This window comes from Delphinapterus leucas, chromosome 15, assembly GCF_059928025.1.
Source record: "Delphinapterus leucas isolate spDelLeu-1000000601 "Yukka" chromosome 15, BTC_Dleu_Yukka2, whole genome shotgun sequence".
In the NCBI taxonomy this organism is placed as follows: domain Eukaryota; kingdom Metazoa; phylum Chordata; class Mammalia; order Artiodactyla; family Monodontidae; genus Delphinapterus; species Delphinapterus leucas.
The window spans coordinates 70741574-71029931 of NC_143143.1; the positions used below are offsets into that span (position 1 = coordinate 70741574).

Consider the following 288358-nt stretch of genomic DNA (forward strand, 5'->3'; position numbering starts at 1 on the left):
GCATTTTACTTTAAGGTGCCTCTATTTGTGAGAGCCAGCCTGGCATAGTGGTTAAAAACACGGACTGCCTAGATTTGAATTATCAGTCTGTCACTCACCAAATATGAGGCCTGAAAACAAAAGTTACTGTATTTTTCTCTGCCTCTCTCCCCTCAGTGGAGATAATAATGGCTCCTATGCTATAAGATTACAAGGAGGATTAAATAAGTTAATTATAAGCACTTATGTTAGCTAAATGCTATAGAAACCAATAAACCCCCAAATCTCAGTGGCTTTAACACAGCAAAGGTTTGTTTTTCACTCATGCTGAGCGTGGTGGGGTCGGGTAACCCTCCAGAGGCCTCCATGTTGGACTCAGTTGATCCAGAGTCCCTTCCTCTTATGAAGCATCTCAACACGTGGTTTCCACAGTTTTTTAAATAGCTCATAACTGGAGGTGATACATATCCTCTCCCCTCAGAGTCTATTGGCCACAATCAGCCACATGGGCCCCATAGACTTACAAAGGAGTCTGGGAAATGCAGGAACTGTTTGGTGAACACCATTTGTCTCTGCCAGTATATGTAAGTATTGTTAAATATAAAATTAATATGACTTTTAAAGAAGATTCACTTTTGTGTTGATAGTTTAATCTTCTTATTGCCACTTTGTATTTTATTCCTGTTTATTATTTCTTACTTTACTCTCAACTTAAAGTTTTATGGCTTCTTATCCTTTTCTATTTTCCATTCATTTTGCTTTGTCCTGATCATGACCAGTAAGTAGTTTGGCAGAGACCGTAGGCGTGAGAAACCCTCTCAACACCTGGGAAATCTGGAGGCCGCCATTCTTCCTGGCCCAGCTACTTCTGCAGCGACCTCCTTGGCTTCCCCAGGATGAAGTCCTCTGATTCTTCCAAAACTCTCACCCTGAGATGCGTATGGGAGCCACAGCTCAGCCTCACTGGGGCTTTGATTTTCTTCCTGTAGTTGCGTGTGCTTGAGTTGTTGGAAGGGTGTTGCCACTGACATTTCCTTGCCTGATGCAAGGTGCTGTGTGTTTTAACATCTGTGGTTTCTGACACATGTAACTTTGCCTTTTGAAGACAAACAGGGAACGCCAGTAGCAAGCCAACCCAGGGGGCGTGGCTAGCAGAGGTCCTATCCAGGGAGGTACCACGGGTCAGTGTTGGTGAAGAGCCAAATGGTGCTGACGTTCCCTACAGGTGCCCACAAGTGGGTGGCACCGCCAGCCCCCAAAACTCCGCCTCCTGAGCTATCCACCTCCCACCTCCGCAGGCCTTGTAGGGTAGGTCCCTTGACCCCTTTCCCTTTAAGAGAAGTGTTCAGCAGAAGCCCTACAGAGAGGGGCCAACTCTGTAATTTTTTTGAATGGAGTCAGCTGGGAGGTCAAGTGCATTTGTCAGGAAAGTAGGAAGCAATGTGAGCTGGCTGAGAATTCTAAAATCTGAAAAGAAGAGAAGCTGATCCCTCTGCAGAGTAGGGGCCTGGAGTCCTCCTGGGAAAGCACTTGGGACATTGGGAAGAGCCAGGGCCAGGATTCTCTGCTCTGGCTCCGTCTCTCTAAGGGTTGATAGATGCCTTTCTGGGAAGCTTGGGTGGGTGGGGTGTGGTGGGGCACCAAGCAGAGGGATTTCTTCTGTTCGTAGAGTTCAGGCCATGATGACAGTATATGCCCCCACATCATGCATCTAATCCCCCTGCCCCCAGGACCTCTAAGGGTGGTATTTCTTTCACATAAATGTCTCAACTCCCGGTCCCACAACAGAACCCATCTCTTGCCCAACCCTAGATAGAGGAATTTCCCCCCATCTTTTCTTGACATAGTGCGGGACTCATAGGCCCTACATCACCATTCTGTGAATTTTCTCTGCTCAGCTGATTCTCCAATAATCCTCATTCCAGTTTTTAAAAAAACAAACAAACGAAAAAAACCCTACAATCTCCTTAACCTGTATCAGACTTTGGACCAGTTGAGCTGGGCTTGTGAGAGTCAAGGTGAACTGCTTCTCAGGGAATTGTGACTTTTATTGATAACAAGGCCTGCGTCTCCAGATCCTGTGATCAATCTCGAGTACACTCCTTGGAGACAAGGCATTTCTTCTTGACTTATCTGGTTGGGACTGTAAAGGCATAAATCCTGATGCATTGGCTTAAAGAGTAGGTTTTAATATTAATTTCTTCAAGATGCCTGGAATTTAGAATATTCATCTCATCATGTTCACGATTTCAGGTCTTTTATCTCTCCAGTGGCATAGTCAAGGAGAATTGGCCAACATTTTCCTTTCTCTGTATATTATGTGGTCCTCTTTGGCTCTTGTGACCCGCACAGTTTGTATTTCTGGTTCTAACAAGGCATGAGTTGCTTTAGCACATTTCCCCTCTGAAGGCACCCACAGTCTGTTTAGACACGTGGTGCCTCTCTGAGGATCTTTTAGGTTGCATTTATTCCACAACCCTGGGGCAGAATTAGTTATCTCTGGAGAATTGGATGTCAGGGCTGTCTGGTTTGCCCCTTGGGGCCCTACTTGGAGCCATTAGTGATGGCTGATTGCTTTCCAAGACCACTCTCAAAGAGGCAGGTGTATTCACCTTCGAGGAAAATTCCTCACCCAGCTTCTTATTTTGCATAGAACCTGCTGGAACTGAATGGTGGAATATAGCATAAATCCTGGGGGAAGCTTTACCCACCATTCTCACCCACAGTTTAGTCTATTAAAGCTGGTCCTTCTCTGCTTACTTCCATCTTCAAGTGGGATGTTCTCAACCAAGGGGAGCAATTTTTTTCCTTGATTTTTATCCTCAGAGCAGTGCTCTGTGGCCCGAGGGCCCTCATGATTTCCTGGAGAAGTGAGGGAACTCCTAGTAGTAAGATGGACCAAAGACTTTTCAATTTCTGCTGGGGAAGGGTGTGGGGACTGAGGACAATGGCCAAAGAGGGCCTATCTTTATCACTAAGGTTCTGATTATTTTACCAGGGAGATATATTTATGTATTACCTGTGTGATTAAAAATTAAGCAAACGAATAACTGAACACTTTTTGTGTTAGACTGTACCGAATACAATAAAATGCGTTGAATTGAACTAAACCCAAAAGAAAGCAAAGACTGATGACTTGTAAGAGAGAGAAGTTTTCCATCTCAGTTTCTTTGCCTTTGGTCAGTGGAGAGTTAAGAATATTAAACCAGTTTTATTAAAATTATATCTTAACAGATGTGAAACTTGTCTTCCTAATATCTAGTGTGACAAGAAATCCTAAGGAATTGATCAGATTGTATTCCTGCTTTGGTACAACATAGTTTTAATTATTGTAGCTCATTTCAAAGTTGTTTAGTTATTCTTGTGGGTTAATTTTTTTCAGATAAACTTTCAAATGATTTTTTTCAAGTTATCTATTAAAAGACTCATGTGGATTTTGATTGAAGCAGAATTAAATTTATTCTTTAAATGTTGCTAGAATTGGCGCTTTGGCTATAGTTATTCTCCCCATCTGCTGCATCTCTTCATTTATTCTCATCTTCCTTTAGGTCCTGAGACAGAGTTCTGTAGTTTCCTTTATACGGGTCCTGCACATTTCTTAAGTTTATTCTTAGATTTTTTATATTTTGTGCTGCTATTGTGAGTACAATCTTTCTCTCTCATTATGTTTTCTAACATATAATGGATGCTCTATTAATGAATTAATTCATTAGTTCTGTAAGTATGAATAAGGAAACCATTTATTTTGCATACATATTTTATAAACTGTACGTCTACCAAATATCCTTACTTATTACATTTTTAAGTGAAATATGGTTGACATACAATAATATTCTGTTAGTTTCAGATGTACTACACAGTGATTTGACATTTGTATACATTATGAAATGATCACCATTAGTCTAGTAACCTTCTGCTCCCATACAAAGCCACTACCATGTTATTGACTATATTCCCTGTGCTGTATATTATATCCCTCTGCTTTATTTATTTGATAACTGGAGGCTTGTGCCTCTTTCTCATATTCACCCTTTTGCCCACCACTCACCCCCCTCTCCTCTGGAAACCACCTATTTGTTTTCTGTATCTATTAGTCTGTTTTGGTTTGTTTTATTTATTTGTTTTGTCTTTTAGATTTCACACATAAGTGAGATCATATGATATTTGCCTTTCTCTGTCTGGCTTTTTTCACTTAGCATAATACCCTCTAGATCGATCCATGTTGTCACATATGTCAAAATTTCTTTTTTGTGTGTGACTGGGTAATATTCCATTGTATATATACACCACAGCTTTTTCTCTTTTTAAATTTCTTTTATTGAAGTATAGTTGATTTACAATGTTGTGTTAGTTTCAGATGTATAGCAATATGATTCAGTTGTCTGTGTATCTTTTTCAGATTCTTTTCCATTATAGGTTATTACAATATATGGAATATAGTTCCCTGTGCTCTACATTAGGTCCTTGTTGCTTATGTATTTTATGCATAGTAGTGTGTATCATCTCAAACTCCTAAGTTATCCCTTCCCACCCCTTTCCCCTTTGGTAATCATAAGTTTGTTTTCTATGTCTGTGAGCCTGTTTCTGTTTTGTAAATAAGTTCGTTTGTATCATTTTTTCAGATTCCACATGTAAGTGATATCATATAATATTTGTTTTTCTCTCTCTGACCTCGCTTATTATGATAATCTCTAGGTCTATCCATGTTGCTGCAAATGGCATTATTTTCATTTTTATGGCTGAGTAATATTCCATTGTATATGTATATACCACATCTTCTTTATCCATTCATCTGTGGATGGACATTTAGGTAGCTTCCATGTCTTGGCTATTGTAAATAGTGCTGCTATGAACATTGAGGTGCATGCATCTTTTTGAATTAGAGTTTTTGTCTTTTCTGGGTATATGCCCAGGAGTGGGGTTGCTGGATCATATGATAACTCTATTTTTAGTTTTTTAAGGCACCTCCATAACGTTTTCCATAGTGGCTGTACCAATTTACATTTCCATCATCAGTGTAGGAGGGTTCCCTTTTCTCCACACCCTCTCCAGCATTTATTATTTGTAGACTTTTTTATGATGGCCATTCTGACTGGTGTGACGTGATACCTCATTGTAGTTTTGATTTGCATTTCTCTAATAGCAATGTTGAGCATCTTTTCACGTGCCTGTTGGCTCTCTGTACGTCATCTTTGGAGAAATGTCTATTTAGGTCTTCTGCCCATTTTTTAATTAGGTTGTTTATTTCTTTTTTATATTGAGTTGTATGAGCTGTTGTATATTTTGGAAATTAAGCCCTTGTCAGTCACATCATTTGAGAGTATTTTCTCCCAGTCCAAAAGTTGTCTTGTCATTTTGTTTACAGTTTCCTTTGCTGTGCAAAAGCTTATAAGTTTGATTAGGTCCATTTGTTCAGTTTTTGCTTTTATTTCTTTTGCCTTGGGAGACTGACCTAAGGAAACATCGCTACGATTTATGTCAAAGAATGTTTTGCCTGTGTTCTCTTCTAGGAGTTTTATGGTTGTCATGTCTTATATTTAAGTCTTTAAGCCATTTCGAGTTTATTTTTGTCTTTGAGTGTTCTAATTTCACTGATTTACATGTGACCGTCCAGCTTTTCCAGCACCACCTGCTGAAGAGACTGTCTTTTCTCCGTTGTTTATTCTTGCCTTCTTCATCGATGATTAATTGACTGTAGGTGTGGGGGTTTATTTCTGGGCTCTCTATTCTATTCTTTTGTTCAATATGTCTGTTTTTGTGCAAATGCCACAGTGTTTTGATTATTGTAGCTTTATAGTATTGTCCGAAGTCTGGGAGGGTTATGCCTTCAGCTTTTTTTTCCCCCTCAGGATTGCTTTGGAAATTCTGGGTCTTTTGTGGTTCCATATAAATTTTAGGATTATATGTTCTAGTTTTGTGAAAAATGTCACGGGTAATTTGATAGGGATCACATTAATTCTGTAGATTGCTTTGGGTAGTATGATGATTTTAATAATATTAATTCTTCCAGTCCAAGAACATGGGATATATTTCCATTTCTTTGAATCACCTTCAATTGCCTTTATCAATGTTTTATAATTCTCAGTGTGTAAGTTTATAGTTCTCTCCTTCATCAGGTTTATTCCTCAATATTTTATTTTATTTTTTGACACAATTTTAAAAGGGATTTTTTTTTTACTTTCTTTTTCTGATATTTCATTGTTAGTGTAAAGAAATGCAACGGATTTCTGTATGTTAATGTTATATCTCGCTACCTTGCTGAATTTGTTTATCAGTTCTAATAGTTTTTGTGTGGATGCTTTAAGGTTTTCTATACAGAGTATTATGTCACCTGCATATAATGACAATTTTACCTCTTCTCTTCCAATTTGGATACCTTTTATTTCTTTTTCTTGTCTGATTGCTGTGGCTAGGACTTCCAATACTATGCTGAATAGAAGTGGTGAGAGTGAGCATCTTTGTCTTGTTCCAGATTTTAGCAGGAAGGCTTTCAGCTTTTCACCATTGAGTATTATGTTGACTGTCAGTTTGTCATAAATAGCTTTTATTATGTTGAGATATGTTCCCTCTATACCCACTTTGGTGAGAGTTTTTTTTTTTTTATCATGAATGTATGTTGAATCTTATCAAATGGTTTTTCTGCATCTATTGAGATGATGTGGCTTTTGTCTCTTCTTGATGTGGTGTATTACATTGATTGATTTGTGTATGTTGAACCGTCCTTGTGATCCTGGGATGAATCCAACCTGATCATGGTGTATGATCCTTTTTATGTGTTGTTGGATTTGGTTTGCTAATATTTTGTTAAGGATTTTTGCATCTCTCTTCATCAAAGATATTGGCCTGTAATTTTCTTTTTTGGTAGTGTCTTTGTCTGGTTTTGGTATCAGGGTGATGGTAGCTTCATAGAATGACTTTGGGAGTGTTCCCTCCTTTTCAATCTTTTGAAATAATTTGAGAAGGATCAGTATAAGTTCTTCTTTGTATGTTCGGTAAAATTCCACAGTGAAGCCAGCCAGTCCTGGACTTTTGTTTGCAAGGAGGTGTTTTTGATTTTGTTTTTTTTAAATTACAGATTCTATTTCACTTCTAGTGTTCAGACTGTTCAAATTATCTATTTCTTCTTGATTCAGTTTTGGTGGGCTGTATGTTTCTAGAAACTTGTTTCTTCTAGGTTGTCCAAGTGGTTGGCATATAATTGTTCATAGTATTCTCTTATAATTTTTTGTTACTGTGGTATCGGTTGTTATTTCTCCTATGTCATTTCATATTTTGTTTATTTAGGTGCTCTCTCTTCTCTTCTTGGTGAGCCTGGCCAGAGGTTTATTGATGTTGTTTACCCTTTCAAAGAACCAGCTCTTGGTTTTATTGATTTTTTCCATTGTTTTTTAAATCTCTATTTTATTTATTTCCTCCCTGATCTTTATTATTTCCTTCCTTCTGCTGACTTTATGTTTTGTTTGTTCTTTTTCTAATTCTTTTAGGTGGTAGGTTACATTGTTTATTTGAGATTTTTCTTGTTTTTTGAGGAAGGCCTGTATCGCTATGAGCTTCCTTCTTAGGCCTGCTTTTGCTGCATCCCATAGATTTTGCATGGTTGTGTTTTCATTGTCATTTGATCCATTGTTTTTTTAGTAGCATGTTGTTTTGGTTATTTAGTAGCATGTTGTTTAGTCTCCATGTAATTTTTTTTTTTTTTCTCATTTCTCTTCCTGTGGTTGATTTGTAGTTTCATGCCATTGTGGTCAGAAAAGATGCTTGAAATCATTTCTAAATTCTTAAATTTTTTGAGACTTGTTTTGTGTCCTAGTATGTGGTCTATCCTAGAGAATGTTCCAGAAATGCTTGAAAAGAATGTATATTCTGTTTTGGGGGGATGTAATGTCCTGAAAATATCAATTAAGCCTAACTGTTATGTCGTTTAGGATCCCTATTGCCTTACTGATTTTCTGTCTGGAACATCTGTCCATGGATGTCAGTGGGGTGTTAAAGTCTTCTACTATTATTGTATTCCTGTCAATTTCTCCTTTTATGTCTACTGGTATTTGTTTTATGTATTTAGGTTCTCCTATATTGGGTGCATATATGTTAATGAGTATAATATCCTCTTCTTGTTTGATCCTTTTATCATTATATAGTGGTCTTCTTTCTCTGTTTTCTTATGGCCTTTGTTTTAGTCTATTTTGTCTGATATGAGTATTACTACCCCTGCTTTCTTGTCATTTCCATTTGCATGAAATATCTTTTTCCATCCCTCACTTCCTATCTGTGTGTGTCCTTTGCCCTAAAGTGGGTCTCTTGTAGGCAGCATATTGTAGGCTCTTGTTTTATTATCCAATCTTCCACTCTGTGTCTTTTGATTGGAGCATTTAGTCCATTTACATTTAAGGTAATTATTGATAGGTATGTATTTATGCCATTTTAAACCTTGTTTTCCAGTTGATTTTGTATTTCTTCTTTGTTCCTTTCTTTTTCTTTTTCCATTGTGGTTTGATGGTTTTCTTTTCTATTATGCTTGAGCTCTCTTCTTTTAGGTTTTTGTGAATTTATTGTATGTTTCCGATTTGCAGTTACCTTGGTTTTCAAGTATGTTAACCCATTACTATATCTACGTGATTTAGACTGGTAGTCATATAAGCTCAAACACATTCTAAAAAAAATCTATATTTTCTTACTCCCCTCCTCCATATTTTATGATTTTGTATATTTTACATCTTCGTGTTTATCCAAAATTTTTTTATTGTTTTTTAAATCTATGTACTGGCTTATTTAAGTGGTCTACAATCCTTTTATATATTTGCTTTTCCTATTGTGATTTTCCTTTTCCTATAGATTCTCGCTTCTTTTCTATTTAGAGAAGACATTTTAATATTCTTTTAGGATAGGCTTAGTATTGCTGTATTCTTTTAGTTTTTGCTTATCAGAGAAATTCTTTATCTCTCTTTCTATTTTAAATGATAATCTGGTTGGGTAGAGTATCCTAGGTTGCAGTTTTTCCCTTTGAGGACTTTGAATGTATCTTGCCACTCCCTTCTGGCCTGCAATGTTTCTTTTTCTTTCTTTCTTTCTTTTTTCTCACATCTTTATCGGAGTATGAATGCTTTGCAATGTGTGTCAGTTTCCGTTGTACAACAAAGTGAATCAGCTATATGTATACATATATTCCCATATCCCCTCCCTCTTAAGCCTTCCTCCCACCCTCCCTATCCCATCCCTCTAGGTCGTCACAAAGCATTGAGTTCATCTCCCTGTGCTATGCAGCAGCTTCCCACTAGCCATCCATTTTACATTTGGTAGTGTATATATGTCAATGCTACTCTCTCACTTCATCCCAGCTTCCCCTTCCCCCCGTGCCCTCAAGTCCATTCTCTACATCTGTGTCTTTATTCCTGCCCTGCCGCTAGGTTCATCAGTACTGCTTTTTAAAATTCCATATATATGTGTTAGCATACAGTATTTGTTTTTCTCTTTCTGACTTACTTCACTCTGTATGACAGATTCTAGGTCCATCCACCTTACTACAAATAACTCAATTTCATTCCTTTTTATGGCTGAGTAATATTCCATTGTATGTATGTGCCACATCTTCTTTATCCATTCATCTGTCGATGGACACTTAGGTTGCTTCCACGTCCTGGTTATTGTAAATAGAGCTGCAGTGAACATTGTGGTACATGTATCTCTTTGAATTATGGTTTTCTCAGGGTATGTGCCCGGTAGTGGGATTGCTGGTCCTGCAATGTTTCTGTAGAGAAATCAGCTGATAGTCTTACAGGGGTTCCCTTGTAACTTTTTCTCTTGCTGCATTTCGAATCCTTTCTTTAACTTTTTCCATTTTAATTATGATACGTCTTGTTGTAGGTCTGTTTGGGTTCATCTCGTTTGGGACCCTCTGTGCTTCCTGTAACTTGATATCTGTTTCCTTCTTTAGGTTTTTGAAGTTTTCAGCCATAGTTTCTTCAAATACATTTTCAATCCCCCTTTCTCTCTCTTCTCCCTCTGTGATCCCTATTGTGTATAGATTGACACACTTTATATTATTCCACAGGTCCTGTAGGTAGCTTTCATTTTTTTCATTTGTCTTTATGTCTGCTGTTCTGATTGTGTGATTTCCATTATTCTATCTTCCAGATCACTTATTTGTTCTTCTACATTATTTAGTTTGCTGTTCATTGACTTTGGCTTGTTTTCATCTCAGCTTTTGAGTTGCCTAATTTTGATTGACTCCTCTTTATAGTTTCTATTGATAGTTTCTTGTTACAGTGATCTGCATTTCTATCAATAGCCTTTCTTAATTTCTTTAGCTTTTTTTTTTTTTTTGCGGTACGTGGGCCTCTCACTGTTGTGGCCTCTTCCGTTGCAGAGCACAGGCTCCGGATGCGCAGGCTCAGCAGCCATGGCTCACAGGCCCAGCTGCTCCGCGGCATGTGGGATCTTCCCGGACCGGGGCACAAACCCATGTCCCCTGCATCGGCAGGCGGACTCTCAACCACTGTGCCACCAGGGAAGCCCTCCTTCAGCATTTTTATTACCTCCTTTTTGAACTTGGGGTCTGGTAGAGAGGTCTATTTCATTGATTGTTTATTCAGGTGATTTCTCTTATTCTTTTAACTGGGAGTGGTTTCTCTACTTTTTCATTTCTCTGATGCTATGAATTTAGGGGAAACAGTTATCTACTGTAGTCTCAGAGGGCTGTTTTTATGTGCGAGCATTCCTGTGTAGCCTGCGTGAGTCCAGTAATTTTGGTGCAAGGGTTGTTTTTGGTGTGGATGCCTGCCATATCTTCCCTCAGGGTGTGCTGACCATTATCCCCTTAATAGCGGGTGTACTGGTGCTGTGATGACCAGAGCCTCCACTGGATGTTGGGCAGGGCCTCCTCTTTGCTCTCTGGTTGTCACAGCCCTGTCAGGGGCAGGGTCTGCTTCCCAGTTGTTGGAGTAGAAGTTCCCAGATCCAGTTCTAAGCTGTGGTGTGAGGTAGGTGGGACTGGAGCACTCCTGCTGGGAAAGACTTTTGCTGCTGGCACTGGACTCGCCTCAGCTATGAGAGCACAGTAAATCAACTCAGATGTCCCCCAGGCACTGCCGCCAGTGTAAGTCTCCTGAAGTTGTGCACCTGCTGGGAATCAGCTCAGATTTCAGCCTTGCCTCCATGTGTGGGCAACCCGCCAGTGCTTATATGCTCCCAAAGCTCATAGCAGCTGAGCTGTGCCAGCTGTGAGCACACTGAGAATGAGGCTTCTATTGTGGGGCCATGCCCCTCCCCTTGTGCCTGTGTTAGCAATGTGGCTCCTATGGCTGAACTGGGCTCCGTCCTGTGCACACCCCCAGTTGCAGCCTGGACCACGTTCCATGTCCTTCAGGTTGTCTCTGCCCAGCGAAACCAAGTCCTCTCCCAGGGTCTGTCCATTGAAGCCTGAGTTTCAGCACCCAGCCGCTGAACATATTCGCTGGCTTGGAAGTGCAGCAAGGTGGCCAGGACCATCTGTGTTGGTCTCTCTCTGTCCTGCCTGCTGCAAGCTGGCTGCTGCGCTCTCCTCTGAGCATCCCTATCTGTCCTGGTGGACCTCCCAGTTGGTGAAGGCGTTTCCCAGGGTGAGGAAACATTTTGTCTTCCACAATTCTCTCCCAGGGGTGCACGTCCCATCTTGATTCTTTTTTTGTTTCATCCTACTTGGTTACATGGTGATCTTTCTTGCAGCTTTGGCGGTATGAGATCATCTGCCAGCATTCAGTGGGTATTCTGTGAGAATTGTTGCACATGTAGGTGTATTTATGATGTGTCTGTGGGAGGAGGTGTGCTTCACGTCCTTCTATTCCTCCATCTTGATCTCTGCCCCTACCACATCTTCTTTATCTATTTACCTATCAATGAACACTTAGGTTGCTTCCATATCTTGGTTATTGTAAATACTGCTGCAATGAACATTGGGGTGCATATATATTTTCAGAGTAATGTTTTTGTTTTCTTCAGGTAAATACCCAGAAGTGAAATTGATGGCTCAGATGGCAGTTCTATTCTTAATTTTTTTGAAGAAACTCCATACTGTTTTCCATAGTAGCTGCACCAATTTACAATCCCACAAACAGGGAGTGAGGGTTCCCTTTTCTCCACATCCTCGCCAATACTTGTTGTTTGTTGTTTTTTTGATGATAGCCACTCTGTATGAAGTGGTATCTCATTGTGGTTTTGATTTGCATATCCGTGATGACTAGTGATGTTGAGCATCTTTTCATGTGTCTGTTGCTCATCTGTATGTCTTCTTTTTAAAAATGCCTATTCAGGTCCTCTGCCCATTTTTTAATCGAGTTGTATTTTTTTGATGTTGAATTGTGTGAGTTCTCTGTGCATTTTGGATATTAACACCTTATCAGATATATCATTTGCAAATATCTTCTCCCATTCAGTAGGTTGCCTTTTCATTTTGTTGATAGTTTCCTTCACCGTGTAAAACTTTTTAGTTTCATTTGGTCTCATTTGTCTTTTTGTTGTTGTTGTTGTTGCTGTTGCTTGAGGAGACATTTCCAAAACGATATTACTAAAACTGATGTCAAAGAGTGTACTGCATGTTTTCTTCCAGGAATTTTATGGTTTCAGTTCTTACATTTAAGTCTCTAATCCATTTTGAGTTTATTTTTATATATGGTGTGAGAAGTAGTCCAGTTTCATTCCTTTGCATGTTGTTATCTAATTTTCCTGACACCAATTATTGAAAAGGCTGTGTTTTCACATTGTATATTTTTGCTTCCTTTCTCATAGATTAATTTAATGTATAAGCATGGGTTTATTTCTGTTCCATTGATCTATGTGTCTGTTTATGTGTCATTACCATACTGTTTCAATTATTGTAGTTTTGTAGTATAGTTTGAAATCAGGGAGTGTGACGTTCCAGCTTTATTCTTCTTTCTCAGTGTCGCTTTTGCTATTGGAGGGTCTTTTGTGTTTTCCATACAAAATTTTAGGATTGTTTGTTCCTAATGCAATTGATATTTTGATAGAGGCTGCATAGAGGTAGTATGGTTATTTAACAATATTAATTCTTCCAATCCATAGCTTTCCATTTGTTTAGTTGTCTTCAATTTTTTTCATCAATGTCTTATACTTTTCAGAATAAAGATCTTTTACCTCCTTGATTAGATTTATCCCTAGGTATTTTATTCTTTTTGATGTTATTGTAAATGGGATTGTTTTCTTAATTTCTCTTTGATAGTTTGATGTTAGTATACAGAAGTACAACAGATTTCTGTATATTGATATTGTATCCTGTGACTTCACTGAATTCATTTATTAATTCTAATAATTTTTGGTGGTGTCTTTAGGATTTTCTCTATGTAGTATCATGTCTGCAAATGATGACAGTTTTACTTGTTCCTTTTCAACTTGAATGCCTTTTATTTCTTTTTCTACTCTGATTGCTGTGGCTAGATCTTCCAATACTGTGTTGAATAAAAGTGGCAAGAGTGGGCATGCTTGTCTTGTTCCTGATCTTAGAGGAAATGCTTTCAGCTTTTCACTATTGGGAATGATGTTGGTTGTGGGTTTGTCATAAATGGCCTTTATTATTTTGAGATATGTTCCCTCTATACTCACTTTATTAAGAGTTTTTATCATAAATGGATGTTGAATTTTGTCAAGAGATTTTCCTGCATCTATTGAGATGATCATCTGATTTTTATTCTTCAGTTTTTTAATGTGGTGTATAATATCTATTTGTGAATATTGAACCATCCTTGAATCTCTGGGATAAATCCAGCTTGATCATGGTGTATGATTCTTTTAATGTATTGTTGAATTTGGTTTGCTACTATTTGGTTGAGGATTTTTGCATCTATGTTCATTCATCAGTGATACTGGCCTGTAATTTTCTTTTTTTGTGGCATCTTTATTTTGTTTTGGTATTGGGGTGATGCTGGTCTCATAGATGAGTTCTGAAGCATTCCTTCCTCTTCAATTTTTTTGGAGTAGTTTGAGAAGGGTAGATGCTAACTCTTCTTCAAATGTTTGGTAGAATTAACCTGTGAAGCTGTGTCCTGGACTTCTGTTTGTTGGGAGTTTTTTGTTTGCTTGTTTTTTAACTGATACAGTTTCATTACTGGTATTTTCTATTTTTTCCTGATTTATTCCTGGGGTATTGTACATATCTAGGAATTTATCCATTTCTTCTAGGTTGTTTATTTTATAGGCGTATAATTGTTGTAGTAGTCTCTTGTGATTCTTTGCATTTCTGTGGTATTGGTTGTAACGTCTCTTTCAGTTCTGATTTTATTTATTTGGGCCCTCTCTTTTTCTTGATGAGTCTGGCTAAAGCTTTATCAATTTTGTTTATCTTTTCAAAGAACCAGCTTTTAGTTTCATTGATCTTTTCTATGGTTTTCTAGTCTCTATTTCATTTATTTCTGTTCTAATCTTTATGTTTTCTTTCCTTCTACTAACTTTAGGTTTTGTTTGTTTTTTTTCTAGTTCCTTTAGGTGTAATATTAGATTGTTTATTTGTAATTTTTATTGTATCCTAAGGTAGGCTTGTATTGCTATAAACTTCCCTCTTAGAATTGCTTTTGCTGTTTCCCATAAATTTTGGATTGATGTGTCTACATTTTTATTTGTCTCCAGATATTTTTTCATTTTCTTTTTGATTTCATCACTGACCCATTGGTTGTTTGGAATCATATTATTTAGACTCCACATGTTTGTGTATTTTTGCAGTTCATTTCTAGTCTCATAGTGTTGCGGTCGGAAAAGATACTTGATATGATTTCAATATTAAACTTATGAAGACTTGTTTTGTAGCATAGTATGTGATCTATCCTGGAGAATATTACCAGTATCCTTGAAAAGAATGTGTATTCTTCTGTTGTGGGGTGGGCTGTTCTATATCTATAAATTTCATCTGGTCTAAGGTGTTATTTAAGGCCAGTGTTTCCTTAATTGTCTGTCTGGATGATCTGCCTATTGATGTAAATGGGGTGTTAAAGTTTTCTACTATTACATTATTACTGTTGAGTTTTCCCTTTATGTCTGTTAGTATTTTCTTTATCTATTTAGTTGCTCCTATGTTGGGTATATATATATATTCACAACTGTTATACCTCCTTGATGAATTGATATATATTATCATATATAATCATTTTAAGTTGATGGTTTCTTAAATTTAAGCACTTTTATCAAACCTGCATTTTTAACAACCTCCCTCATGTTGAATGTTTTTGACATCATATTTTATATTTTTGTTTTGTGTATCCCTTAACTACTTATTGTGGATATAGATGATTTTACTACTTTTGTCTTTTAACCTTCCTACCAGCTGTATAAGTGGTTGATCTACTTTTACTGTATGTTTGCCTTTGCCAGTGAGATTTTCCTCTTCATAATTTTCAGTTTTTGTATTTTTAGTTGTGGCCTTTTGTTTTCTGCTTAGAGAAGTCTATTTAACATTTTTTGTAAAGTCACTTTAGTGGTGCTTAACTCTTAGTTTTTGCTTTTCTGTAAAACTCTTTCTCTCTCCTTCAAATCTAAATGATAACCTTGCCAGGTAGAATATTCTTGGTTGTAGGTTTTCTTCTTTCATCACTTTGAATATATCCCGCCACTCCCTTCTGGCCTGCAAATTTTCTGCTGAAAAGCCAGCTGATAGCCTTATGGGAATTCTCTTGTATGCAACTAGTTGTTTTTCTCTTGCTGCTTTTAAGATTTTCTCTTTCTCTTTATTTTTTTTTCCATTTTAATCATAATGTGTCTTAGTGTGGACCTTTTGGGTTCATCTTATTTGGAACTCTCTGTGCTTCCTGGAAGTGGATGTCTATGTCCTTCCCCAGGTTAGGGAATTTTTCAGCTATTATTTTTTCAGATAAGTTCTCTGCCCCTTTCTCTCTTCTTCTGGGGACCCCTATAATGTGAATGTTAGTATGCTTGATGTTGTCTTAGAGATCTCTTAGCTATCTTCATTTCTTTTTCTTTTTCTCTATTCAGCTTGGGTAATTTCTACTACTTTGCCTTCCAGATTGTTGATCCATTCCTCTGTATCATTGAATCTACTGTTGATTTCTTCTAGTACATTTTTTTATTTCAGCTATTGTGTCCTTTATCCCTGTCTTGTTCTTCCTTTTTCTTTTTTTTTTTTTTTGGCTGTGCCACGTGGCTTGTGGGATCTTAGTTTCCCGACCAGGGATCAAACCCGGGCCCTGGCAGTGAAAGTGCCGAGTTCTAACCACTGGACCACCAGGGAATTCCCTGTCTTGCTCTTCTTTATATTTTCTAACCCTTTGTGCAAATTTTCTCTGTGTTCATCCATTGTTTCCTGAGCTCAATGAGCTTCTTTATAGTCATTATCTTGAAACTTTATTGGGTTGATTGCTTATCTCCTCTTCATCTAGTCCTTTTTCTGAGGTTTTTGTCTTGTTTGTTCATTTGGAACATAGTCCTCTGTGTCCTCATTTTGCCTAAGTCTCTGTATTTATTTCTATGTATTTGGTAGGTCACTTATGTTTCCTGATCTTGCAGAAGTGGCTTTATGTAAGAGATGTCCTATGGGGTCCAGTAGCATACTCCCCTCTGGTCACCAGAGCTGTATGCTCTAGGGATGCCTCCTGTGTGGGCTGCATGGTCCTTCTGTTGTGGTGGGCCTGACGACTGTAGGTTGCTGGTAGATGGGGCTGGCCCCCAGCCCAGGTGACTGAGAGGTCCTGCCTTGTGTGGCGGCTCTAGGCCTGCTGATGGGCGGGTAAGTCCCTGGTGATAATAGGCTAGAAGGAGAATTCCAAAATGGCGCTTGCCAATGTCCCTGTCCCCAGGGTGAGTCCCAGCTGCCTCCTACCTCTCTGACAGCCTCTCTTAGATCAGTAAGTGGGTGTGACCCAGACTCCTTTCAAACTACTGTCTCTGCACTGGGACTTGGAGTGGTGAGATTTTGTGCATGCCCTTTAAGAGTGGAGTCTCTGTTTCCTATAGACCTCCAGCTCTCCCAAATGTAAGCCCTGCTGGATTTCAAAGCCAGGTATTCTGGGAGCTCATCTTCCTGGTGCAGGTCCCCTGGGCTGGGAAGTCTGATGTGGGACTCAGACCCTTCACTCCCTGGGGAGGAGTTCTGCAACTGTGATATGCCTTCTGCTTGTGGGTCACCAACCTGGAGGATGTAGGTCATGACTGTATTGCCCCTCTGCCCCTCCTACACATTTCCTTCTTTAAATCTTTAGTTATGGAAAATCTTTTCTGCTAGTCTTCCGGTTGTTCTCATAGATAGTTGCTTTGTAAGTAGTTGTGATTTGGTGTGCCCATGGGAGGAGGTGAGTTCAGGGTTTTCCTACTTTGCCGTCTTTGCTATACCCCTATCCTTATTGCTCTTAATAAGCTTGGGGTTACTAAGCATATATAATTGATTGTGATAATTTTGAATCATCATTCAATTGAAAAACACATATGCACATTCTTTGACACTACTTTTATAGAGAATGAGTGTGTGTCCTCTTCCTTTGAATCAGGGCTGACCCCAGTGAATCGGTTACAACCAGTAGCATCCAATAAAAATGAGGCTTTGTAACTTAGAAGGCCAGGTCAGAAAAGGTCGCTCAGCTTCCACCAGAATCTAGTGGGACTCGCACTCTGGGGTTGGCAGGGGCCAGGTAATGAGTCTGATTACCCTGAGACCACCATGTTGGAGAGGTCACATGTAGACACTGTAGTTGATAGCCCAACTGACCTTCCAGACAACATACAGCATCAACAGCAGTCATGTTCATGAGTCATCCAGGACATCCAGCCCTGTCAAGGCTTAAAGATGACTCCAGCCCTAGTCGACATCTGACAATAATCACCCTAAGCAAGAATGGCCAGATGACCCCTCCCTGAATTTCTGAACCGCAAAATCATGAACAAAAGAAAAATGGTTGTTTTGGGTTAATTTGTTACACAGCAATAGTAACCATAACAGCAATCTCTCCCTTTTTCTTGACTAACTGCATTAGCTGCATTGGCATTAGCCAAAAATATTAAATAATAGCAATGATATAGGCATTCATGACTTTAATGGAAACACACTTAATTTTTCACTATTATTTAATACATTGGCTATTTATATTAGGCATTCTGTAGTAACATAGAACTCCAAACACTTTGTAGCTAAGTACCACAAAGTTCTGTAGCTCTAGGTAACTCCCAGGAGCAACTGTCCTCCATGTGGTGATTCAGTGATCCAGGCTGGTGGTGGCTCCCCCATCCTGTGGCTGCACCATCTAGAATACAAGATCTCCTTGATTGATGAGGCAGGGAAAGAAAATTCTGTAGAGTCTCTCACCAGCAATTAAATACTTTGGTTTAGAATTAATATACATCATTTTTGCTCAAGCTTGTTTGTCAGGACTTGTCAAACAACCCACTAATTTCAAGGAGGGCAGGAAGCTGTAACTCTTCCTTTATGCCTGGATAGAATGGAGAAGTAGATATGGGTGAATTCTGGTAATGCCTGCTATTCATGATTTTATCTTTTTATGCTAACAAAGTATCCTACAATTACTAGCTCAAATTTTGTCAGTGCTTTTTAAGTCTTTACTGAGGTGACTATATGTCTTTCTCCTTTTATCTATAGCCTTCCTAATATTGAACAATTCTTAAATTCCTGGCATATATGCCCTGAGACATGGTATATAATTTTTGAAATTTAGTAAAAATATTTGCATTTATAAATGTGACCGGTCTAGAGGTTTTAGGAATGTGTGTGTGCACTCTTTCAGACTTGGTATCTGTGCTGTTCATTCCCTTTTTTGTCTTGTTCTGAAATAGTACATACGGCATAAGAATTATTTTTTTGTTTGAAAGTTTAATCAAGTTCACTCATCAAAGTATCTGTTCTTGTATCTTTTAGGAAAGAAATAACAACTTCTATATTTTTTTCTCTGATAATTGGTCTACTCAGGTATTCTATTTCTTTACCAATTTTGGTAATGTTCATACATTTCCAAAATCACCCACTTGACCAATTTTTAAAAATTTACTAGCCAGAGTTATTCATGATATCCTTTCATAATGCTGTATAATTTCCTCATTCACTGTTTTGTCCCTTTCCTATTTCCTAATTTTGAGTATTTGCATTTTACCTTGATTAAAGTTATTAGCAGTTTGTTTTGCTAACAATACAAAAACATACAGCAACAAAAAAAAGTTCTTAGTATCAGTTATCCAATCTCGTGTTTTTCTGCATTTGTATTTGTTGTAACATGTCTTCCTTTTCCTGGCAGGGACTTGATTTCATAGGCAGGCACTTTCTCTCATTCCTTAAAGTAAACACGTCTGCTTGAACTCTTGCATCTTTTCACGTGTCTGGTGTTCTCCTGTTTGCTCATCCTTACAAGGGGAGTTCCAAACTTGCACAGAGTTCGGAGCTTCTGGAGAGCACGGTGGAGGTTGCAAGAGGGAAGGAAAGGAAGTTAAGATTTGCTGTTATTTTTTTCTGCCAGTTCAGAAATCCGACTGCCTGGGAGGGCGGGGGCTTAGCCAAAGCTGGGGCTCTCAGCACGGGGAGCTTCAGCAGCCGTGAAGAGGTTCCTATCTGCATTTAGTGTTGGTTGGAACCCCCCTCTCCCCCATCTTTCCCTGGCATGGTTAGGAGGCCGCTGCCTCTGCAGGCTGTGCTACCACAAGCTGGCAGTCAGTATAGCTGCGGGCTCCTGACTTTGTGGGCACGGATCCCCAGTCCAGATACCCCCCCTTCCCCCGGGCCAGCTACCTACCACTGTGCTAGTGCTCACAGTAGGGCCCCTGTGGGGCCACTTATGGTCCTTCTTACTGTCTACTGGGCAAGATGACTGTTTTCAACAAAAATATGAGATGGCAGAACTCCTCTTCCTAAATCTGAGTAGAAAATTAACATCATGTCACATAGGATGATCCTAGGGCATGAGTATAGCGTCTCCCATATGAATCACTTTACACCAAGTCCATTTTTGTCCTTGGATCAAGAGCTTAACTGGACAGCTGGCAGCCCTCTCTGTGTGTTGGCAGGGTCCCATCTCAGACTAACAGCTAGAGGATGGAGCACTGTGTGCACAGCTTAAGCCCAGTTTCTCAGTGTTCCCAGAAACGCATAAGCCTGATACAAAGTTTGATATGGAGGTATGCTTCCAGGGAACCATGGGGTTACGGGGTGTACATCAGAGGAGGGAGGGAGAGGCAGTACAAGGCTGTGTTACAGAGTTCGCTATTCCTCCAAGGGTCTGTTTGCTTGTTCTGGGACCATTTGACAAGTGACCTAAAATATAGCTCAGAACTGCCTTCAGAAGAAAGAAGGGAGGAAGCATCTGCCTACGGGCTCCAGTCTCCTTTTGGTCAGTGGCGGCTCCCCGACATTTCTGGGTGGCACACAGATGAGTGCTAAGGGGGTTCCTGTGGGCATCTCAGAGGACAGCATCAGAAACTATGGGGCAAGAAACGAGAGGTGCAGAGCCTGTCTGAGGGTTGTTCTCACCCTGGGCTGCCCCCGCGTGAAACCTGCAGACCTGCTTGGAAGTGGTCACCACAGCCACACATAGGGGGTGAGAGGTGAGGCTGAGAATATTCAAAGCGATACAGCAGGCATCTGACTTACCTGGTCGTGTAGCATCTGCTTTGCCCGATCTTGTACATCAACTGACAAGGTGCTCCCTCCTCCCCCTGCCTCGCTCTGACTGGAGGGAAGCATGAAAGCTAAAATCCTCAGCATGCTTTTCTGCAAGTTGCTCTAGGCCATTCACCCTCCCATAGAGGTTTCTTATAATGTCATTTTATTTCCCAGGAGATAGACATGGATGATTGACCAGTTTTCTGAGTGAGTGCAGACCATCTGGAGGGATGAGCCGCTTCATCCTCTCTGAGGCTTCTTTACATCTTCTAGGTGGCAAAACATGATTCACCATCAACCACTGATGATAATGCTCATTTTAGCTCCTTGTGTCTTGTAATCAGAGTTAACTCCTTCCAGACTCGCTCAGTGGCTTGGTGGCCAAGGTTCTAGCATTTACTATGTATCTGTAGGTATTTTAGAGGAGAGCAAGGTGAGATGGAGTAAGCTGTGATCATAACCTGGAATGAGGATGGCTTCTTCCCCCTGCCCTGCCCACCCCATAGGGGGATGAATTCACCTTCTACTGAGGCACATAGAGCTGTTAGGGTCCTCATCATTCAAAAGGAGATGTGAGTCCTCTTCCTGGCTCGGCCGGCTCTTAAACCCTGGTTCCAAATTCAACCAGCAACTGAGACAGCTGCTTTGCTCGTTGTTGTCTGGGATAGAAGTCTCCAGCTCGCAGACACTCAGAGAGGAGAGCAGTGTGATGCTCAAGCCGTGTAATACCTAAGATTCTGCAAACCTGCACCTTGCAGAGAACCGCGTGTGGGCCCCTTCATTTTGGTCCTCCAGTAAAGAGATTTCACCGAGTTGTTCTATGGCACGACGCCATCTGCCTCAGGGAGGGAAATGTGTTGCATTCTGCTAAGGATGTTGTTGGAAGCCATTCGTTATTAAGGGGGTCCATGGAAAAAATAATTTCCAGCCCCTGTAGCAGAAATACTTTTATTTATGCTGAGCAACTGGTTCATTTTTCCCTTTTGGACACTGAGTTGACTGCCTGTGTCCTCCTTCTTGGGTAGACGGGCAGTGCCAAGTTTTTGAAGCTGTTGATCCAGGTGTGTGGCAAATCTTTTGGGTATGATTTCAATCTTGGCATCATCTTATCTATCGTGCTTTCACTTTTCTATGTTCTGCTGTCCCCACCTTTTTATAGAATTCGTTTTTCTATGTATGAAAGTAATGTAAATTTTAGAAAATACAGAAAATCATAGAGAAAAAAAATTACCCATGTTCCCTAGGATGAGAGATAATCATTGTTAATAACTGATGTAGTCTTTCATTCATTTATATACTCATTTTCTCTATCTATGCATCTGTATCTCTCTGTATGTCTCTCTATCCAGCCATATACTCCAGATGTCCTTGAATAACTAGTTCAACTTCCTTCCAAGGCCTAATCCATGGATTGTGAAAACTGAAATCCACCTCAGATTCTGATTTCTGTCAGTTACATTCCTCTGCTCTTCTCTGTCTCCAGATTTTCAGTTTATGGGTGTCATCTCTCTGTGGGTGCCGTATCCCACCTACATGTCATTGGAGATTTCAGGTTCAGTCCCTTTGCTAGAATTCAGGACAAAGCTACTTAGGTCAAATCCTTGTGGAGTCTAGTTGCGTTTCCTAAAGATTAAGTAGTCAGAATTTTTCTAAAATTAACCAAGAGTGGTTTCCTTAACTCTATCTTGCCAGCTTCTTTTGTGTTTCTCCTGGTTCCTTTCTCCTTACCCACCCCTGCCCCAAGCCCTGCCAAAGAAAATCAAATCCCCCTTCTTGCCTATTGCATGGCATGTTGTGACCTCATGCCATGTCCTCAAGGGTCTGAGGGCTTCTATGTCCCGGAGTTCTGACCGGAGGCTTGAACCCCTGGAATTAGAGGAAGATCTTAAGCCAAACTGGAGGTCCCCATCAGAGTCCAAGCAAGGTGCTCTGAGATTTGATATGGACCCACACTCCAGGTCTAGCCAGACAGGAGGGCCTGGCCAGGTCTCCAACAGATATGTAAAGAGAATTGTGTCACTCTGGCCCATCTCCAGGGTTGGCACACATGGGGTGGGTGTCCCTCACTGTTAATGGGGGCCCAAAAGCATACTGCCATGGAAGCATACTGCAGGGCATGCATGGTGTTAAGTGAAAAGAAGCCTGTCTCAGAACTTATATATATATATATATATATATATATATATATATATATATATATATATATATATACACACACACACACACACACATATATATGCCATTTATATAGAAAATTTATGTATATTTATATATGTATAGAAAGGTCTGCAGTAGCACAAAATATTAACAAGTACCTTTGAAAGTGGTGACTTTTACTTCATGCCTCAAAAAACTTTACTTTGAATTCTTTCAAGTGAGTATATGCTACTTTTATAATAACTCTTTAAAAGGTATTTCCATTTTGGGAGGGAAATGATACACCCCGAAGTATTTTTATTAGGAGATACGTGAGATTTTTTTTCTTCTAATTTTCTCAATATCAACTATCACATTTGTGGCAAAAGAATAAATATAGCAGGCAGAATAAATGAGATTACCATGACCAAGGACAAAGGGGCAAGGATTACTAGCTGGCTGGCCACCGGGTTCCCCTCTTAGGACCTGAGTTGGGAAGCGTGCGTTCTCCAGGCTCTTGGCTTGCCAGGGGTGGATACTACATCTAGGTCTCTTACGTTGGAGAGCACTGCCAGGGTTCCTAAGGCTGAACGAGAACAAAGTGAACCAGGGCTCTGGCCCTATGGCTCATGCTTCCAGCTTGTACTTATACCTGGATATGTACAAAGAACTGGGAAGCCAGTCAATTCCAAGGAGTTGGTTCCAGCTGTTTCTTCTGCTTACCTGTAAAGCAGAGAGCATTGCATCATGTGCATCAGAGATTGGCAGCCTCATACCCTAGTTTGGGAACTGGTTTGTCTCCTTGTCCCTTATCTGTCCCCTTCTAAGAGCATTTGGAAGAGTGCTTGCATAACTTCAGCATGCATTACAATCACCTGGGGCACTTGTTAAGCATGCAGGTTCCTGGGACCCATCCTGGACCTACTCAATCAGATTCTGCATGTTTAGAAGCTTCTCAGGTGAACTGATGTGGTTGGTCTGTGGACCACGCTCTGAGATGACAGGTTTAAAGTCTGCATCTGGCACCAGTGGTTTGGTACCTAATCTCAGCATTTATTGCAACATTGAGAAGTGAGGTCTTTGTCAAGAGATGGAGTGTCTTCCCCTGACTCTTGATTCTGAGTATGCTGTGCAACCAGCTTTGTCCAATGGGATGTTGCAGACATGACTCAGAACAACTTATGTGATCAGACTTTCTCATGTTCCTGCTATCACCAGGAGAAGCGTATGCCTAGGCTAGCTTGCTGGTCCCAGGAGGAGGGTAAGAGACACATGGAACATGGCTGTACCAGCCAAGATGTCCTAGGCAAGCCTGGCCTGGAGCAGAGTCCTTAGCCAACACATGAGTGGACCAGCTGAGATTAGCTGAGCTCGGCCTAGCTCAAGCCCCAGCTGACCACCATGAAAGACTGTTGTTTAAAGTTACTGAATTTTGGGTGGTATGTTACACAGTAATAGCTAGCTGATACATCCAGGCAGTTTGTTAATATGCAGATCCTGAAACTGTGATTCTGTAGGGTCTTAAAAATTTGTCTGTTTAACAAAATTCTGGTGTGATTCTGATGCCAGCACTCTGTGGACCCCACCTGAGAAAAACTTTTGAGACCCAACCCTTTTACAGGTGCAATATGAAATCAGGAAATATCCCTGAATATCTATGAACCTCAACTATTCTCATCTGCAAAGAGGGGATAATTCATATTTCCTGCATCAAAGATGTGAGGATTAAACGAAGAAATCTAGTCAGTAACACGCTTTTCTTCTCCTCCTTCTGCAACTTGTCTCCACCTCACCCTCAGGAAGACACCAGTGAGAATATCTTAGGAAAACATGAATCTCAGGGTCACAGCTTTATTGTATAGATTTTTAACACAGCCATATTACAAACATTGTCGGGGAACATTTACAAGAATAAATAAGATGGACTTGCAGGTGTAAAAAGATTACACTTCACTGTAATGTACAGTCAAAAAATATATCTGATATTCACTGACCTGACATTATCTACCTTCTGCTTTTTGAAGCTAGAATTGGAAAGGAAAAAAAAAAAAAAAAAAAAAAAGAACATTGACAGCACAGTGCTGGCTTTTTTAAAAAGTTGATTTATTTTGTTTTCTCTTCTCATACGTGCTTTATCTATCAAACACCCAAACTGTACAAGTGCAGGCCATTGGGACTCGTGGAGGAGGCTGCTAACAGTGTGGAGACTTTGGTCTCATGCAGTATCATATGCCCAGTGGACGTGAAAATGTCAGTCTCCCTGGAGTTGATGGGAACCCCGTGATGGCCCTTATGCGGCTATGATGGTGTCCAGTGGCCAAGGCAATGGTAGAAACCCCAACTCTTTGCCTTTCGTTGGCTGGTAAGATGTAGGGTGGAAAGAGAAGGTAGAAAAGTGCTTTTGAGTCTGATTGCCAACATGGGTTAGCCTGGATTAGCCTGGGCTAGTTCAGGATCTACCTGGCAGTGAAATGGATGTACCAGGGATGATTATGATCACATGGCAACTGAGTCACTGTGCTTTTGCTTTTGCAATTTGCTCTAACAGGCCTCGACTGGGGAGGGGAGGGGTAGAGTTCACCTCTGGAGTTAATGTGTATGGTAAGCAAAACCCCGCTCTGGGTCCTACTTGGACCTTTACTGATTCCGGCTGTCACTGATGGCCCTGTTGGCCAGCGGATCAAAATTACGACTGGTCTCATCGCAGATCTTGGCGGGCCTGGGTTCTGTGGCAAAGCAGCTGCTCTCTCTGGTCTGTTTGGTGATAACCAGCCTGGATGAGCCTTTGATGCGTGGCTAGAGCAGCATCTTGGCCTGCGTGGTGCTGGGGCAGCAGGAGAGTAGGGGCTTCAACCAGCACAAACCAAGCCCAACCTGCTTGGCTCTGTGCTCTGCAGGAAGGAAGGCGTTCAAACAAGGTCCCAGCTCCGTAATACTTCATTCATCTAGGGTGGAAGAAACTTAAAGGCCATCTCAGCAAAGCTCTTTCTTCCCTTTAAAGAGATGCCTGGCTTTTGCTGAAGAGCTGCTGAGACAGAAAGCTCATCTCTGGCAGATAGCAAGTCCTCTCTTACAGCTATGAAGTTTCACCCATTGGTCCTCGTTCCGCTCATAGGAGTGATCCAGGACTAGCAAACTGTGCTTGAATTTATCTAACGATCTGCAGGCCTATGGAGGGTATGGGCACTGGTATTCTGCCTAACTCTTCAGAAGTCTGATCTGACCTGGGATGTCACCCCTTGGCCCTCTGAGCCTCCAGACTGCCCTGGAGGCTTTGGTCCAAAGAACAGCCTACATCATTAATCTTCCATGGGAGAGATAGGTGCACGGTGGGCACTGAGAGTTTGTTGGACCATCTCGAAGGGGGCCCACTGCTTTGTATTCATAAGCCCAAAGGCACAGAAGTATGTGTACAGGAACTCAACTTTGCGGTTTTGGCAGGTTGCTTCGTAATCCCTTTCCTCCCCCAAATCTAAGCATCCCACTCACCAAGGAACCATAAAGTATAGTAATTACCCTGAGCTCCAGGCTTTCATACCAATACCTTCCTGACCAATACTCTAAGGACCGCAGACCCTCACTCTCTGAACATTTCAACCAGGGATCAGGGTCCAAATCCCACTGCTCAGAGCAGCTCTCAGACACCTACGGAAACTCCATGGTAACCCTGCCCCAGCAGCTTTACTCTACAGTATGCCCATGCTGAGTCCTACACCTTTGTGTCAACGGCAGTGACTAGCCCAACCTCTTAGATAACCAGGATGCTAAGCCTGGGGTCTACCATTATGGGTGCTGACCCCACCTCTTGGGGACCTAACATTCTTGGGTGGATTTGAGGGGGTGAATGTGGCCTCTTTGATGACCTTTTTCCACCTCTTCTGGAGGCAGGCAGGAGGGATGCAAGAGATGGTCTTGGTACCTACAAGAGTGTTGTACAGCCAGCCAGTGTGACGCAAAAGTCTATGTCTGGTTACCAGTAAACCAGAAGAGAGTCTGTTCATGTGCATAAGTATGGCTTAGACATCTCTCTGTGCTTCTGAGGATCATACCCATGACTCTGAAAAACTGGAGCCTCCTCCACTGTCTGCCACTGACTTCTCTCCTTGCTGTTCAGACAGTGTATGACCTCAAAGGCAGATCCTGGATAGATGGAAGCCAAGGCCTTGCATTTTATCACTGCTAGGCACGTCTCTGTTGAAAACCTCCAACACGGAACCCTTGCATGGGGATATAGGAACAAGGCTGAGCCTCAGCTGGTTCCCCCTATGCTGGATTCATATTACTTATGTCCCTGTTTTATTTGGCTGTGATTTGGAGCTGGCATCGTGGGCTGAGAAGGAGCTCAGACTAGTTAGATGACGGGGAAGGCATGTCAGGGCTTGGAGATGCACGGCCACCATGTGACTCATGTCTCATCTTCTGCCCTGCAGCTTGGGTTGACCAGCTGTCCCCCGGGATCCCGGCCCAGCACAATGTGTTGGCCTTATGGTTTAGAATTAGCATCGTGGTCATCTTACCGACAGGCTCACCCGTGTTTTCCATGGCATTACTCCTGACTCAACTTGGTGCTGATGGCCTCTCTGTCCAGCCCAGGAGAGGCCAGATGCAGGCTAAGTGAAGGGGGTTTTCTTCATCCCCTGTGAGGTACAGGGGAGCTGCCCTCTCCTTCAGTGTCCCTGGATCTGGGCTGGGCAGTTACTCCTGCAAAGATGACATGATGAGCCTCTTTTTGCTCCTCCCTGGGCCTCACTTCTCTCTGCAGCATCCTTGCTAGACTGAACACCTCTGTGCACACAACAGGGGTTCACACCACAACTGTGTGGATCGCAGTGAGGACACACACCAGGGATTCACACCAGAATTGAGGAAATGTGGATCATGGTGAGGCGACACACCAGGAGCTAGCTTACCAACGGGGAACCAATGATGGATAAACGTGATTGGTCAGAGGGAAAGATTATCATCTTTTCTCCAAGATACTGAGACACATTCTAAAGCAACACCTTTGTTCCAAGTGGTTCTGGCCAGTCCCTCTCCGTCCCCCATCCTACTGTGTCACAGAAGTGACCACTTTGCCCAGTAGACCATATGCAACCTTGGTTCTGAGGAGTCCCGTCGGGTCCTAACTTCTTGGCTTTGCCTTCCTGTTTTCCTACCCAAAGCTCTCCCAATCTACTTACCCCTTCTACCTGGCCGAGGCTCCTCTTTCTACATCTTTTCCCACTAATTGGTTGGTTGGCCCAACATTCTACAGCCAAGAAATGGCTGGGTTGGATTAGAACCAGAGACTGGGTCCTTCCTATCACAACCCCATGTCTCACCAAGGGATGGACTGTGCCATAGTAAACTGAGCTTCCTGATGGCAGCCCCTCCAGGGCCCTGCATGTTGTAAGAACCCAGTGAGTATGTGGGGTTGAAGTAAAGTGACGAGGCTTCCAGCCCCCAGCCCCTCATGTGAAGTGTGCCCTCAGATTGGCCCACATTAGCAACCATATGACCCTACCTAGACTAAGGGCACCACCTTTTAGAGGCCCCAGCATTCAGGAATCTGCTGAGTAAGGCTGTGTTCATCACCTCCTTTCCCTTTAGGGTTTTATGCGCTCAGCCGTCGCCACTCCAGATGGGCATGTCCTTGTAATTCTAGTAGATTTCAATGGCTTTTTTCCAGTATCCAACTTAAGAAGACTTGAGTTGAGATCAACCCATGAACAGTGAGGTCAGGGTACCCCCATACCATAGGATCTGCTAAGGGGAAGGTGAGCTGCACTTGAGTCTAGAATTGGCCTCAGGAGGAGGCAGCATGGCCAGGCATTGTGCCTCTTAGACTAGGCTGGAATTCCCTAGGGTCCATCATAGTGAGTTGAAGGGATCAAAGCCACATGAGGGACCAGGGCACACGTGGTTAAAAAAATATTTATGCACTTCTATGAAAACAAATCAGGCTAAATTAGAGAAGAATGCAAATATTATGTGAATTGCTAGACATGAAACTGAAGGAATTTTAAGCTGACCATTGTCTGCTTTGGGCTTTACAAGATCCATTGGGCCTGTTTCACTCTAGTCTTTGCTGTTACAGGTAGCCCCCCCACCCCATGGGAAAATCTGAGACATGGGAAAATATTGTCTTTGAAGTCAAAAGAACCAGTTTAAATCCTGGCTCCCTCCTTTACTAGCTGTGGTGGAACTGTGGGCAAACGATTTCACCCCTCTGAACCTCAGTCTCCTCGTCTATAAAATGGTGACAATTAGAAGCACTTCTTAGGAATGCTGTAAGAATTCGGTGAGCTCACATTTAGAGTCTCCAGCACAGGGTCTGCTGGTTGCACGGGAAGGCTGACATCTGGCAGGCAGGCCACTGCCCGGGCTACATCCAAAGAGACAGTGTAAAAGCAAGCTGATCCCTTCTGCTCCCACAAAGGGAGGCATGCTGTAGCCATCTAGAGGCTCAGAGCCCCCTGGCCCCAGGACCTTCGTACCAGAAAGGAGGAGAGAACAACGTGTTAGGATGCAGCTAGGATACATCCCGAAGATGTCTAGGCCAGACATGCAGTCAGGTGGGGACAGTACCTGGCTTCTCGTTAATTCCTTGCATCTTCTCCAAACAGGGTCCACATCTAGGAGGTGAGAGCCATGAGGCTTCGTGCTAAGTGAGGGGACTCTCTTGGGCAGCCCAGAGACAGGAGGCTGGCCCCTGTCATGGAGACCCAGAGACCATGAGTTCCACTTCCCTCTGCATCATGAACGGTGAGCCTGCCCTGTGTGTAGAGTATCCCGGGGGAGGTGCTGTTTGCCCATGAGCTTTCCTGGGATCAAGTCCAAATTCCCGGGCACCAGCGCCCCGTCTCATCTATGTCCTCCCACATTCTTGCCACGTGGGATCTTGGGGAAAGCATCCCCATCCGCGAGCCTCAGTGTCTTCCAGTGTAAACTGGCTGAAGACTGTTCACTGCCCTGCATCCTCTGGAGGGTGGTTGGGTTGTGAGAAAATGACGGGGGCCGGTGGTGCTGAGCTGGGGGAACCATCACTGGCCCTTGTTGGGTTACCCAGCATGGCCTGAGTTTTCATTCTAAATTCCTTCTCCCCAAAGTCACATTCTAAATTCCTACCATCTGAAATGATAGAAACCACTGTCATTTTCATCTGCCAGCTATCTTGCCCCCTCCTGAGCAGAGTAAATCCTAGGGTTTCTTTGTGTTTGTTAGAGAGCACAACCCTCTCCCAGCCCCCATTCTGTACGGATGAGCCCAGATCTGAGAGAGGAGCATATAGCTAGCTGGCTGATCTGCTATGTCACACGCTCCTTGAAGGCCAAGACTAGAGCCAGGGGAGGCCAGCAGGGGGCCAGGGCCTGGGGACCAGGAAAAGGGACCATGAAAGGGGAAGAGCAAGTCTGTGGTGGGGCTCCTCCGCCTTCCTTTGCTTTGAGATGCTTCCTCTTGAACCTCCAAAGTGACAGCCCTTCCTTGATCGAGTCTGGTGTCCCTGGACTTCCAGACAGTTCCAGAGCCCATGCTGACGGGAACAGCTTCTGTGGGCTCCTTCCATGTCCCGTCCTCATGGGCCCAGGGGTCTGGCTTGGTCACCCTGCTTCGTGGCAGAGCAGAGACCCTGAGTTTCTCACAGAAGCTGCGTCTCCTGATCCAGCAACAAAACAATGAGCAGACAGACAAATAGATGTGATATTAAAAAGTATACGCTTAAGGGACCATTTTCACAGTGTCTGATGAAAGGAAAGAGGCAGCCCCACTGGCCCCAGAGGGAGCCTCCTCTAGCACTGAGCTGAGCACATCACTCAAAGCCCCACTGCGTCCTTCTTGCTCACAGGGGCCAAGTCTGCCCTGCTGGTGGAGCATCTGCCCCCTGACCCTGGCTCACCTCCTGCCATGTTCTGCTCCCGTTGAGCTGATCTCCTGCCATCTCACCGCAACCACCCACCCCCACCCCCGCCAAGGATTTTGCACACCTCTTTGTCTTTGCACATGCTGATCCCTTGGCCTGAGTTTCCTTTTCTTCCTTTTTCTACCCAGTGGAATGGATGTCACCTCCTCTAGAAAGCTCTACGCTGAATCTCTCTTGCTGTGAGGCTCGTGTAACACTTGTCAGCTGCGCTGTGGTTCAGTTTTCCCAGGATACAGTAAGTTCTTTAGGGAGAACACTGTGCCTTATTGAATTCTGTGCTTCTCATGGCCGCTCTGGAGCTAGACCAGCCTTCAAGATGAAGCTTCCTGGATCCCAGGCCACCCGGGGGCTGCCAGGTACTGTACCAAAGCACCAGCTAGAGACCAAGGTAGAGTGTCCCTGGCTGGCAGACCTCACCGCCTGAGGGCACAGGGAATTGTTTTCACTGGCTAAGAAAGGAGATGGGACTAGCTTTCCTGGGGAGCTGGGAATGAGTTGCTAAACTATATCTGAAATTCTGAGCTTCTCAGAAAAATTGGCATAGGAAAGAAAGAATTAAATTCCCATTTGTGGAGTTCTCTGCTCAGAAATTTCTGGCCTTATTTTCCGTCCATATAGTAATTGCTTGGCTGAGAAAGGATGAAGAAAACATTACAAATAAGTCTCATCACTATTACCTGCCTTTTGGAAACCAGAATATCATGACTGCGGAAGACGCCTCAGTGTCTTCGGTTGTAAAATAAGGATGATAACAGGTGAATAGCTCTCTCAGGGAGGGCGGGGGTGGGTTCTAAGAACTTGCCAAGCCTGGCATATAAGAAGTACTTAGCCAATGCTGGCGCCTCTGTCACTGACTGACCCATACTTTGGGCAAGAGTGTAGATTCCCCAGGTCAGATCCCCTTGTCCTATTTTAAACCGAAGTATAGCTGGGTGCATTTTCTGAGATGGCAGCTGAGTTTCTCTAGGAAGGTGTTCAAATTTGGAGATCCGAGGTTATGCTGGTACTCTATCTGCCCCAAAGGCCAAAAGGGACTGTCTTCAGACTATCTCTCCCTTGCTCAGTGGCTGTGCTGTCCCTGGCTGGGACCTTTTGAGGACATTTCCAGGAGAGATGATAACAGGCCCCAGAGATTTGTCTTATAGCTACACAACCAAACGTCCCTCCCACCTTTTTTTGATATGAGACTAAGAAAGATCTTACACCCTCCAAAAGAAAGTTTCTTTACACGTACACTTTGGAAAATCATCAAATCTTAACTTGTTCATCCCTCCCAAAGGAGCCACCGCCCAAGACACACAGGGTCAGCCAGAGCCGTGCCCCAGGGAGGCAGTCCTTCTTCACAGACACAAGGAGCAGCAGCAAAGTCCCCTGCAGTTCTGCCCCACCCCACTGACCACAAAAACGCAAAGCAGACCTTTGTCCAGGACTGCCGCGGACACAGCGGACTGGCCAGTGAATGACAGAAGGTCAGGGCCTGGGCTGGGGGACGAGTACACAATGGTGGTGGGTCAAGCCCCATGCAGGTTAGTTGGGAGGATGGGGGCCTCTGCTGTGGTCTCGGGAGCATCCTGAAGTCCCAGTGATCCAGAGGTCCCTGAAGGAGACGGCAGCAGAGCCCGGTCATATTCACGACCCCGTGGAGGAGGAAAGCACACATCCCCCCACTGCCCAGAGGACGCAGGGCAGAGGACGTGCTGCCAGGCCTGTCACTCCCCTGTACCCACACAGTCAGCTTGCCTCGAGATTCACAAACCTGAAAAGAGCAAAAGGAAGAGGTCTGGGCACTGAAAAATCCGGGCCTTGCTATACAGGTGCACTTCTGTATGGGCCCGTGCCTGAGGCTGGAAAAGAAGCCTGGGCCTTTCAGGGCGGCGTCCTCCACAGCAACTGGAGACTCCTCCGAAGGTACAGAGCCCACCGTGGACCACAGGACCACCAGTCGTCTCCTTGGAGTTGGGCAGGGTGCCACCGCTTAGCCCCTGAGCCCAGTCGCTGCCATTCACAGAAAAGGGGGCTTGGCTGCAGCAGCCTCTGGACTCTGGCAGGTTCTCCATGCCATTGGGCTAAAAGGAGCTTAAATATTCCAGTGCCACCTCGTATACAAATTTATACTGTTCCTGAGAGGAGAAGAGGCAGAGAGGGAGAAGAGAAGATGAAAGGGAAAGGGAAAATGCATTTAGTTTAGAGATACAGATTATGGAGGAAACATTATCTATGTCTATACTAACAGTCAATTCAAAATTGTCCACGCAGATTCAGATTCAATAGATCTGGAGTGGGGCTCAAGGGTCTGCATTTCGGGCTTCCCTGGTGGCGCAGTGGTTGAGAGTCTGCCTGCCGATGCAGGGGACGTGGGTTCGTGCCCCGGTCCGGGAAGATCCCGGAAGATCCCACATGCTGCAGAGCGGTTGGGCCCATGAGCCATGGCCGCTGAGCCTGCGCGTCCGGAGCCTGTGCTCCGCAACGGGAGAGGCCACAGCAGTGAGAGGCCTGCGTACCGCAAGAAAAAAAGAGTCTGCATTTCTACCGGGCTCCCGTGTGACACTACTGCTGCTGCTGGTCTGTGGACCAGACTTGGAGTAGGCCTTCACTTTGGGTAAGACCACACTTAGCACAGACTTTAAGACTCATTAAAGTTCCCTGTGTATGGTATGTCTCCATCTCTGCACCAGGTCTTTCTTAACATCTGGAGCTCTGCCCCCAGTCTCTTCCTATCCCTTGCTTCACAGTGTCCTAGCCCATTGCTTTATATGATAAAAATGAGCATAAATTAATTAGAATGGGACTGGACTGAGTCAAAAACCTAATTCACATGCTACTAATCCAGAATCCCTTCCCCTAAGCCAGAATCAGTGACACTTTCCCACAGAGTGGAAAGAGTAAAACAATGCAGCATGTGCCAAGATGAATGTCTGGACTCTCTGCAGAAGAGAAGATGGTGAGGCTGGAGGGAGGAAGCAGGTAACTGTGTGCGAAGGGCAGTGACTGCAGGTGCTCAGGAAGCATCCGGCTGTTGAGTGTTTTTACTCTGATGCTATTTTCTTCAGGTCAAGGGAACTACGGTCAGCCCCTGGCTACTGGAGAACAGTTCTCGGGACACTCACCAGGGTCTCCACCATGTTGGACTTGTTGTTACGTAATGTTTTCACGATGTGGAACACATCGATGATGTTTTGCTGCTGGATCATCTCACACACGCTGCAGACAGCACAGAAGGTTCCGCTGCGGCCTCCCCCATTTCTAAACACACAGCAAAAAGGTGAGCGAGACTCCTGGGTACCCCTCAGGCACCTGCTCTGGGTCCACCTACACATCCAGTGAAGACAGCGGAAGGTTGCGTGTGTTTTTATTCCTAGTTCCTTCCATCCGCTGAGGACAGCAGTACCAGAGACACCTCTGTTAGCTGGGGTCAGCCAGCCTAGGTTTTGGGTGGGGCTGCCGAAAAGACGCATCTCTATTTATACACCCTAGTTTAAGCAAGACCCTACTCACCTGGAAAATAGGGAAAGGGGGCTCTTGGCAGGGTCATCCCTCTGTCACACTTGCTTTCTGATGTGCCATAAGTCATCTTCATAGAAACACCCCTCCAACTCTTTACAGAAAATCTCTTTAGGAATCTGCCAGATTTGGAACTCCTGGGCGTACTGCCAAGAGCAACTAATGATGTCATGTAATGGTCTGTGTCTAGAGAACATCTGGATGGAAAACTAAGTCACTGAGTCTACCTCCCAGATGTTTTATCCACAGGACACCCAACGACCAGATGTTTCAAGTACAGACAGTTGCCTTCCATTCACTGGCCAGTGCCTGCATTTCAGTGTCTGTTTTGGTGTCTCTGCCCTCCAAGGATGCCAAAGTCTCTGTTGACAGAAGGACACCCCTGTGCTTTCCTACAGCTCAAACTGCTGGTCACCTCGGCAAGGGAAGACACGAATAAAAGGTACTCCTGCAAAAAAACAGGCTAAAAAACAATCGCATGGGAAAGAGTAGGAAGGGCCCCCTACCCACCCCTCCCTTAAGCTCTCCGATTTTCCTGACATCTGTGCACCACATGAAAGAGGGGGCACGATAAGCCGGTTTTGAAATGACTGAACTCAATTCCAGGATAAGATGTTATTAATGCCTCCACCTGCTCCAGAAATATTACTCTGAAAAAGGGAAGACTTTGATTCAACTTCCTTTTTAAAGAGTGAGGCCCTCTCCATCACTTCTCCCCAAATCATTTTAAGTTCTAAGAAGCAAGTGAATGATTGGGAATCAGCTATTGCACACATAGCTTTATGGCTGCAATCCCAGTCCATTAAAAGGGCTGTAATGCCTTGACTACACTCCTATTGGCCTGTAAGGATGTGGTATGGCCAGGCATGCCTAGGACTGGTATTTGTGGCCAGCGGCATCCTCAAGGATGTCCCATTACCCACCACCCAGTTGCCCTGGAGACCCCTCCATCATACTCACAGGCAGTGGACCACAGTGCGTCCCTCCCTCCCATCGTACTGCTCCTGCCACTTCTCCAGCCGTCGGACCACTTTGAGCAGAGAGCGCTTGGAGGGGGGTGTGTCCCGGTAGGCAGGCCAGCCAATGTACTGGAGGTGCTGGACTATACGATATCCATCCTGTGGCTGAGAAGAGAGAGGCTATTAGGGCTGTTCTGCTGGGGATGCTTAGGGATGCAGGCCCTCCAGATACCCTGGAGGCTACAGCATTGCAGTGGAAGATAGAATAAATGGGGTCTACGCTATAATGTCCTCATGGGGAGAGTCACACACTATCCCCATACCCACCTCTACACCTCTGTGCACATTGATTCTCCTGCCATGACTGCTCTGCATCCCTCCTCTACCTGAAAAACTTCTACTCAGTCCTCAAAACCCAATTCAAATGCCCCTTTCTCTAGGAAAGCCTTCTCTGAATACTGGGCAGGATTCTTCTCCCTTTCTGCACTTCATGAGCCAAAACACATCTCGCTTTCCCATTAGATAGCGAATTCTGAGGGCAGGGACTCAATCCTGTTCACCACGAGCCCCCAGTAAAGACCAAGGTCACTTTAGTTAGCCACCATTTCATAGATCACTCATCTGTTCCCAGGGACTCAATCCTGTTCACCACGAGCCCCCAGTAAAGACCAAGGTCACTTTAGTTAGCCACCATTTCAGAGATCACTCATCTGTTCCCTCCCACCCAATACTACTCCACCCAGCAGTGAAATTCCTCATGGAAGCAACTTACTATTTTCCATCTTGGTGTTCCCACCATCTAGCCCAAAGCTTACTGGATCCAATCAAAGGCTGCATCAACTCATGCTGAAACAGCGTGACACAGGGAAGCGCTACATTCTGAGATTTTGTGTCTACATGGCAGCAAGTGTGTCAGGAAACAGGCAGGTGGCAGGCTGGATGTTCTCCTATGTGTCTCTGTGTGTGGGAGCCATTGCTGGGTCTGGAGCCGGAATTGGCAAAGGCATCACTTCCCCAAGGACGAGATTAACAGGAGAGGACAGCACAGACTCCTGGCTGGCCTGCGGGGTCCTCTCCCGGCAGCTTCCATCTGTTTTGGGAAGGAGGAGTCTGGGAAGCAGCGGCAGCCGTACACTTACCCGAGCCATGTTACAGATGCGGAATATTCTGTGGATGATGTCCTCATCGATGTCTGCGGAGACGAATTCCACCTGGATGGGCCCGTAGCACCCCGAGGTCTTCTCAGGCCAGTACTGCATACAGAGCTGAGGTAAGGAAAGGGGTCACAGAAAAAGGCTAAGGTCAGGGGTCGGGGGCATTGGTTTCATTTATCATGAAACCTTTCTTACTGCCTGCAGGACACATTGGCTAGAAAGGTAAGAGTATTATGTAGGAAATTAGGCTCAGCTTTCCTGTTGGGGAACAGCTACCCATTTTCCTGGTTGTTGAAAAGTCAGAGCTCTGAGCACAGAAACACTGGGCTTAAACATCTTTGCTGTGCTGATTTCAAACCATTCATTAGGCTTGCTGGGCCTCAGTTTTCCCCATCTGTAAAATGGGGGAAATACTGTCTACCTTGTGCTGCTGTAAGGGTTAGATAGAACACTCTGAGGAAGGGCAACTACAATCTTTACTTCAACACAAATCATAGCAACTTTCCCCCATTCTAGAAAACCTTCACGGTGTTTATTTCATCATCAGATCATGAGTAGTTTTAAAAAATACATAGGTTTTGGCATCAGACAGGCTTGGGTTCAAATCCAGTCTCTGCTGCTTACTAGCTGTGCCATCCAGGCCTCAGTTTCTCCTATGTAAAATGGGGCTAATTATGCTTACCTTGCACCAAAAGATAATGTAACATGGTATTGAGAGGTCTTGCCTATTACCTTTTCTATTTTTTTGGAATTAGAAATTAGAACCTACAGCTGAGAGCAAAAGGCAGTGGTTGCTTTTCAACCTAAGACAATGCTTCTCAGCAGAGGTTGCTTTGTCACCCAGGGGACATGTGGCAATTCTAGAGACATTTTTGATGATCACAGGTGGGGGCTGCTATGGGCATCTAGTGCGTAGAGGCCAGGATGCTGCTAAATATCCTACAATGCACGTGACGGCCCCCCTGAGAGGAATCTGGCCCCAGTTCTCAATGGTGCAGAGACTAAGAAAGCCTGGTCTAAGATCCTAAATCGTCCCTTAAGTTTATAGTGTCGTCAAGAGTGAGAGACAGATACTTTATGCCCCGTATCTGTTGAGTCACTAGATGACTATAGTTGGGGAAAGAAATATTAAGGTAGGTGGCACAGGTTGTGGCTCAGAGTAAGGCAAAGCATGCTTCCTCAACTCCTGGTTCCCAAGGGGCGTGGAGATGGACACTGTCCGGGGGCAAGGAGGAGAGCTAAGGTTGAGGCTGCAGGCTTGCTGGGACCACCCCAGCATGGATCAAGAGGCCGCGTGTTAGAAAGCCGTTTCACCTGGGGGTTTCCCGGAAGATGTAGCTGAGACCCACCAAAGCTTCTGCAATCCTGGCATCTCAGTGGGGTCTGCCACAGCCTATGCTCAGCTTGTAGACAAGGAACTAGATGGACAGAGGCTACCCATGGCAATCCGGCGGCCTCCTCATAACCACCACGGATGCAGGATTTTCAGGAACGTGATCGCTTTCCCTTGCATTGAGAGAACAGCCAACTCACCCTGGGTAGTCACATGCAAAGACTTTTTTGATTCTATCCTTCCTCCAGAACTAGAGGCAGAATGGACAAGCAGGGAGGAGGGAGACCGTAGGAGAGAAAAGCACACATCTCCCACCTTCCTAGCTGTGGAACCTAAACTCCAGCTTAGGGATAACATTTGTTCACATTATGGCCCACTGGCCAAACCTGGTCAGCCGTCTGATTCTGTAAATAAAGCTTTATTGAAATCTAGCTATATTAGCCATTTACATACTTTCTGTGGTTGCCTTCAAGCTATAACGGCAGGTTTGAGTAGTTGTGACAGAGACCACACAGCCTGCAAAACCTAAAGTATTTCCTATCTGGTTCTTTCTGCAGAGAAGGTTGGCCAACTCTTGTCCTATAGGGCTGTTCTAAGGATAAAAAGAGAACACGCGGGAAGAAAGCCCTTAGCAGAGTGCCAGCATCCACTATATTCCAGCGATTCATATCATTCTTGAACCCTCTAGGTGCTGAACAAAAATAACAACAATAATGATAATGGCTAACATATAAATTTGAAGAATTCTTCCTGTTATCACCCGTCTTAAATAGCAAAGGTAAGCAAGATTAAGTTTCATGATGCAATGGTGCCTTGCTTTCCGTGTGTGTGTGTGTGGGGGGAGTGCTGGTCACAGCGGTCTCTGTGGCTGGACAGTCATCTGCTGAGCTGTGCAGTAATGACAAATCCACAACTTGAACTTCATTTCTCTTTGCCATTGGCTCTTCTGACCTGCAACCTTCACAGTAATGAGGGACCAGGATAGATAAGTCTGTGGCGGGCTAGAGAAATCAGAATTAATCAGAACTGCCAATTTAAAAAAAATAATTGCCTTCATTACCTGCATTGAATCATGCCTTGCCAGAGGTTGGCTCTGATCCTGACATGAGGTACATGGGTCCAAGGCATCAAGGAAAGTCTATTATCCCCAATATTTTCAGTCTGGAGAGAATGTGGAACGATTCGTCTCTTTTAATAAGATTTCCAGACCAATTTCTCAAGCTAATAGGTTCTACTCTGCCTCAAACAAGACTCCTTTATTTTGGGACACTTCTCTGCATTTGATTTTCCAGGTCGCTCTCCATCATGTCCAGAGGGCTGGGAAAGGTTGCAGGGGTCCTTCTAATCCTACATCAGAGCCAGCCTTTCACTTGAGTTCCCTAATCCGTGAGACGACATCAGCAATGGTCTGGGTGACATTCAGCCGGGTAACGTGTGGGCAGATGTGGTATTTCAGCTGCCATGGATCATCAGGGTCTGCCCCCAGGCCAGGATGCTGCACATAATCTAGCCATGGGAAATGGAAGAGAGAATGGGGGAAGCGCATGCTCTGTTCCTGGTGACCCTCTGGGGCTCGGAAATAATTCTCATCAATAAGAAATGTCCTCTAAGGTTTAGCTCAAGACTGTCCTGGTGTCCAAGTGCTGGGGTTGTGCCTCAGTGGGTACCACCACTTTGGCCCATGTATGCAGCTTAGCAAAAGATAATGGGGCTCCTGCTTGAAGCGCCCTGGGCTCAAATCCCAGCCCTGTCACTCCCTAGCTGAGTGACTTGGTCAAATCTCTTAGCTTCTCTGGGTTAAGTGATGAGTGGCTGTGAATCTGAATGTGTCTACTTAGCACAGGAGTCTGTAGCTAGTAAGTACTCCATAAATGTAAGCTATAATTATTTGGCAGTGTGGGAGAGGGTCACTCAAAACAAGGTAGATAAAGTGAAGGGTCTTTCTTTTTCCCTCTACTTAGCAGCCCATATGAAAATTTCCCTTTAGGATAATAATAAATACCCAAAGGACTGCCCTTGTGAAAATTCCTGGTCAGCCAGCCTGACAGCGCAGTGGGGACAGGTGCCACCTGTGATATGGGGACACTGTTCTGCATGTCAGAGGAGAGAGGCCTGTGGGTTGTTCTTGAAAGGGACCTAGGAGATGGAAGAGGGAAAGTAGGAGCATAAGGGAATCAGTGAAAGGGCTGAGGGTGAATCAGTGTGTCATGTGAGCCCCCCTCTCCTAAACTCCTAAATATTAAGCAAATTTATAATAACAAACACGGACAATGCTCTGTGTGCATGGGGGTTTCTTGTGGAAGCTGGTGAGGAACTGAGCTTTGCTCCCTTGGTGACTTACGTGGTCTCAGCTCCACTTCTATGTGAACTGAAGGGCCAGACCATGAGCACATAAGCATCGACAGTTTATACGAGAGCCACCAAGATGGTGGAGTAGAAAGACCCAGAGCTCACCTCCTCCTATGAGCACACCAAAATCACAACTATCTACAACAACCATCGGTGAAAAAGACTGGAATCTACCACCAGAAGATCTGCAATTAAAGACATAAAGCAGGAACCACAAAGAGACAGGAGGGGCAAACCCACAACATAGTCAAATCCCATCCCCCTGGGTGGGCGACCCACAAACTACAGAATAATTACATTACAGAGGTTCTCTCACAGGACTGAGAGTTCTGAGCCCCCCGTTGGGCTCCCCAGCCTGGGGGGTCTGGTACTGGGAAAATGATCCCCCAGAGCATTTGGCTTTGAAGGCCAGTGGGACTTGATTTCGGGAGTCCCACAGGACTGGAGGAAATAGAGACTTCACTCTTAAAGGGTACACACAAAATCTCACACTCACTGGGGCCCAGGGCAAAAGCAGTAATTTGATAGCCTGGGCCAGACCTACCTGCTGGTCTTGGAGAGCCTCCCGGAGAGATGGGGATGGCTGTGGCTCACCCTGGGGCCATAGACACTGGTGGCAGCCATATTTGGGAACATTCTACCATGTGAACACTGCTGGTGGTGGCTGCCATCCTGGCTCATCAACCCCACCCAAAAGCCTAGAGGCGCAAGTGCTGGGATGCCTCAGGCTAAGTAACTAACTGGGCAAGGACACAGCCCCACCCATCAGCAGACAGGCTGCCTAAAGACTTCATGAACCCACAGTCACCTCTAGAAAAGCCCCTAGCCATGGCCTGCCCACCAGAGGGCCAAGACCCAACTCCACCTCCCAGTGCGGAGGCATAGGCCCTTCCCTTCAGGAAGCCCACATTAGCCTCTAGACCAGCCTCACCCACCAGGGGGCAAACACCAGATGCAAGAAAACTATGATCCCACAGCCTGCAGACCCAGCCCCACCCACAGTAGGCAAGAGCCTACCCCTGGGACCAGCTGGGCCCTGGCCACTAGCAGGCCAACGCAAGCTCTGAGATACCCCAGACCCCATACCCAACTGTGTCAGGAATTGCCCCCCTCCAACCTGAAATGAGCTCAGGGATCCCTGGGCCCTGCAGCCAGACTCCAGGAACTGGCTCTGCTTGCCTGGCACTAACCCCTGAACCTGGCTTTACCTGCCAGGGGATCAGCAACAGCCCAAGAGCCTGCGGGACCCTGACTCCGGACACCAGTGAGCCAGCACTAGCCCTGGGACACCCCTAGGGTTCTGCAGCCAGTGCCTTGTGACCAGGCCACACTAGCTAGCAGCCAACAGCATCTGTACAAGGCAGAGCTTGGCAACCAACTGGGCCAGGGGCCAACCAAGCCTACCAGACTGCCCACATACGCCGCCACAACAGAAGGACCCATGCAGCCGTCTTAGGTGGCACCCCAAGAGCATATACCTTGGGTGATGAGAGGGGAGTGCACTGCTGGGATGCACAGGACATCTTCTACAGAAGGCCACTTATGCAAGGTTGAGAAACGTAACTAACCCACCACATATATAAAAATACAAATAGCAACTTAGACAAAATGGGGTGGCAGAGGAACATGTTCCAGACGAAGAAACAAGATAAAAGCCCAGAAGAAGAATTAAGTGAAGTGGAGATAGGCAATATACCCGAGAAAAAGTTCAGAGTAATGATCGTAAAGATGATCAAAGAACTCAGAAGAAGAATGGATGTACAGAGGGAGAAATCAGAAGTTTTAAACAAAGAGATGAGATAAAGAACAACTGCACAGAGATGAAGAATACAAAAAATGAAATGAAAAATACACTAGAAGGAATCAATAGTAGACTGCATGATATGGAGGAATGGATCAGTGAGCTGGAAGACAGAGTGATGGAAATCACTGCCACTGAACAGAAGAAATAATGAAAAGAAATGAGGACAGTTTAAGAGACCTCTGGGACAATACCTAGAGCACCAATATTCACATAGAAGAGAAAGGACCTGAGAAAATATTTGAAGACGTAATAGCTAAAAACTTCCCTAACCACGGAAAGGAAACAATCACCCAAGTCTAGGAAGCGCAGAAAGTCCCATACAGGATTAACCCAAAGAGGAACACACCAAGACACACTGTAATTAAAATGACAAAAAGATAAATAGAGAATATTAAAAGCAGCAAGGGAAAAGTAACAACATACAAGGGCACTCCCATAAGGCTATCAGCTGATTTTTCAGCAGAAACTCTGCAGGCCAGGAGGGAGTGGCACAATACATTTAAAATGATGAAAGGGGAAAATCTACAACCAAGAATACCTTACCCAGCAAGGCTCTCGTTCAGATTTGATAGAGAAATCCAAAGCTTTACAGATAAGCAAAAACTAAAAGAGTTCAGCACCATCAAACCAGCTTTGCAACACATGTTAAATGATCTCTAGGCAAAAAAGAAAAGGCCACAACTAGAACCAAGAAACAAGAAAATTACAAAATGACAAAGCTCACCAGTGAAGGCAAACATACAGTACAGGTAGGAAATCACCCCCACACAAAGCTAATAGGGAGGTTAAAAGATATAGGTAGTAAAATCATCTATATCCACAATAAGCAGTTAAGGGATACACAAAACAATTAGATAAAATGTATCAAAAACAGTAATCATGAGGGTTTTAAAAATGCATTTGAAATTACGAGGTCATCAGCTCAAAATAATCACATCTATATATAAAGACTGCTATACAAAACATCATGGTAACTGTAAACCAAAAATCTATAATAGATATACACACGAAAAAGAAATCCAAACATGACACTGAAGATAGTCATCAAATCATGAGAGAAGAGAACAAAAGAAGAAAGCAGAAAAAACCAAATCCAAAACAATTAACAGAACAGCAATAAGAACATACATATCAATTACCTTAAATGTAAATGGACTAAATGCTCCAACCAAAAGACACAGAGTGGCTGAATGGATACAAAAGCAAGACCCGTACATACGCTTCCTACAAGAGACTCACTTCAGCTCTAGAGACACATACAGAACTAAAAGTGAGGAGATGGAAAAAGGTATTCCATGCAAATGGAAATCAAAAGAAAGAGTAGCAATACTTACATCAGACAAAATAGACTTTAAAGACTATTACAAGATACAAAGAAGGGCACTACATAATGATCAAGGGATCAATCCAAGAAGAAGATACAACTGTAAATATATATGCATCCAACATAGGGGCACCTAAATATATTAACAGACGTGAAAGGAGAAATCCATTGTAACACAATAATTTTAGGGGACTTTAACATCCCACTTACATCAATGGACAGATGATCCAGACAGAAAATCAATAAGGCAACAGAGGCCTTAAATGACACATTAGACCAAATGAACTTAACTGATATATAAAGAGCATTCCATCCAAAAGCAGCAGAATACACATCCTTTTCAAATGCACATGGAACATTCTTCTGGATAGATCACATGCTAGGCCACAAAACAAACCTTGGTAAATTTCAGAAAGTTGAAATCATATCAAGCATCTTTTCCGACCACAACACTATGAAACTAGAAATCAACTACAAGAAAAAAACCTGCAAAAAACCACGTGGAGGCTAACCAATATGCTACTAAACAACCAATGGATCACTGCAGAAATCAAAGAGGAAATCAAAAACATGGCGATCCAAAACCTATGGGATGTAGCAAAAGCAATGCTAAGAGGGAGGTTTATAGTGATACAAACTTAGCACAGGAAACAAGAAACATCTCAAACAACCTAACCTTACATCTAAAGCAACTAGGGAAAGAAGAACAAGAAAACCCCCAAAGTTAGTAGAAGGAAAGAAAGATCAGAGCAGAAATAGAGACTAAAAAAAAAAATTAAAAAAGATCAATGAAATTAAAAGCTGGTTCTTTGAAAAGAAACAAAATTGACAAACCTTTAGCCAGATTCATCAAGTAGAAAAGGGAGAGGGCCCAAATCAATAAAATCAGAAATGAAAAAGAAGTTACAACTGACACCACAGAAATACAAATGATTATAAAAGACTACTATGAACTACATGCTGATAAAATGGACAACTTAGAAGAAATGGCCAAATTATTAGAAAGATATAATCTCTCAAGATCGAACTAAGAACAAGAAAATATGAACAGACCAATTTACCAGTAATGAAATTGAATCAGTAATTTAAAAACTCTCAACAAACAGAAGTCTAGGACCAGATGGCTTCACAGGTGAATTTTTTACCAAACATTTAGCAAAGAGTTAACACCTACCCTTCTGAAACTATTCCAAAAAATTGCAGAGGAAGGAACATTCCCAAACTCATTCTATGAGGCCAACACCCTCCTGATACCAAAACCAGACAAAGATATCTCACACACACACACACACACACACACACACACACACACACTCTACAGGCCAGTTATCACTGATGAACCTAGATGCAAAAATCCTCAACAAAATACTGGCAAACCGAATCCAATAATACATTAAAAGGATCATACACCATGATCAAGTGGGATTTATCCCAGGAATGGGAGGATTTTTAATATCCGCAAATCAATGTGATACACCACATTAACAAACTGAAGAAGGAAAAACCGTATGATGACCTCAATAGATGCCGAAAAGCTTCTGATAAAATTCAACATCCATTTACGATAAAAACTCTTTAGAAAGTGGGCAGAGAGGGAACATACCTCAACATAATAAAGGCCATATGTGGCAAACCCACAGCTAACATCACACTCAATGGTGAAAAGCTGAAACCATTTCCTTTAAGATCAGGAATAAAACAAGGATGTCCACTCTTGCCACTCTTATTCAACATAGTTTTGGAAGTCCTAGCCACAGCAATCAGAGAAGAAAAGGAAATAAAAGGAATCAAAATTGGACAGGAAGAAGTAAAACTGTCACTGTTTGCAGACAGCATGATACTATACATAGAAAATCCTAAAGACGCCACCAGAAAACAACTAGAGCTCGTCAACGAATTCAGTAAAGTTGCAGGATACAAAATGAATATACAGAAATCTGTTACATTTCTATACACTAACAAAAAAGTATCAGAAAGAGAAATTAAGAAAACAATCCCATGTACCATTGCATCAAAAAGAATAAAATAACTAGGAATAAACCTACCTAAGGAGGCAAAAGACCTGTACTCCAAAAACTATAAGACACTGAAGAAACAAACTGAAGACGACACAAAGAGATAGAAAGATATACTGTGTTCTTGGAGGAATAAATATTGTTAAAATGACCATAATATCCAAGGCAATCTACAGACTCAATGCACTCTCTATAAAAATACCAATGGCATTTTTCGCAGAGCTAGAACAAATAATTAAAAAATTTGTATGGAAACATAAAAGACCCTGAAGAGCCAAAACAATCTTGAGAAAGAAAAACGGAGCTGGAGGAATCATGCTCCCTGACTTCAGACTCTACTACAGTGCCACAGTAATCAAAACAGTATGGTACTGGCACAAAAACAGAACCATAGATCAATGGAACAGGATAGAAAGCCCAGAAATAAACCCATGCACTTATGGTCAATTAATCTACAACAAAGGAGGCAAGAATATACAATGCAGAAAAGACAGTCTCTTCAATAAGTAGTGCTGGGAAAACTGGACAGCATATGTGAAAGTATAAAATTAGAGCATTCTCTAACACCATACACAAAAATAAACTCAAAATGGATTGAAGATCTAAATGTAAGACCAGATACTATAAAACACCTGGAGGAAAACATAGGCAGAACACTCTAAGTCACAGAAATATTTTTTTGGATCCATCTCCTAAAGTAAAGGAAATAAAAGCAAAAGTAAATAAATGGGACCTAATTAAAAGCTTTTGCACAACAAAGGAAACCACCGACAAAATGAAAAGACAACCTACTGAATGGGAGAATATCATTAATAAGGGATTAATATCCAACATATATAAACAGCTCATACAACTCACATTTTTTAATTCTGCTGATTGAAAAATTCTGCTGAATAGACATTTTTCCAAAGAGGAAATGCAGATGCCCAATAAGCATATGAAAAGATTCTCAACATAGCTAATCATCAGGGAAATGCAAATCAAAACCACAAGGAGATATCACCTCATACCTGTCAGAATGGCCATCATCAAAAAGAACACACATAATATTGGCAAGGATGTGGAGAAAAGGGAACCCTTATACACTGTTGGTGGGAATGTAAATTGGTGCTGCCACTGTGGAAAACAGTATGGAGGTTTCTCAAAAAATTAAAAATAGAACTACCACATGACCCAGCAATTCTACTCCTGAGTATATATCCAAAAAAACCCAAAAGCACTAAATCAAAAAGATACTTGCACCCCAATGTTCATAGCAGCATTATTTACAATTGTCAAGATATGAAAGCAACCTAAGTGACCACCAACAGATGAAAAGATAAAGAAAATGTCGTATATATACACAATGGAATACTACTCAGTTATAAAAACAAATGAAATTTTGCCTTTGGAGCAACATGGCTGGACTTGGAGGGCATTGTGCTAAATGAAATAAGTCAGACAAATGTATGATATCACTTACATATGGAATCTAAAAAACACAATAAACTAGTGAATATAACAAAAAAGAAGCAGACATATATAGAGAACAAACTAGTGGTTACCAGTGGAGGGGGAGGGGTAACCAAGGGGTGGGGGAGTGGCAGGTACAAACTATTGGGTGTAAGATAGGCTCCAGGATGTATTGTACAACACAGGGAATCTAGCCAATATTTTGTAATAACTGTAAATGGAAAGTAACCTTTAAAAATATTAAAAATTTAAAATAAAGAGGAACAAAAGGTTATAGAAATCTTGGGGAGAGGAGTTTATGGTTTCTTAAGGCCCTGGAAATAGGGGGTTCAAGGAAGTCCACTTGGCGGTCTAAAACCACAAGGACCCAGCTGACCTGGGGCCACACATACACTCAATGTAACATTGTTACTTTCTTCCTTAGATGGGAAACTTTTGCAGTAGCTGTCTCCATGATAGATTCCAATCCTTTAGCCTATAGCCCAGCCTCTTCCTACCTTATATCCTGGTGCTCTGCTTCTCCTCCCTTTCTTACCCATCCGTCTAGGAGGGGTGGTGTTTCCTGCCCATAGGGAGGGCCTCGCCACTGCAGATGCACACGGCTGGGCTGATGACCACGCCCGGGGGGCCAGGGAGGGAGGCCACTGCAGCTGCTGCTGCTGATTTAGAAATGGCCACGCTTCTCCTGGAAAAGCAGAGGGGTGTTTGCTACTTATTGTCAGAACAGGTTAAACCAAGCGAAAGTCATGAAGCCTGTGTGGACAGCCCTGGAAGAGCTGCCGTGCATTATTCCACCTGGTGATCTCCACTGCTGCTTGGGACACAGAAAGATGTCCTTCAGAGGTGCACGTTCACACACGAAATCTAACAAACACCAAGGTTGCCTCCCTGTTAGACATCATTTTCTTGCTGATGGAATCAGAAAGCTTGTTAGTCACTGAAATGAACACACTCTGATGAGTTAGCTGAAAACTAGCATATGGCCTATTTTTGGAATAAACAATTTTAAAGCATATTTCAGTGCACCTTAGTTATGCCTTCTGTTAATTAAAAAAAGACTTTGATAAAATGGAAAAGCCAAGTAATATAGCTTCTAGAGATGACGGACTCTACTTATCAAGGTCCCTGTGATCCATAGGAGGGAATCAATCCCAGGCCACTTAAAGGTGAAGTGAATTAGTATTTTTAAGAGAAAAATATAAGAGTTACTTGAATTGGTTTTAAAGTTCAGATCAGTGATGACAAAATTCATTTAAATAGACTCCCATAAAGAGCCCAAAACATATCATTGGCTTTAACACTGTGGCCAGGTAAGGAAGACAGACTATAGGGGAAGAGGAGGGCGTGAAGCCAGGGAGAGAGAGAGAAAGGCACATGGACCATAATCAAAGCACATTTGCCCATCCATTCTCCATTCACCTATCCATCGTCCCATGAGGTGATACTGCAATTCCATGTAGTGGGTGGAAACTCACTCTTAGGTACATCAGAGTTTGTTTCCGGGAAGGAAGGGTGGGAGTTTAGGAAAATATCTACAGAGGAAGTAGGGTGGGTGGAAGACAAAGGCTCAGGGCAGGTTTTGGAAGGAGGTAATAAAGAGAAAGATGAATTATGCAGCTTAAGAATGGAACAGCTTTTGGGGGAGGGGTGGAATGGGGGGGGGAGGAAGGAAGAAAGTGGTTTGGGCAACGGGGTAGGGGAGAAGATGTGCTGCCAGCCACCAGGTGTGAGGAGACAGGTGGGGTTTAAGAACCAGGATGTGCGATGTTCCACCTTCAGCCACGGGCGTTGCTGGGATATGAACCCCTTTACTGCCTCCAGTAAAGCCTGAGCTGGAACTTGGAAGTGGACATGAATACAGGACCCCCTTGGAATTCCCAGAAATCTTGGGGGTGGACAGTGGAATTTCCCACAGGAAGGGGAAGAGGAAACAGAGCCTATTTTGTTTAAATCTTCAAAGATAGAGTGAACTTGGCTGGCATCTGAGTTATACGAACTTCATAGATGATAACACTGAGGCTTTGACAAGGTAGGAAACTGGCTTAAGGCAACGCAGCAAGTAAGTGGCAAGGCTAGAACTTGAACTCAGGTCTCTTGACCCCAAACTCCTTATTCTACTGTTCCAGTGGGGGCTGAGACAGAAACACCACCCCCTGCAATGCAGAGACACAGACTTGGGCATCCCGTGTATTCTGCTAGCACATTAGGCTGTGTTTTCACAAGTCAAGTTAAAAATGGGGCTATCAGTGCTTGCTATTTGCCTTCCAGGCACAATGACAGGAAAAGACATCTCTGAAACATCGCCCCCGCTTTCTTCCTGGGAGGATGACAAGCTTGCCTCTCTCACTTCCAGAAGCTCCGTGGGAAGGCATGTTCTTGGCCCTCACCTCCCTCACCTTTTCACTTGGCTTTTCATCGCCCGAACTCTCAGACTTTCCATGGCGGGAGTTCAGAACTGGGGCCCTTGTTTGTTTTAAAGTAAGCAGCATTCCTTCCTGCTCCATATACCCAGGTACCAGCAAGCCACTGCTTATCAGGCACAGGGGCCCTGGAAATCCTGCTGTTTAAACGGCTGCGAAAGTCTTCACCATCCCTGGCAGGGGGCCCTGGGCCTGGGTCAGGGGTGGCTGTGGGACTTTGGACAAAGCCTGCCTGGGCCTCAGCTTCCTGACCTGCAAAATGAGAGGAAGTGGACCTGGGTCAGACCAGTGGTTTCCACAGTGGCGTCCATATAGTTGGTAGGAGAAGACAACGAGCTATCTCCAAGGTCTTCAAAAGCCAAAGGGGATCACACTGTTGTCCTGAGTGGAGGACACCGAGTCTCTGGCTTTAGAGCACCTCATTGTTTTAGCTTTGTCTATGGCCTGCAGATCAGAAATGCATTGAGACAGTTATACATTATGAATTAGTCAATACAGTTTGGGAAATAAAGGCTTTCAAAGTGGCAAGTCTTTGGAGGGAAGTCATGGGAAATATTGAATGGTGTTTGGAGAACACTTAGTTTATAAAATCTCTAAGATGTAAGCAAGGTAAAGCGTACTGCCTAGAATTAGAGACAAGTAAAATACTGAGCAGCTCAGGGGATCCTCCAAGCAGAGCCAATATCATAAATGAGTAGAATATTCAAGGAATGCTCAAGCCCCAGCACTTATTCTATGGAAACAACAGAAATGAGGCCAGGTCTCGTTGACCCCCAAACCTGACTCCAGGCCGGGTGCGGTCATGGCGGTCATCCCCTGCTGGTTCCTCCGGTGCTGCCTGCCCGCAGTGCTTGGGGCAACATGACATGCTGCCTGGACCCGGTTCTCCCATCCCTTCTGCTCCCTGCTCAGCTTCTCCCCGTAGCTTGAGGGTCCTGGTGCAATGGTTCCAGCTAAAGATGTTTCCAGCCTGTCTGATGCCGAAGAGAGTCTAGGAGGTGGATAGTACTTCCCTAGAACACCTGCTCCATGGGGATCGGGGTTTTTTTTGTGTGTGTGTGGTACGCGGGCCTCTCACTGTTGGGGCCTCTCCCGTTGCGGAGCACAGGCTCCGGACGCGCAGGCTCAGCGGCCATGGCTCACGGGCCCAGCCGCTCCGCGGCATGTGGGATCTTCCCGGACCGGGGCACGAACCCGCGTCCCCTGCATCGGCAGGCGGACTCTCAACCACTGCGCCACCAGGGAAACTCCTGGGATTGGGGACTTTTTTGTGCCTCTTTTGTGCTTTGCTGTGTCTAGGTTTGTGCCTAGCACACGGTAGGTTCCCAGTAAATGTATGTTGATGAATGTCTGATTGAATGTGGCCCAGAAAGCATGCTCCTTGACCTTTAAAAGACCTCCCTCTGGCTCAGCACGCCTCTTGCCACTGGTGAGAGGTTCTCCTTGCCTCTCCCCAGCCTACTCCCTCACGGCTCCTGAGGGACACGGATTTCTCCAGCTCAAGCCACTTTCCAGCCCGGCACCCCAGGCTGATTCTGGCTTTCCCCAGGATTTCAGTCTCACACTCTGCACGGGCTGTAACTCCTGCGCTTCTAGGTCTGAATTTCTGGTTTCATTTTTGCTTCCTGTCTTAGCTTCTTGGAACTGCTGTAGCAAATTGCCACGAACGCAGTGGCTTAAAACCACACAAATTTCTTACCTGGAGGTTAGAAATCTGAAATGAGGCTTCAGGGGTTAAAATCGAAGTGTCAGCTGAGCTGTCTGTGTTCCTTTCTGGAGTCTCTAGGGGGAGAGGCCGTTCCTCATCTTTTCCAGTTTTAGAAGCTGCCAGCATTCCTTGACTTGTGGCCCGATCACTCCAATTTCTGCTTCCACTGTCACATGATCTGTTCCTGACTCTCATCCTCCTGCCTCCCTCTTATAAAGACTCTAACAGCAGGGCCACCTGGATAAGCCAGGACAACCTACATATCTCAAGATCCTGAACTTCACCACATCTGCAAATTCCCATTTACCACTCATACCTTCATAGATGTAGGGATTAGGAATGTAGACATCTTTGGGGGGCCAAGATTCTGTCTACCACCCAGACCCACCCCATGGTGGGCACAGAGGATTCTAAACGATAGTGGGTGTGGCCTGACCAAGAAGAGGGCTCCTCTCTGGTGTCTGGTCCCCATGGACTCTGGTCTCATCATAGAGCCCACAAAGATGGAAGAGATCTTGTCAATGCTCTTGGGTGTAGTTGAAGAGGTTCTTCCTGATGTGCCCCTCAGAAACCACAGTGTCATTCGCTGGAGGCTGTGGTTAGGATTTTGCCCCGCTCATCTGACCACAGCCCTCTGGAGTCCCAAAGAGCTTAAAAAAATCTCTAAGGTCAATAAAGTTGCTTTGGGAGTCTTTATCTTGAGCCCCCCACTGCTCATAACTGTCTTTGAACAGCAGCCACTGCGGGGAATGGAAAAATATCTGTGGCTGGGGATGGCTGGTTGAATGACGTGCTACAGTATTCTGAACAGAAGCAGACAGATTTGGCCAGCAGTGCAAGAAAATAAAGCACCTGGAGATCTTTCATCCTCTGCACAACCTTATTTTGCTACAAATGATAGGTAGCCACCAACACAAGCCCTTACCAGATGGTCCCCAGTCAAACCACAGGATGTGGCACTGGTCCTCTTGGGAGCAGTCTAACAATACTCAGGACCTATGGCAGACCCGTCTGTGCTGCTGGACTGGCCAAAGTCGTGGGCTGCCTCAGCCTGGGCAGGCTGGCAGACAAGTGCTGATGCCACTTCAGAGCGCCACCCCTCCAGGTGCTGAGGGCGGCTTTTCTGATGCTCACGCTGTGTCATTGTTTATTTTCGCAAGGCGCCCAGCTGTTGTGGTGATGATATTTCTATCAGTGAGTGCTCTATTCACCTGCTGATTTCAGGGGATGCTTGCCAGCTGCATACGGCAGCCAACCTCAGGGAGCTTCTGAGCCTGGTGTTTTCGCGTTTAGAGAATCAGCTCTCAAAGGCTGCGCTAACATCTGGAGCTGAAAGATCTTCATTCACCCAAGAGCCACCCTTGAAGGGGGAGCTATAGCCAATGACCTTGACCCTTGCTACTTTACGTGTCCCAAAGTGAGGTTCTTTGAAACTCCTCCTCTGTGCCTGAGCTCCAGTTTTGCAATAAGGAATGTTGGGAAAAGGGCTCTGCTTCACTCATGGACCAGAGTTCACTGTTTTACTTTTTCAGGCAAAGGGATGGGGTGGTGATGCCTTCTGACTTTGGCACTCTGCAGGGGTCTCTGTTTTATGGGAATCTGTCATATTTCATGCTTATCTCAGATCCTAACCATCCATCGTTCAGGCCCTAAACCTTAGAGTCATCCTTGCTTCCCCTTTTTCTCTCACATTCCCTATTCAGTCTGGCAGGATATTCTGTTGGGTCTACCTTCAGGATATACCCAGAAGCCACTCCACTGCTACCACCTAGGCTCAAGCCACCATCACCTGTCACCTGGATTACTGCAGGGGCCTCCTCTCTGTCCTCTCTGCTTCTGCTCTTAGCAACAACCCTGCCCCTTCCCGCACCAACATCTGTTCTCCACACAGTAGCCAGAGGCATGCTTTAAAGAAACAAGTCCAATTACTTTTTCAAGTCGCTCCTCTGCTCAAGACCTGTCAATGGCTCCTCATTTCTCTCAGGGTAAAATCACAAGTTCCTCCTATGATCCCCAAGGCCCGTATGACCTGGCCCTGCCGTGTCTCTGTGTCACACCTTCTGCTGCTGTCCACACTGGCTTTGCTCCAGTGGCAATGGCCTCCGTCTGTTCCACCACCATAAATCCTTGGTGCGGGTCATGCCCCTGCCTGGGATGCTCTTCCCTGACATGGTCACTTGGTGCATTCTTTTTTTTTTTTTTTTTTTGCGGTACGCGGGCCTCTCACTGTTGTGGCCTCTCCTCCCGTTGCGGAGCACAGGCTCTGGACGCGCAGGCTCAGCGGCCATGGCTCACGGGCCCAGCCGCTCCGCGGCGTGTGGGATCTTCCCGGACTGGGGCACGAACCCGTGTCCCCTGCATCGGCAGGTGGGCTCTCAACCACTGCGCCACCAGGGAAGCCCACGTGGTGCATTCTTGCACCTCCTCCAAATCTGCGTTCAGATATGACCTCAATGAAGGCCACCTTCATCACTCGATTACAGGCGCAGCCCGTGCCCCAAACCAGCCTTCCTGCCCTGCCCTCTTATTTTTCTTTTTCCATACACTTGTCACCTTTAACACATAATTAAGTCCGTTACAAAGTGTTTGCTGTTTATTTCTCTCCTGCTTGAGAATAGAAGTTGCATAAAAGATGGGAATTTGCTGTTTTGCTTTCTCTGTCATGTTAACTGATGCATTTCCAAGCACCCTAGAACAGCTTCTGGCAAACAGCGGCTACTCAACAAATGTGGACTGAATGAATGAACAGACGCTCTCCTGAACGACTCCTACATGCACATCGCAAGTTGCGCTCAATTTTGTCCCCTACTACAGTGGTCTCCAACCTTTTCGGCACCAGGGGCCGGTTTTGTGGAAGACAGTTTTTCCAGGGACCCGGGAGCGGGGGAACGGTTCAGGCGGTGATGCGAGCGATGGGGGGGGGGGATGGGGAGCGATGGGGGGTGGCAGACGAAGCTTTGCTCGCCGACCTGCCCGCCACTCACCTCCTGCTGTGCGGCCTGGTCCCTAGCAGGGGTCCGTGGCCAGAGGGTTGCGGACCCCTGCCCTACTACCTGTTGACCCTTGAACAACATGGGTCTCAACTGTGCGGGTCCATTTATATGCAGATTTTTTTCGATAGTAAATAATATAATACTACAGGATCTGCGGTTGGTTGAATCCGTGGGACACAGAATTGCGGATACGGGGGAACCGCGGATACGGAGTAACGGCGAATACGGAATAGCCTTGTACACAGAGGCGCCCCGTACATGGAGGGCCGACTACAGATTATAAGCGAACGTCTGACTGCATGGATGCCTGGCGCCCCTGACTCGCGCTTTGTTCAGGGGTCAGCTGTGACCTGCTCCTCTCTTTGCCTTCCCAAACCTCCTGCTGCCTCTCACACTCCTCGCCTGCCTTCCCCACCTTGGCCAGTCGCATCCCAGATGCCTGACTATCCACACGAGAACCCCTGTCACCATCCGTGACTTCTCATTCACCTCCCACATCCAACTGCTCCCTAAACCTGTGGACCTCCACTCTCTCCTGTTTCCAGATTCTTCACCAGACCGTTTCCTATCAGGAGTTCGGACTCTGCCACACCCCCACTTCAGCTCCGCGTGTCTCTCCTCCCTGCACAGCAAGGGCTTTCTACCTGCGCTCCTAGAACATCAGGGGTTCCTCCAAAGTGCCCAGAGCGGCTGACTCTCCCAGGAAGGGGCACCAGGAGGAGCCCAAAGACTAGCGTGGGTGGAGCTCCCGACCCCACCACCTCCTGCTTCACTGTTTCAAAGGCTGGGCTTGCACGAAAGCTTTCATTCCCAGAAAGGATTCTGTTGCTTCCAAGAGTAAAAGTCTGATATTTACCGTACTGCGGACCAAGACCCAAACCCCTTAGCCCGGCACGGGCGGCCCTCTGCAAGCTGGCCCAGCTGTATCGTCCAGCATCACCACCCTCTTCTCCTCCTGACATCCCCCCAGCCCCACTGCCACCGAAGCTTTCCTGCAGATGAGCCGACACAGTGACCCCCGCGGGCCTTTGCCCCTGCTGTTCCCTCTGCCTGGAGAGACTTACCCAGCAACTTCATCCCCCGGACGCCAGATCTCTGCTGCCTTCTTCCGGGCCAAAGTCACCTTTCTGAAGTCTTCCCTCACCCTCTGGGCAGGAGTAATTGCTCTCCGTTCCCGGCCAGCACAGCACTTTGCGGCTGACCTCTATTATAGTGCTGCCACACGAGGTGGGGACAATTTGCTCATCTGTCTCTGTAGCAGGAGTGTGAGCTCCTGGAGGGCTGAGGCTACAGCTCAGACCCATTTTTCTTCTTCCCACACAAGGCCTGCCCAAGGCCAGTGCTCACAAGGGAATCCTCTGAGTTACTCTGGGTTTCCTTCGAGACAGTGATGGGATGGCTTTCCAAAACCGTACAAGGCCATCATCACCGCCTCCACCCAGGAACAGCTGCCCTGCCACAGGGGTGTGAGCCCCAGCAGCTGCCCCATGACACGTGTCCTGTGGCCTGACCAATGTGCTGTAGGCACGTGATGCTTGGAAATGTCACATGCAGAGTAGCTAAGGCACGGCCTGCTGGGACACAAGGGTCACCTGTGGTAAAGCCAGGCCTCGGCGGGGTGATCAGTGGGCAAGGGGTCAGTGGTTCAAGCCCCAGGCTCTGTTAGTCTGGCTGCATCACGGAGCGGGGAGAGTGGCTGCGCGTGGCCGGGTATCAGGCTGTGAGGCTGTGCTGCACGGCTGGAGATGCTCAGAGCTGGGGGAGGGGCCTCCTCCGTGAGCTCTGCATGATTAGGAGCAATACCCTCACCAGTGTCTGGGGGATGGAGCAACAGACTCTGGTCCTGGGCAGTGAGGGAGCTGGATGAAGCTCATAGACAGGGGGAGTCATTGCTGGAACTGGGAGGGCCGGGGGTGGGGGGGTGGCAGGGCCTGGCAGGGGACTCCCTGGCCTCAGCTGGAAGCTGAATGGGCTTGGCTTGGTGCTCACTGGCAGACAGTGCCCACCAGAGGGCAGCTGGGTTGGGCAGAGGCAGCAGAGGGCTGTCCCTCCAACTCTTGGGCACGGTTGCTCGAACACACCTGAGCACCTAGGGCTGGGCCAGGCCTCCTCCTACCTGGGCAGTGTCCAGCTCATTCAGCATCACCACAGAGGAGCAGTTATAATCGAACACCAGCCTCCAGAAGTCCGCCACGGTGTTGGGTAGAGGATGTTGTGTGACCACGAACGCGGCAGGCTGCTTGTGGCTCTGACGAAAGAATGACACAGGCTTCATGAAATACACACCCATCAGCGATGTTCTGATAATGACGAGTTGGTGCCAGAGGCCCCCTGGGTCTGCCAAGTAGATTACACAAAGCAACTGCCCGTTCTTATCTCAGGGTGCCCTGGTGGCAAAGGGGACCTTCTCATAATGAACTCATTCTCCTCCAGACTAAGACATTTCATTAGGAAGGTGTCACTCGGATGGGGATTATCCAATAAATTATTTATGACTTGGAGCTCAGCAAACAATCCTCATTACAATATGAAATGGAAGATTCTGGATGCAGATTTGCTGCTCTGCCGGCCAAGGCACCTCTTGGGATAAAAGGGATATTTTGTGTCCCTGTGCCCACAATGATGGAGGAGGGGTTGGCTCAGCCCGAGGCAGAGAGCCTCCTGAAGGGGCTCATAGTGCAAGAGGTTCACTCCTGCCCCAAGGCTGGAATGTGGGCTGAGCTGGTCTGGCAGAAGGTGGGCACTGTGTCCTGTGAGCCAATGGGGCAGTGAAGGTGCTCAGGTTTTAGAGTCAGGCAGACCTGGGTTCAAACCCAGCTTTGCCAGTTGTACGTTATAAGTCATTCATCCATCCATCCATCCATCTATCCACCCAATCATTCATTCATTCATTCATTCATTCAAGCTCATTTATAGAGTGAATTTTTTTAAATCAGTGCTGAGCACTGGAAAGTTATTAGATCTCTCCAAATCTCAGGTTCTTCAGCTGGAAGATGGGATTCATAACTCCAAAGGGATGGCTGTGGTACAGATTGAAAAGATATGCACGTGGAAAGTGCAGCAAGCAAGAACCCAGCTGTGAGCCCGCTGGCAGGGCGGGACCATCCCTGACTCGGTTCTTCATCCTTGGCACTAGCATCATGGCCGGCACACTAGACGCCCAGTACAGGTCCAGCAAACAACTGAATAAACTCAGTCCCACGTTACAGGTGGGGAACTGAGGCCCAGAGAAAATGGGCTGTGTGAGTCTGGACTACATCTGAAGCTTCAACTGGGTGCTATTTATTATAGTACCTGTGAGAAGGTATTTGGAAAGATTGGGGAGCATCTCCGCTTCATCAGTGGTTTGTAAAACCTGAGAAATGACTCATATTCTCAACAAGTTTTCTTGAGTGACTGTTCATGCCTGTTTCCGGTGGAGTCACAGGGCAGCAGAAGGATGGGGAGGGAAAAAGAGTTTGCCCATTCAAACCAGGAAACGTCTCTGGCAAAAGACTCTGCCAAATAGAATACCTAAAGCACCTGCCATTGCTCTTTTATTTCTTGGTGTCCTGATGGCAAAGAAAATGCCTTGCAACCATGGATGCCACAGATGCACTAGGGGGTCTTGTCTTCGAAGGGTCTTCTCCTGCCAGTGGAATGGTCAGAGGAAGAATCTAGGAGAACAGAATGTTGAGTTCCCCCAAAAGCCAAACTCTAGTGGCAGAAGCTGGTCTGCAGACATTTCCAGACATGGAAAAAAATCTAGGCTTTAAGAGTCAAAAGACTTAGGGTTCAGACCCTGGCTCCACCCTTTCTGAGAGCGTTGACCTCGAGACAGTCATGGAAATTCTCTGACCCTCAGTACCTCATCCAGAAAAAGGGAATAATCATATCCAAATGCAGACTGAGACAGTCTATGTTCAGGATCTGACATACTGCCCAACACTCAGTGAATGTTAGTTTTCTTTCCATTTTCCCTGTCTCTGTGATAAATGCTCTATTAGGCCAGCATACCTGACAAAGCCTTATCTGAAAATATGCTCGAGATCTGTGCTCCTGCCGGGTTTCAGGGATCAGCTGGCAATCCATTTCATGGATAACATCGTCCTTTACCAAGGGAAACATTAAAAATTAACCCAGAGGACTTCATATTTTTCTGCTAGCAGCAAAGCTGCCATGGTTACCAGATAATGCCGAAACCGAGCTGGAATACAGATAAGGACCTTTTTTTTTTTAAATAAGAAAGGCAAAGACCCCGGTGATGGCTCACAGGAGAAATGCCCTGTGGACAAAGAGAATACAGTCAGAAAAAAAAAAACAAAAAAACACAGTCAGCATCAGAGTTTGGCAGAAGGCATTTGACTCTAGGCAGCATCTAATATACTAAGCGGAGGCCAGGAGCGTATCTGATCCTTGGATGAGGAAGGAAAGGAGGGGGAGTTGGGACAAGGGGGAGACGACAATGGAAGGAACTTGGAAGTGTGGGTGCAACCCCAGGCCCCATCTCTCACCACACACGTGTGTGTGCACGCACGCACGCACACATACACACACACATGCATACGTGCACATAATGACATTGGAAGACTCCAGGCTAAAGCCTGCAGTCTTCCCTCCACATCCAGCTATTTGATCTGACCAGGACAAGACTCCCTGCTTCCGGACCCAGAGCCAGGGTTTCCATGGAGGACTTGGGCACCCTATGGGCAGAGGCCAGGGCAGGCGCCCACAAAGCTGAGATAGGCACTGACTTCCTGTCAGCATTGACTTCCTGTCACCCCTCTGCCTCTAACAAACACTTAGGATGCTTGGGGATAAATTTCAAGAGGATTAGTGGTCAGAGAGGTAGTTGGCCTTGACCCCAGCGGACAGTACCCCATGTTCCTTCCTGTTCCAGGTAAGATGGGAGGTTCATGTGGGCTGGATGGACTTGACCTTCGGGTATAGTTGGGGAGAGGGACCTGGAAGGGCTCTTCCCCAGTCAAGCAATGGTGTTCTTGGTCCCGAGTCTTGGGAGGAAAGATGTCTGCATCTTACTGAATCAAGTAAACTGAGGGGAGGCTCAAGGAATAAATTCTAGAGTAAGTCACTAGCTCTCTGGGTATCTTTGAGTGAGTCTCTTTCTCTGGCCTCAGTTTCCTTTGCAGGGAAGTGCATGGATGAGACTGGATGATGCACGGTTCCTTCCAGCTGCAAACATCTCACATCCTGGAAGTGGAGGGATGATACCTGGCAGTAGCTGGAGGACCCAGGGCAGAAGCATACAAGTCAGGAGCATGGACCCCCTGGGGTAGGAACATGACCCCCTAATCCCAAACCAGGTCAAAGGAGGTGTGCGCTTCTTGGACTTGATGCTGAGAAAGCAGGAGACGGTGCCCCTGAGAGAACAGTAGGAACATGGCTGGCATGTAGAATGTTTCCTGAACTGAACTTAAGGCTGAGAGTCAGCTCTGTACATAGCAGGAAGGGGGACTGGTCAGGCCTGTAGCCTCACTGTGGTGTCAGGGGACCCACTTTAAGCTTTTGGTTTATTCTTTCAGACCTTTATGGGAGCAAAAGAGCTAAAAGCACAGCTTCTATATAGGTCTGGATCAGAGCCTTCAGGGGGAGAAAGGTCTTGTGGGCCAAAAAGATCAGAAGGAGAGGCTGGCTTGGGCAGGGGGATGTCAAGGCCCTGGGCTCCAGCCACCTCCCCCTTGGGAAGAAGCTTTTCCCTGGAATGCCAGCCAGGAGCTTTTCTTGGCAGGGCTCCGCTTACATCCATCAGTGCCGCATTGATGTAGTTGCTGGATTCTCCATCCACCGAGATGAGGAAGGGCAGGCAGCGGTCCAGAGGCAGGACATCCATGCTCCGATTCTTATCATGGTTCCGGGGCAGGAGACCGATGCTGCAGTCCTCGGGCCGGACGCGAGGAGTCACGATGTTGAGGGTCTATGGGGTCAAGGGCAGATAGGCAGGTACTGCTTAGATGGTTGCCCTGAACAGAGGAGGCAGCAATGTTCAAACTCCCTTCATCCTCCAAGCCTGTCCCTCCAGTCCTTTTCCCAGGACTCTTCTCTTCCGTGGTGGCGTTCTATCATCTCCTGCTGGCTGCTCCAGGCCCTGGGGGCTGAGGGCCTCTGCCAGGGGCTGAGGGACACCACCACAGGGCCAAGGCTGCAGGGACGGCACACACTCATGCGGGCTCAGACACAGGCTCTGAACACCTGCCAATCATCTGAGCTGAGTTACTCCTCTCAGCCATCCTGCATGAAATGGTGGCCAGCCAGGAGGTCATAAGGTGGGGGGTGGGGGCAGGGAATCCCTAATGACTTTTAAATATCACTTGAAGTGCCACGGAATGAGAGAAATGATTTTAGCAGCGTGCCTCTCAGAGAGAAAGCTGTTTGAGAATGGAAGGAAGGATGCTTGGATGAGACGCCCAGGATGAGTGAGAGACCCCCAGAGAGCAAGCTCTAGTTTGTCTGAAAAATTCAGGGCTTGTGTTCTGCAGAGTAAGTCTTGCAAGTGTGGGGCTAGAGCTGAACTGCCCCAGCCAACAGACTAGATGCTACGTGCAACCACCAGGGGTCCGTGTCCTCCATCCTTCCCCCATTCAGCCCTTGCTCTCTACTCCGAATCAATAAAGTCTATTTGTTTGAAGGAGGACTAAGCCATTGACCTGGCTGGGGTATCTGCCCGTGGAACCATGGACCTGCATTGGCCCTTCTGGTCCTGAAGCTTCTTTGCTTCCTCCTGCCTGTTCACAGCTCCTGTTGCCCAAAATATGACCCTGGCACTGACCTCAGGACAATGGGCTGGACTCTGGTTTTGCCTTACTCAGTGATTCAAGTCCAGGCCTCCAGACCAAAGCTGCCACCATTCTGGCTACATGGGCTCCAAGGGGGCAGATCTGTTCTGCCCGAGCTGTGCCCTCAGGTGATGCTTCTCGGAGTTTAATGTGCATTTAAATCACCCGGAGATACTGTTAAATCACAGGCTCTCATTCAGTAGGTCCGGTGGGACCCAAGATTCTGCACATCTAACAAGCTCCCAGGTGAAGCCAATGCTGCTGGTCTCGAGATCCCACCTTGAATTGTGAGGATCTAGGACACACTCCAATTGTACAGAAATATTGAGAAGACCTGGGTCCCTGCAGGGATCGAGGAGCTTGAAATTCACACTTGTGTCTATAAACTTGTCTCCGCATACAACCTGGACTAGAATTAAATAAGACCTCAGTTCCAAAACATATTCATAGTTAAAAAAAACAAGTGTCAGCAATCACTGATTGGTGAGCAGTTGCTCATGGCGGGCGTTTTGTTCTGGAATTCCTTCTCAGCTGTCTGGAGATGCAGACACTGGAAGGATATATACATAGCCATTCTTGCAAGGAAAGCCCCAGGGCTGTGCTCAGTGGCACTGAAGTTGGCTGGGTCATGAAGCCTGGGATGTGCTCGTACCTGAAATTCGTCTTTGATTTGGCTGGAGTTGGTCTGGGGGTCCAGCCTGCTGATATTGTAGTAGAGAGAGCGGAACTCGCATACCGGGATGGCCGTGTTGCCGCAGAGACACGCTTCCAGGATGGCGTCATGCACAAACACATACTGCTCCTGCAAAGCCGAGGCGAGAGGGAACAGGGTACTGGGTAAGAAGGGTGGCCCAGGAGTTTCTTGTCCACATTTCAGCATGTGCCTATGAAGGATGGGCATGATTCACGTTGCAGAATCACTGCTTTCTATCCTATAACCCGAAGGGCTGAGTGGCCGTGTTTCTTGGTGACTGTCTGAGCTGTGCTGAATTTTGTTCCCTGTGTAAGACTGAACAGCAGAGTCACGGATAAAAATTAGAAACTCCTGGACATGTGGTAGCAGGTGCCCGTGGTGTCCTGCCCATGGCCCGTCAGCTTTCGCCTTTCACTGCTGAAGGCTGCTTACTGCAAATCCCCGAGATTCAGGCTGAGGGCCTTTATCCCCAGCAGGGCCAAAGAGTTAATGCCGTGGGAAGGAGGCCTCAAGCAATGCCAGATGGAGACCTGGGGATAAATGCCTACGTTCCCTCTCTTGGGTGGGAAATTTGGAAGAGACACTCCACACCATCTCAGAGCTCCCCCGGCAGGGGCTGGGCTCCAGCCGTCCACTGTGTCAAACAGCCTATAAAATACTTTCACAGTGTCGACAGGCTTGACTTCCTTCCGTCCCCTCTCTCATTTCCCCACTTGCCAACCAGTGTGTCTTGGGACACAGCCATTTGTTCCAACCAAGGAAACCACTTGCCCTCAACTCCTTGTCTCGGGCTGTTCCTGAAGCGTGCATCACCCCCTCCACCATCCCAGCTCTTTGCCACTCTCATCCTGGACACCATCCCCCACCCCCACACCTTCAGTGTCTCATTCCCTTGGGAGAGTCTTCTCCAAATCCACCAGGCAGGAGTTGTTGCTGTTCTAGTCGCTCATTAACAAACGTTTGTTGAGCGACCATTCTCCTGCAGAACTTGGCCCATCTCTTTATATAAAATGTTTATCTAGAGGCACTGTGGTGATCTATTTGAACGCCTATCTCCCCCACCAGAGAGCAAGGACCACGATGTGCATAACGCCAGGCAGTGTGCCTGCCTTCCACATGCATGAACCCAGGAACAGACAAGGCAGCCTCTCAGCTTTAGCAGCCTCACCAAGAAGCCTGCAGACCGGCCTGTGGGAGTTGGCTTGGAGCCTGGAGCAGGGTCTAGGTGTGTGAGCCTGTAAGTGAGGGAACTGCCTGCAGAGCCCGCAGTGACTGGCCAGGCCCAAAGCCTTGGGTGATATCTCTTTGCAGGGTTGATGATGGATGCAGCTCCTTATCTGCCCCAGCTCTGCTGCCCGGGCACCTACAGCCTCACTAGAACCAGAAGATGGGCTCGTTATAGGAGTAGCAAACCATGGTTTCCAGACGTAGGAGAGGCAGAAAAGGCTTCCTCGTGAGACAGTGTGGTTCAGGGGAAAGCACGTGGGACATGGGGTCACCTGGACCCAAGTTCTACCACTGTTTGACTATATGAGGCTTTGGGGACACCATTTCTCAGCTTCCTCATCTATAAAATGGGGCACCAGCAGGAGCTGCCCCATAGGGTTGTTGTAAGGAGTAGAAACAATACCCTGAATACAAAAGGCCTGGAGTGACGCCTGGCACATAGTAGGTACTCAATAAAGATGAACCCCTCCCATGTCCCTCGGATCTTGGGCTCTCCAGGTGGACAGAGCAGTGCCTGGAGGTCTGCTTCTCACTTGAGGCCAGGAGTTATGAGTTATCTCTCTTGGAATCCCCTGCGCCTAGCTCAGGAACTCAGTAACTTCACTGAGTAAGCCATTCCTGCAGTGCCTAAAGCGATGCTTGGCACACAGTAGGCATTCAATCAATGCCAATCCTTCCCTATCTCTCTCTTCTCCTTCACCCAAGGCAAGAACACCATTCAAAGAATACCTGAAAGTTGCCATTCAGTTGGTACTTAGATGCCTTCAGAGATGGGACACACAGCACCATTCCTCCCCGGTAGGAGTCCTTGCACTGGGGGACCTCAGGGTTGGCAGGGGCATCCTAGCTTCTACGATGATCTCACCATAGCAAGCCATGTATCCATTCCCTCCCATTTCTCCCATGCCCAGGTCTCTTTCTGTAGGATGCCTCCACCCGTGGGCCTTTCTGTTCCACCATGCTCCTCCTTGGCCAGGGCTGCAGGTGGCTTGCCAAATGACACCCCAGGACTCACCTCCGTCTGTACCAGGTTGACCCTCTGGGCCCGGAGCTCACGCACGCAGTTGAAGATGTCCACCACCCCTTCGTTCTCGGCCATGTCAAGCATGGTGTCGATGGCGATGAAGCAGCCAGTCCTCCCGGCACCAGCACTGGAAGAGAGGACGGTGGTCCATGTTAGGGACCTTGGGGTGGGAGCAGCCCTGGGGAGGCCCCTCCCATTCAGCCCCGTCCCCGAGGACCCTGCAGAGAGGCACTACACTGCAGAGGTCTGAACGCCAGTCCTGCCAGGAGATCCTAAGCTAGTGGCTAAACTTAGAACCTCAGTCCTCTCTTTTGTAAAATGGGAGAGAAATGCTTGCCTTTGGGGGCTATTTTATCAGGACTGGCTTATTTTTGTTGTGCTCATGTAACGAACACTTATTTAGCCGTGACAACGTTCCAGACATTGTTCTAACTGCTTCTGCAGTGCTACCTATTCATTCTCTTATGAGGCTGTTAGGAAGTTTCTCACCCTGTTACACAGTGAGAAAACTAAGGCACAGGGTGCTGACCTTGCCCAAGGTCACACAGCTGGCAAGTGGTGGAGCTGGGACTTTTCCCCAGGCAGTCTGGCTCCACAGCGTGTGCTCCTACACTTCCTCTCTTAATAAGATAATGTACGCTTAGACAACACGGATGCATGCAGTTTGCTCATCTGATGGGTAAAGATAATCCATCTACATATGCTGGGCACACTGGAAATGCCTAGAAACATGTCTTCCCCACCCCACTTCCCTCCCTCCATCTCTCCCTTCCTTCTGTCTTCTTCAGTGAACGGGTTAATGGATGGAAGCAAGGAGGGAGAGACAAGAGAGATCAGAGGAGGTAACTGAGACGGCAGAAACCAGGTCCTCTGAGCTGTCCCAACGGACTCACAGAGAGTGAGTCCTGAGCACCATGTCCAAAGCCTAATGGGTTTGTCTCCACGTGCACCTGCTTTTCCAGGATCGTGAGGCAGCAGCATCAGTAAACCAGAGCAGCCGACAGTCCTGAGACCCGACTCCAGAATCAAGGCCCCCTGACACATACTCGATTCTGACCACTGGTGGCTTCTTTTCAGAAAATCTCAGGCCAAGTACAAAATAGCAAAAGAACTCAATGAGACCCCATGGGCCATGGCCAGACCTTCCCAGATCAGTGGGTTCCAAAATCATAGCACTGAACGAGAGACAAATAGGGCATTTGCTTTAAATGCATATAGCTTTGGAAGTGAAGGCCAGACTGCCAGGAGGCCCATCTCCACTGCGTTTTCACATTTCATTTCCCTCATGGAAACAAGTGTCTTTGCTTGACAATGCGAAAATAAAAGGAAACGAAAAGAGGAAGGGCAATGGACCAGGAAAGAAAGCAATATTGAATGACCATAAATCCAAGGAGGGCAGGCCAGTGAACCGACACCCACAATGGTCTGGAGAGTAAACCCTTGGAAATCCATCCTCCATAATCTGGAAAGTCTTTGATCTTGGTAAAATTTCATGGTTTGAATTGAGTAAAATCTGCCTTGTACTTGCCCCAGAATGCCTCCCCCCAAATCAAAACCCCCAGAAGGGACCCCCAAGCAGGCTGGGCCTCGGGGTCTAGGAGGGAACCCAAAGAGCCACTCATCCACGTCTTCTCCCAAGTCTCCTCCTCGACCTGTTTTAGGAGAAAGAAGCAGCCCGACTTGATTCTGAATCTTGGATCCACCACTAGTGGACAAGCTGCCTGGTGTCTGTGAGCCTCAGTTTTCTCACACACGACACTCTTCCCTACAGGGTTCTTGGGAGGATCGATCCGTTTATTTCAGCCTCACAGAGCAATGAAGCACATGCTATTTGGGGTCAGACCCCTGGGACCAAACCCTGGCTCGACCACTGACTAGCTGTGTGACCTTGGGTGAATGACTCAATCTCTCTGGGTTTCAATACCCTCTTCCATAAAATGAGGCTGATGACAATAGCATTAATAGCACAGTACACGTGAACTGCATGAAATTACGCGGAAAAAGCACAATGCGCGTAAATTGCTTAGCCCCGTGCCTGGTTACACAGCCATCTATTATAAATGTTTGCTACCTGTAGTCACCACATATTTACTGAGCACTAGATGCTGGGCTCGGGAGTGGGGATGTGAAGATAAGTCAGACATGGTTCCTGTCCTGAAGGATTAACAGTCTGGGGAGGGGGACAGCATCGAGAGGCAGAGAATAGTATATAATATTTTTTAAGTGCTTACTATATGTCTGGAATTCTCTTAGGAACCTACTATATGTTGGCCAACCCATTTAATCTTCAGGACAGCCTCAGGAGGGGGTAGCACTCTGCTTAGGTGTGTCAGGGTGACTTGGTATGGAGACACAGACACAGGGGCATCACGCAAGGAGGGCCTGATAAATGCTTGCCATTATCTCCCTTTCTTCCTTACCCCTGCTCTGGCTGCTCTTTGGGATATGGGACTCGGGGTGAACATTTTGTTGTCCTCGAATTGCCATGAGATGTAAAGCAGAGACTATATGCGGAATGCTTAGAGAGCCTATGGGGTGATCAGTATGGCCTCCTAACCTTCAATGGGCTCATCTGTGAAATGGGGTTTCTAATTCACACCTCGCTGTTGTGGCGAAGGGAAACGGGTGCTGTGTGAGAAAGGGGTGGCTCTGAGACACCTACAGCTTATGGTGTCTCTCCTTGACTTGGCTCAAGACCTTGCCTGATGTGGACACTGCCAGGGCAGAGATAACCTGCATGCAGTTAAGAGCATGCGGGGTCTGAAAAGATGGACCGGGCCCAAGGTCACAATGGAAAAGAGAGGCGCTGGCTGGGGAGGAAGCGAGCATGCTAGTTGGCCTTCAGGTCTGGACATCCGCCCTCCTCCAATTCCTAATGCCCTTGACATGATACTTCATCTCCGTTTAGGAGGATTCCAACATGTGCCCATCACTCCCAATGTGGCTTTCTGGGTCAGAGCTGAAAATATCCCTTCTCCATAATAAGCTAAAACCTGACACTGTCCATTTACTCTCTACAAAGGACCCCGCAGGCCAGCAATTGATTTTTAAAATAAGAGAAATGAAGAGAAGCACACTTCCACGGGGGCACCCTGCCGCCATGCCAAGGGCGAGCGTCTGGAGAAAATCATGTTAAATATCCTGGCTCTGCCATTTCACACCTGTGTGACCTGAGCACAGTATCTACCTTCTTAGCGCCTCGGTTTTCTCATCTGTAAAATGGGAATGACAATAATGGCCACCTCTCAAGGTTGGGTGAGAAGTAAATGAAGTAATGCGGGTGAAGTGCATGTGTAGCAGACGCTGTCAGTGCCAAGCCCACGTCCTCAGGGTCTTTACTGTTTCAGGGCAACAGCAATAATAACAACTGCTACTGCTACTATTAGTATTATTGTTGTTAGACTTAGGACCCTGGTCTCATCAGAAAGGGCTGGGAAGAGGGGACACAGGCAAAGAATAAAGGCCACTGGACAAGAGAGTACCCCCCTCACCGAGAGAGCAGAGCTGCAAAGGCCTCCTTGTTTAGGGCGGGGCCTTTCACTTACCTGCAGTGGACCACTATGGGCCCAGCTTCCGGTGGATTGAGGAACTTGACCTGGCGGACAAAGCCGAGGAGGCCGGTGGCATAGCAGGGGACGCCGTGGTCGGGCCAGCTGGTGAAGTGGAAGAGGCGGAGCTCCCGGATCTCATGGTAGCCTTTCTGAGGAGAGAACGGCCCTCTGTTCCTCCAGCTGCTGCCCCCAGCCACCCTGCCCAGCACCCATGGGGAGCCACGAGGCCGTGAGCACTGAGGGTCCAGCTTCCCTGCTGTCAGGGAGGGCAAGGCCCTCAAAGGGTTAATAGGTACTACTGTGCAGAGTGATTCTGCATCTCTTACATCTGGGAACTTCGGAAGTAAATAAAGTGAAACTGATGGCTCTACTGCAGGACTTCTCAGAGCCTTTACTGTGCTAACATACACGCTGAATTCCCAAGGGGGCTTATAACATTCACACTGTTTGGCCCAGGGGACCCTCTTTTGATAAGTGTTTTATAGGACTTATATTCAGCAGAACAGATTCAGAAAGATGTTAGACTTCAACTCCAAGTTCGAGTTGTTTCCAGGGGAATACAAGGCCTTTCACTGATTGAGGACTGGTGTCCTTCAGTTCTCCAGTCTGGTCTATGATACTCTCCAGGACTTTCAAAATTAAAAAGGCAGACTTCTTTATTAATTAGATTCTCATTTAGAATGATAAAATATGAAACAAACAAAAGCAGAGCTTCTCTGACTGACGGGGGTGGTGGGGCCTGGAGCTCCCATCGTTCCCCTTCCCCTCCCCGCACCCTCCACATAGACATGCTCCAGGCCAAATGGCAGTTCTTGACTAGTCTATGGTCAGGTTATGCCCCTGAGCCTTTGCTTAGGCACTGCCCCTACCTACCTTTCTCTACCTAGCAATCTCCTGCAGATGTTAGAGGCGCTGAATAGGAAGAGTGTTCGATGGTTCATTTTTTCAGTTAAAAGATATTCACCGAGGGTTACCTGTGCCTAGCCTTGTGCTAGGCACTAGGAAGGTGGAAATAAAGGCCAAGTCCCTGTCCCTGGAACAGCTCATGGTCCAGTGGGGGAGGCAGGCCCCTAAGTGGACCTTTAATTCCATTAAAGTGCATAAAGGAGTGTCAGCTAATCCCATTAGGGAGAGGAGAAATCAGAGAAGGCTTCCTGAAGGAGGGGATGCCTGACCTGAGTCTTGAAACATATTAATAATGAAAATCACAGCTAACGTTTATTAAGCATCGACTATGTGCCTGTCACTCTTCTGACTTCTTCAATGTATTAATTAATTTAATCCCATATCAATCCTCATATTATCATCTCCATTTTAGGGATGAGGAAAGTGAGGCTAAGCAAGGCTAAGGAACATGCCCAAGGTCACACAACTAGTAAGTTGTAAAGTTACAGTCTAAAGCCTAGCTGTGTGGCTCCACAGTCTGTCCTCCTAATCGTATGATACACTGAGGCTAAGTATTACCCAGTGGAAGGATGGAGGGATTCCTAGGCAGAGAGGCAGTTGGGGCAAAGGCCTGGGGACAGGACTTAGCACAGTACGTGAAAAGAATCACAAACAGCCCAGGGCAATTCCAGAGAAGAGTGGAAGACAGGCAATGACGGACAGCCAGCGGGATGGGCCGGGGGTGGGGGGTGGGGGGAGGCTGGGCGGGTACTGAATGCTGCAAGGCTTTGTATCCCACTTTAAGGCCTTTGGGTTTTATCCCAGAGTCATCGGGGAGCTATAGGGAGGCTGCCCAGATAGTTGCACAGAAGAGGAAACGCATCACCAGATGGGCATCTTGGAAGGATCACACTAGCCACTACGTGGAGGAAGGACTGGGGGGGGGTGTTGGTGGGCTGTGTAGAGGGCGCCAGGTCCCCTTTCCTGGGCCAGTGCCCCCATCCCCAGCTACCCTGACCTTGGCTGTGGACAGCTAAAAATTACCCCTTCTTCAGAGAGTTGCTCTCAGCTGAACAGGAACCACCTCCTTTGGGAGCGGGGGATGGGCAGCTGGCATTCAGTGACCAACCGATTTTGTCAGTTTGCCCAGGGCTGAGGGGTTTCCCAGGACATGGGATTTTCAGTGCTAAAGCCAGGGTGGTCCTGGGCAAACCAGGATAATGGGTTACTCTCATGGATGTGCCAAAGAACCCTACTCTGTGATGTCACTCATGCCCCAGATCTCCCTGTGGGACCAGGCCACATCCTTGCTCAGCTCCTTCCCCGCCCTGTACTGCCTCCCTCACCCCCCGTCTCCCCTGGGTTCTTCCTCAACACATCATCAAGGGCACCCAAATCCATGCCTCAGGCTCTGCTTTCTAGAAACCTAAACTAAGACTGGGGGCAGGACTAGAGGCAGAAGCCCCGTCAGGAGGCAGCTGCAGGGTCTGGGCAGGAGTGAACAAAGGCTGGGGTTAAAGCTCTGACAGAAGAACTGAAGTAGAAGATAAAACAGCTTCGAGAATACTCAGAGTTTTTCACCCCACCCTCCAAATCAGCTCAGCCCCTGGAAGCCCTCATTCAAGCCCACACCACCTGCACTGCAACTGTTTATCAAGGGTCCTCTCTTCCTGGTGGGACTGTGTTCTCTTCAAGGGACACACAATGCTTCCTGTTTATTATTTCTGGGTCCCCAGGAACTGATTCTGAGCTGATAACCCAGGCAGTGTTCGCTGAGCACCTGTGGAGAGGCTGGCTAAGTTGAGTTAATCCTCCGAGGCCCTTGGAGACCTTGAAGGGTGTCTTCCTATGGGTAATAGCTTCCCTGGTGATTGAAAGAAAGGCAAAAAGACAGCCTAAGAAACGACTATGACTCCTCAACACACTGGGTGGGCTGCAGTTCCCCAAGGCCTCCCCTTGGCTCAGAGTCTGGGTCCCCAGTCACCCAGCTCATGCCCAGCACCAACCGCCAAGTATGGTAGTTGAGACTGGTGTTCGTGGGGCTATGTTCCAGGCCTCAACTGCAGGAGCGCTGGCTGCTAGTGACTCACACATGTGCCCTTTTCTGGAGAAGTGCCCTCAGCCGACAGGAGCTGGCCCACCCTGGAGGTTACCCCGCAGTGGCTGGTCCGCAGTCAGGCAGTGGACTGAGTAAAGCAAGGGGGCACCTCTGCGGTGTGTTTACGCTCCAGAGGCCCCCATGGGTCAGGCCTAGGCTAGACTTTGCCAGAGACTCTGAACTTGCCCTGCCCCTTCCTCTTTCCTCTCCAGCTTCTCTTGCTGTCTTACAAGTTTCTCTGGGAGCGCTCCCTTGATACACCACGTATAAGGGAAACCTTGTCTCAGGCCCTGCTTCTAAGGAACCCAGCCTAAGATCACAGCAATGTACCTTGTAGCTGAGGGGCGTCCTTCCCTCCTGGCTCTTCATCTGAGTCTGCAGATATAGGCCTTTAGGAGCCCAGGGGTTGCAGGGGGCAGTGTTGGGAGCAAACAGTGTGTCTTGCCAGCACCGTGCATGCAGGAAGGGCACCATGCATGTGCCTGCTTTGGCACTCACAAGGACCTGTCAATCCCCAAGGGCACAGTGCTCAGAGCACTGAAGTCCCTGGTGTTTTTGCATCCTCAGGCCTGTGGCCACTTGGTTCATTAATGATGTTACTTTTAGAAAATGGCAGCTATGGTTTTGACAACTGTTTCCAGACACTGGTAAATGTCCCTGTGGGACAGTCACCCCCAGCTGAGAACAACAGGCCTAGAACATGTCAAGATCTTCTTTCCCCTACAGACTCTGCATGGTTCTTTCCCTCTTCCTGGGATAATATTCCTCCTGCTCTTCCCTTGGCTGGCTCTTTCTCATCCTTCACTGTCTGCTTAAATGCCTCCTCCTCCTGGAGGTCCTCTCTGATCACCCCATCCTCCCGTGGATTTCTGTCTCCCCCGCTTGGCATGTTTCCTCTGTGGCTTTTATTACCATATGTCATTATGCTATTTGTCTGGCGAATTCTATCTGTCCCTCCTGCTAGACGCGGGGTCCTTTGGAGCAGGGTCCACGTCCAAGCTGATTGCCGATCTCTCATTGGTGCAGGGTGGGTACAGAGCAGCCCCTTGGTCGCTGCCATGTCCTCGATGAACAAACAAGCCGGCTTGCCTGGAGGGCAGGCTGCACACAGCCGCAGGGAAGCTTACCTTCTGGACCGTGAAGGTGCGGATGATATACTCTGCCAGGGGCTCTGTTTCGATCAGGGTGACTTTAATGTCTCCGTAGACCTCCATGTCATCCGGCCAGTATCGCACACACTTCACCTGCGGGCAAGGACAGGGACAGTACGAGTGAGTGGGCGGCTGAGCGTGTGTGGTCATCTCATCTGGCTTCCCGTCCGAATAAACTCAAGGGTGACCTTGGTGGACTTTCAGTCAAGGCATTCTCAGCTGGCCGGGGAGGGCAAAATACACAGGGACCAGCTCACTCCTAGAGGAACTGGAGCCGCGGGGGATAACGGTGGTACCTTCTTTGGCAGAGTTCCTGGTACTTTTCAAATCCATTACCACACTAAGAGATCAACTAGATCTGGGTGAGATAGGCAGGTGGCGATCTCCCCACTGTACAGATGAACATCATACTCAAGTCGGGAGGTTTGGTGACTTGTCCAAGGTCACGTGGCCAGTTCTCTACCTTTGGCTGAGTCCTCTTTTTCTGCGATAGGCTGGGGCAGCTGAGTAGTATCAGCAGAGCAGAGATGAGAATAAAAGGTGGGAATAGTGAGGAGGTGGAAGCAGGCATGGCGGGGAGAGGGTCATTAATATTACGAGGGGGCTGGAAGGAGAAAGGCTCGTTGCTGGGAAAAGGAAGGAAGGTGCTGGGCTCGAAAGGAAGACGTTTGCAACTGCGCTCTGCCCCAGGGGTGGGTGCAGAGGCCATGAACAAGCCACTCCCACACCTGGTTCTGAGTCACATGCCGCAGGAGGAAAAAGAGATCATCGTTTTCCCCGTAAAAGAACAAAAGTATTACCATTCCGGGGGACGCCGAGCGGCTTAGGGTGGCATTTCCCACAGTGTGTCCCGCTGGGTGCTGATAGGTGTTAGGTAAAAAACAAGAAACAAAAACAAACAAAAAAAGGTTTTGTGGTCAAATGAGTTTGGGAAATGCTGGATTAAACAAAGTTAAATAGGCCACTTTGCTACAGGACTGCTCGGCTCGTTCACGTGCTAACGCTAATGTGCTTTTCGACTCTCCGAAAGGGGCAAAGAGTACACAGCATTTCCCAAACGTATTTAACCATGGAACCCCCTGTTCGCTAAGCATCATGCAGACTAGCATCCCGTGGAACCCACTTAGGGAAATGCTGATTTAGTGCAACAGGGTTTGGAGGCAAACGGATGCATTGCTTCGTTCTGACACTGTAGCTGAGTAGCTTCCAGAAAGTACTGAAACCTCTCTGAGCCTCAGCTTCCTATGAATAATGATCGCTAACACTTACTAACTGCTTTCAGTGTCTAGCTCTCCTTGCTAAGTGTTCTACAAATACTTTACACGGATTACTTGAATTATTACTTATCACCACACCCTGATGAAGTAGATATTATTATTAGCCCCATTTTACAGATGAGGAATCAGAAGCACAGGGAGGCTAGGAAAATTGCCCAAGGTCAACTGTCAGTAAGGGATGGAGCCAGGATGCAAAGCCAGGCCATCTGAATAATTACCAGGAACATCGCCTTGTACAATTGCTGTGAGATAAAGTGAAGTAATGCATAATGCACAACAGTGCCTGGCACAGAGCTTCGCTCCTAGCAGGAGTTTCATGAAGAAATTGCTCTCCTGTCCCCTCCCTGTCCCAATTCGAATTAGATTCACAATCAAGGGAATCTGCCTCCAGTGGGGGGGACATGTTATAGAACAGGCTGGAATGTGCCTCTGAATTCTTAAATCCTGGGCTGGACATTTTGTCCACAGTAGCTGCTCCCTGGGCCTGAGTCCCTGGGGCGCAGTCTTGAGTAGGGGGACCATGACCACGAGAACGAGAGCCAGGAGTCAGAGATTGTGGCCGGGTGACTTCAGGGCATTCACTCCACTCCTTTGGGTCTGTTTCCTCATCTGTAAAACTGGGCAATGGACTAAATAAGAGTGGGCTCAAGGACAAAGTCTCTTCTGGCCCTCAATTCCTGTTAGGCCACGAGATGTCCAAAGCCCTTTGCTGAATCATGACTGACAGCCCGGATTCTCCCCCTTCCCATTATCTTGGAGGCCAGGACTCTTCATTTTAATGGATTATCTGCTTCTCGCCAGAAGAAAAACTTACCTGCCCTGTCTTCAGTTAGCTCGTGTGATAAGTAGAGAGGCCCTCTTGATTCTAGTGTCTGTGCACCCAGCACCCACCCACCCACATGCCACGGTTTACCAAGTAGGTGAAAGCAAAAGCTGGGAAGAGCAGTCCCATTTCTAAGCCCCAGGAGTAGCTAAGGAGCACACAGTGGAGACAGAGCAGAGTGAGAGACCAAGGTCTAAACCCTGAAGAATGTCAAGGTTTCGAGGAACAAAGGGTCAGATGCTGCTGAGAGGTTGAGTACAATGAGAAGAGAGAAATGGCTATTGGATTTGTCAACATGAAGGATGCTGGGGATACTGACGAATCACTGTGGGTGGGATGGAGGGAGCAGCTACACTGCAGTGGGTGGAAGAGAACGGGAGTGAAGCAGCAGAGCCTGTGTGTGAGATTTCAGGGTCTGGCAGAAAAGCAGGGACAGGATCAGCAGTTTCGTTTTGCCTGCTTTATACTTTTAAGGGGGAAGGTACTCAGGATGTCTGTATGCTGAGGGAAATAATCTAGCAATGGGAAAGAGAATTACTTTCCAAGCAAGAGGGGGAGAATGAGACATTCTTGAGCGGAACCTGTGATTCGAGGCACTAGGAATTGCCTTTGAAAGGGCAAGAGTCACTTCTCCTATCACGTTAGGCTGCACCATAAGAAACATGATATTCTACCATTTGGGGTCAACAAAAACAGCCATGTCTTATGGTTCAGCCTGATAATAGAGGAGAAGAATGAGAAGATGGTTGTAGACGCAAGTAGGATGCAGCTTTGCAGTGTGAAGATGAACATTCACGTCTGATGGCTGTAATTCCCTCAAAGTCTACGAGATGACGTCATCAGCAGACAGTGAGGGTGGAGAAAGGGGCGAGAGGGTTTTGAAGGGAAAAGATGTTCCTCGACTATGAACAGGAGGGAGGACTTCTCCCGCGCAGGGTGCCGTGAGGGTGAAATGTGGAACGGGAGGCACTGGGCACAGAGAGATGCTGGGCAGCGGAATGCCAGCCAGCAAACTCCATCCAGGTACCCACGGGAGGGGCTTACCCTGCCCACTTCCACGAGGTTTGTGACCATGACGATGCTGGCCGAGTTCTCCTGCCAGATCATTCTCCAGAAGTCCTTTACGGTCTCCTGCATGGGACCTGCCAACAGAGAAGGTGTCAGGGTCAGACTGCAATGGCAAGGAAGCAGACAAGAGGCTTGTCCCTCCCGGCTGGTCAGTCAAGGCTCCGGGTGGGTGAGTAAGAGGGAGGTCAGCGATTCCTATTGGGACACAAGTAGCGGAGACTGGGGACTGAAGCGTGTGAGGTCAGAGTGTGCACGAGAAAAGCCACACTCCAGCTAGCAGGGTCTGCAGCGTCCCCTGGAAATGCCCGCAGATTCTCCTCTTCATCGCCCTCCTGCTCAGACCCTTTCCACCAGCCCCACTTTCCCGCCAACCCATCACCTTATATTAGCGGTTAATGACATAGCTTAAGGGAGTTTTCAAAAATTGGGCTCCAGAGCCTCAGTGAGAGACGGGAAGGAAACTGGGGTGGGGGTGGGGTGGGAGGGCAGAGGAGCTGCCAGGAGTCAGATGCTGGGAGCACAGACAGAAGATGCCCGATTCTGAGCTTGACAAATGCATTTGTCTGGAGCCTGGACAGAAAGAAGGGAAGAAAAATAGACAAGAAATGGGAGACAGAATCTGAGAGTCCACAGAAATTTCCTTGGAAATTTCTCTTTCAATGTCCTGGGCCTCCATCATTTTTAAAATTACAAGAGTAATAAGTGTTATCTGATACAAAATTTTGAATGCCATTTTTCTGTACAAATATATATATATGTGTATATATATTGTATTTGCTATAATAAGCGTTATATCTATTATACGTATTTTCCCATGCCCTTAAAAACTCTTACCTGCCGTGACATTTTTCATAGCTGCATAATTTTCCATAACATGGAAGTGTCACACTTCAACCAATCTACCAATTGATGGGCATTTAAGATTTTTCACTTTTTTTCCTATTAGGTAACACTGTGAAGGGTATCTTATTATATGTGTCATTGTCCACATATATATATAATCATCCACAGGATTTCCTCACAGTGTGAGAGGTATAGTCATTTTTAAGTCTTCTCATAACATCCTGGTAAGTTGCTTTCTAGGAGCGTCGGCTGCCTCTCTCTCCCGCGCACACACCCATCGAGGAGATCAGGCACCGAGAGCTCCACTTCCGAATGGTGGATACTGATGGCACATGCCTGAGGCTGATGCTTTTGGTCCAGGGCCCATCTCTCTTGACCATTTCCTAGTGACACCTCCTTCCTCTCTCCCTTACGTCCCTCCCCCCATAGCTGAACTTGTCACCTCCTTCCTTCCCAAACAAATGAACAATCTCGAGACCTCGGGAGGCTCTCCAGCCCTGCTCCTCTATGACTTCTTGGCTGGTAGAAGCTCATTCCTCTCCTCCAGTGTAAGGCAAGGGCCCTTTAGAGGAAAAGGAGGGCACTTACCTTGAGTAGCAATGTAGTGCCGGGGTCGATGGTACCCCTGGATGACAAAAGAAAAGTACAGTGCAGCTTACAAACAGCACAATACTAATAATTATCCCTGCCGAGGCTCGGTCTCTTCATAAGCAAAATGGAACTAGCATTAGACATTTCCCAGGGCAGTGGCGAAGATTAAATGAGACAATGCACGCAAAATGCTTAGCCTATCACTAAATGTTAGCTATTATTATAGTTCCTTGCGAGGGGCCCGTACAGGCTTGCCTTGGAGCCACGGACTGGGAGCAAAAGTCAGATGGCCATCAGTTATGGCTATGCACCCCGAAAAAGGGGGAGAAGGAATTTTCAGGTTTCTGTGGGATATCAACCACCACCAAGTCTTTCCTGAGCCGTGATTACATGCAGAACACTGTGCAAGGCCCCGTAGGGCACCTGAAAGAAGAAAACAATCACCTTGCTGGCTCCTTGCATCAGTAACAATTAGGAAAAGATGTCACACTGCCTCTCTGTGCTACATGGCTGGGCTTGGAACTGAAGTTCCTTTCATCTGGGGGGGGGGACCCCAGGTAGGTGTGCCCTAGAGACTGATAAAGCCACTTTCAGATTCAGAGATCAGTTTCTGATTTCCCTGTACGTTTCAGAGTCTTCAGTAGGCCCTGCTGGGCTCTGATGTGTGGTTACGCTGGTGCCCCATAATCCTAATCACTGGGGAACGGTTGAGGACAACCTTCTCTTTTGTCTGGGCATGTCCTACATGGAGGGTCCCCTTTTTTTGCCACAGAGAGGAAGTATATCATATTGGGTAGAAGTTCAAGTTTTGGAGACAGATCTGCACTTAGTACATAACATTGAACGTAATTAGTATTTATTGAACGAGTAAATACATGAATGAAAGGATAAATCAAAAAAATATATATATGCCAATTATGGAGGCTGTTGGTGGAGAGGGTGTTGGAAAGTTCTGACACTCCGCTTTCTTTTCCAGTTAACAATCTCAGGAGAAAACAAACCCGAAAGTCTGATGAACATTTGTCTTAAACGTTGCTGGTGAGTCTTTGTGTTCTGCTGAGGAGGATAAGCTGCCTCAAGACCCTCTTCTTTAGGAAATCAAATAGAAAAGTCATCTGCATGGTTCGTGGAGAAACAGACATGATGGTGTCTCAGAAGTTCTGGATCTACTTTCTGATCCAAAGATTCATTTCTAAGTTCCCTGTACATCTCTCTACCTCAGACCTCCACTTGCTCCATAACTATTTAGTAGGTACTTTGTAAGAATTACCTGGCATACTCTAGTAACACCTGGGTTGACTGTCAATAACAACCCAAGGCCAGTGTCATGGCCACAGCTGTTGGATTAACCACCAGGAATCAACAGCCCCACCTAAACTCTTTGTTTGAGTGGCCCTGTCTTCTTAGTGGGGTGGGTTGTCAGCTTCTTGAGGACACACACTGCCTCCTAAGTTTTAAAAAATTTTCTGTGGAGCCTAGCACCGTGTGAATCTCAGAGCAAATGCCCAATAAACAAGCTGTTGAGAGACCAACCAGAAAAGCAGCATATATTAGAGAAATGCACATCAAAACCACAGTGGGGTACCACCTCACGCTGGTCAGAATGGCCATCATTCAAAAGTCTCCAAATAACATGCTGGCGAGGGTGTGGACAAGAGGGAACCCTCCTACACTGTTAGTGGGAATGTAAATTGGTGCAGCCGCTGTGGAAAACAGTATGGAGGTTCCTCAAACAAACTAGAGTTGCCATATGATCCAGCAATCCCACTCTTGGGCATGTATCTGGACAAAATTATAATTCCAAGAGATACATGCACCCCTATGTTCATAGCAGCACTATTCACAATAGCCAAGACATGGAAACAACCTAAATGTCCATTGACAGATGAATGGATAAAGAAGATGTGGTACATATATACAATGGAATACTACTTGGCCATAAAAAGAATGAAATAATGCCATTTGCAGTGACATGGATGGACCTAGAGATTATCATACTGAGTGAAGTAAGTCAGAAAGAGAAAGACAAATACCATATGATATCACTTGTATGTGGAATCTAAAATATGACACAAATGAACTTATTTATGAAACAGAAACAGACTCACAGACATAGAGGACAGACTTGTGGTTGCCAAGGGGGAGAGGGGCTGGGGAGGGATGGATTGGGAGTTTGGGATTACCAGATGCAAACTAGTATACATAGAAACAACAAGGTCCTAGTGTAGAGCACAGGGAACTATATTCAATATCCTGTGATAAACCATAATGGGAAAGAATCTGACAAAGAATGTAGATATACAACTGAATCATTGTGCTGTGCAGTTAACACAACATTGTAAACCAACGACGTTTCAACAAAATAAATTAAAAAAATAAGAACGGCAACGTGGCATGGTAGCTTTATGCACGGACTCTGAATTTAAACTGCCTGGGTGTGAATCCTGGCTCTGTCCCTTTTAGGCTGTGTGGTCTGGGGCAGGTTACTTAACCTCCTTGTGCCTCAATTAATTTCTGCTGTTAAATGGGGATAACAGCATTTATATTACAGCCCTGCTGTTAGGGTTGTGAGTTAATATATGACAGTTATTATGTATCAGGCACTAGTCTAGGATTTAACATATATGTCTTTGCTATCATTATTATTTTGTTGTGTATCTGGAAAGCATTCATTGAGTGCCTATCACGATTAAAAAGTCTGTTTTGGCCATCACGGAGATCCTGAGATGGGAAGCCCTTCCCTCCCCTTTGCTTTCCTGCTCTGCCTATAAATGTAGTAACTGAGCCCTTCTCCGAGCCATGAGAGGTAGGAAGGAAGATGAGAGGCACAAAGAGCTCTCTGTTCCTTTGAGTTAAGATGGACAGTGATTCCCAGGCTCACAGGAAGAATTAGACTATGGGAGTCTTCTTGAGTAGGCTTGGAAATAGAAAGTAGTACCCTACAGTGTGGAAAGATGCAGTTTCTCAAGTCCATCCTCTTCTGTCATCCCCACGTCATTCCTTCTTACAGCCTTCATCCTCCCTGATCTGGGCCAAGACAATAGGCTCATGCTGGCCTCCCTGCCTCCAGTCCAGTCCCAGAGTCCATCTGCTTCCTGCCAGAATGAACTCCCCAGCATACATCTGATTATGCTGTTTCCCCACTTAAAAGCCTGCAGTGGCTCCCCGTTGCCTGTACAATGATGTCCAAATGCCTTAGCTTGGGACTAATCCCCTGTCTCCATCCTCATCTCCAGCCTCATTTCCAGTTGTCCCTCTCCGGACCCTTCCATGTACCCTTTGCCCCAGCTTCCCACACTGCACTTCAAATGAGCCCTCCTTCCTCCTAAGCCCTGCAGGGCTTGGTAGATGCCCAGTTAACACCCTTACAATGTATGTTGCAACAAGTTTTTTTTTTTTTTTTTAATATTTTCTCCTTCTGGGCCATGGGACAGGGTATAGTTTTCAGCAGAGACTGGTCGGTGGCATACATGCATGAATATGTCTCTGAGGTGAGGTTGGGGCATTCCCTTAAGGCCTTAATTGGCAGACAAAAGGCAAAAGACAAAATGCATGGGATTTGGAAGATTCTAACACACTTCAACGTCAATGGGATGAAATTCTGAGCAAGAAATTCACATTTCAACTGTGGGAGTCAGACGACTTGGTTTCACTATTTTGTTCATTCGTTTGCTCACTCAGTCCTTCAATATTCAATTGACAGGTATTAACTGAGCATCTACTACTCTGTACAAGGCACTGGAAGTACAAAAGTGGACCTGATGGATGTGGGCTCAGATTCTGAGCAGCTTGTAGACATCAACAAACTGGGATAAGGGCCACCAAGAGGAAGATGTGCCAGGAGGCCAGAGGAGTGTTCTCTGAGGTCATGGCAGTTGAACTGGCCCCTTAAGCCTAGTTTGGGCGTCTCAACATCCCTGTTATTCCCATTTCATCCCTTCAGCAATATTCTCAGTTTTCCTACCACCCTCCCCACGGCTCACTGGCTGTCTTGCTCTTCTTCAGAAGCACCCATCATGTTTCCACCTATAAGCCTTAGCACTGGCCCCTACCCATGCCTGCTGCGCCTGTCCCCACATAACCGAGTGGTTTGCTCTCCCCTTCCATCCAGGCTTCTGCTGGGACGGCAGTCACCTCCACAGACAGCCCTTACCTGCCCACCCTGACATCCTTGGTTCTTTTGGCTTTCTCTGGTTGACTTCTCTTCAGGGCACTCACCACCAAAGTCTTTGTTTATTTACATGCTTATCATCTGTGTTCCCAGTCGAATGAGAGCTCCAGCAGGGCAGGGCTGTAATGGGCTTGCTCATGGCTGTGTCCCCAGCATGGAGAAGTCTGCCTGGGCAGTCAGCCCTGATAAATGCATACAGAATGAACGCATGCATGCTGCGTTCCTGTCCACACGTGGCATCCGAGTCAAGAGACCCTCTCTGGCCTCCAGGAACCCACGCAGTCCCCAAGAGAAAGCATTCTAACCACCTGACTCTTCAGCAATGGAGATGAGAGGAAACGTACTGCTCACTTGGGGCTGCTCTGGGGATGTCCCAAGAGCTGGTACAGAAAACTTCCTAACCTTAAAAGAACTTTGAGTTCACTTAAGTCCCACCTACACAGCACGCACATGGACTGCAAACCGGTACTGGGCCTGCCTCCAGCTGCCTGTGAGCAATGGGAAAGAGGTTTGCATCCAACATGCGTTTATCTCACTCCGCGACCATGCATCTGTTACTTACTGGGGACCCAGAGACGATATTTATTTCCAGACTGGTAATTTATAACAGATTCAAGTGGCCAATACATTCTCGGGTGTGCAAACAAATGTGCCGGAGGTATGGTTCAGACAGGAGGAGAACCACGGCCTCTGGAGGCCTACAGGGCTGGCCCCATCTAGCTCATTATCCAAATGGAGTTGTTTTAATGAATCGTCAAGATTGAATTGTGGATAAATGATTCTAGCGTGGGCAGTTAGCCCTCTGGAGTGCAGGGAGGATTTTGGCTGGGTGGAAACCAGGGCCAAGGGGTGAGCCCTAGACAGCTACCTAGGGTGTGTCTGCCAGGAATCCCCACAGAGACCCTGGGAATTTTGACTTTGCTGGAGTGTACAGGGGGTCACAACTGATGTGATCCCCCTCCCCTCCACCCCATACTGCTCACGCTGTGCTAAAAGGAGCTCATGCTTGGTGTCTCCTCTGTCCCTCCATTGACTCTCTATTCCCTTCCCTGCTCTGCTCGTGCCCTGGGAGGTTGACCTGTATGGAGGACACCACGGGCTTCCATGCCCTCCAGCTGCTAGTTGGGTTTGGTCAATGCGGAGCAGAAGCAGGAGCTCAGAGGCCATTGGGAGGTTGGGGTGTAGGTTCTTTTGGGTCTCTCCCTATCAGGTCACCATGGCTTGGCCTTGACTTTCCATCAAAGGCTACAGCTCCAATCAGGCAGCCCCCTGCTTACAGCTACTCTCCCTGCTCTCAGCAGCTTGAGAGCTTCCTGTTGGTTCTAGCCTGGGGATACTGAACTCCTGCCACTTTGCCTCCCCCCTTAGTTTCCTTTAATCCTGTTCCTACTGTTATTAAATTCCCTTTGAGTGACCCTCTGTCTCCCAATGGGACCCTGACAGATAGACACTTCACATCAGTTGTCACATTCTTACGGGTTGGCATCATCCCATTTTACAGACATCAAAATGGGTAAATAATTTGCCTAAGATCATAAAGCTAGTGAGCAGAAAGGCCTGGATTCAATGTGGCCTCTATAAGGACTGAATTCATGTCACGACTCTGGTCTCGTGAGCCCTTGACTCTAATCACAGCACAGAGTCCAGTATCACTTAGTAAGACAGCATCTAGCAGAGACTTTGGCCTGTCTGCACAATCTACTTCCTAGAGAGAGGGAGAAGGTGGGCAGAGAACTGGATTCTAGCTGTGTGACCTTGAGCAAGCCTCTTAACCTCCACCCCTGGCCTCTTATCCTTAAAGGCTCTCAGAATGCATTGTGATGATAAGAACCTGGTAGAAATGGGTGCTTGTTATTAGTACTGGTGTTGCAGAGATGCACTTGCATTTAAAACAATTTCCTTTGTTGCCTATAAAATACCAAAGTGCATCTTGGCTCTGACCGCAGTCACATCCTCCCTCAACTTTGGATTGTCTATCCAGGAAAATGCCTTTTGCCGGAGGTTAGCACTCAGGCAATGAATGCCAGATATGGCAACTTGGGCCAGCAGACCCCTCGTGGGCATGGCTGTCAGGGCTGCCCCATCCACTCAGCCAGAGTCAAAGTCGAGGAGAAATGGAAGGAACCAACTCAGTTTGGTTCCGCATGCGCTGCCCGAGTCCCCACTGTGTGCTGCGTGCAAGGTGGTGTCTTTCGAGTGGGTGAGGAGGGACAGGACCAACAGCCCTGCTCTGGGAGTCATTCGGGTCTGGTTTCCAGCCTGCTTCTGCCACGGAGCAGATGCCCACACCCAAGCTGTGCAATCTCTTTAAACCTCAGCCTCCCTATCTGGAAAATGGGGGTGGTCACCTATCCTGGAGGGCTAGTGGGAGGTCTCAATAAACAGATTCATTTAAAACCACCCCTCACAGGGCCCAAGAGTGACTCATTTAGAGCCCTGGGCTGTTGTCATTGCATTACCGTCGTTATTAAAGCCAGCAGGGCATGGGTGGGGAGGCACCGATGCAGACTCCTGCTGTCCCCTCCCTCACATCCTGGAGAAGTTTGGTAACCTTGAGAGCCCCAGTTCACTCATCTGGAAATGGGTAGTAATGGCATTTACTTTATGAGTTGTGATACTAGTTAAGGCAATGTTGGTACACTAGAGGTGATCAATAATTCTTAAGCCACCATCGGTCCTTCTTGCCTGACTACCATCGGCTGACTCTCACTCATTGGCTAAAGCAGCACTGTGTCACCTCCTCCAGGAAGGCTTCACTGATCACGCCACTCCCACCTTGAGGCTTTGATTTTCCTTTACGTTCCCATGGCCCCTGCTCTTCGAGGGTCTCTTTTCTTATCTGACTCCCTCACCAGACTTGAGTCCCTTTTAAGGTCTGTGTTTCTGGCACACAGTGGAGGATCTGCTGTGTGTGAGAAATGAATACTAGATGCATGAGGGAAAGGCTGAAGGCATGATGGGTGAATGCTGAGTGCTTTCTCCATGTTGGAGACAGGCTGCTCAGAACTGGCCATCTCCTTGTGAATTTTCTTGTTAACCAGAGTCCAGGCGGAGAACCATTCCAGGTGTTTCAGACAGAGGGAATTCAGTACAGGGAGCTGGTTATACAGGTGATGGAGGAGCTAAGTTGCAAAACGGAACAGTGAGGCCACCCAGAGATCAGTAATGGCAAGAGGATGTGGTCACCCCTAGAACCAGCAGATAACGGGAGACAGAGAAGTCACCAGAGCCCAGGAGCTGGGGCCACCTTGTCAAGGCTGGATCACTCTGGTGGTCCTGCTTGATGGAGCCACAGATGGGATGCAGCCACTGCTGGAGCTGCCATCCCAGGAAACAAGAGAGGCAGATAAATACGATGGCTTCTCCCATCCCATCACCTGCCAATCTCCCATCGCACCTTCCTTAAAGGGTCAGCTCGCTCTCCTCCCTGCACACACACACACACACAAAGACGCACATGCACACATGCACATACACACACCACACACAAAGACGCACATGCACACATGCACATACACACACCGCACACACGCAAACACACATGCACACACACACAGACGCACATGCACACACGCACATGCACATAAAAACACACAGTGCACACACACGCACAAACATGCAAACACACAAACGTGCACATGCACACACACATGCATATACGCACATGCACACACCTGCACATATGCACAGGCACACAATGCACACACAAACATGCGCACGCACACAGACACACACGCATACCAGCAACCCAAAGCAGAACAGGGAAGGACAAGAAATAGATCTGAGGGCAAACAGGCAAATGCCTAACACAAGGCTCAATACACAATGGGGAATTCAAAAGCATGCCACAGTGCCTTATAGCTTTTCTATAAAAACACTTGGGAGTCAGAGGCACCAAGGTGGATCTCTGAGCCTTTCGTCAAGGTTCTTGGACTCCTAGCTGAGGTCCTCAGAAGCCTGGCTTGCATCGGTCATTCTGGGATGTCTCTCTGGTCCCAGGGACCATGCTTCCCTTTTACAAACTCTCTTACTTCCGTGTATGCCCATCTTGGCTCCCCTTGTATTTAGTTCCTTCCTCCATATTCTCTGGAACACTGAAGCAGCCCCCTTTCCTAATTGGGGGTCTTATTCCCAGGCCCTCTTCCCTCTCATCGATCTTACCCTGGGTAATAGATAAGTCATGCCAAAGCTCAGCTCTGAACCGGTCGCCTCCTTGATCAAAAACTTTCCACAGCCTTCTCTTGCCTACAAAATAAAGTCTGACTTCCTACGTTTGATCACAAAGCATCAGTGATCCAGCTCCAACCTTATTTTCCACTATTCCCATTATAGAGTCTCTGCTCCCCTCGAACTGAGCTGCTACTTACCCTCTGCTACATCTCAGCTTGTGCTTTTCTTTGGCAGAGGCCCATCTTCCCCCTCTTTGATTTTAAATTCTACCTGTGCTTGAAGTTTTGGTTCACATCACACTTCGCATTCCTGATAGAAGAGTGACTTTTTCCCTCCCACCTCTGAATCCCTGTAGCATTTTATCTGAACTCATGACACTCACCACTTTCTAGTTTGCCCTGGAATTATTGATGTGCACAGCTTATTTTCCTGCTAAGGTTTTAGAGGGTAGAGACCACGGCATTTTTAGCTTTACGGTTCCTATAGCATCCAACATACAGTAGGTATTCTGAAATTTTTGTTGCATAAATGGCTGTACCTTCAAATAAATGAATGAATGGGTAAACGGACATACATACAAAAGAATTAATGGGTGAATGAACAAGACGGGCAATCCTGGGTTCCCACAGAGCAGGTTACTCCAGCCAGCCTGAAAGTGGATGGAGCTTTACATGGCTAATCAGCTTGGGTTACACTAGTTACAGGGAGGAGCCAGACCCTCTGGACCTGTTCTAGGAGGGCCACTGTCTGGGGGAGCGGCTGGGGGCACAGCCACAGATCTTGAGCCTACTGTAGCCAACCCCGGAGCCCAGCTGCCCAGCCCCATGGAGAGCCTCACATCAATGTAGTTGGCGTTGATGTAGTCGGAGTGTGGGTCTCCATCCAGCACCAGCAGCCTCACTCGAGAATGGTCATCTGCAGAGAGAGAGCAGAAGACAAGGGGATGGGTGATGAGAAGCCTTCGGGTGAGCTCTGCCCTGCTTTAGAGCCACCATTTATCAATCATTCTGTGCCAGGCACCATGCTACTGACAGCCACGCTCTCATTTAACCCCTAGCATCACCCTCAGCTATTATCCCCATTTACGGATGAGGAAATTGAGGCTTAGGGAGATTACTGTGCCTTAAAAAAGGGCCTGTATGTGCTTCTTCTCTTTTTTTCCACCTGCCCTTCTGATTCTGGTTTTGTCATTACCTACCGGGGAGAGTGACCTGCTTCTTTAAATCTCAGTGATTTTGTCATTAAAATGGGGATGGAAATGCCTTCTCCAGAGGACAACACAGGAAAGACCATATGAAGACACTCAGGAAGCGAGAAATGTTAGATCCAAATTAATATGCCCCATTTTCATGCTTGCTTAAAACTGGCACATTTACCTATTTTCCACAAGTGCACAAACGCTTGCCTTTTGCCTCTTGGAATATTGCTGCAAATAGACCGTCGGCCACATATTGTTATCAATGTTATCATTCAAGTGAAGCCGACTAAATCATTAGATTAAAAGAGGTCATCAATAACTAAAAATTGTGTTACAGAGAATACCATTTCAAAAACGATCTAGGCACAAACAAGATTTGCAGGCTTTAGTCAATGGCACGCTTACTTCAAATAACACCAAATTAAAATGATTAAAAGAAAAACCCATTACAGCAGAAGAATCAGGCTAATCCTTTACAGTCAATTAAAGTGAGCTCCGATATGCTAGAGGACACGCAAACAGAACACCTGGGTTGGGTCTGTAGGGGGGAGGGGCTCAGCTTTCTGTCCCCGTCACTATGCACGTATCACCGCGTGTTGCTGCATCCACTGGCCAGGCCACCTTACTCTAGGTCAGGGCTAGGGCTCCCCATAAGTGGAATGGAGAACTCTGGGCACCCCCAAGGGTTTCTGGGGATCAAGGCAGTCGGGTCACCAAATCCCATTAGCTTTTTCCAGAACTTGGCACTTTACAAGGCCACCTGTTACTACTAACTGGAACCCCCATGAACAGGGACATTAGGTGTTTTGCTCCTTGTTCCATCCTCCGCATGCACCTGTGACAGGTACTCAGTAAGTACTTGGTGAGTATATGAATGGATTATCTCACTGGACTCTCACAGTGACCCTGGGAGAGAAGTAAGATGGATGCTGATAACCTTTGTTACAAATGAGGAAACTGAGGCTCCCAAGGATTGACTGGCCACATGGCCAGTGGATGGTGGAGCTTGGAAGAGTGGGGTTCTCTTAACTCTGAGCTCAGACACTCCTGATTCCCCAGAGGGGTCTAAGCAGGATAGTAGAAATTACTTCGAGGGTACACAGCAGAGGGAATTAATGACAGAGAAGTGGTTACCTGCGTGATGGAAGGGTTGAGAGGCTAAAGGGAGGAGGGAGAAGTAACTCAGAGATAAACATCAACAAGGAGACACTGCCTCCCCAGGGTCGGTGGGACAGAGGGAGGAAGCCAGGGCACCAGAGCCCAGGGGTGGGGGCCACCTGTGGAAGCTGGAGCTGCAGTGGGCCTCTCCGGTGGGAGCTGGAGAAAAGGAGGAGACTCCCTCACTGTTCAAGAAGGTGCCTCTGATTGGGACAGAGAGGGAGAAATGCCCCGGCTTCTTCCTTTCTCCCACCTTCCAATCTCCCACCAGTGCACATCATTGGCCAAACAGCAGCCAGCTGACAAGAGAGGCTGAGAAATGCAACCTGCAAGGGTCAGATCCCTATGATGGAAAGTTGAGCAGGAGAAGGCAAGGAATGGGACCAAGCATGGACAAGCAGGCCAGGGCTGGACAGGACACCACCCCACATCCATTCATTCATTAACTAATTAACCAATTCAAAAATAGTTAAGTGAGCATCTGCCATACGGCAGGCACTGTGCTAGATACTGAGCTACACTGGATGCCATGTTTCTTACTCATCATGGGGAAGAGTTTCCGTGGAATCAACCAGAGGGAGTGGGGGGGAGGTCTAAGTGATCCCTTTCAGTGGGTGGCGGAGTGGGGTGTGAAGTGGGGAAGGAGTTTGAAGCTAATCTTTATGGAGTTGATGGTAGATACCAGAGGCTTCACATACATTATCTCACTCAATCATTTATTCCTCCAAATTGCTCCACAGATTATTATACTAATGATGTAGTATTTTTATTCTTCCCATTTCACAGATGAAGAAACTGGGGCTCAGAGAGATTAAGCAAGTTTCCAACATTACACAGCCTACAAGTGGCTGGGATTCTATCTTAGGGACTGTCTGACCCTGAATCCCTGCTCTGTTCACACGATGTGCTGTCCCTGGACTTCTAGCATCTCGCAGGTACTGCAGTCTGTGCAAGTGTCTGGTCCCCAGCTCCTGCAGTGGGACGTCCTGGGGCACATCCACCCAGCAGGGGTTCAGACAAGACCCAGCAGCTGACTCTGAGCTCAGACTGTTAAGCCTTGTTACCAGCGGTTACCAAAACTGTAAGGCTCAAAAAAGTGAAAAATGTGTAATGTGTTTTCACTCATTGGTCTCACTAATGACTCATCGATTCAAAAAATCTCCTTTATTTATTGAATTATGCCTGCCCTTGAAGTCTAAAGCACTGGAAACAGATATTCTGGTGTAAAACGTTGAAAGGGAATTTTCATTAATATAAAACAAAATTGAAAGTCTGAAAGCAAATATGATTAACAAGAAAAAGAAAAGAAACAAACTTATTTCTTTTAGTTAAATATTCTTAAAGATGAGAGGTGCCTCTAACCACTAGATGATGGCGTTTGTCAATATCACCTTTATTCATTTATTAAGAACAAATTCACTGAGCATCTACTACACACAGGCTTGTTGAAGGGACTTGGAAAGTATTTTCCAAGTGCTCAGGGAGTTTGTCAATGTAGTGGGGTAGATAGACTGTACAGAGAAGTGAAATTTCAAGGTCTAGAAAGTGGGGACTAGAGGGCTTTGCGAAGTGATATGTGAATGAGGAATTGAAAGTAAGGCTTGACCAATGGACAATGAGGAAGGGTCTTTCTGTCAGAGAGAACAGCAAGAGAGCAGAGGTCCTGGAAAAGCAAGCATACTGGCAACCTGCAAACAGTTTCTTGTCTTGTGAACATGGAATGGGAGGCAATTAGCAGTGGGAGAAGAGGCAGAGGAGGTAGGTGGGGGTTAGATTGAAGAGGGCTTTCTATGCCCTATTCAGGTACTTAGATGCAAGTCACCATGCCGGGCTCTGCAGAGCATCCAAATAGAGACTACCTTCTGAGACCGTGAAAGGGTACTTTAGTACAAAATGATCAAGATTTATTCCCACATGGGCTAACCTGTGGCAAGTAGGACAGCAGACGTGGTGATGGGAGGTCTGAAGCTCTGGGTCAGATCTGGGTTCAGATCTTAGCTTCATCACTTAGCAAGTCAGTTGATCTCTCTAAGCCTTGGTTTTCTTAGGAAAATGCTATATGGCTCAATACTATATAGCTCACAGAATGTTGGGAGGATTAAATGAGAAAATGCAGGCATGAAAAGTGTGAGGACGTTAAGAGAATGAAAAGATGAGCCACAGATTGGGAGAAAACGTTTGAAAAAGACTACCCGATAAAGGAGTTGGATCCACAGCATACAAAGACCTCTTAAAACTCAATAAGTAAACAACCCAATTAAAAAATGGGCAAATGATCTGAATGGACACCTCACGAAAAAAGATATATGGATGGCAAATAAGCATATGAAAAGATGTTCAGTATCATACGTCATTAGGAACTGCAAATTAAAACAACAAAAAGATACCTCTACTCACCTACCAGAATGGCCAAAATCCAGAACCCTGACAACACCAAATGCTGGCGAGGATGCAGAGCAACAGGAATTCTCACTTATTGCTGATGGGAAAGCAAAATGGTAGAGCCACTTTGGAAGCCAGTTTGGAAATTTCTTCCAAAACTAAACACACTCTTATCATATGATCCAGCAATTACTGTCTGATATTCACCCAAATGAGCTGAAACTTACATCCACACAAAAACCTGCACATGAATGTTTATAGCAGGTTTACTCATAATTGCCAAAACTTAAGAAAAACCAAGATGTCCTTCAATAGGTGAATGGGCAAACAAGTCATGGTACATCCATGGCTTTGGTAATATAAAGAAATGAGTTCTCAAACCAGGAAAGGACATGGAGGAAACATAAACGCATACTGCTAAGTGAAAAAACCCAGCCTGAAAGGCTTCATAGTGTATGATTCCAACTCTATGACATTTTGGAGAAGGCAAAACTATGGAGGCAGTAAGAAGATCCGTGATTGCCAGGGACTTGGGGGGAGGGATGACTAGGTAGAGCACAGGGAACCTTTAGGGCAGTGAAACTTCTGTATAATACTGTAATTGTGCCACTGTACATTTTTTAAATCCTACAGAACTGCACAACACAGAGTGGACTCGAAGGTAGACTATGGACTTTAGCTAGTAATAATGGATCGCAAAGCACAGGGAGATCAGCTCGGTGCTTTGTGACCAGCTAGAAGGGTGGGATAGGGAGGGTGGGAGGAAGGGAGATGCAAGAGGGAAGACATATGGGGATATATGTATATGTGTAACTGATTCACTTTGTTATAAAGCAGAAAGTAACACACCATTGTAAAGCAATTATACTACAATAAAAATGTTGAGGAAAAAAAAAAACCAAACACTAAAAAAAAAAAAAAAAGGTGATGTGGTGTATATATATGTGATGGAATATTACTCAGCCATAAAAAAGAATGAAATTTTGCCATTTGCAACAACATAGATGGACCTGGAAGGTATTATGCTAAGTGAAATAAGTCAGACAGAGAAAGACAAATACTGTATGATATCACTTATACGTGGAATCTAAAAAATACAACAAACTAGTGATTATAACAAAAAGGAAGCAGACTCACAGACACAGAGAACAAACTAGTGGTTATCAGTGGGGAAAGGGAAAGGGGAGGGTCATTATAGGGGTAAGGGATTAAGCGGTACAAACTGTCATGTATAAAATAAGCTACAAGGATATAATGTACAACACAGGGAAAATAACCAATATTTTATAATAACCATAAATGGAGTATAACCTTTAAAAACTGTGAATCATTATATTGTACACTTGTAACATATAATACTGTACATCAACTAAACTTCAATAAAAAAATGAGATACTATCTTATAAAAAAAAGGATCAATATTGGTTCACCAATTGTAACAAACTTATCACACTGATGCGACATGTTAATAACAGGGGAAACTGAAGGGGGATGGGAGGTAGGAGTAAACAGGAACTCTCTGGACATTCCGCTCAATTTTTCTGAAACTAAAACTGCTCTTAAAAAAAGTGTGAGCACAGTGCCTGGTACGCAGCAGGTGCTTAATAAATGGTGATTCTGGGCTGGATGTGAGGCAGGCAGTGAGCTGATGGCGGAGACGGTTAGAAACTTAGTGCTTCCCATCTGCCCTTCTGTACAAAATGTAAATCCATCTTTCTACAGAGGCAAAGAGTTACTGTGTATATTCATGAAAGGGCAGAATTCAGCTACAGGTCCACCAGAAAGGCATTGCAAGGAGTAGCACTGCCTTCATGGTTTATTTATTCCTTCTGGGAGACGCTAATATTATTCTGTGTCCCCTTCTCCTTCTAACTTTATATAATTAGAAGGATAAAAAAAATTGTGTTTATCCACATGCACATGGAGAAAGATGGGGCAGTGGGCGATGTAAAGGAGTTTATACAAAGTAATCTACAAGCAGCCCAGAAAGTTCATTATGCTCTATCTACATTTTGCAAGCTTGAGAAACAGCTAATCTGATACTCCTTGTTTGATATTCAAGACGAGTGAAGAAGTCACACAGAGGAGAAACAAACTCCTCAACGGTGAGGTAAGAGGAGGTGCAGGAGCCTGGCTTCACCCGGCTCTCAGCTGAGGTAGGAGGTGGGCCAGCACTGGCTTGCACGGAGGAGGAGAGAACCAGTGGCCACTGGTAGAGAGAAGGCATAACTGCAAAGACACGGAGATCCAAAGAGCTCCCTGGAACACAACTCAAGGGGAACAGAAACATTGCCCCTCTAGAATCAATCTGTTCCTTGTAGTTTTCGAACAAAGCCCAGTGGTAGGTTGTAAAAGTTTAACAAAGAGCTCTCTGGAGGAAGAAATGCCCTGATCTGTAACATCTGATTTCTGTGATATAAATACTCCCACCATGACTGATTTCAAGCTACCAACGTGGTATCAACTGGCTCACAAAATTCCTGAAAAATTTAACCATCATCTCTTGCAAGCTGGTATGAATCAGTTGCAAGACGTCACTGACAGAGAACAAAGCCTGACCAGACCCCACAATGCCTTGCACGATCTGGTTTGGGGCCTATTTCCCAAGTCCAGTCTCATGCCCCCCTCCCCACATATGACTGAAAACCGTGCCCTTCTTTCTGTTGCTCAAATGCATCATGTCTGCTCTGACCACAGGGCCTTTGCACATGAAAGGAACGCCCTCAACCCCATAAGGCTGGCAACATCTCATTCTTCAGCTCAGTCTTCCTCCCTCAGGAAGCCTTCTATGATCTCTCCACCCCAGGCTCTAACAGCTCCCTGTACTTGTCTTCAGAGCTCTTAGAGCAGTTTTATTTCTGCGACGATCTGACTAACCCATGGCTCTCCTTCACGCCCTATTTAAGAACGGGCACCCTATTTACTGAACTCCTCTATAGTGTATGGCACATAGTAAGTGCTCAATAATTATCTGTTCAATATATGAATTCGTATTTGTGTCTGAAAGGCTGAGAACCAGAAAGGAGCCGGTCCCTTGCTTTTAGCCATACAGTTGATTTTCGGTAACCTGGCTTGGGACCCAGGTTCTTTCCTCTACACAAGGCTGGCATAGTGTGCCTGGATCCTGGGCTCAAATTCTTCCTCGCCTCATAGCTGACCCCTCACCCCACCTGCAGACCCAAGACTGGCAGCCAATCATTGCCTTCGGCACGCGAGAGGGAGGGCTTGGGAAGGCTCTGAAAGCAGACCTGAGGTGTGTCACTAACTCTATCACCCGGAGTGGATGATGTACCTTCCCGAGCCTCAGTTTACCCAATGACAACACCAAAATCCTCTCCACCTTTGCAGACTTGTTGCAAGGATGAAAAGCAGTTAGATATGAAGGCACCTGGTGTATTGTAAGAAATCAATACAAATGTGTAAATTCAGTTTTATTGTAATTCTAGACCAGTGGTTTTCAAAATATAGTTCCTTGGCCAATAGCATCAATGACATCTGGGAACCTGTTAGAAATGCAGATACTGGAGTCCCAGCCCAGACCCACTGAATCCGAAACTCTGGGGTGGAGCCCAGCAATCTGTATTTTAACAAGTCCTCCAGGAGATTCTGATGCACACTCAGGTTTCAATGTACAGACCATTTGATGTTCAGTTATTTAGCACAGGGGGTGCCTTGGCTATTCAATGTCTTGGGAAAGACCAAAAGTTTTTACTGGAATTAGGCCGTGAGACTAGAGACTCACCTGTGCTGGGTGTAAGGAACAGAAATTTATCTTTGTGGAGTGCATAAGATGCTCCAGGCACCATTCTAGAAGCCTATGGATGCTATGCCATTTGATTCTCATCATAACCCATTTTGTGGCTGAGAAAATCAAGGCTCCAAGCAGTTTAACAACTTAGAAGGTGTAAGGCTGACACCTTCCTTGTAGAGTAGTGGGGTCCCTACCTCTCTGGGAACCCCAAGACGCACTGCCGCTACACCCCTCCATGCCGGTTCTGACTCTGACACTGTGTCCCATCCCACTGTGTGTCCCACCCCCCATCCCTGGCCAGGGGAGAGGATTCAGTGTCCTCCCATGCGCAGGTCTAACTCTCAAAGCAAACCACAGTTCCTCCTCCCTCCTCCCTCATCAGAGGTAACCCATTAAGTCAGTCTTCTCAAGTCACATCCACTTAGAGAATCACTTCAGAGAGGTGGGGCGGGGAAGACAATATCATTTGGATACAGGATGTACTTTCCTCCTGTCTTCTGGGCACTGAGGAAGGTAAAGAAAAGGTGCAGTTTTTCAGAGAAAAGAGATTTGACTCATTACAATGAATTGTGGAGCTGAAAAATCATTTCCTAGAAGCACTGGAAATGTTAAGGGCATCATGTTGCACGAGTGGAGACCGAGGATGCAGGTAATCCTGCCGAGACTGCCCAGGTACCCCACTGAAGCTAAAGGTCTCCTCATTCAATCTTGATTGAATTACCATTACCAAGGTAGCAGGTGGCCTGGGTATGACAGAGAAACAGCCCGACATTCTGTGCGTCTCCTTGTGCTGCCAGTTCCCTGCTGGCTGAGGATGGGCTGCTCCATTCTGCAGGGCCCCGTGAGGAGCTGCTCCAACAGATGAAAGTTTTGGGGCCACAGAGGGGACTTAAGCGTAGAGGCACAGAGCACTGAGAGAAGTTAGGGGGACAGTGGCCCAGCTGATGAATTTGTGGATTCGTCCTAAGCAGGACGTCCAGCCCACACCCCACTAAGGGGACTTTCTGAAGAAAGAGAGGAAGGTTTCCGATCCGGATTCCTTCCGAAGCAGAAACTGAGACGAGGACTGAAGTGCAAGGACTTGCTTTGGGAGATGATCCCGGGAAACACCGGAAGGGGAATGGGAAGTAAGAGGCAGAAAGGAAGGAAACCAGTGAGGGTTGTGTCATCAAGCTGGGGCTTACTTTCTTACTTGCTCCTGCTACTCCAGGAAAGAGTGTGAATACAAACCTCCAAGTTATTCCGCCTCAGCGGGGAGGGACCTGGGGTACTTACACCCGCACCCCCATCCGTCACAGATTTAAGAGCTGCTCCTGGGGACATTTAATTTCTCAGCAGTCCCGGCAAGCAGGCAGAGAGGGCTCCAGTGATCGGAACAAGTTCTCTGACAAACAAGGCCACTGAAGGATTCTGCACCAGGATCGCTCTGGAAGGCCCAGGCAGGAGCCACCCTCGGAGACGGCCAAGGAGAAGGGGGAGCTGGGAACACTGAACAAAGCACCCATTTTGACATCCAGTACGGTCTCCCCAGAAATCAGCAGAGAAACAGCTCTGAGAAGAAGCCCCTGAGCTTGATCTGAATCTGAGTTCCTCCCTGGAAGTGAAAACAGCCTCTCTGAAGAGTTCATCCTGATCTCCTGCTCTGAGGTCAGAGTCCTCAGCGCACGCTCCCCCAAGAGCACAGATATGGCTAGATGCAGAGGGACTCCTTGGTAGGGAGCTCGTGGCATCTGGGCAGCAAGAGCCCGGAGCTCTGGTCCTGGCTGTCCTACAGACTCTGTGTGACCGTGGGCAGGGCTCTACATCTCTGGACCATTGCTCCTTGCCTGTGAACTCAAAGAGGCTAGACTTAGTGTCATCTAGGTTTAAAAGGCTATACAACCAGGTTCAGAGTCAATATTTATTCATCTTAATTTGCACTCTTTGCACTGAAAGGTGTGAACCTGAGTGTCAGAGAGATGAAGTGACCTTGTTGAAGGTCATGCATGAGGTAAAGGGCAGAACTGAGACTAGCACCTGGGTCTGCTGGACCCCATGCCCAGTTCTCCAATGCACCTGAGCCCAGCGGCTTGTCTTAAATTAGGGGGTTAGAAGTCTCAGAAAATGAAAATGTCCTGGGTCTCTTGTTTGCCCTTCAGCCTTCCGCACCTGCCTCTCTAAACTGGAAGCTGATCCCTGTGGATAAGATCAGAGGTTTGTACGCTCAACCTTGCTAATCATCAGGGAAATGCCAATCAAAACCACAGTGTAATATCACCTCATGCCCGTAAGAATGGCTATCATCAAAAAGACCACAAACAACAAATATTGGCAAGGATGTGGAGAAAAGGGAACCCTTGTACCCTGTTGGTGGGAATATAAATTGGTGCAGCCACTGTGGAAAAACAGTACGGAAGTTCCCCAAAAAACTAAAAATAGAACTACCAGGTGATCCAGCAATTCCACTCCTGGGTATTTATCCAAAGAAAATGAAAACAGTAATTTGAAAAGATATACACACCCCAATGTTCATAGCAGCATTATTTACAATAGCCAAGATATGAAAGCAACCCAAGTGTCTATCAAGAGATGAATGGATAAAGAAGATGTGGTATATATACACAAGGGAATATTATTCAGCTGTAAAAAAGAATGAAATTTTGCCATTTTCAATAGCATGGATGAACCTGGAGGGTATCATGCTTAGTGAAATAAGTCAGAGAGAGAAAGACAAATACTATATATTATCACTGAGGAATCTAAAAAATAAGACAAATGATTATAACAAAACAGAAACAGGCTCGCATAGAGAACAAACTAGTGGTTACCAGTGGGGAGAGGGAAGGGGGAGAGACAAGATAGGGGTTGGGGATTAAGAGGTACAAACTACTATGTATAAAATAAATAAGATACAAGGACATATTGTACAGCACAGAGAATACAGCCAATATTTTATAATAACTTTAAATGGAGTATAATCCAAAAAAATTATTGAATCACTACGCTGTACACCTGAAACTTATGTAACATTGTAAATCAACTTTTCTTTAATAAAAAGAAAAAAAAGATGAGAGGTTCGTAAACCTGAGAGTGCATCAGTGTCACTGGTGGGCTTTTTAGAACAGAGATTGCTGGGTGCCACCCCCAGAATGTCTGCTTTGACAGGTCTAGATGGGACCCCAAAATGAGCATTTCTAGCAAGTTCTCAGGTGTTCCTGCTCCAGGGACCACATTTTGAGAACCACTGGACTCTGTCTACAGATTCCCTTGTCCTCTGGCTCTGGCTGGGTTCAGCCACTGGAAAGCACTGGCAGAAGACTGGATTAAGTGGGGAGTGCCATCGAGGTACTTATTCCTTCAGCTCCCTTTTTTGGGGTCACCATGGGCTGGCTGCAAGGCCACTAAAGGTCACACCTCTGACCAGGTCCTCTTTCTCTGGGTCCTGGGAACCTCTTCTTACTGAACCCTCTGCGGCCTAGGCATGGCATTTAGCCCCAGGGTGCCACACTACTCCCTGTAGTCTCCCACAGCTAGCTCACATTTTCATTAAAGAAAAAAGTCACTTGATTAAATTATCCTCAAATCACGCTATCTGAAGGTCCCACCTATTTCCTGCTGGGACCCCGACAGATGCCAGAAGGGAAGCCTCATTTGATAAAATCTGCACCCCTGAGGTCACTTCCTCTCCTCTGTGTAATTTCCTTCCAGTCAAGGAAGCCCCCTCTGCAACTTCCACATGGGCAACGCTTGGCATTCTTGAAATTTCCCCTTGTCCACCATACATACCCCAAGGCTACTTAAGAGTAAAGAGCTCTTTGTTCTGTTCTCCCCATTCATTTCCTTTCACTTCCTTTCTTTTCTACTCCCTGGAAAACCCACTGTCTCTACTGCTAAATTCTAAACAGAACCGTTTGGAAGAAAGGGCTTATTTAGCCAAGGTTTCTCTTTCATTGTTTCATTGGCAGACTGTGCCCTCCCTCCTTCTCCTCCCCTTTCATCTTCTCTGTTCTCCCTGGCCTGGGCCTTTGTCCTCCACTCCAGCCTCCTAGTGCCCTGGGTTCCTTAAGATGCCAATCACACCCGCTTTTCTTTTTGCACCAAGAATATTTCTATTTATCAAGCCAGTGCCCACGACTTTGCCTCCGGGAGGGAAACGTACAAGGGCAGGAACACTTTCCAATCCTCGGGGCTGTTTCTCTTTTCCCTTCTTCATTTCAATTCCAGGACCGTTTTTTTTCTTCCTTGGTTCCCCTTTATGCCTTGCACTGCTCTTGGATGCACTGGTTACCCGGTCCAGCCACAATTCGCTACAGAATTACTGACCCGTACATTAGAAAGGAGATCCAGGTTTCTTTAAACCCACCAAGACGGTATCATCAGGTGTCTGAATTTCCTCTGCCTCTGTTTGGGTTTCCCCGGAAGTAGATACAAGATGAGGATTCCAGGGCAAGCAGTTCACATAGGAAGAGAAGAGGACACCAAGAGGAAAGGGGGAGGGGAGTGAGACAGCCAAGAGAAGGCAGCCCAGGAAGGGTGGGCAACTGCAGCCCACTCCCCATGGAAGCTCTGGAGAAAGGTGTAGAACACACAACCCAGTGAAGGCGAGGAAGAGCAGCTGGGCTATTTCATGGTCTAGGGAGAGACAGCTTTGTGCCTGGGCAGAGCATCCTGCCCCAGCTTTGGAGAAGGTCCTCAGGGAAAAAGATGCAGACAGGGCAGGACTGGGGGGAACCAGTGAGGCCCCAGGGCACACACTTTAAGGAGGGGCTTGCTCTCAGGGTCAGGCAGGTGCAGGGTCAACAGGTGAGCCTGAGCAGACCCTGGAATGCTGGGTGCGTCGCCTGCCTCACCCTAGTCCCGGGCCTGGGTGCCAGCAGGAGTTACTGCACAAGGAGGCGGCGGAGCCGTGGGGTGTGGATGGGACACGGACAGCACCCTCTGCTCCCTGTGATGCAGTCTAATCCCTTTCATTGTTCTCCTTGCTGCCTGGAATCCTGCCTTCTCAGATGTGGCTCCTGAGGGGGATACGACTGTCCTCCTCTCTCCCTCCTGTGTCCCATCTCTCCACCCTCTTCCTTCAGGCTCAGAATGTCTTCCTTGATCGACTATCACTGTTCCTAGAGTCATCCTGATTCAGACTTCCTCCATCCATCCCTTTTGGGTGCTCTCTATTTTTGGGGGGAAGCCAGAAGGGAGAGACCCATGGCTCAAGCCCTTTGGGGCCTTGCAGGGAGTCCGTGCATTCCAACATTCAGTCCTGTCTACTGAGCAGCAGCCATAAGCCAGGTCTGGGGACACAGAAGTGCAAGAGAGCCCTAGCTCTGTTGTTGCAGGACACCTATTCTGGTGAGGAGATCAGGCAGCCAGCAGACAGTCATGCAAAGGCTCTCAGATCACGGTAGTGATGAGAACTAAGGAGAAGACATGCCTTGTGCTCTCGGAGTGAATAATGGGGTTCTGACCAAATTATAATGGTCAGAAGAATTCCCTGAGGAAGTGATACCTGAGCTAAGATCTGAAGAATAAGTAGAACTTAGCAGAGCAAAGAGAGGAGGGACGGGCATGTTGATAGAAAAGAGAATGTGCAAAGGCCCTGTGTCACGGATGAGCGTGTAAAGTTCAAGGTACTGAAAGGCCGGTGGGGCTTAACCGAGGAGACTGTGGTGGAGAGGACACAGTGTGAAATGCAATGGAGAGAGGGCTGAGGGCCTTTGGAAAAGAAGGGCTCAACATTGAAGGAAGCCATTTGAAGGGTTTTCTGTAGGACAGTGACATGTTTCAATTCATATTTTGAGGAGGTACCTCTGGCTTCTGTTAGAGATCAAATAGGATACATTTGGGGGCCAAAGTAGATATGCAACAACCAGGAAGAAGGTGGGCAGAGGCCAGGTGATATCTGATGATGGCTTGGGCACGGATGCTGAGCGCAAAGGGTGGGCAGTGGGACGTCCAGAAAGATACAGAGGCTTTCGTCCTGGGCTCCTCAGGCTCTGGACCAGATACCTGGCCCGGCCTGGATGCCCTTGTCTCTCGAGGGACAGGGTCTCTTTACTGTGCTCTAATTGTTTGTTTTTTCTATCATTATTCTCTCTTATACTATTGCATCATTGTACCCATTGTACAGAGAGAAGACTAAGGCTCACAGCGAGTACACAAGGTCTTACAGCCTATAATTCAGTGGATCCCATCTGAACTCACCATCTGATATGGGGAACAGACAAGTGGCCAGGTGTTTGAGGGCACTAGTACACGATGGTGCTCAAGCAGAGGATGGCCAGAGCAACCAGAACCTGTACCTGGAATGCGAGTTCCCTGGCAGCAGACTGAGTGTCCCAGTGCCCAGCACGGGGCCTGGCTCAGAGGAGGCCCACACATCATAGGTCTTCATACACATTTCCTGACTGTTTGAACGTCTCTTTCCAACACTACATTTGCAAGAAATCTTTTCTTTTCTTTTTTTTTTTTTTTAAGAAATCTTGCTGTCTGCATTACTCTCTTCCAAGAGACAAATTATAAATGTTTTTCTGATTAGTTCTCCTATTCATAGCCGATTTCTAAATCAGCACAGGAAACAGCTAAGCTAAAACTTCTGCCTCTTTTTTCCTTTACAAGCCGCCTGTATCTTACGCTTTCTTCCTCTAAGCTTTTTCTTAGGCAATGTCTAGACAGTTACAGAAAACAAAACAAAACACTGAACTGTGCTAGAAATAATTTGTTATTCAGGATTTTTTTTTTTTTTTTTTGGCTGAACTGGGTTACTCTGAGAACTGAGACCAAGGGATACCTCGTACCCACTGGTGAGATGTCAAATGGTCCAGGTTGGCTGTGCCATGGCAGACAGGGGCTGTTGTTGACACCTGTTCTAATCAGAGTATGTGCTTGCCATTTTGTATGAGGTAAGTTTGTCCTCTGTATTTATGTTGTGTAGAAGGCTGTGCACACCAGTATTTGGCAATGATCATACTTGTGTGTGAACTGTGTGTGGTGTGTAGTTCTGTGGCAGTCTCTCTCTCCCTCTCCTCCCACCACTGAATATCATGCAGGGTCCCACACAAGTACTGTCACTGCCCTTGTTCAGGCCCCCTCGTCCCTTGCTAGGACTCTTACAGTAGCCTAAGTGGTCCCTCTGCCTCCAGCCTCTCTCAGTCAAGTCCACCTTCCCAATAAGCTGTCCTGGTGATCCTTCCAAAACAGACATCAGATTATGCTTCCCTGCCCCAACCTGGCTTATTCCACATCCCCACATGGGTATTCAGTGAATTTCGCTTAAAATAAGGAGGATGGTGTATCCACACTGCTCATCGGTGACCCTGAGAAAGTAACTCTATGGTTATGAGTAATGGTGCCAGGTACCGTGCCAAGGGTTTTACGAACCTTTTTTCAACCATCCTATCTTCATTCTTTTCCTCACTTTAAAGGCGAGAAAACTGAAGCTCAGAGAGGTCAGGTCACCTGCCCAGGGCCCCACAGCTGGGATAGGAGCCCAGGCAGTCTGACTCCAGAGCGCTCGAGCTACTCTGTGCCACTGCTTTCATCAAATCACACACCAGGGGGCGCTTCCAGGAACGCTAGAGCACACTGCTGAGCAAAAGGCAATGTTCTTCCACGCCTCCCCCCAGGTCCACACAAAACAAGCTTTCTGCTGCAGGCCCAGGGCCCCCAAACACCCGTGCCGACATAGGCCCTGAGTGGCAGGCACTCACCGCAGGGCCCTGCCCCAGCCAGCAGTGGGGTCTGGCAGGAGTCGCGATGCCCTACACTCTACCTCTTGTGTGAAGAGGGTAACCTTGGGCTCCCCTGAGCCCTGAGCTGGCCCAAACCCTCAGCTGCAAGCCAGAGTTCCTGGCTCCTTCTGAGCGCCCATCCTTGCTTGGGACTCGACCTCCTTGGAATAGCATCATCTCTCACCTAGGTGTTCTCAGCCCCTCCTTCACGGGCTGGACCTTGCTCTCCACCCCCAAGGTGCTGCCATGATGGGTTTTTGCAGAGGGGGCCTGCTGGGAACACCCTTGTGGCTGGGCTTCCTCCCCGACCTGAAGAATTCTTGAGCGGGCAAGATCCAAGCTTCAGAGGTTTCCTGCATCTACTGTGCCAGCTCACTTTGCCCGTGTATGCCCGCCCAATGCCCGCCCAGCTCCCTGCCTGCCACCTCTGGCTGAGATCAGCCATGCTCTGTCATCCAGGCCAGGGATGGCAGGGAGGCTGAGACAGAGCTCCATGCTTAGCATGTGGACCCAAATCTGGAAACATCAAGGATTATTTGGTAACAAATTCCAGATAAATAATAGTGATAGCTTATTTTCATCTGTGTGCCCAAAGCCTGGAGCCCTCCCAGAAGGTCACCTACAGGATATGATGTTGCCGTATCGATTCTTGTTGCGGTTTTCATCCTCTTTGGCTGTATCCCACGAGGCTGTCTGCCCCTCCGGTAAGGCCTAGAAAGAAAGGACAGAGTGATTAGAATGGCTTGAGATAGGAGCTTTATCTGGGTGTCCACGGGGAAAACGAGACCCACTGTGATGGGTCACATAGTGCAAAAGACTGTGTGTTCTTGGATGGAGCCTGGGGAGAACACAGACTTGTTTCCTCCCTGGCTTATTCACCTGTTCAGGGACTCAAATGTTACTGATGTCTTTCGTGTGTCATGAGCTCAAATCTGTTGCAGTATGGGAGTCATTTGTTCATTCGTTCACTTGACGGATATTTGAATCCCTAATATGTGTTTGGTGCTATTCTAGGTACTTGGGATACAGAGAAATAGACAAAGCCCCCTTGAGCTTTCAGTCAACTGGGAGATGCAGCAAACGAACAAGCAAACATATATAATTTTAAATAGTGTAAAATTCTGTGAAGAGAATAAAGCAGGGTAGAGGTATAGTTATCGTGCATGAGAATTATTTTGGATTGCACAGTCTGGGAGGGCTTCTCTGAGGAGGTAACATTTAAGCTAATTCCTTCATGACGTGAAAAAGCCGGTCATGCCAAGAAAAGTGGGAAGTGTTTTCCAGGCAGAGAGGACAGTGGAGGCAAAGGTGGTAACCGAGTGACCATGTTCAAGGATGAGGTGGGGAAGGCAGTGACAAAAGCATCTGGAGAGGCAGGGAGAGTTCAGGCTTTGTGGTCATTGGTAACGAGTTGGGTATTATTCCAGGTGTGATAGGAAACCATTTGAGGGTTTTGAGCAGGGCAGTTAGCTAATTTGATTTATATTTTACAAAGCACATTCTGGCTCATGTATGGAATAGAGACTCCAGGAGGCCCAGGGAGGAAGCAGGGAGATCAGTTAGGAAGTTGTTACAATAGTCCTGCCAAGAGATGATGGTACCTTGGACCAAGATGGTACAGTAGATGTGGTGGGAAGTGATTACTTTTAGGATGTTCAGTTGAATATTGCAGATTTTGGTTCTCCCCCAGAAGCAGCCTCAGCAACAAGGATTCTAGTATGAGATTTGCGATCCTAAGGAGCTCATGGGTGGGAGAGTGGGAAAAGTCAGACAATCGAGGGAAGAATGCCAATAAATACAGGGTACATCAACGAACAAATAACCACTGCGCCTGAGGCTTAATCCCATGGGCCCATCTCATGGCTCAGAGTTGTTCTCCCAGAGGAAGAAGGGAGTTGGGGTATTTATCCCCCAGGTCCCATCCATCACTGATTGAGGACAACTCTTAGGAAATCCCTTGGCACTTCTGTCATGCTCTGTAGACAAGGTGTGCATACTCTTTTGTCTTAAGGAAGCACTCAGGCAAAAAGTCTCAAGTGCTTGCAGGAGGCAGGCACTGGGCGGGCACACACGGGCAAAGTGAGTGTGGAGGGGATGTGGGCAGGGCACCAACACATCTACTACAGACGAGGACTATGAAGGAAAGAGAAGGATGGAGGCTGACTGGTTAAAGAACGGAGTGGAGGGTCGCATCTTTTATTGAGATGGAGAAGAAACAGATGGGGGAGAAACAGGTTTGGGGAAGCACGAATTAAATGTTGTGTTCTGGGTACATAAAGTATTGAATACTTAGAACCATGTATAGCACTTGCTTCTAAACATGTTCAAAACAGTAAAAGAACAGGAGCAGCAGCCATGTTTGAGATGACTAGTCAACTTTCAAGCTGAGATACTGAGCCGGAAGTTGGACACAGAGGTTCAGAGCCAGAGTTAGAAGGAAGGAAGAGATGGGACTCATCAGTTTAAGAGAAGACAGACGAGTGGACAACCATGTGACGTGATCCAACAGTTATGAGCCAAGTGTTATGGAAACACTGGGGAGGGTGCAGCCACCTATCTCACAGAGAAGGAAGAGGGGCATTTCAGGGAGTGGGAACAGCTTTAGAAAAGCTGCAGGAGCATGAATGTCAGACCACACCTTGACTACTGCCCCTACCCTGTCTCTGGCAGAACAGGCTGGATGCCCTGCTCACGGCCCCTGCACTACTTCTGAGACTGAATTTGCTACCTCTTCAGGAGCAAATAGCTACTCCTGTCAGCAGTGCAGGGGAGAGGAGCTTCCCGTCATCTTAATACACCAGACTTGACTGTGCCCACCTATTTCTTAGCAGGTCTACATCCTAAGCGAGGAGAAGTCTGAAACCTGATGGGTCAGAAATTCAGCCATTCAGTGGGCAATGTTTTATGGGCAGGCAGGACCACTGTCTATTCAAAGCCCAGACCATGCGTGATTCCCCCTTTCTTGCTTCCAGTCTCCCACGTCTCTTCCAAGCCAGCCTGGGTGGGTCTTCTTCTAGAGCAGGAGTTGGCAACTTTTTCTGGAGTGGGTCAGATAACAGGCAGCATGGGCTTGGTAAGCCACGCAGTCTCTGTTCCAAGTACTCATACTCAACTCCACCGTTGTAGAGAGAACACAGTCCTAGACACAATGCAAACACATGGGCATGTCTGTGTTCCACTAAAAATTGATTTACAAAAAACAAGTGTTGGGCTGGATTTAGCCTGTGGCTGTAGTTTGCTGACCTTTTCTCTAGAAGCATGACCATGATCCTCCTCTGTGCAGTGGTTGGGTAGATAGAATGGGTGCCCATTCTGCTACCTAGCCATACGAGATTGAATGAAGATGGGGTGAGAGGTCCTTGCCTAGGTTAAGCCATGTTCTCTAACTTAGTTTTGCCCAGGGTTTTACACTGGGGTAACAGAGTGCCTTCCCAGCAACTACTTGATCAGAATGTGGTTCTTTTTGTGTCAGAAACCCTTAGACTGGTACCCCGGAGGAAAGGCAAAACAGGTTCTAGGCTCTGCCCTAAATCTGAGTGTGGAAAAGTGCTATGGAGATAGGAGTGTGCTCGTTCTGCAAATGGACAGCTTGTCTCTCCTCTTTCCCCCCCTCATCCTGTATTCACTCATTATAATTGACCGTCACCCTGCATCCCTCTTGCCACCAGTGCAGACCATCTGCAGACCCCAAATGGTTCGTGCTTTGGCGTGGAACTCTTAGAACCCAGATTCCAGCCCTTGGCCTCATCGTCTCACCCGAGCCAGGTAGCTCCAGCTCTTTCAGGCAACTTGCCAGGCCTATATACTCCGGGTTCTCTGCAGGGGTGGGGAGTGCTTGTCTCAGCTGTAGCATTAGACTTCTTGATGTTTAAGCTGACATTCTGGGGATGGATTTCTACCTGAAACCCTCTGTAATAAAAGCCACTATTCATCTAATATCCACCTAAAGTGCTATGAAACCGAGAATAGCACCCTCTGAATGTTTTCATACTCATTTTTTGGGCAAAAAGGATCTGCTGGCTACTCATTATGTGCCAGGATTCAGGTTACACACACAGTTAGATTAAGGTTTTGTAATGGCTGAACACTCGAATTGTCTGGGGAAGCTTTAAAACTCCCAGGCCCTACCCCAGACCATTAAATCAGGGTCTAATCAGGCATCAGTAGTATTTAAAGCTCCCCAGGTGATTCTAATGTGCAGCCATGATTCTTGCAAATAGTGAATTTACCTGGAGAAATACTTTCCCACAGGTCTCCTCTTGCTTTGGATTTGTCCCCTCCAATCCATTCTCCTGTATAATCAGAGAGATCTTTCTAATATGTGAATAGGACCCAGTTACTCCCCTTGTCACTGTCACTTCAGTATAAATTCCAAACTCTTTAGTACAAGGTCCTTAATGATTTCACCCCATATGCCCCTCCAGCCTCATTTCTTACCCTTAAAACAATATTTCAGTGATTAGCAACTAAACACAATGCCAGAGACAATTTCAGGTGTTACAGACTTCTGAAACTGACTATATACACAGTGTTCCCTCTGCCTGAAATTCTCTTCCACCTGAGTCTCGCTGGTAAACTCCTACATATCCTTCAAAACCCAGTTCAAGCATCTTCTCTTTTGTGAAACCTTCCTTGCTTACTTTCCCACCATCCCACTGCATCCCCAGCTAGTCAGTCACTTCTTTTATTAGCTGGACTCCTTTACATCTGATAATTTGAATGTCTTGTCTTCCAACCTGGTGATGGGCTACTCCAGGTAAAGGGTAGCATCTTATTTATGTCTGTATCTTCATAACCCAATACTGGCTTTGTATTTCATATGTGCTTGCATCACCCCTTTTGAATAAACGAATGGATGGACAGATGGAAAAAAAAATAGTGTGTGAGATGGCTTCTGTGCATACAGAGGCAAAGATCCTGGAATCTCAGAGGTGTAAGTGGCCTTGAAAATAATTTGTTTGTGCTCCCTTCCACAATGGCCTTCCAGGCAGCTGATAAGCTGATCCCTAACATCTGTTAATTGGATACCATCAAACTTGGATGCCCTTGGTGATGGAGAGCTCACTACACCAAAAAGCTTCCTGCCTCACTTTTGGACAGACCCTCTGGGCATTTCTTTGTTTACTCTGCCTCCACGTACTTCGCCTTTGCCCTGATCCAAGGGGCCCCACAGAGTATGTATGCACCCTCTGCACGACGATACTGCAGAAGTTTAATGACCGTCCCTGCCCACCCTCAGAGTCCTGAAATGGCACAGTTTGGGAGTCCTTTCAACATCCATGCTCTTCAGGATAAACCCAGTGCGAAGATATCCTTTGAAAAATCCTAGATAGTTGTGATGAGTGGCATGTCTCCGTGGGAGATCATGCAGGCTCCTGGCACAGTCTTGGGAGCCTCTGTGTCCCCCTGGTGGGGGATGAAGGAGAATGTGTTGGCCCCGGGGGCCGTGATGATGTTGACAAAGGCTGAGAGGCAACACCTCAAGCAGCCGTCCAGGAGTGAGTGGTAATGACCCCTTAGTTTGCAGACTTTGATCACATATCCATTTCCATTTTTAGGGAGCTGCAACCTAATAGGGGATAATCTCAGGAAAGAAAAAAATATGAGGGGGTACAAGTATGAAAGGGAGTCTCATCTCCGTCTTCAAAGTGAGCCAGCCGAGGGGGATTATTTTTGCATTAGTGGCTAGTTGCAGTAGATTGACCAGGGAATGGTGGCAGTCATTAGGAGCTAATCACATTCTCCTGAAACCAGCATTGCCATCTCACTATATTCATCCATTATCAATCTCCGCTTTGCTTTGCTCATTCTCTTCTCCTTAGAGTGCTGAGCTCTATTTTTACACTCTTCTCTTAGTGTGGAAATGTTTCCAACTCTTCCACAGTGTTGCTTTTCTAAGGCAGTCATTTTTCTTTTTTCTTTTTTTTTTTAAGTCCTAAAAGGTGTAGTGGGGCGGTGTCTGCATCTCTGGAGGTCTGAGCTGTGGTATTCACAGAATCCTCAAAAGGCAGATCTGAAAGGATCTTTTGAGAATGTTATTGCTTCACTTTACAGATCAGCAAAGTGAGGTCTGAAAACATGAAATGACTCACCCAAGAATGCATTGTGAGCCCTTCTTCCCTGTGTCCCTTCTCCCTTCTCTCTTTCCTTCCTTTTCCAATGACCATCTGGGCGCTAGGACTACGCTAGGTCCTAGAAATAATAGCAATGAACACGGCAGACAAGATCTCATGGACTTTCTGTCCTAGTTATGGGAAGGTGCAAACAATAAACAAGATAATTATTGTTTAAAACAAGTGCTACCAAGGCAACAAACAAAGTCCTGGGAGAGACAGTGACTCTGGAAAAGGCACCGCTTTAGGGAGGGTGGCTTGGGCAGAACTCTTGGAAAAGGTGGCATTTGAGGAGGAAAAGAGCAGCCCCTGACTTCCAGGGGCTGGCCTGGCGCTGCCAGCTGCACCTTGGTGTTTTCCTGTTGAACTTAAACAATCTCACAGAATGCCAACACCAGACAAAGCTCCTCTGAGACCAGGATGGGACAAGGCTAAAGCTAGACCACTCTGTAGTCATATCCAAACACAGACAGGAATGTTGCCCAAGCCAAAAAAAACCAACAACCACCCACCCTCTATCCTGGCTCATGTGTGATGCTGCTCCTTGCCAATTTCAGCTGTAGCCTCAAGCCTGTTCTCCCTTCTAACAGTTAAGATTTATTAAGGTACCCAACCCTACCACTTCCTATTGGTGTCTTATCTAGAACAAAGCCTCAGATCACCTAACACAGCTCACATCCTATGAGCCCTTTCTGACACCCTCTTCCTGAGATTTCCCACAGTTCCTAAATCCAGCTTATTCAACTCCAGGTGTATTTCTACTGGTCTCCTGTTGACACATCTGAGCTGAAAAATAGATGATGAGCAGAAGCCAGCTATATGGCAAGAGCTGGGGGAAGAATGTTCCAGGATGACAATGGGTGTGGAGGCCCTGAGATGGAATGAGCTTTGTGTGTTCTAGAACTTGAAGGGAGGCTCTACAGAGCTGAGAGAATATAAGTGATACATCATGTGGATGGGGAAGGTGTGGTGCTCAGCTGAGGTCTGTGGACCACAGCCAAGAATGAGAGTTTTATTTTAAGTCAATGGGGATGCTTTGGACATTTTTAAAAATGAGGAGGCGAAGCCAGTACCAGCATCGTGACAAGTGGCTGAGAGCACTTGTCTCTTAAACCCTCCCTGTATCCTTCTTGACAGGCTTCATAGACTTTAGGATAAGATTATCATCTGGTACCTGTCCCAGACCAACTCTTCTTATGGTCGGTAGGCATTCCACCTACCCACCCACCCACCGTCCCTCCCAGTCACGGAGCTGAGGTCCTGGAGCCAGGGGGAGCTCAGATCACCTGACCACAAGTCACAGGCTTCTTCTGACCTGTTATGCTGAGTCACAGGACTTCGCAACCTAGCCCGGTTTCCCCCCTTAATACTTCAATTTCCTGTTAGAACTGAGAATTGGCCCTGATGTCTGCTTGGCTGACTCCTCTTCCTACCTGTTGGTTTGGCCCTACTGAGATAAGAAAGTCCTTTCTGAACCTTGCCACCCTTCTTTGGACACTTTCTCTGTACCTAAGCCTCCTTGAGTTAGGCCCCAGATAGCGAGACATCAGAACACAGAGTCTCCAAGAGTAGCTCACCTCCAATCCATGGCTGAGAGTATCCTGCTCCATTTCCTTTACCTGTTCACCCACTAACCTCAGCAGATCCTGTCAGCTATGAGGCCCTCCTCACTCCCTTTGGCCTGACTATATCCCTGGAGATAATTAATTGGATATGATATGCCCTGGGGTGTAGCAAAACCAGGCCCAGGGAATGCTGACCAGGCAGTTCCTGGCTGATGCTTCAGGGCACAGCCGAGGGCCTGCTTCCTCCGTGATCAGTCTGGGCTGCCAGGGTTTCTCCGTGACCCCACCCACCACTGCACTCTCCTGATGCAGGGAAGATCCCAGAGAGTCTTCACAAAGGAGGAGCCATTTTACCTGGGTCTTTCACACATCTATCTCGTCAAGAAACATCTCTTGCCGTGCATTTGAGAGGGAAAAGGCAGGGCTTTGCAAAAGGGAGACAGACTAGAGTGTTTGGATATTTTTACTGCAAATCATTTTACCACTCCAAGTCTCAATTAACTTTTTTGAAAATTAAGTCAATAATACACCCTGAATTCAGGCTAGGTGTGGGGGAAGGATGTGACTACACAGGGGCAGCACGGGGAATTCTTTTGCCAATGGAACTCTTATGTACCCTGATTGTTTTGGTGCTTATGTGACTCCATGCATGTTAAAACTCAAAGAATTGTATACCCTGCGACCCCCAAATAGATTTTGCAGCATATAAATTTAAAAATGAAAAAAATACACCCCACGTAGTTTTGCGATGATTAGTGATTACCTGAGATAATGCCTGTAGGCACCTAACCCAACGCCTGGCACATGGCAGGTGTTCAGACTCTTCCATCCCAAGGATATGCTATCCAGCCCCCTTGTTTCACCCCCAGAATTCATTCTCTGCCTCCTATCGAGCAGAAACATCCAGATTATTGTCACAAGACAAAAGAGGGGGGGCTCCTTGCACCATCCTTCCTGGTTTGCCTCAGACCAAAGGGGTTCCCGGGATGTAGAACTTTCATTTAAAACTGGGACCATCCTGGGAAACCTGGGACAACCTGGTCACAGGTAAGACACAGTATTAAGGGAGTGAGAAGGAGTTTTATGGGCGGTTGGAAGCCTAAGGTCTGGTCTCAACTGAGGTCCATGAGCTCAGTAAGTACCCATGTTTACTGAAGGCCATGGCTAGTTGGTGGATGGCAAGGGCTACCATGGATGGCTGTACAGGCTGTGCACAACACAAGAGCACCAAATCGAAGGGAGCACCATTCATCTGGCAGGCATGACAGATTTCTGTATATATTATGAACATCTTCTGCAAGGTGATAAAGTCAAGTATCTTGAGACAGGTGTGCCTTTTGCTGTCTCACTCTAAGGTGCTGAGGTGCTGTATGAGTTAGCGGTGGCCCTGGCAGAGACCACGCTTTCAACAAATGCCCGCTTCTCTGCTGAAAAGCACACGCCTTGGGGATTATAAATGTGGACAGAGAAGGCAGGAGAGGATGACTAATGACATCTCCTCAGAGTGGCATCAGGAGAGCAAATATGACTGTGTGCCATGCCACTAAGTAGACGGTAATTTATGAGTTCTGGGGATGTTGCGTCAAACATCGGAGGGCAGCAAGATGGGGGTATTTGTCTGTGGCAGAAGTTTGGAATGAGCAGAATAGATGAGTGTCTATCTGCACCTAGAGTCACAAAGCACCCTTTAAAAGGCCCCACTGAAAGCTACGTGACCTCTTTTAAATGACAAAGTTTAGGTCAGCTGTCCTCAAACTTTGGTAGGGTTCCAGATTTTCTAGAGAATTTGGTAGAATGCAGAGGCCTGGGCCCTGTCCTGCATCCATGAGCCTGTGTCTCAATGTTCTTTACTAACTCCAGGTGGTCCTGACACATAACGCAGTTTAAGAACCACTGTTTTAGGCAGGAAGGTGACTGGAAACAGCAAATTCCTGGGGAAGACTCCCTCTGAAGACACTCTATGCACCTACAGAGACAGCCCACGATGTGAGGGTCTTTCTGTGTCAGTGTCTTTCTTTAAGAAATACTGCCTTTTAAATTTCTGGATGGCACTATTTTCTTTTCAGTTTTTTAAACTGAAGTATAGTTGATTTACAAATTGTGCCAATCTCTGTGGTACAGCAAAGTGACTCTGAGTCTAAAATACGGCACAAATGAACCTATCTACAAAACAGAAACAGACTCATAGACCTACAGAACACACTTGTGGTTGCCAAGGGGGAGGGCGGAGGGAGAGGGATGGACTTGGAGGTTAGGGTTGGTAGATGCAAACTATTACATTTAGAATGGATGGGACTATTCTTTTTATTTTATTATTATTATTTTTTACCATCTCTGTTGGAGTATAATTGCTTTACAATGGTGTGTTAGTTTCTGCTGTATCACAAAGTGAATCAGCTCTACGTATACATATATCCCCACATCCCCTCCCTCTTGCATCTCCCTCCCACCCTCCCTATCCCACCCCTCTAGGTGGTCACAAAGCACCGAGCTGATCTCCCTGTGCTATGTGGCTGCTTCCCACTAGCTATCTATTTTACATTTGTTAGTGTATATATGTCCATGCCACTCTCTCACTTCGTTGATGGGACTATTCTTAACCAAAAAGTTTTTCACCAGTACTCTGCAAATCAATTAAATTAATATTTAGTATACTATGTTCCACATGCTTCAGAGAAGAGAGGTGAGTAAGACGCTGGCCCTACTTCCAAGAGGCCTATAGTTTGATGGGAAAGCTCAGACTAGGGTACATCTATTCCTCCCATCTCTGAGCCTATGACCTGGGGGACCCCTGCCTCCCATTCCAGGCTACAGACTTCTGATCCTGTCCACACATTTTCTCCATCTGCATGCATGAGTTTCTGGGAGGGTGCCTCTGGGTCAACAGCTCTCCCCTAAACTTGAAGTCAGCTAGAGTTAAGGGGCAGGCTGTCAAAGGCCATGATTTACCTTGTTCATTCTGTTCAGGAAAACTGTGAAAACTTCCTATTTGTCTCCCCAACTAGTTTCATTTTGATTTTTCTTTTTTATAGACAGGCATCTTTGTTTCCTGTCTAAGAGCTGGCTTGCAACATTTCAACTCTTTTATGTTTCTGAGCCCCTACACTTCTGTTTCACTCTGTCACACATACTCTTCCTCTACCCAGCCTTCTACTTTTCTTCAGCTCAGTGCCTCATCTTTTAGAAAGCTTCTGATTGATGCTGGCAGTAATAACTGACAAAAAGCAAAAATAAACGACAAAGCCCTGCATTCACCCTGGACCGCCCTTTCTCATGGGTCCACAAAGCATGTTAACTAGAGTTCCGTTATGTGATTACGTGGTGTGGTAAGACCCTGAGCTTCCTTCAAAGTAGGGCCTTTATTTTCTTTCTGTATCTTTCTAACTATCTCCAGTAAACTACACAGTGTAAGGTACTCAGTAAGTGTTTCTGGCCAAATGAAGTACCAGCATATATTATCAGCCTTCAGGAGTCCATGCTATGTAGTCAAACATGTCACAGAAGATGAAACATGGACCCAGAGATGGAAGAGTCTTGTCCAAGTCCACCCAGCATATCAGTAGCAGATTGAGAACCACGTCTTAACTCTCACTTGAGACACTTTTCTATGGTACCACCTGAAAAATGCTCACTTGGTTGGGGAGGATTCCAATTAAACAGAAAATATTGTTTGCTGGGTTACAAACAGAATACTAAGTGGAAAAATAAAAATAAACTCAAAGGAAAGGACTCAGTTAATAGTCTCTTGTACATGAGCTCTTTCTTGCTAGGAAAACTTCCAAGTCTGAAACCACATGGTTCCTGATGTCTTTTGGCCACCTCTGGAAAAGGCCCAGTTTCTCATTTTAATCCATGGTGAGTGGAATGAAATGAGCAGGCAGAGTCAAGTCTTTCTATTTTGGTCATTATGAGTTTCCAGAGTTGGAGAACAACCATGGTTTTCCCTTTCACGATTTGGGCTTCTGCCACTAATTCCCCATGCCCCTACCCAAGAATCACTCATTTGCAAATTGAGCAGCTCGGCCAGAATCTCTCAGAGATCACCTGCAGTGGCATGTTCTGGGACTCTTTTACCAACTGAGGAGAGAAAAAAATTGTGGGAGAAGCAGGAGGTCCACTCTGTCTCTGCTCAGGTGGCTCTGAGCAGAGAAGAGGGCACCTGGGAGATCCGAAGCATCCATCTCCTTGGTTACACTCCATCGGGAGGCTGCCTGCCCACCATCACTTAGATGACTAAGAGAAAGATGGCAACACTGGCCTCACCCCACACAAGCCATGCACATGGCGTGTCTGCCCAGAGCTGGAAAATGAACAAATGTTTGCTCTTCATTAGGCTGCATCATATTCCTCACAGTTGGTCCTTGTTGCCTTAAATAATCTTAATGGAGCTGTAGTAACCAATACCTTCTGGTTTCCCTACTGGGCTTGTTCTATTCATTATGATGACAGGCTGCCTGGATTGGACTGGATTAACATGCTTCTCTTCCTTCTCTCCATCACAAAGTCACCTCACCCTATTGCCCCACATCCTTCCCAAACTTGATACTCATCTGACCACGACAGTGTCTGGCGTTCTAGGACTCACAGACAATCCCACTCTCCAGCCAACATCTGTTAGCATGCTTAGGATTTTTGGTTTGTAACTGGGGAAGGTGCCCCCCACCTTTGGGCTGGGGGAGGTAGGAGGGGGAGGAGGGAACACTCTGCAGTCCAGGATCACGTGAAGAAGCCCCTTGACTCTAATGTGACTGTGGTCCAATAGCAGGGCAGATGTGTGGGGTCCTCACATGCCTCCATGGGCATCGGATGTGACCGGGAGCAAGTACAGCAGGTGAGGGGAAGGGTCTGTGGGCACAAGCAGGGCACGTGCAGGGGACTCCACGGGCCTCCTCAGACCAGCGTCTCAACCTTGAAAGTACATTAGAGTCCTCTGGAGAGCTTAAGAGATACTGATCCCTGGATCCCACCTCCAGAGATTCTGATTTAATTGGTCTGAAGGATGGCCCGGGTGTTGGTGTTTTTAGAACTTCACTGGGTTATTCTAATGTGCAGTCAAGACTGAAAGCCTCTAAGACTCAGATCTGTATGGGAAGTGCAGTTAATTTGCCTTAGGCCTCCTTGAGTTCTTAGGAACCCAAGGTCCCTGGTCAATCACGGTGGCTAGGACTTGGGACATAACTATGGGGGTGGTAGCCCCAGAGAGTGGGGTCCAGTGGAGCTACAGGTGGGATGGGAGATCCAGCTGGCCTGGACAATTGGTTCCCACTGAGACTCCCAACGTATCATGGACAGAAGCACTCTTTGGATCACTCTGACCAATGTCTTCACGCCCATTGCATAAATATGAAAATGGAGGCCCAGACAGGGGGAGTAACTGGCTCAAGGTCACCCAGATAGTTAATGAAAGAGACAGGGCTTAAATCTAGGCATTTTGACTCTCAATTCAGGACCATTCATGCATTATTTCAAGTCACCGAACTTAAAATATATGCATTGAGAGGTTCAAGTTTACATGCTAAAGAGAGCAAGCTGATTTTATGGCTCGACATGAAAGAATGTGTGTGGGCTTGTCTAGGTTCGGGGCACAGTCTCCAGGTTCAGGCAAACCCATATTTTCCTTGAATTACTGTCCCAGCCCCCTACCTGCCTCTGATCTCCCTGTTCTGATCTACGACAAATAGTTGCATCTAAAAGGCGAATCCAAAGTGGCTGTATCAATTCACATTCCCACCAACAGTGCAAGAGGGTTCCCTTTTCTCCACATCCTCTCCAGCATTTATTGTTTCTAGATTTTTTGATGATGGCCATTCTGACTGGTGTGAGATGATATCTCATTGTAGTTCTGATTTGCATTTCTCTAATGATTAATGATGTTGAGCATTCTTTTATGTGTCTGTTGGCAATCTGTATATCTTCTTTGGGGAAATGTCTATTTAGGTCTTCTGCCCATTTTTGGATTGGGTTGTTTGTTTTTTTGTTATTGAGCTGCATGAGCTGCTCGTAAATTTTGAAGATTAATCCTTTGTCAGTTGCTTCATTTGCAAATATTTTCTCCCATTCTGAGGGTTGTCTTTTGCTCTTGTTTATGGTTTCCTTTGCTGTGCAAAAGCTTTTAAGTTTCATTAGGTCCCATTTGTTTATTTTTGGTTTTATTTCCATTTCTCTAGGAGGTGGGTCAGAAAGGATCTTGCTGTGATTTATGTCATAGAGGGTTCTGCCTATGTTTTCCTCTAAGAGTTTGATAGTGTCTGGCCTTACATTTAGGTCTTTAATCCATTTTGAGCTTATTTTTGCGTATGGTGTTAGGGAGTGTTCTAATTTCATTCTTTCACATGTAGCTGTCCAGTTTTCCCAGCACCACTTATTGAAGAGGCTGTCCTTTCTCCACTGTATATTCTTGCCTCCCTTACCAAAGATAAGGTGACCATATGTGTGTGGGTTTATCTCTGGGCTTTCTATCCTGTTCCATTGATCAATATTTCTGTTTTTGTGCCAGTACCATACTGTCTTGATTATCCTACTGGGCATATACCCTGAGAAAACCATAATTCAAAAAGAGTCATGTACCAAAATGTTCATTGCAGCTCTATTTACAATAGCCAGGACATGGAAGCAACCTAAGTGTCCAACAACAGATGAATGGATAAAGAAGATGTGGCACATATATACAATGGAATATTACTCAGCCATAAAAAGAAATGAAATTGAGTTATTTGTAGTGAGGTGGATAGACCTAGCATCTGTCATATAGAGTGAAGTAAGTCAGAAAGAGAAAAACAAATACTGTATGCTTACACATATATATGGAATCTAAAAAAAAAAAAAAGGTCATAAAGAACCTAGGGGCAAGATGGGAATATAGACGCAGACCTACTAGAGAATGGACCTGAGGATATGGGGAGGGGGAAGGGTAAGCTGGGACAAAGTGAGAGAGTGGCATGGACATATATACACTACCAAACGTAAAATAGATAGCTAGTGGGAAGCAGCCGCACAGCACAGGGAGACTAGCTCGGTGCTTTGTGACCACCTAGAGGGGTGGGATAGGGAGGGTGAGAGGGAGGGAGACGCAAGAGGGAGGAGATATGGGAACATATGTATATGTATACCCGATTCACTTTGTTATAAAGCAGAAATTAACACACCATTGTAAAGCAATTATACTCCAATAAAGATGTTAAAAAATAAAATAAAATAAAAGCAAATCCAGCTTTAAAAAATCCTGCTCCCTTCAATGGCTCCCCATTGCTCCTGGAATAAAGTCCAAATCCCCTTGCCCACACCCCATGCCTGCCCCTACTAACAATTTCAGCCCCATCTCCTTCTTTGCTCCTTCCTATTTCTCAAGCTTTGGCTTAGGCTTTATGTCTTCCAGAAAGCCACTGGCTATCCATCCTCAGGCTAGGCTTAATGCATCCCACCTCCAAGGGCTCTGATAGCACTCTGGGGATACCTCTACTGTGACATTTTGCCAAACAGTGAAATAGTTTACATGTGCATCTCGAAGAATAAGCTCTAAGCTCCCCAGAAGACAAGGACTCTATCTTGTCTCCTCAGTTTCTAGAGTCCAGTACAATGCCTGGTCTATGAAAAGTGCTCTGACATCTCACAGTTGAAATTCTGTGTTTTTAATATCATCTATGTGTCAATGGCTCCCAAAGTTTTCTCCCCAGTCCAGGCTTCTTTCCCAAATTCCAGACTCATATATCCAGCTACCTACTTTCCATCTCCACTGAGATATCTAATAGACATCTTAGTTCAAAATCAAACTCCCCATTCCTTCCTTATCCCCAAGTCTGTTTCACCTGCAGCCTTCCCATCTCCACTGGTGGCAACTCCATCCTTCCAGTGGCTTGGGTAATAGCCTTGAGGTCACCCTTGATTCCTCTCTTTCTCTCCCAGGCCACATGTAATGTGTTAGAAAATCCTGTTGGCTCTATCTTTAAAATACATTCAGAATCCAGCCACCTCTCTCCACCGCCGCTGCCACATCCCGGGTGAGTCAGCACTGTCTCTCTGCTGGGTCACTGCAGTGGGCTCGCAACTGGTTTCCCTGCTTTTACCCTTTCCTCCCTCTGTCAATTCTCCACAGAGCAGCAAGAATCAATCTTTCAAAATAATGTCAGAAAATTATCACTTGTCTTCTCAAAACGCTGCAGTGGTTTTTCATTTCATTCAGAGTAAAAGCCAAAGTCCCTATAATGACTTATAAGGCACTATACGATCAGGCCCCCTTTATTTCTCCAGTTGCACCTTCTATTACTTTTCTTTCTTGTTCACTGGACTCACACCACACTTGACCTCCTTGTACATGCCAGATATATTACTCCCTTGATCTTGACTCTTTTCCTCCAAATACTTTCCAGCATGTCTCTGCTCAAATCTCATATTCTAATTAAAGACTGCCCTTTCAGCCTGTTTAATACTGGAACTCCTTCACCTCATGTCCCTGGAATATACCATCTCCCTTCCTTGCGCTTCTCTTTCGTTTCCCATGGTACTTACTTGTGGAAGACTGTATTATCCACAGATTATATTTTCCACTACTCCTGTTCTGTATTCTCTCTTAGAATCTTGCAGCTACACCTCCCTTCATCAAGAGATGGAGTCTAATTCCCCTCCCCCAGAATGTAGGCAGGTATTGTTTGCGTATAACCAATATAAGGTGGTTGGAGCGATGCTGTGTGGCGTCCAACTGTAGGTAACAAGGGGTGACGCGCTTCCCACCTTGTTAGCTAGCGGGCTCACCGGCAGAGCTCTGCGCCACCATGTAAGAAGTTCAGCGATCCCGAGGCAACCATGCTGTGAGAAAGCCCAGGCCACCGGAAGAGGCTGAGTGTAGGTGTTCCAGCTGGCAATCCCAGCTGAGATCCCAGCTGTTAGCTATCTGAGTGAAGACACTTTCAGATCTTCAGTCCCAAGCCTTAGAGCATTCCCAGTCAAGGCTTTAGACATCATGGAAGAGAGACAGACTATCCCTGTTGTACCCTGTCCAAATGCCTGACCCACAGAATCAGTGAGCACAATAAACTGGCTGTTCTACGTCACTAAGATCTGGGGTAGCTTGTAACACAGCAAACAGTGTTTTTCACTGTCTAACATACTATATTATTTACTAACATATTACATTAGGTAAGTTATTGTAAAATAACTTCCTTATCTTTAAGTCTATTGTTTATCTTGGGTTTCCTCTGCTAGAACACAGGCTTCACAAGGGCATGTATCTTTGTCCATTTTTGCTCTCTGTTGTATCCCAAATACCTCGAACAGTTCTTAGAAATAGTAACTACTCAGTAAATATTTAATGAACAAATTTGTAAGTGATTGTACAACTTAAGTGAATTTTATAAGACACAGCTTGCTATAGCTGAGAGGTCCCTTATATGTCAACTTGTCAAACCCACTAATTTGTATGAAAAAAATGATCAGGGTAGGCGAGTGACAGGCAACGGAGCACATGGCGTGTGGGTTTGATAGTAGGATTGAAGACCCAGGAATCATGTATCTACAATAGGAAACAGTCTTCAAGTAGATTTGTGATTCTTTGTTCAGTATGTAGATTCCAGACATCACAGGAGGCTTGATGATCAAAGCAATATCCAGCTATAGTCTAAGGAAGTGGAAAGACAGTGTGGAAAGACACCTATGAAGTAATGTTTTCCAATTAACCTCTAGTTAATCAGGAAATGCTGTTAACTAGAAGCTAAGCATTCAAGCTAACTGATTAATATAACTTGAACTAACTGAGGGCAAGTCTACTCTACTTAATGATATTTATGGTTGAAGTTCAAATGATGGAACAACATTTATTGTTTTCTCTCTCAGAAATAAAAGCAGTTCATTTCCATGCTAGAAAATTTGGAAAATGTAAAAAGGCACAAAAAAAATAAATGAAAAAAAAAATCAATCCAAATCCCACCACATAAGTATGGATGCCTTTAAGAGATATCATTCTGGAAGGAAATGCACCAAAGTCGTCAAATGTATTTGTATTTCTGTTTTCAAATCTTAGACCGCAAGTTCTTAGAACAGTGTTTCTCAGGCTTTGACTACTTGGCCCCCTTTCTGATAAGCCACACATGTCCCTTAATGCTATTTGAAACTTTAAAACAAATTAAATATTATGACTAATAATTTATTAAACCTTCATGATATTGAGTACGACTTTACAAACAACACACCTTCTCCTGACATTCACTTACCACACAGGTCTACACAAGTGAGCGTGAGCACACACACATGCCCCCCCCCACCATACTTTAAGGCGTTGGGATTGAGGCTGGAGAGAGATGGGCCCCAGGCTGAGCAGCTGCAAACAGTCTCCTGTAGACATTTCGAAATAAAGATAATGACAGGAGCAGAGCCCTGCTTGAGTAAAAGATAAGGCGAGCACATTTTTCTCATTCCTATGGTCAAGGAGACATCCTAGACCACACATGTGCAGAAAAGATACTCAGGGGTCAAAGGTGAGAGGGGACGCCAGCCCATAATATGTCCCAACCTCCCAGAAACCCTCACGCTAGAATTCATCTTGGCTGAAAGATGTGCGTGCACATTGGGCAGGGCCCTGAGTCAGGCCAAATATGGGCACGAGCAAGATGACTGGCCAGAGGGAATGTGGAAAACTGCCCTCACATGAGCAATTTTAGCCACACCCCCTACTGGGCACGACTCACTGAGTCTGCCTGTGTATACTTCCACACGTACTTTGCATCTAATAAACATTTTATCTGCTTCATAATCTCTGTCTCTTTGCTGAATTCTTTTTTCAAAGAAGACAAGGACCGAGGTCCAGCCGCTGGACCCCACGGCCCGCTGAGATCAGGATCATTTAACCAACCTCCTAGGAAATAAGGCCCAGGGATGTGAGGTGATGAGACCGTCACCTGCAATTCTTATCCCAGTATCCTCCCAAAATTTATAGATTGAGTATATGAAAAATACTATTTTTTTTCTTTTTTTTTTTTTTGTGGTACGTGGGCCTCTCACTGTTGTGGCCTCTCCCGTTGCGGAGCACAGGCTCCGGACGCACAGGCTCAGCGGCCATGGCTCACGGGCCCAGCCGCTCTGCGGCACGTGGGATCTTCCCGGACAGGGGCACGAACCCGTGTCCCCTGCATCGGCAGGCAGACTCTCAACCACTGCGCCACCAGGGAAGCCCGAAAAATACTATTTTACTTAGACCGTATTTGAAATTAACTGCTGGGGACAGGAATAAAGACACAGATGTAGAGAATGGACTTGAGGACATGGGGAGGGGGAAGGGTAAGCTGGGATGAAGTGAGAGAGTGGCATGGACATATATACACTACCAAATGTAAAATAGGTAGCTAGTGGGAAGCAGCTTCATAGCACAGGGAGATCAGCTCTGTGCTTTGTGACCACCTAGAGGGGTGGGATGGGGGGGTGGGAGGGAGTTGCAAGAGGGAGGGGATATGGGGATATATGTATACATATAGCTGATTCACTTTGTAATACAGCAGAAACTAACACACCATTGTAAAACAATGACACTCCAATAAAGATGTTAAAACAAAAAAACCAAACCAAAACAAAAGAAGTTAACTGCTGGTTCTCCTGAGCTGGTAATTACTCATGTCCATTGACATAAACGTTTTTGTTTGCATTAACTGTGTCAAACGTTCTCCTTGCTACCATGTTTTATACTCTCAAAGTTTTAGGACCAGACAGGCCCTTAGTAATCACCTATCCAAACTCTTCATTCAACTGATAAAGAACTTTAAAACTCAGGTAGCAAAACGACAGGCCACACAGCTTGTTGTACTGGAATCTGGATGTCTGGATACCCCCTACCGCCAAATTTAGCACAATTTCATGACCTCACACAACTTCTGAAATATTGCTTTGTAAGCTCTTTCTCAGAATACAGTCTGAGAGATAAACTTAGTCTGCAGTATCAAGAATTCCAAATGTGTAGCATCTGAGTCAATGCATTTTCACTGCACACAGTGAAACTGAACCCAGCATATCTGGGCCACAGGATGGATGTGAGAAAAAAAAAAACAAAACACCACCACCACCACCACCACAACAAAACCTAGTGCAACTAACTCAGAACCTGGCACACAGCAAATGCTCAAAAGATATTTTGGGAAGGATGGAGGAGAGGTAGAGAGAGGAAAGGAAAAGAGAAGAAAGAGATGCTTGGCTCCAAAGCCGCCTGCAGCTGGATTCTGACAGGCTCAGGAGGGATGCAAAATTCCTCTTGGGGGCCAGGTACTCCTTAGTGCAGGAAAACATCTTAATGAGTTTTTCCTTCTACGTTTTGTTTGTAAAAGGTGAGGCCTAAAGGGCAAGGAGTGAAACAAAAGGAGTGAGATAAAGATAGCTATAACTGTTCTGCATAATAAAGTAGAGGGAGTGGAGTTCTTTTCCTGGCTGCTATAAAAAGGAGGAGAAAAAAAAAAGGGAAAATTTTAGGACACTAAAAGGAACTTTGGGGAAGGAAGTGGATAGAGACCTGTCTGGTGACCAGAACCTCACCTCAGGAGGACTTGTATTCAGGTACTTCCTGTACGCGGCTGCAATCCTTCTGTGATTCCCTAAACCTTAGTAACAACTGCTACTCACGAATCCTTGGCATTAGAGGCTCGCTGGGGAGGAAGGTAAGGGATGTCCAAGGCTGGGGCTGCGGAGCAGGTACCGAGAGAGGGAGGACAGCAGTCACCAGATGCGATATTGACTTGGGGGTGTTGAAAACACAACAGAAGCATGACCATGAGGCAAGAGGTGACCAGGAGCAAGCAGGCCTGCTGAAAATCACTGGCAGGGGTGATCTGCTGGCTTTTCTACAACATGTGGGATGGGGGCTGGAGCCATTCTATTGATATCTTCCCATTGCAGGCAGGTGTGACTCTAAACTGATGCAGTAGGTCTGGGTGGGCCTGAGATGGTGCATTTCCAGCAGGCTCCCAGGTGGTGTTGACGCTGCTGAACCCGGGACCATACTTTGAGTACCTTTAGTACCCACGAAGCCTCTGTGCCCATCAGGCAGTTTCCCGCAGGCTGGTCTCTTACCTCATATTCCTCCTTGAACCCGTAGCCCTGGCCTCTCTTCATCTGAGTGATGTGCTGGAGCAGGTCAGCAACCCGGATGGCGGGCTGGAACTGGTCCCGGGGATAGCTCATCTCCACGGGGTCGCAGGCCCGGTAGGGGTGAGTCTGGATCGTGAGGGTGGGCTGGGACAACTCCCCACGGCTGCCATCTGCTTCAAAAAGAAGGAGGGAGAACAGACCATCACCTATAGGAGTTTTGTCCTCTGTCCTCTGTACCTCCCCTAGGTTGCCCTCAGGAGGGCAGAGGGAACTAACTCAGGACTCAGCTGATCAGGGAACTGCAGAAAGAATAAAGAAACACGGTTTCCCTGGTGTGGCTGTGGCGGTAGATTTAAACATGAAAACAACAAACAAACCAGTGACACAATAACCCTTGGCTCGTTTCTACTTCAAGGGTGCATCTTGATGGAGTAAAGACAGGGTTCCAGGTTGGCTGTCATCTCCTGCCTGTTTCTGTCCTTCCTTCAGGCTTGTCAGGGTGGTCTCAGCCAATCCAGGCCAATTCCAGAACCAGTGAGAAGCCAGGCAGGATGCATACTAGGAGCACCCTCCTGTTGAGGAAGCAGACTACCTGGAATCGTCTCTGGTGCCTGCCTGCAGGTGAGGAGAGCCTCAGGTCCCTGGAGATCAGAGCCATGTGTCTGCTTCCGGTCCATTTGCCTGCATCCCCGTGTGACCTGGTTTCTCTACTAGTTTGTTTCCTTTGGGTCATACACTGGGAGGAATTGGAACCAGTCTTGGATCCGCAGTAGATAGCAGGGACCCTGACCCTCTCAGCTGCTCTCCAGCTATGGGCTCTGCAACAATGATCACCTTCTGCCTACTGTCTAGTTTCCCCAGAATTTAACACTCTTAATCCAGGAGTGATGCTGAACCTACCTTGCAGGTGGGGAAGCCTGAGCCTCCTCCTTCAGTCCTGACAGCTACTTCTCCCAGGCCTGGGTCCTACGCCTCATGTCCTTCATACATCTATCCTTGGTATAAGATCTATAATCTTGCCTGATAATAATCTTTAGACACACTGAATTGTGTTAATTGCTCCCTACTAGTTGGGCCACTCTCAAAACTGATGCCTGCTTAGGTTGGAATTTGAATTCCTCTGTTCCCCTTAGACCAGTAAAACCACTTTCTTACCCTATGAACTCCCTGCCAGCCATACACTGTCGAACTTTCAGGGCCAGTTCGTCTTACCCAGAACCGTTCAGGCTTGGTCTCCCCAACCTCCTCCCAAAGACATGGACAGTCTATGCTCTAGACCCTCCTGTTTGTGGCATGCAGAAGATGAGCACTGCCAGATCTGATGTGTCTCACCCAGATGTTTTCAGGCACTGCAAGGGACCAAGGCAGACCCCACGGGGCCTATGCCACACTCGTTCCCTGGGAGTTCTAGCATACATTCCTCATTTTCTGCAACTTGTCTTTTCAAAATCCACGTATCTTTCAGCTTGTTTCTGTCTGTCGCAATAATCCATCAAACACTGATTCTGTATGTAAAAGTGAACTTTCCTCCTATGTGATAGCATGAGCAAAACTCTTCCTAGTAAGGAAGGATTGCCAACAGAAGGATCTAGAATATATAGGTTTATGCACCAGGAAGAAGGGCCTAGGTGAGATGTAAGCACAAGTTTTCTGACAAGCATGAGAAAAATACTGCTTACTTTTCTCCTGGGATTTGAGGTAACAGGTAACACGTCTTCACTGGCGTTGCTTAAACATAGAGCTGGCAAATGTAGGCACAGCTTCCCTTCTCCATCACACCCTTGTGATCAGGAGTTAGATTTACTGAGACCCCACTCTGTTCCAGGGACTCTGGTAGACACTGGAAATGCACAGAATACAGGTTTCACCCTCAAGGCTGGGTGGTCTAGTAGGGTAGACAGACAAGAAGAACCACTGGAAGCATGAGCAGAGAAGCTGGAAAAGCCAAGCACATCTAGGTAAAGGGCAAGGAAGATATGATGGAGTGGAGGTAGAGGGTGGAAATATGATGGGGGTAAAGCCGTGAGACACGGTGTGAGTTCAGCCTAGAAAGGTGTGAATGTCTAAGAATCTTCAAGCCAGTGGGAAACCACTGAAGGATTTTCAGAAGACTCCTCGTTAAAGACTCATGCTATTTCTTGTAGACGTCCCAGCTGCCATGGATCTGAGGCCTCCTTCCAGTGAATATCACTCATGGGGATGGAGAAAAAAGGAGCACTTGAGTTTGCTTCTCTAGATGCTGCACTTCACGATTCCCAGGACAGGATGAACCGGAGTGAATGCCTGGAGCTCTGTGAGTGTCTCCCACCTAAGCCACTATCATATATGGTGACAGGTATCTTCAGAGACCCACGGGCCTGGGACCTGGGCTGCCTGGGAGACCAGTTGCCTGGCAGAGATAGGCTCCTTAGGAAAGAGCATCTGACAACCTCTGTGAGATGCCAAGTGTTCCCAAAACCAAATAGCTACCAATATGGATATTTTCCTCTAAACACATTGCTAGACAGACTGTAAACTTGGTGTCAGCAAAACCAACACTGGAATGGAAAACAAACGTGTCTGAAATTTAGCAACTTGTGTTGCTGTAACATTTGTAATAATGTCAGTGCTGGTGCTAATGATGCTATGAAGACTCAGAACCAAGGGAGTTTCAAGGTTTATTAATTCAACTAGTTGGACTCCCTTTTCCAATGTATCTTACTTCACCTATTCCCTATTAACCCCTGATAATGCAGAAGTGATGCCTTTTATCACACCCCATTTCACCAGACTCACTATACTTAATTTTCCATCATTAGGTTTAATGAAAACCCAATTTCACAACTCACTTCTCTCAGGAACCTACAAGTAATGCTACATTTTTATCAGCCCCAATTAAAAATCGTTACGATGTTCCTTTTCGAGAGGGAGCCTTAAAACTAATGTGTGATTCTGCTGCTAATTCAACAAGGGTGCTGGAATCCACATGCTGCTCGTAAAATGTAACTCAAACCAGCTGGCCCAGGGAGAGAACATTTTTCATTTTTCTCCTCACCAGACCCTTAATTTTCATGCCATTTCAACTGCTCATTTATAGGCCTTACATGTTTATTTATCACATAATAATATTTTGGATTTCTTTTGCACCTTTTCTATAGCTGTTGTCTAAGGCTGTGAATTCCCCAGCAATGTGTCTTGTTGCTACCCGTGAAGGGCTGCTAGCGCGAGCAGAGGGATCATGGTGCCGTGTATGAGATGCCAGGTTACCACCGTCCCTCTGATTTCCTCTTTTCTGTCTCTCTGCCAGTCGCTCTTCCTTCTTCCTTGGGAACCCGGCTTTGACATTCTCTTTCTTTTTTATCCCCCTGCTGCCAAGCCATTAGAGATCTCCCACTAGCAACAGCCACATATGTCCAATCACTTGCTAGGAACTGCCACTCCAGCCGGTTAACAAATATTTACTGAGTACCTATAGTGTACAAAGCACAGTGTTAGATATAAGTACAGACAGGAGGGTGGAGGAAAGTGTGTTCAGAGGGTGATACGCTGCCACACCCCTTGCAGGAGAGAAGAGGAGATAAGATGTGCATAAACATGTCTGACAAAGGTGGAACAGATGGGCTCCAGGAGGTGGGAGGATAACGTGTTGCAGAGTTAGGCACCGTGGGAAACATCGCCCAAGCTTTAGGCATTCACGCCCCACTTCTGTCGTTTTTGCCATCACTGTGTACAACCTGTACCAGCTCTGTCCAATAGAACTCTCCACAATGACGGAAATGGTCTGCATCTGTGCTGTGCAATATGGTAGCCACTGAACACATGTGACTACTGAGTGTGTGAAATGCGGCTAATGTGATGGGCAAACTGCATTTTACACTTTGCTTAATTTTAATTCACTTAAATTTAAACGTACACATGTGGCTTATGGTTACTATACTAGGAAGCACAGATCTAGAGAAAGAGACAGAGAAAGGGAGAGCATTCTGGAGTTACACAGGGAGTAAAGAGGTCCAGTGGAAATATAACATGGACCACGTATGTAAATTAAAATTTTCTTATAGCAACGTTAAATAAGGTAAAAAAGGAACAAGTGAAACTAATTGCAATAAGAAATTTTGTTTAACCCAATACATCGAAATGATATTTCAACATAGAGTTGGTATAAAATTATTAATGATATATTTGACGTTCTTTATTCATACTCAGGCTTTGAAATCCAATGTGTATCTTATAAAGCATTTCAACTCAGACCAGCCATATTTCCAGTGCTTAACACCACATATGGTTAAGTGGCTATAGTATTAGACGGGGCGGGTGTACATCCAGTGCCAAATCAAGTTCTAAAGAGAGCTGACTTCGAGATAGAGTGAACTCGAAAAGACACTGATCTAGTGTAAGACAGCTCCAGCACAGCACCGCCCAACAGAACTTCATATGACGATGGAAGTGCTCCGTATCTGCACATTCAATATGGTAGCCACTAGTCACCTATGACTGTCAAGCACTTGAAATGTGGCTAGTGGGACTGAGGAACTGAATTTTTACTTTAACCCAATTTCAATTAATTTAAACATAGACAGTCACCTGTGACCAGTGGCTACTGCACTGAAGAGTGCATATCTATATAGTCATGTCTTCAAAGTTTTTCTTTAAATCTATTTTCAACCATTGCTTTACTTTATCTCATTAAAAATGACGGTGAAATAGAAAATCATGGGTGTGATATGCTAGCTCTGACTTAAACTAAGATTAGGTGTATACAGACTTGTGACCTTCGAGAAAGAGTAGATTCACATACCCCCATCTCATATCCCCTCAGGAATGTTGAATAGTGCATATCTATATAGGAATTACCTTTTCTCCCTGTCTTAAACCTGACCAACTCCATAGGGTTGAACTTGTAAAACTAATAGTTAAGTAGAATGCCATCCCACTGTGCCACATTCTACGGAACTGAAATGGACATTATACAATTGACAATCGACACGGTTATACTTCGTTACTTAAGGTAACACTGGCTCGAAGGACAAAAAAGAAATGCTTCATCTTTTCCCATTTTCTTTCCTGGGCTCAGAGAATCAAAGGCTCTAGCAAGCAAATACGGGCATGGGGCATCTCCAAGCCCTTTCTCTTCCTCGGTCCCTTTCATTGGCTAAGACAAAAGAGGGTGGATAAACACCTTTGTACCCCAGCACTCAGATTCAGTATTAGAAAAAAATCTGAGATGGGAACCGTCATAGGAAAGTGCTTCTGGATTCATCTGCTCCTCCTGATAAAGAAATCAATCTTTCTCTTTGTGGAGAGAGTGTGAATTCCTTCTTCCACAGCTCTCACATGACTTGGAAGGATGGTGGAAGATACATCACATAGGGATGGGGACTGTGAACCTCCGTTACTTCTCCTGTTTAAGTCACAAGAAAAGGATTCCAATCAGTTGAACAGCAAAAGCAGCGATAAGAATCTGCCTTCTCTGTTTATTGGCAAACACCAGTCCCTAGAGACCTCTCCTTCTTCGAAGTTAAGGAAAACAGAAACAAAACAACACGGAGTCTCAGAAAAATCTGTGATGTGAAAAATAAGAAAAATGACACTCTGGATGCTGATAAAAATAAAATTTTCAAAAGAAAAGTAGTCAGTGTTGACTGTTTACCCAACAGCCATCCTTCACCTTCTTCCTTTCTGGCAGAACCCCCAAACGACTCTGCGTGCCCACACATTCCCCATGTGACTCAGAGGAGGATGACCCTATTCCAAGACGTAGGGGAAAATCCTGATTTTTTTAAGCCAATCAGATGTTCCTATCATCTTTGCCAATTTTCAAAAATTTTCAATGAGCTAGGAGGGAAGGTCTACTAGGGGAGTTCTATTTTCTTCTAGGAAAGATTTCCTTACTTCTAAGAAGGATATTCCAGGGGCTTCTGTCTCCTACTGGACATTACCATGTGCGGGTTTGATGCTTGGAACTGCTAAAGCAATCTCGCATCCAAGAAAGGATCCAGGCTAAGGGCAATGCCAACATGAGATGGCAAAGTGGAGAGCTTGAAAGGACGGGGGGCTTTAAGGACATTCTTGGGCATCTCATTCAACCAATCAATGGAACCTCCTCTAACTCCTGACTTCCTGTTCTGTAAGATAACACATTAACTTATTGTTTAAGCCCATTTGATTTTTTTCTATAACCTACACAGTGGAAAACAGAAATGCATTTTACATGGCATGAAATTCAAGAAAACATGGAAGAATAAAGAAAGTGAAAGATTAAACAATAAGAGGACAGCTTTTCCAAAATATGGATCAAGTGAAGAAGCAACTAGAGGAAAATTTGCTGAGTGAGGCAAGGAACGATGGTAAGGAAACCAAAATGGAAGAGCAGAATTTGAATGGACAATGGAATCTGTAATGAGAATAAGCAACAGGCAGAAACTTGTGGAGAATTAATTTGAGAAGCCTGTAGTGAACATATATGGGAATGAGAACAATGAGACTTCTTTTTCCTTGGCATCTATCATCTTGCTCATGTGTGTTCACATGTGAAGGCACCAAAAAGACATTTTCAGAGAAAAAACAGACATATAAAAGATAATTGCTGCTACTAAAGAAGAGAATAGAATAAACAAAATAGATGCAATAATAAAGGATACAATGTAAAGACAGCTTTCTGGCAGAATAAAACCCAAAAATGAACAAAATGTAAAGAGCTCTCCATGTACAATTTAAAATTAGAACAAATCTCCTGATAATGTTATTAAATATTATTGATGTAGAAATACTCAGATAAACATCTAGGCTGGAAAAAAAAGGCTATCTATAAAGAAAAAGAAACAATGCTAACCATATTTTCTGTTGCCCAAATTTAAATGCCAAAAATCATCGGAACAATTTTTTTTTTTTTTTTTTTTGCGGTACGCAGGCCTCTCACTGTTGTGGCCTCTCCCGTTGCGGAGCACAGGCTCCGGATGCGCAGGCTCAGCGGCCATGGCCCGGCCGCTCCGCGGCATGTGGGATCTTCCCGGACCGGGGCACGAACCCGTGTCCCCTGCATCGGCGGGCGGACTCTGAACTACTGCGCCACCAGGGAAGCCCCGGAACAAAATGTTTGAGGGAAATATGCTGTGACTCCAAAATCATACCCTGATATAAGTTGTTTTTCATTTGTGAGGCTCCAGAAAGATGTTCCCTGATGCACAAAGATTCAGAAATTATACTGGCTCTGATTCTTTTCTAGAGGCTTGGGGAGGTGGGGAAATAAGGAAAAAATTTTTTAGTTAAAAAAAATTAAAAACTCCCACAAGATCGGAGGAAATTGTATTTTAAAAGAACTGATTTGTTATACACCAAAATCAGTTAAACATAGATATGAGTATTAAAATCAAAATAAATGTGAGCTGAAACACAATGAACTAAAAAAAAAGAATTGTTAATGAGAAACTATGTTAAAACATCTAATATAAAAATACTTGATTAAATTCTGAAATGTTACTAACAAAAACGAGGAAATGGGTGACTGATGGATCACGAGAAAAAAAATCAACTTCTTCACCTGTTATAATAGACAGTCAATATATACTATTTTAATCTTGCTCTTAAGTAAAGGATCTAATTTCAAGCGTGTGTGTGCATATCTGTGTGTGTGTGCACATGTGTGTATGTGCACACTTAAGTTAAAGGTATCAATTAGTAGAATAAAAAGAAGGGTTTATAGTTTTCAAATAGCTAGAGGCAATAAACAAAGGAAACTCTGGACCCCCACCACATTTTGGTCTGGGGTCTGCATTTGTGCTCTGCGTGTGATAGAGCAACTGCAAACCTAGAAATCAACATACAAAATCCATGTAATACCACAGAAAATCTTCCTGTCCTGACAAGCAAATGAGAACCACTCTATAGAGCTATTTTCATAATCCAAGACATGTTAATTCCCACAGAACAAAACCGCCTCCACTAAAGATGAATTCATAGCGGAAAAATAAAATGTAAAGAATGACAAGCCACGTGAGCAAGCTTACCCCCACAAGGGAGCGTCAGCAGACATGGTACCCAGAGAGATATGCCCGCCAAGGATTGAAAATAATAAAACTGTCTAAGAGACAATAAAATAAATACACTTAGATTGATCAAAGAGAATATGGAAGGACTGTGAACCACAGCAATAAGGCAACACATCATGGAGAAAGGATGAGTGACTTTGCAAAATACAAATTTAACTTCTAGAGATGAAAAATATAGTCACTGAAAGTAGAAAGTAAGTAGATAAATATAAGAACAAACGATAATGGGACATAATGGAAGTTAAGGACACAGCAGAGAAGCTGAAGAAAAACAAAAGCTGGTTCTTTCCTTCGAAAACACTGATAAATGAGACAAACGTCTGCCAAAAATGATTAAGAAAAAAGACACGTAAACCACTTCACAGTTTCTAGAAACGGGTAGAACGCTTTTATCACACGCTTGGATCGGCGAGTGAGTAACTGACTGGGAAAACCATGAAACACATCTGAAGACTCTGATGGATGTGGCCAGGGTCAGAAGTTACCTTCCAGCCCTTTACCAGAGCACCAGCTTTTTCTTAAAGTTTTATTTTGAGATAATTGTAGATTCACATGCAGTCGTAAGAAATAACTTAGAGAGGCCCCATATACCCTTCAGTCAGTTTTCCCCAAGTTACCATCTTACATAACTATTACACAGCATCACAATCAGGAAACTGACATGAACGCACTCCACTGAACTTACTTGGATTTCACCAGTTTTACGTGCACCTGTGCGCGTGTGTTCACAGCTGTATGTAATTTAATCACAGGTGTAGATTCCTGTGACCACCACAGCCAAGACGCAGAAGTACTTCCAGCCCAAGGATCCCTCACGTAACAAAACACTGGCCTTTGAGTTTCTCTGGGCTGCTTCCTGGACTCTGGGTGACTGTAGCAATAATGAGAAAAGTGTCTCTCAGTGAAACCCTGTGGTCTACTAGAGCCCCATAAACTGGGCCCCATCTTTCCTGAGGCTCCTCTAATCCAGGGGTCCACAGGGTGGCCATGTGTGACCATGCATGCTGTGCACTGCTTGATTTTAGAGGGTGTCATTCATGTTATGGCCTTGCTTTTGTGACTCATGCCCTTTTAGTTAGGAGCCATCAGTCTGTACTTGTTTAAGTGACCAGTTGTAGGGATCGTTATTTTTATTTTAGGTAAATCATAATGTGGAAAGTTTCATGCATGTGGTATCCAGGGGAAGGAATAAGTGAATTATTAGTCTGTGCACTTAGTGACCTAAGAGCTGAGCCATAGTTTGGAAGGGAGACCTCTGTTCAGAGTGTCTTTTGTGGGTCAGGAGTGAATTGGACCCTCATGGGGGGTTTTGTGTGCGTGTGTGCATGTGTGTGTGCACACGCGTGTGCAATGCTCAGCAAGCACTTGAGTTTTCCCTCACCTCTGCTGCAGCCAGAGGTAGATGGTTTTTATCTGTTTGATAAAATAGACATCTACATGACAGACTCTAGGCCCATCCACCTCACCACAAATAACTCAATTTCGTTTCTTTTTATGGCTGAGTAATATTCCATTGTATATATGCACCACATCTTCTGTCATACAGAGCGAAGTAAGTCAGAAAGAAAAACAAATACCATATGCTAACACATATATATGGAATCTAAGAAAAAAAAAAGGTCGTGAAGAACCTAGGGGTAAGACGGGAATAAAGACACAGACCTACTAGAGCATGGACTTGAGGATATGGGGAGGGAGAGGGGTAGGCTGTGACGAGGTGAGAAAGTGGCATGGACATATATACACTACCAAACGTAAAACAGATAGCAAGTGGGAAGAAGCCGCGTAGCACGGGGAGATCAGCTCAGTGCTTTGTGACCGCCTAGAGGGGTGGCAGGGAGGGAGACGCAGGAGGGAAGAGATATGGGGACATGTGTATATGTATAACTGATTCACTTTGTTATAAAGCAGAAACTAACACACCATTGTAAGGCAATTATACTCCAATAAAGATGTTAAAAAAAATAGACTTCTAGGTATGACTGTGCTTGAAGAAAGGATTTCACTGTTAAAAAAAAAGACTTTGAAAGTCTTTTTTTTTTTTTTTTCATTTTGTCACAATTTCATGAAAATCAGCGGGAAAACAAGACAGCAAAAGTGCTGATACCAGGGTTCACAGCATAGGTTTTATAAACTTAATTCAAACAAAAATGAAGATCACTTGGCGAGCCAGAAGCAACAGACCTGTAGCAACAAGAAGATGCTTTTTGGTCTTAACTGCTCAGTGATCAAACTAGGAAAGGAGAGAACAAAGCTGAGGGGTACGTATGGGATCTTGGAAATATACTGCTGAACCACAAAGGAGAAGGGGTATAATGCTGAACTTTTAAAATGTTTCAGCTCACCAGAAACACAAACTCTTTTTTGGTAACGTCTAAGTCCAGTGTTTAATTATTGCATAGTCACCATCCACTTGCACTTCTGTTTGAAGTAACGGACTATCTGAACTTCGATGAGTAGAAAATACCCCACAAATAGGCAGTGATACATGTGCCTAAAGAATTTTGTAAACAGATGATAAAGTATGGTACAAATTTTGGCTGGTAAGGAATGGCTTCCTGGGGATTATACTGCTTATCAGATGAGAATGAAGTATATTAAGAAGAAAATGTGAGTTTACACAATGTTATCGTTGTGAAGTTATTTAATACTATTAGTAGAAAAGTCTGTATATGGCTGTTCGTGTTAGTATAGATAGGATATTCCAAAGAACGTAGAGGAACATGTCCTGCTTAGTAAGTTTCTTGAAGCAGAAATAATAAAGAAAAGTAAATTGTATGGTTTTGATATTCTTGCAAGCAGGAAACAGAGGGATTCTAGGGTGGCTTTTGAGACAGGTTTGTACAGGGGGGATGACAGATTGTGTGGGGAAGGGTGTGTTTCTGTCAGACTGAAGGTTACAGCTTTGTTGTGACTCCAGCTTGGGCAGGGCATGATCTGGAATTTCTCCCTCGCTCCAGAGTTGTGCTCACACTAAAAACAACCAGCCCAGCATTTTGTGTTGTGTATGTATCACTGCACTCTGAGACCCACGTCCTCATAGGAAGGTACGTGATGGAAGGGGAAAAAAAGTAAATAATGTCTCACATCGAAAACATTTCCTCTCTCTCATCTGTCAAAATCATAGTAAGACAAAGGTATGCAAAACAGTTGCAGAGTGATACTTAGCTAAACTAGAAAAACTCAATTTTGTCAGGTTTTACAGTCTTCAGCCTGACAGGTGACTTTGTCTTTTGTTCATGTATATGAAAGAGAAAATGAAATGCTAAACTTGTCTGGGAAAGGGAGAGGAAACTGAAATGTGCAACAGCTGTTTGAAACGCGTTTGCCATTATCCTGGATGGAGAGAAGCCTGCTTTCTTCATTTCAAACTATGCCCTGGATACTTAAGCAGAGTGTGTGGATATAATAAGCTACAGAGACAACAGAACATTAATAGAGTGGAGACAACACAGTCTCGGAGTTATAAGACTTGAGTTTTCATCCTGGTTTTGCCACTAAATTGTCTTGCGCAATTACTTTCACCTGCTGGATCTTAACTTTAGAATTATGAAGTTGAATTAGACCACTCCTTCTCAACCTTCAATATACACGCTGGAGATAGTTTAAAATGCATATTCTAATTCAGTGAGTCTGGAATGTGATCCGAGAGTCTGCATTTGTAACAAGCTCCCAGGTGACGGAGATGCTGCTGGTCCGTGGACCTGCGCTTTGAGTGGTAAGAGATTAGATGGCCCTTAAGGGAGCTTCCAGTTAAGAAATACAACTTGTTCATTAATGGTCCTGGAGTTACTCAATAAAGCAAGCACTGTCCTTTCTGCTTCTAGTGAATGAATGAGGTAGTACACCTTAGTACTGTTCGAAACCAACCAAACAAAAACATTCAAGCAACCAATGCTGCTGGCCTTTACTCTGGGAAGGAAAGATACCTAACACTCTCATAAGAACTGATAAAGCTGTGTGTGCACATCAAGGGTTAGCCTAGCAGACCCTCAGCTGTTGAATTATAGAAGTTGACTGAAATGGCAACCTACTTTGTTTTATGTAGTGGATCCCAAACCATTGGGCCATACAAGAGTCACTCAGGGAACATGTTAAATATAGATTTCTTCCCTAGACCTAAGGACTTAGTAGCTTTAGTTTGGGGCCAGTCATGTTTGGGAACTACTGTTACAACCATTTAATGGGGGTCAGGGCAGTGACTGGGGGCCAGAAAGGGGAATTTTGACTCAATTCCTGATTGAAACATAGTAGAGAAGATCAATCCTACAAGCCTGCTGCTCACCAACTTCTCCAGAATTCCAGTGGCTTCTTCTCGTGGTAATAAAGGTGTGCAGGTCATAAGGGAATCATGGTTATAGAGAAACTGCCTCTGAATAGTAGCACTTGCGGGATGTCAATGCTTTAAGGACCCCTGAAAGTTGCAGTGAGAGATCTTAACTACAGTTCCTATTCTCTTTTGGTTATAGAAATGCAACAGAAGAACCAAGGTTAAATCCTGGCTCTACTACTTATTAACCAAAAAGCTTTTGGTAAATTCTTATACCATATCACATATTAAGCCACGTATTAATTATCACTACTTAACAAACCACCCCCCAAATTAGCAGCTTAAAATAACAAACATTTACTATCTTACAGTTTCTATAGGTCGGAAATCTGAGTGCCGCTTCCACGGGTACCTCTAGCTCTAGGTCTTTCATGAATGTGCACTCACGCTGTCAGATGTGACTGTGGTTGCATGCGAAGACTCATCCGGGGGGAAGAATCTGATTCCAAGTTCACTCATGCGGTCACTAGCAAATTTATTTTCTCATGGGTTATTGGAGTAACCACGGCCCGTGGGTCTCCCCATAGGGCAACTCATAACATGGCAGCTGGCTTCCCATGGAGCGAGCAAATGAGAAAGAGAGAGAAAGCGAGCAGCCCGGATGGAAGCCCCAGACTTTTTATAACCTAATCTTGAAAGTGACACCTCAATACTTTGTTACATTCTATTCATTAGATGCCAGTCAGTAGATCCAGCCTGCATTCAGAGGAAGGGATAATACAAGGATGTGTGAAAGGAGGCAGGAGTCATCGGGGCCGTCTCAGAGGCTGCCAATTACAAACCCCAATGTCACCCCACAATGCTTTTGTGAGAGCCCAAAGAAATACTGTCAATAAAAGAGCATTTATATATGTTACAGCAACGTACACATATGGGTATACATATTATAATAACTTATCCCAAGGGGTCCAATCAAAACCCTCCAGCTACTTTTATTTAGCTTTCATTAGCACTCAGTTAATGAAAGTTCTTTAATTCATGAAAGGTTCTAAACTACCCTCTCTACACTTTTCCAAAGATTTTTCCAATACCTGATACTTCACGGGAAATAAATGATTTAATTTTCCTTACAACATGAATTGCCACTGACAAGAGTCTTTAATCGCTGAAGAGTTAACAGTGCACTTTGAATTGCCTTACGCAGATAAAACATTCATTCCCTAAGTAAATGAATTAGCCACATAATTGACAGTCGATTCCAGTAATAAAACACTAATTAAGTGATTCTGCTAAGTAAAAAGTGCAATGTGATGAATTTGCTAAACAATGGCCTAATAAATTTTCATGTTAAGTAAATGACTTAGAATGGTGACTAAATGCTCACCATGTTTAGGGGCAGTTGAAAATGCAATGGTGCTTTTAGAAGACAATGACAGAAGTGATCCTGCCAGCTAACACCCTTAACAACATTACACTGGGTTCCTTGCCAAGCAGGGACCTAGTGAATACGTCTGAATGGGGCAGATGTACTAGATTCGGGGAGTGGGGGAGGGCAGGGAAATCACCATGGTCATAGCCTGAGTGACTAGCTTAAAAGAGAACTTGGAGGGATTTCCCTGGTGGCACAGTGGTTAAGAATCCGCCTGCCACTGCAGGGGACACGGGTTCGAGCTCTGGTCCGGGAAGATCCCACGTGCCACGGAGCAACTAAACCCGTGCACCACAACTACTGAGCCTGCGCTCTAGAGCCCGCGAGCCACAACTACTGAGCCCGCGTGCCACAACTACTGAAGCCCGTGTGCCTAGAGCCCGTGCTCCGCAACAAGAGAAGCCCCCGCAATGAGAAGCCCGGGCACTGCAACAAAGAGTAGCCCCCGCTTGCCGCAACAAGAGAAAGCCCGTGCACAGCAACAAAGACCCAATGCAGCCAAAAATAAATAAATAAATTTATTAAAAAAAAAAAAAAAAAAAAGAGAGAGAGAGAACTTGGGAAGTCCAGTATAGCCAGACTGGAGTCACAGCAGAGCTGAGTAATGGGCAAGTGGAGAAAGGCTTCAATACCAGACCTTACTGGGCTAAGGAAGGTCAGAATCAGCACCAAAGAGAAACATGGAAAGCAGTGGCTTCATAGGTACAAGGGTCTTTGTTGTCCTTTGGAAGCATCTTGGGTTAACCTATTTACTATGGTGCCTTCTGAAAGGATGCGGATTGAGAGAAGTCCATGCTTCTTGTGGGCTCTACTGGTTTGGACTTCCAAGTTCTGTCCAACAAAGAACAGCGTAGACTGCTCATCATGAAAACCTTGCTCTCTGGACCCCTGCAGCTAGAATAGAGTCTTGCTTTTCCTTGAAAACATCAGGCACACTCTTGCCTTGGGTGCCTCGAACAGGGACACTCTTGACATTTTATCTTTTTCAAGTCTTCGGTCAAATTTCATCTTCTGTAAAACTGCAATGTTCCCCCACGTATAACTCCAAATATCTTGTTCCATTTTTTTCATAGCACTTGTCATTTTCTATAATGCCATATAATTTACTTATCTTTTTATTGTCCATTGTTTATTTTCTGTCTCTCTCTTTCCACTCCCTACCACCACTACCATGTAAGCTTTATGAGGACATAAAGGGAGGGAATTTTCCCTGCTTTATTCACTTGATGTAGCATGAGAGTTAACACGTGTCTAGCACATAGCAGGTGCTCAACAAACACTGTTGAGTGAATGAATGGCAGGAGGGTTCTCATTATGTTCTAATCACTGAAGAGAGTACTGCAATCTGGGATTTGAAGACATCAGCATCAAAGTATGCCATCTCCCCAATGGCCTCACAAGTGTCTGCATAGCTCACGTTACTTGGGAGGGAGTACATTTTAGTAGTCAGATCATATGCAAGATAAATATTAGGTTTAAATCCCTGATATAACTCGTACTAGCTATGTGACCTTGAACAAGTTACTTAATATCTCTGAACCTCAGTCTCTACACTTGTGAAAGAAGCCCGATTCCAATAATAACTGTCACTTCAAAAGTTGTAAGGATTAAAGGATATAGCATATCACAACATCCTGCATAGCCCCTGGTACATAGTTAGGGCTAAATAAAGGTTAGTTTCTTCTATTTTCCCCTTTAAAGACAATGAGGTATATTCCTTAAACATAAAAGTTGACTTTTCAGATTTTCCCAAATATTGGGAATATCCACAAGTGAATAAAGCTGGAGAAGGCTAAGCAGTGACTGGGGTGCGAGGGGGAGAAGGAAAAAATTGTTAGAAGCATACAGCCCTCTGGAGGAGACAAGGGAGGTCACAAGGGTAGGGGCAGCTGTAGCCACAAAGTACTTCTGAAGAGTGTTCCTTCTGTGTTCCAGTCCTGCACTGAATGATGGAGTCCAAGGATGCCATTATTGGCCATGAGGTCTTTAGAATTAATGATGAGGACAAAGATATTAGGATTAGGACTTCCCAAGAAAAGGAATTGCAAAGAGCACCCCATCTACGTCTCCCAGACTAGTGCAATGGTCTCCTCCTGGTCTCCCCACCTCCACCATGGGATCAAAACCTAAGAGTAACCTTAGTCATCTTCAAGACTGCAGGACCACGTTTTTCACGCAGTCCATAAGAATAGTCGGTTGAATACAGAATAGTGAATCATTGTGATCCATCTTGATCACAAAATTAACATAATGGTTCATTCAACAAATACTCATCAAGCATCTGTCATATACCAAGCACCTAACGCTAGTCTCTAGGGACACAGTGATGGTAAAAACGGAAGCGGTCTCTGCACTGCGGAGCTTACAGTTCGTGAAGAAGGCAGGCAGTAACCAAAAAACTGTTAAATAAATATCTGAATACATAATACTTGTGAAAGAAGGGACTAGAAAAAAATGGTCGCTGTTTATATTAGAGATTAGGAAGTCCTCAAAAGATGACAGAGAATCATAGATCTGAAGGATTAATAAGGGTAAACAATGAATGACAGAAAGGAAGAAGGTTCCAGGAAGAGGGAAGGGAATTGTGGAAGCCATGATGTTGGAAAATACTTAGTGTTTTCCAAGAATAGAAGGAAAGTCAATATGACTGAACTATACTGAGAAATCCAGAGAGTGGTTAGAGATGAGACCAAAGACGTAGACAGGAATCAGATCATTCTGAGTCTTACAGGCCATGAGATGCATTTTAACTTTACTCTGAGGGCAACGGGGAGCTGGTGACAGGTTTTCAGATGGACGGTGGCGTGGTAGGACTTGCATTTTTAAATTGCAGAACAGGCTTGGCAAATAGCTATTTTATAAGTAAAGCATAATAATGACATTGAATCATTAGGTAAACCTCTGCTGATGGATCAATTTGCAAGGAGAGTGATGGGACAGTAAAAGAAGGGTTATTAATAAGAATGGGGACCAGATTTACAAGTGCATGTATTTGCTAGGGCCCAGCTGGCTGACGACTCAGTGGAGGACCACATGAGTCTTCACTGTAGCAGAAACAGAAGTGACTCTGCTACTTTGGAGTGACTCTCTTACTTTCTGAGCCTCTCTCACATCTGTAGATCAGAGGGAATTTCATCCAACCTATATCAAAGACCCTGAAGATGAAAGGGGTTTTCACCTTGGAAAAACTGAATTGGCCCAATGAGACATTAACTGAATAAGGATACTAATTTCAAAAATCGAATATGTCCAAATATTTTCAGGCATCAAACCATCAAAATATTGGCTGATCAAGAAAATATAGAGCAAGCATGGATATCTAATCAATACTTCTGGCCTTAACAGTCCCGAGAATGGAATGTTGTAGAACATCCTCTTTCTATCACCTGCTTCATTACAAACAGCTGGCCACACCAATTTGTTTGTAGTCACTATTAATTCTGTAAGCAGGTGTGTGTGGGTGTGGGTGTGGGTGTGGGTGTGGGTGTGGGTGTGGGTGTGGGTGTGGATGCATGTATAAAATAAATGTCCACTGCAGCCGTGTTTTGTGCTAAGTCACTTTCCTTGGATCTGATACATGCAGAAACAATACTTACCTTTTATTAGTCTTATCAACTCACGCTCCAATACATTCTCCTCACTGTCAGTGGGATGATCTTTCTGGAACTGGACTCAATCCTGCTTCTCCACTTCTTAAAATCTGTGCTAGCTCCTTACAGAAAACATTATAAATTCCAAACTCTCTAGTTTTGACAATCTTTAAGACACAGCCCTTGATCACTTTTCTAGGTTCATCTCCCACCACCTAATCCCATGGAGTTAAAAATCCAAATACTCCAGGGATGTCAAACTACTCATAATTACAAGTCCAAGGGTAAGGACTTCCTGAGAAAGAGGTCAGGGTCAGGGTGTCTCAAGGAGGATCAGGTCCTCGGGCAGAGACACCAACATCTGTCTCCTGCCCTTCATATTCTCTCTCAAGCTCTAGGGAAAAGATCATTTTATTGATGTCTTTTGGACTCTGTATTTTAGTGAAGACATTCACACTCACAAGGAATTGTACATGAGAGCAAAAGCTCTTTCCAGATTCTGAAGATCTTCAGAGACCTTGCCAAACCATGTGCTAGTAATGCAAGAGTTATCACTGTAACCTAAGTGGAAACTGGAGATTTAGAAAGTATTCCTATTTATTGCTCACTCTAATCAGCCAAGTAGACCTCACACCGTGGTGCCCATGTACGAGTATTCTCTTCTTTTAGAACAGTGTGGTAGTTTAATCTCCAAGATGACCACCATTAATTCTTTCCCTTCCTGTAGGCATGTGCCATTTCCCCTGTTGAGACGTGGAGCCTGCTTCTCCACTCTTTTAGGCTTACCTGTGACTGCTTTTAATAATGATATGCAGAAGTAATGCTGGCCAGTTCTCAACCTAGTTTTAAGAGGACTGGCATTCCTCCTGGCTTTCTCAGAACACTCTCTCTGGGGGAAGCCAGCCATCATGTAATAAGTCTGACTACCACGAGGTCTGCCATGCTACAAAGAAGACCAAGTTAGACGCATAGGGAGAGAGACCAGCCATCCCCAGATGTTCTAGTCATTGCGACCAAGGGGTCAGACACAAAAATAAATGAGCCATTTGGGCATTCCATCCCTAGCAGATGCCACTTGAGGAAGAAATGAGGACCCAGACATACGGCTCTCGGAGAGCCATCCCAATTATTTCCAGCCATTCAAGTCATTCCATCTGAGTCTCCTCATTTTCACGCAGACACAACCACTATCCCTGCTCACCCCTGCCCCAACTCTTGGCCTACAGAATTGTGAGCACAATATAATGGTGGTTGTTTTATGCCATTAAGTATTGACGTGCTGTGTCATAACAAAACAAAGACAGCAATAACATGTTTCTCCCCTTTTCTGCCTTGACAATCTCTGATCACTCATTGTTTAAGATTCAGCTCCGCCCTGACACTTTCCTTGATCATCCTGAAGCAGCCCAAGAAACCAAATTCCATTTCCTACTGATATTCTATCAACTCATTTTGGCTTCTTCTCATCTAAAAAACGAACACAGTTCAAACCCCTTCCTTTCTACTTAGTGAGTTTCAATAACCAAAGAAACATCTCAGCTCCCAAGACAAATCATGTGGGGAAGCCAGCTCTCCATGACCATATAGATTGGATCCATGTAATTGATGCCCATTGTCTCTCAGAACATTCCCAGATAACTGATGTTCTCATGGCTACTTGTGAGGCCATCCAGCCAGTGGAGACTCACAGTCTGTTATATCTGCCTCCTGACTTCACTCTTTTTCTTGTTTCGTCCACTGGCAGAGCCAGATAGCAGCCTATCTGAGTCTTTGCCTATATTTGTGTCTGGTCTGAAGACCACCAGCTGTTATCCTTCCCTTTTCTTATGAATAGAGGAATGATTGTAGCACATTACCAGAGCAGCCAACAGTTAACTACTTGAGGATATTTTCAGTAGCAGCTCCCAATTTTGCAGGAACAATGAAAAGGGACTTGTAAAATTCCCCCCAGTGTTGGCAGACTAGAGGTTGGTGACAGGGGTGGAGACATGCTAAGATCTGGATATCAGCTGACTGGCAAAGAAACATTCTTTGATTCCTTTCTCTGCTGCACTCCATTCTGAATGCAGAAAGTGGGCCAACAGTGTATCGTATCAGCTGTAACAGGCTTTCTAAATATTCCTTTTTATTCTGACTTAGTATTGCTATGCTTGAGTCGCATCTATCTACACATCCATCCATTTATCCATCTAGTCAACTAAATAAGAATTTCTGTCTATCTATTCTGTGCCACACACCATGCTACATGCTGGGGACACAGTAGTAAGCAAACAGAAATGGTCCTCACCTCTTGAATCTTGCCAACTGTCAGAAGAGTTGGACCTTAAATACATTTGAAAGATGAGGTCAGTGCTGAGAAAACAGGATTCTATGATAGCACCTAACAAAGGAACCCAATCTGGCCTGGGGAGAAAGGGGTCAGGAAAGGAAAAAAAATCCATGAATTGAGATCTAAAGGAGCCAATTAGAGGCACAGCGTGCGTATAGCCAGTGTTCTAGATGAGGAGTTATAAAACATTTTTGTTAAGGGCCAGAGAGTTAAGTATTTAGGTTTTGTGGGCTAGATGGTCTCAGTAGCAATTACTCAACTCTACCGACAGCTATGTATAGACAAGATGTAAACAAACAAGCACAGCTCTTTTCCAGTAAAGCTTTATTTACAAAAACAAAGAGTGTGCTGGATTTGGCCTGTGGGCTGTAGTTTGTCGACCCTGCTGTAGACAGAGCAATGGCATGGGCAAAGGCCCCGTGGTAGAAGGAGTGGGAAAAAGGTGGAGCACTTGGAGAAGCAGGTAGTATGGCTGGAGGTCACAGAGAAAGGAACAGTGAAATGTGAGAACTTGGAAAAAATGAGCAGGGCAAGATCGGTATGTAAGATCTGGATGGGGACTTCAGTTTTTAGCTTAAGAAAAATCAGAAGCCATAGAATTGTTTTAAGCCAGGGAGATATGAGGCAACGAATTTACATTTGCCTTGAATAGATCTCCCTAACTGCTAAGAAGAAAATGAACTAGAGAATGACAAGGATGGATACGAGGACTATTTAGGGGCTATGGACCGTACTGAAGTAGGAGATGATGGTAACTTGGACGAGGATGGAGGTATTGAATGTGGATGCGCTCTACACACATTGAAGAAGCAAAATAACCAAAACTTGGTATTGAATTAAATGTGGAGGGTAAGGGAAAGGAACATGTCAAGATTACTCTACATTGTATCTCTGCTAAATGTATCTCTGATAATCATGTTTAACACATTTCTTCTTGTTTTACTGCCAAGGGATTGAAATTTTACTTTCATTTCCAGCCTTCACATAGTTAGGGAGTCAACTCACATGGCTGGTGAAGTGAAAAGTAAATCACCCAAAGACAGATGAATTACATGGTTAATGGGCCAGAATAGCCTCCCTTCACCAGACACCATTCTCCGTGCAGCTTCTACACGTACCTCTACTAGATGTATCATGCCGTATCACTGCGTCTGTGCTCCCTAAAATATCATGGGATTTCTGGAAGCAGAACTGCCTTTTTCATGTTTGTGCTACCAACACTTAGTATTGTGGTCGGGGGATCTCCTCACTCGACATCTGTCCACTCTAGAGGTAGGTGCAGGTTAGAGATATAACAGACGTCTGGTGGTATAGGCAGTTCCTCTCAATACAGTCAAGAGCATCCTACTGAGTCAGCCTCTAACTAAACATCAAGACATACTCCAGAAGCATGTAGGAGACCACCTAGAGAACGATGGAGATGGTAACGCAGGGGACAGAGGGATTTTGCCTGTCCTTGGCACTCTGATCTTTTTCTTCCACTTCCTTGAATGCTGCTTCGCAAAGACGTTCCCTCTCCAAACCTCTGCCTCCTGTATCATACCTGCTGTCCGCCTCTGTGGGCAGTGGGACAACCTACGACCTGGGCAAGAGCTTTACGCGCGCTCCTCAGCCTCTGTGATGATGTCAACACTACAGCTCCTTCCCTGAATGTCTAAGGTATATAGATCTGCTCCCAACCACTAATATATAAATCAGACTTCAGACGTTTAAAAATTTCTATTTTGATTCAGGAAGTTATGCTTTGCCTACTGAGATCTTATCATAATCCTGGCTGAGTAGACAACCATGAGGCTACCTAATCCATTAACTCATTCACACATTCCAAGGTCCATCTCAGGGTCTGGGTGGATGGCCAGAAAGTCTGCACTTGGACTAGTCACGTAACCCCTTTCATAGACCCCTGTTTTGCCGTCAGCTTTAACTGACTGCTTTTCTGTAGGCACTTCTAATAGGTAAGTCCCAGTTCGATGCTCTGGATCTTCCATTAACTTGCTAAGTGATGCCAGGCAACGTGTCCCATCTTAATGTGCCTCAATTTCCTTATTCATGGCAAAGTCTTCAATCACTGTGTATATACAACGTAGCAAACATTTAGATCTCCAGGCCAGACTCCTCTGCTGAGCTCCAGGCCCACAAATCCAACAGCCTGCTTGACATGTCTTCAGTGACTCGACAGCACTTCAAACCGTATCTGTCTAGATCTGAACTCCCCGCCTCCTGCTTCAAATCTGGCCTCTTCTTGTGCTCATTATCTCATTTAATGTCATCATCACCGCCCACTTAGACTGAGCATAAGCAGAAAAGAGAAGATTCTGGACTAAGTTCTGGGATGTTGGAATGGTTAGAAGAAGAACCAAGAAAGAAGCATGAGAAGAAGTGGCTGGGGAGGAAGGAGAAAAACCAGGAGAGTAGAAGTTAAGCAAAGAAAGTATTTCAAGGACAGGCTGCTGACAGGGCAATCATATAAACCCAGGTTCAAACCTCAGTCTGGTTTCTTGGTAGCTGTGTGCCCTTGAGAAAGTTACTTAAAATCTCTGAACCTCAGTTTCCCTGACCTGCCTCATAGAACTGTTGAGATCATGAAATGAAATGATGCATGTAAAGTGCTTTGTCCAGGAATTACTCACAAAATGTTAGCTGGCAGAATTATTATCTGTGTTTTCAACTTACCAAGGCTGTGGCTTTGAGCTGAGGAAAAAAAACCTAGTCTCTAAGCTCAGCTTATTCTGCTACCTAGCAACTATATATTTACATTTTCAACATCACTTCTTTATCCTTGATTACTTTAACAAGCACTTCCTAAGCGCCCTGTTACAACTCAATACCACCTGTGAGGTGTATACAACAATTCTATTTTCTTCTCAAGATGTAGTGGCCTAGCATAAATTGTCAAAAACAGGTTCAGCTCTGTAGGTCTCTTTGAAAGGGTATTGAAAAAGAATGTCTGGGCCAGCTCACAATGAAAGTAAAGGTCTGTAGCTGATAAAATGCTGTCCCTACTTATTTATAATGGAAAGCTGAATCTATACACATCAAAGAGAATATGAGGCCAGGTTCCAACATGCAAGGGCACCTAACACTGGGATCACTCTAATTTCCAAATAGGTTGCCCCTCCTGGAAAGTGAATTTAAGTAGGCTACAAATATAAGTTCCTTCTCGGGCAGGTTCTAGCTACTGTTCCAGACATATCTCTGACCATATGCTTTCAGAACAAAGCACCCTGTATTTTAAGGCCCCTTCCTAAAGCTCACCATACCCCTTATACCTCCGAGCCTTTGTCCCTTCTATCTGGGATAATCTTTTCCTTGCACTTTCTTCAAATCAAAATCCATTTCCTCACATAGATAGTACTGTCTAACTCACTTAGGCAGAATTAATCACCTGCTGAGCCTCTGATCAGTGTTCCTGGGGCACCACACATGCCTTTTCTCTATCACTTATCGCATTTATTGAAACTAATCCACTTACGAATCTCCTCTTGGAGGACAGTAATATCCTTGAAGGAAGAGACTATGTCTTATTTATCTTTACAATCCCTACCCTGCTTAGCATATAGTTGGCAGTCAATGAATATTTAAAGGAACACCTCAGTTATTCCCATAACCAGGAGATGAAAAATATAATTCAATTTGAGATGGTTAGATTTGTGCAGAAATCGGATTGGGGGTCTACAGAAAATATTAGATAGAAGACAAGCCATTATTGACCATACTTCACTCCTCTGAAGGAGACCAGGGGGCAAGGACTAGAGAGGTCACAGCTCCCAACTCTAGCCCAGGTTTTGCTAGTGACTCGATGAGTGACCTTGAGAAAACTCTCTGGGACACAGTTTTTCGTCTTTAAGATGAGGAAGTTGGATCAGACGGTGTCTAAGGTAATTCTTAGTTTTGATGGTCTACTATGTCTCCTTTTGGAGTCTAATATCCCTCTCTGACACTTACCTTAGTTTAACTCTTTAATGCTTGGGATGGACAATTTGTTCACTTTCTCAAGGCCACTTAAATTTCCATTTTGCATTTCCAAGGAATAAACAATTCCATTCCACTTTGGGTTGCCAGGAACTTAATACGTGTGTCCTTTAATCTGTCAGCCAAAAGGATGATTACAAAATATTCAATAATCTCTATAAAATATTCAGTAAAACTGGAGGTGGCAAGCTTGTAACATTCCATTTTTCTCCTAGATTCAGTTTAATCCTGGAGCCTCCAGAAAATATAATTGTCCCTTCAAACAGAACTTCGTGCATTTAAAAAAATTCCTCTTCATGATGTTCTGTTGAGTTCACGGTTTCACTGTGTGACTCATGACTGCTCTTCCTTGTAAATTTCCACTCCTTCCATTCTGACTCTCGGGTTGTTTGCCGTTCAGACAAAAGGACAGAAAGTTCCAGAGATGGTTGTGAAAGGAGCCCTGGGTTTAGGGACCCTCAGCTATATATGAGTTTTAGCAGCCCTCAGGTCCAGCATCTCCAGGCAGCCCCTCTTCTTGGTGCATCCACCCTGAGAAACGGAAAATCAGCCTTTCTCTCTCAGTGTGCCTAACTGTGCTATCAGAGACAATTGTGCACATAGAAGAACTAGGGCTTTGGGGTCTGACAGTCCTGGGCTTTACTACTAGCCAGTGATTCTCAGACTTGAACGTGCATCAGCATGACCTGGAAGGCTCGTTAAAAACAGTGACTGCTGAGCCCCACCGGCGGAGTTTGGGGTTCAGTAGGTCTGGGGTAGGGCCCAAGAATTTGCTTCCAAAAAGTTCCCCGGTGACGCTAATGCTGCTGATCTGGGGACCACACTTCGAGCACCACTGCTTTGAGCAAATGACTCAATGTTTGCTGAAACTGAGCACTTTACTTTCCTCCTCTATAAAATGGGAATAATAACATCTATCTTACAGAAGGCAGTATAGTGGAATGATCTTGGCCGTAGGCTTAGGGGTGTCACACAGACCCAGGTTTAAGTTCCAGCTTAAAAATCTGCCATTTAAAACTATGAAGGCTTAGGCAAGTTCCTTATTATTTAAACCTCAGTTTCCTCACTTGTAAACCATCAGGGATAATCATAACACACTTATTTAATCCTCCCAACATACCGATGATATAAGATAATGCATATAAAACACTCCGCTGGAAATGGGCTCATAATTAATGCTCAATAGATAATAGCCGGTATGATGAATATTAATAATCTAATAATTATTGTAATTTGAGGCCCCAAACTGGGAGGATTAAGTGAGCTCCTTGGCTAACCCAGCTAGAAATCAAAAATATCTCACTACACTGGGATAACAGGGTCATATCTAACCAGAAGACACAGCACAGATGAAATATAAAGTCTTTACTTGAGACCCTCAAATCCCGAGCTGGAAGCCATGAACTCTGTGTGAGGCAGATACGCGATGGACATTTGGAGGTTAATTCAAACGTGAGCAGTGTGTTCTGAACCCAGGTTTGGAAAAGTGAGTGAGGGTGGTGGCAGCCCCCTGAACTTCCAGTAGTTCGGCCCAGGGTAGACTTGGAAACCAAACACTTCATAGACATGGACTAAACGGAGACAGATGCGCCAATCAAGATTTTGAACATGTTGGAAAACAGAAATGTGTACTGAAGAAGGTTGATAGCTGATGTGAGGGCCGCTGAGCCTGAGGGCAGGACCTGCAGGGCACACAGCTGGCTGCAGTCCAATAGCTGGGGGTGAGGCTCAGAGCTGCAGGAAGAGAAAGACTGATTTCATTACCCTCTGGGACACCAGAGGGCAGACAAGGGCCAGCGTCTGGTTGCTGACCAACCCATACTTTGTGTGCAAAATCAGGAATGAATGGATGGAAGTTACAGAGAGCAGATTTCACCTTAAAAGAAGACAGAATCCAGTACCAGAAGAGCTGGAACCAGATATGGCCTTGGAGCTAGAAGATCTTAGATGAATTCCAGGTCCATCATTCATATATACATACATACATATTTGGGCTGTGCAAAGATGCTCATTGTGGGACCATGAGTCTCCCACACGAGGCTACAATCTCTCTCTCTTGCTCATCTCTCTCTGTATCTATACAGGGCTTGGACCAGCTCAGGAATGCCCGAGGATGGGATGGGACCATCTGGTCTACAGTCCCACTTCCGAAGAAGCTCCTGGTGGGACAATTCTCACAGGTCCTTTCTGGATTACTGGGCAGCTGCCTTCCTGCGACAGGCATTTTGGGCTCTGAAGTGGATAGAGGAGCCCAGAGGAGGCTCTGTCCTGTCAGCTAGCAAGGCTATTCACGCTGATCTCCTTTCTTTCCTTCACCCTGCTTTGTGATGGAGAGAAAGCGTAAAGTTGGAGGAAAGACAAGACGCTTGGTTTAGAGAGTAGAACATGGGTCCAAACCTCACTATGGATTCATTATGGGACCTGAGGAAGAGCTTTTAATGTCTCAGAGCACCGGTTTCCTCTACTGTAAAATGGGTTTGCTAACAAACATACCAACTAGAGAGGGTTACTGTGAGGACAGAGTAAGATGCCAGATTTGAACATGCTTGTCACAGAGCCTGGCACTGGGCGGGAATCTGATTGGCTCCATGCCAGTATCCAGCCACAGGCTCCTTGCAGGACACTGTGGGGGCAGCAGCTTCTGCCCACGTGGCAGAAAAGGGGAGGAGCCATCAGCAGCCTCATACAGTGAGACGAGTGAGTGGTGAGAGCTGCATTCCTGGTGCAGGAGAAGGAACGTGGATTCTGGAGTCACATAACCCTATTTTGGCTTCCAATCCCATCGCCAGTCCATGTGTGTGGGACTTCGGGCTTATTTACTCCAGTTCTCTGAAACTCAGTTCCTTCACTTATGAAACGGGAATAATACCTAATTTATAGGGTTCCTAGGAGGCTTAAGAATGGGATTTATATAACGCATACAGTCTAGCACACTGTAGGTGCCAATAAAAGTGATCTTCCTATTTGAGCTTTTGTTACTAGTAAGCACAGAGCCAAACTAGGATTTGAAAGTTGCCAGCCTGCATATTTAGATTACGTTTTCATATAATGGAGTTACATTTTAAAATAACCTGGTCTTGACCCTCTTGTCTTCATTTATGTTTTCCTGATCCTGATTATTTAATTCTCATACAGCTGTTTTATTGTAGGTACTTTTAGGGATGTTTTTCTAAATTCTTTGAAGAACTAAGTGGATAAAACCTAACTGATGTCAGGAGAGACAGATCCTTATTATGACTCTGCAAATGCCTGTGTGATCTGCAGCATGGAGTCTCTCTGAACTTCAGTTTCCTCATCTGTAGAATGGGGGTAGTAAGAAACCTACCAGCTCTTTGGTGGCGCAGGAATAAGGATCTATGGCTCCAGGTTTTTGCAAAAGGACTTTTGTAAACTATGAAAAACTTAAAAGTAGGAACATTTATTATTTTTGAGACAATGCCCTGTTTTATTCATTTTTGTAATTACACCCCTCCCCAAACTGTGCTCAGGACTCAGGAACAGGGACAGGCACGTACTAAGTACTGAGAAAATGGCCACTAAATCTCACCTCCAAGCCCTCAACAGTGCCTGCTTCTTTATTTAGCAGAGAGCTTGATGGCCCGGCATGTGATGCTCCTTCACCCACCAGACATGAAACCACTGAATAGAATGGAAGCAAAAAAGTGAAGATGGAGTTTACTAACAGTACCCAATGGGCAAGTGAGTCTGCCAAATGCTATTACATGAAGGGTAGACAGCCAAGCCCCGTATCATAGAATTCAACAGCAATTTGTTTTGAAGCATTTTGATTTGGACTAAAACAAGGAGAGGATGAGACTATGAACAAAAGACATAAAGAAGATTTAAGCAGGAATGTAAAAAGAAAGCAGCAGAAGAAAGACCCAGAAAATGATCCCAGGGAGCAAAAGATCTCAGAAAAAAATAACAAGCAGGTACACAAGGTAGTAAGATCAAAATAAGATTACTTAACAAAAGCCAGCATTTCTTTAAACTGAAAACAATGCACACTGCTGACAGGCACTCCTTTTTCAAGAATGCCACAGCACTCCAGAGCAACAGTTCATACCTCACAAAGCCCCCTCACCCCTGCATCCCAGAGGTCACTGGTCCTATACAAAATTGGGAGGTTTGATGGGATGGATGTTGCGGAACTTAGCAGTCACTTGGAATCGAAAACCCAGGAAAACAAACCCACACAGTTGGATGCAAAGGTTGAATTAGGCCAGGGCCCACCTGTTCAATAATGAAATAATTGCTCAGGGCAGGTTTTTCTGTAATCTTTTCCAATGTGACATCTATTCTTGTGCTCTGCCTCTAGCAATGCTTCTTCAACATTTGCAAATAAGCTCAGGCCCTCCTAAAGACCCGATGGAGAAACCAGACAGTCACTTCCCTAATGCCACGAAAATAGATTCAATTTTACATACATCAGGGTGATTGCAGAAGCAATTTCTACATCTCCAGTGTAAGCATTACTTACATTTTTTTCCCCTCAAATCACACCCCAGTGAAAAGGTACCTGATGCATTCCAGGGCATTCAAAAGAATCCCCAGAGCATGTCTGTGGCTCTAGCCTGAGGACACCAGATGCATAGACAGAATCCTAAAATATTTACTGATTCAAACAAATGCAAAATTTCTTAATAATTGAGTATAACGTCAGTTGAATTTTTTCCATCTTTTTAAAAGCAATATCATTAAAATGAATGCACATACAAAATACATATACACGTCTGGGTACGCGTGTTATGTCTGTGTGCATGTATATGTGTGTATGTAAATGTAAAACACACATATATCAATCTTGGAAAGATTGTGTCTGGACTTTAAAACATCTGATTAGATTTTACTGGATATGCTGCTTCTTCCTCTCTGGCTGGCCAATCTACCTCAGTCTTGGGTGCTTTTATCTTAAAAGCCTAAGTTTTAGCCCACGGGGAAAATGGAGGTGATGTTTCCCCTTGAAATCCAAGAAATTGGTGTTACCCAGGTTTTCATTTGAAATCAGAAAGCTTAAGATCAAATACCTACAATTTTGGGGTCATGATGTTTGTCATGTGTCTTTGACCATATCTCTTTGGCATTCAGAGTCCTCCCAGGACATTTTTACAAAAATGGAAATGGAAAAAAAGGTGCACAAGAGCCTGGCCTGGACAGGAAAGGTTTTGGGTGAATAGGTACCACTTGGCCAGCAGTGCCATCAGCTAGACTTGCTAATGAACTTCCTTGCCTCAGGACAAAAGCAGGAGAGTCAGTGACAAGTTAACGCGGCCAAAGGCTTGGGGTGGGGCGGTACTCAGGATGCGCCTTTAAGGACAAACCAAGCCCAGTTCCTTGCTACCCTCTTTTCCACCTCTCCTTCCCTCTGTCGGCATCCTCTTTTCCTGGACCCAAGGGAATGTGAGAATCCCAGAAATTCACCCCGGTGGAGAATGGATTAAGAACTGACTTTGTGTTTAGGCAGACTGCAAACTTGCTCTGCTCTCTGAGGAAAAGAGAAGTTAAATATTGACTCATGAAGTAATCGCTATGTGCTGTTAGGCTTCATCTTTAAAAGCCATTTCTCAACCTTAAGAAGTATTCAAACTTAGCATCACCAAGAGTGGGCAAAGTGATAGCACGCGTCTATTGAAATGATGCAAAGGGAAGTACATACACAATGTGACCTGTGTAGCATTTTTGCCAAAATGTTTAACCTGAGTGTAATCATGATGAAAAAAATCAGACGAATCTGGACTGTGGAACATTCTGTGGACAACTGGCCTAGACTTTTAAAAGGTGTCAGCATCCCGAAAAGAAAATGAAAGGTGGGAGGACTGTTGTAGATAGAAAGGTGATGGGAGATGTGGTGGCCAAATATAAAGTGAGCATCTTGACTGGATCCTGGATCAAAAGATAGTAACAATTAGAGAGAACATTTTAGGGCCATGGGGGAAATTCAGCTATGGACTCTGGTCTATCAGAGATTGAAACAAGGTTATATTTCTTGGGTAAAATAATTTCATTGTGTTTATGCTGAGGAGCTGTCCTAGTTCTCAGGAAACACATGCTGAATTCTCTGGAGGGGGCGTGTCATGATGCCTAAAACTTACTTCTAAATGGTTCATAAAATTATATATATATATATATATATATATACACACACACACACATATACATATATATAATGTATGTATACATATAGTGTGTGTGTGTATATGAGAGAGAGAGAGGGAGCAAATATTGCAAAATGCGAACAACTGGTGAACCTAGGTAAAGACTACATGCGTATTCATTTTACCATATTTTTCAGTCTTTATAGGTTTAAAACAAAATCTCTCTTTCCCAAGGTAGCACGTCAATATTTGAAAATAGCTGTTGCCTCTTTCAAAGTTCAGCCTTCTTAACAGGGTGCCTGTAAGGACCCCCTGCGTGGCTTTTACAAAATCCACATCCTGAGCCCCCATCCCACTCCCCGTGCCCCAGGAGATTTTGATTCATTCAGCAGGTAAGGTGTGGGGCTCAGGTATGCGGATTTTGAAAACTGCCTCAGGTAGGTGCTGTGGTACACTTGAGGTTAGGAATCATGGGTCTGAGGTACCCTTGGATCCTGGACCATCAGGAAGCAGCTGTGTAACTGTGGGAAGGTCAGCCGAACACTGAGCTCTGCAAACATCATCTATAAACATACTAAACATCCCACAGGGCTGTGGTACAGACGAAGGTGGTCTGTAAATACTTGTTTCCTTTCTTTCTTCATCCTCATAGATCCCCGTCATCCCAAATTGACCTCATCTAAGTGATTTTTACAAAGTATGATTTCTTCCCTTTGCCACTGGCACAGTGTAGGGGGGACATTTGTCTCTGCTCATATTCCTTTAGATTTCCTGCTTTCCCCACTTTGGAGCAGAGGCTGGGGAATCTAGCATTTCTACGCAATTCAGAAAAAGAACTGGTTTTCAGAAAGTTAAGAGCAAAAGTCAGCACTCTTGAGTCTGATCCCCAAGATCAGACTAAACTAAACTAGCTTTAGTTTACTAGTCTTGATGTTCTCCTCTGGATGGGGTGAACCCTGAAATTGTACCCACTACTATTAGCTTGGGATCCTGTATTAACTCTGCATGAGGACACTGTCGCTCTTGACTAAATGCCACTTGGATCACTAGCTGTGTCTTGAAACTGACCAAGGCTTGGAAGGCATGCCCTCCAGTTCTGGATAAGTTACTCATCAGCCATGGGACTTTGGAGGAGTCTGAGCCTCAGTTTCACAAGCTGAGAAATGGAGACAGTGATAACGCATAACTCATCTACTTTATGTGGTTTACGTGCAGCACCGTTTTGATAACTGTAAGACACTCAATTCAGCTTGGCCTATTTTTCTCCTTAAGGGCACAACCATGTCTTCCTTCTTCTTTTTTTTTTTTTTTTTTTTACTATTATTAGTTTTAACCTGCCTCTGTGTACACAAGCAGCAGTTAAGATGGCTTGCCCTCATTGCCATCTGCTTTGAGGTTCTGAAATTCTCCTTTTCGGATGGGTGGCCCCATGTCTTTGCCAGGGAGCACCTTCATCCTGGACCACCCCAGGGAAGCATCCAGACTCCATGTCCTATAGCACCTGACACTGTGAGGGGTCAACAGCAGAGGTACCAGGGTCCAGCTGGTACAGATGTCCCCTTCCCCTTAGTTGGCTCAACTTACTGAATCCATTAACGTCCTGTGAGCTAGAGGAGAAGCCTTCGTCGTTGCGGCTGGTGCTGAGCTTGGTGGTGGGTTTGTCGGCCGAGGCCACGGGCCCCATCTCCCTCTGCGCTCCACTCTGTGTCTCCTTCTGCTTCTTGGCCAGCTTCCTTTGGGACATGTGCAAGGGGAATAAAATCACAGTCAGATGGTGACAGTTGCATCCAAGCACTGGAAGATCAGACTGTTCTTTTTCCCCATCCATCATCCTCAACCCCCAAACCTGGTCCATTTTCCAGAAACAGAGTCAAGGCAGGTCTTCCAAGGTCAAGGTGGAATAAACCTAAGTCTTCCTGAAACTGCTAAAGGCCTCCATTTGCTCAGAAATACGACATTTATCCTGCCTCATCCTCAGCAATGGGTGTGTTCTTTACTGGAGCTTAAAATGGGAAACGAGATTTTCACAACACTTTCCTTACTCTCCCTTGAAAGGGAAGAAGAGGCAGGGGGACCTTTCTGTTCCCATGGCTCTGAATGAGATTCACAATGGAGTCTGGCCTTTCTCAGGGACTGAGCTCATGAAATAGCCCACCAAACAAAGGTAGATTGAAGTAGGGGCTGGTGTGGGCAGTGGGTAAGGGTGAAGGTGAGTTAGTCTTATATCTCAAAAGGATAAAGGTTAAAGCAGAACTTGATGCACAGTTATTCCCATAGTGACCCTCAGAACCAGATGGGCATTTGGAATGATGATGGTGACGACGATGATGACGACGACAAAGTATAGCAGTGATGCTCAAACTCATGTAAATTAGAATCACTTTGAGAGATGAAAAAGCATACAGATCCTAGATTCATACAAGTAGGACAGGCACTAGACCTTTGGCCACCAAGTTCCCCAGGTGATTCTGACACCAACCACTGGAGGCTGAAACCATCAGCTTTGGCATCAGACAGACCTGGGTCCATATCCTACCTCCATAGCCTGTGGTTGCATGATACACGGCAAGTTCCTTAACCTCAGTAAATTCTGAACTGAACCTCATAGGGATTAAATGAGGATTAAGTGGGATAAAGTGTTCGGAGCACAGTGCCTGGCACACAGTGAATGTTTAACACGTGGCAGCTGCTATGCTTGCTTTTGTATCATCACCACTGGTCCAACTGCATTCCACTGCTGGAATCCTCTCTCCAACAGTCCCGCTGTGGAATCCCATCCCCCCTGGATTATATCAAGTGATGGAGACTTTGGCACCTCGCTGGGAGGCTGAGGGTTAAAAAGTTCTTTGTATGGATTTGAAATCTACTCCCTTTAAATGTCAACTACTGGGTCTCAGATTTATTGCCAGAGATACAAAAATATGACTAACCCCACTTGCATATGACAGTTTTTCAAATATTTCTAAATAAACAACCTGGTCCCTCTGAGTTTACCCAACATTTATGTACCTAAATATAGTAATTTTGTTCCTATCATGTGCAAGGCTATGGGTTGCACATTAAATATCTGGAGGGTAAATTCTTCCAGGTCTCTTGCTCCATTTTTCACAGGACTTGGCTTCCAATCCAATCTTGGTCACTCCTATTTCAACACGGAAAGGACATGTTTCCGTGATGTCCCAGAGAGGTCAAATTCAGCACCACCTAGGAAATATCCAAAGGCGAGCCCATCTGATAATGAAACAGGCAGTTTCAAGAGGTAATGATCCCCCTGTCAGAAGAGGGTAAATCTAGACTCAGAAGTATTCTAGAGGCTTTCATCTAGGATCACTTCTAGTTTGATGGTATTTTCCTTCACATGGAGTTAATCTAGCTGTAGACCGCACAGAAGAATGGCAGATGGCACACTCAAGTGAGGAGAGAAAATGTATAAAAGGACTATTGACCAAGTGAGAAGGGTATAAGGGGAATCCAAGGTATAATACAGTGATAGGAGAGCTGTTCATCACCTGTGGGTCCAGGGGGACAAGCAGAGGAAGCAGCAACCAGAACCCAAAAGGCGTTGTGAAGAGTAGGACACCTGTATAGAAGCAGTGAACTTCTCCCAAGGGATCCAGCCAGTCCTGAATGGCCCCCACAGGGAGGGAACCAGAGGCACAGATTCCCTGACTACATCCTCCCTCCCCCACCTGACCTCCTAGAGTGGCTCACATTAGCTGAACCCAACTGGAAGCCAAAGGCATGGCATCCATTTAGATCTTGCTCTGTAAGCAGATAGCAGAGTAGAGAAGCGTGGAGAGTGAATCTGGACCCAGGAAGAGAAGAGCTTTTGTCTGTTTGATGACAAATGCAGCCTAAAATGCAATTCCTCTTCTTTTTTTTTTTTTTTTTAATTTGCCTGGGGAAAGAAGGGCGCTCAGGAATAGAAGTGCATCTTTTGGTTAAAATGCTGTGGCCACAGGCATGCTGCTCCACTAGTGAAACTATTCCAGGCAGACAGAAAAACAACAAGAAATGAAGCATTCGGTCACTTGGGCCTTTTCTCACCATTGGCAGGCAATCGGCCAGCAGGCAGGGGGAACGCAAATGAAAGAAAAACGAGTAATTCTACTACTGATGACATTTCAAAGTTTTATTCTTCATTTATTATCAAAAAGGAGTGTGTTTCAAAATGTATAGGTGGAGCTTCCCTGGTGGTGCAGTGGTTAAGAAACCGCATGCCAATGCAGGGGACACGGGTTCGCGCCCTGGTCCGCGTGGATCCCACGTGCCACGGAACAACTAAGCCCGTGCGCCACAACTACTGGGCCTGCGCTCTAGAGCCCGTGCTCCGCAACAAGAGAAGCCACCGCAATGAGAAGCCCGCACACCACAACGAAGAGCAGCCACGGCTCGCCACAACTAGAGAAAGCCTGTGCACAGCAACGAAGACCCAACACAGCCAAAAATAAATAAATAAATTTATTTTAAAAAAATGTATATGTGACCTTCTTAATCATAAATTTGTAAAGATATACAGCAGACCCTCTGCCTCCATCTGAGTTCTGCTCACACTGCCCCAGCAGGAAATAAAAGGAAATCCGATAAGAAAATTAACTTTCAAACTATAAATGAGCATGTACTGGAGGCTTTGATATTTCCTTAGGGCAGAACTCCCAACCAATCTCATTCTATTCAGGGTAAGATAATATGGAAAGAGTTGTCTTAGGCACAAGTCACTGGTTTCCAAAGGAATAAAAAAAAAAAGGTCTTGCTGCATCTATGAAAAACGGCATTTTACAGAAATGTTTGGGTAGCTCTGAACCCCTGGATAAAAAATTCTTTTAATGGAGCCTCTCTAAAACATAGATATTTAAAAACTGGACAACGGAGTGGTAAAAATCTCAGGTTTTTACATCCTTACTTTTTCACCCATGGTTGACACTATGTTTTCGTGGTGATGATGATGCTATATAAAATTTTAAAATATGTAGACAGGTGTTTCAGCTACAAAATGGAAATGGAAGGGATGTAGAAGGAAATAAAACACAAAACCATACTTTTGGGATCTTATTCAAAATTTAATCACTAAAAACCCTCTTAGTAATTTAGGAAAAATCGTATTTATTCCTATAGTCATAGAGTTTAGTTGATCCCCTTCCCTCTTTTTCCTGAAGAGAGGGGGACATCCCAAACTTGGGAGTGGGGCATACAAGACCTATGGCTCCAGGCTTCAACTCAGCCTTATTTTCCACACGTGTCTCCTTTTAGGAAACACCAACTACCTCACCTTCCTGTCCTAACCATTCCTCAGTACTCCCTACTCCTCAGTGTGCCCCCATTCTTCTCCCTGGGCCACCTCCTCTTCATCCTTCGAGGCTCAGTGGCATTCAAATGTCACATCTTGGGCTTCCCTGGTGGCGCAGTGGTTGAGAGTCCGCCTGCCGATGCAGGGGACGCGGGTTCATGCCCCGGTCCAGGAAGATCCCACATGCCGTGGAGCAGCTGGGCCCGTGAGCCATGGCCGCTGAGTCTGCACATCTGGAGCCTGTGCTCCACAACGGGAGAGGCCACAGCAGTGAGAGGCCCGCGTACCGCAAAAAGTAAATAAATAAATAAAAAATGTCACATCTTCTCTGAGGTTTCCTCTTGCTCCCTAAACAGATGTGTGGTTTTCTCTTCCGGGCTGACTCTCCCACTGAACACAAATTTACTTAGCACCTACACATGCCAGTCTCTGCTGGATGTAAGAAGTTCATAGCGTCAAACACTGAACATGATCTTGACCTTCACAGAACACAGACACTAGAGGCAAAGACAGGCACTAAACAGGTAAATACACGAATCGATACAAAATCACAAAGGTGATTTTCCTTCTTTTCCAAGAAGGAAAAATACATATAGCTAGGGGAGAGCAGCAAATCGCTGGTTTGAACCCTGTCAGGAGATCAAGGAGGGCCTCGCTGCCATGTCAGCTAAGCACTTGACTAATCCAATTGCGGTGATTCAACCCTCCTACCCAGGAAGGCAAGAACCTCTTGGGTGAACCTCTTTCGACTTCCTGTACCTACTCCAATTTCTTGCTGAGTGTCTGGCACACAGCCAGAGCTCAATAAATTTGTTGTGCAAATTTATGTTTAAAAGTCTACAATCTGAAGTGTAGAAAAGACTGTCATTCTACTCTGAGTACAAATTATAACCACTTAAAAAAAAGATATATGCAAGGAAAGAGGAAGAAAAAGCTGCATGAAATTAGTTTGTGGCCTGAAATACTTCTAGTTAATGAATTATTTTTGTCTAACAACTTAGCATTTCCTTCCTGGGGTGTTTGAAGAATTGATGGAATGTTCACAGAAGTCAGAGACTTTTTTTTCCCTCAGAGCCCACAGAATAGCCATAGCTATAGAATGTTTTTTTAAAAAACCTCATATAAGATAGTCACATGATATATGGGATGGTCGCATAACTCATGCTGTCCTCAGATCCCTCAAGACTCAAGCACTTGTGACCTCCCGAACTTGGAATTTTTTCCTGCAGTTGTCCTGAGATTCCTGCCAATTGGGTCACACAATTTCACCAGCAGGGGGTACCAAGAGCTGTTAAAAAGAGAGCATTGTACAAGCCTATCTATTCCTCTGCTGGGTCTTCTACTAGAGCTGAAGAATGTTTTAAGACATAGCAATCCGAAGTTCCCTGCTTCTGACAGGTTGGGACAATGTGATGTGGCTGGTGGTATTCTTCCTTCTAACAGATCACTCGGAGGTTCCCCCGACTTTTGCTGGTTAGCTGAGCGAGGGTAGGTGGCCAGGGACGTGCCCACGATGGACCATGACTTCTGTGGTTTATCCTGAGCACCATTCTTGATAAGGGAGGGTGGCAGGTGGAATGGCTCCACGGAGAGGACTGTAAGGGCTGTGAAACGTTCTGGAATCATGCTACGAGAGGAGAAGGAAGAGTGTCTGAAACAGGGATGTTTCTCATGGAGAGGGAACATTCTGGAATGCTCTCTTCACACACGTGACATCTGGCTCTGTGTGGTCCCAGGGGTCAGAATTAGAACCACCACATTGGCTTGACACAAGGAAGAAATTTCTAGCAAAGTGGAACTGCTTGGGTCTCTTGTGGAAGTGCCTAGTGCCGAACTGCCCTTCCCACGTTTTCTTCTTTGGCAACCTTCTCTTCACCTTTAAGGGGCCAACTCAAAGGCCCCCTACTCTTAGAAGTCTTTTGTCTCCTCCCTAAAGTTAGCAGTTTATTTCTCTTTGCACATTAATTGGTTGGAAAAATATTTAATGAGCAACTACTTTGTAGGTGGTTAGACAGAAGTGGCTGTTAGACAGCAAGAGACCATGATGTGAAAAGCCAGACATGACCCCTGCTCTGTTTAGGCTTTTGGAAGTAATGAGCCCTCCATTATTGGAGGAGTTCACGGAGAGACTCAGAAACTACCTAGAGGAAAGAGGTAGTAGGGATTCCAGCATCTGGACCCTGCAAAACCCTTGAATATGTGGGTGGAGAACAGGAGGCCCGGACAATTGAGGGAGAGTGTTGGTTCCATAGGGCTCTTCCCTGGATGTGAAGAGCCATATGCCCACTTTCCAGGGGAGACACTGACCAGGCACTCTTTCCTTTCTCCATAGGGTTTTCACTGACCCATCCTCCACTGGCATCTCTGGACAGACTTTCCTGGGAAAACACAAAGGTTGGAACCCTGGAGCCAGAGAGATATCTCAGTCCACAGGAGGTAGACAAAGAAAACACAGCTGAAACTCTACTCCTATTAAAAGCCGGCATTGTGCTCTTTGAAGCTCGGACAGACACTTCCTATGCTGACATGATTGAATCTCTAATTAAATTTATACATCAGAAACTGGAAGGGAACTGCACCATTCCCTTATTTTGTAAAAGAAACTGAGGCCACACAGAGGAGGAGCTTAGACAAGTCATGCAGCATTTCAGTGGAAGCCACAGGACCCTAACCTTGCTTTCTGCCTGCTAGCTCAGGATACCTGTTCCAACTTTCCTCTACCTCTCCTTCTGGGATAAAACCAGAAGTGCAAGTTCAGTCCATGGTAACAATTCTAGCCCCTTATGAATGCAGCAAAACCTCATTAATCCAAACTCCACTAACTCAGAATAACTGTAGTTGAGGCAGAGGCTGGGCTACCGCACAGCAGAGTTGATAGTGTAAACGAGGATACGGAAAAGTGCAGGATTAAAAGGAGAACACACCACTTTCTCTTCTTTCAGGAGGCAGCATGGCACAGCAGTTAACATCAACTTTGGTGCCAGACAGCCTGGCATCAAAACCTGGCTCCATCTCAGACTAGCTGTGTGAGTTCTTGCAAGTTACACATGCCTTTGCATGTCAGTTTCCTCCTGTCTATAGAACTGCAGGTAGCAGCAGTGCTTCCAGGGAAAGGAAAGTGTTTGTGAAGATTAAATGGTGTGTAGTTACCAAAGCATTTTCCCCAGTGCGTGGTACACAGTAAGCACTCAATAAACGCTCTCTGGTTATCTTTTTTTTTTTTTTTGCGGTACGCGGGTCTCTCACTGTTGTGGCCATTCCCATTGCAGAGCACAGGCTCCGGACGCACAGGCTCAGCGGCCATGGCTCACGGGCCCAGCCGCTCCGCGGCACGTGGGATCTTCCCGGACCGGGGCACGAACCCGTGTCCCCTGCATCTGCAGGCGGACTCTTAACCACTGCGCCACCAGGGAAGCCCTCTCTGGTTATCTTTTAAATATAGGAAACAGCCATGTTGATTTAAATGGCCTCATTATTTATTAAATATGAATCCTCTAAAATAGATACCCTGAAGAATGGCTTTTCTCTAAAAACATTCTTTGATGTATTCTACAGCCGTGCTTCTCAACCTTGGCTGCACAAATCATTTGGGGAGCTTTAAAATTTACTGATGAAGGCTTCCCTGGTGGCGCAGTGGTTGAGAATCTGCCTGCCGTTGCAGGGGACACGGGTTCGTGCCCCGGTCAGGGAAGACCCCACATGCCACGGAGCGGCTGGTCCCGTGAGCCATGGCCGCTGAGCCTGCGCGTCCGGAGCCTGTGCTCCGCAACGGGAGAGGCCACAACAGTGAGAGGCCCGCGTACCACAAAAAAAAAAAAAAAAAAAAATTACTGATGAGATTCTAATTTAATTGGTCTAGGGTGCAGCCTGGGCATTTAGGTTTTTAGAAGCTCTCCAGGTGGTCGTAATGTGCCACCAAGCTTAAGCACCACTGATGTAGAACACTGATTTCTCCAAGTAGTCTCTGGACCAGCAGTATCGGCTTCACCTGGGAACATACTAGAAATGCAGTTTCTCCAGCCCCACCCCTGACCCACGAATCAGAAACTCCAGATGCGTAATAAGCACTCCAGGCAATCCTAATGCATGCTGAAGTGTGATATTCCCATTGCTGAGAACCCACTCTTCAGCTGATCTGAATTATTGAAGAGTCCCTATCACGGTGGAGGACCAAGACCAGGAGGTAGGACAGCTGGGTGCCAACCCCAGGTCTCCAAATACCTCACCGAGTTACCAGGGACACACCGTTTCCACTTTCTGGTATTGACTTCAATATAGGGGGGAGCTGGCATCTGAGAACCACAGCAAGAACTGATGCTTTTTTTTTCTTTTTGTGGTACGCGGGCCTCTCACTGTTGTGGCCTCTCCCGTTGCGGAGCACAGGCTCCGGACGCGCAGGCTCAGCGGCCATGGCTCACGGGCGCAGCCGCTCCACGGCATGTGGGACCTTCCCGGACCGGGGCACGAACCCGTGTCCCCTGCATCGGCAGGCGGACTCTCAACCACTGCGCCACCAGGGAAGCCCAGAACTGATGCTTTTTAAATGACTGTTACCGGTTGAACTGTGTTCCCCTAAACGATATACTGAAGTCCTAACCTCTGGTACCTGTGAATGTGACCTTATTTGGAAATAGGGTTTTTTTTTTTAAAATAATCTCAAAAATTTTATTGCCTCTTTACAGAATTAGATATTTTACTTTAGAAATATTTTACTAATATGACAGGAAAAAAGTCATTACCATTCGTTTTGTTCACTCATATCCATTCTCAGCAACCTCAAGTTAAAAAGGAGATACAATTTTAGAAAAATACAAAAAATTATGAAGTGTTTCCTTAATAAGATAGCAGTTTCTAAAACTTCTCCCCAAATCCTACTAAAATATTTATAATACGGAGAAAAAAGGGAAAACCCACAACTGTTCTCAAGTTTTCTAGAAGCAAAATTGGTGGCCAATGCAGGCTTGGAAAGAGGGTCTTTACAGATGTAATCCAGTTAAGGTGGCCCTAATCCAGTATGACTGGTGGTCTTACAAGGAGAGGGGAATTTGGACAGAGACGCACGGGGAGGGGGCTGTGTAAGGACAGAGGAGGAGAATGGAGTGAGGCAGCTGCAAGCCAAGGAATGCTGAGGATTTTACAGCCATCACCAGCAACTACGAAGAGGCAAGAAGGATTCTACTCAGAGCCTCAAAGGGAGCCTGACCCCCACTGACACCTTGATTTCAGACTTCCAGCCTCCAGAACTGTGACAGAATACATTTAGTTGTTTTAAACCATCACCTTGTTATGGCAGTCCTACGAAATGAATATATTGACCATGAAACATAAATCCTAAATTTACTGTATTTATTTAATAAACATGCATATAGCACTTAATCCTTTCCAGGCACTATTTAAGGCTATCACAAACACAGTGTATTAACTTCTTGAATTCTCTTAATAACTCTAGGAGATTGATAGTATTACTAACCCCATTTTGTAGATGAAAGAATGAGGCAGAGTTGAAGTAACTCACTGAAAGCCACACATGCTTTAAGAGATAGAGCTGGGGGCTTCCCTGGTGGTGCAGTGGTTAAGAATCCACCTCCCAATGCAGGGGACACGGGTTCAAGCCCTGGTCCGGGAAGATCCCACATGCCGCAGAGCAACTAAGCCCGTGCACCACAACTACTGAGCCTGTACTCTAGAGCCTGCGAGCCACAACTACTGTAGCCGGCACGCCTAGAGCCTGTGCTCCACAACAAGAGAAGCCACTGCAATGAGAAGCCCGCGCACTGCAACAAAGAGTAGCCCCCTGCTCGCTGCAACTAGAGAAAGCCCGCACGCAGCAACGAAGACCCAGCACAGCCAAAAATAAATTAATTAATTAATTTAAAAAAAAAAGAGAGAGCTGGGATTCAAACTCAGGCAGTCAGGCCTCTGAATGTTCTTTAAGATTCCTTGTTATGTCACGCTAAGCCAAGGACCCATACATGTATACCCTTGTCCCAAAGCTTTCTCAGCTGGCTCCTTGCCTCTCCAGGCAAACACAAAGTGACACATATAAGCACATACATGCAGCCAGAAAGCTGACATTTGTATCCACTCACATCCTTTAGGCATTACGCATCCTGTCTGCTCATTACCTCTGTTGGGTACCAATCCTGGAAGATAACTGGTGGGTCCTTCCTCTCCTACCCCCATCACCCTACCTTGGGGCTTCTCCATGCTTCCACCAGAATGGCAAAGTTACAGAAGCAATAGTAGCACATCTTATCACAATTCAAAAGGTCAAGGGACCTTGGCCACCACCTCTGACACCTCCATCTCTCTGCTGTCTTGCTCTCCATGTCTGTGCCTCTACCTGCCTCTGCTTCTCTCGCGGCCTGTGGCTGCCTTTCTGTCTTCCTTGCCTGGGTGGGCTCTCTTTCCACTAAGGACAGAGTCAGACCCAGTCTGACGATCCTGTGGAGCAGGGCAGGGGAATCTGCATAGCAGAGGACCTAAGACAGAGGCAAGGCCCTCCTGCTGCTGGGTACATGGCCACATTACCCCTTAGATCCTCAAGCAGAGCCTAGTGGGAACTGCATCGGCTCTGGAACAATACTGCCTGAGTCCAAATCCTGGCTCCACAGTTTACTGGCTATGTAGCCTTGGACAATTACTTAGCCTCTTTGTAACTCAGTTTCCTCATCTGTTAAATAGGCATAATTATTGTGAATTCCCACAACAACCATTTGCAGTAGATGCTGACTTATAAATATTAAAGTACTTACAATAGGATCTGTCATCTCCCAAACGAGCTCCATATAAGTGTTGGTTAAATAGTAGGCAATGGGAAGGAAATAAATGCTTCAGAGGAACATGAGGACAGAATCTATGGCACAGAGAGTGCGAACTTCCCTGAATGCTTTCAGACCACTGGGCTCTGAACCCCTGGGCTAGGCGAAATGCTCTCTGTTCTTAGCATTGCGGAAAGATCACAGACCTTGGCCCCAGGCTAACCTGGTTCTAACCAGCTGTGTGATCATGACTGTGTCTCTGTCTCTACGAGACTCATGTGTAGAAAGGTATTTGATAAGCCCTATTTCACAGAGTTACTAGGATGATTAGAAATAACGTGTTACTTCCCTAGCATGGTCTTTGGCCTATAACAGACACTCAGCAAATGCTATTTCTTTTTCTCCCGCTTCTTCATACTGGCCATCTGCATTCCTTCTTCCTTGCTTTTTTTCTTTTTTTGCGGTACGCGGGGCTCTCACTGTCGTGGCCTCTCCCGTTGCGGAGCACAGGCTCCAGACGCGCAGGCTCAGCGGCCATGGCTCACGGGCCCAGCTGCTCCGCGGCATGTGGGATCTTCCCGGACCGGGGCACGAACCCATGTCCCCTGCATCGGCAGGCGGACTCTCAACCACTGTGCCACCAGGGAACCCCCATGCTTTATTTTAATTTTAACTTGGTGTCTGATCTGCTCCCTGAGATGAGCACTCCAGGGAACCAAGGTAACTACTGAATACTTTTTCTTTCTCTGCCCCTTTTGATCCATCCATACCTTGTGCTTATTCGACCATAAACCAAGCCAGATACTCAGACACTTTTCTCCCAGTCGCTCTTTGACTCTCAGTTTCAGGCCATTACAAGTTACAGAATCTTGGATTCTCTGGGCTGGAAAGTCATTCTCCCACCCCAGCTGGGAGACCCCTTGCAACACCCCCAGCAAGTGGATGTCCGCCTCTCCGCCCCTGTGACTGTCCAACTCCAGAGACAAGGACTCATCACCTCTTCAGGCAGCCCCTTCTAGGTCCCTACATGAGGATTAGTCTCTGAGCTGAGGCTGAGCTGAACTCTGCCTCTTGTTTTTTATGCCCTCTTGGACACCCGTCGATGGTCTGCCTGCTTTTCACATCTAGCCTGTGCATGGATGAACTGATGGCTATCATCTTCCAAACTTTACCCCAAGCAACCTCTTCCAAGCAGTCTCTCCTGATCACCGAGGCTCTGTGTTCCTTCCCCAGCTCAGCCAACCTCCTTCTGCATTTCACACCCCTGTACCCGCACCTCTTCTCAGATCTCAACCCAGGGCTCCCAGGGGTGCTCTCTCTTTTACCCCCAGCCCACCCCAGACCTTTACTCCCCATCCAGAAATCACTCCTGCTTGCCAGATGGTCAGCCTCCATGGTTATCTCCCCTGCTAGACTGTAACCGCAGGGGCAAGGTCCATGCCAGCCTTGTTCACCTTGTGCAGATAGGGCCTTACCCAGATAGGGCCTTGCACAGATAGGGCCTTGCACACATAGGGCCTCGCACACATAGGGCCTTGCACAGTTTTGGGCACAAGCAGGTACTCAGTACACACTTGTTGAATTAATGTATTAACAGATAATCACAAATCCTTCAAGTTCCATCTCAAACACCACTTGTTCCAGGAGGCATTTTCTGACCTCTCCCTATAGGACATAACCTCACTTCTGTTTTATATCCTAGTCGTTGGCCTGCTCACTCTCCTCGCCCCTCATTATAACAACTTGCATAATGCATATTAGTTCATATATTTCCTCTAGCACCTAGTTCAGCACTTGGCACCATGTTGTAAAAGCTTTAAAACTGTTTACTGATGAAATGAATGAATGGATGGCACTTTTAATTCATTTATCATTGCTCCATTCCATATTTGAGCACCCTCATGACTTAGGCTTGACATTTTTGTTTTTCTTTACGCGGGCCTCTCACTGTTGTGGCCTCTCCTGTTGCGGAGCACAGGCTCCGGACGCGCAGGCTCAGCGGCCATGGCTCACGGGCCCAGCCGCTCCGCGGCATGTGGGATCCTCCCGGACCGGGCACGAACCCGTGTCCCCTGCATTGGCAGGCGGACTCTCAACCACTGCGCCACCAGGGAAACCCCAGGCTTGACACTTTTAATCTACTTCTGCACGAAGTGTTGGACTTGAACGGGTTCTACTTGCTATTCTACAAGTTGGCCTTTTGCTGCAGACGGTGCATGGCAGTGATTCTCAAACCTGAGGGCACATCAGAAGCACCTAGGAAGCATGTTAAAACAGAGATTGTTGGGCTCCACTCTCAGACTTTCTGATTTGGTGAGTACGAGATAAGGCCTGAAAATCTGCATTTCCAACTCCCTGGGAGATGCTGGGACTATCCTTGGAGAACTACTGGTCTGTGGGATGTCATCTCCTGCCCCATTGGGGAACACATGCCATGTATCTGCTGTCTTTTCACCATTGGTCACCTGAAACCTTATTCCCATCACCCACCCCATCCCATTTCTCCTAAAACTGCCAGTAAGCATAATATACCCTTTAGTCGAGGATTCCCATTTTCCTGGGACTTTATCCTAATGAAATAATAGTAAAACAGGAGAATACATATATTATGCAGATAATACTGGAAAACCCAGCTTCGCATATGCCAGGAGTTCTCGACGGTGGCACTACTGACATTTTGGGCAGGATAATTCTTTGCTGTGCAGGCTGTGCACTGCAGGATGTTCAGCTGCACCCTTGGCCTCCACCTAACAGGTTCCAGGGGCTCCTCCCACTCCCAGCTGTGACAATCAAAAATGTGTTCAGGGCTTCCCTGGTGGTGCAGTGGTTGAAAGTCCGCCTGCCGATGCAGGGGACATGGGTTCATGCCCCGGTCTGGGAAGATCCGACATGCCGCGGAGCGGCTGGGCCCGTGAGCCATGGCCGCTGAGCCTGCGCGTCCGGAGCCTGTGCTCCGCAACGGGAGAGGCCACAACAGTGAGAGGCCCACGTACCGCAAAAAAAAAAAAATGTCTCCAGACACTGCCCAGTGTCCCAGGGGCAGGGGTTGGGCAGAACTGCCCTGTGCCTGATTGAGAACCACTGCTATATACACAGGACCGTAATAGTTTACCAGTTAGTATATACTACCATGTATTAGGTACCTCCAAAGATTACCTTCTGTGATCCTCACAGCAACACTATAAAGTGGTGATTATTTCTTTTCTTTTATAAATGAGGAATCCGAGGCCCCGAGGGTTAATCCTAAACTCGTGAAATGGGTAAAGGGACCAGGTGGTATTTGAGGCCCCCATTCCTCAGCCTGCAGAGCCCTGCGCGCTCCCACAGCCTGCTCTGTTTCTTCTCTTGGACAGCAAACGATCAGCTACAGCCTCATGACTGTCTAGCTATGGGGGCCCGGTTCAGTAAATTATGGTGTGTCCTCTGGATGGAATATTATACAGCTATTAAAATGATGGACTGTCATTTAAAATGATTACTATATAACAACATAGAAAAGTGCTAACTGGATCACATTAAGTTAAAAAAAAAACCTGGAAATTAAAACTGTGTCTACATTGTGATTATCACTAGGAGAAAGTATATCTAAGCTGATGTGTTAGATTGAAGGTATTAAGGATAATTTTCCTTTCTTCTTTGATATTCGTTATTGTTATCAGAATGTCTTTACGATCATTATTTTTAAGTAGCAGCAGGGTAATGAAATTCAAGATGTCAGCTTTGTCATAGTTCCATCTTCCACCTGAATTAGTGGAATTCAGGCTACTCTAAATCCTGGAGTAAGGCAGGGGTTTGGCACACCCTTACTCTCCCAACCGCCCATAGCACTGCTGCATGTATGTTTCTGAACTACAACATCTCTCCTTGAACTGTACAGTTTCCTCCGAGCTCAGCCAGCTGCAAGCATAGAAGAAAATGGCTCTGAAGGTAGCGGTGTGGAACCCTCGGGGAGCCAGGGCTGTTAGGAACACACAGTTTTCGAATAGCAGATGTGTCCGTCCGTCAGACGGTACTGAGCGGTGCGCTGGTCTCATGCATTATGCATCGAGAGTGGCCTGGAACACTGGCCTGGCCGTGTGGGAGAAGTCTTGCATAAGGAACATCTGATGAATTGACTGGAATGTCAAAATGTCATCAAGGATAAATGAATGGATGTGTTACTCTGGCTGTAAGAGGCAGTGCCAGCAAGACGACAGACAGCCAGTGGGCTGCCCAAGACAGACGGCGTTTTGTGATGGAGATTCATGGTCTTTAGGCAATGTGAGGTGCTTTGCGGGGAGAAGAATAGACAGAAATGCTCCAGCACTTAAGCATTGTAAAATCACAAGCATGGGATAAATTAATTAGTGAACACTAGGAAGGCGCCTGGTCTGTCTGTACTCCTGGGGAAAGCCAGGATGGATGGCACTGGGCTGGAGATGATGGGTCTCAACACCAGCCTCCTAAAGAAAGCAATTGAATTTAGTGTGCAGTCATAAACCGCAGCTGATGGAAAGGTATGTCTGGTCTGCATTTGTTTTTTTCACGGGTACTGTTTCTGTCTCCTGCTCCAAGCTCTTTGTGTCTGTGCATCAAGTGTCTTAGGTGACTCTGGGGAGACCCAGAATGGCTACCACTTGCTTCTAATGCCACCATGGGCGAAGGTGGGGGTGATGACGGTTATTGTAATCCCTCAACCCAGGGGAAAACTCTCGCGAAGCCTGACTTCCCATGTGGCATCCTATACAGGGGGTGCTCCATCCTCCGGTGATGGGAGGCTCACTATGTCACATTCAACCTGTTCTACTGTTGGACAGGCATCGTTAGAAAGTTCTTCTTCATGCTTCTCCAGCATCTTCCTCCTTGTAAACTTAACAACTAAAACAACGAGAATAGCTAATGCTCCCTGAGCATTTGCTAGGTGCCAGGCACTGTGAGCCCTGGCACAGTCGGGCTACCGCCCTATCGTGTAGCATCCTCATATTGCAGTGTAGGAAACAGGAGACCAGAGAAGGGGAGAAACATGCTCAGGACTACATAGCTAGTATATGGCAGAGCCAGACCCAAACCCAGGTCTGCTTAAAACTAAGTCTTAACATCTTAACTATCACACAAATGTAAGTCCCATAACCTCCTCTTAACAGAGTCTGGCTTTTAGAGCAATACAGAACATGAGAAGGCAAGAACTAATGCTTTGAACATGTGTTGGGTATTTTGCTAAGTACCTGGCCTGGGTTAGCCTACTCCATCTTTCATGCAACAGCCTTGTGTTCGTGAAGTAAGTTACTATTTCTCCACCTGAGACCTCTCTTTTCTTGTCTTTTTTGGTTTGTTTCTATGTCCATTTATTTTTTATATACAAAAGTCAGTCGCATTCCTATATATTAACAACGAGCAATTCGAATATGAAATAAAAAGAACACTACCATTTACAACAGCACACACACAGAAGAAACATTCAGGTATAAATCCACCAAAATATGCATGGGACCTGCATGCCAAAAACTACGAGAGGGTGATGAAAGAAACCAAAGTAGACCCACACAAATGAAGAGACATACCACGTTCCTGGGCCAGATGGTTCAATACTGTTAAGATGACAGATCTCACCAAACTGATTTACAGATTCAATGCAAGCCCAATCAAGACCCAGTAGGATTTCCTGCAGACATCCACAAGCTGATTCTAAAACACTATTGCACATTTATTTTTAAAGAAAGAAGGGGGAAAAAAAGCCTTCAAACCTTCACTGTTCAGAAAATGAAACCCGACACCTGTTGTCATATTAAATATCGTAATCGTTGGGTACATTTTTAAATAAAATTATTTCTCTATGTCTGGCATAGCTGAATTTGAATAAAATCCTCTCCATGGCACAACCCTATTTATAAGACATTTTAAACAAAAACGTGTTAAGAGACAAAAGGTTGCTCTGTAAAATTAAAAGTGAGACTCGAGAGGTCTATTTAAAAAAAAAAGTCACAAAAACAGCCCTAACCCCATCCTCTCTTTAATCTTGGTCCTTATTTCTCCAGTGCAGAATATAAAAGTCATACAATTGTAAAAAGATGAACGATCCTGTTCCTGTTTGGCGCTTGTCCCTTTTACACAGTGAGTGTATTAAAAGGAATGAAGTGGTTGGTACAGGCTTCCCCCCGCCCCCCGCCCACTCCCATTACAATTTGGAGCAATGGTTATACACCTTCAGGTAGGGACCGACTCTGGACCTTATTCATCTTTTATCTCACCAGGTCTGAGAGGGTGTAATTCTTATCAGTTTTGCTGCCTTATAAAGTAACCTTCAGAATTCTCATCACAGCCACCTCCCAACCCATGATGAGGGCACAGCACCAGTAACTGGCAACTCTCTCAACTGGCAAATCCAAAGAATTCCATGGATTTCTTTCTTTAGGTAGCCTGTGCCCTGGTCAGTTTGGTGAGCCTTCATGTCCTTACACTTAAAATGACATTTCCTCACTGGAGTGACTCAAAAATTTCATGAGATATCTACATGAAAGTACTTTGTAAACTGCAGAAACATGAGTGGACATAATAATAGAAAACAAAATGCAATAATAATAATAACTACAATGTACCGAGCATCTACAATGTACCAGACACAGAACCAGATGTTGTACATGCATTGTATTATCTTATGTAATCCTGGTAAATCCCCACAGCAACCCTCCAAATTTGGTATTATTGTCCCGCTTTTATAAGATGCAGAAACAGAGGCTCAGAAGTTAGGTTGGAAAGTAGTAGGGTCCAGGATTCCAATCCAAGTGCAGTCCATGCTCTTTCACTACAGTGCTGGCCTAGGTTTTAAGTATTATTTTCCTCACCATTCAGAGCTAATGCAAAGTGCTGTTTAAAACCCTTAAGGAGTGGGAGATGAGGTTACAGAAGTATGATTCATTGAGCAAACTGACCCCAGCCTAGATGGCTGGAAGACACCTGCACAGCAATCTAGTGGATGTATACACTTTGAATCAGCCATGGATCTCCTGGAAAATCCTTAGATCCCACATTTTCATGGTAGTTTTGCTGTGTAAAGCAAAGATAAGACAAAAGAACGTACGAAATCCCATATCAACCATATCTGAGGTTAGATTTTTCACCAGAAGCTCTCTCTCTCATCAGTAGATGTCCAAATAATAAATGACAGGGAAGCAAGAGAAAAGTAAAATAAAGCAGAGGCAGTCTTAGCTTTTCTCCATTTCTAGAAAAGTGCACTGTCATTAAGCTGTTTTCCAAAACAAAACAAGCCTTCTTTAATCCTGAGGCTTCAACTTGGTTTATAACCTTAATAAAACCATATTTTCACTCTTTACAAAAATTAAGTCCTCCCATCTACTCAGTGCTCTGTGGTGACCTAAATGAGAAGGAAATCCAAAAAAGAGGGGATATATGTATACATATAGCTGATTCACTTTGCTGTACAGTATGAACTAACACAATATTGTAAAGCAGCTATACTCCAATAAAAATTTAAAAAAAAATTAAACCCTCCCAGTAAAAACAGGGTATTGGCCACACTAACCTTTCAATTTTTCCCCTTAAAAAACATGGGTGGCTGTAATATGCCCAATAATTCCCACTTAGAATGTTCTGCATAGTGGTTCAAAGGCACTGCAAGGAAAAACTGCTCCAGAAATGAACTTATTTACAAAACAGAAATAGACTCACAGACATAGAAAACAAACTTGTAGTTACCAAAGAGGAGGGGACGGGATAAATTAGGAGTTTGGGATTAAAATATGTACACTACTATATATGAAATAGGTGACCAACTAGGACCTACTGTATAGCACATGGAACTCTACTCAGTATCTTGTCATAAGCTACAACGGAAGAGAATGTAAAAAAAGAATATATATATTTATGTATATGTATAACTGAATCACTTTTCTATACACCTGAAACTAACAGAACATTGTAAATCAACTATATTTCAATAAAAATTTAGACAAAAAAATTGCCCCAGAAAGAAGCTCATCCAATGTTCTTTAATTCTGATAAAAAGATTTCATAAGAAGTTTTGAGTTTCTTGAGGTTTCATTAATGAAGAGAAGGCTAATGAACAAATATTTCTCAGGAGACTGATTGTGGCTGAGGGGTCTTTACTCCACCATACACCAGTACGAGGAGTAATTGTTATGAGATATTAAATGCTGTTTTTAAGTGTGCCTGGGGCATGTTCGCCATTTATTAAATGGCTTCTACATACTTATGAACAGCATAAGGACTGTCCACCTCGATATCTATAGGGAAGAAGCAGTGCCATCGAACAGTGTGTTATCTTCTACAGACTCTGCCCTCCACACTCAGGTGCCAACATTTTAACCAGAGGTGTGTCTATTTGATGATCCCGTGGGGTCAAACTCTCATCTGAGGTTCTGGGGTAGGTGGCCAGACCAAGCCCTCATGCTAATCTTCCAAATGCCTATCTTCCAGGACCCTGGATTCTCAAACTCTCCCATACGAGTGGTTCTCGACAATAGTTTCATATTAGAATAATCTGGGGAACTTTAAAATGTCTAGGTACCACTTGAGACCAGTGAAATGAGTTCTCTAATCTTTCTTTAAAGGTTCTGGCCTGTTCTCCCCTCCCTCTTCGACTGCTCTCCTTAAACATACTCCAGTTCCTCTGAGCTCTGCTCCCAGGAAGGAGGCAACATTCCCGAAGAGACTGTCCAGAGTAGAGTAGCCTCTTCCCCATCTGGAGAACCACGCCTCTTTTTAAGGCAGGTTTTGGCAGCCACATCATAAAGGACAAGCCTGTCCCCCAGCCCCTATATATTTAGAAATATCGTGACAGCCCTTCCAGTTTCAACTCCAGCCTTTTCTCTTCTCACTGGCCTATAACATCTTCTTGTGTTAAAATGACATTGTCTACCCGTGTGGTTTTTTTGCCAGAATCATTAGCTGACTCTGATCCCTCACTGAAATCAGCAGGGATGGAAACCAGGAGGAGGGGTGTCCTACCCAATTGCTCAGAGGAGAATTTTTGTAAGTTTAAGAACCACCAGCTATCACTGCCCTACTTCATTCTATTCGGCAAATTCTTCTTTCATTAACTTACGTTTGGAAGTTAAAAAACTCTATCTTCCCCCACCCCCGACACACCCAACCACTGCTAGGTTCTAGCTTAGCTCTACCATTTGATAGATGACAATCTAACGAAATGCAAGTGAAATGAAAACAAAATGGCGTGTACATTATATTTTTTAATTTCTTAAGATAATTCCATGAACTGAGCACTATCATTCCCATTTTACAGATGGGAAACTGAGGCTTGGAGTGCTTAGGACTCACAGCTGCTAAGCAGCGGAACTGGGATTCAAACATTCCCCTTCCTACTCCAGTCCTTTCTTCCTCTTTTTGTTTTTACTTTCCAAGTTTTTCCTAGCATGTCACCTACCTAGTTATAAAATGTATGTGTGTGTGTGAGTGTGTGTGCGTGTGTATTTCAAGATAATGAGGCCAAGGAGAAAAGTGGGTGAATGTGTTATTTCTTCAGTAAAACATCTTGCCTCTGCCCTATACCAGGCATCCTTTTTGGCCCTTTAGCCCATGGTATCTTTCCCCCAAGCTGAATCAGTCACTTCCTTTTCTTTGTCATGTCTTCACTGCTCCTCTTTCATGTATTTACAACATTATTTTATAACTGTTTGTTAACATGTCCAAGTCACCTTTTAAGCTCCTTGAGAGAAAGGTATTTCTTTTTAAATACTTAACACCTAGCTCAGTGCTCAGCACAAAGGAATTGCTCAATAGGTGCTCGTGAATGAAAGAATATGTCATTTGAACATCACGGCTGTTCTGAAATGCAGGCGTTATTACCCCCGTTTTACAGATGAGAAACTGAGGTTGAGATGGTGTTCAGTAACTTAACTGAAACTGTGGAGCCCGAATGCCCAGGTCTCTTTCCTACACGGCACAGAAACGTGTCTGCTATCTTGCTAAGTTCCTCCAAGCCCAACCAGACAACTAGGTAATAAGTGGGAAAGCACTTTGGAAGAGGTAAAGCTGTATATACAAACAAGATGCAATCATTATCATCATCATGAACATTGCAAAGCTGTAACTAAAGCACTTCCTCCCGTTAAAGCACTCTGCCAAGACACTTAGAAAGGCATCTTCCACTTTGTGCATCTCAGCATCCCATCTTCGCTACAGCCCTAGCTGCAAGAGTCATTCTCAGTTTGGGGACGTTTGCTGAAGGCAAGTGCTTTCAGAACTAAATCCGTTCCTGCCCTGGTGACACATTTTTAAGGGGGCACTGTGTGGCTGGGCACTTCTGACCTTAGTTCTCTCCTCTGGCTGGTTCAGCAACAGGCTCTTGCTACACTCTTCTGGGATACACCGTGAGCTCCCCCAGGCAGGAGCTATGTATTTAGATGCTCACAGCCCTCCTGCCCAGCAAAGGCACAGGTGAGAAGCAAATGCCTATGAATGAATGATTGCCTAAGGAAGGACTTTTTAGAGTTTACTTATCATCAGTGGTTAACAAAGTGGTGACCCAGTTAGTTTGTATACAAAGTATCCGTAGGCAATGAAGTAGGCATGTTCAAGGGCAGGCGGGGAGCATATACATACTCTGATTAACTTGTCTCCAGTGACCAAATTGAATGGGGGTGTCACAGGTTGGGTTCCTGGAAATTCGACTCTGAGACAGAGATCGACATGTAGGGAATATGTTAGGAGGAGCTTCTGGAGACAACATCTGTGGAAGGGAAGGGGAGGGAAGGGCAGGAAAGGGAGGGGAGGGGAGGGGAAAGGGAGAGAAAGGGAGGGAAAGGAGGGAAAGTGGGCAGAAGGGGAAGCTGAATGGAGATGCAGCTGCAGTAACGGTTTAAGCCAGCCCCATGGGAGGCTCTGACACTGGACTGATTTTTACGCCCCTGTAAAAGTCAGCTGTTGACCAGCTATTGGATGACCTTGGGTGAGGCAGCTCTGAAGATCAAGAAGTCCCAAAGGAGGCTGTTATCTAAGAGTTGTCTGCCAGCAGCAGTTCTAGCAACTGGGGTGGGGGCGGGTAAGTCCATTCTTGAAGGGGGATCTGAGTAGCACATCACAACACTGTCCATAGAAACTTCTCTTTCCAACCCAATTTCACTAGGTCATGCCTCTCTGTCAGCAGAGAATCCCCCCTCTCTTTTAACTTCTTTATAAAGCTCAGATGTATTTACAGAATAGAAGCATTTAGAATCACACACCTTTCAGGACTTCCCTGGTGGCACAGTGGTTGAGAATCCACCTGCCAATGCAGGGGACACAGGTTCCATCCCTAGTCCGGGAAGATCCCACATGCTGCGGAGCAACTAAGCCCGTGCGCCACAACTACTAAGCCTGCGCTCTAGAACCCACGCGCTGCAACTACTGAGCCCACACACCGCAACTACTGAAGCCCACATGCCTAGAGCCCATGCTCCGCAACAAGAGAAGCCACCGCAATGAGAACCTGCACACGGCAACAAAGAGTAGCCCCACTTGCTGCAACTAGAGAAAGCCTGTGCGTGGTGACAAAGACCCAATGCAGCCAAAAAAAAAAAAAAAAAATGGCTCTGAAGAACCTAGGGGCAGGACAGGAATAAAGACAAGATGTAGAGAATGGACTTGAGGACATGGGGAGGAAGGGTAAGCTGGGACGAAGTGAGAGAGTGGCATGGACATACATACAACACTACCAAACGTAAAACAGACAGCTAGTGGGAAGCAGCTGCATAGCACAGGGAGATCAGCTCGGTGCTTTGTGTCCACCTAGAGGGGTGGGATAGGGAGGGTGGGAGAGACATGAAAGAGGGAGGGGATATGGGGATATATGTATACGTATAGCTGATTCACTTTGTTATACAGCAGAAACTAACACATCATTGTAAAGCAATTATACTCCAATAAAGACATTAAAAAAATTAAAAACAATAAAGATACTAGTGCAGCCATTATGGAAAACAGTATGGAGGTTCCTCAAAAAACTAAAAATAGAATTACCACATGATCCAGCAATCCCACTCCTGCGCACATACCTAGACAAACTATGATTCGAAAAGATACATGCACCCCTATGTTCACAGCAGCACTATTCACAATAGTCAAGACATGGAAACAACCTAAATGTCCATCGACAGATGAATGAATAAAGAAGATATGGTACATATATACAATAGAATATTACTCAGCCATCAAAAAGAATGAAATAATGCCATTTGCAGCAACATGGATAGACCTAGAGATTATCATACTAAGTGAAGTAAGTCAGACAAATACCACATGATATCGCTTATATGTGGAATCTAAAATACAATACAAATCAACATACCTACAAAACAAAAACAGACTCACAGACATAGAGAACAGCCTTGTGGCTGCCAAGGGGGAGAGTGGCTGGGGAGCGATAGACTGGGAGTTTGGGATTCACAGAGGCAAACTATTAATATAGGATGGATAAACAACAAGGTCCTACTGTATAGCACAGGAAACTATATTCAGTACCCTGTGACAAACTACAATGGAAAAGAATATATATATATGTATGTACAACTGAGACATTTGCTGTACAGAAGAAATCAACACAACATTGTAAATCAACTATACTTCAATAAAATTAAAAACAAATAAAGATACTAGAATTTTCCAGGCATGGACGGTGAGTAGGCATTCCAGGAAAAGGGCACGGCAGGTACAAAGGTGGGACACTGAGAAAGGGACAGTTATATCAGGCTGATGTGAGGATCAGGAGAGGAGCTGTTCTCGAAGTCAGCATCCAAAATATTAAACTGAGTTGTGTGTGAAATGCAGATTCCCAGGCCACACTTTCAAAGGAACTGAGCCGATCTGGGGGTGGGGCCCAGGAATCAGAATTCTCACAAGGTCTTCCCCTTGGCTGAAGAGCAGCAGCAGGGCAGCCGTCTCTGACTTGCCTTTATGGTAATGCGTTCTATTTTCACCTGTCAACATATTTGCTGTCAGCTTTTGGTAATTGATACTTATCATCTTTAAACGGCTTCCTTCTATTCCTATTTTTCTTCATTTTTATTTGAAGTGACTGACAAATTACATAAAATGCTTTTCGAGTCGCTCTTGATATCATCGTTTCAAATTCCTCTTTAAATGTACTGAGGCAATGATATTTGATTTCCAACAGCCTCTGACGTGAAAAGGTGTGTGCATTTCAGGAAACAAGGCAGTTTCCTACTTTGGGTGAAAACCTACTAAGTGCTCGGCATTTTCCAAACTTTGCCTCATTGCATCCTTGCAAGGTCTCTGTGAGGAATGCATTTTTAATCTCCACTTTACAAGCTAGGAAGCTGAGACTTAGAAAAAGTGAAGTGGCTTGTTCAGGTCACAGATGCAGAACAGGAGCAAAGGTTGCCTTAAAGCCACAGAAGCAAGGAAGGTACAGGGTCTGGAGTTATCTAAAAACTGTTATTTTTTTTTTAAGAACAGATCATCTGTTGACTTTAGCTGTTACATCTTTTAATTTCATCTTGTTCTTTCATTCATTCCACACACATTTACTGGGGGTTCACTGTGTGTGCTAGGGCACCACGGGGAACACTGCAATGAAAAAGAAACATCCTTAAGACACATTTGCTCCTGCCCATGATAACAACGTGACTGCGATGAGAATTGGAGAAAGGGACATTCCTGCAGGTGGAAAGAATCAGAGAAGTCTTTCAGTGGGAGCTAATGTTTGACACGGACCTTGAAGAAGAGGTGTAGGATTTAAATATGCTGGAATGGAGAGAAATAGGATGGACGTGAAAAGCCCAAGTGTTCTGGAGTGTTTGCACACAGGGACCAGCCCAGGAGGAACCCGCCTCTGTGACACTCACACAGGTGAAGTGAAAAAGTTAAGTACTCTCTCTCTGCCAGAATGGTTGGTAAACATCTTAGTGCCTTTTCAAGAACTACTACACTAAAATGTCTCTGTTCAAAACAATTACTGTGCCCATCACCTGCCTTGAGGTAAATTAACCTATGAACATACACCAACTCTTAATATCCTTTCAAAAAGCAGACACTGAAGTTGTTGGGTGCTGCTTTACTACAGAAAGGTAAAAAGGAATTCTAGAGAAGCATTTTTGTCAGCTCAGGAGGTGAGGAATAATAGCTGCTATTTATAAAATACCTACTTTGTGTCAGCCACTCTACATATACACTCGCTCATTACCCCTCATGAAAATGCTGGGAAGTTACAGCTGTTGTCACCATTTGCAGATGAAGAAACTGAGGCTCAGAGTGGTTCCACGATTGCTCAAGGTCTGAACAGTCTGGAAGAAGAGGCAGACCTAGAATTGTGATCTAAGTCTGACACCAAAACCCACATTATTTTAATTTTTAAAATGTGTACTGGACCGTGAAGGACCCCATTCTAGACTCCTCTGTCCCTGGGTCCCAAAGTGCCTTCTACCTATAGCTCTACTTATCCATGTCATTAGCATTCTTTTGGTCACCCCTTACTCTATTCCCTCGGCTACCACCGATCTGGCTGCCCTGTGCTCTCAGCTCTGACCACATGGCAAGTCCCCAGGACAGCAAAGGCAGGATTACCTCAAGGGCCTCCTTGCCAGCCAGGAATAGCTACCACTTCTTGTCCCAAGCAAGGCACAGATGTCCCTGCACAGAACTGAGGCTGTAGAGGCAGACACACCTGCACTCAAATCCTGGCTCTCCCACAGCCTGGCTAAGGGCTCCCCAAGCACATGGTCCAGGCAGGAGCCCTGAAGGTCTAGTGAGAAGGATGGGCGGGGCTTCAGGGTATGTGGTCCTGGATTCAAACCCTAGCCCTGCCACCTCCTGGCTGTGGGATGTACACAAGTCCTCAAATCTCAGTCTCAACGTCTAAATAGACTCAACACGATAGCATGTATCTCGCAGGGCTTGCTGTGAGCATTAGATAAACCCTGTACATCATAGCTACCAGCTAGTAATTGTTTTCAACTTCTGCCTCCTTCTAGGCTGGTTCAGCTGCCCTGCATTCACCTTTGTGTCTGCAGTGGCTAACGCACGGTGCAGCACATTGTAGGAGCTCATAAAGCAGGATGAATCTTGAACCCCATCCTCTCCCTATCTCAAAAGTCTAGAGCAGGGATAGGAAGACTATGGACCTCAGGACAAATCTGGCCCACTGTCTCATTGTTTTAAATAAAAGTTTCATTGGAACGCACCCATGCTCAAACGTTTACATATTGTCTATGGCTATTTTCATGTTACAACATCAGAGTTGAGCAGATGCAACAGAGAACCCATAAAGCCAAAAATATGTACTACTGGCTCCTTACAGAAAATGTTTGTGGACCCTTGGTCTCGTGTATGGGACCTTTCAATGGGGGAGAGCCACTGAGGGCCTCTTGGCTTTGAAAAAAAATTCCTCTGTTTCTCCCCCACCTACACTTTACATCTTCTTTCCCCGGTTTATCTAATTTTTCTTCTTATCTCTCTTGGCCATTACATAATACCTATACTACTTTTCTTACGTATGTCGTTTATTTTCTATCTCCCCCACTAAGCATCTTCATGTGGGCAGGGATTTTTGTTTGTTGAGCTAACTCTTATAGCCCAGAGCCTTGACCAGTGTCTGGCACATAAGTGGGAACCCCACAAATACTTGTTGAATAAATATGGATTTCATGGAAAAGACTGTTCAGCCCAAGTGTGTTGGAGGCTTTCTCTTTCATGGAAGATTTTGAAGCTTTTAGAGGGACGAGGTGACGCCTTAACCCCTGCGAGGATGGTATTGTGTTTCCTATTTTACAGATGAAACAACTGAGATTGGGTAAGTCTGTGCTTCTCAGGCTTTAATGTGCCCATGAAGGAATTGGGAATCTTGTTACAATGCAGGTTCAGGAGGCCTGAGCTGGGCCACCAGGTGCTGCAGTTCTACAAGCTCCTGTGTGATGCCAGTGCTGGTCTATGGACCACACTTTTGAGTAGAAAGGGTTTAAAGCACCCACTCAGGGTCTCTACCTAAGATGTGGCGGAGTGGAGTTTTGAATCTGCAGACCGTGGGGGTCCTCATTTCCTTTCTGTTCCCCCTTCTCTATCTACATGCATCGCTCCCTCCTATGGTTTCACAAGACCTGTCACCCATCCCCTCCTCAGCTCCCTGTCCCCAAACACTCTGCCTCCAGACCTTCCCTTCTCGAGACACCCCACCTCCAGCATATGCAGCTCTCCCTTCTGCACAGGCTCCTCTACGTATACACGTGCCCAGGACTTTCTGGCCCTTCAAGTGGCCAGTCTCACATTCTCCTCTGTTTTAGGGCCTAGTGGTTAAGAAGAAGTTATCTACCTCATGGGTCCTAGGCAGGCTGGCTTCCTCCCTCAAGGCTACCCCATGACCTGCACCAGTGACTTCTGATGGTCAAGGGCCGCGCCTAAGCCCTCCACTTCCTTCTCTCTGCAGCACCTGCTACTGTCAAGTCCTCCTTCTGCAACGGGCATCGCCTGGTTTTAATGGTGCTCCTCCTACCTTGCTGTCTGCTTCGCCAGTTCTTCTCCCCCTCTGAACTTTTAACCATGGCCAGCTCCTGAGCTGGCCTGAGTGTCACAATCTGGGATCTGTCACTTAGAACTCCAAGTCTGCACCCATTGGAAGACCCTTGTTTATCACTGCAACTTGAACTATAAGGACTTGCATATCTATATCTCCACATCGTTCATCTTTGATTTCACCACAGGGTCCAGCACAGAGAATGGTACAAAGTGGGCATCCAGACAGTGCTATGTACACTGGCTAACAGACTGAGGGGGTGAGTTGCCCAGAAGGCATTGCATGCCCACACCTACTGCGGAACATTGATGCCATGAGGACCTCTAGAAGACCAGAAGAGCCCCCAGGGGCCACCATTACTGCCCTGACTCCTTATGGTTTCTGAAAGGGGAAAGACAGAAACTAACATTTCATGAGTGCCAATTTTTTGCAAGGCACCTCACAAAATCCCTCATTCCCTACGAGTTAGGCACTTTCACTCCTATTTTAGGGTTGAGAGGAATGAGGCTGAAAAAGTCCAGAAATCTTGCTCAAGGCCACGTAACTGGTGAGTGACAGAGATGTGACTTGAACCCAGAGCTGCATGACTCTTTCCACCACGGCAACAGCAGCCCGCACTGTCTCACACCTCTCTGCCTTTTGCATATGCTGTTTTCCCTGCTCAGAATTCTTATTTCCTCAGTACTGGATAAATCCATCTCTAGAAGCACTGATAACTGTCCCCTGTTCCACTAAAAAAACGGTCATCCGACTAAGTGCCCCTATTCCATGGTACACGTTGGTACATCTCCGCCGAGATTTCAAGTAGCGATACTTGATGTTAGGCTAGTCTCTCTGATAGGCTTGTGTACTGTGAGGGTGAGGCTCAAAGTCCTGGCCATCTCTCCGTCCACAGTGTCTGCAACATAATGTGCGTGTTCAATGCCTATTTGTCAAATGAATGAATGAACAAACGAAGCAAGGTTTCTGGCATTTTCAGTGTCGGTGGCCGGCGTTCATCGGTTCCTATATAACATGAGGGTGGTGATACCAGAATCTCATCTGCTCACTGCGTGGACCTATTGACCAGGGACCCAAACAGTGAGCAGAGGGATGGGGAGGCTTTTGCTGGCTCCAACCTCATCTGTGAAGGCTTCAGCACATGATCACTGACAGATATGGTCTCTCTCACAAAGCTGGGTTTGCCAGCGGTGGAGGAAGACGTGGAATGATGGATAATGGACTTTACAAGGAGTGAGGCATCCTGAGTTTTAATCCCACTCTTTTGCTAACTGGAGCGTGATTTCACACACTTCTCTGGACCTCAGTTTTCAAATATGGAAAATGCCTATTAGAAATGTGAAACTAATTCAGTGGTTTTCTAACTCTTCATTACCAAGGATCTATTTATGGAGTTTTTCTCCGTTACCCTCATGTTGTGAAAATGTCTGGTTTTGTAATAAGAAAAATCATCATCTTTATTTAGAAAGAATTGTTAGGCAATCAGCCATCTATAACTACCAACAAAATGCACTGATAGCAATGACATAACTAATGATAAACATCAGACTGAGATAATTCCAGTCCCAAAGACCGTGTATATTTCTGTCACCTGTGAAGCTGATTCTAGATAAAGCCACGATTCCCTGTAGACTTCCTGAAATAGTGGAAACAGCCAATGAATTTCCTTCTAATCTTTGAGCCCCTAGGGCTACACGTTCCCCAAGTACGTACAAATGGGCTTTGAAGCTGCCGAGATCAGTGATTTTGTTTTATGTGCGCAAATCCTGCAGGAGGATTAGGTTTTCCTCTTGCTGGAATTTGAGGATTTCTAACTAGAGAATTACACTGACAAAGGAGAAACAGCCCTTCACATCTTCAAAAACAGGGGAAAAGATCCAAGATGGCAGAAACATAACAGACATGAATATTTTCAACATGGACAGTGCATTTTCAAATGGAAAACATCTAGGCAAAATAAAAACTTTGAGGCTACAGATGGCTTAGACAGAAGTGAGTATGAGAAACCAACAGACGGTTGGTGCAGGAAATGCATGCTACAGGTTGCCTTACAGGGCACAAAGCAACGTCACCCCGGATCGATACTTACAAGTAATAGGAGTAGGAATAAGCATTTCTTCTATATATTGATGGGCAGTCAGATGATGGAAATGTCCAAAAAAGGGGGGAAAAGAAAAGACAAACAAACAAGAATTAGATTTATAGGAAATCTTGGTTCTTAGAAATGCACATAGTATTTCAGCATCCCTAAGCTCAAGGAGATGCAAGTTTCGCAACTAGTCATCGTCCCCGAGAATCAGATACTTTCAGCGGTAGAAGAAAGACCTCTCCTATGATGGAGAAACTCACTACTCATGCAGAGGAAGCCACATCGCACTTGGTTGTTTTAGTCGTTTGAAAATTCTTTCTCACGGTTAGGTAAAACTAGCTTCCTTATAATTATAACTTTTTGGTCTTGGGTCAGATTTCTGTGGCATTCTAGAACTAGTTTACCACTCTTCCACATGACAGTGCTCCTAAGATCTAAGGAAAACCATGATGACTTTTATCTTCTCTGCTTTAGGTCAAATCACATCAGAATCTATTTGGTAACGTCACACCAAAAGAAAGGAAATTGTGTAGCCAGCATCCAAGATGGCTCCCCAATGATCCATACTTCCCAGCACTCATGCCCATGTTAGTGCTTGCCCACACAGAATCAGGGTTGGCCCTGGGTGACCAACAGAATGTGGGTGGAGTTACATTCTGGGACTTTCTAGGATAGGACAGATAAAAGCCTTGCAGCTCCTTCTGGGTCTTTGGAACTCTCACTTGGAACCCTGAGCCTCCATGTAAGAAGTCTAAGTATCCCGAGCTTGCTGTGGTTTTAAGGGACCATGTGAAGAAACCACACAGAGAGGCCCTAAGCCTGTATGAACAGAAAGAGACATCCAGCCAACCTCGGGCTGTTCCCGCCCCAGCCAACTGGATTACGCCAACTGAGACCCTTGACATCACAGACCAGAAATAAGTCATTCCCGTCAAACCCTGGCCAAAGTACGGATTCATGAGAAAAACAAATCACTAACTTTCATGGCTTATTTTTACGTCACTAAATTTTGGGAAGTAGTTTGTTACATTATCAGGAGAAAACCAGAACAACATTCAAACTTCATCATGAAAAACCACTGAACTAAAAGAAAGGAATTCCAAACTTCAGTTTGAACAGACTACAACTTGAATAAACTCTCTGTGCCTGCATTTTCTTATATGAACCTTAGGTGAGTTGAACTAAATCACTAATATTCAAACCGTGTTCCCAGGATTCTGCAGAGCAGCATCATTGTAATGGGGAGGGGGGTACTGAGGTAGGGCTGCTGCTTCTCTGCCATCCACCACATTTGGAGCTTCTCCATTTTAATCTGTTTCATAAATTGGCATTTCATTTGAGATTTCACATGACTAAGAATTCCACTCTCCAGAAGAATGGTTGAAAAATCACTGCCTGCAATATGTCTCTTCTAGCTCTTGGCTTCTGAACAAAAAAAGAAAAACAAATAAGTCCGTGATATTCCCTTTGTTATAACTTTTCGTATTTTGTAGAAAAATAAATAGGAACATTTTTATTTTACAGACTTAGCTCCACTGACAATAACTGATACATTTGTGGATTGAGAAAAATTGCTGAATAATTCAGGTCCCCAAATATCCAACTGAGTAGGCAAGAATAATTTGCTTCCTTCTTGAGTTATCTGGTTAATTGCAACTGTTATCCAGTTTGGTTACAACAGGAAGATGCGGTCTTTATATCCACAGGGTGGGAACATGTCCTCAGAGCTCCAAATTTCCCCCTCTTAAGTAGGAACTGGCCAAAGTCCCCAAGGCAGGGCCATCTCTAGGCTTTCTTTCAATTATCAGGAGAGACAAATTCCATAGATCCAGAAGGAAAGTGACATCTGAGAGCTAAGACACCATGGCAGAAGGGAAGCCCCGTACCTCCTTGGGAGGCTGAGCTGGGGAAAATGAACCATAGTGCGGCAAGATCTGGTTACTCATAAAACTGTGCAGTATCTTTGGCCAAATGAACAGTGGCCCCAGATGATGAAAGGGGTGGAGAACTTCTAACTGATGGGTGGGATCTGGAACAGCCCATATAAGTCATCCAAGCCCCTCCACCAACCATAACAGGCTGGCACTGTAAGGTGACCATTCCTCTTCTTCATTTCTGGCTCTGTGGTCCAGAGCCTGGGAGCGTGATTCCTCAGGGGCAGAAAGCTCAGGATCCATTTGATGAAGACTCACAGACATCTCTGTTTTCCATATTGTCAAGAACACTGGACAGAGAATGCAGAGGCCAGTGTTCTGATCTCAGCTCTCTCACTTGCTCTCTGTGACACCTTGGGCACGTCAATGCCTCTGCCTGGATCTCTGTTTCCTGATCCGTGTACCGAGGTGAACGGCATGGATAACTGCCAGCTTAAACAGCTTTGAGGAGTGGAAATATGGTAAGTCTCAGCATCCCAGAACCACCACTTGCTGACTGCATGGCCTCGAGCAAGTCGCTGTATCTCTGAGCCTCAGTTTCTCCATCTCAACGCTAGGGGCAATAATGATCTATTCCCAAGAGTCATGGTGGGCATTAACATTATATTAGTCTAAATTACTTTCCAATTATATATGGTATGTAATACACAAAGTATTTTAAGTAAAATACATTAATCTAACTTAATATTAGAATATATTAAACATCTGAAATATACTAGGCTTCAACAAAGGGGAGTTCGGGCTTCCCTGGTGGCGCAGTGGTTGACAGTCCGCCTGCCGATGCAGGGGACACGGGTTCGTGCCCCGGTCTGGGAAGATCCCACATGCCGCAGAGCGGCTGGGCCCGTGAGCCATGGCCGCTGAGCCTGCGCGTCCGGAGCCTGTGCTCCGCAACGGGAGAGGCCACAACAGTGAGAGGCCCGCGTACCGCAAAAAAAACCAAAAAAACAAAACCAAAAACAACAAAGGGGAGTTTATGTTCCCCCGTTACCCACAAATAAAAGGTTTGCTGCTTCTCACTCTGGTGACCAGGAACAAAGTGTTCACCTACTTAGGAATATTAAAAATAATAATAAAATTTTAAAAAATTAGTAATAAAATAAGAACAAATACTTATGTAGCACTTACTATGTGCCACACACTGCTGTAGGCTCTTACCATACATTAACTTGTGTATTCCTCACAACCATCCTGAGAGATAGGTATTATTATCATCCCCACTTCACAGATGAGGAAACTGAGGCAAAAAGGTTAAGTAACTTGCCTAAGATCACACAGTTAGTAACTGGATTTGGTAGCAACATGCCTCTAAAGCTCATGTGCTAGACCACTAGCCTGTGCTGGCTTCGAGGAAGAAAGAATATAGATATATGTTGGGCAACACAGCGGGTCAGGCACTGAGATGCCACAAGCCTTATCTCTTTTAATCCTCCCCCTGGCCCTATGGAGCAGGTACTACTCTTCTCATTTTTAGTTGAGGAATCTGAGGCTCTAAGAGGTCACCCCTCACTACGCCTAATACTTTGTGTATTTGGGGACCAACTGCAAGGCCTCCATCGCGAGCCAGGATTTTCTCACAGTCAGCAGCCCCAGGCTACACTCTTGGGTCTCGACATTCTGGGCCCTCTGGTTTTCTGCTCTCAATCTTCAGGACTCACCTCTGCCTGGGCCACCTCCTCATTCCAACATGCTTCCTTAACCTTCAACTCACCTCTGTCAAGTAGCTGAGTTATCCTGGACGTCACCAAAAGCCAGTGCTATCCCTGACTCAGCTTCAAGGCAACTCCAGAATGATGGCACCTGACAAACTTCTATTAATTGAATATGTTTTCCAAATTAAACTGCAAAGTCTTCCAGGGAAAGGATTGCAGTTTTTTACTCTGTGATCAAAACAGAGTATACATGTGTTCTTTCTCTCAGGCTTGAAGATTTACTGAAGGTCTAAATTTACAAGGATACAGTGATATTGCAAGTAACAGATTGCCTGAGACCAAAGATCCTGAGCAGGAAGACAGCTGTGCTTAGGAAAAAAAAGAGAAAAACCCAAACTTAATAAATCACATACTGTGGAATCTTTTCAGCTGGCTGACAAGAATGACTTGAGGTATAGCTTCCCTTTGTTTCATACTACTTAAACAAGACTAAGTTGTCTATTTAACCATCCATTTGACCATCTCCCTGTCCATCTAGTTCATAAACCCACCCATGCACTCTTCCATCCATCCATCCCTCCATCCGCTTAACAATCTATACATCTACTTATCCGTCTAGCCCATAACCCCACACACTCATCAAATCATCCATGTGCTCATCTACTCATTCATCCAACAATCAATCTGTCATCCACTCATCCATCTTTCCATCACAGCCAAAACTTTTTAAGGACCTATTATATGATTGTCTCTGCCAACTACCAGAGATTGAAAGAGAAAGGCCATCGTGATCCAGCCAATATGTCTCATGGGAGAACCAAACAAAAAACTTATAAAATAGATGATAATAATAGCTACCATTTAGATAGTAGGAGGTCACTTATGTGTCAGGTGCTGTCCTCAGTACATTATGTGGACTATTGTATTTAATCCTCACTACCAGCATTATTATCTATGTTTTACAGGCGAGGGAAGTGAAGCTCAGAGAAGTTAAGTAACTTGCCCAAGTTTATATAGCTGGTAAGCAGCATGGCAAGGATTAGAATCCAGGAAGTCTAACTTTAAGAGCCTGCATTAATAACTACTATGTTATTATCTTCTGGAGTGATAAGTGGTACGAGGTGGCAGCTCAGGGAGCTGTGGGACCGTATTTGAGGGTAAGGGGTGGGGATGGGGGAGAGGTAATTTGGTTTAGAGTCTATGATGCCGGAGTTGTAAAGTCCAGGAACACCCAGATGGAGTGGGAGGGAGGGTATTTCCAGGCTGATGGATATCTGTTTACAGAATGGGTGGGGGGTTATCAAGGTGGGAATGTCAAGATGCTGGTAGGGTCTAGTTCCCAAAGAGTCTGAGGAGCTTACTCTCACAGGGAGAACTCAGGTCACAGGGACAACTCAAAGAGCCAAGTGGTCAAATATTTTTCTAGATGGATGATTCTGGCAGGAGCGTGAGCAAAAGGCGGAAGGGGAGAGGGACTGGGGTCATGAAAGCTACCGTAAGGGTCAAAGCAAGAGATGTCAGGGGCCGATCCTGCAATGGCTATGAGGAAGGAGAAGAGGTGATGTGAAAGGTGGCTAGAACACAAAAGCAATAGGTGATTAAATGTGAGCATTTTGAAGGCGACTGCCAAGGTTCTAGCCTGAGTGGCTCCCCTAGTGAGTGCAAACAGAAGGAGGATTCACTTTCCAGGGTGTGGAGTAAGGAGCAGTTTACAATGGGGTGGACAAACCAAGATAATATCAATACATGTATTTGGGGCTGCTTTCCTACCTCAACGAACCATTCAAAATTATGTCACACAATTCAGCATATCAGCAAATCCTGTTTCACATTTCATCCAGGTGAGATGGTGTTAAGAGTGTAGACTCTGTTATCAGATTGGCCAGGTTTCAGACCCAGCTCTTCCACTTACTAGCTACGTGATTTGGGGCAATTTCTTTAAGTTCTACATGTGTCAGTTTTGTGACCCGTAGCACAATCTAATAGTTGCCCTGCCTCTTCAGCTTACCCAGGAGTTAGCTTTTCCTACTGCCTCATTATTTTTTTTCCTGGAGAGATAGTGTGTTCTCTGAGTCTCAGACCATGGGACATCTTTCACATACTGCCCTTCCGGCCTGACCCTCCTCCGCACCCCTCAGGGCTGGGTTCACCCCTGATGCTTAACATTGACATCTGGATCTGCGTTCTGAGTGAAGCTTTCTTGCCCAAGAGATGCAGTGCAATCCTGGGCCCCATCTGTTCTAGTTCTACTGGGATTCAACACATTTTTAGGGAATCCCAAGTATCTGCAAGGCACATGTGCGATGAGGATGAATCAGAACAGACAGCTGATGGTCCAGTGGAGAAGATAAGATGTGAATACAAATAACAAACCTAAGACAGAACATAACATGGATCCTCAAGGAGGGGATCAAGACGGTGAAGAGATTGAGTCTACACTGAAGGTCAGAAGGGATTATTGGAGAAGGTGTCTTTTAAATTAGACCTTAAACATGGGTAGGTCACATGGAAATGAGGAACACAGGCATTGAAAGAGGAGGAAACTTCACAAGCAAAGGTATAAGTGTGGGGTGAGACTTCAGGAAATCTGCCAGAATCACTGTGAGCAAGGGGACAGCGTAGCTTGACAAGGCTCTCCAGGTGACTTAAGTATGTGCTTCTTGCCTTATTTCCACCCTACGAACCGCTGTTATAGGGAAGGAAAAGCCATTGAAGGATTTTAGAATGCAGGTTTGGGAGTACAAGTTTCATCTTTCAAACATCACTTTGGCTACAGTGTGGAAGATGGGTTGGAGAGGTGGGGCCAGAGTCAGGGAGGCTGGCGAAGAGACTCATAGAACAAAGCTATAGAGGCTTGCACCAGGGAAGAGGCAGTGGAGACGGGGAGGGGAGAGGATGCAACCAAGAGAATGTAAAGATTCAAGCTCAAAAGTACTGGGGTGATGGAATCCCAGTAGTTTGGCTGATGGAATGAGATGTAGTACCTCTCACTAAGATGGGGACACATGACTGGAAATACGTCGGTGGATAGGTGATGATTTTGTCTTTGGCCGTAAAAACTTTGAGGGTAGATGTCCAGGAGCAGATGATACAGGGCAGTAGAGCTCTGGCAAGAAGGGGCCAGAGCAGAGGACCTACCCTCCCAGGCCATTTGTTTTCAGTCCAGCAAAACTACAACCACCATGTTGTGTGATAAATACACAGCTGAAGGTCTATGCATGTGGCACAACGGCTGCATGCGGGGGAGGATCATTGAATCTTCCTAGGATGGAGGGCTTGTGGGAAGACTTCAAGGAAGAGGTAATACTTGGAGGAATCCTACTTGGAAGAACTTGGGGCTGAGAGTTAGAGGGTAGTAGGAGACTTGCAGGTGAAGAGAAATGTCTGGACATTTGATTCAGGGAAACAGCACGTACCAAGGCAGAGAACCGTAGAAAATGATACCTGAACCTGGGTCACTTGTGTCCTATTCCAGGATTCACTTATTTTCTACTGGTCTCCATGGACTGATAGAAGTTAACAGCAAGGGGTCTGGAGTCACAGACCCTGGGTTTGCATTTCAACTCTGCCCAAGACCTTGGATAACTCATAAAAACCTTTTTTGAACCTCAGTTTCCTCTTCTCAAAAAACAGGAGTATCAACAGTCCTACCCTCTATGATTATTTGTAGGATTAAAATCCGAGTACGGCAGCAGTTCAAATGGAAAATGAACAAATTAGGTCAGAGTGTGTGTACTGATTGCAGCACTGCCTTTTAACATACTAGTGATGGGTTTGGAGCTGGCTTGGGACACTTGATGGTCATGTGTGAGATGAATGTCCCTGTTGATATTATGCAATATATGTATTACCTGTACGTAAGCAGGTACAGGAAGTAAAGCCTGTCCCAGCCATTCGTTCATTTGATCCTCAGAACAGCTACATGAGACTGGCTGCATCTCACAGCTGAGAAAGCAAAGGCTGAGCCTTGTTAAGTTGCTTCTCCAAGGTTAGCAGCAGATAAATGGGGCTGGAGAGACCTGGATCCAGGTTTTCTGCTTCCCAGTACACAGCTAACAAGAATGTCTACACCCATTAGACTGGGAGCTACTGGAGTGCAGACACAAATCACAGAGAAGCAAGGTATACCAAGAGATGCACATTTCTCTCAAAGTAGACTCTCAAACTCAAGACACTCCAAATATATTCTTGGAAGAGTTACTGTTTGGACGGGCAGAGCGTGGTTGGCTGGGAGTCCAGGCTGTACCAGGAAGAGCTGGGCAGGGAGAGGAGAAGAGGAGATGGGGGTGGATGGAACTATGTGCAGCGAAGGACTTTGAAACTGTCTCCCTAAAAGTTGCCTAGTTTACATTTGAAAAGTAAGAAGGGATGGTGAGGTTAATGCAGGATACAGACGAGTCTTGGGGTAGAGATATACTGTTACCAAAGAATTCTGCTTAAGCTGGCTCCAGTGTTTCCCCATTCAAAAGTGCATAGCTACGCCTTAAGCCTTGGAGGGCCATGCTCAGATTTCAGGAAGCGTGTCCCAGGGAAAAAACTGGATGACAGGAAGCTTGTAGGCACATGCACATATGTCCATATCCCACAAACAAACATTAAAATGTCAAACTTCCCATATGTGAGCGGCCAAGAAACACCTTCAAACATCAAGATACACTAGTGAAGGCACTAAGGCTTGAGCTTTCCAGCTTAATTTGCATTGAAGGCACCCAGGGCCCTAGGGTATTAAGCCAAGGGACCAGAGAGTTGGCCTTACAATGCCTTGGCTGCCCATTCCTTTGGGAGAGGATGTTCGATAATTCTAAAGGGAGGAGGTCAGGGAAGAAGATGAACGCGACTGCAGTGATGAGAGCTTTTCTCTATTTTCAGGATTCAACAGGGTGTTCATGAAAAGGAGGTACGTTCCATTACATAATGGCATGCAGGAACCCATTTTAGAATGTTCTGAGGTCTAGATGTGATCAACAGAGCCAGGAGAAAAAGATGAAGCCATTATCCAGTGACAGCATAAGAATGACTATTTTGCAATGAGCTTGGCTATAACCACACTGGCTGTTAACTCTGTCGGAAGGGGCTCCAGATTCCCTTCTTATAATGCTCATGCAATCCTCCATATCTCCATGTAGCCCTGATTCTGTATGGTCCCGCATTCAAAGAAGCCCGGTCCAAACAGCCAAAGGTACTATTAAAAGAAGTCTAAAGTTTAATTTGCATCTTTTTCAAAGAGTAAGGGAATTCTGTTTGAATTGCTCACCAGCATCTCATATCCCCTTCTGCAACCTTGCATTTTTCAAGATCCCCATCATCCATTATAAAACAGCCAAACACCAACAACGACACTTTCCTTAGGCTACGCTGATATTTTTTTCTCTCTCTCTCTCTTCCGTTCTCTTATATTCCTTTCTGAATGTAAACTGATTTAGCTTCTTTCACTAAGCCCTTCCCTTGGTCCTCTGTATCTTTAGCCCTTTCTGGGCCAGCTTTCTAGTTCAGTACAGCACGCGCGCACACACACACACACACACACACACACACACGCACACACACACACACACACACACACACACCACCTAACAGTAAGAGAAAGACTCTCTTTGGAGAGTGACAGGGACGCTTCAAGGCCTGTATGGAGAAACTAGGGGCATACTGGAAACGTGCCTGCAGCTCTGGGGAAGACTTTGAGACAGCTGAATCCACTGGGAGCAGAGGAAACAGGGAGCCGCCATGGCCATGTCTGTGGAGGTTAGGGAGAAGACCCAGCGCAAGCCAGTGCAGGGAGTGTGGCAGGCATTCGACTTCTGAGAGCTGCTAGATGCAGGAACTAACTCTAGGTCACAAAGGGACACTGAAGAGATGCTGACACTAGGATCCTGAGTTGTGATGATTCGCCTATTATTTGGGGGTTTCTTTTCCTTTCGTATCTATTCCTTTTAGGTGACTGTGGACATCATTCTGGTGAGCAGTAAGTAAGTTAGTGACAGACTCAATTGACCAGTGAAGTCTTCCCCATATTTATATATGGGGTTGGGATCAGGAGAGGGAAAGGAGCCCGTTAAGCTCTTCACTGTCCTTTGGTGGGGGCCCCTCTAGACATCAGAAGACACTGTGGGGTAATGGAGAGAGCGCAGGCTGATATTTAATTTCTCTTTTTCTCCCTCTGATCCATCCCCTACTCCTCTCTCCTCTCCCCTCCCCTCCTCTCTGCTCCTTCCCTTTCCTTCCCCTATACCTATTTGTAAAATATTACCATCAACTAGGCCAGAAAAATGTCTTATTTTCTCCCAAAGATACTGTATATGCAAACGCTGATCAGCATCCCCTACCCCCTGCCCACTGCCACTACATCTGAGTTTTGCCTCTTGGAAAGAAATGGTGATCACCTGATGTCTGTTGGTCGGGTGTGACGGATGGTTTTGATAGATGAAGATACTCAGAAGAGGATAAAACCACACAAAGGGTTCACTTTATCCATGCTGCCAGCCTGAAAACAGAAAGCCCTTTCCTCCCTCCCAGAAAGTCACACATTTCAGAAATAGCTGTTGAGAGGGAAGTGAAATTTCTTCACAAGCTCGCAGACAATGGTGACGTGGGTTAAGTCAGGCTTTAGAAAGAGCAAAATTGGAAGAGCGTATCTGACTTACAAATCAGTGGCGAAGAATGAGGACATTCAGGGTCTATCGAAGAGGAATGCAATTCTCTTAAATTGGTTACTTTTTTCAGGGAGACTGGCCCAAACTCACCTCTGTCTCTAAAGCGTCTGCGACTCCAGAACGTGTCAATGATCTTACATGTGCAATGTGCTCACTCACCCCCAGAGAAATCAAACCTCATGTTTGGCCTCATCCAACAGCAGCTAGCTTGTCACAGACATAAAACGTGGCTTCGCTTTATGGATGACGATGATGACTCTGAGGGCTCTTGACCCCCAATATTATCATGGACCTTCCCTCCTCCCTAGCCGCTCCAACCAGAAAATCAGTAGCTGGATGAGAACCGAAGCTCTTCAGTCATTCTGCTGGGAGCCTGAGTAAAGGAATGATCCTACAGAACACAGATGTCAAGAAAGAACAGGTCCTACCAATAAGATGTCCTGGTCAAACGGGGTCCTGGCTGATTCTGAACAGAACCATGAGACACACAGAGACATTCTGGTGCCAGAACGGCTACAAGAAGGCCGACTACTTGTAGAGCGAAACTGATGGCTGGAAATAAGGACACTGTCTTCATTTGTTTACTTCATGCATTTATATTCATGGGACTCCTTAGAGTAGAAACTGGAATTTGTCTTTGGGGCGTTCTGTCCCTTTGTTCTGGTGGGAACAAGTTTCACAAAAGCTGTTTTTGTCTCAGGGATGAAAGCAGGTGCGGGTCCTCATTACTGGGCTTGTCCTGAACTCTGTGAGTAACCACACCCAGAGCTTCAGGCTGAGGAGTTAGTAGTTTGTTGAAGAATGGACTAAACCGTCTCTTTAAATTGGGGGCAGGGCAGGCTGCAGCCCAGTTCATTATAATGTAGATAAGTGTTTTGTTTGCTTTGGCAGTCTGGGGAGTGGGAGGGTGGAGACCAAGGCTGGAAACCTGGCTGAAACTGAGATGGGCAGTAGGCACCGGGACATGGTGGCTAAGGTACAGTAGGTAGGAGGACCCCCTGTTTGGAGGAATAAGCATGTACCCCAGGGACAGCGAGAGCTGATATTCTTCAACTTTCCCTAATGACTATTTCCTCTCCCTCTCTGCAACTCCTCTGTGTCGTCTTCAAGCCTCCTGTATGTCTGATAAACAGAAGATGTCGATGTAATGAATTTGGGGGATCAGGAAAGAACCTGTACCCTGGCTTTCATGAGCAATGCACGCAACAGGAGATAACTGTGTGCGATGACCAGAGGTGCAGGGAGGACATCCCGCTGAGAGGTGACAAGCAGCAACAATCCAGCTGGGAAGGTTCTATGGGATGTGGAGTAAGAAGGAGCCTTCCCTCAGGGCTGTCACACCATCAGAGGTGGCTCTATCCCTTTGATGCATCTATCCCTTGGGATGCTGCTGCTTGACCAAACAAAAGTCAAGGATGAATGAAGGTGAAAGGAAGGAAGCACTGCTTTCCTGCATCTGTAGTTGTGGGCTCACCCGCGTTCCCGGCGCTCCCCTGGAATCTTGATGACGTGACCAATCACAACAGAGCAGCTATCTCTGAGAAGCATCACACGTGGAATCCCATGGTACTCCAAGGAACCCCTGCCCCTCAAGAAACTTGCCGTCTTGGGGCTGCTCGCCAAGCAGATACACATGCCCTTCAGACACCAACACAATGAGCCACCACTGGCCCCAAATTTCAGGACCTCAACAGTTATATCAGAGGGTCCCTGCTCATAAGCGATCAGCAGAGAACGCACTTGGCCATATGGCAGTGTTGGGGCCCCCTGGGGTTGGCAGGGTCTGCAGGGCAGCAACCAAAACTCACCGTCTCTTGATGGTGAGCATCACGCCCAGGAGAATGATGATGAACATGAGGAGGCCGGCGACCACGCCGGCCATCTTCACAGTATTGTCCACCTGCTTCTCCGGCTCCACGGTGTTGGAATTCTGAGTGGAGGCACCTTGGAGGGAAAGGGGAAGAAGAAAGATAATTGAAGAGCCTCACATACGTGACTAGACGCAATCATAATAACAACAGGTTCCATTCACTGAGTACTAACTATAGGCCAGGCACTGTGCTGAGGACATTATACACATTGACCCATTTAACCCTTTCGAGGATGAATTCCTTGAGATGTAGCCTTTTTTGTAGAGTAAGAAATTGAGATGCAGAGAAACTGAGTTGCCCAAGGTTACACAACCACTATGCTGGATAAGGGTAACCCTTATCCTCCCATGAGATTAAGCAGACAATTTTATCCCTCATACTGGTTTGTCCCTAGGATCAGACAATGGAACTACGGTGTGAATCTTAGGTTCATGGAATGATTCCAAATCCTAATTAATTCTTTCAGGTAAATGGCGAAAACAACAGCTTTGTGTAAGGGTAACACAATTTAAAGCACTGGATTTTTAAAGATAAAAACATAACTTTTAACTTTTGTGCCTTATAGGAAACAAATGGTGGGCATTAAAGGGAATTGCCTTGGGTTCAGAAAATGCTTATATCTGCTAACTCCATTTTTGGATTTCATGCTGATGCTACGTGCTCTGCCAGCTACTAACACACTGACTCGATTCCACATCAAGGAAGACTGAGAACTGGGCACTTACTATACCCTCTGCCCTGTGCTGGGCCGTTTTGTGGATCCGGCTTGGCCAATCCTTGCAAATATTCCCTAAAGTATATATTGATTTTCCCATTTTATAGATGAGAAAACAAAGGGAGCTTGCTAAAAGTCACATGGCTGATAAAGTTCAGGGCCAGGATTACACAGGTTTTCTGTAAGTCTAGGTCTCAAAAGTCAGAAGCCTTGAATTCAACTTTCATGTCCTCTAGTCCCTGAATCCTTTCTCCTCCCAGACAACCACTTGGCTAATGCCATAGCAAAAGTAAGGAGCCAAAGAATGCCTAAGCCCGGCCTCTTCATGCAGTGCACCAGGGACAGAGGCAACTTCTCATCCCAGGAACCTGTGTGAACCTTCTAGAGTGTGGTCCTGGACCAGCACCTCCGTGAATTCTTCCCAATGATCCCATGTTTATGTGAGGCAGCTTAAATCCAAAGCATCCTTTCCCTGACCCATCCCTACTTTTCTACCACATCAGAATCAGCTCATCCATGACCAGTGACACCACCTTCCCTGGTTGCCCCAGGAGCATTCCTCTCTCTCTTCTCCAAATTCTGATAACACTCTGTACCACTTGGAACAGATCTCAATGTGCTGATGTTATTAGTGATTTGTTTCCCCATCTGTCTCCGCCAGTGGTCTGCAAGCTCCTCGGGGGCAAGAGGAAGCGTCCTTTATCTTTGTTTCCTCATGTTAGCACAGGATCTGGCTCATGACTGGTGTTCCCTTAACGTTTGTGGTGGTTCAATGTTTAGCTGAAGGGATGACATCTCTGCCCACACACATTTGTTCTCATGAAACCAGACTGAGTTTCTCCTTTTCTTCAGCCATGTGTTCACAGGACCCAGCTGAGTTGAAGGGATGCTAATGCCCATAAGCTATGATTTTGATTCTCCAAACTCAGGGATGTTTCAGACCAGTCCTCCGGCACATCCCCTCTTCCTGATTAAGAGCGTCAAGTGTTTCCTTTACCACAGCACTTTCCCCAGACTCTCTTGTAACTTAGAAAAACTGGGTTCACTTAGTCAAGTCTCCCTAGTGGGAACGGCAAGTCTTCAAGAGCAGAGAGCGCGTCCTAGTCGACTCTCTAAAGCCAGTGTCTAGCACAGGCCTCCCTCCTCCCCATTGTTGGTTTACAGATGATGGTTGAACGGCAGAAAGGCTAGTGGACCACAGTTGTTTGCTTCATTTATTCATTCAAGCACTCATTAATTTGCTACTAAGCATCCATGTTCTGTGTGCCCAGCTATGCTATCAACAGGGTCAGAGATCCTTCTCCTGGAAGGACTTACAAATAAGGGATTTTATTCAGGTCCCCTCACCAGCTAGAGACAAACCCAGCTCATCAAATCGCAGGATGGTCTGAGCAGGCTCTGCCTATTTACAGCCAAAGAATTCCTGGCGGAGTTGGCCAACCTCACAGGAAGGCGGGTCTCACATTCCAGAATGCAGGCAAGTCCCGAGTAGCCCCCATTTTCACGTTTGGAGACAAGATTTCTGAGATATGTCTAGTCCCCCAGACACAGAACATGACTAAGCATAAAGGAGGCTGAGCACCTCAGACCATCATTTCCTCAATAGTGTCAGAGTCTTTTTACTTGGCTTTGGAGGAAGTGCTGGCTCTGGAGCATTCACTCACTGATGTACTAATGCCTAAACTTTACTTAATGCCTGCTAGGAGATCCTATTCTAGAGACTGGGGCACAAAGGCAAAGCCATGGAGAGGATCCTATTACCCTGGGAACGCTGTTATTAGCTTGTTCTAATGAGATTCACACTGCATTCCTTCAACGAATAACCACAAGTACCCACTGTATGCTGGGCATTTAGTAATGCAACGGTGAGCAAAACAGGCACAGTCCCCGCCCTCAAAGAGCCTACAATGAGTTGTGAGTGGGGTTGAGGAAACAGAATTAATAAAGAATCAATAAGAGGAAGCTTTCAACTCTGTCAGTAGAGAGGCACATGACACATTATTGGGAAATGAATCACTTCTGGGAGGAAGTGGCCCATGGGGTGGGCTCCAAGGGAGGACAGGTTATAACTAGGCAAATAGAGCACCACGAGAAAAGCACACAGTGGTGGCATGGGAAACAGCACTGGCTAAAGCCGTCTGATGGAGGCAAGGAGCCTGGTGCATTCAAGATATGAAAGAACTGTGGCGTAATGAGGGCGAGAAGGCAGGGAGAGCATGGTGAGAGCAGCTGGCGAGGGCAGCAGGGGCCAGTCCATGCAGGACATTATAGGCCACAGTGTGAGCTTTTGTTTTATACCCCAAGGAACACAGGGAGTCATTTAAGTGCTGTTCATAGAGGTACGATATGGTCAGATTTGTATTTCCAACGGACTGTTCCAGTTTCTTTGAGAAACCAAAGTGGATTGGAGAGATGCATTTTGAAACTATTATAGTCATCCAGATGGGACATAATAGTTGATTGAACTCAGGTGATGGCCGTGAAGATGGAAAGATGCAATAAAAGAGATAATTACCTGAAATAGATATAAATAAAACTGGTTGATGGACGGGATACAGGGCATAAGGGAAAGAGAACTGAATTCTTGAGGATGACCGTAACAAGGCGGATAACGGTGATGCTTAAAAGTTCAAGAAACAATTAAAAAGGAATAGAGTTAGAAGGAAAATATGTGTGTTTGGGGCAATTTGAGCTTGTAAGATACTCTAGAAAAGTAGGCAGTTAAAAATGCAAGTCTGAAGCTCTTAAAGGCGGCCTAAGCTGGAAGTAAAATTGTGAGTCATATGCACATAGATGGTATCTGAAGCATGGGGGCTGATGAAGTCATCCAGAGAAAGAACGAAGAGTGGATGAGGACCTTCAAGATGGCGGAAGAGTAAGACGCGGAGATCACCTTACTCCCCACAGATACACCAGAAATACATCTACACGTGGAACAACTCCTACAGAACACCTACTGAACGCTGGCAGAAGACCTCAGACCTCCCAAAAGGCAAGAAACCCCCCACGTACCTGGGTAGGGAAAAAGAAAAAAGAATACACAGAGACAAAAGAATAGGGACGGGACCTGCACCAGTGGGAGGGAGCTGTGAAGGAGGAACGGTTTCCACACACTAGGAAGCCCCTTCGCGGGCGGAGACTGCGGGTGGCGGAGGGGGAAAGCTTCGGATCCGCGGAGGAGAGCACAGCCACAGGGCTGCGGAGGGCAAAGCGGACAGATTCCCGCCCAGAGGATCAGGGCCGACCGGCACTCACCAGCCCGAGAGGCTTGTCTGCTCACCCGCCGGGGCGGGCGGGGCTGCGAGCTGAGGCTCGGGCTTCGGTCGGAGCGCAGGGAGAGGACTGGGGTTGGCGGCATCAACACAGCCTGAAGGGGTTAGTTCGCCACGGCTAGCCGGGAGGGAGTCCGGGGTAAAGTCTGGAGCTGCCGAAGAGGCAAGAGACTTTTTCTTACCTCTTTGTTTCCTGGTGCGCGAGGAGAGGGGATTAAGAGCGCTGCTTAAAGGAGCTCCACAGACGGGCGCGAGCCGCGGCTAAAAGCGCGGAGCCCAGAGACGGGCATGAGACGCTAAGGCTGCTGCTGCCGCCACCAAGAAGCCCGTGTGCAAGCACAGGTCACTATCCACACCCCTCTTCCGGGGAGCCTGTGCCACCCGCCACTGCCAGGGTCACGGGATCCAGGGACAACTTCCCCGGGAGAAGCACGGCGCGCCTCAGGCTGGTGCAACATCATGCCGGCCTCTGCCGCCGCAGGCCTGCCCCGCACTCCATGCCCCTCCCTCCCCCCCCAACCCGGCCTGAGTGAGCCAGAGCACCGGAATCAGCTGTTCCTTTAACCCCGTCCTGTCTGAGCGAAGAACAGATGCCCTCCGGCGACCTGGGCGCAGAGGCGGGGCCAAATCCAAAGCTGAGCCCCGGCAGCTGTGCGAACAAAGAAGAGAAAGGGAAATCCCTCCCAGCTGCCTCAGGGGCAGCGGATTAAAGCTCCACAATCAACTTCATGTACCTGCATCTGTGGAATACCTGCATAGACAAGGAATCATCCCAAATTGAGGAGGTGGACTTTGGGAGCAACGATATATAAATTTATTTCCCTTTTTCTGTTTTTTGTGAGTGTGTATGTGTATGCTCCTGTGTGTGATTTTGTCTATATAGCTTTGCTTTTACCATTTGTCCTAGGGTTCTGTCTGTCCGTTTTTTTTTTTATTACTTAAAATTTTTTTCTTAATTATTATTTTTTATTTTAATAATTATTTTATTTTACTTTATTTTAATTTAATTTAATTTTATCTTCTTTCTTTCTTTTTTTCCTTCCTTTTATTCTGAGCCGTGTGGAGGACAGGCTCTTGGTGCTCCAGCCAGGCATCAGGGCTGTGCCACTGAGGTGGGAAAGCCAAGTTCAGGACACTGGTCCACAAGAGACCTCCCAGCTCCACGTAATATCAAACGGCGAAAATCTCCCAGAGATCTCCATCTCAACACCAACACCCAGCTTCACTCAACGACCAGCAACCTACAGTGCTGGACACCCTATGCCAAACAACTAGCAAGACAGGAACACAACCCCACCCATTAGCAGAGAGGCTGCCTAAAATCATAATAAGTCCACAGACATCCAAAAAACACCACCAGATGTGGACCTTCCCACCAGAAAGACAAGATCCAGCCTCATCCACCAGAACACAGGCACTAGTCCACTCCACCAAGAAGCCTACACAACCCACTGAACCAAACTTAGCCACTGGGGACAGACACCAAAAACAACAGGAACAACGAACGTGCAGGCTGCGAAAAGGAGACCCCAAACACAGTTAAGTTAATCAAAATGAGAAGACAGAAAAAAACACAGCAGATGAAGGAGCAAGATAAAAACCCACCAGACCAAACAAATGAAGAGGAAATAGGCAGTCTACCTAAAAAAGAATTCGAGTAATGATAGTAAAGATGATCCAAAATCTTGGAAATAGAATACAGAAAATACAAGAAACGTATAACAAGGACCTAGAAGAACTAAAGAGCAAACAGTGATGAACAACAAAATAAATGAAATTAAAAATGCTCTAGATGGGATCAATAGCAGAATAACTGAGGCAGAAGAACGGATAAGTGACCTGGAAGATAAAATAGTGGAAATAACTACTGCAGAGCAGAATAAAGAAAAGAGAATGAAAAGGACTGAGGACAGTCTAAGAGACCTCTGGGACAACATTAAATGCACCAACATTCAAATTATAGGGGTCCCAGAAGAAGAAGAGAAAAAGAAAGGGACTGAGAAAATATTTGAAGAGATTATAGTTGAAAACTTCCCTAATACAGGAAAGGAAATAGTTAATCAAGTCCAGGAAGCACAGGGAGTCCCATACAGGATAAATCCAAGGAGAAATACCACGACACATATTAATCAAACTGTCAACAATTAAGTACAAAGAAAACATATTAAAAGCAGCAAGGGAAAAACAACAAATAACACTTAACGGAATCCCCATAAGGTTAACAGCTGATCTTTCAGCCAGAAGGGAGTGGCAGGATATATTTAAAGTGATGAAGGAGAAAAACCTACAACCAAGATTACTCTACCCAGCAAGGATCTCATTTAGACTCAATGGAGAAATTAAAACCTTTACAGACAAGCAAAAGCTAAGAGAATTCAGCACCACCAAACCAGCTTTACAACAAATGCTAAAGGAACTTCTCTAGGCAGGAAACACAAGAGAAGGAAAACACCTACAATAATAAACCCAAAACAATTAAGAAAATGGTAATAGGAACATACATATCGATAATTACCTTAAATGTAAATGGATTAAATGCTCCAACCAAAAGACACCAATTGGCTGAATGGATACAAAAAGAAGACCCATATATATGCTGTCTACAAGAGACCCACTTCAGACCTAGGGACACATACAGACTGAAAGTGAGGGGATGGAAAAAGATATTCCATGCAAATGGAAATCAAAACAAAGCTGGAGTAGCAATTCTCATATCAGACAAAATAGACTTTAAAACAAAGAGTATTACAAGAGACAAAGAAGGACACTACATAAGGATCAAGGGATCAATCCAAGAAGAAGATATAACAATTGTAAATATTTATGCACCCAACACAGAAGCACCTCAATACATAAGGCAAATACTAACAGCCATAAAAGGGGAAATCGACAGTAACACAATCATAGTAGGGGACTTAAACACCCCACTTTCACCAATGGACAGATCATCCAAAATGAAAATAAATAAGGAGACACAAGCTTTAAATGATACATTAAACAAGATGGACTTCATTGATATTTATAGGACATTCCATCCAAAAACAACAAAATACACATCCTTCTCAAGTGCTCATGGGACATTTTCCAGGGCAGATCATACCTTGGGTCACAAATAAAGCCTTGGTAAATTTTAAAAAATTGAAATTGTATCAAGTATCGTTTCCGACCACAATGCTATGAGACTAGATATCAATTACAGGAAAAAACCTGTAAGAAATACAAACACATGGAGGCTAAACAACACACTACTTAACCAAGAGATCACTGAAGAAATCAAAGAGGAAATCAAAAAATACCTAGAAACAAATGACAATGAAAACACGACGACCCAAAACCTATGGGACGCAGCAAAAGCAGTTCTAAGAGGGAAGTTTATAGCAATACAATCCTACCTTAAGAAACAGGAAACATCTCAAATAAAGAACCTAACCTTACACCTAAAGCAATTAGAGAAAGAAGGACAAAGAAACACCAAAGTTAGCAGAAGGAAAGAAATCATAAAGGTCAGATCAGAAATAAATGAAAAAGAAATGAAGGAAACGATAGCAAAGATCAATAAACTAAAAGCTGGTTCTTTGAGAAGATAAACAAAATTGATAAGCCATTAGCCAGACTTATCAAGAAAAAAAGGGGGAAGACTCAAATCAATAGAAATAGAAATGAAAAAGAAGTAACAACTGACACTGCAGAACTACAAAGGATCATGAGATATTACTACAAGCAACTCTATGCCAATAAAATGGACAACCCTGAAGAAATGGACAAATTCTTAGAAATGCACAACCTTCTGAGACAAAGCTAGGAAGAAATAGAAAATATGAACAGAGCAATCACAAGCACTGAAGTTGAAACTGTGATTAAAAATCTTCCAACAAACAAAAGCTCAGGACCAGATGGCTTCACAGGTGAATTCTATCAAACATTTAGAGAAGAGCTTACACCTATCCTTCTTAAACTCTTCCAAAATATAGCAGAGGGAGGAACACTCCCAAACTCATTCTACGAGGCCACCATCACTCTGATACAAAAACCAGACAAAGATGTCACAAAGAAAGAAAACTACAGGCCAATATCACTGATGAACATAGATGCAAAAATCCTCAACAAAATACTAGCAAACAGTCTAACAGCACATTAAAAGGATCATACACTATGATCAAGTGGGGTTTATCTCAGGAATGCAAGGCTTCTTCAATATACACAAATCAATCAACATGATACACCATATTAACAAATTGAAGGAGAAAAACCATATGATCATCTCAATAGATGCAAAGAAAGCTTTCGACAAAATTCAACACCCATTTATGATAAAAATCGTCTAGAAAGTAGGCATAGAGGGAACTTTCCTCAACATAATAAAGGCCATATTGGACAAACCCACAGCCAACATTGTCCTCAATGGTGAAAAACTGAAACCATTTCCACTAAGATCAGGAACAAGACAAGGTTGCCCACTCTCACCACTATTATTGCACATACTTTTGGAGGTTTTAGCCACAGCAATCAGAGAAGAAAAAGAAATAAAAGGAATTCAAATTGGAAAAGAAGAAGTAAAGTTATCACTGTTTGCAGATGACATGATACTATACATAGAGAATCCTAAAGATGTTACCAGAAAACTACTAGAGCTAATCAATGAATCTGGTAAGAGTAGCAGGATACAAAATTAATGCACAGAAATCTCTTGCATTCCTATACACTAATGATGAAAAATCTGAAAGTGAAATTAAGAAAACACTCCCATTTACCACTGCAACAAAAAGAATAAAATAACTAGGAATAAACCTACCTAAGGAGACAAAAGACCTGTATGCAGAAACTTATAAGACATTGATGAAAGAAATTAAAGATGTACAAATAGATGGAGAGATATACCATGTTCTTGGATTGGAAGAATCATCATTGTGAAAATGACTCTACTACCCAAGGCAATCTACAGATTCAATGCAATCCCTATCAAACTACCACTGGCATTTTCACAGAACTAGAACAAAAAATTTCACAATCTGTATGGAAAGACAAAAGACCCTGAATAGCCAAAGCAATCTTGAGAAAGAAAAACGGAGCTGGAGGAATCAGGCCCCCTGACTTCAGACTATACTACAAAGCTACAGTAATCAAGACAGTATGGTACTGGCACAGAAACAGAAATATAGATCAATGGAACAGGATAGAAAGCCCAGAGATAAACCCACGCACATATGATCACCTTATCTTCGATAAAGGAGGCAAGACCATACAGTGGAGAAAAGACAGCCTCTTCAATAAGTGGTGCTGGGAAAACTAGACAGCTACATGTAAAAGAATGAAATTACAACACTCTAACACCATACACAAAAATAAGCACAAAATGGATTAAAGACCTAAATGTAAGGCCAGACACCATCAAACTCTTAGAAGAAAACATAGGCAGAACACTCTATGACATAAATCACAGCAAGATCCTTTTTGACCCACCTCCTAGAGAAATGGAAATAAAAACAAAAAAAAAACCAAATGGGACCTAATGAAACTTAAAAGCTATTGCACAGCAAAGGAAACCATAAAAACGACGAAAAGAGAACCCTCAGAATGGTAGAAAATATTTGTAAATGAAGCAACTTACAAAGGATTAATCTCCAAAATTTTCAAGCAGCTCATGCAGCTCAATATAAAAAAAACAAACAACCCAATCTAAAAATGTGCAGAAGGCCTAAACAGACATTTCTCCAAAGAAGATATACAGATTGCCAACAGACACATGAAAGAATGCTCAACATCATTAATCATTAGAGAAAGGCAAATCAAAACTACAATGAGATATCATCTCACACCAGTCAGAATGGCCATCATCAAAAAATCTAGAAACAGGGCTTCCCTGGTGGCACAGTGGTTGCGAGTCCGCCTGCCGATGCGGGGGACGTGGGCTTGTGCCCCGGTCTGGGAGGGTCCCGCATGCCGTGGAGCGGCTGGGCCCATGAGCCATGGCCACTGCGCGTCTGGAGCCTGTGCTCCGCAATCGGAGGGGCCACAGCAGTGAGAGGCCCACGTATCGCAAAAAAAAAAAAAAAATCTGGAAACAGTAAATGCTGGAGAGGGTGTGGAGAAAAGGGAACCCTCTTGCACTGTTGGTGGGAATGTAAATTGATACAGCCGCTATGGAGAACAGTATGGACATTTCTTAAAAAACTAAAAGTAGAACTACCGTACGACCCAGCAATCCCACTACTGGGCATTTACCCTCAGAAAACCATAATTCAAAAAGAGTCATGTACCAAAATGTTCATTGTAGCTCTATTTACAATAGCCAGGACATGGAAGCAACCGAAGTGTCCATCAACAGATGAATGGATAAAGAAGATGTGGGACATATATACAATGGAATATTACTCAGCGATAAAAAGGAATGAAACTCAGTTATTTGTATTGAGGTGGATGGACCTAGAGAGTGTCATACAGAGTGAAGTAAGTCAGAAAGAGATAAACAAATACCATATGCTAACACATATATATGGAATCTAAAAAAAAAAAAAAAATGGTCACGAAGAACCTAGGGGCAAGACGGGAATAAAGAGGCAGACCTACTAGAGAATGGACTTGAGGATATGGGGAGGGGGAAGTGTACGCTGGGACAAAATGAGAGAGTGGCATGGACTTATATATACTACCAAACGTAAAATAGATAGCTAGTGGGAAGTAGCCGCACAGCACAGGGAGATAAATTCGGTGCTTTGTGACCACCTAGAGGGGTGGGATAGGGAGTGTGGGAGGGAGGGAGACGCAAGAGGGAAGAGATATGGGAACATATGTATATGTATAACTGATTCACTTTGTTATAAAGCAGAGACTAACACACCATTGTAAAGCAATTATACTGTAATAAAGATGTTTTAAAAAATTAAAAAAAAAGAGTGGATGAAAAAGCAGGCCTAGATAGAGACTTGAGGGTCTGTAGTATTTAGTGAGCGTGAAGAGGAAGATAAGCCTGCACAGGAGACAGAGAAGGAGTGGCCAGACACGGAAGAAAACACCCGGGAGAGTGTAGTGTCCCAGAGCCAGGGGAAGACAGTGTTTCAAGGGAAGGAGTCATCAGCTGTGTCAAGTGCTACTCCTAGGACAGAATCAAGCCCCCACACAAAGGAAAGTGACGATCTTGGATGAGTATTAGAAAACCTTTCCCAGGTAAGTTGCAAGATGTTCCTAAACGGAAGACCCTTCAGTGATCACCATGAATCCACAGTGAAACACACCGGAGGGTCACAGAGGAACATCCTAGACATGCAGAGAGGCCATCTGAAAGGCCACAGTCCAGCAGTTTAGACAAATTCCATGAGTTCAGCAAACAGGCATCCCAGCTGAAATCCCAGACCCTGTACAGTGAGGTTATTAGGAGGAGCCATGCTTGGTTGGTCCAACTAGATTCCAGATATAGGGATTGCCCTGGGACGTGGTAAATTCTACTTGTACTTCAGCATCCTTTTAAGGGCATTGGCTCTAGCCACGAGAGATGTGTGCCTCTGTTCTTAACGGAAGTGTGCTGACGGTGTTCAGAGGTGACACAGGTGTTGAACTGGCTCTGGGACCAAAGGCCAGATAGCACTGACGTGTGGCTCCTACGTCGGAGAGGAAGAAGAGAGGGGCAGAGACAGATGGGCTAGTCCTGCTGCTGCAGTCAGGAGCTTGTCCACGGGGCTCACGTCGTAAGTGCAGATGAGAACCTGCAACAGGACTTACAGGGAAGCACATCAGGGTTCGCTAATGATGGGGCCTCCTAGCAGTGCAACCAGCTCTTTCAGGCAGGTACTGAGCACCTCATCAAACAGAAGCTCAATTACTACTACTTTTTAAAATTTAGCCTAAACGTATCAATGCATTACTGAGCACCAAAAAATGTGCTAATAAGCCCTTTTCATATATGAAGTCATTTAATCCTCACAAAACTTGACACAGAAGATGCTAGTTTTATTTTCCCTTTTATTTAGATTAGGAAACTTCACAAATGGGTGAAGTGACTTGTCCAAAGCCATATAACTGGTGAGCTGGGATTCTGTGTGCAAGGCTCACCCCCTTTTCATTACAATGAACTGTCCTTGATGGAGCTACTGTTAAGGAAATGCCAGCCCTGGGTCCACCTAGAGAGTTGGCCATCTGACTGGAAATCCAAGGGGTCTGGAAGCCCATTAGTAATATGGTAACTGCATTACTTTTGCCCTAAACCCACCCTTTTCATGAGAGTTTTAAACACAGTATCAGTCCCCGGTCCCTAAAAAGCTCTGTCTCTGGCCCTGGGTGACGTCTGTCTACTAAGCAGGAACTAGAAGTCTGAGAATGGAGAGAAAGGGGGGGATTTGCATGCATCCTCTTCACCTCTGCCCTCCACTGGGAGCCAGCCTAAGAACAGTCCAAGTAAATCAGAATTAGCGAGTAGGCACCAGGTGGTACATTTATCCATTTGGAGTAGCTTCAAGGCTCTACCTGAGTCCCCTGTGTGATGCAGTCATCAAAAATAATCTTGTGAACTCAGTCTGAAATGACAGGAGACTGCTGTTTCCAATACGAGGTTGCATGCCCAGCCTTATACCCCAGCCAGCTGTGCCTTCCATGCTCTGAGTACTCGCAAAGGTTGAGACAGTTCTCTCAAAGCAGGCTGCTGCTGCCCCCTGCCCTTGACTCTTTGCACAAAAGCTATGGCGGCTTAGAATCTAGTCCCCTCCTAGCTCCAGCCCAGAGTGCACATCTGGCTTTCAATGTGCTACCTATCGACTGTTGCATATGGAAACCTGGCATCCAAGGCAGGGCTCTTAGTCTTTTGAAGCCTGCCTCTCTTCCTCAACATATGGGGCCCAGGTACTATGTTCCCCCCTCAACCCCCAGTCTCCTCCTATGGTACCAAACAACCATCCCAGTTTATATTCCCCAGGGACTCCTGAGACCCAATAAGGACAATGCTTCTCTGTTCTTCTCTGCGCTAGTCAGACCACTCTGGTGAGGCTTGTTCATGTGTGGACTCCAACCCCTGAGAGGACCTTCAGGGTGAAGACAGGCCAAGAGGCTTGCCACTCAAAGTGTGGTCCAATGACCAGAAGCATCAACATCATCTGGGAACTTATGACAAACGCAGACTCTCGGTCTCCACGCCAGATCTGCTGAATCAGCTCCTGCATTTTACAAGGTCTCTAGGTGATTCTGGTACACATGAAAATCCAGACATCATTGACTTTGGAGGAGTGACAGTCAGAATCGGGATTTTTTTGGCCTAGAGAAGGGGAAGATTCATATGAGACTGAATTCTTGCCTTAAAAATGTTGAAAGGCCATTGTGGAAGACGGAATAGATTTGGTCCCTTTAATTTTAAAGAGCAGAGCTAATACAAACCGGTAGGAGTGACAAGAGTAGCTTAGGGGCCAACACAAGGAAAGGTTTTAATGTGGAAATGCCACCCAGATGAGGCTAAAGCCCAGCCCTTCTGGACACAGTGTTATGATGTCGCGAGGAGCACGAAAGCACTCGTGGTTCCCAAGTCCTATTTCAGACTGCTCACTCTGTCTCCACCGGTTCTTACCTCCTGGGCTTCCTGGATGCTTAACCAAGCCCTCAGTGCCTCACTTTCATGAGATGCTGACCTTTCTTCTCGGCTTACTGACCCTACCTTCCACCTCAACCCAGCATCCCTTTATTACAGTGATACCCATGCTCTGAGTGAGAGAAATTTTCCCTGTCATCCTTAGATCCATGGGACTCCAGTGGGGCTCTACCCCCCAAACCCCCAAGTTACTCAAAAAGGCAGGAGAATGTGTCGACAACGATGAAATGCACTGTCTGGGCACTCACTGTGCTCCCCAGCAAGCAGAAGGGACTACGTGACCTCTTACACCCCTTTTGATGATGAGATGCTATGGTTTTATGAGATTGGTCAAAAGCAATGGGTTTTAAATTAGAAATATATGAGCTTGCACCCAGACTCCACCCCTAACTAGTTGTGTGACCTTGATCAAAGCTGTTAACCACAATGTGACTCGATATCCTCATTTGTAAAATAGGGAGTAAAATGACAAGTTCACAGGGCTTTCCTAGGGATCAAATGTAAAAACGGAGGTAAAAACGCTTAATAAACTCTGAGAATCTGCTCACGTATGTGGCATAATGATGGCACGACCTTGGAACTGGTTCCAGGTGGTGGCAGGGTTTCATGTGTCTGTCAAATGCGGGTGCACCGTGGGTGCTGCCTCCTGGCAACCTGCTGCCCAGGTTCATCCAAACCTTAGGACGAAGGCAGGCAGAGACCCCCGAGTGATGCACTTGTCTTTCCTCCTATAGGCAAGGCCGGTATCAGGCTTCTGTCTGGATGACTTAATGGCAGCAATAACATAATTTGGCAACAAGGCATTAATAATTCTTTCTCAAAGTACTCTCACTGGCTACAACCCTAATTCTATAGCTTTACTTCAGAGAATTTCCCCTGTAAAGATAATGGAGCAAAAATAGAAGTTGCAGATAAAGAACATCTAATTGGAACTGTTAAAACCAAGCAAATCCCAGCGGCCGCATAACCCATGCTGGTGATCATTGCTGATGACAAAGAAAGGAAGCTGGCTCTCGGGGACACAATTCCTAAAAGCTACAGTCTTTCAAACACACAGTTGCCTCTTAGCTATCCAAGGGCATTTATCCCCGCATCTACCGTGCTGGTCGTTTATGCCCATCTATTTAATGACTTCTTTTGTTGAAGAGTTTTTTCCGGCTTTACATGCATCTGGCACCCAGTAGAGAAAACCTCCGAAATCCTGACTCTGAGCTGCTACCTCTATGCCAGTGAAGGTTTTGAACATTGCAGGTATCTCTGAGTATTGGGGAGTTTTGCCATGAGGAGGCACCAGGGAGAAGATGAGGAAGCTGGGCAAGTCTCTGGCTCCTCTAAAGTCAGGTATGCACCATATCCCTTCTTGCTTTCCCTGGAAGTGAATTCTCAGAGTGGTAGGCTATTTTTAAGATGGAATTGAAGTCCAAGATAGGAAAGAAGTTGGTAGGAAAGCATCTGGATACTTCATTAGATTCAAGCCTCCAGACTTTACAAATTGCATCCCAAGGCATTGAGAGCATTTGTAATTGTGATCATGAACTACTTTGGCAGTCTTTGAAGACTGAAACTGTAGTGAACAGGAGGGGTGCGAGAAGCCTGGGGAGAAACAAATGCTGTTGTTGACCTTTTTTTTTCTTAATGGAAAAATGTAGATTCCATATATTTCACACAAGGAAGTGTGATGTTGATACAGGAAAAAATATAGACTGGATGATTAAATCAGATTTTTTTCCTCACCATTTACTAAAGGAGGGACTCATTACTAGCAGCCCAGGCTCCACGTCAGTCAGCATCCAACCAGAAAAAGGGAAACTGTTCCAAACATTTAAAATGGAGCAAATTTACTAGAGAATTGGTACCCAGGGGTCAGGAGAGGATGGTGAGGCAACCCAGTGGGTAGCAACCTCAGGAGCCGTTACCCAGCCCAGACTAGAGAGACAAAGGTTCAACAGAGCCTAGAGGTCGGGGCCACCCAACAGAAGCTGGAACTCCAGTAGACCTATGGGAGAACTGGAGCCACAGAGGGGACACGGTCACTGCCAAAGAAGGGGCCTGAGGCCAAGAGAGAGAAGGCTTCTCCTTCCTCTCATGCTACAATTCCTGTCTCCTATTGGCCATACCCAGACACTAGCTGACATGGGGCCCAGGAAACATAGCCTACAGGGGTTACCTGCACAGCAGAGGGAAAGCAAGGGATGGATGTGAGGCCAAATGGGCCAAGGGCCAGCATGAGCTTCCTATGAACAAATGATGCTAGGTGCACCTCACTGCCACTTTTGAGAGGTGTCTGGACTTGTAAATCAGGAGGAATGTCCAGTACTGTGTCTTCACTGCAACAAAGTCAAGCCCAAGCTGCAGAAATTCTGACTGGCTTTCAGGACAGCCAGGTGTTAAGTTGTATCCAGAAGATGGCAACAGCAGAGTCAGGATACCTGACCGCATGTGAAACAGCCGTATTATTAATAATAGAGTTTAAACACATTTGGAGATTTTACTACAAGCCAGGCTGCCATGTTAAGCCCTTCCCATATGCTATCCCTTTTAATCATCACGACAACCCTACAAAGCAGGTTCTATAATTATACCCATTTCAGACATGGGGAGACTGAGGCTCAGAGAGACTAAATAACAGAAGCAAGCGGCAGAGATGGGGTTTGAACGCTGGCAGTCTGGTACAGACTTTATTCTCTTTAAACCACTATACTACCCTGCCACTTCTTCAATAAATAGGGGAAGGGATTGTTCAACGAAGAAATCTGGCTGTCTTTCCTAAAAAATCTGGAAGAAAGAATCAGACTGGTTCTTTAGGGCATCCTTAGGGGATCTAGAATCTTATCTTGATCAGCCAGACTAAGGCGTCTTTGTATTTACTGCTGTCCCTGCTGAGTTTGCCACCTGCTGTTATCATGCAGTTCTATTTCATACCTGCTTTTCTTGAAGATTATCACCCCTCATGCCCTCCCACCAATATACCACATTCTAATACCTAAGGGATTGATGAACATGTCATGTGAATCTTGTTATATGGGCCAAATTATACAGACTTTGCTCAAATGATATTTAAACTTGACCTTTTTAACTTAAGTTCCCTCATCCTTTTCACTTTCCTTGTACATCAACCACCACCTCCAAGCCCTTCACACATTGAGTTTAGTTTTATTATTAAGCTCTGGGCTTTCTCTGTAATATCTTTCTTGATATTTAGCAATCAAAGCATCCCATATAATCCCACAGGGAGACAAACAAGCTCAAGGTTAGGGAACTGTTTTCTGCTTTATTTCCAATACTCTTTCTTTGATCTCACGATGACTAATTTTTAAAAATTGTTGACTACCTCCCCGACACGTCAGAACAGTGCCTCCCTCACTAGATCTGGTTGATAATGGATTACTTGAGAAGGATAATTCCATCATTCTTCCAAGTGACATCACCTAGGATGTTTCTCAAGTAATAAATAAATTGCCCCAATTCATCATATGACAGTAATTGCTTTTAGCCAAGATTTAACTTAAAATCAATGTCAAGTAGCTAGAAAACACTACAGAGACTCAGGTTCTTCAAAGATAGCTCTACCCTTGCTGGGGAAGACCATTTAACAAGTACTGAGTTAAGTATAAAGTAGATACAGATTTCTAATATCCCAGACTCCCGCAACATTACCTAGCCAGTCCTAAGAGGTTGGAATTGACTTAATCACGACCTATACAACTAAAACTGCTAAATACTGCTGACAGAGTTGCCCCTTTTTTTCAGTCTTCAATGGAGGTTAGCACCCTGTGGATGGGAATAGCTTTAATTGATTGTTTGAAAGCACTCCGGCCACTCAAATAAATTGTTCCTCAAATTCTGATTCTGCTTGGTTCCATGCGTCTCCCGGATCTGTGTTTCCAGGTGGACCTTCCTTTACACAGCAAATGCTCTTTGTAGGTCAAATTCTAATTCAGTCATGTTACAGACGGTAGGAAAGTGGCCATATAAGATCCTAGCGATGCATTTCTTCTGGGGGCAAGTAAACTCCTTTATTCTAAGAATTTTTCATGCATTTGGAATTTCGCATAATAGACTTAAGAGCAGTCATGCCCGGTTGATGCCAGCTGTTGTCATTATTGACACATCCCTTGGAAGGCATGCCCTTTCAAGGCCTTCACTATCGGTGGGCTGAGAAGCCCTTTCTACTTGGTCTCAGCTGCTCCCTCTTGTGCCCAGGGGAGGCCTGGGGCATGAGTGTTGGACCCTAGCTTGTGGCCAGACTAGGACCGTAAGCTCTGCCTAGTGTTGGGGGTGACACTTCTAAGAAGCCAGAGGTGGGTGCACTTCGTAAACTGGCTTAGGTGTCAGGCCATAATTAGGGTTAAAGACTGGGATGTGGGAGGCTTCCGGGAAGATGGGAGAAGAGTAAGACGTGGAGATCACCTTCCTCCCCACAGATACACCAGAAATACATCTACACGTGGAACAACTCCTACAGAACACCTACTGAACGCTGGCAGAAGACCTCAGACCTCCGAAAAGACAAGAAACCCCCCACGTACCTGGGTAGGGAAAAAGAAAAAAGAAACAGAGACAAAACAATAGGGACGGGACCTGCACCAGTGGGAGGGAGCTGTGAAGGAGGAACGGTTTCCACACACTAGAAGCCCCTTCGCGGGCGGAGACTGCGGGTGGCGGAGGGGGTGGCGGAGGGGGAAAGCTTCGGATCCGCGGAGGAGTGCACAGCAACAGGGGTGCGGAGGGCAAAGCGGGGAGATTCCCGCCCAGAGGATCAGGGCCGACCGGCACTCACCAGCCCGAGAGGCTTGTCTGCTCACCCGCCGGGGCGGGCGGGGCTGCGAGCTGAGGCTCGGGCTTTGGTCGGAGCGCAGGGAGAGGACTGGGGTTGGCGGCGTGAACACAGCCTGAAGGGGTTAGTGCTCCACGGCTAGCCGGGAGGGAGTCCAGGGAAAAGTCTGGACCTGACGAAGAGGCAAGAGACTTTTTCTTACCTCTTTGTTTCCTGGTGCGCGAGGAGAGGGGATTAAGAGCGCTGCTTAAAGGAGCTCCAGAAACGGGCGCGAGCCGCAGCTAAAAGCGCGGAGCCCAGAGACGGGCATGAGACGCTAAGGCTGCTGCTGCCGCCACCAAGAAGCCTGTGTGCGAGCACAGGTCACTCTCCACACCCCCCTTCCGGGGAGCCTGTGCAGCCCGCCACTGCCAGGGTCCCGGGATCCAGGGCCAACTCCTCCGGAAGAACTCACGGCGCGCCTCAGGCTGGTGCAACGTCACGCCGGCCTCTGCCGCCGCAGGCCCGCCCCGCACTCCGTGCCCCTCCCTCCCCCCCGGCCTGAGTGAGCCAGAGCCCGGGAATCAGCTGCTCCTTTAACCCCGTCCTGTCTGAGCGAAGAACAGACGCCCTCCGGCGACCCACACGCAGAGGCGGGGCCAAATCCAAAGTTGAACTCCAGGAGCTGTGAGAACAAAGAAGAGAAAGGGAAATCTCTCCCAGCAGCCTCAGGAGCAGCGGATTAAAGCTCCACAATCAACTTGATGTACCCTGCATCTGTGGAATACCTGAATAGACAACGAATCATCCCCAATTAAGGACGTGGACTTTGAGAACAAGATTTATGATTTTTTCCCCTTTTCCTCTTTTTGTGAGTGTGTATGTGTATGCTTCTGTTTGAGATTTTGTCTGTATAGCTTTGCTTCCACCATTTGTCCGAAGGTTCTATCCGTCCATTTAAAAAAAAATTTTTTTCTTAATAATTATTTTTTATTTAAATGACTTTATTTTACTTTTTCTTTCTTTCTTTCCTTTCTTCCCTCCTTTAGACAAGGAATCATCTCAAATTGAGGAGGTGGACTTTGAGAGCAAGATTTATGATTTTTTTCCCTTTTCCTTTTTTTGTGAGTGTGTATGTGTATGCTTCTGTGTGAGATTTTGTCTGTATAGCTTTGCTTCCACCATTTGTCCTAGGGTTCTATCCGTGCGGTTTTTTTTTTGTTTCTTTTAAAAATTTTTTTCTTTCTTTTTCTCTTAATAATTATTTTTTAATTTTAATAACTTTATTACATTTTATCTTACTTTTACTTTATCTCCTTTCTTTTTTTCCTTCCTTCCTCCCTCCCTCCTTTCTTTCATTCATTCTTTCTTTCTTTCTCTCTTTCTACATCTACTAATTCTTTCTTTCTACTTTTTCTTCCCTTTTATTCTGAGCTGTGTGGATGAAAGGCTCTTGGTGCAGCAGCCAGGAGTCAGTGATGTGCCTCTGAGGAGGGAGAGCCAACTTCAGGACACTGGTCCACAAGAGACCTCCCAGCTCCACATAATATCAAATGGTGAAAATCTCCCAGAGATCTCCATCTCAACACCAGCACCCAGCTTCACTCAACGACCAGCAAGCTACAGTGCTGGACATCCTATGCCAAACAACTAGCAAGACAGGAACACAACCCCACCCATTAGCAGAGAGGCTGCCTAAAATCATAATAAGTCCACAGACACTCCAAAACACACCACCAGACGTGGACCTGCCCACCAGAAAGACAAGATCCAGCCGCATCTACCAGAACACAGGCACTAGTCCCCTCCACCAGGAAGCCTACACAACCCACTGAACCAACGTTAGCCACTGGGGACAGACACCAAAAACAACAGGAACTACGAACCTGCAGCCTGCAAAAAGGAGACCCCAAACACAGTAAAATAAGGAAAATGAGAAGACAGAAAAACACACAGCAGATGAAGGAGCAAGATAAAAACCCACCAGACCTAACAAATGAAGAGGAAATAGGCTGTCTACCTGAAAAACAATTCAGAATAATGACAGTAAAGATGATCCAAAATCCTGGAAATAGAATAGACAAAATGCAAGAAATATTTAACAAGGACCTAGAAGAAGTAAAGATGAAACAAGCAACGATGAACAACACAATAAATGAAATGAAAAATACTCTAGAAGGGATCAATAGCAGAATAACTGAGGCAGAAGAACAGATAAGTGACCTGGAAGATAAAATAGTGGAAATAACTACTCCAGAGCAGAATAAAGAAAAAAGAATGAAAAGAACTGAGGACAGTCTCAGAGACCTCTGGGACAACATCAAACGCACCAACATTCAAATTATAGGGGTCCCAGAAGAAGAAGAGAAAAAGAAAGGGACTGAGAAAATATTTGAAGAGATTATAGTTGAAAACTTCCCTAATATGGGAAAGGAAATAGTTAATCAAGTCCAGGAAGCACAGAGAGTCCCATACAGGATAAATCCAAGGAGAAATATGCCAAGACACATATTAATCAAACTGTCAACAATTAAGTACAAAGAAAACATATTAAAAGCAGCAAGGGAAAAACAACAAATATCACACAAGGGAATCCCCATAAGGTTAACAGCTGATCTTTCAGCAGAAACTCTGCAAGCCAGAAGGGACTGGCAGGACATATTTAAAGTGATGAAGGAGAAAAACCTGCAACCAAGATTACTCTACTCAGCAAGGATCTCATTCAGATTTGATGGAGAAATTAAAACCTTTACAGACAAGCAAAAGCTGAGCGAGTTCAGCACCACCAAACCAGCTTTACAACAAATGCTAAAGGAACTTCTCTAGGCAGGAAACACAAGAGAAGGAAAACACCTACAATAACGAACCCAAAACAATTAAGAAAATGGGAATAGGAACATACATGTCGATAATTACCTTAAATGTAAATGGACTAAATGCTGCCACCAAAAGACACAGACTGGCTGAATGGATACAAAAACAAGACCCATATATTTGCTGCCTACAAGAGACCCACTTCAGACCTAGAGACACATACAGACTGAAAGTGAGGGGATGGAAAAAGATATTCCATGCAAATGGAAACCAAAAGAAAGCTGCAGTAGCAATTCTCATATCAGACAAAATAGACTTAAAAATAAAGACTATTAGAAGAGACAAAGAAGGACACTACATAATGATCAAGGGATCGATCCAAGAAGAAGATATAACAATTGTAAATATTTATGCACTCAACATAGGAGCACCTCAATACATAAGGCAAATACTAACAGCCATAAAAGCGGAAATTGACAGTAACACATTCATAGTAGAGGACTTTAACACCCCACTTTCACCAATGGACAGATCATTCAAAATGAAAATAAATAAGGAGATACAAGCTTTAAATGATACATTAAACAAGATGGACTTCATTGATATTTATAGGACATTCCATCCAAAAACAACAGAATACACATTTTTCTCGAGTGCTCATGGAACATTCTCCAGGATAGATCATATCTTGGGTCACAAATCAAGCCTTGGTAAATTTAAGAAAATTGAAATTGTATCAAATATCTTTTCTGGCCACAATGCTATGAGACTAGATATCAATTACAGGAAAAGATCTGTAAAAAATACAAACAGATGGAGGCTAAACAATACACTACTTAATAACAAAGTGATCACTGAAGAAATCAAAGAGGAAATCAAATATCTAGAAACAAATGACAATGGAGACACAATGACCCAAAATCTACAGGATGCAGCGAAAGCAGTTCTAAGAGGGAAGTTTACAGCAATACAATCCTACCTTACAAAACAGGAAACATCTTGAATAAACAACCTAACCTTGTACCTAAAGCAATTAGAGAAAGAAGAACAAAAAAACCCCCCAAAGTTAGCAGAATAAATCATAAAAATCAGATCAGAAATAAATGAAAAAGAAATGAAGGAAACGATAGCAAAGATCAATAAAACTAAAAGCTGGTTCTTTGAGAAGATAAACAAAATTGATAAACCATTAGCCAGACTCGTCAAGAAAAAAAGGAGAAGACTCAAATCATTAGAATTAGAAATGAAAAAGGAGAAGTAACAACAGACACTGCAGAAATACAAAAGATCATGAGAGATTACTAAAAGCAACTCTATGCCAATAAAATGGACAACCTGGAAGAAATGGACAAATCCTTAGAAATACACAACCTGCCAAGACTGATTCAGGAAGAAATAGAAAATATGAACAGACCAATCACAAGCACTGAAATTGAAACTGTGATTAAAAATCTTCCAACAAACAAAAGCCCAGGACCAAATGGCTTCACAGGCGAATTCTATCAAACATTTACAGAAGAGCTAACACCTATCCTTCTCAAACTCTTCCAAAATATAGCAGAGGGAGGAACACTCCCAAACTCATTCTACGAGGCCACCATCACCCTGATACCAAAACCAGACAAGGATGTCACACAGAAAGAAAACTACAGGCCAATATCACTGATGAACATAGATACAAAAATCCTCAACAAAATATTACCAAATAGAATCCAACAGCACATTAAACGGATCATACACCATGATCAAGGGGGGTTTATTCCGGGAATGCAAGGATTTTTCAATATAGGCAAATCAATCAACGTGATACACCATATTAACAAATTGAAGGAGAAAAACCATATGATCATCTCAATAGGTGCAGAACCTTTTGACAAAATTCAACACCCATTTATGATAGAAACCCTGCAGAATGTAGGCATAGAGGGAACTTTCTTCAACATAATAAAGGCCATATATGACAAACCCACAGCCAACATCGACCTCAATGTTGAAAAACTGAAAGCATTTCCACTAAGATCAGGAACAAGACAAGGTTGCCCACTCTCACCACTCTTATTCAACATAATTTTGGAAGTTTTAGCCACAGCAATCAGAGAAGAAAAGGAAATAAAAGGAATCCAAATCGGAAAAGAAGAAGTAAAGCTGTCACTGTTTGCAGATGACATGATACTATACATAGAGAATCCTAAAGATGCTACCAGAAAACTACTAGAGTTAATCAATGGTGAAGTAGCAGGATACGAAATTAATGCACAGAAATCTCTGGCATTCCTATACACTAAATATGAAAAATCTGAAAGTGAAATCAAGAAAACACTCCCATTTACCACTGTAACAAAAAGAAGAAAATATCTAGGAGTAAACCTACATAAGGAGACAAAAGACCTGTATCAGAAAATTATAAGACACTGATGAAAGAAATTAAAGATGATACAAACAGATGGAGAGATATACCATGTTCTTGGATTGGAAGAATCAATATTGTGAAAATGACTCTACTACCCAAAGCAATCTACAGATTCAATGCAATCCCTATCAAACTACCACTGGCATTTTTCACAGAACTAGAACAAAACCTTTCACAATTTGTATGGAAACACAAAAGACCCTGAATAGCCAAAGCAATCTTGAGAACAAAAAACGGAGCTGGAGGAATCAGGCTCCCTGACTTCAGACTATACTGCAAAGCTACAGTAATCAAGACAGTATGGTACTGGCACAAAAACAGAAAGATAGATCAATGGAACAGGATAGAAAGCCCAGAGATAAACTGAAGCACATATGGTCATCTTATCTTTGATAAAGGAGGCAGGAATGTAGAGTGGAGAAAAGACAGCCTCTTCAATAAGTGGTGCTGGGAAAACTGGACAGGTACATGTAAAAGTATGAGATCAGATCACTCCCTAACACCATACACACAAATAAGCTCAAAATGGATTAAAGACCTAAATGTAAGGCCAGAAAGTATCAAACTCTTAGAGGAAAACATAGGCAGAACACTCTGTGACATAAATCACAGCAAGATCCTTTTTGACCCACCTCCTAGAGAAATGGAAAGAAAAACAAAAGTGAACAAATGGAACCTAATGAAACTTCAAAGCTTTTGCACAGCAAAGGAAACCATAAACAAGAGCAAAAGACAACCCTCAGAATGGGAGAAAATATTTGCAAATGAAGCAACTGACAAAGGATTAATCTCCAAAATTTATAAGCAGCTCATGCAGCTCAATAACAAAAAACCAAATAACCCAATCCAAAAATGGGCAGAAGACCTAAATAGACATTTCTCCAAAGAAGATATACAGACTGCCAACAAACACATGAAAGAATGCTCAACATCATTAATCATTAGAGAAATGCAAATCAAAACTACAATGAGATATCATCTCACACCAGTCAGAATGGCCATCAGCAAAAAATCTAGAAACAATAAATGCTGGAGAGGGTGTGGAGAAAAGGGAGCACTCTTGCACTGCTGGTGGGAATGTAAATTGATACAGCCACTGTGGAGAACAGTATGGAGGTTCCTTAAAAAACTACAAATAGAACTACCATATGACCCAGCAATCCCACTACTGGGCATATACCCTGAGAAAACCATAATTCAAAAAGAGTCATGTACCAAAATGTTCATTGCAGCTCTATTTACATAGCCCGGAGATGAAAACAACCTAAGTGTCCATCATCGGATGAATGGATAAAGAAGATGTGGCACATATATACAATGGAATATTACTCAGCCATAAAAAGAAACGAAATTGAGCTATTTGTAATGAGGTGGATAGACCTAGAGTCTGTCATACCGAGTGAAGTTAGGTCAGAAAGAGAAAGACAAATACCGTATGCTAACACATATATATGGAATGTAAGGGAAAAAAATGTCATGAAGAACCTAGGGGTAAGACGGGAATAAAGACACAGACCTACTAGAGAATGGACTTGAGGATATGGGGAGGGGGAACGGTAAGCTGTGACAAAGTGAGAGAGAGGCATGGACACATATACACTACCAAACTTAAGGTAGATAGCTAGTGGGAAGCAGCCGCATAGCACAGGGAGATCAGCTTGGTGCTTTGTGACCGCCTGGAGGGGTGGGATAGGGAGGGTGGGAGGGAGGGAGACGCAAGAGGGAAGAGATATGGGAACATATGTATATGTATAACTGATTCACTTTGTTATAAAGCAGAAACTAACACACCATTGTAAAGCAATTATACTCCAATAAAGATGTAAAAAAAAAAAAAAGCCTGGGATGTGGCTGAGGTTGGAGTGAAATCTGAAGGGGTGATCAGGAGCCAGCCTGTGGCTGAGGTTTAAGCGCGTCTGTTGGTCAGTCCGCACCCATGGTGAAGGGTCAACGTATGCTTAGAGCTATGCTTGGACTTGGCCAGAAATAAAACTTCGCCCACAGCCATGGACGTGGGCAAAGCTACGTGACCTCCAAATGCACTACACGCATTCCCTTGGCCTCATTAGCACCCATTCAACCCTTGGCCACAGGGAAAAAGTCCTAGCTATTGCCTGATGTGAGTGGTGCTAGGATTATAATGATGATGCGGGTACAGCCAGGTGCTGGGCATGCAAGGTGATTAGGGGACCACCCCGCTGTCTGAGAACTCACTATATAGTGGCGGAGACAAGTGTGCAAGCTGGACATCGAAGCTCCGTGTGAGGTCTGTACAGCGAAGGGAGTGTATGACTCTGCTTAGGCAAAACTAGACTACAAGCTTGATTTCCGTATGGCATCAGTGGTGTGGGACACACTGTGGACCACGCAGTGGTCTCCTCCCTCCCTTCCCCACCCCGGCTCCCTGTGGTCCAGAAGAAGCCTGCCCCATGGCTGAGGATGGAGAGGCCGAGTCAGCTCAGAGCCGACAGTGCCAGCTCCCTGCTTGCAGAACTTGTGTGTTGAGCCTGGAGCCCAGGGGGCTCAAAGTTGCTTAGCTGCGGGAGTGAGGGGCACCCAAGGCCTGCGCTGGGGATTAAGGATTTAGTCTGAAGAGCAGATGTGAGAGAGAACACACACTCTTTCGGAGGCCCAGCGGCGAAGTGATAGTCCCTTTAGACTTTCTCTGGCAGCCTCTGTGAGAGAGCAAATGGTCACACTGAATGGATTGTTAATTCTTCCTGCGGAGTTCAGAGCAGTCCTGGGCAGCTGTAGAACAAGGGAAGCCTTCACAGGAGCAGTCAGTGTAGAGGCAGCACAAAAGCCTACCAGGGATGGCCTACAGGTCAAATGATGCCAGGACAATGGGAAACAGCCTGCTTGGTGAGGCAGAGGCCAAGGGCGGGGCGTGACCAGCAGCAGACGCTAAAGCTATTGAAATGCAGGAGGCAGATCACAGAGGGGAGGGTCAGGGCCACACAGGGGAGCCCCGCTGAGAGACAACTGCAGAGTCCAGCCAGCTCGGAGACCCCACAGCGGGGGCAGGGGGGCCAGAGGGATTCTCTGGGATGTTGGCCCTTGGTCTTGGCCGCCTTGAGGTCCGTTTGCTGTAAAGGCACGGCTCTGGAAGGTGGACCCCCGCGTGCTGCCTGATGCTCAGGATTTCCAAGCGCGTTTCCAAGTGTATCAGTTTCCTAGGGTTGTAATAAATTACCACAACCTGGGTGGCTTAAACAACAGAAATTTAGAGGCTGGAAGTTTGAAATCAATGTGTCAGCAGGGCCGTGCTCCCTCTGAGGCTGGGTAGAATCTTTCCTCGCCTCTCCTAGCTGCTGGCATCTGCTGGCAACCCTTGGCACTCCTTGGCCTGTAGATGCATCACTCCAGTCTCCACCTCTGTCGTCACATAGGTTCTCCTTGTGTGTCTCTGTCTTCACCTGATGTTTTCCTTTTCTTGTAAGGACACCAGTCATATTGGATTTGGGGCCACCTTCATGACTTCATCTCAACTAATTATATCTGCAAAGACCTTTCTAAATAAAATCACCTTCACAGGAACTGGGGGTTAGTTCTCCTTCAACACATCTTTTGTGAGGGACACAATTCAACCCATAACCCCAGATTATGCTGAGTCATGATTCAAACAGCCTGGGAAGGGGCTGCAGATGGGAGGGAGGTCTTAGCGTTTCACTAAGTAAATTCAAACACGAATGGGGTCAAACGGAGAGCACACAGTAAGAGGGATGGGAAACTCCTGCTTGGCCATGGGCTGAGTGGAACAGGCTTCTGGAAGGACAGTAGGTCCTGGCTTTATTTGTCTGAACAGCACAGCCGGATGTACCAGGGGCCAAGGTGTCCCCAAGGCTCTTGCTCAGAAACATAATCCAATTCATTCCAACTGATTTCGGCCAAACTGATTCCCTAAGGGGTGCCACAAAGGGGCAGGAATGGGGAGGGGAAGAGAAGATTTGACCAGCCGGGGCAGCTCTGCCCAGACCATACCTCTGGAATATGCAGCTTATAGCAAGTATCAAGGTGCCTGGAAAGGAGAGAAGGCTTGTGGGAGGGAGAGAGAGAAATCTATAGCAGGGATTAGTGAAAGCATGGGCAGGATCAGAGAGAACACGCAGCACAGAATTCAGATTAGTGCAACGCAGCTGAGTGAGGGTAATAAAACCAGCAGTGGGAGCCGCATCGATTGTTGAGATTCCAGCCAAATCCACCATGAACATGTTTTCTTTCTTCCAGCCTTTGCCCCTTGGCTTTTGAAAGCAGAAACACTGAATCACCGTGTTCTGTACTAAAAGCTGATCTACCCCCCTCCCCAAAGGATGAATAGAAAAGCAGCTCTGCTATTAGCAGATGGTAGAGGGAAAAAGCTGAGGTCCGGAATGTTTGCCCGGTCGGTTCTCACTCACACGGACACGGAGTCTGGGGACAGGTCTCTCTGGGATACGCATGATTCCTGTCCCCAGCCTGACCTCTCCTGGGTCAGCACCATGCGGGTCCAGGCTGGGTACTGGGCTCGGCAGGGCTGGACCAGTGGATTTGGGGGAATCCTATTCAAAGGCTCCAGAGAATCAGTCTCTAGGAAGCTGGGCAGATGGGGCTGCATGGAGTCCAAATACTGGACTGAAAACCAGTGCTCAGTGACTCAATAAACCTAACAAAATGGTAGATGGGGGGCTTGAAGCATCACAGGGTGGAGGCCGAAGGTAGGGTGGGGCGGTGCGCCATGCCTGGCACATACTCTACCTGCTCATTTATTAGTCCACTCGTGCATGGGGCCAGGTAAATGACCACTATATATGTGCTGGGCAGAGGGAAAGAGGTGACAGAAACCAGACAGTTCCAAGACAAGCGCTTGTAATGAGAATGTGTGCCCTGTTGGAGAGGAACCCCACTCAGGGCTGAGGGGGTGTCCTCGGTGCCCACTGGCCTGGCCAGTTGACCATCTTCTTTAGGTGCAGCCTGAGACAGTGGGGATCTGGGAAGGCTTTGCAGAGATCACGCTGTCTGAATTTGATTCCAGGGGGTGAGTAAGGCAGACCACGCAGGGAGATCATCCAGCAAAGGGAGCAGAGTGTGATAAGGCAGGTCCTATGTACATAACCAGTGTGAGTGTGGCACTGGGCACCAAGGAGGAAGTAGAGGTGGGGAGATGGGGAAGGGTCAGCGACTAGAGAGCGAAGGGCTTTCGATTCAGGCTAATTGTCCCCGAGCACAAAGGGAATCTTGGGAGCATCTTAATCAGGATCAGACTCTTATTTCGGGGTGATCACTTGTCTTCTGTGGGGCGTACGTCGGAAAGGACCAGCGTGATGATAGGGAGACCACTTTGGAAGCTGTCACACTAATCTGATGAAGACTTTATGAATCTCAAACATGAGTCGCAGCAGTGAGCAAGAAGGGAAAGATGCAGAAGAGATTTCGGAGGCAAATATCGGACAGACCTGATGACTAACTGAATATTAAAGACGGGGAGAGAGAGGTCAAGGATGACGCTGGGTTTCTGAATCTGAATTTTTTTTCGGTACGTGGGCCTCTCACTGTTGTGGCCTCTCCCGTTGCGGAGCACAGGCTCCGGACGCGCAGCCTCAGCTGCCATGGCTCACGGGCCCAGCCGCTCCGCGGCACGCGGGATCCCCCCGGACCGGGGCACAAACCCGTGTCCTCGGCATCGGCAGGCGGACTCTCAACCACTGCGCCACCAGGGAAGCCCCTGAATCTGAATTTAATGGCAGTTTGGATAGCAGACTGGAGATGGATTTCTCCTTGGTCTAAGGAGAATATCCCAAGAGAGAAAAAGGTGTAGCGAGGGCCTCAGTCTCTTATATGCACCTTGCTTGGATGCTTGCTTTATAGGAAACACAGACATTCACATGCTACAGGAGAACACTCCACAGGGGATAGGGCACCCCAGCAAGATGCCTTCCTCTTCTGCGTTGTCTTTTGAGTCCATTGGGAGAGTGGCAGCAGAAGCTGGCAGTCAGAATGGTGTTCCAAGACCCCGGTGTCTGTCAGGCTGTGAACATCTGCTGTAAGACTACTGACAAAGGTGACACTCTGGTGCACTTGACTGAATACTCGACTCCTTCCCTGCTTCATAGCGTCTGCCTGCAGCCACTTGGGCAGCCAAACGGAAAAGCTGAGGAGGTTCTGCGGTGACCACCTGGCTCCTGATTACCACCTGCCTCCCTGACCCCCAGCTGTTCTTCAGGTATTCCGCCCCCATTCTGCAGGTGCAGCCCCGGACTGTGCTCTGGGACCAACTGAAGCCTCCGTCAAGGGGAACTGGAGGATGCCCAGGTCTAAGGACTTCAGCATCGTGCTGCCTCACTCTCCATCCTGCTCTTGCTTTGGCCCATCTCTGCAGCTGGGGTTGCTGCGCTGCTGTGTCCAGCCTCCCACCTTGTATGTCCCAATTCCCTAATGAGCCCTGGTTTGTGAATCCTGCTTGGCACTTTAGGTGCCTCAGACCTGGGGCTCTGGTGGGTTCTTACCTCTCACCCCCATCCTCTGTGTTTCTCAGGCTGGGCCACAGTTCTGGCCCAGCCACCTGCCTGAATGTCACCAATGTCGCCAGATTCTCTGCTTCCCTCCTCTCTGGACCTCAGTTTCCTCACCTGTAAAATGGGTTTAGGATAATAATGACAGCACAAGTCTAAGCACTTAAAGTTTATTTCTCATGTATTCCTCTCAACAACTAGCAATTATTAGTGTCCCCATTTTGCAGACAAGGAAATGGGGCAAACTGTGTAATCTCTCTGAGGCTCCAAGTCCCACAGCTAGTATGTGATATAGTTTTTGAGGCACAGTCCTGGATCATGGTAGTTCTCGGTCCCAGGCATGTAATGGGTGCTCACTAATACTGGCCATGGGTATAGAGCATAGCGGGTAAGATTACAGACTTTCCAGAGACCTAGGTTCAAATCCCGTTTCAACATTTCCGAGTTGTGTGATTTTCAGTGACCAGAGCCTCAGACTTCTTATCTATAAAATACAGTTTCCTTATCTATAAAATGAGAATGCTAATGGTACCCTACATGGTAGAGTTGTTGAGAAGTTTCAGTACATTAATAATATGAAACCCTCAGCACATTCCACGGGACGTAAGAAGGATGTAACACATATTTACTATTTTATTGTTCTTTTCATCATCATGTTGAACACTCCTGGTGCCACTGTCCCCCAGAGCTGCCACCTCTCTCCAGCCAGCAGGCTGCGCTCCCACTGCCTGTCTTCCACCTCTCTCCGCCAAGCACAGCCCCATCATGGTGGATGTACAGGTTTAAGTCTTTTCCAGAGAGCTTCATCTGGTCCTCCTGCCTCTAGCTCCTCTTCTCACACCATCCATCAAACCCCTGCCAGAGGGCAGAACCTCCCTGGGAGGGTCGCTCACTCCCCAGGATGTCCAAGCCTGCCAGGGGCACCAGGCATCCTGCTGGGCCTTCCCTAAGGCTGCCGTGCTGCTTCCCCATCTGCCCTCAGCCACACAGCCTTGCCCCAAAGGCTCAAACTCTTTCTACCTGGATCCAAGATTTACAAGACATCCCTGGAAAAGTTGCTTTAGAGGCAGTTAGCTGCAGAGCAGTCCCAGAGAGCATATTATGGCCTGAATCCTGTCACTGTGGCAAGGCCCTGATTTAAAGAATTGCCAGGAAAATAACAACAGAGAGTTTTAACATGAAGTGCAAAGGAGGGAATGATAGAGTGGAGTTGTACCTGGCACCCTCTCAAACCAGGAGCCCTGCTGGAAATGCATCCACTTTGTCTGCTGACCCTGGTCATGACTGAGCCAGGCAGGGCAGGGACTCATCCTTACTACATCACAGATAAGGAAACCAAGGCTCAGAAAGGCTCAGTGATTTGCCAAAGTTCCCCAGTTTTAAGGAACAGAGTTTGGGCTCCACGTGAGGGCTTGTCCCAAGGCCCTCCTCCCCAGGGAGAATGGACAACGGGCACTCAGCATGGGCAAGGCAGTGACTATGCGCCAGCCTGCGGGTTCAGACCGGAGCAGGGCTACCTGGCTGACTTTCGGTGCATCCATTCTAGCCTCCAGACTGGGTGCTGCCAGTCTCCTACTGGGCTCAGTCTCCCAGAGCGCCCCCTGGAGGCCTGGCCAAGCTACTGCAGGGGCTAGAAAAGCACTGTTTCAGTGATGGTGGGTCTGGGGTCCACCTGGTCCTTCAGCTGAAATGTTAAATAACTAGTCATCTGTTCACTGCAGCCTCAAGTCATCCCACTACAGAAAAACACCCAACCCTGACCATAAGAGGTTTTACCTTATTTTTTTCGATGGAAGCATCCCTGGCCTCTGCCCACTACATGCCAGTAACGCCTCATACCCAGCTGTGACAACCAAATACATTTCCAGATATTGCTGAATGTCGCCTGGGGGTGTGTCTAAATGGAATAAAAAGAACTGAACATTTATTGACCCTCTGTACTCTGTGCATCTACGCTTCTGTCTACCAACTAGGCTCACAGATGGTCAAGCCATTTTGTTGGGTTTTTTTTAATTTTTAAAAATTGAAGTATAGCTGATTTACAATGTTGTATTAGTTTCTGGTGTAGAGCAAAGTGATTCAGTTTTATATCAATATATATATATTCTTTTTTCAGATCCTTTTCCATTACAGATCCTTACAAGATACTGAATATAGTTCCCTATGCTATATAGTAGGACCTTGTTGTTTATCTGTTTTATATACAGTAGTTTGTATCTGCTAATCCTAAATTCCTAATTATCTCTACATCTGCGCTAAGATGATAGCCACTAAGCCACACGTGGTTACTGAGCACTTGAAGTGCATCTAGTGTGAAGGAGGAACTGAATTTTAAAATTTATCTCCAATAATTTAAATTTTAACATGGGAACACTGTAAAGTATATTTTGTTAAGCACAATGTTTATCTTTTTAGGATAATACTTCATTATTAACTGTTTAAAATGTAGCATCTGAATTGCAAAGTGCTGTAAGTATAAAATTGACACCAGATTTCAAAGACTTAGTGCTAAAAAAAAATGCAACATATCTTTCATTAGTAATTTTAAAATACTGCTTACATGTTAAAATGATAATATTTTGTAGACATTGGGTTAAATAAAATTTATTAAAATGAATTTCACCTGTTACTTTTTACTTTCACGTGACTCTAAAAAATTTCAAAATACATACATGTCCGAGATGCTGTATCTACTGAACACAGTGCAACTCTGGAGGTTTTCAGCAGGGGGTGCTTTTGCCCCTCAGGGGATATCTGGCTGTGTCAGGAGATGTACTTGCTGTCCTAGTTGGGGAATCAAGTGCTCCTGGCATCTAATGGGTTTAGGGATTTGCTAAACATCCTACAGTGCACAGGACAGCCTCCCACCACTAAGACTTATCTGTCCCCAAATGTCACTAGTGCTGAGGTTGAGAAACCCTACCCTAGAGCATGAATTCCTTGAAGGAAAAGCCAGTAAGTCAGGAAGACCTGAAGAACTAGTCGGAGTTATCACACACAGTTCTCACCATTAACGATGGCCAGGGGTGTTGGTAAACTTGCTTCTCCTGATGAAGAGAATGAAGCCCACACTAGATCAATGACTCGCAATAAGTGGCTGAGCTGAGACTTGCGCTCAGCCTCCACTCACTCTAAAAGCCAGCCTGCCCCCTTGCTCCACCACCGGCTTCCACCGTCCTCTGAGTTGGTGCTGATGCGAAGAGGCTGCTTGTATTCACAGTCTAATGTCTCCATTACTCAGAGCCGGGTGGTTATTATTCACATCAGCCGTGATTGCTACCAGGGGATGAGCATTAACAAAAACGCCCTTGGAAAGGGACAGCCTGCTCGAAATACCCGCGGGCACCTCACCCATCAAATAAGGCTGAGAAAGGCGTGGAAATAAATGCAACACAATGAAATAAACCTGTCAGAGAGGGAGCGTTCAGATGCCTCAGAAGCTACCTCAAGAGGTAAAACAAATGTGCCTGATATGGGATTGACTCTGTTTAAAGAAAACATTACAGGACTGCGGACTTGAAGAGAGCCCGGAAAACAATGGCCCAGCAGGAAGGGAGCTGCTTGCACCCTCCAGAGAAGCACTGTTTCCTTGGTACACTGGGTGTGGGCATGTGGTAGGAACCACACTCTTCTCACTGTCACCGTGCATCCGTCTGCAACTGCCACCTCCTTTGGGGTGAGAGTGAGGCTGGGGGCCTTTGATGGGATGGGGTAGGAGCCTGACATTTGATGAAGGCCTGGAGAGCAGGGTACTCTCTAGGGTCACCTAATGTCATCTTGAGTATGACTCTGCAGTAGGTGTGACGATTCATTTTGCAGGTGAAACAAAGGCTGTGCAACTTACTTGAGGTCATATAACTAGGGAGTGGCTGTGATGACATTCCTAGGGTGTTGATGGTGACATGCTGGGCTATGGGGCTTGATGGCAGGCACAAAGGCGGGGACAGAACTTGGCTGTCGTGAATGCTGTGAAGGCCCTGCTCAGATCTCCTTTCCTGGGCTGGTGCGCTAATCTCCAGCTGGTGCGGGGCGGGGGGCGGGGGGGTGCTGGCTGCTAAGAGCTCACAGCCACCTCCTTCCCTGCAGAACTGCCATAAGGCAAAGTGAAGTTGTCTCGCCAGGACACGGGCAACGGCTAAACTGACACAGCGGCACAAATGCTGGACCCCCTGCCTCAAAGTGGGGACACCCCAGTGATAAGAGTCCACACTCCAGAGCCCCCGTGGGCTCAGCTGACACAGTCTCCACATCCTCCCTTGGCTTCTTCCCCGGCCCTATCCCATCTCCCTCACTTTCTTTCTTCTGAGAATAATTTGCGCAAGAATCCCCATCTCAGGCTCTGTATCTGGGAAACCCAGGCTAAGACAGTGAAGCAGTGAAGCAGTGCTTCACTGAGCAGTGAAGTTTCTGAGTTTGGGAAAGGGGGTGAACAGAAGTGGACCATGAGGTCCTGGACGGCTGGACTCATGTCATCCTTCCATGATGTATCCCCTTTCCCACCATGACACACTGACCAGTCAGGGACTAGCAGAGGGGAGACCGCTGTCTGAGCAAGAACTTTGAGAGAGGTGCCAGTTAAAGATCTGAAATCTCTAAGAAACCTCCACTGACCAGGAAGGACCCCCGCAGTAGAGATTTCTATGTCAGCAGGGTCTCTTCTGTCTCTGGGGCTCCATGATGGGCATCAGCCTCTGATGGGTTCTGCATCCCAATCTTTGAAGAGCAGCGGAAGTTTATATGAAATGAGATTGAAATACAGTGTGCTACAGGGAAGGGGCTGCTATTTGCTTCAAATAAATACCTACACTATTTATTTAGACTGGGTGTTCCCATAGCACCCTTTTTCATATTCATTATCTTGTTTCACCTCAGGGTACGGCTGCAGAAGACTCTGCAGGTGCAAAGTCTGTAAGAAAACGGTGCTCCCTAAGAGGGAAGCATTATTGCTCTTACTTAGCAGATAGGACAGGTGGGAATCATCATACTGAAGTGACCTGTCCAAGACAAATGGCAGACGCTGTGGGGGTCATAGCCAGATCTAAGCACAGATAAGGTAGGTCAATTCTCCCCCAACCTCAGACCACAGCTCAGCTGTCACTTCCCCTGGGAATCATTCCCTGAGCTCCAGGTATGTTTGTTGGTTTATCTTGAACACCACACATCTCTTCTTTGTAGCGTGACTCAGAGTTGCAGTTGTCCATTTATTTGTGTAGTTTTTTTTTTTTTTTTTGGATGAATGGCTCTTTCCCCTCCCCCAAAGGTACAGGAATAGGTTTTCTTTTGCTCATCACTATATACCTCAACGCTTAGAGCAGTGCCTGGCACATAGTAGGTACTTTGTATGCATTAGTAGAATGGGTGAATGGATGAATAGATGGATGGATGGATAGAGGGAGGGAGGGATGGATGGGGGGGTGGAGGGATGGCTGGGTGGGTGGATATGTGGGTGGGATGGAGAGACTGCCAGTTCCTCTCGGGTGCACCTGGCCTGCAGGGACCACTGAGCACAGGCTGCTCTCACTCCCCTCCCCCCCGCCCAGGGCTCTGGTGATCACCTGTGGTGAGAAGGCAGAGTGGAGTCCCCGGGGTCACCTGGGCGCTGCCCATTGGTGCTGACCACAAGGAAGCCAGTCCCCAGGCAGCATGCAGAAGAGAAGGAGAGAAAGAAACACACATGAACACGTGCAGTACGGTGAACAAAACTGCAATTCTCGTGGCTCTGAAGAGCTCACACTAAACAGCAAAAGAACATCATGATCTAACAAAACAGGGCCTGAAATAGATTTTTTTTAATGAAATAATAAGAGTCACCATTTATCAAGCACCCACCACATGCCAGGGACTCTGCCAGGTACTTCACATACAATGTTTCTAAGACTTAGAACAACCCAGAAAGGTCAGTATTATTATAAACGAACCCATAGCCTTTCCACCCAGACATCTTCTCCCCGTCTTCCCTTTCTTAGTAAACGGCGCCACCATCCATGTAGCCACGCCGTCTACAAGCCTGGGAGTCGTCCTTTACCTCTCCTTCTTACTGATCTCCCACTTCTGATCACTTGACATGCCTTCTTAATTCCACTCCAGAAAAGGTTCTGAAGCTGCCCCCTTCTCTCCAATTTCATCTCCACTCCGTTCAAGACATCCTCCTGGTTCGCTTGGGTTATCGAAGCAGCCCCTGCTGGTCCTCCCGCCTCCAGTCCTGTCCCCTTCAGTCCGTTCTCCATCCTTCAGTCGAAACGCATCAGTGACCCTGTTGTGCTCCAGGTCAACTTCAACCTCCTTAACCCAGTTCACAGACCGTCAGTGATGAGTTCCCTGCCCGCCCCTCCAGCCTCTCTCCACTCCCACCACCGCACTCTGTGCTCTGTCCCGAGCACAATAAACTCCTTTCCCTCATCGGCAGCGCCCCCCGGCCCACCTTCTTGTCGGCAGGCCTTACCTAGGCTGGTCACTTGGTGTGGAAATACCCCCTTCCTGCCTCTTCACCTGGATGACGACTGTTCATCCTCCAGGTGTAGGTTCAGAAGTCCTTCGCTCTGGGAGACCCACCATATATGGGTCAGATGCCCTTCTTCTGTCTTCCCCGAACACCCTGGTCTTCCCTTCCCCAAGCAATAACCTCACGGTATTTTAAGTGGCTGCCACCCCCGCAATTCTGAGTCTCCTTGAAATCAGTCACTGTCATTTACTCGTCATTTACAAATGTCCTGCTGTGGCATTGTGGTGGAGCTGCACAGTAGGTACTCAGGGTATATCTGTTGAATAAATGAATGAAGGAAGGATGAATCAGAAAATTGATATAACTTGCTCAAGGCCACAGAACTATGAACTGGCAGAGGCAGTATTCAGATCCTGGTTTGTATGACTTCAATGTTCTGCCCTTTTGAACCCACTACTTGCCTCTCGAAACTGAATCAAAAAGCAGGAAGGTGTCCTAGGCCCCGTCAAAGGCTGCATGTTTCTCTAGTGATTCATCAACAAAATTGTATAAGGCCCTTATACAAAACGGAGAGAGGGGTAGGACATCCCAGACCAACTGATAAACAGGAAATACATAATTTCAAAAATTCACACAAATGGCAAGCTTTACCAACAGCTGTGAAATACGTCAAACTGTAACCACCAGTCAACGGTAATCATAATACTCCCCCCTCAAAGGTATGGGGAACTTCACCAGTTTCAAACCACGTTCTAGTTTTATAGGAAACTACTGTAGCTGGTAGGCCAAATCTGGCCACCCACTGTTTTCTGTGTGCCCACTGGTGAAGATGGTTTTTACACTTTTTAATGGCTGGGAAAAAAAATAAAAAGAAGAGTAATATTTTGTGACACATGAAAATTATATAAAATTCAAATCTCGGTGTCCATAAATAAATTTTTATTGGAACACAGCCATACTCGTTTTACATGTATTATCTATGGCTGCTTTTGTGCTACGATGACAAAGCGGAGAAGTAGTGACAGAGACCATATGGCCCGAAAAACTGAAAGTCACTATCTGGCCCTTCACAGAAAAGCTTGCCGGCCCCTGTTCTAAGCGCATGTTTTTATTAAATGTGCCCCCAACTTTCTGAGGTAGGCAAGACAAAGACTGCTGGCCTGGCATGTCAGAAAAAGAAAGAGAAGGCTGAGAGGAGAGGTGACTCAAATTCCCATCTGGCCTCTTTCAGCAGCCTCCTACCTGTTCTTCCCTGCTCCAGCCTTATCCTTGCCTCAGTCTCCGTTCTCTGGTCCAGTTTCTAAGCTGTAATTAGGGTAGCCTTCGCGACAAAGGCAGCCTGCTAAGCACCTCCAAGGGCTCGCACTGTCTCAGGACAATCATTGCTCCTCTATACGCCATGGGGCTAATGCAGTGTCCTCAGTGTCCTGGCCTTGCTTACCACTTCAGCCTCACCTCTGATCCCTCCCAGCCTCCTGTGATCACACTGGCATTCTAGCCACGGTTCAAAGGAACCCCGTCCCATTCAAGTTCAGTGGCCACCTCTCTTGCCTCCAGTGATCTGCACGTGCAAATTCCTCAGCCCAGAAGACCTCCCTGTCTTACTCTCCAGCCTTGTTCAATACGGTAATTGTCACTCTTCTTTCAAAACTTTGTCTCAGTGACCACACACCTGAGAAGGTACACCCTGTATTGACTTATGTGTCTCTTCTCTGTGCTTCCACAGCATCCTGAATTTACCTTCACCATAGCCCTTATCATAGTGTATTGATATAATTACTCTTGGTTGGCTCCCTCACTACTTGCTACTTGTTGAGTGCTTATTATTAGCCAGGCATAGCACTAAGCACTTGACGTGCAATAGCTCATTAACTTCTTAATTAGCCCCGTGAAGTAAGCGGTGTTATTGTCATTGTTTCATAGGTGGGGAAACGGAGACACAGAGCAGTTAAGTGCATTTTCTAGCCTGGAGTCAAAGACTGTCCAAATCCAAAGACAAACTTCTTAACCTCTAGGAAACCAGGGACCACATATCAATATTAAGTTGCACTCAAAACTAAATGGATAAATGAAATTCTAGTTTAGTATTTTTCACTTACTAGCTGTGTCACTTGGAAAATTACACACATTTTGGAGTTTCAATTTCTCTACTTATAAAATGGGGATAACAGTAAGTATCTCATGAAGTTCTTTCGAGGATTAAATGAAAAAGAGTTAAAGCCTTAGTTTGGTTGGGAGGCCCAGAGGAGCCTCCCCACCCTACAATTTATGGCTACAACTGTTCAGCAGGAATGCTTAGCTATGAGGGGTAGGAACAGAGGTGTATCTGGACAGGTGCTGGGATGGGGAGAAGTCTTCCCAGTGGGTGGAGTAGCAAAAGTTAAGTGATGGATAATCGGTCTCAGCAGGACACAAAGGAAGTAGAAATAGGAAAAGGACTCATATATTTAGTGCTAGAGACAACTGGTGTTTACTGGTGCCTGGCCCATCTCTCCTTAAGGCATATGGAAGAATTCTAGTCTCATCAAGGTCATGTAAGTGGAAGTCACATGAGTTATTTCCAAGTGAAGTATTTAAGATCCAGGTTACTACTTCCATACTTACTTCTCCCCTGCTATGGGGTCCTTTGAGGCCATTTATATTCTAGATGGCATAACAACAAAGAAGCCTTTGTGGCACTGAACTACTGAGATTTAGGTATCAATTTGTTGTTGCAGCAAAGCCTAGCTTATCCTGACTAATCCAGCAGAACAAAAGATGAAGTCCCTTGCTTTCTCCTCTGTCATCTGGTCTGCCTACAATGTGGCTTTTTTACTGGAGGATTCATGATCCTTCTCTCTTCACAGCTTCCAGAGCTTGCTCATATGTATATATGACAGCCATTAACAAAAACATTGGGACCATGCAAAGAAGAAGGAGGTCTGAATACTGAATGCCTCAGACTTGCTTTCTGGTTTTTTTCCCTTCTAAAGCAATGAAGGTTGAATGCAAAGAGATGCTGATAGGCTAAAGATGGCCCTGGGTCAGATAACCTTGAAGACAAATTAATTTCTTGATTTATGAGCTTCAGTACATTGTGGAAGTAAAGCTGAGGGCTCCTTGAGGTACCCCACCTTCTGCTCCAGATCCCAGGACTTAGCTTGAATACTGCTGAAGACAGGCCAAAGGCCCATCATCACACCCTAAAGGTTCTATTATCAGCTGTTACTGGAAAAGAGGGATGGGAAGGGGTTAACAAATAGGAGACAGAGGACCCTGACAGCGGCTCATAGAATCTCACCCAGTCTGTGGTACTGACAAGATTCAAAATGGTGCCATGGAAATGCCATGAGCTTTGGAGTTAGATCTGAGTGACAGTTCTGAGGGACCTTAAGCTCTTTATTTAACCCATCTGAGCTTACACTGCTTCATTTCTTAAGTAAGGGTCATAATGATGACCACTATTTATTTAGTGCATATTAAATGCCAGGCTTTACTGTTATCATTGCACTGTAGACTCATGTGGGCACACAGCCCTATGACCTGCACACAATAGGTGGTTAATTTTTGCTAACACTCCCGACACTACATTGAAACCCCATCAGAGAAAGCTCCAGTGGAGCTTTATGCTTTTTATTTCTATCCCTTGGCTCCAGCCTACCCACGTTTTCTCCCTTTCCTTGACCCCTGATTTTAAAAGGCCTACTATTCCCTTCATAAGATGCAACGACTTTGGGATATCAGATCTGAGCTAAAGTCAACTTGGGTGTCTCAGGTCTTAAGTAGATAATCCTCATTTCTAGTTTAGAGGGATGAAATAGGACTCCCCAGGGATATGCTTGAAGGACAAGTATTGGTCTTGGCTTTTGTTTTCTGGACTCTGTTGTACCAGCTTTGTCTTCCTGAGTGGGGTGTGGAGAAGGTGTGCATGTGTGTGTGTTACGGGGTGGTGGCCGGGGCAAATCTAGAGAGTAGGGAGTAGGGCGAGGACAGAGAAGACTAGAGAGATGTTCCAGCTGTTGTAGCAAGAAAAATGTTAAAGGGTTGGGATATTTAAAGGTCTTCTTTAGGTTCTTTTACAGTATACTCATGATATAATCCTCTTATTCCATCTTGTCACATAACCTTCAAGGAAATCCACATTATTCCATTGGCATTTTAGGGTCTAGAAGATGCTGGGTGAGAGCAAAGAGGCCCAAGGGACAAAGAGACCTTGTTACACTCAAGTACTTCTGAGAACCTGAGGCAAGGAAAATTCATCTCATGGGGCTTGGCTAGAGAGGAGTATCACTCCCCTGCCCTAACCCCAAAACACACACCTGGGCTTTCTCCTCTGAAAGTCTGGTAGGACTTCTAAGGATTGAACAATAACCAAGAGTTTTCCAACAGACTCGCTCACTACAGCCGAGCCTCTCACAAGTGATCCTTCATTATAGCCCCTACTTCCAGCTGCCATAGCTGGATTTGAGCACCCTGTGATTCTGGGTCCCTCCTGAAATTGCTGGGTAGATGATGAGAAGGGGAAAAGTGCCACAGTCAAAGGTTAGCAAGTGCATGAGCCAAATCTTATACTCAGGCAATGCAAATATATTATTGCTGTGTAGGAGCTCATCTAAACACAATGGCCTGTAGATGAAGAGGATAAATGCTGAGAGCCAAGGCCAGTGTCATTCCTGTCCCCTCTCAGTTTCTGCATTTTGAATCTACCCTGAGTCCATCTGATAAATGCCTGGTTTGTACAACTGTATGAGAAGCAACTACGGTCCAGGCTTTGGCTTTCTTCCTTGGGGAAGAGCAGAGAGAAGATGTGTGCTTAGTAGACCTGGGTCTCCAGGTCTCATATAAGACAAGACCCAGAAGAAGGAAGAAAGGACGTGCAAGCTGTATCATCTATGATGTTCTTGACCTTTTATGTGCATTATCCCAAATTAACAGGGGAAAGAACTAATGATCTTAGGCCTAAAAGGGATGGGATGGACTCCTTGAGGTTGTGACTTGTTCAAGGTTAAACAGTTAAATTTTGGATGTGGGATTTGAAACCAGGTGTCTCTGATTTCCCATTATTCCAGGTAATCTCTCGAGGAAGCTTTATACAAGACAGAACCTTCCATATAGAAGTGGATCAATGGAAGCAGGGAGGGCGGGCAGCGGGCATTTCCTATCTGATAGCAGACAACTCCTACATCTTGCTTGGCTTCTCACATAACCTGCGGCAGGTTATTCTTGTAACTAAAAGAGCCAGGGACACATAGGGACACATCACTCCCCTTCTGGGCCCCAGTCTTAGCATCTGTGAAATGAAGGCATCTCACTGGAGAATGGCTATTTATTGTCCCTGCAGGGGTGAGAATCCATCAGGAAGAGAGGAGAGAAAATGCTGGATGAAATCTACCTCAGGCTTAGCCATTATAAAAAGAAGCCACAGGGCTTCCCTGGCGGCGCAGTGGTTGGGAGTCCACCTGCCGATGCAGGGGACACGGGTTCGAGCCCTGGTCTGGGAGGATCCCACATGCTGCGGAGCGGCTGGGCCCGTGAGCCACAACTACTGAGCCTGCGCAGCTGGAGCCTGTGCTCCGCAACAGGAGAGGCCACGATAGTGAGAGGCCCGTGCACCGCGATGAAGAGTGGCCCTTGCTTGCCGCAACTAGAGAAAGCCCTCGCGCAGAAACGAAGACCCAACACAGCCAAAAATAAACATACAAATAAATAAATTATTTTTTAAAAAAAAGAGAAAAAAGAAGCCACATTTACAAAGGACTATTACTCACCCTCTTGTTACCCAAGACAGTGGTTTTGGTCCATCAATACCACCAGGCAGCACGGGACTATGGGTGACACTGGTCCCTTATCTCATGCTTCATTATTCTGGAGTTCAGCTTTCAGCACCTACTCTGACAGGGTTGTTTTAATGGGATCCTTAGAGAGTGTTTACTAGATTAAAACTGTGACTTTCTTCTGCAAAGCAATTCTGCAAATGGCTTTATGGGTTTCCGGATTTATTTTGTCTCAATGACTGGGCTCAGTTTGCAAATCAAATCAAAGCTGATTTTTCCAACTGCCACTTGGGCACACCCAGTGGGAGTCTGCAGAGCCAGCTGTGTTCCCTTGCCGGCTGGCGCCAAAGATGGGAGTGAGGCTGCCTGCGGGTGGCCAGAGAGGTTCCAATGGGAAGACAGTGGACAAGCAAGACCTGATTGCCCCCAACTGGGGTGGGGGGAACAAGTCCGAGGAGGCAAATTTTATTTTCTGGAAGGAGAAAAGGCAGATTTATGTGGCCCCAAAGACTGAATGGCAGAAATAATAGGGAGCCAATTTGGACCCCTGATGTTGAGGTTCCCTTCAACTGAAGTGTCCAATGGTGGGATGACCTCCCTGGGGGAGTAGTGAGGTCCCTGTCACAACAGGCAATTAAGCGGAGCCTGGCTGGTCTTTTTGTTAGTGGGGATTGTAGATCATGTAGCTAATCCCTGCCTCTACCACTTTTATTCCTACCTTCCAAGAGGACATTTAAAAAAATTTTTTTTTAATTTTATTTATTTTTTTTGGCCGCGTTGGGTCTTTGTTGCGGTGCGCAGGCTTCTCACTGCAGTGGCTTCTCTTGTTGCAGAGCACAGGCACGTGGGCTTCAGTAGTTGCAACACGTGGGCTCAGTAGTTGCCACACGTGGGCCCTAGAGCACAGGCTTCAGTAGTTGTGGTGCACGGGCTTAGTTGCTCTGTAGCACGTGGGATCTTCCCGGACCAGGGCTCGAACCCGTGTCCCCTGCATTGGCAGGCGGATTCTTAACCACTGCACCACAAGGGAAGTCCTCAAGAGAACATTTTGACAAGTAGCTTGTATTTGAAAAAATGAGGTCATGGAAGACCTCATCCATCCATCCATCCAGCCAGCCATCTAGCCATTGATCCATACATTAATTGATTGATTAATTGAGTGATCAGTCCATTCATTTATCTATTTGTTCATTCAACACATATTACTGAGCACTAATGTTCGTTAGGATCTGGGGACACAACATGGCTCAAAATAGGCACAATCCTTTCACTTACTTCGCTTAGAATCTCGCTGGGAGACAGACAATCAATATGTAAGCCAACAAAAATATATATATTTGTAAGTCACGATGAATGCTATGAAAAAAAGTACAGGGTATAATGAGAGTGGAAAACGTTGGGGATACACATTAGACTGGAGGTTAGGATGGTCTTTCTGAGGAGGAGGGATTGAAGCTGCAATCTGAAAGATGTACATCTGTTAAGCTAGATAATTTCAGGCAGAGGGGGCAGGATGAGGAAAGGTCTTACTGCAGCAAAAACAGAAATAAAGTTTTCCCTCTCCTGAGAATAAGGAAAGTAAAGGGAACAGTGAACAGGCTAGAGAAGAAACATAACATGGCCTGAAAGAGTTAATCACTCCTAGTTTTTAACTGTTACTAATCTGTAGTGTCTGTAACTAGATTTGTACATCACAAAGCTAACCTATTACCCTTTAACACTATGTGAATTACATCCTGCACTCCCTTGTAGCAAATCACCCTTTGTAGCATTTGCATTTCAGAAAAAAGGTTGCAAGCCGATAACCCAGAGACAAACTGACTCAATTACCTGGCTGCCTGATGCCAGCTGTGACTGTTTTGAAATAATGCAGGAAGAAGAATGCATAGACCTTCACTACTTTGATCCTTATCATATACCCTGGACTGCGAGTCCCACATATAAAATCTTCTCCGTTTGGGGGTGGGAGGACACACACAGTTCTTGAGGCGCTAGCCTGCTGTGTCTTCCCTTCTGCCTGGCAGAACAATAAAGCCATCTCCCTGTTCCTCCAAAATCTCTGTCTCCGTATTTCTGTTTGGCATCGGTGCACAGGGAAGCCGATATTTCGGCAACAGTCCTGAGGCTGGAAGGAGCTTGAAAGAGCAGTGTGCTGGAGTGCAGTGAATAAGAGGATAGAAGCCTGGATGAAGCTGGAGGGTAGGAAAGGGCCAGATCATGCAGCCAAGTCTGGTGGAGGCAGGGCCTGTGGGCAGGAGAAAGTAGCAAAGTGAACGAGTACATGGAAGGAGGTGGGGAAGAATTAGGTAGGAGAATGTGTAGGCAGGAGGGCTTGGATGGAACTGCACACAGCTTCTGGAAGGGGAACAGACCAATCTGGTTCCAGAACTGAGCCTCTGTGTTCAGTTCCATTTCCCCCATGGCCTGCTCTGGCTCAGCCAGAAGGGTATAAATTGAGATACTGGGTACCTCTTTCAGCCACTGCAACCCTGGGCATCCTCCACAGGCAGGATGATCAGCTCGCCTGGGAAGAGTTGTCTCTCACTTACATTTCAGCACCTTGGAAGTTTAGGTCCCCCACCCCAAGTTTTGACAAGCTCCGTTTTCCCAGGCATGTTCTGCTTATCTCTTCAACTTGGTTCCTACAACGAGCCCGTCCCCCGTCTTCCAAATAGAGAGTGAACAGTATTGAATGGGTCTAAGTCCACCTCCCTCTTACTTGCCCTTTCTCACAGTTGCTGTTTTAAGTACAAGAACAAAACCTAACTTTTGGATGGATCTTTTTTTCTCCCTGACTGCCCTCCCTTCAAAGTCTGAATCAGAGTTCTCTGTTTCCAAACCAAAACTTAATGTCTATTTACCCATTGGCTGTAGTTTTCTCTATATAGCTCTGAGTAGACTCCCGGAGCTAGAGTCTGCCAAGCAAAGGGCTTCTGAGATGTTCTTTTAGATCTTGAACTTGAGGCAATTCCACTAGCTTTTTGCCATCCTCAACCTGAAGATGTAACATGCTCCATATAATAAGAGCCCTGTGTTCCACGCTGTTGGTGCCACACCCAGATCCCCTTTACAGATTGGTGTGACATCCTCCAGCTCCTACGTGTGTGTGGGGCTAAGGACTCACCCCTGTGACTCTGTCCAGAGACTTGTGCAAGGCTCAGAGGTGCCACCTCCTCTGGAGCTACCTGAGACATCTCCTGAGGGGAAGGAGAAGGGGAAGGGAAGGGAAAATTCCAAGGTCTGATTGGTATGGGGGAGGAGTCCTGGTTTCTTGCCTCAAAGCTGAACAACTTTGGAGAACTTTACACTCTACCCCGGGATCTTACCTAGACTTAACTTTATCTGAGAAGAGATTCTTACTCAGCCTTTTCCCTCTTGCACTTACAGATTTCTTCCAAGAGCTCTCCCTCAGTACATCCCATGCACCCAAATCCCTGCCTCGGGCTCTGCTTCTAGGGAATCTGTCTTAAAATGCTACCATTCTTCTTTATCTGCTCACTGACAAATTTCTCTTCCCCACTACAGCTGAACTCATGTTCTGATTCCTCTGAATCTCCAGTCAGCGTTAACAGCCAAACCCTGGCTGGGGAACAAGGTACAGAAGATGTGAACCTGGGATGGTGCACCATGCCCCCTCCCCCTCCATATCAATGAAAAAGACTGCCTTCCAGCATTCTGAGAGGAGCCTGTCCTAATCCCAGAACTAACCCTTCCACTAGCTAATACCAAACTTCCACCCCACAGTCCCTTAGCATCGCCTTCAGCAGGAGGTTCTGCCCCGGCTCTATAAATAAATACTGCCCCCTGGTGGTGTGTGAATCCACCGGCCAGATGCTCTCTAAACACAGGGGACTTGGCTCTTCCAGTGGAGCCTGGGCCAAGGGTGTAGCTCCTCTCACAGGGTGAGGTCCTGAGTCCGCTGGCTTCTCAAATGCCACCCTTCGACTCAATTCCCAGTGTTAGTTGAGAAGGGGTGGTGATGGGACGAGGGGGCACAAAGTCTCTCATGCTGCACCCATCCCAGGGGAGGGAGCCCCAGGGGGTGTCCCAGGATCACACACTCATTAGTTAGTGCCTAGGGCTTTAGCTCTGCTGCCATCAGACCTCACTCAGTACCTCTCACTTCTCTTTAGAGGCACTGATCACAATCATAACTCCACCACTGTCTATTGCAATCCTTCACTTAATGTCTGTTTCTGCCCTAGACTGTGAGCTTCCTGAGGACCAGAAGCACGCCTGCTGGTTCATCACAAAATCCCTAGGTCCTTACAAGGCACCTGGCTCACAGGTGCTCAATGAGTGAGCTGACCACACGAGAGAAATAATGGTCATCGATCATGATTTTTTAAAATTTCCAGAACAATTTGCAGTGAATAACACCACGTTTATGTTTATGATATCATTTGATCCTCATAACAAACTAGTGGGTCGAGGTCTCGGTGAGCTGGAGCTGGCTTGCATCTGCTCGCTACAGAAGAAATGTCGCTAAACATTCAGGACTTTCTTGTAAGCCGGTTGTTAAACCACTGGTAACTTGATATTGGATTTGTGGGTATCTTTACACCCTGGAAATGGACAAAGACAACAAATAAGGGCTTTTCTTTTACAAAGAGCAGGTTTATCAGCAAACCACTGGCAGGAGGTACGTTCACAAATCGTTGTGTGAATGGGTAGATGGGGATCACTTTAAATACGGTGCTGCTGAGGTCTGAGAAGAGGGAGTGAGACCCCCAGAGTCTCCGAGCCTTGCTGCAGTGAAATGCCGACTCCAAATGCATTTCCTACTTCAGCAGGCGTTTTTCGAGGGTCAACTGTGTTCCAGGACCTTCCTGCCATGGCACAATGTGACTGGGAAATTAGTGGCTAGGCCTGAGCAGTTGCTCATCCGAACTCCTCTCAAACAGCGGTGCTGGTGCCCGTCCCAGCAGGCCTGGCCCTGCCCAGCACCTGATGCTCCACCATCATGTGGGGTCTGGGAAGGGTCCTGCTGCCACGGACCCAGCATCTGGTGTGTACGGGTGGCCCACTGTGTGTACCCCCTGCCCTGGGCTTCTTCCACAGAACACGCAGCTCCTCTGCATGAGGCAGCCTCGCTCAGCTTCCGAAAGGAACAGGAATCACATCTGGACCTCAGCCCACCTCCAGGGCCCCCTCTGGCAGGGCCCGTTCTGGCTCCTTGCACATCCCTAACAGCTATTGGGATCACGCTGTGAATGGTAAAGAGTCAGAGGTTTCAATGGGAACCACTGGACACTGCCCCTAACTGCATGGGGCCGGTTATGGATTGAACTGTGTTCCCCTCAAATTCTTATGTTAATGTCCTAACCTTAGACTGTGACCTTATTTGCTAATAGGGTCCTTGTAGAGGTAATTAGTTAAGTTAGGATGAGGTCATACTGGAGTAAGGTGGGCCCCCAAACCAATACGATCAGTGTCCTTATAAAAAGGGAGAATTTGGACAGATACACACAGAGGAAGATGTGAAGAAGGCAGAGATCGGGGTGATAGTTCTATAAGCCAGGGAAATGCCAAAGATGGCCAGAAAAGCACCAGAAGCTGGAGGAAAGGAGTGTAACAGACTCTCCCTCACAGCCCTCAAAGGAGCCAACCCTGCTGACACCTTGATCTTGGACTTCTAGCCTCCAGAAATGTAAGACAATACATTTTGTTGTTTAAGCCACTTAGTCTGTGGGACTCTGCAGTCGCCGAAAACTAACCCAGGTCCCTTGCTTTGCACACCTCAAAGCTGGGCAGCACTTCATTAGAGCTTGGGTGACTAACAGCGACCTTACAGACAGACAAGGGTTAGAGCCTCATGCCAGAGCCAAGGACTGTATTTAATAGAAGATGCCCTGGGCATCCGGTCAGGTCAGAACGACCCTGAACAGCTCCAGGCTGTTCCATTCTGAGTGGCAGCCCTCCAGTTCCCCGGGACCCACACAGCTGACCACAGATGCTGTCTGGAGTCACCAGGGTCAGGGACAGGGCATCAGCAAGTTGCTTCATCGTCACAGCACTGGCCTCAAGCCTGCCCGTGTGACCATACTCCAGAGGCTGGCCGGCCGCTGGCAGACCCGTGCAGAAGGTGCCACGATGACGGAGAGGTAGAGGAGCCCGGAGGGAGACAGATGGCCCGTGGAATCTGCCGCTGGGACTTCACATACCCCACTGCCTGCAGGATTCCCACCATCGTATTTTCTCTATTAATAAAAACAGTATTTTCAGCAAACCCATAGAAAGGGAAATTTGATTCACACCATCAGGAAAGGGATGGGTCAAATATTCCTGGACTTAGATCCTTGATACCAAGTCCTCATGGGCAGTGCGTGAATTAGTTGACCCTGGATGCTCCAAGGGTACAGAGTAGACATAGGCAAACACAGCTTTCCCTGACCTGTGGCTGACGGGCATTCTGCATTATCCAGCCCTCTGCCCCACTGCCAAGTGCTGCTAGAGCCTGCTTCTCCTGGCTGGAGTGACGGCCCTCACTGGAAAACAAGGGTGTGGAAGCTTGGAATCCACCACTTACTCCCGACTCCTCTGAGCCCTGCCTGGGCATGGCCAGCTGGGCATTCATACTCATAAATGCATTCCTATCCTTTCCCACGCCACACCTGGCGTGTGTACACAACACACTCCACTAAAGGAAGACTGCAACCTAAACATCAGACAAGAAGAGAAATCCTTATGCTAAGAAGAGGTAGAGAGCTCTTCTGTTCCATTTCTTTAAAGGCCGCTGTAATTCTGCAGATCAGCAATGCAACTTTGGAGAAGTGTGGCATGGTGGGCTCTTTATCTATCAGGACAGTAAGTCCTGACATTGCCAGCAACATTTACTTTAAAATATTCTCTCTCGAAGTCCCCACGTATACCTTTGCCTGTCCGATCATATGTTCCGAATTCCCAGTTCAGAAAATACGATCCAACAAACTCCCCTTTAGGAGGGCTTATGTCCCAGAGGGTGTCCTTAGAATCCCACACATCCTGCAGGGGAGATCAATGGCATCAACTCCTCCCTCGTCTAGGGGTCAAGAGCTAGTGGGAGCCATGGAGCACCGTCACGGGGAAGGTTTCTCTGTGTGTTTCCTGCCTCCTCCTGGGGGATGCTGCAGACACCCAGCTGTCCAGCTTGAGACCAGAGCTTTAGTGCTAGCCATCTGATGAGGTTCTTCTTTCTAGATTATCTGTTTTCTTCAGTGGAGAAGTCTGCCAAGGCCCATAATTTGTGTCACTTTTGTTTGCAGGCCATCAATTCTCCTTGCCTCACAAGGAGTATTTTATCTCTTTCTGTCTGGTAGCCTGAGTTCTCGAGAGAGAACACGTTAGGGACATGTCGACCTCTCATGATGGATGTGAAACCAGAGTGAGTTCTTTTCACAGGGAGCCCTTAATGCTCCTGTCTTCTTCCTCCTGCATCTTCCCTTTTCTGCCTACAAACTGATGTGATTTTCTTCAAAGTTATAAGAGTGATAGGTCTCACTGCGTATTTTGCCAAATGACCATAAAATATTCTTCTCTCTCCCCCCCCCGCCCCGTCCCTTGTCTCCTCCCCTCCCTGACATGTGTGCATTTTCCTCTGTATGTGTTTGCCTGCGTGTATATCCTCACATATGTGTATACGTACTTGAGTCACTGTCTCTGTCTACAGTTTATATCTATGACTATATGTTTACTTATATTTACACTTATCATCGCTGTGGAAGCAATCTAGGAAACTATATATGCTGTCCATAAATGCAGGGAACAGAGTGCAATTGCCTAATTTTGGTGTGTTTATACAGGGAGGATAGCTGTTTAAAGGATCAATTCTATAACAGAAAGATAAACCTGATTTCTGACCGTTCAACCTTGTCATAGGTTAAATGATAACAAACCATTCATTGATTTTGTTTTTAAAGAGTAATAAACAGAAACATGTACCAACTGAAAGAGTCAGGCAATTCAATTATAATTAGGGAAACAAAAAGTGATGAGCCTGAACAATGCTGCCTTCGTTTTGGGGATTAGTGTTGAAAATGCCAACTTCATAACGATGCAGTGTTTGTTTTCTCATTACCGAAGGCACTAACACTAATCGCCTCATTTTTGAAAGTCATGCGCCAGTTGAATAAAGCACAAAACCAGAAGATGGGTCTAATTGACATGCAAAAAAAGTACCCAAACACAGACCCCAATACAATGAAAATCTATAGCAGAAGACTATTTGCGTAAATTTATATTTACCACTCCACTGATTAATGTACCAGTTCGTCCATCCATGCAGCCATCCACTGACTAAACAAATATGTTTTGAGCTCTTCCTATGCTTTAGGCACGGTGTTATTAATATATACCGTAAGTATATATTAATAGCTAGATGCAACTGACTCCAATGAAAATAACAATTCTTTCTTGTTATTTTTAGCCACTGTTGCCTAAAATTTCCCTGTGTGGCTACAGGGAGAAGTACTTAAATGGCTGAAGACAGACAGGGCATGCCAACATACCTTTCGTAGCCAGACGAACACAGTTGATTTTGGTCTCCTGTGAACAACAAAAGTGAGACTTCAGTTAATTTGTCGTGGGTTTGGTTTTTTAATACATGTAAAATATACATATAGAAATTTGCATATATAGGCATGTATATGTATTTTTAATGATAATTTAAAATTTGTCCCTTCCATTTTTTCCACCATTGGAATCACCTTTTAATTCTATGTCATTTCTTTTTTTTTTTTTGAGAAGATGTTGGGGGTAGGAGTTTATTAATTAATTAATTTATTTTTGCTGTGTTGGGTCTTTGTTTCTGTGCGAGGGCTTTCTCTAGTTGTGGCAAGCGGGGGCCACTCTTCATCGCGGTGTGCGGGCCTCTCACTGCTGTGGCCTCTCCCGTTGCGGAGCACAGGCTCCAGACGCGCAGGCTCGGTAGTTGTGGCTCACAGGCCTAGTCGCTCCACGGGCTGTGGGATCCTCCCAGACCAGGGCTCGAACCCGTGTCCCCTGCATTAGCAGGCAGACTCTCAACCACTGCGCCACCAGGGAAGCCCTATGTCATTTCTTTTCATGCTAGGTACGTACTTTGTTACTTTCACTTCCTGGCTCCCATCACCTTATAAGCTTCTTCCCCAGACAGAACCAATGCATAAATACTGCCCAGCACAGAACAACTTTAACCATAACACTAAGTGGGTACACTGGGGCATGCGTGTGCTTCACTCAGCTGCATGGGTTAGTAGATGGTATCAAGGGCATCCTTGCGAAGCTCAGTTAAAAGTATATAATGCACCTACGTGCACGCACTGAAACAGACGCTTAGGGATAGCCCAGTCAGTATGAACGTATAAGAAACAACTGCAGAATTCATGTTCAAAAAGTTACTTCGGGGCTTCCCTGGTGGCGCAGTGGTTGAGACTCCGCCTGCCGATGCAGGGGACACGGGTTCGTGCCCCGGTCCGGGAAGATCCCACGTGCCGCGGAGGGGCTGGGCCAGTGAGCCATGGCCGCTGAGCCTGTGCGTCCGGAGCCTGTGCTCTGCAATGGGAATGGCCACAACAGTGAGAGGCCCGCATACCGCAAAAAAAAAAAAAGTTACTTTGGCCGAGAGATCTCTGGTAGACATCTTACAGTTTTCATAGATAATGTTGTGTGGGTGTGTTTGCGTGGCAGTAGAATCTTTGCTTGGTGAGCTGTCTTGTTGCTGTTGGCTACTCCCCAAGTGAACAGGATCCATAAATTTATGATGTTGCTGGGCATGCAGTTGACATACAGAAGAGTGCGCTTCGCAAGAGAATCACTTTAGCCTGCGATATTGGGATCATATCCTAGGAGGTCGTGGAACCAGTTGAACATTCCAGTTGACTAAGTTATACCCCCAGTAAGAGTCTGAATATTGTGTAGCAAAGGAAAATAAAAAGCAAAGAATGCTCTTCTCTTTCTGACTTACTTCACTCTGTATGACAGACTCTAGGTCCATCCACCTCACTACAAATTACTCAATTTCGTTCCTTTTTATGGCTGAGTAATATTCCATTGTATATATGTGCCACATATTCTTTATCCATTCATCTGTTGATGGACACTTAGGTTGCTTCCATGTCCTGGCTATTGTAAACAGAACTGCAAAACAAATACGGTATGCTAACACATATATATGGAATCTAAGAAAAAAAAAAAAAAAGGTCATGAAGAACCCAAGGGCAAGGCGGGAATAAAGACACAGACCTACTAGAGAATGGACTGGAGGATATGGGGAGGGGGAACGGTAAGCTGTGACAAAGTGAGAGAGTGGCATGGACATATATACACTACGAAACGTAAAATAGATAGCTAGTGGGAAGCAGCCACATAGCACAGGGAGATCAGCTCGGTGCTTTGTGACCACCTGGATGGGTGGGATAGGGAGGGTGGGAGGGAGGGAGACGCAAGGGGGAGGAGATATGGGACCACATGTGTATGTATAGCTGATTTACTTTGTTATAAAGCAGAAACTAACACACCATTGTAAAGCAATTACACTCCAATAAAGATGTTAAAAAAAAAAAAAGCAAAGAATGCAAGTGTGTGAGGCTCAAGAATCCAATGCCTATCTTGCTAATGCTCACACGTAAGGAACCACTGCATCCTGAAGACACTGAGCTAGTCAGGATTATGCAGAAGTAGTAAAACCCATGAAATTCAGGGGCTAAAAACAGCAAAGGTTTATTTTCCAATCAAGCTACATGTCCAATGTAGGCGTATGGCTGGGTCTGAGGGTGAGGTAATGGTGGTGGTTAGGGGATACTCTAATCATTGTAGTCACTCCAAGACCAAGGCTTGGAGTGCTTCAGTGTTCACTGAGGCAGGAGAAAAGCATGGTGAAGAGTTAAGCACTGGCAACTATCAGAAATAACACTTTTACTTTGACTCAGGTTTCATCAGCTAGAGCCACTCACAGGGCCATGCCTGACTTTAGTGAGGTAGGAAATGGAGTCGTCCAGGCACCAAGAAGAGAAGCAATGATAATGTCTACAGCAGAGTCTATTTTATCCATGCACACCTCCAAATGCTAGGAATTGTCGCTCCTATTAAACCCAAGTATGACTCCCCAATGGTCTTGATTCTGTTCTGCAGACGACAGAAAGTCTGCCTTTGCTTGTGTAGGAAAGACGTCTTGATATTGAAAGACAGTTCTCAGGTTCATTAACCTTCTTCTTCTTCAGCAATTCCTCATACGATAAGAATTCGAGTGCTTTGAACTAATGCCCATCATGCTCCTTCTGGGTCACTTTCTCTCCACAAAGGTGAAGGCTAATGTGTCTTGTGAGGGAAAGTTCGCTTTAAAATGTGTCACATTAAAGGGAATATTGGGTAGCCACAGTGGTTTATTCTACTGCCCTTCTTCCTCATTGAGTTGCTCGTAGAACTTTCTAATTCTCCTTAGAATCATCTTCCCTTCCACAGTTGTGTGCCTGAAAGTGAGCCATTTCCCAATACCACCTCCTCCACCCGAATCTATTAAACTATTTTCTATCATCTAGAGCACACATCTGATTATGTTTAACTATCCTTGGCTCTCACCAACATGACTCTGACATAATCTGCTTTCTCCCAAATTCCTGACATCTTTAATTCCATAACCAATTTCTCTTTGTTGGTTAGAATCAAGTACAGAATAACAAAGTCCTGAGTCACTCTCTTGGCCTTCTGGGTGACTGAATTGTTAGCAAGCAAGTCAGGAACATGCTTGAAATTCTGCATTTGATCATTTGGGAAGTCTGGCCGGTGGGCATTAACTCAAAGTCCCCAACTGGTTCCGTACAAAGGAAATGAGTACCTTCCTCGTGCCAAGATTATGTAAGCCTTTGGGAAAAGGAAAAGCATTTGGTATATTTTCCGTTCCATCTCCACAGTACAATACAATTTCATGTCCCCATTATTTTAACCTCACTCACATTCCATTTCCCACTCTAGACTTGCAAATCTGCACACAAGAATATATCACTTTGGGATAGAATATAATGCCCTAACTGTTGTGCTTCTGTTGAGACCTGCTTCTACTCAAGGATCTGCCAGTGCTGTGCAATACTGAGCAACTCACTGCCCCTCTCTGTGGCTCAATTTTCCCACCAATCAAATGACAGAGAAAGGGGTGGAGAAGGCCACTTTGGTAGAGTAGGTGGGATATTCTAAGGTTGCTTCCAGTTATGAGTAGGAAGAATAAAATTTTCAGACTTTCATTTTCCAAAATGTAGAGGCTGTGGTATAGAGAATAGACTTCCGGTACAAGAGAAACTAGTTGGTGGGGAGAGTGTGGTGGTAGAGATGATGGTAGTGGCTTGGACCAGGAGGGAGAGCCTGGCTACAGAGATCCTGTTCCCCCCAAACCTTTGCAAAGCATATCTTGGCTCTGCTTGATCCCAGAGTCCTCCCACCACCCCACCCTGCCCCATGCTTCTGGTATTGATGATAACCCACTGGGCCCTCAGTCTAGTCTCTTTGCAGCCCAATTTCCTGTGTTGCTCTTCCATTGCCCTGATCACTAAGCTGTTGTTTGGCCTCGGTGTGGTTCATCCACTTAGCATGTCAGTCCCTGAAAGCATCACTAAGAAAAAAAAAAAAAAAAAAAGAGGAAGTTTCTCTTTTCTTAAGGTACCCATTTCGAACATTTTATTTTTCATTCTTGTAGCAAGGCTATGTGATGAATATCACAGTGTTCCCTTTTTCTCTCTAATGAAACAAGATTACATAAAATTTCCCAAGGTTACACAGATAATAAGCCAAACAAAGTAACCTTGAAGTAAATGGCCTTCTTTTCTGAGGTGCCTGTTGGCAAATATGTTTTTGCCACTGAGCTAAAATGCCCTCCTTTCTTGGCTTGTTTACAGGCACAGTGATGTGGAGCACAGCCATATTTTGAAAAACAGGCCAAGCAATTTGTATGAAGGAATTCTGTTTTGACTTGAAACAGGACCCTGAGCAATCGGAAAGCCAGGGATGGAAAAGGGAAGCAGAGAGGCTCTGGAAACTGAGCAGCCCAGAACCATTACAACTAGGTCACCTGGCAGGCTCATCCTCTGGAAAAAAAATGAGTGAGGAATGCCTTTTAAGGCATGAAAGGGCCAGAGTACCCTCTGAGATATAACTCCCTAATAAGCATGCATGCTGTAATCTGCAGATCTTCAGTCACCAACAAAAGGCAAAGTAAAGCTGCGGGACGCAGGAGAGCTGGCTCTTGGTGGCATACTCTTCTAACCAGATACATGTTCATCACCAACCCTATCAGATCTTCCTGGAAGGCACTAGGCTCTGCTTCAGGCAATAGCCAGGGCCCTGAGCCCGACTCTAAGGGACGAAACTCCCAATAACATGCAAGCCCATTCAGAAAACTCCCGATTAAACTCAAGCTCTGAAAATATTTTGTGTTCTCCCTCTAGATGCAGACTTGATTGTCTTACCTCACCAGCTCTCTGGAACTCACCTCAATCTGATTGCTCTCATCAGGTCGACAAAGACTTTCAGATGGTCAACTCTAAAGGTCACTGCTCCAACCCCATCTTCCTTAATTTCTCATCCATATTAGTTGCAACTGACACTTTCTCTTTGACTCTTTTTCTCCTCTTGCCTTTTAGGTCACTCTACTCTCTAGGTTTTTCTCCTACCTCACTGTCTGTTCCTAATCCTCTTTTTTAAATTTAAATTTTATTTTATTTGGCTAGACATTTATCATCTACTTGACCTCCAAACACTGGAGGGTCTCATTTCATGTCCTCTTTCATCTGTATCCCAACTTTCTCACTAAGACATTACAGTTAGTTACAAGGCTTTAAGTACTGAACCCTTGTAATGCTCAAATTTCTATTTCTAACAATGGTATTCCAGAGATCCAGGTTCATATATCCATATACTCATAACAAATCTACAAACCTCCAGAAGATAATTCTGTTACTCTCTTCACTTGTACTCCAGGCCTTATACACACACCAGTTTTCCTCATTTCAGGAAGTGTTACCATTATCTACTCGGTTGACTAAGTAAAAAACCTAGGAGTCATCCTTGAATTCTTCTAGTTCCATAATTTCCCACAACCAATCCACAGTCAATTCCTGCTGGCTCTTAGTAGTTGAAGAAAATGATAACCATCTAAAATCAAATCTCCCCACATATCCTTCAAAAAAACAACACAGGAAAACAAGAAAAAAATAAAGCTATACAAAACTCACAACCTCAACGTCATTGAAATACATAGAGGGGCTTCCCTGGTGGCGCAGTGGTTAAGAAGCCACCTGCCAATGCAGGGGACACGGGTTCCAGCCCGGGTCTGGGAAGATCCCACATGCCGTGGAGCAACTAAGCCCATGCACCACAACTACTGAGACTGTGCTCTAGAGCTTGCGAGCCACAACTACTGAGCCCGCATGCCACAACTACTGAAGCCTGCACGCCTAGAGCCTGTGCTCCACAACAAAAGAAGCCACCGCAGTGAGAAGCCCGCGCACTGCAACAAAGAGTAGCCCCTGCTCACCCCAACTAGAGAAAGCCCGCATGCTGCAACGAAGACCCAATGCAGACCAAAAAGAAAAAAGAATAAATAAAATAAATAAATTAAAAAAAAAATAGAACCCTCAAAACTTCATAGTCCCTGTTAGTAGAAGAACAAGCACTGCAGTTGAATGAACTATTTCTAAGGATCTCAACACAAGCCTTTGTGGAGAGCCAGGGCTGTATGGAAAAACAACATGAAAGAGAAAAAAGGTAAGGTAGTAGAGGCTGTAAGATTTTATAAAACGATCTTCAGAAAGACCAAGTTCCTATTTGTGAAAATTCTGAAAGAGAATCCTGCTAGAATAAAGAAATGACTATGTGAAAACCTGAAAGCACACATAATTCAAGGTGGTAATCTTCCATAGGTATCACTTATGGGGGAAGATAGGGTAAAAAGAAGGGAGACGTGTCCTTGGGAGATTGGATGATGAAAGGGAAAGAGACAAAAGGGGGAATTTTAAGATTCTGTACATTAAAAGAGAAGCGCAACACTGACAAGTCAGAGAGCACATAAGCACCCATCCCCCATGATACAAAAAATTCAGTCATACATTAAAACAAACATACTTCACTACCTTATCAGAATAGTGTGTTTCTGAACCTCAAATCTACAAAATGAATAAATGGAAGAAGCCAAATAAAGCTGCTATACAAAGAGAACAGAAAGTAAAAATCAAAACATCCCAACTGATAGAAATATAAACCCCCTCCAAAAAAATTACAAACCAGAAAAGAATCTGTAACACAATAATACTCCAAACTGAATTAAATTTCCTCAAACAACTTTGAATTAGAAATGCAAAGATTAATAACTGAAACATAAAAGAACTAGGAAAAAAGAGTTGATTGAACTCAGAGGCAAAAACAAACAAACAAAAAAGAAAACAAAACCAAAAGTGATCAGAAATGAAGATTAAATTGTTAAATTACAAGGTGTCCAAAGGAAATGTTTTTTTAATTAAAAAAAATTTTTTTGGCTTTGTTGGGTCTTCGTTGCTGCGTGTGGGCTTTTTCTAGTTGTGGTGAGCAGGGGCTACTCTTCATTGAGGTGTGTGGGCTTCTCATTGCAGTGGCTTCTTTTGTTGCGGAGCACAGGATCTAGGCGCGTGGGCTTCAGTAGTTGTGGCACACAGGCTGAGTAGTTGTGGCTCGCGGGCTCTAGAGTGCAGGCTTAGCAACTGTGGCACATGGGCTTCGTTGCTCCGTGGCGTGTGGGATCTTCCTGGACCAGGGCTTGAACCCGCGTCCCCTGAATTGGCAGGTGGATTCTTAACCACTGCGCCACCAGGGAAGTCCCCAAAGGAAATTTTTAATAAGGGGCATCGAAGAAAGAGATAGACAGCCAAGGGAATGGAAATGAGATAGAGAAAAATGTAACAAGAGTCAGTGAAAAAGTGGCTTAAAGAGAAGGCAAAGAAGATCCAATATATGTCTACTTGAAATCCCTGAGAAGACAGATTAAGTAATTAAATAAGCAAAGATTTATAACAATAATCTGAGGAAAATGTCTGGTATTAAGAGATGACCTGAGCCTACATATTGAAAGGACTCAAAGACCTGAAAGATCAATTTCAAGATCCTAGCAAAGCTGTTTAACTTAAAAAAAAAAAAAAAAAAAGTCTCAAGGACTCCAGGCAAAAAGAATCAAACAATTTACAAGGGCAAGAGAATTAGGCTGCCATGAGATGTCTCCAAAGCAACATACAAGGCTGAGAAATATGAAGCAGCATTTTCAAGAACTCAAAGAAAGAAATTATGAACCAAGGATTTTATAGCTAGCCAAGTATCTTTCAATTATCAAAGCTATAGAAAAATAACTTGCAACATTCAATCACTCAGAGATTCCTGTACTTATGAGTCTTTCTTGAGAAATATGCCAGAGGATAAGCTTCATTCAACAAAGAGATGACTGAAGAAATTTTGGCAAAAGGATTGATGGGAAGCGTTTAATATATTTAATTGTAAATCTAAAACTAAAACAAGGTAGGGACATGGTTGAAAGCAGAATATATAAATGTTGCATTTTCTTGTAAAAATAATGCAAGTAAAAATGAGAAAGAGAAGAAACAGGGAAAGAGGAGAGCAGAGTAAGTTCGCTCTGATTGTACAGGTAACAGATGAAAGTCAGTGGATACCGTCAAAAACCGACAAAGCAATGATGTCTGCAAGATGGCAGAATAAATTTTCACACTCATCACCCCCCAGAAACATAATTTTGACACCCATGGATGAGAGTGCCTTTGTGGGAACTTGAAAGTCCAGAAGAGAGGTCCCAGCACCCCACTGGAGCTAAAACTCTGATAATAGAAGCACTGAGGAGGGTAAAAAGAACAGTTTCACTTTACCTGTGTCATCCGTCCCCCAAAGTGGCACAGCTCAGTGCCAAGAGAGACCCCATGGGGGAAAGGAGAACATCATGAGTGACCCACCTCCCCAGCTATGTAAGATGCTGCTCAAGAGGCCCATTTCTTTTTTGTCCCAACCAGAAAACAGAGGGGATCAGCATGGCTGAATGGTCTGGAGGCAGCTAGGACCAGGGAGAAGAAAATGTGGTAGATATAGACGACGGACTATTATTCTAAACAGAAGGAGAACCTGTCATTTGCGACAACATGGATGAACCTGGAGGACATTAGGCTAAGTGAAATAAGGCAGACACAGAAGGACAAGTAATGCATGATTTCACTCATGTGGAACCTGATGAAGTCGAACTTATAAAACCAGACAGTTGTGGATGCAGCAGCTGAAGTGCAGAGGAAACGGGGAGATGTTGATCCAAGAGCTACATGGGATGAATAAGTTCTGGAGATTTGTGTATTACTGTTTTTCAAACTTGAAATTTGCTAAAAGAGTAGGTCTTAAGTGTTCTTACCACACACAATGGTAACTGTGAGAGGTGATGGACGTGTTAATTAGCTTCATTATGGTGACCATTTCACAGTGGAAGGAAGGGGGAAGGTACAAATTAGGGGTATGGGATTACCAGATACAAACTACTATGTATAAAGTAGATAAGCAACGAGGATATATTGTACAGTAGAGGGAATTACAGCCATTATCTTGTAATAAGTTATAATGGTGTATAATCTTCAAAAATACTCAATCACTGTGCTGTACACCTGAAACTAATATAGTATTATAAATCAACTGTACTTCACAAAGGACCCAAAACAAACAAATCAACCAAAAACCCCATCACGTGGTACACCTCAAATACATACAATTTGTATTTGTTGATTACACCTCAAAAATGCTGGAAAACATGCTGCCAGGAAGAGGTTAAATAAGAAAAGTGAGGATAAAACGTATTGAAAAGTATAAGAACAAAGATAACTACTAGAACAAAAATACAAACCTTTCTAAATATCAAAAGAAATTTTAAAATAAAAGGGTAAGGAAAACATATTGGTAAGTATTACAAAACTAATACAGTAAATTATGATATAAAGAATACATGACAGAGTTGAGACCAAACATATCAGTCACATCAACACACGTGAATGGGTTTAAACTCATAATTACATGAAAAATATTTCAAAATGTCTCATAAAGTGAGACCCAACTACCTGCTATATATAAAGGTCAAACCTAAAACAAAGTAATTCTGAAAGGCAACAATAAAGGAATGGGAGCAAAAAAAAAAAAAAAAGGAAGAAAGCCATATGAGTGATCCTGATATCAGACAGAGTAAAATGCAATTTAAAAAGCATAAAATATAACAAAGAGCACTTTTTAATGCTAAACCCACGATTAACAAGAAATATAACAGGCATGAATATCTATGCACCAAAAGCCACAATGATCACCTTTATGAAGTAGAAACTATAGGAGATACAAGAATAATAGAAGACTACTGTCAGTATAAGACAGATCAAGTGGCAAAAAAATAGGCAAGGATACAGAAGAGCTAAAATAATTAGGCAGGTCTTGTGGATCTGTGTCAAACCCTACAGCCTGATTATAGAGAAAAACCTTCTTCTTATGAAGCATTCAGAAAAACTTACCATATGTTAGCTAATTAAGACAGCACTGCTATATTGAATAGATTAGAAATATTATAAGAAACATTCTATGGTTACAATATAATAAGATGAGAAAGTTTTAAGAATATAAAAAAACCAAGTAGGTCCTTCCACCTAGAAATTTACGAAATAATTTCTTTTGGGCAACTTCTAGGTGAAAGGGAAGTTGTAAACAAAAATTTAAATATTTTTAAGCAAAATAGTGAAAATCTACATATTGGAATCTACAAAAATCATGTAAAGCAGTGACTAGATTAAAGTACATCGGTAAAATGAAAGAATGAAAAAAATTAACTAAATTTCCAGCACAGACATCTAGAAACGAAACAAAAAAATGAGCAAAAATAGGACCATAGTAGGGAATAATAAAGGCAAAAGCAGAAATTATTGAAATAGAGAAGAGAAAACTACTAGAAAAAAGAAAGAAGAGAGGAAGCACCAATGTACAAAAGAAGAAATGACAACAGGGAAATAACTATTGAAAAAGAAGAAACTTCTTAAAATTAGACAACTACTACTCTGAAAATAATTTTGAAAAGCTAAATGGAAATGATCATTTCCTAGGAAAATATAGCTTATAAAATAGATTTTATTATAAAAACAAAACCAACAGATCTAATTTCACAGAATAAATAGAGGAAGATATTAAAGAACTACTCCATAAGAAAAACACCATGCTGAAATGTTTCCATAGGGAATTTCAATCAGACTTTTAAAGACAAGATAGTACTGACATAAACTGTTCTACAGCATGGAAAATGAAGAAAAACATTCTCATTTTTAAATGAAACCAGCAAAACATTGACACCTAAACTTGGGGAAGAGAATACCAAAAAAAGAAAAGGAGGGGAGAAGGGGAGAAATTATAGACCAATTTTGCTTTTTTTTTTTTTTTGCGGTACGTGGGCCTCTCACTGTTGTGGCCTCTTCCGTTGCGGAGCACAGGCTCCGGACGCGCAGGCTCAGCGGCCATGGCTCACGGGCCTAGCCGCTCTTGTGGCATGTGGGATCTTCCCGGACCGGGGCACGAACCCGTGTCTCCTGCATCGGCAGGCGGACTCTCAACCACTGCACCACCAGGGAAGCCCCCAATTTTACTTTTGAATGTGTAAAAGTATTACATAACATGTTGGTGAACAGAAGCCAATACTGCATTGAGAAAAATAAAATGCCATGATCAAGTGGAATGTATTCTAGAAATGCAAGGTTGGTTGGGTGTTAAGAAGTCCATTCATATAGTATACCACATTAATGGATCAAAGGAAAAGTCATACTATCTCTATTCATGCAGAAAAAGCAATTGACAAAATTTAATACCCATTCCTGATTAAAAGAAAAAAACCCCAAGAAACTAGGAATTGATTAATATTTTCATAATATGATAAAAATATATATCCGAGTTCTAACACCATCATCTTAATGGGACTCTAGTAAAGGCATTCCCACTAATACCAAGAACAAGAGTAGAATGTCCCCTATTTCCACTACTCCTTCATATCATACTGGAAGTTTTAGCCAGTGCAACTGGATAAAAGAAATCAATTAGAGGCATACAAATTGGAAAATAAACTTTAGAGTATCTGTTTGGAGATGATATAACAGTATATCTGAAAATCCTTAGAGACTCAATGATAAAAGGTAGCAGGATATAAAATTAACATACAAAGTGAATAGTAACCACAAACACAACCAACCTCAGTCAGCAGATATGGCAGCAAATCCCATTCACAGTGGCAACAAAGATTAAATACTTGGTATTAAACTTAGCAAGAACTGCAAAATCTATATGAAGAAAACTTTACAACACTCCTGAAAGGCACAAAAGCAGACTTGAACAAACAGAAATACATCTTCTGTTCTCAGCTAAGATAATTCAACGTCTTAAAGATGTCAGTTCACCCTAATTAATGTATAAATTGAATGCAATCCCAGTAAAATTACCAATAGGCTTTTTATGGAGCTGGACAAGTTAACACTACAGCTTATACGAAAAAATGAACACACAAGAAGAACTAGAAATCACTGCAAGAGAAAATCCAGGTGGGGGTCTTGCCCTATCAGATATCAAGGCATAGAGCCTTTATAATTAAAACTGTGAGGTACTAGCACATAAATAGTCAAACAAGTGAGTGGAAGAGAATTCCTGGATTTTCCAGAAAAAAGACACAAGAACATATGAAAATTTAAAATATGAGAAATGTGGCATCTTAAATTATTGGGGCAAAGATGGACTTTTTAAATGTTGCTAGGACAACTAAATAGACATTTGGGAAAAAAGATAAAATTAGATACATACTTTACACCATGCCCAAAACAAACACCAGACATCAGAAATTTAAATGTAAAAAATATTTACACTATACAAGTTCTAGAAGCAAACATGGGTGAATTCCTTTATAACCTTGGTTAAGAAAAGGCTTTTTCACTATGACTCAAAGTCTGGATGTAATTTTTAAAAAATTGATGCATTTGACTACATTCTTTTTTTGGTGTGGCAAAAACATTATAAGCAAAGACTAGAAAATTGCAACATATATCACAGAGAGTTAATATCCCTGATATATAAATAGTTCTTAAAAACTGAGGGGAAAAAGGTAAAAATCCTGATAGAAAAATGGGCAAAAGACATACACATGTAGCTCCAAAATTATATAAAAATGTCTCCTAAATATATGAAATGATGTCAACTTCATTTTTTATAAGAGAAAGGGAATTAAAACTATATTAAGGTACAATTTCGTGTGTATAACTTTGACAAAAATTAAAGTTAGACTACACAAACTATTGGTGAGGCTGTGGAGAAACAGATAATTTGAAACATTGCTGGAGGGAATGAAAACTGATTCAACCTTTAAGGAAGGGAACTTAGAAACAGCTACCAAAACTACATATTTGTCCACCTTTTGATCCAACAATCCCTCTTCTAGGAATGTACCCTGAAGACACACCTCCAACAATATGAAAAAATATATAGGTACACAATACTTTATTGCAGCAATGTTTGCAGTTCAAAAATATTGGAAACAATCTATCTGTCCACACATAACAGTGACTGAATAAATTAAGATACATCTACAGAGTGAAATACTATGCAGCTGTAAAAAAGATTGAGGAAGACCTTTATGAACTAATATAAAGTGATTTCCAGGTATCAATAGTGTATTATCTTTTCTATAAGTAGAAGGGGAAATAAAATATACATGAACCTTTTAATTTTGCAAAAAAATTATAAGAAACTAATGACGGTAATTTCCCATAGGGGATGGTGGAAATGGGGTCAAAAAAATGGTGTGTATATTTTTGTATGCACTTTTTTGTACAGGTTAGGCTTTTAGAACTATGTTATAATATTTTATATATACAAAAACATCAATAATGATGGGGCAAGTGAACCTAAAATTAGAAACAAGGAGAAACAAATAAACCTAACTGTATTTCCAATAAATATATAACCATTCCTTAGGGAAATAAAAAAGAATTCAATCAAAAAGAACTATTTTGAACAAAATATTTTATACAGCCTCAGATTAAAGACAGAAAGAACTATAAGTATATGTTGAACCTTAGTTAATGGATTTGTTTTACAAAGTGGTATAGGTTAATAATCCTGAAAATACTCTCTGGGTAGTCTAGGGTTGAACAAATAGGTACATGTATTGAGAATAATAAAAGGCAAGTTTCTCATTGTCAGAGAAACAAGTTAAAATATGAGGGGGGAGGATAAAGACTAGAATGAGTCTTCTGATGTTGAACTGGAATTGGGGTATCATTATGAATTTCTGGTCTTTAATACAGAGATAGATAGATCGATGAAAATATACAGATATATGCATATCTTGTGTTTATGTCCACTCATAGAGCCTAAAAGCAATGATATCCATTAGCAAGGACAGCCGCTAGTTCCCAGATGTTGGTTTCTAAGTACCATTCCCCGTAACAGGGTTGGGGCAGAGAAAGCACAATATATTGTGCCAGAAAGAAAATAAGTTTTCATGAACTGATGGAGACATGTCGGAAGGACACAGACACACTTCCCTGAAGGCACACTCCTTATGCTTGCAGGGCTTAGGCAGAGGGAAACATGGAAGCCACATACTATTTATTTAAATGTTTGAATTGATAGATCAAGCTAAACCTGCTAAATAAAGTATATTCCATCCTTCTACTTTGAAAAATTTATACATATAAAAGCAATAATCAAAAGATATCCGTATGGTTTTTGCATAATTAAAAGTCGGCAAAATTTTTCTTAAAGAGAATAAAAAATGAAGGACATTGGAACCAATTTGCATGGGGCTCCCACTAGCTAAGGCTGGGATAATTTGAGCATTAAAAATAATGATGGCAATCGCTTATAACCTACTGAATAAAATAAGAATCTATGAGTCTATAAATTAATTAATTAAGAATGAGACAAAGGAGAGCTCATCCTCACAAAAGATGTCAACTAATGCATGTAGAAAGAACGATGGAATTAGGTAATCATCATTTAGTGAACATCTTACCAATAACTGAGGCAGACAAGAGTCATCGAATGCTGAAACTAAGGGATGAAATTTTGATGGCTAACAGATGTTTACATAGCCTAGAATTATATCCTTATAAGACATATACACATTAAAGAGAAACAGTAACTTCATGATGGAGAAAACCTAGATGAACAACACTTTAAGTGACTCAAGTTAACATCCCAGTAATGGAATACATGGATATTACGCGTCTCCTGATATGATGCACGTCATTTCTGTGGTATTCCTGCCAAAGAAGCATCAGATTCATCATGAATCTAATCGTGAGCAAACCTCAGGCAAACCCAATGTTAGGGACCTTCTACAAAATAACTGGCCCGTAACTTTCAAGAGTCTAGGTCAGGAAAGCCAATGAGAGACTGAGATACAAGGAATCTAAAGATATGACAACTAAATGCAACATGTGCTTGTGAATCAGATTAAAAATAATTTTTATGTAAAGGACATAATGGAGAAAATTGGGAAAATTGGGGCTAACAGTATCACATCAACATTAATTTCCTGGTAATTGTATTGTATTGTACTGGAAATGTACATTGAAGCATTTAGGTATAGAGATATGATAGATTAATTGATAGATGGACCAACAGACAAATAGACAGATGGGGCAGAGGGGAAGGGGAGACAGAGAGAGAGAGAATGGAATGGTAAAGCAACACTGTGATTAATTAGGGAATTGGGGTGGAGAGCTTGTGAAAGCTCTTCATACTATTCTTGACGCTTTTCTGTAAGATCGAAATTACACTGAAATAAGAAGTTTAAAATATTTGGAGGAGCAGAGAGAGTTAGTTGGGATAGAGAGGGAAAAAAAGATTGGCCATGGGTTGATCATTGTTGAAGCTGAGTGAGGGGCATATAAAATGAGTCTATTATCCTGTTTATTTTTGTATATGTTTGAAATTTTCCATATTAACATGATTTTAAAGGGAGAGAATAAATATTTTTCCATATTCTGAATTCACCACGTTATCTTGGCCTCAGCTCTCACCACCTTGGTCTAAACTGCCACCATCCCTTGCCTGGATGGCTGCTGTAGCTTCTTGTCCATTTTATCCACAGCCTTTCTTGACTCTGATAATTAATGCCTCCCCTTGTGACCCAGATCACCTTGTAATTACCTAAGTCAAATCCCACTACTCCCTGTTTAAAACTCTCCTATGGTTTCCTAGTGGATTAAGGGTAAAATCCCCTTATCTTCATCACCCTGCATAAACCAGCGCTGGCATCTCTTCTGACTAGCTTCTTACCACCTTCCCCCTTCCTGTTGATCCTGTTTACAATTCCTGAATCTGCTGAATTGATTTCATCCTCAGGACCTTTGCATTTGCTGTTCCCTCTCCCTGGAATGCCTTGAGACCTTCACATCTTCATCATTCGAGTTCTATTATCTGTCACTTCCTCAAAGTTGCCTTCCCTGATGGTTCCACTCAGTTGCCACACTCCCCAGTTGCCCTCTATCATATCACTCTTTTCTCACCCATGACAAGATGAAATTATTTATTTGTATGTTTACTAATTGTCACTTTCCATGCTCCCCACCAGATGTAAAGACCATGAAAGCAAGAGACTTGCCCATCTTTTTCATTGATGGTACAGTGCCTAGCACATATTATATACGCCATAAAAAATGAAGTTAGACATTCAAATTCTAGTTTCATTCCTCATTGGTTGAGTGGACCTTGGATAAATTCCTTAGGTAAATTACTTAATCTTTCTGAGTCACAGGGTCCTCATTTATAGAATGTAGCAATGTCCTCTGCACGTCTCATTGGGTTGCACAAAATTTCGAGTGCACAAACACCTGAAAGATGCAAAAAGTATACATGCATGGCTTTATTATTGTAATAAACAGATGTTGGGATTATTGACAAGATCATTTTCCCTGTCTTCAACAGAATAAATCCCAAGTTTTTTAGCATGGCATGTGAGGCCAGCCATTATCTGCTCTCTGTCTCTCTCAGGCCTTCTCTCTATAAGCCCAGAACCAATCACACCAAATCTCCCCAAACGTATCACAGAATTCCCAACCTTTGGGCTTCTGCCCAGGTGCTCCCTTTGCAGGACACACCCTGTCCGCTGCCCTACTGTCTGTGTGGGAAATGCCTACTTACCTTTCAATATTCAGCTCAAATGTTACTTTTTATATGAGATGCTTCCTGATCCTTTCCACCTCCAGGCTTCCAGCTGTAGACTGGGTATTCTGCCAATGTGACTACTGATATAGTTTATTGTACACATTTGTGTTCATGACTGTCTTTTCCATTGCATTGTGGGTTCCCTGAGGGCAGGAACTGTATCTTATTTATCTGTGTATCCCCTCACTGACTCAGAGCAAGCCCTTAATAAATGATTGTTGGATTTTTATCACCATCATCACCATCATCAATCAATCAATCAATCAATATCTCCTTACAGAGGAGAACATGGTCATAATTTTGCAGAGTAAACAAATACGGACAAGGTACAGGAGACTAGATTCAAGACATGGCTTTGACCATGGGCAAATCACTTTTCTACCCCGGACTTCAGTTTCTTATTCTGCACAAAGAAAGGAACTGCACAATCTATAAGCTCCCTTCCAAAACTACATTTCATGCTTCCCATTCCTCAGCACCGGGACTTTGATGGAGCAGCTGTACAAACTGTCCCCTAATTGGGATGTCAGAACTGTGGTTCCTCTGAGCCTCATGGAGAGAGGCTTAGACCTGCCCCCGGGGACTGGTGACTCTCAGGTCTAAACCAACCTAAGCAAAGGCTGTCCTTCATGTCTCCCTGCACAGCTCTTATCTGAGGTGAGTGATCCTTTTAGCTATAATTACTAATTGATGTTTGTAAAGTCTTTGAAATTCTCAGGTGACAGATGTAATCAAAGGCCAATTTATTATGATAACTGTTATTAGTACAGCTCCTCATTATTTGTTGATGTTAACGACAGGGCCAGCAGGTGTTTCAAGATTGAGCAGGGGATTGAAGCTGGCCACGTTTGGTGGGAGAAAGAGAAAAATGTGGATGTGGGGGGATTGGGGTGTCTTTTAGGGCTTCTGCTGGTCTCAGCCTAGCCAGATTCCACTTTGTGGGGTTATGACTCAGCACGAAGCATGACATTAATTGCACAGGACCAACTAACAGCATTTTTACATGTACAGGTTCAAACCCAGGTCAGTCTCTTGCTTCTGGAATGTGCTTCAGTAGCCTCTCTGAGTTTTGGCTTACTCATCTGTTAAATGAAGATACATATAGTATCATGCTTGCTGTGGGTGGAGAATGGGTTTGAGGCAAGTAAGAGTGGATGTGAGAAGACCAGCTTGGTGCAGGGCGCGGCTGTTGAGGTTTCTCAGGCAAGAGGTGATGGTATTCAGAATGAAGATAGTGGCGCTGGAGATAAGAAAAGCACATGGATTGGAGAGAATTTCAGAATGTAGAATCAGTAGGACTTGGTGGCAACTGGATATAGAAGGTGAGGTATCTCGGGCAACCCAGACTTCTGAGATAGGAAACACTTAGGGATGTTTTTGGAGGGAAGGAGTTATTTTAAAAAAGAATTGCCTACTATTTCCACCATTCTCTTGTAGGTTTGTTTTATTTGAATCTCCTCTCAACTCTATATCCTGGTAAATTGAGTTTATGAGTTTGCAGAGTTGGAGTCCATGATGTAAAAGATGGAAGTTGACCAAAATTCAGCCTCCAGGAAGGGCCTGCAGAAGAACTGCCTCACTTCTGAACTTGTCTGTCTATAAGCACAACATTCCTGACCTTCCTTTGGAGTCTCACTCCCTCTCTCTCCTCGATGCATCCCGCATGTCAGCTGATATCTTTGCACACCCTGGATTTCACTGATTTTGCTTCTCCTTCCTGAATTTCCTCTTCCTGTACCCTATCCACAGTCTATTCAAATTTGATCGATGGGTTAAAAATGTTTGTGCACCCATAGATTTTGCTTTTTCTTTCCTCAGTGAACTCCCACATTCTGCTTCATACTTATCACCTACGATATTCTAATAATGACAGCTGACACTGAGTGTTTACTGACCACCAACCACCGTGATAAGCATTTTTAAATGCATCTTCTCATTAAACAATTAACAAACATTTTTATAAAGTTGATACTATGGGCATTGAAATTTTCCAAATGAGAATGGGACTCAAGACCCCATATGAAACATAGTCATAAAAAATGCTGAGGGGAAAGAAACTTTGAGATCCATTCATCTTATTTAATGGCATTAATTTATAGCATTAATGTTACTGCACAGCACAAGAAACAGAATCCTTGCATGTAAATGGCTCCATTAAATTCCGGTTTACTACTGTAGGACAACATTGGTGGAAAAGGAAATAACGGAGTGTTTGAGCAAAAATGATATCATGATATTGACTGGTATCTCCTCAAGGCCCCTTATGTAAGGATATATATGATACATACCTCTTCTAGTGTCTTTGATGAAAAATAGGTATACTTCTTTCTCTCAAGTAAGAGAGCCTGCCACATGCCCCTTTTTGCCTTGGCTTCCAGGAAGCCCAAGAGGTGTAGGTAATGTTCTGTTTCATTAACCACCAATACTATTGGGTTGGCCAAAAAGTTCATTTGGGTTTTTCCGTAACACCTTGCGGAAAAGTCCGAACGAACTTTCTGGCCAAGCCAATATAACTCTGGCACAGTGATAACCTTTCTACCACTAAGATTCCTGAGCTAAATAAACTTTTTATTTTAACTGAATATGTATATGTGCCTATGTACATGTACATACATACACACACACGCTAAAATGTTTATGTGTATGGATGTATATATGTATATACACACCTACGCTGAATTTGTACTCAAACACGTATTCATGTTAGCAACACCTTCCTTTGAAAGGTGCTTAGGAACGTGCAGAGTTATCACACCTATTGTTTACTCCTCACAAAGACCCCAGTGAGTCTGGGAGGGCATATCTCATTCCCATTTGACAGATGGGGAAACTGAAGTTTAGGGTCAATATTCAGTTCATGTAGCTATAAAATGGCTTAAGCTCATGGATCCAGTTTCCAAATTCAGAGGTTTTCCCACTTTTTCACCATTGGGGAGCCAACTGGGCTGAACTTCATGGAGACCCTCAGTTTGGAAGGGGCCTGATGAAGGCAGAAGCCCTGCTACATGGAAACTGAACTTTTTAGGGATGGGGGTCTGCAGCATTGATGCCTCAAGGCCCAGGCTGACAAGATTATCAGCTGTCAACATTCGGGTAACCTTCATTTCCTTCTGCAAATGAGTTTAAAGTATATTTTCATTGAAAGGGAAATGTTCTTGGTCCCTCAGCTCTCATAACATTGATAATAAAATCTTTAGGAACTGTAAGTGTGTGAAAAAGCAACCTGGGAGAGCTCATCTTGGTATGTGTACAAGGTGACACTCAGAGAATTTCTCTCTACCTGGAAAGAGAATTTTGAGACCTAACGGATTCAGCAGAAATTCAGAGCTTTCAAGAGCAAGTGATAAGGCTCAAAGGGTAGAATGCAACCCTGGAGGTAGACATACCCAAGGGGCTGGGTGATCCCCAGGAGACAAAATCCACTGAGGACTGGGAAGGAGGCCTGGGCAAGTAGATGGGGCACGGCACCCAGGCTCTGGGGACAGACAAGAACTGGGAGGGGACACTTAGCAGGCCAGAGTTTTCCAAAGTGGTTACAGAAAGGTGTGATGATAACCCTGGGTTCTAAATGTCCATTTCTCAGTTTTCCTTTCCATTTTCGCAGAGCTAATAAAACCCAGAAATATGTTCCTAACATAGGACTATGGCAACAAGTCAGAAAAAGGATGTATGCAGGCCTTTGATTCACAGTTTTCTGCTACCTTGGCTCAGCTATTGACGGGCAGGAGAGATCTAAGGTTTTCCAATGCCTCTCAACCACACTGCATGGTAGACTTTGAAGAACTACAGTCTTTTAAAGTGGAACAGTGACACAGGGAATGTTAGACATTTCTTGACCACATCTCCATGGAGGTAAAGAGAAAGCTGTTACTAAAATCCTTCCATCAGTATAAAGTAACTGAGATGCTATGAGATTTCATGGTGCTTCTGGCAGTCCATGCATGCACTGATTTAAAAGGAGTCACTTTGTGAGACCAATCATAAGGTAGTATACATGAAAACACCTTGCTTAGTGTGGGGGATGCAGCAGGTGCTCAATAAAAGAAAGTTCTCAGGATCTGTGATAGAAACTGCACTGGTGCTTCAAGAGTGAGTCTGGGTATTATGAGAATTTGAAGGAAAAGCTTAGGGTATAATGGGGAAGTGTGGTGGTCCTTAGGGATGTTCTCAAATATCCCAGTTCTCCCTCTGGGCACACAGTTGGAAGGCACTGCCTCATTCCTTTTTGAAGTTAAGCATGGCTGCATGACTAGTCTTGGCCAATGGAAAGTGCTGTGTATCATTCTGTGTGGAAACTTTTTAGAACCATTGCCTTGTTTGCCACATTTCTTTCCCTGCCTTGGTGATTATGGAAGCACATGTCAAGATGGACTTTCCAACTTAAGTCCCTGAGTAACTAGGATAAGCAGAGCCCTTCTGCTGGCCCATTTTGCACATGTAGAGAGAGTGGAAAATATTTTTTCTGGAATACATTGAGATTTCATGGTTGCTTGTCACTACAGCATAAACTAGTTTATCCTAACCAATATAGGAGGTTTCTTATAAACTCCCTCTGGAATATCTCAGATTCAAGCCATGTGATCTCCTGTGTGGTCTTAACTCTAACTCATTTGAGCTTGGGATTCCCGCATCTTCTCATTCCATGGTCCATCTGAGCTTTTTTCATGTGAACAGTCACTAAAGTAAAAACAGAATCAGGAAATGGGGTTGGGAGGGGCAAGCTCATTCTCCAAAGCCAAAATCAATTATATCAAAAGATTCAACAGGAACAGATGTCAGGCTTGGAACCACATATGAAAAGTTAAACTAAGAAAAATAAAGCTTGGGGTGGGGTTACAAAGCAACTGAGTCATGGGTGAATTAAGGCAGTCAACAGATGCCACACAGACATGGTTCCTGAGGTCCTCCTAGGAAGTGATGTGCTTCTATGTGGAGTCTACAGGACAAATTGGAATGTACCAGGAAAGGGTGCTTCAACCCTCCCCTCCTTCAAGAGAGGAGCTTCAGGGAAGCAGCAAAAAGGAAAAGAGAACTAGAACTACAACAACTGTGACGGATGCCTTATGCGCATTGTCTCATTTGCTCTCCCCAAGTCTGGGGGAGGTACATCATTAATCTCATTATGTATCCTGAGATGTGAAGAAATCAGCTCAAGTTCACATACATGGGAACAGCCATAATTCAAAGCCAAGTCTGTCTGATGCCTGACTTTCAGTTCTGTCTACCCAACCATGCCTCAGTAAACCCATCCACGTGCAAATATTATTTTCACAGGGCTTGGACACAACTAAATATGGTTTCTTCCAATTCATTCAGAGACACAGAATTTTCCCTAACCCAGCTCTACCTAGATCGTCCCAACTATTATAATGTGATTAACACGGCAAACACGAGGACTCATTCAAAAGAGCATCTGCCTTCCAACTGTTCTTAAGAGGCAAGTGAATTCAGGAGCTGAAAGAGGAAATGAAACATAGAGAGTGGTCACCCTTCTGCTTCCCACTTCTCTTATTTAGCTCACCATTTGGAGGAGGCATCATGCAGGTTAAATGTGCCCCCACGTGATGAAAAGGATATAGGAAGGAGTCTTCCCTCTGCATAAATAGAACAGGCACAATAGCGCTGCCCAACAAAGGGTGGCTTCTGATGGATATTTGCATGAACTCGCCACACTTGTTTTGCATACAACCGTTAATTATGGTCCTTTCATCTTCACAATCATGGCTAATGGTGGTGGGGATGCAGGGAACAGTAGATTCAGCAGACCTCATTCTGGGAAGAGTGGGAAAGAAACAATGCAAAACTGCACCCACCCGCTGTTTACAACTGAGACAGCTACTCTGGGTACCATGTGGAAGATCTGGAGGAAATCAAGGCTTCCCAGGAGCCTGGAGCTTGTGAAATGAGACAGCTGTGGAAAGTATTACTGCTATGATGGAAGGAAAGTCCTTTATGGCTCATCTTTCTATGAGGAAAATAGCTCAGAGCCAGATCTCTCACACTACACTGAATGGAAATTCAGACTTTACTCACACTTATTTTGTGCCTTTCAGTATTCAAGATCGTTTCTCATTTAATCCTCCTCAAAATGACTGTGCGAAGTGTGTATTACTATTTCAATTTTATAAGTGAGGGAACTGAGACTCACAGACAACAAGAAACAGTCTGTACTCTCATTCATTTATTCATCAAATGATGACTGAGTTTCTACTGTGTGTTAAATATTGTACTCAGTAGGGAGAATACAGCAGCAGACGAGAGATCCTGCCTCCTGGAGCTCTCAGTCTAATGAGAGAGGCATGCACTGCAAAAAACAAGTGCAATTAAAAGTATGCACAACGGATGAGGGGCAGAGCCTCGGGCGCTACAGGATCGTGATGAATTGCAGCGGGGATAAGGGAGGATGGGGGGTGTCGGCTGCTTCTTCTAGATGCTAGGGGATGCAGCTGGACCTGGATCCAAAGCAGGCTCTCCATGTCAACCAGGCCGGACGGACAAGGCCCAGCTGGAGGACCGAGTGGAGCATGGAAGGCCAGCCATCCTGTGCCTTTGGATTGGAGAATTTAACCAATTTACATGTAAGGGTCTTGGTGCTCTGGCCAGGTGTCAGGCCTGAGCCTCTGAGGTGGGAGACCTGAGCTCAGGACACTGGACCACCAGAGACCTCCCAGCCCCACATAATATCAATCAGCGAGAGCTCTCCCAGAGATCTCCATCTCAACACTAAGACCAAACTCCACTAAACAACCAGCAAGCTACAGTGCTGGACACCCCATGCCAAACAACCAGCAAGACAGGAACACAACCCCACCCATTAGCAGAGAGGCTGCCTAAAATCATAATAAGTTCACAGATACCCCAAAACACACCACCGGATGTGGCGTGCCCACCAGAAGGACAAGATCCAGCTTCCTCCACCAGAACAAAGGCACCAGTCCCCTCCACCAGGAATCCTACAACAACCTTACCCACTGGGGGCAGAAACCAAAAACAATGGGAACTACAAACCTGCAGCCTGCGAAAAGGACACCACAAACACAGTAAGTTAAGCAAAATGAGAAGACAGAAATACGCAGCAGATGAAGGAGCAAGGTAAAAACCCACCAGACCAAACAAATGAAGATGAAACAGGCAGTCTACCTGCCTGTTTACCTGCCTGAAAAAGAATTTACCTGCCAGTCTACCTGCCTGAAAAAGAATTCAGAGTAATGATAGTAAAGAGGACCCAAAGTCTTGGAAATAGAATGGAGAAAATACAAGAAACATTTAACAAGGACCTAGAAGAACTAAAGAGCAAACGAACAATGATGAACAACACAATAAATGAAATTAAAAATTCTCTAGAAGGAATCAATAGCAGAATAAATGAGTCAGAAGAACGGATAAGTGACCTGGAAAATAAAATAGTGGAAATAACTATCGCAGAGCAGAATAAAGAATGAAAAGAATTGAGGACAGTTTTAGAGACCTCTAGGACAATATTAAATGCACCAACATTCGAATTATAGGGGCCCCAGAAGAAGAAGAGAAAAAGAAAGGGACTGAGAAAATATTGGAAGAGATTATAGTTGAAAACTTCCCTAATAGGGTAAAGGAAAGAGTCAATCAAGTCCAGGAGGCCCAGAGAGTCCCATACAGGATAAATCCAAGGAGAAACACACCAAGACACATTATTACTCAAACTATCAAAAATTAAATACAAAGAAAAAATATTAAAAGCAGCAGGGAAAAGCAACAAATAACATACAGGGGAATCCCCATAAGGTCAACAGCTGATCTTTCAGCAGAAACTGCAAGCCAGAAGGGAGTGGCAGGACATATTTAAAGTGATGAAAGGGAAAAACCTAAAACCAAGATTACTCTACCCAGCAAGGATCTCATTCAGATTCAATGGAGAAATTAAAACCTTTACAGACAAGCAAAAGCTAAGAGAATTCAGCACCACCAAACCAGCTTTACAACAAATGTTAAAGGAACTTCTCTAGGCAGGTAACACAAGAGAATGAAAAGACCCACAAAAACAAACCCAAAACAATTAAGAAAATGGTCACAAGAACATACATATCGATAATTACCTTAAATATAAATGGATTAAATGCTCCAACCAAAAGACACAGGCTGGCTGAATGGATACAAAAACAAGACCCGTATATATGCCATCTAAAAGAGACCCATTTCAGACCTAGGGACATATACAGACTGAAAGTGAGGGGACGGAAAAAGATATTCCATACAAACGGAAAACAAAAGAAAGCTAGAGTAGCAATTCTCACATCAGACAAAATAGACTTTAAAATAAAGACTATTACAAGAGACAAAGAAGGACACTACATAATGATCAAGGGATCAATCCAAGAAAAAGAAATAGTAATTGTAAATATTTATGCACCCAACATAGGAGCACCTCAATACATAAGGCAAATGCTAACAGCCATAAAAGGAGAAATTGACAGTAACACAATCATAGTAGGGGACTTTAATACCCCACTTTCACCAATGGACAGATCATCCAAGATGAAAATAAATAAGGAAACACATGCTTTAAATGACACATTAAACAAGATGGACTTAATTGATACTTATAGGACATTCCATCCAAAAACAACAGAATACACTTACTTCTCAAGGACTCATGGAACATTCCCCAGGACAGATCATATCTTGGGTCACAAATCAAGCCTTGGTAAATTTAAGAAAACTGAAATTGTATCAAGTATCTTTTCTGACCACAACACTATGAGACTATATATCAATTACAGGAAAAAAATCTGTAAAAAATACAAACACATGGCGGCTAAACAATACACTACTAAATAACCAAGAGATCACTGAAGAAATCAAAGAGGAAATCAAAAAATACCTAGAAACAAAAGACAATGAGAAAATGACAACGCAAAACCTATGGGATGCAGCAAAAGCAGTTCTAAGAGGGAAGCTTATAGCAATACAATCCTACCTCAAGAAAGAAGAAACATCTCAAATAAAGAATATAACATTATACCTAAAGCAATTAGAGAAAGAAGAACAAAAAACCCCCTAAGTTAGCAGAAGGAAAGAAAGCATAAAGATCAGATCAGAAATAAATGAAAAAGAAATGAAGGAAACAATAGCAAAGATCAATAGAACTAAAAGCTGGTTCTTTGAGAAGATAAACAAAATTGATAAACCATCACCCAGACTCATCAAGAAAAAAAGGGAGAAGACTCAAATCAATAGAATTAGAACCAAAAAGGAGAAGTAACAACTGACACTGCAGAAATACAAAGGATTATGAGAGATTACTACAGGCAACTGTGTGGCAATAAAATGGACAACCTGGAAGAAATGGACAAATGCTGAGTAAAGCACAACCTTCCAAGACTGAACCAGGAAGAAATAGAAAATATAAACAGAGCAATCACAAGCACTGAAATTGAAACTGATTAAAAATCTTCCAACAACAAAAGCCCAGGACCGGATGGCTTCACAGGTGAATTCTATCAAATATTTAGAGAAGAGCTAACACCTTTTCTTCTCAAACTCTTCCAAAATATAGCAGAGGGAGGGGCACTCACAAACTCATTTGAAGAGGCCACCATCACCCGGACACCAAAACTAGACAAAGATGTCACAAAATAAAGAAAACTACAGGCCAATATCACTGATGAACATAGATGCAAAAATCCTCAACAAAATACTAACAAACAGAATCCAACAGCACATTAAAAGGATCAATCACCATGATCAAATGGGGTTTATCCCAGGAATGCATGGATTCTTCAATCAATGTGATAAACCATATTAACAAACTGAAGGAGAAAAAACATATGATCATCTCAAAAGATGCAGAAAAAGCTTTTGACAAAATTCAACACCCATTTATGATAAAAACCCTTCAGAAAGTAGGCATAGAGGGAACTTACCTCAACATAATAAAGGCAATATATGACAAACCCACAACCAACATCACTCTCAATGGTGAAAAACTGAAACCATTTCCACTAAGATCAGGAACAAGACAAGGTTGCCCACTCACCACTATTATTCAAGATAATTTTGGAAGTTTTAGCCACAGCAATCAGAGAAGAAAAAGAACTAAAAGAAATCCAAATCGGAAAAGAAGTAAAACTGTCACTGTTTGCAGATGACATGATATTATACATAGAGAATCCTAAAGATGCTACCAGAAAACTACTGGAGCTAATCAATGAATTTGGTAAAATCGCAGGATACAAAATTAATGCACAGAAATCTCTTGCATTCCTATACACTAATGATAAAAAATCTGAAAGAGAAAGTAAGGAAACACTCCCATTTACCACTGCAACAAAAAGAATAAAATACCTAGGAATAAACCTACCTAAGGAGACAAAAGACCTGTATGCAGAAAACTATCAGATACTGATGAAAGAAATTAAAGGTGATACAAACTGATGGAGAGATATACCATGTTCTTGGATTGGAAGAATCAATACTGTGAAAATGACTATACTACCCAAAGCAATCTACAGATTCAGCGCAATCCCTATCAAACTACCAATGGCATTTTTCACAGAACTAGAACAAAAAATTTCACAATTTGTATGGAAACACAAAAGACCCTGAATAGTCAATGCAACCTTGAGAACAAAAAACGGAGCTGGAGGAATCAGGCTCCCTGACTTCAGACTATACTACAAAGCTACAGTAATCAAGACAGTATGGTACTGGCACAAAAACAGAAAGACAGATCAATGGAACAGGATAGAAAGCTCAGAGCTAAACCCACGCACATATGGTCACCTTATCTTTGATAAAGGAGGCAGGAATGTACAGTGGAGAAAGGACAGCCTCTTCAATAAATGGTGCTGGGAAAACTGGACAGGTACATGTAAAAGTATGAGATTAGATCACTCCCTAACACCATACACAAAAATAATCTCAAAATGGATTAAAGACCTAAATGTAAGGCCAGAAACTATCTAACTCTAGGGGAAAACATAGGCAGAACACTCTAAGACATAAATCACAGCAAGATCCTTTTTGACCTACCTCCTAGAGAAATGGAAATAAAAACAAAAATAAAGAAATGGGACCTAATGAAACTTAAAAGCTTTTGCACAGCAAAGGAAACCATAAACAAGATGAAAAGACAACCCTCAGAATGGGAGAAAATATTTGCAAATGAAGCAACTGACAAAGGATTAATCTCCAAAATATACAAGCAGCTCATGAAGATCAATATGAAAAGAACAAACAACTGAGTCCAAAAATGGGCAGAAGACCTAAATAGACATTTCTCCAAAGAACATATACACATTGCCAACAAAGGCATGAAAGGATGCTCAACATCACTAACCATTAGAGAAATGCAAATCAAAACCACAATGAGGTATCACCTCACACTGGTCAGAATGGCCATCATCAAAATATCTACAAACAATAAATGCTGGAGGGGGTGTGGAGAAAAGGGAACCCTCCTGCACTGTTGGTGGGAATGTAAATTGATACAGCCACTATGGAGAACAGTATGGAGGTTCCTTTAAAAACTAAAAATAGAACTACCATATGACCCCGCAATCCCACTGCTGGGCATATACCCTGAGAAAACCGTAATTCAAAAAGAGTCATGTACCACAATGTTCACTGCAGCTCTATTTACAATAGCCAGGACATGGAAGCAACCTAAGTGTCCATCGACAGATGAATGGATAAAGAAGATGTGGCACATATATACAATGGAATATTACTCAGCCATAAAAAGAAATGAAATTGAGTTATTTGTAGTGAGGTGGATGGACCAAAGCCTGTCATACAGGGTGATGTAACTCAGCAAGAGAAAAACAAATACCATATGCTAACACATATATATGGAATCTAAAAAAAAAGAAAAAAATGGTTCTGAAGAACCTAGGGGCAGGACAGGAGTAAAGACGCAGATGTAGAGAATGGACCTTAGGACACGGGGAGAGGGAAGAGTAAGCTGGGATGAAGTGAGAGAGCGGCAGTGACATATATACACTACCAAATGTAAAACAGATAGCTAATGGGAAGCAGCCGCATAGCACAGGGCAATCAGCTCCATGCCTTGTGACCACCTAGAGGGGTGGGATAGGGAGGCTGGGCGGAGACACCAGAGGGAGGGGATATGGGGATATATATATATACACGTATGGCTGATTCACTTTGTTATACAGCAGGAACTAACACACCACTGTTAAGCAGTTATACTGTAATAAAGATGTTAGAAAAATATGCACAACGTTTTAAATAAAAACGACAGGTTAACATATAGTGAGTATTGGTGTGGATGGCTCTTAGATAATATGATTGGAAAGTTCCCAAAGGATATGACATTGAAGATGAGGCCTAAAAACTGAGAAGGTACTAGTTCTTCAAAGAATGAAGAAGACAGACGTGGATAATACAGCAGCCTGCAAGAGGTCCCTGAAGTGAGAATAATATCTCGGAATGTATGAGAAATAATGTCTTAGAAAATAGTCAAGAGAGGAGGGGTAGTTGAAATGTAGCAGGAATGGTCTAACTATATCTGCAGTACAGTGCTAGGTTCTGGTTACCCCTTTTTAAGGAAGGCATTGGAAAAAAGGAGTCTCTATGAGAGAACAGAATAAACAGGATGAAAGAGATACAGAAATCGTGCCATGTGAGAAACAGAAGTAATTGCATATTAAATATCAATGAGAGATGGCCTAGGTGGCCAGGGATGGTAGTTGATACTGTCGTATTTTCTCCAAAAGGCTGACATGGTAAAGAATGATTTGATTTGTTCAAATCAATACAAGTGTCCAAGAGTAGAGAGTTAAGGGGACAGAATTTGGCTTTATAGAAAGGAGAAAGTTCTAACAATTTTTCTTGTTCAACAAAGGAATCAACTCTTTCCCTCCAAAGAATTGCAGTGGTCAAGCTGAGGCTATATAATGCCTTGCCAAGAACACTTTATTAGAGATTTCTATGTTGGCTTCTGGTGTAGATTAGATGACACCTCAAAATCATCCAGTTCTTAACCGCTGTAGATCTGTAATATTGTTGTATCCAAAACAAATAGTTACAATATGGCCTGATTCGCAAGAAAGACAGGTGCTGAGAATTCAGCACCAAAGACAGTGCTTCAACAGGTGGGACTGACCTTGTTATCTGTAAGAAAGCACAGATGGGTAAATGGGATATTGGGTTGGCCCAAAATCTCGTTCGGGTTTTTCCATAAGATGCTATGGAAAAACCCAAACGAACTTTGGGGCCAACCCAATACTAATCTGATCAAAATTCCAAACGCAAGTGCCTGTGAACAACTCACACTTCATGAAGGTGCCTGTGAGGACTCTGAGGACCATGCTTCATAACGGACATCATACTCGGACTTTCCATGGTTTTTACAGGGCTGGATTAAATGACTCCACATTTATATAGTTCACTGTAGAGTTTATAAAATGTCTTTACTCCCATCCTAATAACAGTCAAGATTTAATGAGTGACCTCCACATTTCTAAACCTAATGACTAATTATTTGACACATGATTTTACTTATTTATTTTTGGTCTCTCCCCTACTAGAATGTAAATGCTATGAGGGCAGGGATTTTTTGTCTGTTTGGCTTACTGCTTTATTCCCAGCACTCAAAAAAGGTGCCTTTTTTGGGGGGGGCAGGGACATAGAGTGTGTGCTTGCTAGATGTTTCCTTAATTAATTAATCAGTCACATCTAACTCTTTTAATAGGTTACTTAAAGTCACACAGTTACTAGGGTTTTGTGTATAGGCAGTCTGATTGTAAAGGCTGAATATTTAGCCACTCTGCTAAGCTGAAAAAACATCTTTACTATTCACAGAATAAATATATCTGAACCCTAAAATTCTCTTACTCTGTTTTGACTGAAACTTGTAGATGGGATCGGAAGCAATGAAATGGACTGACAGTAAATCATTCAACCTTGCCCACAACCATCCTGCAACCAATGCCCATTTCTGCTTTCCTTTAATTTTTTAAATGTAATATAACTTTGCCCTAACCTTTGTTTTTAATCTTCTAGTGATACAGATTTGCTGAATTCTGGTTTTTACTTGACTCAAGACATTTTACCCCTTTCTGAAGGGAGTAAAGCATCACTTAAAAAAAAATACAGTGCTTCTGTTTCTGGCCTGCTTTACAGTTGCTGGTTTTCATGTTTACTTATAGTTTCCTTTATTTCTCGCCCTTTTCTTTGCAGATTGTTGTCTTCTGGCTTTTCTATGATAGATTGGAAGGCTGCCTTTATGTTCCAAAAAAGTATACCTAAAAAAAATCTTAGTATCAAAAATAAAATAGTCATTAGCTATTCTATCCTGTCTAAAGTGGGATAATTAGCAGATTTTTATTTACATTCATCAATCCTCCAACTCTTTCTTAGTTTTTGTTGACATAAGAGTGAATTACAGACCCAGATCACAACTGTTAACTTTTTACATTATACATCTTTTCTTTAAGCAATTGCTTTTAATATTAACCTCTTTGTAACATGTTTAGAGCAATTATTTAGCTTTAATGTGAAATTTAATTAGTTTCCATGCTCACTGTGGGCCTTTTTATTTCATATTTCTCTATTCTTGATTTCTTTATTTTGATTCATTGCTTGGTCAGTTGCTCTTTGAATGATTTATTAGAAGCAGGACCTGTGGGACCCTCAGGATGGTGAGAATGTCTTTCTGATGCATTTACACAAGAACAACAACTTGGCTGGTAAGAAATCTGTGGGTTATAACATCTCCTCAAAAATCCTCCAGGCTTAACTGCATTGTCTTCCGCCCTTTATGATATGGTGAAATCTGAGGGGGCCAAGCAGAGATGTGTTAGGCCGAGAATGACTTTCCTGCTCCTGTGTCCCTTTCACCCAACTCTTTTCGGTAAAACTTAATACTACACAGTAATTTGAAATGGTGTGTGGTTTTTCTCTTGCTAGAAAAATACAGTACTCTGAGTGCCAGCTCCCACAGCTTTTTCCTCTCTGTTCCTGTGAGGCCGACTATACCCTCAAGACACCTGGCATAAGCACCCATCCAGTTCCATTCCTGCTTGTGTTTCATTACAGCAAACCTTAGCTCCCAAATGGGTGTACACACGGGGTGGGATCAGAGGCATGAGTAACTAAATGGCTTTGTTTATCTCGGAAGCAGTAGTAGAAACTGCTTCTTAGATGAGGCAGCTTCACAGTGGGGTGACTTTTGCCCAATGGCAAAACCGCGTGTCTTGAAAACGGTTTCTATTATATGATGTCTGGGGGGCAAGACCTCCAGCAATCTTCCTGCCTCATCTGCTGTTCTTCTAGGACCTACCATGCTCAGGTTGGGGAAATCTCTCCTGGGGTCCATCTTCTAGTTCCCTGGGTTCTACAAACTTGGTCTGTTGCTGGGTTTTCAGGAGAATCTTGGTAGGAATGCGATAGCAGGTGAATCGAATGAAGCTACGACTCTGCTCCACAGCATGGAAACCCAACAGCACCTCTTGATATGTTGCCAAGAGCAGGGAAAGCCATCCCTTCTCAGGGTTGTGCTGAACCAAGAAACTGGCTCATATGGGATGCAGAGAACCAAGAAGAAGATGAGCTCCCAGATGCTTCTGGCCATCTTTATATGTCTTCCTCCACAATACATCAGAGTGTTGCATGCAGAGGTAAGACCAGATGGACAGGTGGAAGGCAGTCTGGCTTCTTTTTGTAGTTTTATACTCTCTGTGAGGAATGTTGCTTGAACCAGTAATGAATGCAGAACTGAAATACCAATGTGGAATCTAAATGGGTATGTGGACATTTTAAATGTTAATTAGTTTCTCAATCCAGGTTTCTCATAAGGTAATGACTGCCACTGACAGACTAGACTATCTTGGCCACAGGCTGTTCTGTAAGAACTTTAGCAAATCTTGCTTCTGTCTCAGCTTTCCCTTCTCCAGTGAGCCTCTCACTTCTCCAGAAACACTGTGGAACATGGCACATAAGATTCCCTTACATTTATAGAAGCTCTTTGAGGGCACATACTACATAATCTTAATATGAACTATCGGGTCTAGCAAACGTCACTGTTCATTATCTATTTGTTGAATGAAATATGGCAACCTGAAACAAAACATGTCCACAAAAGCATCCTAGATGGAAAATACTTGAGTATAAGAGGAACTTAAAGATAGTTAGCTTGCGAATATAAGACCAGATGGGTCTGTGTGTATAGAGGGGAAGTGAATAGTGGAAAAGTTCTTATGTAACTGAAAAAAAATGCCACCTGAGAAGGTGATTGCACTGGTTCTACTGGGACCTAAAAGTATGGATCAAGAGCAATGGGTAGAAGCTACAATAAACGATATATTGAAGTCAGTTAAAAAAAAGCTTTCTTAGAGCCACAGCCCCCACAAAGATCAGCAAAGTTACCACATAAAGAAGTGAGTTCTCTGTCACTGGAGGTATTCAAGAATAAGCACTAACATCATCAAATAAATGCTGGAGAGCATGTAGAGAAAAGGGAACCCTCCTACCCTGTTTGTGGGAATGTAAATTGGTGCAGCCACTATGGAGAACAATATGGAGGTTCCTTAAAAAACTAAAAATAGAGTTGCCATATGATCCAGCAATCCCTCTCCTGGGCATATATCCAGAGAAAACCTTAATTCAGAAAGATACCTGCATCCTAATGTTGATAGCAGCATTATTTACAATAGCCAAGACATGGAAGCAACCTAAATGTTCATCATTTGAATGGATAAAGAAGATGTGATATATATGTATATATATATATATATATATATACACACACAATGAAATACTACTCAGCCATAAAAAAGAATGAAATAATGCCATTTGCAGCAACATGGATGGACCTAGACATTGTCATACTAAGTGAAGTAAGTCAGAAAGAGAAAGACAAATATCATATGGTATTACTTATATGTGGAATCTAAAAAAATGATACAATCAACTTATTTACAAAACAGAAATAGACCCATAGACATAGAAAACAAACTTATGGTTACCAAAGAGGAAAGGGGTTGGAGGACTTTGGGATTAACAGATACATTACTATACATAAGACAGATAAACAACAAGGTACCAGTGTATAGTGCAGGGAACTAGTTACAATATCCTGTAATAAACCATAATGAAAAAGAATATGTATATATAACTGAATCACTTTGCTGTACACTAGAAAGTAACACAACATTGTAAATCAACTATACTTCAATTAAAAAAAAGAATAATTATTAACATCAGTTAACTGTGATATTGTAATATTGACTGAAGCACGGTTTTGTATGTAGGGGGAGGGAGGGAGACATTGGATGACCTTTCAGATCCTTTACAGCCCTGTGATTTTGTAATGTTATGACTGGCACTCCTCAGTAACCAAAAAAATATTTGACACAAAAAGGTTACCTTGTCTTTGGGAGAAAAATACTTCCTAATGTGACTAACGGTAATGACAAAGGGGTCAGCAGTCACTGATTAACTAAAACATGTTTAGTGCATTAACAGATATCAAATTTATAGGTATTCTTTTATAGATGAGGAAATTAAGTCTTAGATCTGCATATGATTTGCCCAAGTGAAACACCTTTCTATCCTCTAATACAGGGGTCTCAGAATTTTTTTCTGTAAAGGGCCATATAGTAAATATTTTAGGCTTTATGCAGCACACAGTCTGTCTCAACTACTCAAGTGTACTGCTGTAGCATCAAAGCAGTTACAGACCATGGAAATGAATAGGCGTCACTGTATGAAAAACCAAAAACCAAAACCCAACAACCCTTTACTCACAAAAAAACACATGGGTCAGGATGATTTGGTCCACGGGCCTTAGTTTGTCAACCTCTGCTCTAAAGCCATGCTGCCTTCTCATTTAAGAATGGAAAAACAAGGCAAGACATGGCCTCCATATGGCCATACTTACTCCATTTGCTTTGCTGAGTGCCTGGAAGTAGATGCTGTAGCTTTTCAGAGGGGAAAGAGGTGGGTTCCAGTAGCCATTGTATGTCTTGTTGTCACCCACTGTAAATGGCTGGGTGACAGGCAGGTTGGCAGGCTTCAATTCAGCAGCAAAGTAGTGTAGAGAATCGAGGCTGGAGGCATTCTTATAGCTCACCGGCACCGAAAAGCACTCAATGATGTCAGCTGCCCTCCGTGACTTCTGAAGTCGCTCCTCCTTGACAACCAGCTGATAAACACTGGACAGGAAAGAGGAGAGGCAGATGAGCAACCCCCTGGAGGGATGAACTTTTATCATCGTCACTTCTGTCTGCAACTTAAACCTCTCTCCTGAGCTTCAGACTTATAAACCCGCTGCTTTGTAGAAACAGATTTCCATTTAGATGCTCCAAAGCCAGCTCACACTGCATATGTCCAAAAATGCAACTCAGTTTCAACCCCTACAAACCTGTATGTTCCTCTTCTCCATTTCTTTCCTTAGTGAGGGTAGCACTGCTCATCAAGTGGCCAGATCTTGAAGACGGGGCTCATTCTCATTTCCTGTATCCTTGGTTTGCACTCTGCTTTGATCACCAAGCTCTGTTGACTTGATATCAGCAATCTGAACCTGCCCCTCCCTTTTTTTCTCCTCCCATCAAACTGTTGAGGTTGGGCACTTCCCCACCTCTTAGCTGAACTCAGCTAGTCTCTTTGCCTCTAATTGATTGGATCAACTCACCAGTCAATCCACTGACCTTCCTGAACATAAACACTGTCCCTCTTCAAGCACGTTCATAGGCTCTCCGTTCTTCAAACGAGACAATCTAGAATCCTCATCCTGACCTTTGGGGCACTTTGTCTGGCTTCTAGTCTACCCCTCAGACAGTCTTATGGTAAACCCCTCATTGCAGCTGCTGCAGACCCCACGCTATCGCACAAACCTCCTTTGGATCCCAGCCTATGCCATCACCAGTTCATGCTTCCTCCATCTGCAATGCCCTCTCATTCAACTTCTGCCTGTGGAAGCCTTTCTCTAAAGGCTAAGCCTATCTTTCATCTCCTCTATGAAGCCGGTATAGATCCTCCAAATCTGAATGACTTTCCCCCTACTTTGCTCCTCCACTGTTCGTTAATGGCTATCTGCTCGGGACGGCAATAACATAAGCATGGAACTGCCGTTTCTAGGTCTAGACTGTGACCTTTTAGGCAGTGGAAGTTGTGGCTTTGTTATCTCTGTATCACTCTCCTCCATCCACATACTGCTCAGCTGGTTGCCTGATACCTACATAGTGATCAGTGAATGCCTGTTCAAATGGACCAAATTGAACTAAAATTGAAAATAAGCATGAAACCCTACCTGACAGGATGCAGAAACCCTAATCAAGATAAACAGCGATTCTTCTGAGCTCCTGTCTAGTGATCTCACACATTCCCTTCAACTTAGAAGGACTGTAAGAAGGTGTCAATGTGTGAAGAGAGATGACCGAGCCTTTTTAAAACACCAACTGCACGCCAACTGTGTAGGCTCCTTTTATAAAAGTTATCCTAAATTTTGTGAATTTTGATAACATTTTACTATCTCTTCAAATGCCCACAGTATGTAGTTCTCTTGAATAAATGCTCTTTTTTTTTTTCTTTTTTAAGATCTTTATTGCACATATCTCTGGGACTCATGATTTAAGCCAATTATCCAAAGAGTACCTCCGGGAACTTTTGCAAATTAACGAAGTGATTGCAGCAATGGCCTCAAACCAGTCATTTAAAGATGACACAGTGAACGAACACATGGTTTATAAAAATGGAACGTGGTGAGTGCTACCATTCTTCAATCAGGCTACCCATCTAAAGACACCTGGTTAAGAAGCACAACTCGGTGGAGACAGAGGTACAGGATTACTTAATTAAGGAAAAAAGGCTACAGAGGGACTGACCCAAGGAAACATGACACAATCAATGTGTCAAGTCTTCCCCTGGATCTCCTTGAGCATGGGGACGGTCAGCAATGTGGATGGGAAACAAATGGGCATGTGAGTGCTGTCCCTGGATGAGTGATATGGGAGTGGAGGTGAGCAACAGCTCAATGAGATGCCTGCTATCTGCTGTGCACATCTGGACAAGAACTCAACAGCCCAGAGTGCATGTGAGTGACATGTGAGTGAATGTGGCCAACCTCTCTGGGAGTACAAACTACATCTGAGTGTGAACGATGTCCAAATGAGGATCTGTAGGACCTGGGTGTCTGAAAGCTGAGCGAACATGTATACTCTCTGAATGAGCGGGGGTAACATCCAGACAAGTGTGAACCTGAGTGTTCGGACACCTAAATAAGTGTGTATGAAATCTGAGTGAGTGTCTCCAACAGCCCAAAGTGTGTGTATGTATTTGTGTGTGTGTGAGACATCCAAATGTGTATATAAAACTGAAGTCAACAGGGCTTCCCTGGTGGCGCAGTGGTTGAGAGTCCGCCTGCTGATGCAGGGGACACGGGTTCGTGCCCCGGTCCGGGAAGATCCCACATGCTGCAGAGCGGCTGGGCCCGTGAGCCATGGCCGCTGAGCCTGCGCGTCCGGAGCCTGTGCTCCGCAACGGGAGAGGCCACAGCAGTGAGAGGCCCGCGTACCGCAAAAAACAAAAAAACTGAAGTCAACAAATAATTAAATTAAATTATGACTTTACTATTCATCCTATCCTCAACTCTGAGGTCTTTTTCAATGGTACCATCACTATGTTTATCAGGACAAGCTCAAAACAGTCCCTGAAAAACAGCACAAAGACCCAAGTCCCAAACTGAGGTCATGGGGTGAGAGTGGAGGAGCACCTATGCCAGTTTTCAGAACCTGTATTACTTTACATATAACAAGAATCTCGAGTAAAACTGAAGCTGGCTAGTGTGCTAAGGACTACTTGTTGAGGGTCCATTACTCATGTGACTCTAATCTATGAGGGAAAGGGCAAAAAGGAATTAAGAGAAAAGGAGCAACAGCCTCTTGGGTTCACCTGTCCATGCTTGCAATAGCACCTACAATACTCTACACTGGGCTTGGGGGGCACTCAACCGATCCAGCCCTCATGCCCTCTTGACCAGGTCGGGAGGGACCAACAGCCTCATCCCTAGAAGCAGGACGTTGAAAAGAGCTATGGGTCCCTGTTTTCCCCTGAGGCCCAGCCTATCCCTAATCACCACTTGGGTTAATCCCACCCACACGAGAAGACCTCTGTCTCTGTTTCTCAGCCCAGAACTCTCATGCCACCCTTGAATCCTTCTGTCATCCTTACCCCAAAACCTTGGGAGCTTCACTGGGGCTGGATTCCACTTCCTAGAATCATTCTGTTGTCCCTGTCCCTCCGATAACGGGATGGATCAAGAAGCGTCACAAGGCTGGCCCGAGGGCTGCCCATGAGTGGCATGAGATTCTGCAGTCATGGACAGCCAAGCAGTGGGGTCTTCATTGAGCTCTGACACGTGAATGCTGCCAAGGGCTACAGAGAGGCAAATCATCGCTCCAGGGGTCAGTCTGAGACCCCACTGCCCCCTCCTCCCCACCAATGTGATTATTGAGGACTCACTTGTCAATTCAACCAACTCAGCAGCCCAATTACAGATGAGGAAACTGAGGCTGAGAGGCTGAGTGCCACATGGGTGTCAAACTGCAGCAAAAGTAGAAATCCAGACCCACAGTCAGTTCAGTATCCTTTCTTTTTCTCTACCTTCCTTCTTCCATAAGCCAACAAAATGTGCAGAGGGCCTTCCAAGCATTTTTTTTGCTTGACAGCTGAAATTGCATAGCTCTATTCCACCCAGCCTCGTCTGAAATCACAAAGACTAGCAAAGGACATTTTTGGGGTTAAACTGTGTTGTCAACATATGGTTCACATACAATTGGGATCAATGTGCCAGAGCACACCCAGCAGCTTCCCGAGGCCCACTGTGTCTGTAGTCTGTCCATTCAGAGGCAAATCTACAATTGCAGCCAGAAAGCTGTAAACCATTTCGTCATATAAATCCTTTTTTGCCAGGGAATGCAGCCTCTCTCAAAGATCTGGGAGTTCTGACTAAGGGGAAGGAGTGGTTAGAATAAACTATTCAGGATCATTTGTAAAGAGACAGGATTTTTTTAAAGTAGAAAATTCCTGATAGTACGAGAATAACTTATTCTTTTCTACGCTTACCTCACAACATACAATGTTTACTCATACATTTCCCCCTCCTGTGATACCTTCTCTATTTCTCCCAATGAGAAGGTGGACATTTATGACCACATTTTCTGCATAATTTATTATAAGGGTCTCTTCTTTCGGGACCCTGAAAGCTAGGCTGCAACCTCACCTCAATGCATAAGGCCAAGGGGTATTTGTACCTCGTTCACCTCCTTAGCTTTGGTTTCCTCACCGTCAATGTCCATTGTTCATCCTCTTTCTACAGTGACTGATACGTTCCCTCCCCTCTCCTCCCTGACTCTTCAGACCCAGGCTTGCCAGCAACTTCTATATTTTAGTTTCAGTGTCTCCTGAGACAAGAATACTACACTCTGGTCCAAAGTCCAAGACCCCAGCTCGTAGAGGTCAATAGCCTTAGATGCCTTTAAGAGCAAAACCTGCAGGAACCTCTGCAGGCTTTGGAAGAACCCTGCCGCTGGACTCTCATGCCTCGTCTGCTTTCCGAATTAATAGTTTAGAGGATGACTCACGCTCCTCTGACCAGGTACCACTGAGGGGCACCAGGGACCTATCAGACCCATGCCTCCATCATAGACACATCCTGTGGCGCCCTTTCTATATCCAGGGAAGATGTTTCCAGCCAGAGGCTGTATCCATTCAGAATGTTGAAGTCAGAAGACAGATAGAGGGTATGCTGCCCAACTTCAGAAAGTGGCATATTTGAGCCAATGTTCTCCCAGAAATAGGTTTGTTTTAGTTCAAGTTCTTCTAGAAACAGACCCTCAGCTAAAGTTTCAATGCAAATAATCTGTTAAAGAAGTGGTCCCAGGAGAAACCAGTAAGGGAGTGAGGGAAGAGGAGAGAACAGGGCAGAAGCTAAGTAAGAATATGACTTCAAGGCAAGGTCCCAGACTCAATCTGATCCCATAGGGAGCTCTGGAGCATAAACTGTACCCCACAGTTTGTCTTATCTCAAGCCAAGGGTATTTGAGCCTCTGATACCAATCAGTTATTGGTTATGGACCCTCCTGCAGAGACAAACTCCCAGGTACTCCCAACTTTGTGGGTCAAACAAGGTGGCTCTGGTAGCCTAACGGCAACCCTTCAAAGATGGTCACGGTCAAGGGCCATTTGCATCAAAGCGCATAGAATATGGAGGATGGGCACACTGCAGGAAAGGGGAGATGAGGGGATCTCTATGAGCACCAACAGTTCCCCTACAGGGCACCTATGACCAATGACCACATGGGACTTGCATAAGAGCAGAGATCCAGTTAGGCAAAGTATTTTTCAACCTTTGTTTTCAGCCCAACTCTGCTGAGGCATATGGTAACATCCCATCAATCACAGTGGCTTCTCCACCAAGATTTCTTTTTTTTTCTTTTATAATATTATTTATTTATTTGTAAATTTGATTTACTTTTATAGTTGAAGTAAGTATAGTATTATACTTTTATAGTTATATAAGAGCCACAGGTACAAGGAGTTGATAAATATGTACAAGTATAAAATATCTAAGTAAGTGTAAAATAAAAATAGTTTTAAGTCCAGTGGAAGCCCCTTCAGGCAGCTCCCACATCCTTTGGTGGCCCCACTGATCACTGAGCACACCCTTGCTTGTAGGCACCACAAGATGTTCAAGGTTCACCTGTGCCCTCCTTCCCTGGAACCATAATCAGGCACTTCTGGGCACCAAGTAAGCTCATTGTACTGTTATACAATTGCTTCTACGCCCTTCAACTGGACAGAATTAAGGAGTACAGTTTCTAACTGAAGTATAGTTGATTTACAATTTTGTGTTAGTTTCAGGAGTGCAGCAAAGTGATTCACTCATACATATGTGTGTGTGAATTCTTTTTCAGATTCTTTCCCATTATAGGTTATTACAAGATATTGAATATAGTTCCCTGTGCTATACAGTAGGACCTTGTTGTGAAATACCTTTTTAAACATCATAAGTTCATACTGATTAGTTCATACTGGTATTGCCAATTCAAATCCAGTAATATAAGATTCTTCGTTACCTTTCCCATATTTGTTTTTCCAAATCCCTACACCAAGAACCCTCATTTTCAATATCAATATTTTACTCATATACATTGTCACATGACACACACAAAATAGTTTCACAATTAACTCATCAACACTACAACCAGCCTCAAAACTTATAAGTACAGTTCAAGATTTCTGAACTGCCCTGCTCTAGCTCCCTCCCAGATGGTTCAGTCCTAAAGCCATTAGACAGGGCAGGGCAAGCAGGCATCTGTACATGATGGGGGAAGCCATGGTGGTCCAGAGTAGGGAGTGGAAGCCCACCCAGCATCTCTGAGTCTGTTTCTGGAAGAACCCAACCTAAAATAACCTCTATATGCCTCAACTTCCTCATATTTAAAAATCAGGGTGTGGGCCTTCTTGAATGGTGGAGTGAGGAGCTCAGCACATTCTCTCTCCAAAGAGCACTGATTAAACTGAACAGTATTAGCAACAATAACAATTTTAGTAGTGACTGGAGGAAAATTTATAGCCTTAAATAACTATGTTAGAAAAGAAGAAAGATCTCAAATCATTAATCTAAGTATCTACCTTAAGACAGTAGAAAAATAAGAGCAAACTAAACTCTAAATAGGCAGAAAGAAAACAAGAATAAAAATTAGAGTGAAAATTAATGAAACAAAAGTTGGTTTTTGAAAAGATCAACAGAATTGGCAACTCTTTCTCTATACTGATCCGAAGACAAAGAGCTATGACATAAACTAACAAAATCAAGGATGAAAGAGGAGGCATCACTACTGAGCCTATAGAAATTTTAAAAATTACAAGGGAATGCTATGAAAAACTTTATGCCAAATAATAGACAACATAGATGAAATAGATAAATTCGTAGAAAGACAACTTGCCAAAACTGACTCATGAAAAAATAGAAAATTTCAATATACTCATAACAGTAAAATAACTGAATTAGTAATTAAATTCTTCCCTCAAAAAGCCCTGCCCATATGGCAAATATTAAAACAATAAATAGTTCTGATATCCAGAAAATAGGAAATGCATCCTGGCTCATTCTGTGAGGCCCTGATATCAAAACCAGAGTAATACATTACAGTGAAAGTAAACTACAGCATTATCCTTCATGAATATAGATCTAAAAAGTATTTAACCAAATATTAGCAAACTAAATCTAGCAACATATGAAAAAGATTGTACATCATGACTAAGTGAGATTTATTACAGGAATGCAAGGTTGATTTAATATCCAAAATCAATTAATGCAATACACCATATTTTTCAAATAAAGGGAAGAAACATCATGATAATTTCAACAAGTTCAGAAAAAACATTTGAAAAAAATCCAATGCATATTTATGATAAAAAAGTACTAACAAACTAGGAATAGAAAAAAAAAAAACTTTCTAAATTTGGTAAGTCCATCTACAAAATACATAAAACTAACATCATACTCAAGGGTAAAAGATCGAATGCTTTCCCTTTAAAATCAGGAATAAGACAAGGACATCTGTTTAACATTGTACTAGAGATTCAAGCCAATGAAGTAAGGCATTGTACTAGAGATTCTAGTCAGTGAAGCTAGTTAATTCATTAATTAAAGGTACCCAGATTTGAAAGGAAGAAGTAAAACTTTTTACTTGCTGGTGACATTATTCTGTATGTAGAAAATTCTGAAGAATATACACAAACACACAACTTGAAATAAAACAATTTCAATAAGGTCACAAGATATAAGACCAATATACAAAAATGAATTATCTTTATCACTAGGAAAGGACAATCTGAAAATGAAATTAAGTAAACAATTCTATTCACAATAGTATCAGAAAGAATACCTAAAAATAAATCTAAACAAAAGATGTAAAATACTTAGACACTGAAAAGTATAAAAAGCTGCTGAAAAAAATGAAGATCTAAATAAATGAAGAGACAGTCCCTGTTTATGGATTGAAATAGTCAATATTGTTAAGATGGCAATTCTCATCAAATTTATCTATAGATTTAAAACAATCTCTATCAGAATGCCAGAAGACTTTTCAAAAAAACAAGCATCTGATAAATTGGATGTTATCAGATTAAAAAAAAAATTGACTTCAAAAGACACTATTAAACCAATGAAAAGACAAGCTACATATTGAGAGAAACCATTTGAAAGGTATGCAAGGTATGCAAGGTATGATGACATATCTAACATACATAATGACACAATACAACTCAATAATAAAAACACTAACAACCCAATTTAAAAATTGGCAAAAGATTTGACTAGACATTTCACTAACGATAAAATACAAGTGGTTTATAAACTCATGAAAAGATGGTCAACCTTAAGAGGTGTGGCCAAGATGGTGGTGTCGGAAGACCCTGAGCTCAGCTCCTCCCATGGGCACACCAAAATTACAACTATTTACAGAGTAGCTATCTATGAGAATGACCTGAAGACTAGCAGAAAATATTTTCCACAACTAAAGATATAAAGAAGGAATCAAACTTATATGTGGAATCTAAAAAATAATACAAATGAATATATATGCAAAATGGAAACAGACTCACAGATACAGAAAACAAACTAGTGGTTACCAAAGGGAAGAGGCAAGGAGGGAGGGGCAAATTAGGGGTATGGGGTTAAGACATACAAATTATTATGTATAAAATAGATAAGCAACAAGGATATATTGTACAGCACAAGGAATCACAGCCATTATCTTATAATAACTTTTAATGGAGTACAATCTGTAAAAACACTGAATCACTATGCTGTATACCTGAAACTAATATAATATTGTAAAACAACTATACTTCAATAAAAAAATTTAAAAAATAAAAAAAAGAAGAAAAGAAAATAAGACAACAACAATTAAAAAGAAACCACCCTCTTCCCCACTTAGAACAGCTATCAGTAAAAAGACAGACAATTGCAAGTGTTGACAAGGGTATTGGAAAACTGGAGCTGTCATACATTGCTGTGAGAAAGTCAAATGGTGCAGTCACTTTGGAAAATAGTCTGGAAGTTCCTTAAAAAGGTCAACATAAAGCTACCATTCATCCAGCTATTCCATTCATAAATACTTATCTATGTATGTCTATACATAAACTTGTATACAAATGTTAATAACAGTATTATTCATAATAGCCAAAACACTAAAACAATCTAAACGTCTATCAAGTGGTGAACAGATAAACAATATGTGGTATATCCATATAATGAAATATTATTCAGTAATAAAAGAAACAATTTACTAATATACTCTACAGTACGGATGAGGGTCAAAAATATTATGCTAAATGACAGAAGCCAGATGAAAAACACTTTATATACTGTATGATTCCATCACATGAAATGTCAAGGAAATGCAAATTTATAGAGACAGTGATCAGATTAGTGTTTGCCTGGGACTGCAGGTGTGAACAGGAATCGACTGCACTCAGGCACACGGTATTTTATGGTGTGATGAAAATTTTCTAAAATGGGACCGTGGTGATGGTTGCACAACCCTACAGATTTACTGAAAATCATTGAATTGTACACTTAAAACGGACTGAATTTTATGGTATGCAAATTATACCTCAATAAAGCTCTTA

The 288358-nt window shown here is 44.7% G+C and overlaps 2 protein-coding genes across 2 annotated transcripts; both read right to left on the reverse strand.

The window, feature by feature from the left end:
• Nucleotides 1-31835: 31835 nt before the first annotated feature.
• Nucleotides 31836-47513, reverse strand: LOC149747500 (receptor-type tyrosine-protein phosphatase T-like). Its single transcript, XM_089896926.1, has 5 exons — nucleotides 46988-47513; nucleotides 36199-36324; nucleotides 35061-35224; nucleotides 33707-33842; nucleotides 31836-32719 (listed from the first exon to the last, which is right to left on the reverse strand). Exons 1-5 carry the CDS (start codon nucleotides 47027-47029, stop codon nucleotides 32666-32668), a joined length of 522 nt encoding a protein of 173 aa, XP_089753052.1. The 5' UTR covers nucleotides 47030-47513; the 3' UTR covers nucleotides 31836-32665.
• An 8187-nt stretch (nucleotides 47514-55700) lies between these two features.
• LOC111184164 (protein tyrosine phosphatase receptor type T) lies at nucleotides 55701-241537 on the reverse strand. Its single transcript, XM_089895437.1, has 14 exons — nucleotides 241480-241537; nucleotides 193254-193389; nucleotides 152180-152328; nucleotides 120866-121056; nucleotides 100773-100860; nucleotides 84796-84872; nucleotides 75614-75650; nucleotides 74159-74256; nucleotides 70991-71107; nucleotides 66875-67029; nucleotides 63321-63456; nucleotides 61037-61186; nucleotides 59352-59525; nucleotides 55701-55859 (listed from the first exon to the last, which is right to left on the reverse strand). Exons 1-14 carry the CDS (start codon nucleotides 241535-241537, stop codon nucleotides 55701-55703), a joined length of 1725 nt encoding a protein of 574 aa, XP_089751563.1.
• Nucleotides 241538-288358: the final 46821 nt, after the last annotated feature.

What these genes read in the sequence shown, in the direction of transcription:
- LOC111184164 (XM_089895437.1), bottom strand. Translation starts at nt 241,537, where the DNA reads ATGAAGCAACTTGCTGATGCCCTGTCCCTGACCCTGGTGACTCCAGAC. An exon ending in GCACCTTCACGGTCCAGAAG is followed by an intron (nt 67,030 to 70,990) that starts GTAAGCTTCCCT and finishes TTCTCTCCTCAG; the next exon opens with AAAGGCTACCATGAGATCCG. An exon ending in AAATCAAAGACGAATTTCAG is followed by an intron (nt 59,526 to 61,036) that starts GTACGAGCACAT and finishes TTGACCCCATAG; the next exon opens with ACCCTCAACATCGTGACTCC.
- LOC149747500 (XM_089896926.1), bottom strand. Translation starts at nt 47,029, where the DNA reads ATGGGTAAGAAAGGGAGGAGAAGCAGAGCACCAGGATATAAG. An exon ending in CGCACTGTGGTCCACTGCCT is followed by an intron (nt 33,843 to 35,060) that starts GTGAGTATGATG and finishes CTGTGTGTTTAG; the next exon opens with AAATGGGGGAGGCCGCAGCG. An exon ending in CCAACATGGTGGAGACCCTG is followed by an intron (nt 32,720 to 33,706) that starts GTGAGTGTCCCG and finishes TTCTCCTCTCAG; the next exon opens with GAACAGTATAAATTTGTATA.